This window comes from Elgaria multicarinata, chromosome 22, assembly GCF_023053635.1.
Source record: "Elgaria multicarinata webbii isolate HBS135686 ecotype San Diego chromosome 22, rElgMul1.1.pri, whole genome shotgun sequence".
In the NCBI taxonomy this organism is placed as follows: domain Eukaryota; kingdom Metazoa; phylum Chordata; class Lepidosauria; order Squamata; family Anguidae; genus Elgaria; species Elgaria multicarinata.
The window spans coordinates 4392911-4681268 of record NC_086192.1 but is presented as its reverse complement, the minus strand read 5'-3'; the positions used below and the strand labels follow the sequence as shown (position 1 = coordinate 4681268).

Sequence of the window (288358 nt, the reverse complement as noted above, 5' to 3'; positions counted from 1 at the left end):
CTTCATTAGAGTTTTTTAAGCAAGGGTCAGGTGATGCTACAGCCGGTTTTTCTCCTGCATTGGCAGGGTGTGCCTTGTGTGTGGACCAGATGTCCTTTGAGGTTCCTCCAAACTCTAATATTCTATGAGAATCTGAGTGGGAGACAAATACATCTTGGCTCTGGACTGGCGCCTATCCATGTAGAGGTGCACATGTTAATACTAAGACACCTCAGAATGCCCAACTTCAAGGTTGGAGGAGGGTGACCCTTGTTGTGTGAACCCTCTAATTCTCACAAATACCTCTTTTAGTATGAAGCCCTCGCCATGTGGAAGAGCTCATGCAGGTGGTCCCGGCTTCAAATCCCAGATGGGACTTTCAAGTGGAAAAAGGCAGGGAGGGCCCCCCTCACACTTCAGTGAGTGTGATGCCCAAGCCAGTTATGGGCTAGTGGCCTGGCTTTTGCATGGGCCACTAAGGCTACTTGGCCTTCCTTTCCCACTGGCAACCCATGTGAAAATTTCTTCTCTCTCCCCCACCCCAACCTGCTGTTTGGGGAGGGATCATGGCTCATTAGTTCAGCAACTGCTTTGCATGAAGAAAGTCGCAGGTTCAAGTCCTGGCATTTCCAGTTAGAAAAAGATCAGGTGGTAGAAATGAATCATAGAATCATAGAATAGTAGAGTTGGAAGGGGTCTAAAAGGCCATCGAGTCCAACCCCCTGCTCAATGCAGGAATCCACCCTACAGCATCCCTGACAGATGCTTGTCCAGCTGCCTCTTGAAGGCCTCTAGTGTGGGAGAGCCCACAACCTCCCTAGCTAACTGGTTCCATTGTTGTACTGCTCTAACAGTCAGGAAGACCATGGAGAACCATCCAAGGTCAGTGGAGACAGCATAGATGGACCAGTGTTTTGACTCTGTACAAGGGATCCTCATACAGTCAGGAAGACCACGGAGAACCATCCAAGGTCAGTGGAGACAGCATAGATGGACCAGTGTTTTGACTCTGTACAAGGGATCCTCATACAGTCAGGAAGACCACGGAGAACCATCCAAGGTCAGTGGAGACAGCATAGATGGACCAGTGTTTTGACTCTGTACAAGGGATCCTCATACAGTCAGGAAGACCACGGAGAACCATCCAAGGTCAGTGGAGACAGCATAGATGGACCCGTGTTTTGACTCTGTACAAGGGATCCTCATACAGTCAGGAAGACCACGGAGAACCATCCAAGGTCAGTGGAGACAGCATAGATGGACCCGTGTTTTGACTCTGTACAAGGGATCCTCATACAGTCAGGAAGACCACGGAGAACCATCCAAGGTCAGTGGAGACAGCATAGATGGACCCGTGTTTTGACTCTGTACAAGGGATCCTCATACAGTCAGGAAGACCACGGAGAACCATCCAAGGTCAGTGGAGACAGCATAGATGGACCAGTGTTTTGACTCTGTACAAGGGATCCTCATACAGTCAGGAAGACCACGGAGAACCATCCAAGGTCAGTGGAGACAGCATAGATGGACCCGTGTTTTGACTCTGTACAAGGGATCCTCATACAGTCAGGAAGACCACGGAGAACCATCCAAGGTCAGTGGAGACAGCATAGATGGACCCGTGTTTTGACTCTGTACAAGGGATCCTCATACAGTCAGGAAGACCACGGAGAACCATCCAAGGTCAGTGGAGACAGCATAGATGGACCAGTGTTTTGACTCTGTACAAGGGATCCTCATACGGTCATGTGGAGCAGTTCCCAGCTCCAATCCAGGGCATTTCAGGTCTCAGGGCTGGCAAAGACCCCGTGCGTGAGACCTTGGGAAACAACCACCTCTCAGATTAAGCAGAATGAGGCTAGATGGACCAATGGCTACAGCTCAGTGGCAGAGCCCAAGCCTCGCATGCAGGTTCAATCCCAGGCGCCCCCAGTGAGCAGAGTCAAGGAGCAGGCCCTGGAAAGATCTCTGTCTGCAAAGCCAATGCTAAATAGCCTGGATAGACAAAGTGCCGGACTTGGTGTAATGCGGTTTCCAACGCCCCCATTTTTATCTGTGAAACCTTGAGTGGGGATTTGAAACCAGGCTTCCCTGGTCCTTGTCAAGCAGCAGTGCTGCTCCACCGCTCCTGCAATGTAACCAAAGTCCAGAATTGCAGACGGGTTTCTGCAGGAGCCTCCCCCTGCCCGCCCCCCGCCGCCTGCTTCTTTGTCTCTCCTCCCCTGCCAGCGGCCAGAGTGCCATTGAGACAATTCTTTGTGTTCCTTGTGAGGAGTGCAGAAGGTTTGCTGAGACGCACAGCGGAGGATTCAAACCCTGAAAGCCCTCTTGTGGCCACGACCATCGCTGTTTTCTCGCCAAGGGACTGTGGAGCGTTAAAACAGCAGGTTAGCCAAAGCAGACGCATCATCTACTCAAAATCCGCGATGCAATAGCAGCCTCTCCTTTTGCGAGGGAGCACTGAGCGGCCGACTACGTGGTGTCATGCCTTTATTTCAGTAAAGAAACCGTGTCTCGATGTCGACTGCAAACATCAGTATTGCATAAAGTGAAGCAGGGAGCACGTTTGAAGGTAAGGAGCTGTTCTTGTTTCAGCTGCAGCATCCTCTGAATATTAAACAATGCTTTAATAACATGAAGCGGAGGAGAGAATTTGTGTCCTAGTTTTGGAATGGGAAAGATATTCTGATAGATCCTCTCTTTCTCTGTGGATGTGTGTGTCGCTGTTTCTGTGTATTTACTCCACACATACATCCGAGGGGGGTCTTTGAAGCTCTCCGCACAATAACCCTTTAAACATGTTCGATTTTTCTACTATTACTACCGTGGAATTGTAGAAGCATGTGTAGGAGAAAAGCTATGCGATCTGCAGACTCAACGGGGAGGCTGTGCAAAAATCTTCTTTTTTTTTTAAAAAAAAAAGGTTGAACATTCCTTGGGCTTCTGAGGGGGAAAAGCAACTTGGGAAAGGTGTTTGTTTTGATATGTCAAGATGAGGGGGGGGGGATGACAGCCCCCCCCGCGACTGTATCCATGTATGTGCAATTACTGCTCCTGAACTGCAATTTGCTAACTTGTCATTCCAAATTCTCACCTATTTGACAGAACAAGGAAATCCAGGATAAATATTACACTAACAAAGGTCTCTCCAAGAGAGGTTTAAAAAGAAGCCTGGCTGTTAAAATCATCATCATCATTATCATCGCGTGACTCTGGGTGTTTGATGGTTATAACAAGTGAATCTCTGTATAGGGCACTTCGTTTTGCCGGTGAGTAAAAGGCAAGCGAGGAGCCCAATGGGCAAACTAGACTGATGCAGCAGTAAGAGGCCAATTTGGAGACACGTTGAATTCCCGTGTCGGATGAACAAGGTGAGATGACCCCTCGCAAGGTGTCGTCTCTTTCTTAAGTGCATTGTGGAGGGTGCCATTGTTTATCCATGTAGCACAAAGGTTGATGCTTGGAAGAAATCGTGACTCAAGGGCTTAACAGGGCAGATGCTTGGCCCGGTTGGTGGCATGGTCTGAGCGCATGTGTAGGCTGAAAATGGTAAAATGCTACCGTGAGGACTAGGTGCTTGCGTGCTGCTGATGTGTGGACCTCCTGGCAGATGTATGTTTTAACATGGCTCTCCGTGGGAGCCTGCTGTGGATTTGGAAGGTTTATATTCACCTTGCCACTACAGAGCCGGTGTGGTGTAGTGGCTAAGGTGTTGGACTGGGAGTTGGGAGATCCGGGTTCTAGTCCCCACTTGGCCATGGAAACCCACAGGGTGACTTTGGGCCAGTCACAAACTCTCAGCCCAAGCTACCTCACAGGGTTGTTGTTGTGAGGATAACATGGAGAGGAGGAGGATTATGTACGCCGCCTTGGGTTCCTTGGAGGAAAAAAGGTGGGATATAAATGCAATAAATAAATAAATAAATAAAAGCACCATTTAGGTGGATTGTGGGATATATTTGCCTTATACCAGGACAAATTATTTGTCCAACCAGCCCAGTATCATCTACTGCTAGTGGTTCCCAACCTTTGGGTTCCCAGACGTTGGTCTACAACACCCATCATCCCTGACCATTGGCTACACTAGCCATGGGGTATGGGGCGCAATGGCTGTAGGCCCAAGGTGACCCCGATTTATACTCTCTAGGTGGACTGGTAAGATTTTTTCCTGGCGCCACCAGGAGATTCCGGGGATTGAAGCTGGGAACTTCTGCAGGCAAAGTGGAGGCTCTGTCACGGAACCACCCGCCTTCCCAACTTCCAAACTCCTACTTTTAAACTAGGGTTCCAGGGACAGAAATCCAGACCCCTCTGCCTGCACCTATATTCGGTGAAAGCTGTAAATAAAGCTATAAATGGCAAATAATTCAATTCTCTTAATATCCAGCCTTGGGAATCCTGGTAGTAACTGAAAAGGGACCCATCGCTCAGTGGTAGTTCGGGAAATCAGAGAAACCCGCAATGGAATCCAATGTGTTTGGATTTCTAAGAATCCAACCCATGGATTCTGCAGTGCATCCGCTTGCTATGAGTCACACAGATTCGGCAGTCCTGGGGGCCTCCCCCACCCCATTTTCTAGAAGTCTATGCAAATTTATTCATAGAAAAATACATATATATTTTTTTAAAAAAAACAACACTGGGTGAAAATGTGCATTGCCTCCATAGGCTAAAGCACGAAAATGTACACTTTGGGGGTGGGGTGGGGGATTTGCACATTTTGCAGGGGATTTGCGCATTTTGCAGGGGATTTGCACATTTTCGCAAGTGGATTTTCGCAAGCCCTATGAAGAGAGACTGAAACAAGTGGGCCTGTTTAGCCCGGAGAAGAGAAGATTGAGGGGAGACATGAGAGCACTCTTCAAATACTTAAAAGGTTGTCACACAGAGGAGGGCCAGGATCTCTTCTCAATCCTCCCAGAGTGCAGGACACAGAATACTGGGCTCAAGTGACAGGAAGCCAGATTCCGGCTGGACATCAGGAAAAACTTCCTGACTGTTAGAGCAGTACGACAATGGAATCAGTTACCTAGGGAGGTTGTGGGCTCTCCCACACTAGAGGCCTTCAAGAGGCAGCTGGACAACCATCTGTCAGGGATGCTTTAGGGTGGATTCCTGCATTGACCAGGGGGTTGGACTCAATGGCCTTGTAGGCCCCTCCCAACTCTGCTATTCTATGAGTCTATGAATGTGCACCTATTCAGGAAATTGGTAACAAACCGATTGCTTCCATGAGCGGACGATGGAATGAAAGGCCCCTGACAATCTGTGAAACGCAGATGGAATGGTATTTGCAAAATCCATACATCCCTAGTAGTAGAACGCATTGACCTAGTTCACATGTAATGACAATCCATGGTTTAAACAACCCATGGGCTGTTGTGCATGAGTAGGAGAGAGACAGCACTTGCCACTTCTGCTTTTACTCAGTGATTCATGATTGGCTCCTTCGCAGGTTGCTGAGCAGGACGTTTAAACCCAGACCAATGGGTTGTTTATATTTAAGTGCTAAATAGCCCAGCAATTAACCCATGGCTTGTCCATGACAGCCCATTTTTTTTGTATAATCCATGGGCCACTGTTACACACAAACAGCTCCATAATTGATATGCATCAGGCAAGCTCCAAATTCCATCCCCTGATGATGATATTATGATTATGATTATGATTATGATTATGATTATTATTGTCGTCCCGCCTTTTGCCCAATACTGAGCCTCAAGGCGGCACCCCCTTTTCATATGGTCACCCTAAAACTGGTGAGACTAAAAGAAAAGTAACCTCCCTGAGGCAGAAGTTGGGTCCAAGCTCCAAGAAAAAAGAAGAAGCTGTTTCAAACCTATCTAAAGATGGTGCTGGAGGGCACCAATTCAAAATAAAATAAAATTAAGACCTAAAATAAAAATCAGGACAGGCAAGAGAGGTGTCCGTAGGTATATTGGTGCTCCTGGGCACTGTGTAAGAGATCCCAGACTTACACTCTGGCAGACTTGAAAACAAAATAAAATGTTTTACCTTTGGGGTGGGAGGGGGGGAAGGAGAGCAATCAAAGCTGGTTATATTAGTCCACAAGAAAAAAAAATCTAAACCCGACAATTGGGTAGTATCTTTAGGACTAGGGTGACTCTATGGAAAGGAGGAGCGGGCTCCTGTAGCTTTAACAGTTGTAATAAAAATGGAATTTCAGCAGGTGCTGCACGCATAACAATGACACCTGCTGAATTTCCCTTTTTTATACAACTGTTAAAGATACAGGAGCCCGGTCCTCCTTTCCATAGGGTCACCCCATTTCAAATTAGGATGAACCAGAATTTCACCTGGTTGAGAACAAGCTCCTATATCCTCCAAAACTCTTCATCAAACTGGATGTTAAGCAAAGTCTGTGTGTGTGTGTATAAAAAACTATGATATTGTAGCCACAAGGTCTGTATCTAGACACAGTCTTAAGATGAAAGAGGCAGCAGACTTACACTGTTGTCCTATGCATATCAAATCCGAAGTAAATTCTTCTTAGTTCAATGGGATGTGCTCCCAGTTAGGTTGTTAATTCTATATCCACTTACTTGGGAGTGAGCCCCATTCAACGCAATGGGACTTACTTCTGAGTATACCTGTATAGGACTGCAGTGCTAATTAGATTGGGCTCAACCAGGTGTTATGCAGGATTCAGGTTGCCCCCAAGGGCCACCGGGACAAAGAAAGGCACAGCGCCTGATTTTGAAAATGCAGAATCATCGTCTTTTGGGCCTGTGTCTTTGTTCTCAATTTGGATACAACCCAGATGTATTTCCCAGGCAGAATAACTTATAAATATTCATCCCTGCCTTTCTCTTCCTGTACACCCACTGATGTGTCCCCTCCCATTCCCTGTTGCTGCATATGTCTGTTTATCCACCCATAGCTGCTCTGCGTTTTTTAGTTCCCTTGATTCTTTGGGTATCTCCAATTGAAAGGATCTCACAACTGCATGATCATAGAATCATCGAATCATAGAATAGCAGAGTTGGAAGGGGCCTACAAGGCCATCGAGTCCAACCCCCTGCTCAATGCAGGAATCCACCCTAAAGCATCCCTGACAGATGGTTGTCCAGCTGCCTCTTGCTGCCTTTCCCAGTTTAGTCCTTGCAGATGTTGAGATTACTACTCCTATCATCCCCAGCCAGCATGGGGATGAAAGGAGTTGTAGTCCAAAGCATCTACAGGGACCTGGGTTGGGGAAGGCTGCCCTAAAGACCCTTCTAGCTTTGGGATGGGGCTGAAGGACTGTGGATAGCTAAAAGAAGCCTGCAGGGAATGCATAGCTCTTGAAATGATGTTCATCCCTCACTATGGGCTATGCTGGCCAAGGATGATGGGAATTGCAGTCCAACATCCGGAGGACCACCCATGTTCCCTACCCTTTGCCTTAAAGTAGCAAACTGCACCAAGTAATTTTTAATCTAGCTACCGAGGTGATCAACTGAGTTCCCAAATGAAATCTCTATGATTCAAGAAGGGATGTAGAATACTCACAGAGTTGATGATCGGAAATCAATAAGAAAATACCTTATATAAATCATAAAAAGTACTATTAATAATAATAATAAAAAATGATGCTGATATGAATAGCCTCATTTACAGAATCAATAGGTTTTAAAAGACCACATCTATGTACCCCTCTTCCCAGAAGAGTGAGGAATCTGTTATTGAAAAGGGAGAATACTGTATCTATTTCAACTATTGTTAAAAAAGAGAGAGAGAGAGAGAGAGCTAATGGTTTTTGTGTGCCCAGGAGTCTTCACGAAGTGTGAAGTCAACAGCCATCATACTAAAACCTACTAACCACACCTATCGTTCTAGTTCCAACTGAAGATAAAATAAAAATAAACACTTCTTCCTTTTCTAACCCTCAGCCTATATTTAGTGGAACTCCGGAGGAGAAATTGCAAGGAAACATGATCAAAGTAAGCTTTCGTGTACAATCCAGGCCATTCAGCCAAAAGATGTATTTACTAGGGTGACCCTATGAAAAGGAGGACAGGGCTCCTGTACCTTTAACAGTTGCATAGAAAAAGGAACGTCAGCAGGGGTCAATGGAAAAAAATGGGGAACCTGCTGAAATTCCCTCTTCATCACCACAGTTAAAGGTGCAGGAGCTATACTAGAGTGACCAGATTTAAAAGAGGGCAGGGCTCCTGCAGCTTTAACTGTTGTGATGAAGAGGAAATTTCCCCAGGTTCCCCATATATACAAATGACACCTGCTGAAATTCCCTTTTCAATACAACTGTCAAAGATACAGGAGCCCTGTCCTCCTTTTCATAGGGCCACCCTATATTTACTCACAAGGGTTGAAACATATATATGTTTGGCCCATTCACAGATAGCTTCTCCATATGAGCGTTTTATCGCTCGCTCGTGATTGGTCACTCACGGATGTTTGTGGGTCCTTTTCATGATGTCGTCAACATCCAGTGCCCCTTCCTCTGTTTCCATGGGGAATCTGTCATTTTAGAAACCCCTGAAAATGCAGTAATAAATGGAAAACGCGCCATAAAACAGCACCATCTGCTGGATCTTCTGGTTCCCAGTCCAACACTCTAATCACTATACCGGCTCCACACTGATTGATGCTGATGGATAGCTCTAATCCTGGCTCTTTGTTATGATGTCTAATTGGAACCTCCATGCTCAGGAGCAGTGTACCTCTGAATACCAGGCTCCGGAAAACAGCAGCAGAAGCAGGTTATTGTTTTCAAGTCCAGCTTGTGGCCTTCCCAAAAAAACATCTGGCTGGTGTGAAGCAGAGCGTTAGACTAGATTTATTGATTTCATTAAGGTGTTTTTATACTACTCCCCAGACAAAAGTGATCCTGAAGTGGCTTACAAACTATCAGTGAAACAAGACTGCCCCTGTCTGCAGCCTTATGATATAATATGACACGACATGCAAGGAAAAAGGATTAGGAGGGTAGAGGAGAGAAATACTTTCCACAGCACTGGTTTAATAGGGTGACCATATGAAAAGGAGGACAGGGCTCCTGTATCCTTAACAGTTGCATAGAAAAGGGAATTTCAGCAGGTGTCAATTGTATATATGGGGAACCTGGTGATATTTCCTCTTCATCACAGCAGTTAAAGCTGCAGGTGCCCTGCCCTCTTTTAAATCTGGTCACTCTAGTATAGCTCCTGCAGCTTTTAACTGTTGTGATATAGAGGGAATTTCACCAGGTTCTCCATATATACAAATGACACCTGCTGAAATTCACTTTTCTATGCAACTGTTAAAGATACAGGAGCCCTGTCCTCCTTTCCATAGGGTCACCCTAGGTGAAACAGGCCTGCTTCCTCCTCCCATTTCTCTCAGCTCGGCCTGCGGGAATAAATCATTGGTCATGGGGTTCTTTTGTTACCCTTTTAGAGTAGGGTTGACCAATCCGCTGAGACCCAGGGATGAGATGCTGTGTGCTAAGGCAGCGGTCCCAACCTTTTTGGCACCAGGGACCGGTTTCGTGGAAGATAATTTTTCCACGGACCCGGTGTGTGTGTGTGTGTTGAGGGGATGGTTTTGGGAAGCCCCACCCACACACCCCACTCCGGTGTCCTGGCTTCGCTTCGGCTGGGCAGGTGAGATGGAGCCCTGCGCCCAGGTACGCAGGGGTGGGGGTGTGGGTGGGGGTGGGTGGGGGTGAAAGCAGCTCACCTGCGCAGCCCGGTTCCTAACAGGTCCGTGGCCCGGGGGTTGAGGACCCCTGTGCTAAGGGATGATACTTCATAGCCCAGGGGGTAAGGCAGCAGAGCCTGGCTACGTCTGGTGGTGCAGAGTGGTGTGTGATGAACTTGGGATGGAAGCTAATAGTAGAAGATCTAGGAAAAAAAGCCTAGGAAAACAACCCCCCCCCAAAAAAAAACCTCAAAACCTTCTCCCCTTGGGTCTAAACCAGAGATGGAACAACCTCTTCTGCTCTGAGGTCTGCATCAGGGGTCTGCTGGGGAAATGGCGGCCCCAGATTGGGGGGACGGGACCACACACATTCTTGTACACTTCCGTCACTTACACCAGGCCCTCGCTCCTTCCTCACACTGTCCTTGCCTTGTGTACATTCTAACCAGTGGAAGCTGGTCGTTCAGATGGCAACGGGGTGGTGAATCGGCTCCAGGTTTCAGTGCAAACCAGTGAGGACTCTAAAGACTCCACACCTTGGAGAGCGCCTTTATTTATTTATTTGTTATATTTATATACCGCCCCATAGCCGAAGCTCTCTGGGCGTTTTACAAAAGTTGAAAACAGTAAACATTAAAAGTATACAAAATTTAAAACATCAAAAACAACAGTATAAAAACAACGGTATCCATTTAAAAACAACAGTTCTGGGGGTCCGTTAAAAAACAAACTTAGCGTTGTTAAATGGTGTTAAATGCCTGGGAGAAGAGAAAAGGCTTGACCTGGCGCCTAAAAGATAACAATGTTGGCGCCAGGCGAGCCTCATTGGGGAGATCATTCCACAGTCGGGAGGCCACCACCGAAAAGGCCCTCTCCCTTGTTGAGGGCCTTTTGAACTCCCTTGTTGAACTCCCTTTAGAGTTCTGACTGAAACCCGGAGCCGATTCACTGCCCCATTTATTTATTTATTTAATTACATTTATATAACGCCCCATAGCCGAAGCTCTCTGGGCGGTTTACAAAAGATAAAAACAGTGAACATTAAAAGTATACAAAATTTAAAACATAAGAGCAACATTATAAAAACAACCGTATCCATTTAAAAACAACAGTTCTGGGGTCCGTTAAAAACAAACAAACTTACCGTTAAATGCTGTTAAAAGCCTGGGAGAAGACAAAAGTCTTCAGCTGGCACCGAAAAGATAACAATGTTGTCACCAAGCGAGCCTCATCGGGGAGATCATTCCATAACTGAGGGGCCACCACCAAAAAGGCCCTCTCCCTTGTTGACATCCTCTGAGCTTCCCTCGGAGTAGGCACTTGGAGGAGGACCTTAGATGCTGAGCCCAGTGACATCAGAACCACCAGCCTTCACTGATTCTAATATTAAACCGCCCCCCCTCCCCATTTAAGACAGAGGTAGGAAACTTGTGCTGCATTACTCCTCGTGGGCACCATCTGTCAAGGTCTGGCATTCCACGATGGCCCCTCTCACATCCACACCCACTCACTTCTCAACCTGCTCACACCTACCCACAGTTTTAACTCTTCCCTTCTCTCTGCCAAAAAAGAAAAAGACACACTCTAGGCTCAGGCTCTATGGTCCCTCCCATGGATGTCTCCTTCCTAGAATGTCCCCAGAGCATCCTAGGAAGCAAGCAAAAACCTTCATGGCTTCCTAGGATGCTCTAGGAATGAGGCTTCTCTGGCAGGAACCACAGAGCCTTTTTAGAATGTTTTTCCTCTTTTTTGGCAGAAGCACATGCAGGGAACTGGGGGGCTGGGTGTGTGTGTGACCTCCCTACAACCTACACACCTGGTCTAAATTTTGCTTCTGAAGATCCTGAGAAGGAGGCAATTGCAAGCATCATCATCATAATCATCACCCAGAAATTTCAAACTCTGGGCCTGACACCTTTCTCTACGTGCATTTCAGCCTACCAGCTGTTGTGTAACTAGGACTTGATACTGTTTTCGACCAGGGTATCCCCAAGGAAGCCAGAGGCTGTCCTTGCAACCTTTTAACTTTAGAAGACATCACTAATTTTATTTTAGTATGCGAAGTCTATTCAGACATTAGGAACATTTATATCCTTCCTTTGCTAGTTTGGATGAAGGGAAGACCATCCCTTGAAAAGGTGTGTTTTTTATTGAATGGTTTTAATGAATATGTAACTTTTAGAACTGCTAAATTTCTTGTGCTGGTTCTGTTCTTGCGCACAAAGGCCAAGGGAATGAATGAATGAATGAATGAATGTAACACATCTATGTGAAACTGCATAATGGCTGGTCGCTAAATGCAATAAACTTGACTTGGACTTGGTTTTAGACCTGCTTTTTCACCCAGGCCCCAATTTTGTAAAGATTCTGAAGTCAGTGCGCTTAATTCTACCCCCCAGCTGGGTTTATGAGTGCTTAGCTCGCATGGCAGTGTCCTCTGAGAAGACAATCTGATTTTGAAGGCAACTTTGAGGTGCTTGTGTAGTCTATAGGGGGACCCTATGAAAAGGAGGACAGGGCTCCTGTATCTTTAACAGTTGCATAGAAAAGGGAATTTTAACAGGTGTCATTTGTGTATATGGGGAACCTGGTGAAATTCCCCCTTCATCACAGCAGTTAAAGGTGCAGGTGCCCTGCCCTCTGTTAAATCTGGTCACTCTAGTATAGCTCCTGCAGCTTTAACTGTTGTGATGAAGAGGGAATTGCACCAGGTTCTCCATATATACAAAAGACACCTGCTGAAACTCCTTTTTCTATGCAACTGTTAAAGATACGGGAGCCCTGTCCTCCTTTTCATATGGTCACCCTAATGTAGTAGGCCAACAAAGTTCATAGCTTTCTTATGCATTACTTTTATTTATACAGCACAATTAATATGCATGAAGATGTATAAAGTGACAAAGTTCTCTGCCCCAATGAAGTTACAATCTAAAATTTGCTGGTTTGCATATCGGCTGGGAGGAAGGTGACCGTACTCATTTTTGCTGCTCCTGCTGCTTCTGTTGGTACTCCTCCTGGCCTCTTACATCTTGTACAACACCGACAAATCCCAATCCAAAGTTAACACTGCCCCAGGCAGCTGCCGCCGCCGAGGGACTGCTGCAAAGTACTCTAAGCTGCGTATCCATGGTGATAGAGTTGGAAAGAGTCATGTTTTGAACGTCCGTACCGTGATGTCTGTGGGAGCGGCAAAGATCTGCTTTGTGTATCTTTGAGCAAATGTTGAACGGTTCTCGATTCTCAGGAGAAAATGCTTTCATAATATATAATGATTTTGCCTTGTCCCGGATTTTCTCCAGTGCCACCCTTGTTACCTGATGTAAGGAAATCTCCAGGTGAGGACTGCATGCGTGGGTGTAACTCTTCCTTTCCAGTTCTATGAAAATGTTCGGGGCATCACACCCCCTTCACTTAATTAAATTGCTACTCTATCAACCTCCCTACACGTAAAAAATTAGCATGTCAGATTAAAAGAGTTGCCACCTAGCCTTTTCCATGAGCTGCTAGCTTTCTATGTTTAGGAATATAATTTTAGGGCTGTGCATGGACCCCCTGATCCGCTTTGCCAGTGGTCCGCTTTGCTTCGCTGCGGAGCTCCGGATCCAAATTGGAGATCCACAGCAGTGGCAGAGCCGCCGCCAGGTACAGCCCCCCTCCCTCCTCCCCCCTTACCTGCGTCCATCCGTGGTCCGGTGGCGTCTTCAACTGAGCCCGAGGACTCAAACCGGTCCGGTTTGAGTCCTCGGGCTCAGTTGAAGCTGCTACTGGACTGCGGACAGACGCAGGTAAGACAATTCCCCCCTGCCCCCTTATCTGGCTCTGCCGCCATTGCAGGGCCAGGTAAATCCCCCCTCGTGCACACAACTTATCTGGTCTGTCGTGGCCCATCGCCAGCTTCACTAGAGCCCACGGCTCAACCCGAAACTGTAGGCCCCGCTTGCGGCCTACACTTCCGGGTTGAGCTCTAGTGAAGCCGGCGAAGGGCACCGATGGACCAGGTAAGACCCCCCTCCCCCTGCCCCCTTACCCGGCTCTGCCACCATCCCCCTTCATCATAACAGTTAAAAGTGCAGGAGCTATATTAGAGTGACCAGATTCAAAAGAGGGCAGGGCACCTGCAGCTTTAATTGTTGTGATGAAGAGGGAATGTCACCAGGTGCTGCATGTATACAAATAACACCTGCTGAAATTTCCTTTTCAATACAACTGCTAAAGATACAGGAGCCCTGTCCTCCTTTCCATAGGGTTACCCTAGCAGAAGGCCCCTAGGGTGACCATATGAAAAGGAGGACAGGGCTCCTGTATCGTTAAAGATACAGGAGCCCTGCCCTCCTTTTCACAGGGTCACCCTATATTTACTCACAAGGGTTGAAACATATATATGTTTGGCCCATTCACAGATAGCTTCTCCACACAAGTGGCCAAAATGACCACATTTCGAAGTAACTAAGTGCAATAACACACATTATTATTATTATTTATTTATATAGCACCATCAATGTACATGGTGCACATCCCCTTCACCCCATTAAGCTATTACGTGTGGAGTCTAAAATAACCTACCTGCAACACCGGCCTTCAAGGCTCCTTTCCCTAAACATTTGATTCTCATGTATTGCCAGACATATTTCCATGGCTTCTGAAAATGTAACCATTTGTTTTCACTTACAATGCCGAAATTACATTTCTCGCTGCTGTTGGTGCTTTATTCCTCACTTGCCAGGCACAGACAGATGGATGAACATTTTTTTTTGGAGCTGTTTTCTTTCCTAACAGCGACCAATAGGATTTATATTGGCCCATTTTCATTGGGATTTTATCTGGAAAAAAACAGACATCTGTGTGTGTGTGTGTGTGTGTGTGTGTGTGTGCGCACACCCACACCCACACATAGAATCATAGAATCTTAGAATAGCAGAGTTGGAAGGGGCCTACAAGGCCATCGAGTTCAACCCCCTGCTCAAGGCAGGAATCCACCTTAAAGCATCCCTGACAGGTGGTTGTCCAGCTGCCTCTTGAATGCCTCTAGTGTGGGAGAGCCCACAACCTCCCTAGGTAACTGGTTCCATTGTCGTAGTCCTCTAACAGTCAGGAAGTTTTTCCTGATGTCCAGCTGGAATCTGGCTTCCTTTAACTTGAGCCCGTTATTCCGTGTCCTGCACTCTGGGAGGATTGAGAAGAGATCCTGGCCCTCTTCTGTGTGACAACCTTTTGTGACAACCTTTTAAGTTTGCACACAATATGCATGCAAGCTGATTTTTTCTGTTTCTTAAGCACTGTAACTGCCGGAGCTGGAAAGGGCAAACAGATCAAACTTTTAACGATTCTGGAATAAATCCAGGGTGACACTGGTCTTCGCTGCATACTGTTCAAAACTCTCCTATAGAGCAGCCACTGGAAATACGAGTGGCCGGATTCGATCTCAGGATCATATGGCTTCTAAAAGCAACTCCTTCCTTTGGTTCTCATTTGGACTCAAACCAAGTTTGCAGAACTGAAAGACACCATTGGGACCAAATTCTTTTGAACGTGCTCTCTGGTTGTTTAACATGGCCTTTTTTTCCTTTACTGGTTTGTGTGTCCGTGCATGTGTGTGTGTGTGTGTGTGTGTGTAGGCTAGGACTTTATGGCAGGCAACCGACTTTTGATTCATTTCCTTTGATTGACAGTGGTTCCTCCAAGCTAGGTCCAACACACCTACCAGACTGCGGGCGTTAATAGGGATCAGGGCCGGTGCCAGACTATTTTGCGCCCTAGGCAAGTGAGCTGTTTTCACCCCACCCCCACCCCAGCGTACCTGGGTGCGGGGCGCCATCTTGCCCGCCCAGCCGAAGCGAAGCCAGGACACTGGGGTGGGGCGTGGCGGGCGTGGCTTCACTTCGGCTGAGTGGGCGCCCAGCTGAACGAAGCCAGGACGTTGGGGTGGGGTGGGCGGCTTTGGAACGCCGTGCCCGGAAGCCGCCCTCTCAGAGCCGCTGTGGGAGAGCGGCTTCCTGGTGTGGCGTTTGGCGCCCCCCTTACCTTGGCACTCTAGGCGGCCACCTCTATGGTAGCACCGGCCCTTATAGAAATGGATGAGCTGGTTTCTGCTCACTTTGGATTGACTCAGAAATGTACTGAGTTCTCTGAAATCCCCCTAGAAATAACTTGGCTCATTCACCAAGCCTATTGGAAGCTCTTCTTCCAAGCCGTCTTCTGGCAGGACCCCCAAACACCCTCCTGTCTTAACGCCTTACCTGCCTGGGAAGCATCCACAAGGCAAGGAAAGGTGAGTTCCCTCCCGCCTGGGGTCTTGGCAAGCGGCCCTGGGCAGAACTTCATCTTGCACGGATCACTCGGTTTGGGCACGCTGACACCCGGGCTGGGTTCGCACGACGCACTAACCCATGGCGGGAAGCTTTTGGGAGCCACCCACGAGGGGTTAATGTGCCCGTGGGGTGGGTGTTCTCCCCACCCACGAGGGGTTAGTTCCCCCCCTTGGAACCCATGCTGTTTAGTAGGGGCAAGGGCCCTGCGGTGGCTTACCGGGACATGTGGGGGACTCCTGTGAGCAGCCAGAGACGGCTGCCAGGAGCAGGTGGCAACGCTGCCAATGCTCTGCCCTGTTCAGCAGATCCCGGTGGCTGAGATCTGCCATGCAGCAGTGGCCTGGCCGGCTTGGGTTCATTTCCACCGTGGTGGCTGCTGAGATGCTTGGCTTCTGTGGCAGAAGGACACTGGAGGGGGATAGATACCCAGGGTGTGCGTGTAAGTAAACCAGGTTCCTTGGTGTGGATTGGAAATGGTGTGTGTGTGGGGGAAGGATGGCCGGTAGTTCCCCTCCCTGCGGCGTGGTTCCACAGCTGCCACTACCCCCCTGTGTCATTCAAATGCCCCCACTATGTGTCACCATGCCAGGAAGGCGGAGATGGCATAAGGCAATTCTCCCTCTTCCCCTGGATTGGCGTGAATGACCACTGTGGCTCCGTCTCTCTTCACTGTCGCTTGGCCAGGAAAGGCCTTGAAGCAGGGATGGGGAACCTCCAGCCTGCGGCCCAGATATGGCCCACGGGGGTGCCCCGTCTGACCTGTTCCTTCCCCAGGACCCACCCTGCTCTTGCCAGACAAAAATTCCTATCCCTGATGGGCTGCTGATGAGAGCGAAGAGGTCTTCCTTGCAGGGGAGAGGGGCCAGGGCTGGGGGAAGAAGCTGCTGAGTGTATCCGAGAGCTCCAAAACCCAGGGGGGAATCTGGATGAGGATAATTTCCGTAGTGTGGAAAACAAGTGCTATGATGAAAGCTTGAAAGAACTGATGGGGTTATATTATAATGGTGGCTCCTGTTAGAAAGGCAATTAACGGAGCAAAACAAAAGGCAAAACAGCACTTATCGGTCCCACATGCATACAGAAACTATCTTAGATGAATAAAAGGAGACCGCACCCTTCTTCTGTGATGAAAAGAAAGCAGGTTTACTCACAAATCTTCTTGCATATTCAATGGAGGCACAGCGTAGAGTTTCAAAAGGGTTTGTTCAGTCCATTTTGTGTTCCGTTACACTGGCATGAGTGGGACAGCAAACGCGTGTGCTCCCAGCAATGGTGAAGGTCAGAGAGGGAATTTATTTATTTATTTATTTATTTATTTATTTATTTATCTATTCATTACATTTTTATACCGCCCAACAGCCGAAGCTCTCTGGGCGGTTCACAAAAATTAAAACCATGAGGAACATAATAAAACCACCAACAGTCTAAAAACACAACTACAAAATACAATATAAAAAGCACAACCCGGATAAAACCACACAGCAGAAGTTGATATAGGATTAAAATACAGAATATTTTAATAGGAAGGAGAAGAGCAAAACGAAGAAGTCAGAGGAAACCACATTGTAGGCTGTAGCGATTCTAAGGGTTTCTCTACACGAGGCTTTTATTGCGCCCTCATGATTGGTCACTCACAGACCTTTACATGATGTTATCAACCTCCAGGACCCCTCCTGTACTTTCTGGCCCTCATAGCGGCTTTATTCTCAACGGGGAAAATGCGCTAAGAATTTTTATTGCACTTTGAAGTGCTGCAGTGGCTGGGAGTCCTGCTATGGCCACTTAGCTAGACCTAAGCTTTATCCTGGGATCATCCCGGGTTCACCCCTGCCTGAGCACTGGATCCCCTGTGTGTCACCTAGGTGAACAGGTTTGACCCCTGGACGATCCAGGGATAAACTTTAGGTCTAGCTATGGCCTATGTTACAGCTATACCACCACACAATCCAATGGCTGTATAATGAACCCAATACAGCTGACCCAGAAAGACACCCCACCCCACCCCACCCCAGAAAAGACCACATGTAAAGGTGCTGATCTTAATCCTTCAAAGAATCTAGAAGCAGAAGCCCTGGCAAAACTGTGGGATTTTAGCCTCGCGTAGAGAAGCCCTATGGCTAGCTGTGGTTGAAGCACCCATGAACTAAATAATTGCAACACTGTCCCTCCTTTCCAGTAACTTGCAGATGAGGTTGGAATATTCCCAACAAGAACTGGGCACGTTTATCCTGGAAAAGGCCGAGGAGGGGCATGATAGCCCTCTCCAAATACCAGAAGAGCGGCCACACAGAGGAGAATAGATTTGTTCTCTGTTGCCCCAGAGGGTAGGACTAGAACTAATGGGCTTAAATTACAGGAGAGTAAATTTTGGCTGAACATTAGGAGAACCGTCTCGCGTGTCGGAGCAGCTTGACTTAGGGGTGGTGGCGTCCTCTCCTTTGCTGGAGTTCTTCAAACAGGGGTTGGACCAGCCATCGATTTGCTCCGGCTTTCCTCCATCAAGCAGGGGATTGGGTTAGATCGTCGTACAAGATCTCCAGCTCGATGATTTTATGATCATAGAATCATATCATAGAATCATAGAATAGCAGAATTGGAAGGGGCCTACAAGGCCATCGAGTCCAACCCCCTGCTCAATGCAGGAATCCACCCTAAAGCATCCCTCACAGATGGTTGTCCAGCTGCCTCTTGAAGGCCTCTAGTGTGGGAGAGCCCACAACCTCCCTAGGTAACTGATTCCACCGTCGCACTGCTCTAACAGTTAGGAAGTTTTTCCTGATGTCCAGCCGGAATCTGGCTTCCTTTAACTTGAGCCCGTTATTCCGTGTCCTGCACTCTGGGAGGATCGAGAAGAGATCCTGGCCCTCCTCTGTGTGACAACCTTTTAAGTATTTGAAGAGTGCTGAGCACGTAACAGTGATTTAACTAAAAGGGTGCACCAGCGGGGGCTGGGGGCTCCGATGCCAGTGGGGCGGTGAATCCGCTCCGGGTTTCAGTCAGAACCAGGTAGAACTCTAAAGGAGTTGGAGAGCGACTTCAGAGTTCTGACTGGTTCTGACTGAAACCAGGAGCGGATTCACCGCCCCACTGGCATCGGAGCCAACAGCCTCCCCTGGGTTGCACCCTTCCAAAGGCAAGAGGCGTTTTAAAACTTCAAATAGCACGTCTTTCTTTCTTCTCTTCCTCTCTTTCTTTCTTTTGCAAGTGGACATTTTTTGACGTTCAGAATAAGTATGTTGCTTGCTTTGTTCATTTGGCTGGCTGCCAAACCGACGCTGTCTAGAAGCAACGTATGAGCTGGCATCGGGGAGGGGGACGTGAGGCTGTCTGTTGTGGATGCTGCTGTGCTCCCTATGGAGAACAGTCAATAAGGCGGAGAGCGCGTGGACGGCATTTTATCTACTGCCGCTGCTTACGCTAGCCGCACATACGGAGATGTAAGCAACCTTTTTCATCTCTCTCTGTATCCCCGTCATAAGTAGATGAATTGGGTCGGTTGCCGCGTGAAGTATTAATGGCACAATCAATCTTTCATGGTGCGAGGTTGTGAAGGAGAGAATTATTCTGTCCTTCCTGGGCATAATTTCAATGCCAGCTGCACAGACCTCCTCCTCCTCCTCCTCCTCCTCCTCCTCGTATGAAGAATTTCCTAGGTAGACGACCATAACATTGCCAATTGAGGTCCTCTCATGCTTTTGCATTTTCTCTCCTGTTTGCATCCGACCTTTCCTCCAAGGATCTCGGAAGCAGCATTTTAAAAAATCCTTCTAACCAACCGTGAGCTAGGCTCATCCTATTGTATTTATTTATTACATTTACACCCTACCTTTCTGCCATTGCGAAGCTCAAGGTTTCTACATGCAGTTCCCAGGTGGTCTCCCCTCCAAGCACTGACCAGTCCCAGACCTTCTTAGCTTCAGCATGGTGGCTGCCTCCTGCGCCTTCAGACGACGTCTTGGGACCAGGGCCTAGAGAGGTGCCCTGTTCAAGGACACCTGGCATGAGTGAGAGGCTCTATGGAGCCATGCCGGTCAGGAATTGAATCCACACTCTTTTTCATGTGCACAGTGTGTGTGGTCTAGATTAGGGCTGTGCATGAACCTCCCGATCCACAACTTCCGGATTGGGTCCACTCCACGTCGATCCGCCTATGGTCTGCTCCGCTCCGCTGTGGAGCTCCAGATCTGAATTGGAGCTCCACACCGCTGCCGCCAGGTAAGGCCCCCCCTACCCCCTCAAAATTTACCTGCCTCTGTCGTGGTCCAGCGGCAGCTTCACCTGAGGCCGAGGCTCAAAGTGGAAGGGCAGGCCACAAATAAAAAGAAGTCCTTCTTCACACAGCGCATAGTTAAATTATGGAACTCACTACCACAAGATGTAGTGATGGCCACCAATCTGGATGGCTTCAAAAAGGGGTTGGATAAATTCCTGGAGGCGAAGGCTATCCATGGCTACTAGCCCTGATGGTTGTGTGCTATCTCCAGTATTCGAGGCAGTCAGCCTGTGTGCACCAGTTGCTGGGGAACATGGGCGGGAGGGTGCTGTTGCACCATGTCCTGCTTGCTCATCCTTGGCCGATGGTCTGATCCAGCAGGGCAATTCTTATGTTCTTATAGGAAGCTGCTTCATAGCAAGTCAGAATTTTGGTCCAGGGGTGCGCAACCTGTAGCCTGGTGGGTGCAAGCAGCCCTCCAAGACTTTTATAGTGGTCTTGGAGGGTGTCCTGACTGCCCCACCACCGTGTGCACTCTCTACTCCCTCCCTCAGTGAGCCTCATACAGATAGCTCTGTTCCTGCCTCTGCTACTGGTGCAGAAAGCGTCATCCGTATCAGTGCGTGCAATCTGTGTGTACATCTGTGCAGTGGAAGCACCATGGACAACTCCTTCAGATTTCCGACTGGTCCTGTCTGAAACCCCGAGCAGACACATTTGCTCCACCACGGATGGGACAAATCTTTGAGGAGCGCTAAAATACCACCTTTTCATCGTCTCTCTTTCTCTGTACCGTGCACAATTACCCAAACCTCTATCATACCTAGTTTTCAGGTTCTGCATGGCTGACCATGACAGATGGTCATTGGTCTGGGGTAAATGGGATTTAACCTGGATTTTTTTTAAAAAAAAAACACTAGAAAGAAGAGAGAGAGGCCACAGCTAGACCTAAGGTTTATCTTGGGATCATCCAGGGTTTACCCCTGCCTGAGCACTGGATCCCCTGTGTGTCACCTAAATGAACAGGTTTGACCCCTGGATGATCCAGGGATAAACCTTAGGTCTTGCTATGGCCAAAGAGAAAGAAAGAGAGCGTTTTTAAAACGAGGGAAAGCCAGGACAAACAGCTGCAATGAGATCAGCCAGCAGGGGGCGTATTTTTGACCGGCACATCTGCCAACCAGCGACACATTAATTAGCTGAACGCCGCTGCCATCTCCAGCGTGAGCCTTTGTTCTTTACGCACCAGCTGTGTTAAAATAACATCAAGAGATCCGACTTTGCCCGACGCAGAAATCCAGTTAATATTGGCCTGGCTCTCGGCGAATAATTTCATTTTACTTCAAGGTGGCAGCGGTGGAGACATGTGCGTGACGGCTTAGAAACGTCTGCTCTCCTGTCGCTGCCGCCTCTGTGTTTGACAGCCTAAAGCCTCTTTCATAGGTTAATTGGAACAGTTCCCTGTGGGCTTCCCGTTCTGGCTAATGCTGAAACCTTCGTAAAAGAGCCGTCCTTGAATTTGGCGAAATGCAGAAACGGACATTAAAACAAGCTTCAGAAAGGCTCAGAGGGAGACGGTGAATGTTTCAGAGGGCCTGTCAGGTGCTTTATCCTCTCCTAGGCCTCAGAGTTTTGCTGCATTCCTCGGATGAAGGGTAGGATGCAAATGGGATGCACCTCCCACACTAGAGGCCTTCAAGAGGCAGCAGGACAACCATCCGTCAGGGATGCTTTAGGGTGGATTCCTGCATTGAGCAGGGGGTTGGACTGGATGGCCTTGTGGGCCCCTTCCAACTCTGCTATTCTATGATTCTATGAATTTGAAGCACACTACAAAAAACAAATGTTTCACACAATCACATGTATGCATGGAAGGGAGCAATGCATTTATTTTTATTTACATATTCATTTATACTGACTTAAAAAAAATTAGGCTGCCTGAAGGGGTAGAAATATCTCAAAGCATGTTGTTGTTTTTTAAAACCGCACAGTATAAAACAATGCCAAACGAAATAATATTCAATGAATAAACATCAAATAAAAATTCTGTAAAATCAGATATTGCCAATAGATCCTCCAGTGCACACGCTACGGAAAAGGCAGAGAAAACAGACGTTCCTTCCTGAAGAACTGCAAAGACAAGGCCTCACGAACAGAGTGGAATCATAGAATCATAGAATAGCAGAGTTGGAAGGGGCCTACAAGGCCATCGAGTCCAACCCCCTGCTCAATGCAGGAATCCACCCTAAAGCATCCCTGACAGATGGTTGTCCAGCTGCCTCTTGAATGCCTCTAGTGTGGGAGAGCCCACAACCTCCCTAGGTAGCTGATTCCATTGTCGCACTGCTCTAACAGTCAGGAAGTTTTTCCTGATGTCCAGCCGGAATCTGGCTTCCTTTAACTTGAGCCCGTTATTCCGTGTCCTGCACTCTGGGAGGATCGAGAAGAGATTGCACACTGTGTTTGAAGTTAAAGCCATTTTGGGAGCCTGACTGACTAGTCTATCTCAGGTTGAACTCTGGCTAGTCTTTCTCCCCCAGTTTAAATCTTTCTGTCACTTGACTTCACTGCATTTGTAGCCTGTGTGGTGCAGAGTGTTGGACTGGGAGTCCTGCCCTCTGGGAGGATCGAGAAGAGATCATGGCCCTCCTCTGTGTGACAACCTTCTAAGTATTTGAAGAGTGCTATCATGTCTCCCCTCAATCTTCTCTTCTCCAGGCTCAACATGCCCAGTTCTTTCAGTCTCTTTTCATAGAGCTTTGTTTCCAGACCCCTGATCATCCTGGTTGCCCTCCTCTGAACACGCTCCAGCTTGTCTGCATCCTTCTTGAATTGTGGAGCCCAGAACTGGACGCAATACTCTAGATGAGGCCTAACCAGGGCCGAATAGAGAGGAACCAGTACCTCACGTGATTTGGAAGCTATACTTCTATTAATGCAGCCCAAAATAGCATTTGCCTTTCTTGCAGCCATATCGCACTGTTGGCTCATATTCAGCTTGCCATCTACAACAATTCCAAGATCTTTCTCATTTGTAGTATTGCTGAGCCAAGTGTCCCCCATCTTGTAACTGTGCTTTTGGTTTCTATTCCCTAAATGTAGAACTTGGCATTTATCCCTATTAAATTCCATTCTGTTGTTTTCAGCCCAGCACTCCAGCCTATCACGATCACTTTGAAGTTTGTTTCTGTCTTCCAGGGTATTAGCTATCCCACCCAATTTGGTGTCATCTGCAAATTTGATCAGCGTTCCCTGCACCTCCTCGTCCAAATCATTAATAAAAAATTACCCACAGAACTATGAGTAGATCTATGGAATTTGCTACCCCAAGATGTAGGGATGACCACCAATTTGGATGACTTTAAAAGAGGGTTAGACAAATTCCTGGAGGCGGCGGCTATGAAACCCTGCAGGTTCAGAGGCAGTAAACCTATATACACCAGCTTCTGGGGAACATGGGTGGGAGGGGTGCTGCTGCACCGTGACCTGCTTTGTTGGTTCCTGGTCGACAGTTGGTTGGCATCTGTGTGAACAGAATGCTGGAAGAGATGTACCCTTGGCCTGACCCAGCACGTCTCCTTATGTTCTTAGATCCAGATCGAGCTTCTACCATTGGACTAGAAGGGCTCTGCCAATTCTATACTTCTTTGAGGTACTGGTTCCCCTCTATTCAGCCCTGGTTAGGCCTCATCTTGAGTATTGGTACTGGTTAGGCCTCATCTTGAGTATTGCATCCAGTTCTTGGCTCCACAGTTCAAGAAGGACACAGACAAGCTGGAGCGTGTTCAGAGGAGGGCAGCCAGGATGATCAGGGGTCTGGAAACAAAGCCCTATGAAGAGAGACTGAAAGAACTGGGCATGTTGAGCCTGGAGAAGAGAAGATTGAGGGGAGACATGATAGCACTCTTCAAATACTTAAAAGGTTGTCACACAGAGGAGGGCCAGGATCTCTTCTCGATCCTCCCAGAGTGCAGGACACGGAATAACGGGCTCAAGTGATAGGAAGCCCGATTCCGGCTGGACATCAGGAAAAATGTCCTGACTGTTAGAGCAGTACGACAATGGAGCCAGTTACCTAGGGAGGTGGTGGCCTCTCCCACACTAGAGGCCTTCAAGAGGCAGCTGGACAAGCACCTGTCAGGGATGCTTTAGGGTGGATTCCTGCATTGAGCAGGGGGTTGGACTTGATGGCCTTGTAGGCCCCTTCCAACTCTGCTATTCTATGATTCTATGATTCACAGCCCCATCAAAATTGGAGCCACCAGCCTACACTGCTTCCGAGACTGGAGGTAGCACACAGCCATCTGGACTAGTAGCCATGGATTGCCTTCTCCTCAATGAATTTGTTTAACCCCCCTTTAAAGCTGTCCAAATTGGTGGCCACCACTATGCCTTGTGGTGGCGAATTCCATAGTTTAACTCCGCTTCATGTGAGGAAGTACTCTCTTTGACCTGTCTCGAATCTCCCACCATTCAGCTTCTTGGGATGGCCCCAGGTTCTAGCGTTGCGAGGGAGGGGTAAGATCAAAATCAACGGTTACAGCCAGATAACACCGTAGACAGTGCAGCTCCAGAAGAGTCCTTTGAGGTCCCTTCCGGTTCTGTGATTCTGTAATTCAAAGTAGGGTGAGTGCCACAGTATATTACTGCTTAGCACTGTTGTCTGCAATTACCCTCTAAAACAACGCTTCCAAGCCATAAAGGGCACCGCTGCCCGCGTGATGGAGGCTGCCTCAGCTGTGATCTTTTCAATATTGGCAGAAACTTTTCTGTAAATGTTATCCAGACAGCTTATACTGAGGTCGTTCTGCTCTTCGAGAGAATGAAAGTGTGCAGACAGAGACTCGGGCCTGCCTCCCGGGGCCTTGACTCAGGGTAGGAGTGCACGTATTCACATTTCCCCTTACAGAAAGGAGTGTTTATTCCCCCTCATTAAAGCTGCATCGCCATTGGGGCAGTTTGACACCCCCCCTTTCCGCTGTCATGATGCTTCAGGGCTGCTAACAGCCGGACAGGAAATTTCATTGAACATCTGCGGGGATTGATGCGTAGCTGTCAGTTTGTATTCATACTGGTGTAAGGTGGGATTTTACTACGGACGTTTTGTTGGAGGGCAAAGGCTCAGTTCTCACTGAGGTGGCAAACCTTTGTCTGTGCTGCACCACTTTGGACTGTAGACAAGGGCTCACTCAACAATAGGATACGTACCCACACCCCGCCCAAAGTCCCTACATCGTAGGGATGGGCAAACTCTCTGAGTCCTGTTCGCGTCTGCTCGCTGGACTCCCGCTGGTTCCTTGACCTTGGTGAGCGGCCAAATGATCCACACGTGCCCAGTGAGAATTCACTTCCTCTTCCTCTTCCTCTTCCTCTTCCTCTTCCTCTTCCTCCTCCTCCTCCTCTTCTTCTTCTTGTCCACGAGCTGTGATTTGCACAAATTGGTGGCTGGGAATATTTACAGAAATTTCCATTTGCGCAAAATCCCAGCCATAAATCGTGCAACTTGTGTAAAGATGCAAGCGGAGAGGACCATTTACGCCTGCAACTTTGCACACATTGTGCTATTTACGACCACATTTTTATGCACATCGCAATTTTATTTTTTTATGCAAATCGTATTCCCACCTGCGAATTTGAGCAAACCTGAATTTGCTCAAATCAGGGTTTGCACACATACACAAAAACTGTGAGCTTCTCTGACTCAGGTCATGCCGATTCAAGCCAGCTCAGGGATCCACAAGCGGGCATCTGGAAGCCTAGCTGGCAAAAACTTGCTGAGCACCACCCTGAAGCTCACTCCTCTGACATCGCTACCTACATATAGAAAACTAGCACATCAGGGAGAAAAATCTAGAGCTCATAGTAGTTCTCTGTGCAACTATTAATGAAGTTCCTATTTCCACAGGTGGAAGGTATTCACTAGATAGGAGTGACTACTGAAACAGGGTTTTTTTTTAAGGTTTTGCTATTTTATTTATTTATTACATTTTTATACCGCCCAATAGCCGAAGCTCTCTGGGCGGTTCACAAAAATTAAAACCATGAAGAGCATAAAAACAACCAACAATCTAAACACACAAATACAAAATATAATATAAAAAGCACAACCAGGATAAACCCACACAGCAAAAATTAATATAGGTTAAAAATATGAGATTAAAACAGCAAAGTTTAAATTTAAGTTAACAGGTGTTAAAATACTGAGAAAATAAAAAAGTCTTCAGCTGGCGATGGAAGGAATACAGTGTAGGTGCAAGCTGAACCTCTCTGGGGAGCTCGTTCCACAACCGGGGTGCCACAGCAGAGAAAGCCCTGCTCCTAGTGGCCACCTGCCTCACTTCCTTTGGCAGGGGCTCACGGAGAAGGGCCCCTGTAGATGATCTTAAGGTCCAGGCAGGTACATATGGAAGGAGGCATCCCTTCTAATAACCTGGCCCCAAACCATTTAGGGCTTTAAATGTCAATACCAGCACTTTGAATCGGGCCCGGACCTGGACTGGCAGCCAATGAACTTGTAGAAGGGCTGGCGTGATGTGGTCTCGGCGGCCAGTCCCTGTTAGTATTTATTTATTTATTACATTTCTATACCGCCCAATAGCCGGAGCTCTCTGGGCAGTTCACAAAAATTTAAAACATTCAAAGTATAAAACAATAGTATAAAACCATAATATAAAATACAATATAAAAGCTCAACCAGATGAAAACAGCAGCAATGCAAAATTACAAATTTAAAACACCAAGTTAAAATTTATTTATAGACTGTTAAAATGCTGGGAGAATAAAAAGGTCTTCACCTGGCGTCTAAAAGCATATAATGTAGGTGCCAAGCGAACCTCCTTAGGGAGCTCATTCCACAGCCGGGGTGCCACAGCAGAGAAGGCCCTCCTCCTGGTAGCCACCTGCCTCACCTCCTTTGGCAGGGGCTCGCGGAAAAGGACCCCTGAGGATGACCTTAGGGTCTGGGCAGGTACATATGGGCGGAGGCGTTCCTTCAGAGAACCTGGCCCCAAGCCGTTTAGGGCTTTAAATGTTAATACCAGCACTTGGCCTGGACCTGGACTGGCAGCCAGTGAAGCTGGAAAAGGACTGGCGTAATGTGATCTCGCCGGCCAGTCCCTGTTAGTAAACGGGCTGCCCTGTTTTGTACCAGCTGAAGTTTCCGGACCGTTTTCAAAGGCAGCCCCACGTATAACGCATTGCAGTAATCCAAACGAGAGGTTATCAGAGCATGGATCACTGCAGCTAGGCTTTCTCTGCCCAGATGAGGACGCAGTTGCTATATCAGCCTAAGCTGATAAAAGGTGCTCTTTGCCACTGAGTTCACCTGTGCCTCAAGTGACAGCTCTGGATCCAAGAGCACCCCCAAATTACGGACCCGATCCTTTAGGGGGAGTGCAACCCCCTCCAGGACAGGGCAAACATCGCCTCGCCAGACAGATGAACCACCCACTAACAGCACCTCCGTCTTGTCTGGATTGAGTCTCAGTTTGTTAGCCCTCATCCAGTCCATTACCCGTAGCCCAGGCACGGGTTCAGAACAGCCACTGCCTCACCTGGGTTTGATGAAAAGGAAAGGTAGAGCTGGGTATCATCCGCATATTTTTTAGCACTGGTAATTTAAAAAACATCCAAAATATATGAGATTCTCATATGTCCCAAGGTCTGCACAGGTCTGAGACATGGGCAGTGAGTGCTACTTCGTCAGATGAATACATTTTATTGCCAAGACTCCAGACGGTGGAAGAGGAAACTGGAGTGGAGAAGGGGGGGGGATTTAACTTATTATGGAGATTGGCTATGGAGGTGCCTTTATCTTATGAAACAGCCTGTTATTCCCAACACAGCGGATGCTTCAAGGCAGAGGCCAGAGTGCATATTGTTATATTCCACACAGTCGCAATGAATATGGGGGTCTTTGAAAGGAGGCTGTTTACTACTTGGGGCTGGGTTTTTTTTCCCTTGTTTGTACTGCAGCAGTTAATTTAAAGACTTTCATGAAAAGCTGAAGGTCAACATTTACATTTAAATGGAGTTTTGAAGTCAGGTCACCCTCTTTCCTTTTTTATAATAGAGGCTGTAAAAAGAGGTTGATTTTTCTTCTGCTAGGGACTGGTACTACAAACGGAGGAGAGGAGTTCTCAGAGGGCAAGTAGGACCTCCTGACACTTGAGAGCGGAAGCTCGTGAGGAGGGAACTGCCGCTGCTGGCACGGGAACATTTTGCATATTCATTAGGACTAGAATTCTTATTTTCTTGGTTTTAGTTCAGCCCTGGATTTACAACCATGAGGACTGCAGCCTCACTTTATCTTTAGGGGGAAGACAATGCTTAGGGGGTGGACTCGATGGCCTTGTACGCCCCTTCCAACTCTGCTATTCTACGATTCTAGGGTGACCCTATGAAAAGGAGGACAGGGCTCCTGTATCTTTAACAGTTGCATAAAAAAGGAAATTTCAGCAGGTGTCATTTGTATATATGGAGAACCTGGTGAAATTCCCTCTTCATCACCACAGTTAAAGCTGCAGGAGCCCTGCCCTCTTTTAAATCTGATCACTCTAATATAGCTCCTGCACTTTAACTGTGGTGATGAAGAGGGAATTTCACCAGGTTCTCCATATATACAAATGACACCTGGTGAAATTTCCATTTTTTATGCAACTGTTAAAGATACGAGAGCCCCGTCCTCCTTTTAATTTTTGAGGGATGTAGAATATTTTTTTTCCTGCAGGGAAAAACACACACCTGGCTTTAAGTCCGCAGAATCCATGAGACTTGGAAAAATCCACCCTGCTTTTGAACCTGCATGTCACAGAACTCCAAATTCATTTAAATCCTTTGACGATTTCCGCAGCAGCCTTATTTGCACTCAGACCAAAACAGGTTCAAGAACCAGTCCTTCAGTTCAAGGAATCCTGGGAACTGTAGTTTTGGGGAAAGGCAGTAAGGAAGTTTGAACTGAGAATACTTAGCACCTTCAGCCATGGTTTTCGGGGAGCAGCTGCAACATCTAACCTCTCATTGACCTTTGTAGCTTGGATATGCTCAAATTCCTGATCAGCTGGATTAAATGTTCATCACCAAATTGAACCTTTAAATATGTAGAGGAGTGAGCAACTGGAGGACCAAAACACACCCCCCCCAAAAGTTTTATAGCAACTTTAAAAAATGGGCAAGTTATTTCCCAGAGGGGAGACACCTGAGCAACTTAATTGATGATTGCACAGACTGTTTGGGGCAGGAAGTGGTCAGTGTGGTTTCCCTCCCGTGCCGAAGGGTGCAAACTAACTGCACTGCGTGAAAATACTCTCTGAATGTGCCAAGCGAAGACGGCCGCGTCTCCCCATCCTGGTGCCTGTTGTGCAGGAGCAGGCCGGTATTCCAAGGATTAAGAGGAGCTCACTGCCCCAGAGTGAGGGAGCAAGTGTGAGGGTTGTGAAGAAGCTGCCGTGATGTTTCAGAGGAAACGCAGCGTCTCCTTTGGAGGCTATGGATGGTAGGTCTCTCAGTGTTTACTTCTCGGAGTAATGGTTAAACAAGGAATTATCTCCAGGATTTGAGGCAGCAAGCCTGTGTGCACCAGTTGCTGGGGAACATGGGTGGGAGGGTGCTGTTGCACTATGTCCTGCTTGTTCATCCCTGGCCGATGGCTGGTTGGCCACTGTGTGAACAGAGTCCTGGACTAGATGGACCCTTGGTCTGATCCAGCATCAGGGCTCTTCTTATGTTCTTATCTATCAGGTGTCTCTTCTAATTTCAAAAGGGTCTACCGAAGTCTGTGTTGTGAAGTACGTCTTAATGATGTGTTCTGCTCGTATTGTCTCGATGGCGCATTAGGGGAGATTTGTCTGCCGTTCTGGACTTCAGTTCTTTCCCTGTTACTGAAAAAACTCCAGTCTGGCACAATGCAATTCCCTTTGGGACAACTGGGCATGTCTTCCCCGGCCTGATGTTGATGCTTCCTGTGTAATTGTGCGTGCGTGTGCGGTTTGCGTTGACACTGGAAGAGGGACTACAGGAGGTAGGTGGTTCCCTGCCTTTTGTGCACTGTGAGCTACTTCAGTACACTCAGTGGCTCAGAATCATTCAGTGGATCCTGCTGGTCCGTCTTCTTGGGTTGAGGAGCAAAGTCCCAGCCATTGCTTTAAATATTCGAGGATCCTTGGATTTGGCACAGGAGGCTTGGCCCATCTGAATTGCCTCAACTCCCTTGGCAAAATCTTTCCTTATACTGAATGGGATCATTGGTCCACCGAGCTTAGTATGATCAACACTGACCGGCAGAGGCTCTCCAGGGTTAAACACAGAGGAGATGCCGGGGATTGGAGCTCGGACTGTCGGCATGTAAAACAATTGCTCTCCCACCTAGCTACAGTCTTCCCTCTAAAGGTAAAGTAAGGCTCCAGTCTTCATGGTTCTAAATAAAGAGCTGATTTAAATAGGAACAAAGGAAGCCACCTTAAACTGAGTGAGTCTATTGGTCTGTCTAGCTCCTAAAAATAATAATAATAATATTTATTTATTTATTTATTATTTATGTATTACATTTTTATACCTCCCAATAGCCGAAGCTCTCTGGGTGGTTCACAAAAATTAAAACCGCAATAAAGCAACCAACAGGTTAAAAGCACAAATACAAAATACAGCATAAAAAACACAACCAGGATAAAACCACACAGCAAAATTGATATAAGATTAAAATACAGAGTTAGAACAGTAAAATTTAAATTTGAGTTAGAATTAAGTGTTAAAATACTGAGAGAATAAAAAGGGCTTCAGCTGGCGACGAAAGGAGTACAGTGTAGGTGCCAGGCGGACCTCTCTGGGGAGCTTGTTCCACAACCAGGGTGCCACAGCGGAGAAGGCCCTGCTCCTAGTAGCCACCTGCCTCACTTCCTTTGACAGGGGCTCACAGAGAAGGGTCCCTGTAGATGATGTTAAGGTCCAGGCAGGTACATATGAGAGGAGGCGTTCCTTCAAATAACCTGGCCCCAAACCGTTTAGGGCTTTAAATGTCAATACCAGCACTTTGAATCGGGCCTGGACCTGGACTGGCAGCCAATGAAGTTGTAAAAGGACTGGCGTAATGTGATCTCGCCGGCCAGTCCCTGTTAATAAACGGGCTGCCCTGTTTTGTACCAGCTGAAGCTTCCGGACCATTTTCAAAGGCAGCCCCACGTATAACGCATTGCAGTAATCCAGACGAGAGGTTATCAGAGCATGGAGAACTGTAGCTAGGCTATCTCTGTCCAGATAAGAGCACAGTTGGTATATCAACCTAAGCTGATAAAAGGTGCTCTTTTAATAAATATATTTATTTGCTACCCGCCTCTTCCTCTGGATTGAGGCGGGGTACAACACAAATGCAAACACCATAAAATACATATAACTAATTAAAACATTTAAAACTAATACGTTATTAAAAGCAGCACATTGTTAAAAGGCATCTTAACAGGCAGAGACTCTCCTCTAGGGTTTCCTGGCTACATGATCTATGGCTGAAATTCTCACCCCGGTTTCCTCAAAATTTTCTCCCCCTGTGAAAACGTAACTTTTTTTTTTAAAGCCACATTTTGGCTCATGGAGGCACAAGGCTCGTGCTGCAGCTTCCTGACAGATGGGTTTCCTGGCATGCCCTACGAGCGAAGTGGTGTGAAGCGAGGTGTCGTGACCGGCCATCGTTCCCCACACCACTTGGAGCAGTGCAGGCACCCCATGAAAGTTTGGAGAACTTTCTCTCCCCCCCACCCATGACCTTTCAGGATGAGGGTTTATTTTGGCCCCACAGAGCCAACTAATTGCTGATAAAGTCATTTTTGGCCCAGACCTATTTTAATTGGAGGTGGCAGGGATTGAACCTGGGGCCTTCTGCATGCAAAGCACATGCTTTGCCACTGAGCTACGGCCTTTCCTTGTCTGGGAAGGTAATACGATGGAGAGATAGTGAGCTTTATCACACCAGCGTTACACTGTGCAACAAGAACTCAGGAGTTTTCCACCTTATAATCTGCTTTGCTTGTGAAGTAGTCCCAGGCATCCTGCGCTAATTGTACTTCAAAGGCAAAAGATTCGCTGTGTTTAGCCCCTACTTTTTTAGCGTATCTTCCGAGCCGCCGCTGGGGCGCAGGAGCAGGATTTTAAACAAATGCTTACATCTGCGTAAGCTTTAAAGATAAAGACACCAAAATTGGCACAGTGATAGATATTAGGGAGAGCTTTAAGCATACCAAATTTGAATTGGATTGGGTCATCCATTGATTTTTTTAAATTATTTTTTACATTTCCCCCCTTAAACTCACTTCCTGGTATGCAAAGGAGTGCTCTCGCCCGGTAGCAAAAACAACTGCAAAAGCTTAGCGCTATGGGGATAATCCGAGGGAAGCAGGTATGTGGGATGAAGCGGAGTTACACCTGGGCCCCTAATTTCTTAAATGTGAACTTCCATGGACACAACCCCATGTCTTCATTTTCTGTATCTCTCTCTTGGTTCCTGGCCTGCCCAGTCCTCCATGTCCTCATGCCGTTGAACATCAATAGGTCACTGCGATACTTTTATAAATTGTCTGAGAGTTGCTTCATCTACTAAAGTGGTGGCATCATTTAAATTTGATCTAGAACTTATCGGGGCTCAGTCTCCAAACGTATGTTCATTGCTGGGGCAAAGGACCCAGTGAGAGAAAGAATAACAGTGCCTCTGACCATGTGTGGCGATTGTGACCTTGGACACCACGTAACTGTGGCGTGTCATACATGTTGGGGTTGTTTAGCTTGGGAAAACGAGGGTAAGGGGGGAGATGTACAAAATGATGCATGGCGTGGAGAATGTGGATACGGAGACATTTTTCTCCTAACCCTCACAATGCTAGAACCTGGGGTCATCCCATGAAACTGATGGGTAGGAGATCCAGGACAAATAAAACGAAGCATATCTACACACAGTGCATAGTCAAACTATGGAACTCACTACCACAAGATGTCGTGATGGCCACCCATTTGGATGGCTTGAAAAGAGGGTTGGCTAAATTCCTGGAGGAGAAGGCCATCAAGGGCTGCTGGCTCCATTCTCAGAGGTAGTAAGCCTATTTTACCGGTTTCTGGGGAAGGTGTTGCACCTGTGTCCTACTCATAGGTTCCTGGTTGACAGCTGGTTGGCCACTGTGCTAGGCGAGGTGGACCCTTGGTCTGATCCAGCAGGGCTCTTTTTATGTTCATGACTTCCAAGATCATGAAACCTCCTGCTGAAATCAGTTTGGTGGAAAATCCTGACGCCCTGCTTCTGTATATCTGACACCAGCTTGGAATACAGAAATGTAGCACATGGAGTTTCCCCTCCGCAGGGCCATTTCTAGGATTTGGGGCTTGGGCCAGCCCACCTCTTCCTGACTCCCACCACTGGCACTCCCTGGTCATTCATTCGCCATCCCCTCTGGGCTGATCCGAATGGCCTGGCAGAGGGAGAGGTTGACGCTTGCAGAGGCTGTTCCCATGTCATCTCCTTGCTCCTCTTACTGCTTGTTGATTCGAAGAGGGCAGGGAGTAGGCGATGAGAGCGAGGAAGAGGCGAAGGAGGGCCAGGACCATCCAGAAACTGGCAGTGGGCTCCATACTTGGGTGTGGGGCAGGAGTGGAGAACTACATTGGGGTGGGCAATGCATTCCCCCCACCAACCTCGTCTCTCCATGGGCCAGAGATGACACTGTGTGATCTATGCTGGACTAGATGGACCCTTGCTCTGATCCAGCAGGGCTCTTCTAATGTTCTTATGTTCTTAGCGTCTCTCAGCATGGAGGAAGGTCCCCGGCCAGGTAGAGTTGCTGACTCCCTTATTTTGCACAGTGCCCCTGTGAGATGTGGGCAACCAGGATGATCAGGGGTCTGGAAATAAAGCCCTATGAGGAGAGACTGAAAGAACTGGGCATGTTTAGCCTGGAGAATAGAAGATTGAGGGGAGACTTGAGAGCACTCTTCAAATACTTGAGAGGTTGTCACCCAGAGGAGGGCCAGGATCTCTTCTCGATCCTCCCAGAGTGCAGGACACGGAATAACGGGCTCAAGTTAAAGGAAGCCAGATTCCAGCTGGACATCAGGAAAAAGTTCCTGACTGTTAGAGCAGTACAACAATGGAATCAGTGACCTAGGGAGGTTGTGGGCTCTCCCACACTGGAGGCCTTCAAGAGGCAGCTGGACAACCATCTGTCAGGGATACTTTAGGGTGGATTCCTGCATTGAGCAGGGGTTTGGACTCGATGGCCTTGTAGGCCCCTTCCAACTCTACTATTCTATGATTCTATGAATAAATATGCATCTGTATGTGTTTAGTTAGCCTATGCACACTGTTTGCCCATTTGCGCCATCGTGGTGGTGGGGGGGAGCTGTCTGTGATGCATTTCCTCTTTTTGGGGTAATGTGCAAATGGCTACCCCAATTGCAACCTCAATACATTGAAGGAACAAGAGCCATATAGAAATAAACCAGCAAACCAAAGCCGTGGGAACCTCGCTTGCTCCAGCGGTGCTCAAACCTGTGAGTCAGCTGATTAGCTGTGATCACACTCCAGACCCGATTGCTGAGCTCACACGCGCGAGCAACCGGAAGCTCAATCGTTGGGTGTGTTTACTAGAAAGGAAGCGGCTGGTGGAACCTCACTTATCTTGGCTATCTTGCCTTGTGCACCTTTCTCTGGGTGGAGCCGCCCAGCCACATCACACGCGCACCCTTTCTGGGGTGGGGGTGGGGATTTGGCATACCGAGGGCCTTCGCCGTGGATCTCTTTGCAAGATCAAAACCTGCCTAGCCACGCATAGCCCAGGGGTGTTGGACCTCAGTCCCACGGGCCACAGTGTGCCTGCCATTCCATCTGCTGGCCAGGGACTCACTGTTGATAGGCAATTTCTGGGGTTATTATTATTATTATTTTTATTTATATAGCACCATCAATGTACATGGTGCTGGGTTCAGCAGATGGACACGTCTTCCGGCCCCCAGACTATTTTGTGCCCTGGGCAAGGTGAGCCACTTTCACCCCACCCCACCCCCCAAAAATGCCAACTTTGATTTTTAAGAACAGATGTTTCCTGGAAAAAAATAAGAAGCACAAAACTTGAAACTGCTAAATTTATTTTAAAGTGCAAGAAATACGTCATGCCAATTATAGCAAACAAATTGGAAAGGAGCGTCTATGGGTCTAAAATGCATTATTTAATAGGAATATTACCTCCAAATCATCCCCCCAACTCACAGGGGTGCGCACACACACACTCAGCATCACTCACTTCAAACAAACACACGCATGAACACATGCATTCACTCAAAAGACCCCATGCACCCCATTCACCCATACATTATCTCTCTCTCTCTCTCTTTTCCAAGCATGTTCCGGAAGTCCGAATGTGGAGCCGCCCACCCCCCACCCCAACATCCCTGGCTTTGCTTTGGCTGGGCAGGCGTGGGGTGCCATCTCGCCCGCCCAGGCCCAGCTGAATCCTCGGGCCGGGCCGGCTCACAGCCAACAGTGCGCGTGAGTGCTGCTCTGCGCCCGTCACCCCTCTTAGCTTGGCGCTCTAGGCGGCCACCTGAGTGGCCCCACACCTTTCCCCCTAACCACCCATGGTTTTCACGGCTTTTGTGCTGCTTTTTCCTTGTTCAGAAATGTTGGAATGCACCTCTTCAGCCTTAGCTACTGTCATGTTCTTGCCTGCTCCCTCTGGCGTTCACACGTGCTGGCAAGCTGACACGAGACACTCACATCAGTGAGACGTCTTTTATTGAGGAAATCACACGGTAGACGAGCTTAATGGTTACAGAGTCTCCAAAACACACTTAAAGCTGAATGATGGTTAGGAAGCTTTAGGCTCTTTTTTCTGAAACGATCCTGAAGGCAAACAGAGAGGGGCTGTGTGAATAGGGTATGCCAGTAACAGCTTTGAGCTTCTCCAGATGCCGCATATGCTTGCACCTCAAAGGGACACGGCCAATCTCCTAAAACAAAGTCCCAGGAAAGGTTGCTCTGAGCCACCAGAGCCGGGCAGAGAGATCCGTCACGCATTTGTCAGTCTCAGCCTACCACTACTGAGCTGACCCCGTTACCATGACTTCAGGAAAGGTTAAACCTCAGGCCCAGGCGTCCCATCCTTCTGCTAAGGACTGGGAACTCCTTGCCACTTGAGTCTGGGCACGAACACAGAATCCACAGCATATGCAAGTCCAAGTCTATGAAAAGCCTCACTGCTTTTCATGGCACAGTTCTTCGATATCCAAAGTCCAAATAGCAAAGCGTCCATGTGCAGAGTGCTTTCAAAGTCTCAAAGCAGGAGGGAGGTCAGGCGTTGCGTCAAGAGAGGAAACCTAGCAACGCTTTTTCAGCTTTGCACCAGCCTTTAAGGCCTATTCAAAGCCACTTGACAGACAGGTCCTCTGACCTGCAAACCAGGCCCACGTACCAAGAGGGCGGGATGTTACAACCCACTTCGAAGAGTGTCCCCCACCTTTCCCAAAACACTCTGAAGCTCCCAGAGAACCAGCCGCTTCAAGGCCGAAGCAAAGGAGCGAACCAGCTACTCCCATGGGAACGGCTTACAGAGAGAAGCTTGCAGGGAACATCTGACGTTCTCAAAGCATTTCCTAATAAATCTAACCACTAGGTACAAGGCCTATAACTGACAGCTACTGGCAGGAAGAAATTTAAGCTCAAACATGCGGGTATCGTTGCTCCTGCCGTTTTTGGTTTGAAATCAGCCTGCAGGCTGAAAGACGTGTATCTCCTCCTGACCTGCATGGTGCTGGCTTTCGTAGAGTCAGGGCTCTGGGACCATTCCGCTCCAGTACTGCCTACTTCTAATTCATTGTAGTTCTCCAGGTATTTGGTGGAGGTTTGTATTAGTACCCACTTAGGGATAGTTTACTCTCTCCAGCTTTATCTCATTGAGTCTAATGACACCCTGGATCTGACTTGGATCATTGGGCCCTAACCGCCCCCCCCCTCCAGAAATTACTACATATTTTTATGCAGATTTTTCAAAATAATAATAATAATAATAATAATAATAATAATAATAATAATTTATTTCTTACCCGCCTCTCCCTCTGGATCAAGGCAGGGAACAACATTAGATACAAATACCATGAAATGCATAAAACTGATTAAAACATATAAAACCAATACAATATTAAAAGTGATTTTAAATTTGGTGTGTGCATCGGGACATTTTTCTTAAATGTATATGTGTAACCCCTATGGAGCAGATGGTTTAGTCCCTTGGGTGGGGCTCTCACTCAGAGCGAGGGCTAGAGAAGAAACAGCCGAAAGAAAGAGAACCAGTTCTGCTGAAAGCGGAATGTTTGAGAATTCTGTTTAATTATAAGTAGGGCTGTGCACGGACCCTCCCCGATCCGCTCCTCACCCGCTCCGCAGATTGTGGATTGGGCCCTATCCGCCTCGCATTGATTCGCCTATGGTCCGCTCCGCTGCAGAGCTCCGGCTCCTAATTGAAGCTCCGCAGCAACAGGGGCAGCGTCAGGTAAGGCCCCCTCCCTCCTCCCCCACTTACCTGCATCCGTCGCGTTCTGGAGGCGGCTTCAACTGAGCCTGAGGACTCACACCGGAAGACCAGGCCGTGGCCTGGTCTTTCGGTTTGAATCCTCGGGCTCAGTTGAAGCCACTGCCGGAACGTGACAGACACAGGTAAGACCTTTCCCGTCTGCCCCCTTACCTGGCTCTGCCGCCGTCACTGCACAGACGGCACCGCCGCCAGGTAAGGCCCCCTCCCTCCTCTCCCCTTACCTGCGTCCGTTGTGGCCCGTCACCAGCTTCACTTCAGCCCGTGGCTCAACCCGGAACTGTAGGCCCCGCTTGGGGCCTACACTTCTGGGTTGAACCACGAGCTCAAGTGAAGCCAGCGACGGGCCACGACGGACCAGGTAAGACCCCCCTCCCCCCTGCCCCCTTACCTGGCTCTGCCGCCATTGCTGCACGGGCGGTGGCAGCACCAGGTAAGGCACCTTTACCTTTTTTTTCGGAGCTCCGGATCGAGGCGAAGGATCCGCCTTCATCTCGATTTGCTCCATGACGCTCTGCTACCCACCCGACCCTCTTCGCCTCTGCCTTAAGGGGAGGCGAAGCACCCCGATCTGCTTCGGCTTCTCCGACCCAAAGAGAAGCGGAGCACATCCCTAATTATAAGCCCTTATCACTTTGTATAAGGTAAATTGAAATATTAATTGTGTACAATAGCATTTCAACGGGGTTAGGGAATCATTTTTTTTGTATTGGTATTTGTACTTATTATATTATTGCAGGGCTAATACTCTGAACTGTTTTATTGCTCCTTGGAATTTTGCCCTGGGATGTAAAAGTTGAAAAAGTCTACAAAAAGGGACTCCCAGAGTACTCAGCGCACCATGCAGGATTGAGCTGCAAGCAAGAAATCCATGTTGTTGTTGTTGTTGTTGTTACTGCACAAAGGACAGATTGTGGCATATTTCTGTGTTTGAATATTTACTAAAGACATATATATATATATATATATATATATATATATATATATATATTCTTTGCAAGTTTGTTCTAATTAAGCCACATAGAACCCACACTAGGAGGTTATATATGCATTTCAACACACACTTTTCAATGGAGAAAAGTGGCCTTGTGAGCATTTTTCTTCACCAGATACAAAAGAGGGCAGGGCTCCTGCAGCTTGAACTGTTTGACGAAGAGGGAATTTCACCAGGTGATGCATGCATACAAACAACATTTGCTGAAATTCCCTTTTCTATACAACTGTTAAAGATACAGGAGCCCACTCCTCCTTTTCATATGGCCACCCTACCCGACACATTTATTTTAGCCACTTCTCCCTGCAATTGAAGGCCGCCTGCTACAGCTACAGATGTAACAGGCCCTGCACTTCCCATATGCTAAATCAAAGTGAAACTCTGGTTTCCTGTGGATGATCTGGGTTTCTTAGCTGGGGAAAAAAAATTAAACCCAGTGGCATTCTCTGCCCCCACCCTGCCCCCCGCCAAACTGACAGTTTCACTGTTATGAAAGCCAGCCAAGCTGTACCTCTGCTCTATAAATACTTCAGTGGGACTTTTGTAGGAGGGCAAGCCGTCTTGTTCCTCCCACAACCTGCTGAGCTCATTTGCATCTATAAAACAGGGGTGGGCAGAAGTTGGGCTTGCAGGAACTATTTAGGGTTTTAAAAAAACAAAAGACAAGAATCCTGAAACGCACCAACTGGAGTGTCGTGCAAAAGACACACACAGGGGCGGCGCTACCGTTAAGGCAAACTAGGCAGCCGCCTAGGGTGCAGACTGTCCCCTCTCCTGGGGTTGGAGGTTTTGGGGGGGGGGCGGGGTCTTGGCTTGTGAGCGCCCCCGCATGGCCAGCCTTTTCCTGCAGCTGCAATCAGAGGCCCCGGAGAGGAGCTGCTTGTTTCCGCTGTCCGTGGGGGTGGAGGGGATTGCTTGCTGCAAAAGCCTTGGAGACGATGTGGAGGCGACAGAAGAGGAATCATGGAATCATAGAATAGCAGAGTTTGAAGGGGCCTATAAGGCCATGGAGTCCAACCCCCTGCTCAATGCAGGAATCCACCCTAAAGCATCCCTGACAGATGGTTGTCCACCTTCCTCTTGCAGGCCGGGGGATGGCCAAAGGCTCTGTGGGCCAGGGAGGTGGGTGAGGAGGATGCAGAGACAGGCAGCCCCCGCAGAGCAGCAGCGTGCCACCTTTCCCTTTGGGGGCTGCTGGAGACCGAGTGGAGACTGTGCCCAGATCAAGCCTTGCCTAGGGCACAAAATAGTTTGGCACCAGCCCTGGACACACACGGTTAAAAGCAGTTGTTACAAACAGAACAGATCCAAAAACCAGCACAGAGTTAAAGAATTCATTCCCAAAAGATGTGTTGACGGCTGCCAACCTAGATGGCTTTAAAAGGAGATTGGACAAATTCACGTAGAGAGAAAAAAAAAGCTATCAATGGCTACTAGTCATGAAATAAAGGTGCAGAGGTGGGCTATCTTGTCCTTGTGGGCTCCCAGAGGTACCTGGCTGGCGACTGTGGTAAAAGGGTGTGCTCTATGAAGAGAGACTGAAAGAACTGGGCATGTTTAGCCTGGAGAAGAGAAGATTGAGGGGAGACATGAGAGCACTCTTCAAATACTTAAAAGGTTGTCACACAGAGGAGGGCCAGGATCTCTTCTCGATCCTCCCGGAGTGCAGGACACGGAATAACGAGCTCAAGTTAAAGGAAGCCAGATTCCGGCTGGACATCAGGAAAAACTTCCTAACTGTTAGAGCAGTGCGACGGTGGAACCAGTTACCTAGGGAGGTTGTGGGCTCTCCCACCCTAGAGGCCTTCAAGAGGCAGCTGGACAAGCATCTGTCAGGGCTGCTTTAGGGTGGATTCCTGCACTGAGCAGGGGGTTGGACTCGATGGCCTTGTAGGCCCCTTCCGACTCTGCTGTTCTATGATTCTAAGGGTGTTGGACTAAATCGGCCTCTCAGCAGGGCTTTTGCCGTGAATTATCCACACATTTTCAAGCCTGTCTGGCTTATGGCCTAGAAAACCTTAAGGACTAGAAAACCTTAAGGACTAGAAAACCTTAAGGACTAGAAAGTTGTTTTTTTAATGTTTAAAAGAAGGCTCAGCTGTTTAGGATGCTTAGTACCAAGTCCTATTTTCTGTCAATTTTCTGCAATTGCAGAATTGATAAACTCTGCCTGTCTTTAGGCCACAGTTTAGGAAGAAACAGGCACATGAAACATCTATGATAGTCGCAATAAGAATAATCTGCTTAACATTCTTTCCCCTCCTCTTTCTTTCCCAGGATTGACAAAACCATGCTCGCTGGTCTGAAGATCAAGTGAGTAATCTTTTCTTCCATCCATATTTGGTCAGGGTTCCTATCGGGGTGGGCAGGTGTTGCTGATATCAGATGTGCCTTTGCCTCCGCAGTCGTCTCGCGAGGGGCGTGTTGCGTAAATTATGCCAGTACTAGTGTAACTAAGTCCAATTTTGGGACACTTGAGAAAGATCACAGACGAAGCGTTGGGCTGAAAGATTTTATTCTCGAGAATAAGGTGACCTCCTGGTGCTATTGCTACTAAATCAGGGACACGTCGAGCCAGAGCGAAACAATGGCATATATACATCCAGGTGTTACACGTCATTAACCCACACGCTATTGGTCCGCATCACCTGTCACGTCACCCAGGCATGCGCTGTCACATACATACAGTGGTCAGAAGGAGAATTGCAACTGAAAAATACCTGGCCGCTGCCATTACCTGCGTTGTTTACCTGCTCCCAGGTATCCTTTGTGCTGCATACTCACATTCCCACACATAGCCTTTTCCTAATAAGGTGGTGTATCCAGGAAAACAGCTGTAGGGATACAGCTGGATTTAACTGGTCAGTGTTACCTGAAACTGACCTGAGCTGTCAACAAAGCTAACTGGGGTTGGGAATGTGCCAACCTGACCTTTACCTAAAGCTGAATGGAGTTGCAATGCCAGATCCTTATGGTCAATTTCTGCGTGTGTTTAAATCACATGGTTCACTGACATGAAATTGACAATATGCTGTTCATGATATAAACAATGGAACGGACATTTCCTGAGGCTCATATTAAAGGAAATGGACATATTTCGGGGCTTGAGGTCGATTGAGGCAAATTTATACAACAGGCGCAGTGGCCTTCTCCCCCGGAGTTGCCATTCAACAGTAAAAACCATGGTGAGGCACCTTCAAGGATAACACATTTATTATGGCATCAGCTTTTGCGGACAAAGCCCATTTCATCAGATACACGAAATGTTATTCTGAATTCTGTGTGTGTATGTGTGTGCAGGTACACACACACACGAACGAGGTGGGGAGAGGGGGAATTGTAAAAATAGTGTGGTCTGAGTGGGTTGAAATGCAAAAAGTACGGACAGTGATAATTTCCATATTGATAGAGGCCATTCACAAAACAGCTGAGGGATTTTATTATATTCAGTGGTACAAAAGTGTCACAAACTAACAGTTGTTGGGCGATTACACAATGTCGTTGCGCTGATGAGCTGATTTAACACATTTCACGTGGTAAAAAGCCTTTTGTCCCTATTAAAACCATGAGAGATAGAGTGAAATCTATGGGTCCATCCCATCCTTCTTCATTGCGATCCATAGATCCATGAAAAAACAAGAATCAAACATGAAACAAATCTATGGGTCTTCCCCAACAGGGTGCCTTTCAGATGTGTTGGATTGCAACACCCAGAATCCCTCAGCCAAGGGGCCTTGCCATTGGGTTCCTCCTGGGAGGCCCAAGGTGCAGCCTGCCGCTCGGGTTTCGGTCAGAACTAGCCAGAACTCCAACTGGAGTCCTTTGGAGTTCGGACGGGTTCTAACTGAAACCCAGAACGGATTCAATGCCCCACTGCCGCCATTCTCCACTGGGCCAGAGTGCGTTGCCCTTCAGGTGTGCCGTTGCAGGGTTCCTCGAAATCCCACAGCGTCCTGTTGCTATCTTTCGAATCTCTTGGATCGTATGGCTAAAAGGAAACATCAAGAAGGAAATCCTAGCATTGCTTTTCCTGGGGTCCCCGATGCTTTCCCCTCCCCCTATCCCTAAACCCTCTCATCTCCTCCCCAACCTGCCTCAAACTCTGCAAGGAGGAGGAAAAACTGGGCCGCTTCCTCCGTGCCGTATGTTTTGTTTTCATTTCTGCTGTTGCACTATTTTTGATCTCGGTAGGCCTGGTAATTATTTTTCCTCCTGCATCTGAAAGCTGAGGTGATTCATGTGCTAACCGATGATATTAAATGCAATTGCTTTGAAGCAGAGCTCCCACCATGGTGATGTAAATCATACACTGTTTGCTCTGCGGGAAGGAAAAAGATCCACCTTTCGGGATGGGGTGGGCCATGTCTGTCCCTCCAGATGTTGACAACTCCCATCATCCCTGAGTGTTGGCGATGCTAGCTGGGGATCATGGGAGTTGGACTCCAACAACGTCTGCTGGTCCGCTTGTTACCTTCTCTCACCTCTGTTCCAGGGGGACGGCTTAGCCCTCATTAGGGTGCTTTATCTGTGACTTGGCTGTTTCTCGTCAGATTGCAGGCTGGAGAACCTCCTCCGTTCAAAAATTCCCAGTACACCAAAGCTAATCAGTTACTTCATTTATGTATTTAATTTATATCCTACCTCCCCCTCCCACACAAATGGCTCTCAAGGTGGCCATAATAAAACGTTAATCAAAACGTCACAGGAAAACTGATCTATAAAGACACAATTGAAAATAAAAGGATAAAAGAAATAGACCCAACCAATTATAACCTGTCCCTTCAAAAACAGACCAGCTTACCTGCCAAAGACCTGCCTGAATAAAATACCTTTGCCTGCTGGTGGAAGTCAATACAGAGTTTGCCAACCTGACTTCCTCCTCTATGTTATTCTTCCACCAGTAGGCAAAGACATGGGAGTTTGCAAACTCTGTATCATTACGCAGAAAGGGGATAGGTGTCATAGGGCAGCAGCTGGCTGTGATAAGACCAATTGTGTCTTGTGACCAGTCCATATTGGGAATTGACAGGGAAGGGGATCATACAGTCGCAGGTGGAAATAGTCCTATGGACCGACAGCAACAAAGTATGAATTCCATCTGGGTCACCTTGCTGTGTTGTTGCAAGGCTTGTGGCATTGATATACCATATTTCTTCGATTCTAAGACACACTTCCCCCCCCCCCATATAACATCTCTAAAAACGGGGTGCGTCTTAGAATCGCGGGTGCGTTTATTATTTCTTAGAATCAAAGCTTTTTTTCTGATGGTGGTACTGAAATTAGTGTGCGTCTTACAATCGATGGCGTCTTAGAATCGAAGAAATACGGTATGCGAATGGCTTTTGACCTCAAACATGCCATATACATTCTAAGTATTGTCGGTGTTCCTAGCATCCTTTTCAGAATACATCGGATATTGATCAGGTATGGAAGGGATAAATGTCTCAAATCTCCCTTATACTGCTTCGATTTGTTCATTAGAGGCACTCAAGACGCTGTCTAGTAAGGAAACCAAAAGTTCACTGACCAGTTCTCGACTAACACCATCAATCGTAAACTTTGCTGGATCAGACCAAAGGCCTATCCAGTCTGCATTCTGTTCACCCTGATGCCCACGGGAAGCCCATGAGCAGGGTTTTTAATTGGCCAGTGCTGTTCATTTCTTTTATTGCTGTGTTTTTAATGCATTTTTTTAACGTTGTGTTTTAATTCAAACGTTTTAATTCAAACACATTTTGGCAGAAAGGTGGGACATAAATTAATTAAACAAATAGGTAGATAAAAGTACCTGAAAATCTCCCCTGCCTGTGGTTGCAGTGGGTGTGGGTATTGCTGATGCTTCGTAGACCATAATGTTTGCTTGGCTCTTCAGAAGATGGTGGCCATTCTCCTGTGACTCTGATTATACATCTAGTTACACTTCATGCGGTCCTCCAGATAGGGAAATCTGAAAATACCTCATTTAAACCCCCTGCCTGTTGTGGAAAAGTGCCCAAGCATCCAGAAATACTCTGATCTCTTTCCCCCCTCCCATCCTTGCTTTTGAATTTGGAGACACAGAAAGTCTCTTGGCCAGGTGTTCAAGGCTGTCCTGATCTCTTGGTTCCTTATCTGCCATGGTCCCATGTTGCTTTATCCTTAAACACGTCTGCTTTGTGTTTAGGAACCAGGACAGACATGAAGGCGCATCGCTTCATTGTTTGTCACCTAAGTCCCCTGACTGGGCATTTTGGAAGGGTCAGGGCATACTCGGGACTTTCCAATGGTCCTTGGGAGGGGGCTTATCAAAGAAGAGAATGCAACATTCTGTACCGGTCATAGGCTGCCAAAATATGGCATTGTTTATGTAAGAATGGTTTTCGTTTATGGAACATGTATGGGACTTTTGATCAGTCACGGGAGGGAGGAGGGGAAAGTATGATTTCATCAGAGCAACTTTGATGAGTATAAAAGTATGCTGGTGTGGATGATGGGGAGAGAGTTCAGCCTTCGGTTTGCTGGAGGTGGGCTTCTCTCCTACACGTGTAGTTCTAATAAAACCTCTGAATCTGGACCGAGTCTGGACTCGCTTCTTCCCTCCTGGATACAGGGAAATTTCTCTGACACTCCATCGCAGAAGATTCCCCGCTGCCGATGCCCAGACTGTAGAGTTGCCTCCGTTGACTGTTCTTTTAGCTCATCACGGCCAACGTTAAGGTAGCTGCTTCTTTTTTATCAGCTGGCTCCCCCACTCCAACCCCCCAATAGTGCTTCCTGCTTTTGGTTTCTCCAAGAACAATATTTGCCCTTGGTGTGACAGTTTGACAGCCTGTCAGCTTTCCCGCACGGGCTGGCAAGCTGTCCGTCGCCGCCTCTGATTCCTGCGCTGGCACTGCTGTCGTCACATCCTGCTTCTGAGTCGATGAGCACAAAGCAATAACATTCCTGGCTCGGGGCGATTGGTTCTTCGCTTCCCTCTCAAATGGAGTCCTTTGGGGGAAAAAAACAAATCTTGCTCTCTCAGTCAGTTTGAATGTGAAAACAAATCCCATCTGCCCCCCCCGCTAATTGCTTTGCCTTGGCTGGAGCAGTGATGAATGTGAATGACCGGGTCAAACTATTTGTCCATCTACCAGAGGTGCTATCAGCAGAGGGTCCTTGGAGAGTTCCTTCAGAGTTCTTTTTGTGTGTGTGTGTGGACTTTTTAATACTTTTATTATTTTTCTACAAAAGCAAAACGCATGGGGAAAGTGGAAACAGTACAAAATACATCACATCACATACATCTGATACAATACATCTCTGGTTGGTGGCCCAGCTACGCCCCTATCTGGACAGGGATAACCTGGCTTCAGCTGTCCATGCTCTGGTAACCTCCAAGTTAGATTACTGCAATGCACTCTACGTAGGGCTGCCTTTGAAGACAGTTCGGAAGCTGCAGCTTGTGCAAAATGCAGCAGCCAGATTGATTTTGGGAACCAGAAGGTTCGAACATTTAACACCGATGCATTGGCTGCCTATACGTTTCCGAGCCCAATTCAAGGTGCTGGTTTTAACCTATAAAGCCTTACACGGCTTGGGACCACAATACCTGATGGAAGGCCTCTCCCGACATGAACCTACCCGTACACTGCACTCAACATCTAAGATCCTCCTCCGAGTGCCTACTCCGAGGGAAGCTCAGAGGATGGCAACAAGGGAGAGGGCTTCTGAACCGTCTTCAACGGCTGCCAAGGAAAAACTTCCTGACTGTTAGAGCAGTGCGACAATGGAACCAGTTCCCTAGGGAGGTTGTGGCCTCTCCCACACTAGAAGCCTTCAAGAGGCAGCTGGACAACCACCTGTCAGGGATGCTTTAGGGTGGATTCCTGCACTGAGCGGGGGGTTGGACTCGATAGGCCCCTTCTAATTCTACTATTCTATGATTCTATGTTTCTGAAATTCTTCATGTTCAACCGGAAAACAGGCAGAGTCAAACATGGGGGCAGAAGCAACCTGTGGAATAGCGGCTTCATATTTTGCAGAAGTATCCTGCGGCTGTGTTTTTCTCCAAATAGTTAGATACTGTAACAACATGCACCCTGGATTTGCTTGATGTAGACATTGCAGATCCTTTGTTTATTTTTTCTCGTTTAACACCAAACCCCCCCCCCCCCACGGCTAACTCAATAACGGTTTATTTCTCTTTCTGGCAGTAGATGTTATGGGGGAGAAGTGAATATGTGCGTGGGTGTTTTATTCAATTTCAAGGCAAGCTGCTACAGGAAAACACCCCCACCCCACTCTGGTGTGCGCGCACAGACACACAAATGTCAACTAATCTAAAGAATTAACAAGTTCAGAGTCTGCTTTTGTCAGCAGGCCAATGCGTATTGAGCAATTCTGCAGCTGACCAATCCGGAAACTGGTTCTGGGCACAGAAAGAGAATGACACAAGGATGCTGGGTTTTTCAAAGTTTCTAGTCCCTATGGCTGTGAAAATAAACGTGACAACTGAAATAACTGCAAAATGCCCAGCGAAATAAAAGAGGTTGGGAGGTTAGGGTGGAGCTCAGCAGCCTTTCCTGTGGTCAGGGTGTGTGTTGAACCCTTGATGACTCATTCAGGTTTCACACAGGCGTTGATGACATAACAGGTTCAATAAACAGGGTGATAGTGAACTTACGGCACTGCTCTAAGCCACAGGCTGTGGAGCCCTTGCGTATTTTGCGTGCACACACACACACACACACACACACACACACACACACACACACTCTCATTCAATTTGACAATGAAGAAATGGCCAAAATCTGCTCCCTTGGGATTCCCACCCAGTGGGTTTAGTCCTGCAACACAGAAGAAGTCCGCTCGACTTTCTGCATGGCTGCCTTTCAGATATTTGAACGGCGGAGGAATTGAGTGTGTGATATCTCTTTCACAGGACGTTGCCCGAGGAAAGAGGCAGTCTTGTGACATCGGGCTCTTCAGAGTGGCACCACCAAACGATATGAGCAAGCTCATTTCAATATCTCCCTGGGTCAAGCCATACTGCGTTTCCCTTCTAGAATTAAGTGGGTTTGGGGTTGTTGGTTTTTTTTGCAACAGACAGCTGTTAGATGTAGATGCTTCACTGGCAGTTAATTTCCGAGTCCTGTGAAGTTCCTTGACTGTTCCTGTTGAAAGCTGTTCTTAAGTGTTTGGGTGTCTAGTGGGCTCAGGAGACTGTGTTCAGAGCCACTTGAAGTGTCTGGACAGTCTTCAAGGGCAGCTCTGCATAAAGAACACAATGCATTAATCCAACCCGTTGATTATCAATGCATCTTTAGCTGTGGCCAGGTCTGATTTCTTTAAGAAGTTGGTTAAAAGTCCTTGGTGCTATGGGCCATCTTGTACATCCATCTCCAGGACTAGATGTGATAACACTGAGAACTTCAGGGGTAGCCCTATGCCCCTCACAACAGACTGACACCCCATTTGCTTGTCAACTCTTCCACGAACCAACTGTCCCTTGATTTTATCTGCACTGAGCCTTCGTCCATTACTAGTGATGCTGCTAAAGTTCAAAAATAATAGTCTGGAAATACAAGGCTCCCCCCACCCACACACCGTCACACTGTTTTATTGTATTGTGAGCTGAGCTTTGTCCTGAAATTGTCACTGTGTTTATAATTAGATTTGAGATCTATGAGAAGGGGATGCGGTAATTTCCTGCCTGCATGGTCAGCATTCATCAGGCGAGGCTCTGCATCTTGGATCACTCCTTTAGAGTTCTGACCGGTTCTGACCGAAACCCAGGGCGGATTCACCGCCCCACTGTGATCAGAGCCATCAGCCCCCACTGTGGACCATGACATAGAATCATAGAATAGTAGTTGGAAGGGGCCTACAAGGCCATTGAGTCCAACCCCCTGCTCACTGCAGGAATCCACCCTAAAGCATCCCTGACAGATGGCTGTCCAGCTGCCTCTTGAAGGCCTCTAGCGTGGGAGAGCCCACAACCTCCTTAGGTCATGGGTTCTGTTGTCATACTGCTCTAACAGCCAGGAGGTTTTTCCTGATGTCCAGCCGGAATCTGGCTTCCTGTAACTTGAGCCCGTTATTCCGTGTCCTGCACTCTGGGAGGATCGAGAAGAGATCCTGGCCCTCCTCTGTGTGACAACCTTATAAGTATCTGCTCCTCCTCCTCATATCTTCCCCTCCTCCTCATATTCTCCGGTTCCCTCTGAGCTTAGCTGCAGTCCTCACAACATGGGGCGGGGGGGGGGGGGGAAAGAATTTTCCAAATAACAGTATTTTATTCCCTGTTCTAATGCAAAGTATTTTATGGTGACTTGGGCTTCAGCTAGACCTACTGGTTTAGCGTGATGGAGGGGTTGAGATCGTGCAATATTTTTATCTTGAGAGCTCCCCCTCTGTTTACACGTGGTGTGCGATGACCTCAGAGGGAGAGGTCTTCGCGCCCACCATTTTTTTTTAAAGAGGAAGGAGCGCACGAGCACTAGTGCGCAAAAGGGAAGTGCTTTTTTATTTTTAAAAGTCCCAGCTCCTCGCGAGTAACCGCAAGGAGCCGGGACAAATTGCGACGCCTGCCCACACGTTCTGCGATCTTGGGATCAGCCCGAGACTGCAGAAAAAGTGGGCCTAAGGTGTAGAGCCATATCCTGGGGCAAGGAAGGGATCATCCCTCCCTGATCCCGGGATCCCCTGTGCGTCATGTGAATGTACAGGGACGATCACAGGGATTGCCCCGGGATAAAGTCCCATCTGGCTTTGCATGGGCAATTCAGACCCATGAGCTTTGCAAAAGACCTGCTTCTGATGGAGGTGAAAACTCCTAGAACTATTTTGTTGACAGTGTGTGGGGGCGGCAGCTCTGATTTCGGTGGGGCTGTGAATCCATTGTGGGTCTCAGTCAGAACCATCCAGAACTCTAAAGGAGCTTTTCCAAGCTGCTGAACCAAGGCCTTGACTACTCCAGCTGTTTATTTCAGAATAATATCAAAGTCAGCCCTACTGGGCTACATGATACACAGCTGACCCCACTGTGATCTGGAGTCCACCACTCATTTATTCCAGGATATCCCTGACTGGATTTGTCATGGTTCCCCCCCACCACCTTTTGCAACAATCTGAGGTCCGCGATCAGTGTGCCCCCCCCCTCCGCACGAAGTTGTTGCTGTTCTCTGCAAGTTCCAGGCTCAGCAAACAGCAATCAGCTGTGAGGGGCGTGTGCCTGGGTGTCAGTTCGTCTTGGAATTTGTGCAGATGGAATTCCTTAAGCATGATTGGCCAGATCTACAACAAGCAGAATATAATGCTTTGGAATAAGGCTGTGCTCCGCTTCTCCTTGGACCAGAGAAGCAGAAGCGAATTGGGGTGCTTCGCCTCCCCTTAAGGCAGAGGCGAAGAGGATCGGGGGAGCAGCAGAGCATCGCGGAGCAGATCGAGGTGAAGGTAGATCCTTCACCTCGATCTGGAGCTTCGCAAAAAAGGTAAGGGGGGTTTACTTGGCCCTGCCGCTGCTGCCGCCCATGCAGCGACAGTGGCAGAGCCAGGTAAGGGGGCAAGGGGGAGGGGGCTCTTACCTGCGTCCGTCCGCGGCCCTGCGGCTGCTTCAACTGAGCCCGCGGCTCAACCCGGAAGTGTAGGCCGCAAGCGGGGCCCACAGTTCCTGGTTGAGCCGCGGGCTCTAGTGAAGCTGGTGGTGGGCCGGGCCCTGCGGCTGCTTCAACTGAGCCCGCGGCTCAACCCGGAAGTGTAGGCCGCAAGCGGGGCCCACAGTTCCTGGTTGAGCCGCGGGCTCTAGTGAAGCTGGTGGTGGGCCGGGACAGAAGCAGGTAAGGGGGAGGAGGGGGGGCTTACCTGGCACTGCCCCCGCTGTTGCGGAGCTCTGATTCTGAGCCAGAGCTTCGCAGCGGACCCTAGGCGGATCAAGGCAGGGCGGAGCGGGCCTGATCCGCAATTTGTGGATTGGGAGCATGGCATAGCGGGAGGTCCGTGCACAGCCCTGCTTTGGAAGCGGTTTGAAAACGGTATATTTATGTGGAATGTGTCCTGGGCCCCAACAGTTGTCAATACTGTTATAAAATGCTATAAAGCAGTGGTGTAGATCCTGCCCATGTGTGTGTGTGCACACGCACACATATGTGCATAGAGGGAGGTCATCCATGCTGCCTCTTTCCCACGTGAGCCCTATTACCAGGTGTTCTCGGCCTTCACCAGGAAGATGGTCAGGTGTTTCATGGCTCCTTGTGTTACTTGTAGGCACAAGGAAAGTCTCCCCGGCCATTTTTGCCTTGGAGTTTTGCTTTAAGGGAATGGAGTGACAATACCCCCTCTCAGGGGGCTAGAGGGGGATGTGCCAACAGGTGCCAGGGCGCATGATTTTACTCAGATAAGGTGGACACAGAGTGAATTTGCTTGAAGGCTTTGCTGTATCAAATGCAGGGCTCCTCCATAGGGCGACCATATTTAGCAAACCAAAAAAGAGGACACCCCATGGGGGGGGGGCAAGAAACTGGCTTTCTGGTGTCTCTAGAAAGTGCATAATTCCCCCGTCACCTTAAAGGCCCCGATTGGAGGGGAAAGCATGCCACCCCCACCCCCGCACTGCTCCATTTGGGGCTTTTTCCCTTTAAGGGCATGACGTGCCTCCAGAATGACACACCTCCAGGAAAGATGTCCCCCCCACAATGGTGGCCTCAAAGGGGAAAACATGTTATTCCAAGACATTATAGAAAAATACAGAAAATCCCCTCGACACCCAGGATAGAACAAAAACCAGGACAAATCCAGGGAAACCCTTACAGTTGGTCACCCAACCTTTCACTGGAAACTGTGATGGAACTGCTTGGCTTGACTCAGCAATTCCCCGGCCGGAGAAAGGGGGGGGGTCTGACTTGGCCAGCCCAGACGCATGCCCCTTCACTACCGCTTTTAACCCTTTGGGAGTCTAGGTTCTCAAGGAATGACACCACACAGGAGATAGGGAGCAAACACTTTTATTCTTTACACAAACACACTCCCGTAAGGGTCCACACATTAAGGTAACACATAAGAGGTTTTGGGGAAAAACATGGACAAAGGAATGACACACTCAGGACAGCAGGGACTAATACCTTCCCCTCCCCCTTTATACACTCAGACCAATTGGATTCACACTCACTCCCCGCTAACCACCCACCAGCCGTAACTCCGGCAAGGTCCCTTTCCCACTTGAACCCAAACTGAAATCTGAAACACAACAAACACTTAACATTGTGACTCAACCTCTGTTGCTCACTTCGACCCGGCTCCACGCCACTAGAACTGACTCTTTCCTTCAGCAGCCACGTGGGGCTTCTGCCATCCATCCAGCCTGGCCTGGATGCTCTTGGTCACCATGCACTCACCAAACTCCTAACACCCATAGGAAAGAGGCCGGACCCTTGGGTGCCCAAGTTTTTATCCCTTTTCTGGGACCCCCTTGTCACCAGACCCACCCTGACAATATAGAAACCCCATAGCAACCCACACCTCACCCGAAGGAAGGAGGATGCTCCCAGACATTGCACAGCTACAACTTGTTACTCTCCCCACCCCCCACCCCCGGTACCAGCCCGGGGAGGCGCTATCAGATGCCAGGCCCTTCTCGCATTTGGACACAAAGAAACCCCTCTCCCTGGGACGGAGCAAAAGATGTTCTCTTAAAGGGACCATGGGCCCAGCCCATGACAGAAACCAACAAAATCCTTGCTCTAACTTTCCCCTCCCTGCGTCCCAATGCTTTTGTTTTAAGTCAATTCACTCTGCACAGGTGGCACCAGGGGCTGTGAAGCGCTATTTTATGCCCCTCCTCCCCCCACCTCTCTTTTTACACTTTAATTTAGTTTTCATTAGTTCCTATGGTAACCACGAATGAATCTGTGGAGGGTTTTGAAATTAAGAGAACATGAGCGCATGTTGCAGAATAGGGGCACTGCAGAAGAAAGAAGCAGATTAGATCGTCCTGCCTGAATAGTTTGCAGTTTGGCTACCCGGATTGCTCTACATCTTCCCCATATATATATCATATATATATATATATATATATATATATATATATATATATATATATATGATTTGGGGTTATATCTGAAGTTGTAAATAGTGAAGGACCATTGTGTTGCAAGAGACGGGTCTCCTGGCTTCTGCTTCCTGTAACCCTTTGACACAGAGACAGCCCGTATTCTCCCATTCCAAGCTTCAAAAAATGCAGAAGAAGCTTTGGTAAGTTTTCGGTTTGTTCCCTATTTGTGTATTAAAGCATGCGGCATGTGTGGTGTGTGTGTGGGGGTTATCTCTGAAGCATTAAGCATTGCTAAGTGGTTATGTCCCATTCCCTGTTTGCTTTCTTGTGTTGACATAGGCTGGAGTTAAGCATGGTAAACCCTTAGAGGTTGTGCGGTCTAGTAGGTAGAGAGCTGAGCCTCTTTGTGTGCAGGGCATACCCTTGCAGCCATCCCCAGTGTGGCATCCTGCAGATATGTTGAACTGCAAATCCTATCAGTCCTAGCCAGCATGGCCAACGGTCAGGGACGTTTGGGCTTTAGGTCCAAAACAACAGCAAGGAACCACATTAATTTATTTGTTAGATAGATAGAATTATAGACTCATAGAATAGTAGAGTTGGAAGGGGCCTATAAGGCCATCAAGTCCAACCCCCCCGCTCAATCCCTCCTTCTCTCCATTTTCACATCACAATAGTTCAGTGAGGGAAGCTAGGCTGAAAGACAGTGACTGGACCAAAGTTACCCAGTGGCGACTCGCACCTGGGGCTCCTAAGTCCCAGTCCCACCCTCTAAGCACTACACGACACTGCCTAAATCACTTGCGCCTCCACAAACTTGGTCAGTTGTGGATCTTCTGTTTTGGAGGCTCTGGTTTGGTGCCCTTGTCTTCTGCGGTGAGGTGGGAGGCTCCCAGGGAGAGGATCTTCTCTGGCTTACACTTTACCTGTGGGACCTCTTCCCCGTATCCATCAATCTGAGGCTGCCTGTGAGTTTAGGTGAAGGATAAACAAACTTTGTTCTCCAGGGTTTTCAGTGCTATTTGATATGGCAAATAGTAGATTTTTGGGAAATGTCAGTTTGCTTTGTCTTAGACCACCTGCTTTGCATGCAGAAGGTCTCAGGTTCAATCCTCTGCATCTCTACGAAGGGCTGGGACAAGCCATGGAGGTTCGCAGATCCTTTTCACAATGTTGTCAACCTCTAATGCCCCTCCCATCATTCTCAAAGAATCATAGAATCATAGAATAGCAGAGTTGGAAGGGGCCTACAAGGCCATCGAGTCCAACCCCCTGCTCAATGCAGGAATCCACCCTAAAGTATCCCTGACAGATGGTTGTCCAGCTGCCTCTTGAAGGCCTCTAGTGTGGGAGAGCCCACAACCTCCCTAGGTAACTGATTCCATTGTCGTACTGCTCTAACAGTCAGGACGTTTTTCCTGATGTCCAGCCGGAATCTGGCTTCCTTTAACTTGAGCCCATTATTCCGTGTCCTGCACTCTGGGAGGATCGAGAAGAGATCCTGGCCCTCCTCTGGGTGACAACCTTTGAAGTATTTGAAGAGTGCTATCATGTCTCCCCTCAATCTCAAGCAGGAATCTGCCATTTTATAAGTTACCAAAAATGTGGTAATAAATCTAAACCATGCAATGTAACAGCGCCATTTTCTGGGGGTGTAAATGAAACATATGGGAATTAACCGGCAAAAACAAGGAGGGGGGAAGCATGTGTATTGTGTCAATCGTAAACCTGTGAAGACTCTGGAAGATAAAGCTTCGGTAAGGCTGTAGGATTTTCCCTTAATGTAGAGAAGCCCAGTTATTGATCTAAATGGACAAATAGTCTGACTCAATAAAAAGCAGCGTCTTCCTTCTCCGTGATGGTGGGTGTTTTTTTTTTTTAGCCCCCCCTTTGAAACATGACTGATTGCTTATTGTTTTTGTTTTTTTTAATGTTTTGTCAGCAAGCCTATGGTTGGAAGGCAGGGTATAAATATTTTAGATTAATGGTACAGGGTTTATTAGTGGATTTATAGCTCAACCCATCCCCAAGAGTTTGAGGTGGACAAAAGCAGGCCAACCAGAAATGCCATCGTAGGCTGCAGGAATTGATTTCTGGTGAAAATAATGGAGGTCTACGGGTGCAGTTCAGAATCTTGACCACCCTTATGTCTGATTGCATGTGATTTTTTTTTTAAATTGTTTGTTAAGTCAGCTGGATGTGCAAACTCTTAGGCATACTTCTCTGAGAAACAAATGTAACAGCGTTGGATGTCCTGTAGTTCAACACTTATTGCAGGGTCTACAATACAGGGTGCAGCTAGCTCAGCCTTCCTCAACCTGGGGCGCTCCAGATGTGTTGGACTGCATCGCCCAGAATGCCCCAGCCGGGGCATTCTGGGAGTTGCAGTCCAACACATCTGGAGCGCCCCAGGTTGAGGAAGGCTGAGCTAGAGCAATGGAGGCTGGTGGTTCCAACGTCAGTGGGATGATGAATCCACTCCGGGCTTCAGTCAGAACCAGCCAGAACTCTCAAGGAACTATCCAAACTGCTCTGCAACTTGGATAGACAGTTTCGGCTATGGGGCGGTATAAAAATGTAATAAATAATAAATAATAATAGAGTTCTGATAGAGCCTTCTATGTTCATTCACCCACCTCCCAGAAACTAATCTCTGGTCTGGCCTGATTCTTCTGAGGTGCAGTAACCAAGCAACAAGGGAAGGCCTAGGAGGCCCCGTGAGCTGGCTGTAACTCAGGCCTAATGGGGAAAAAAAGCTGCAATCTGGGCCTAGTAAATTTCAGAGGGCACCCAGAGGTTCTTCCCAGCTGTTGCACAGGGAAAAAGACTCTGTAGCTAAAGCAGGGATCCCCTTATAAGTGCTGGGGTGCTCCTCTTCCAGTTGGCCAGATGTACCCAGATGATGCCGGATGGACTTATGTGCTCTCCACCCTGGTCTTCAAAGGGGGAGGAAACAAACCCCCTTCAGCTCAGGAGTGTGGTTTGCACAAGTTCTGAGATTTGTATACAAAGGCTGAAAGGGCTGTGCTGAAATTGACAAGGGCTGTGATGCCATTTGGGCTTTAGTGGAGAAATTGACAAGGGGGTGAAAAAAGGCTGGTTGGTTTCACTTCTACAGCGAAGGGGCTTCTTGCTCATTGCTGCAGAAGCAGGTGGATGGGAAGGGATGTGTGTGTTGTTGATTTCACAGCTACTCCTTGCCGCCTTCACACGCTCTGAGCCAGACCTTTATACATTATGTAGCACCCTCCACAAAGGCTGCAAATTTTAGCCATATAAACACAAGAATTGAGCCAGGAGGACTCAACTTCATTCTGGAAGTGAAATTGACAGGGGTTTTCACAATCTCAGTGGAAGCCTTCCTGCTAATGTATTTGAAGGCTGGGCATATGTTTTTTTGTGGTTTTTTTTTAAAACACACACACACACAAATAAGTAATAGTAAATAACTCGCTACAGGGAAGGAGATTTTCCAGACTTAGCAGGCAATTAGTGCTGGAGTATCCAGGACTAGTGGCTTGATGCCCGCGTTATGTGAGCAAGCAGGGAGGGAGAAATAACAGCTTTGTGTGTGTGTGTGAGAGAGAGAGTGAGAGAGTGGGCGGTAATACATGCATGCAGAGACACTCATAAGGATTGTGGAAGACATTTCCTTTCATTCCATTATTCCATTTGTTTTCATGACCCATTCGTTGAATCACATCCGTGTCATTATTCATTTGCTCAGATGACACAAGTTATTGCTGCTTTCCTTATATTCATATTTCTTTGCTTTTATATTTTGTTTTCTGCTACTTCCAGGGGAGGCTGGTGGCTCCATGGCAGTGGGAGTGGTGAATGTGCTCTGGGTGTCAGTCACAACCAGCAGAACTCTAAAAGTGCTATCTAGGTGTTGAACCCCATCTCCAAAATGGGCTCATAGCATTAAATAGCGCTTTTAGAGTTCTTACTAGTTCTGACTGAAACTCGGAGCGGATTCACTGTGGCACTGACACTAGAGCCACCAGCCTCCGCTGGCTGCTTCATTTTTGCTGCTTCCTTATTTATTTATTTATTTATTTATTTATTACATTTCTATACCGCCCAATAGCCGGAGCTCCTTCTGCATTGATGGCAGCAAAACCGGTTTATTTTATTTTACCAGAGTGTCCCAGACAGTATATCATTCTTGGGCTCTCTGAGGGAAACAACCACAACATGGGTCATCATTTTTTGTGGTCTCTGTCATTCCTCCCTGGGCTCCCTGAATGCCCAGGAACGATGTCACCCAGATGAGTTAATTTGGAGCCATCCCTGAACTCTTTTGGCACAAATATTGTGTACAGATTAGTGATGCCTCTGAAACTTGTAATTAGTCAGCCTGTAAATTGAATACAGCATGCCTGTATCTTCCATATGTATAACACAAGCCCTGACTACAGTCCAATGAAATTTTAACATTTTTTTGTAATTAAAACTGAAACGAATTATGAGTTGATTTCTGTTTTGCTTGCCTGTGTAATTTGTGTGATTGGCAGACTCTAAGCAGCCAGACTCTGCCATCTTTCCGCGTGCTCAGATGTTACTTACAGGACGCCCTTAGTTATAGAAGGAAGGGAGAATGTCACCTGCGGTGCATATGCACCAAATGATTTTACTTCAGATTATCTGCCTTTAAAAGAATGTGTCGCAACACTTGATGTCGCGATACACGGAGTGGTAAAACAATGTCCTGCTATGCATGACATAATCCCAAGAAGCATTTGGGTGTTATGCATGTGGGGGGAAATTGGAGATGCTTTGAAAGGTCATGACACAGGATAGCGTTTGCACAAGTTACCACACTGGATTTATAACTTTGCTACCAGGTTGAGAACTATAAGCAGAGCCTGGTCACCCACCACTGGTACAGATAGTGTTGAAAGCTTGTTCAAGTTGTGGATCAGTAGAGACCTTGGGTGTTGAGTCTGTTTAGATAAGCCTTTTCCCATTTGTGATGAACTACAACTCCCATTATCTCCAGATAGCATGGCCAGTAGCAATCTAAAACAACTGGAGGGAACCAGTTCAGAAAGGCTGGTTTAGATGAGCAAGGCCAAAATGTATGTGATGTAAGAGTTCCATGATCAGTTCTAAGACTCTCTCTCTCTCTCTCTCTCTCTCTCTCTCTCTCTCTCTCTCTCTCTCTCTTAAAAGTAGCTCCAGATGATTCTCAGTGCAATTTTATGCATGTCTACTTAGATGTAAGTCCCATTGAGTTTAATGAGGCTCACTTTCAGATGCATGTGTCTAGGATTGTAGCCTCAGGCATGTAAGCCAAGTTACACGTTACTATCCTTCTTACTGAAATGGCTAATACCGATAGCTGCTGCCTCTTTGGAAGATTCATTCAATGTGTTTTGTTTATGCTCAGGGTTTAATTGATCGCCGTCTTTTGAGCTGGGAAGGACACCCCCTCCCCCGCCTCCCAGCTCAAATGGGTTTCAGACCTTGGATTTGATTGCTGTGCCCGGCATTTTGTTGCTTGGCTGACTTGCAAAAGTCATCTCGAGCTTCTTGTTCAATAGGCATTACTGGATTTTGCAGGCTGTAGAGTTGGGCCTATAAGGCCATCAAGTCCAACCCCCTGCTCAATGCAGGAATCCACCCTAAAGCATCCCTGACAGATGGTTGTCCAGCTGCCTCTTGAAGGCCTCTAGTGTGGGAGAGGCCACAACCTCCCTAGGTCACTGGTTCCATTGTCGTACTGCTCTAACAGTCAGGAAGTTTTTTCCTGATGTCCAGCTGGAATCTGGCTTCCTGTAACTTGAGCCCATTATTCCATGTCCTGCACTCTGGGAGGATCTAGAAGAGATCCTGGCCCTCCTCTGTGTGACAACCTTTCAAGTTCTTGAAGAGCGCTTGCCTCGAAGCAGAGTGTTGGATGAGATAGGCTGACCCTTCTCTTCTCTCTCATACCCTCCCTCTCTTTTTCTGACATCTCCTTCCCTCCCTTCTCCAACCAGCAGGCTGCCCTGTAGACTCTCCCACACTAGAGGCCTTCAAGAGGCAGCTGGACAACTACCTGTCAGGGATGCTTTAGGGTGGATTCCTGCATTGAGCAGGGGGTTGGACTCCATGGCCTTATAGGCCCCTTCCAACTCTACTATTCTATGATTCTATGATTGCAGAGCTCTGAACGGAGAGTTTGAAAAGGACTGATGAAATTAGGCTGAGGTCCACTTGAAATTAGGCCGAAGGCCCCATGGTTGCACAGCCGTGATTTACGGAACCCTCCATTTCACCGCTAGGAAGGGGTGTGGCTGAACTCTCCCTTTCGACAGGGATGCCTTGTCAGGGATTGCAAACAATCTGAGCTTGGAGAAAAACTATTAGAAGCTACTGACTTCTCTTCTCTGGCTCAACACAGCTCAGTTGGAAGCAAAGCCTGTAGATAGCAGAGTTTCAGCAGATGTTTCCAGGATACTGAGTTAGCTTTATAGCAGGAATAATATGAATGCTCCACAGGATTAGGAATAAAGCACTGCAGCAACTTCAGTAAACACGAATATAACATTTACTTTGAGGTAGATATTTGCAGGATCAAGACATACAATCAATACGAAACGTAACACGTTCAGAAATACATCCCACAGGAGAGAGTTTACACACTGTACAGACACTCTTTATATACAGATATAGCAGATCACATGATTCAGTCAATCAATGAACACCATATCCCAATTGTCAATTAACCCTTGACATTGGCTGATGCAATGACTTAGCCTGATGCAATCTTCCTCAAGACGTGCCTCAGCTCTGGTTGCCACAAAAATCTGGACAATAAAAATCCATACCCTGACATGCCTTTCAAAACTGTGTAATGGGCGCAATATCAGAGGCAGGGCCCATAAGGATGAAGCGAGAGCGCAGCTGGGAAAAGCGTAGTTGAAACCGTGAACGTGAAGAGAGGAGAGGGAAGCAGCTCGGCCGCCCTGAAAACACGCAGGAAGAGAAACTATCAAAAGGGAACAAGAAAACCACAGTTTCGCACGTTTGGCCTCAGTTAGAAGAACTACTCTTGACACAGGCTGGATCTCAGCCGCAGGGACCGCGAACCCCACCCAGCCGGTGTCAGAGGCAGTTCAGCACATGGGAGCCGTTTCACAGCTCGCTCCCTTCCTGCTCTTGCTTGCATGTGAGCAATTCAGAAAGTAGCTGAGCTCATTTTCCAGGCAAGCGGAAGAAAGAACAAGGACTCAGTCAGGGTGTTTGGCCCACATGGGGAGGGGTGTGTGCACGCCCTTTGGAGGGAAACCACCATGCCTTGATGTAAACGTCTCTCAGTCCTGGGACACCTTTAGCTGTCTTTCATCATCCACCTGAGGATACATTATCCCTTTTGAATCTGGGTTGTGAGATTCAAAGCCATCGTCTGGTCCTCCCTCCTGCTACTACTGTCTCTGCAGAGGCCACCAGTGAGGGAGGAAGCAGTAGCCAGACACCTCTCCACCGTGCCTGGGTCCAGCTCCAGCTGAGAGCCCCCTCCCTCCTGCTACCAACTGTCTCTGCAGAGGCCACCAGTGAGGGAGGAAGCAGCAGCCAGGCACCTCTCCATCGTGCCTGGGTCCAGCTCCAGCTGAGAGCCCCCTCCCTCCTGCTACTACTGTCTCTGCAGAGGCCACCAGTGAGGGAGGAAGCAGTAGCCAGACACCTCTCCACCGTGCCTGGGTCCAGCTCCAGCTGAGAGCCCCCTCCCTCCTGCTACCAACTGTCTCTGCAGAGGCCACCAGTGAGGGAGGAAGCAGCAGCCAGGCACCTCTCCATCGTGCCTGGGTCCAGCTCCAGCTGAAAGCCCCCTCCCTCCTGCTACCAACTGTCTCTGCAGAGGCCACCAGTGAGGGAGGAAGCAGCAGCCAGGCACCTCTCCATTGTGCCTGGGTCCAGCTCCAGCTGAAAGCCCCCTCCCTCCTGCTACCAACTGTCTCTGCAGAGGCCACCAGTGAGGGAGGAAGCAGCAGCCAGGCACCTCTCCATCGTGCCTGGGTCCAGCTCCAGCTGAAAGCCCCCTCCCTCCTGCTACCAACTGTCTCTGCAGAGGCCACCAGTGAGGGAGGAAGCAGCAGCCAGGCACCTCTCCACCGTGCCTGGGTCCAGCTCCAGCTGAGAGCCCTCTCCCTCCTGCTACCAACTGTCTCTGCAGAGGCCACCAGTGAGGGAGGAAGCAGCAGCCAGGCACCTCTCCACCGAGCCTGGGTCCAGCTCCAGCTGAGAGCCCCCTCCCTCCTGCTACCAACTGTCTCTGCAGAGGCCACCAGTGAGGGAGGAAGCAGCAGCCAGGCACCTCTCCATCGTGCCTGGGTCCAGCTCCAGCTGAGAGCCCCCTCCCTCCTGCTACCAACTGTCACTGCAGAGGCCACCAGTGAGGGAGGAAGCAGCAGCCAGGCACCTCTCCACCGTGCCTGGGTCCAGCTCCAGCTGAGAGCCCCCTCCCTCCTGCTGTCAACTGTAACTGCTGAACTTTCCAACTAAGATTGTAGTGCCTGAATTTGCTTTCCTTTTCCCCCTCCTCCTTCTCCTTCCCAATCCCCTTTCCTTTTGTGTCATGTCTTTTAGATTGTAAGCCTGTGGGCAGGGACTGTCAAGAAATACTTTTGTAAGCCGCTGTGAGAGCCTTTTTTGGCTGAATGGCGGCATAAAAATCCTTAAATAAATAAATAAATAAAATTGGGGGCCAAAGTCCAGATCCCATAGCAGATGGCACAGGGCCTCCAAATGACCACCTCAGAGTGGCAGGGACAAAGCAGGCCCAGTGTCAGGACCCTAGGGTCCACCTGGGGCCAATACTATGAGCTTCATCATACCAGGGTTATATTGTGCAATCACTGTGAATTGCGTGCAAAGGACTCCGAAGTTTTCCAGCTTATAATCTGCTTTGACTGTGAAACACTCCCAGGCATCCTGCTTTAATTGGGCTTCTTAGCCGAAAGAAGCGGCGTATTTAACTACCTCTTTAGGAGCGAATCTTTTGTTGTTCTCCGAGCGGCCACTGGGGGCGCAAGAGGAGGATTTGATATGTTTAAAGTACAAATTAAACAAATGCTTACATCTGCGTAAGTTTTAAAGATAAAGACATCAAAATTGGCACGGTAATAGATATTATGGAGGGCTTTAAGCATACCAAATTTGAATTGGATTGGGTTATCCGTTGATTTTTTAATATTTTTTTACATTTCTCCCCCTTAAACCATTTCTCCCCCTTAAACCATTTCCTGGTATGCAAAGGAACTTAGGAGCACTGCCGCCTGGGGTGTGATTTAGCTAACAACGACGACAGCTTTACGCTATGGGGATAATCAGAGGGAAACGGGTATGTGGGACGAAGCCCTACTTGTTACAGAACCCCTTCTCTTTCTCCTCCTTCTCCTTCTCCTCCTTCTTCTCCTTCCATAATCATGGGGTGGCCACCTGGCCTTCAGTTTTCCTGTGGCCATGATGGTGCTATGGTTTAAGTAAGTTTAAAATGTGGAACTGCACACACTTAACATATTGTTTTCTTAATCAAGGTGGGCAAACCTTTGCTTGTTTGTTGCTGTAACATCTCAGGAATGTAGAAGCAGTTGTAAAGCATGGGATGTTAGGATGGGGGAGAAATGTTATCTGTATGCTCCTCAACACATGGCCGTATAAAATGTGTGTGTGTTGGGGTGGGGTTGGGGGAAGACCAGGGTCTACAGCTGCCTAGCTGCACCACTGCACAGAATAATCATATATGTCTAAAACTCTCAATGATAGGTCAGCCACTCATGCCCACTTGAGGATTTCCCGTCAAGAGCTGGTTGGCTGCTGCGTGAACAGAATGTTGGAGTAGATGGACCCTTGGTCTGATCTATTAGGGCTCTTCTTATGATGTTGATTCATAGAATAGCAGAGTTGGAAGGGGCCTACAAGGCCATCTAGTCCAACCCCCTGCTCAATGCAGGAATCCACCCTAAAGCATCCCTGACAGTGGTTGTCCAGCTGCCTCTTGAAGGCCTCTAGTGCGGGAGAGCCCACAACCACCCTAGTCGGTGGACCTCTGGATTTTATTTTTATGTAAATTCATTTGCAAGAAAATATGCAAGTTTCTGCTGAGACATATGCCAGGCTGGAAAATATACACTGGGAAAAGTCTAATGGAATGGGGGACAATGGGAAACTGAAAGAACTGGGCATGTTTAGCCTGGAGAAGAGAAGATTGAGGGGAGACATGATAGCACTCTTCAAGGACTTGAAAGGTTGTCACTCAGAGGAGGGCCAGGATCTCTTCTCGATCCTCCCAGAGTGCAGGACACGGAATAACAGGCTCAAGTTACAGGAAGCCAGATTCCAACTGGACATCAGGAAAAACTTCCTGACTGTTAGAGCAGTCCGACAATGGAATCAGTTACCTAGGGAGGTTGTGGGCTCTCCCACACTGGAGGTATTCAAGAGGCAGCTGGACAACCATCTGTCAGGGATGCTTTAGGGTGGATTCCTGCATTGAGCAGGGGGTTGGACTCGATGCCTTGTAGGCCCCTTCCAACTCTACTATTCTATGATTCTTTGTATTGCTTATTGACTGTAGAACCAGCCAACCATCTCTGGCCCATTCTCCCACGGTCTGCAAGTGTGGGATAGGTCAGGATGAGAGGTGTTGATGCTGATCTTGGAATTTTATCACCCCAGGGGGTGGCTTGAGTTGCCTCTAAGGTTAGATCAGCCCTGATACCATCCAAGAAACCACCTGGTCAACTTTCTTGCTTACAGCTTGTTAGATGCTGTTGGAATCCACAAGAGGGCGCTTTTGCTACAGCAGTTTTGCAGAACTAGGAAAAAATCTGGAGCTGTGTATTGCAAGGAACCTCTATTGCTTCTGGGCTTAAATGCTATTTTTAAAAGGCCCAAAGTGCTGTTGACCTTTTGCTGAGATCTAAAAAGCCATTAAGCAAATTCCTGAGCAGATAGTGTATTGATGATGAAGGAAATATATATCTATATATATACACACACTAAAGCACTATATCAAAATATATTTTTTTGGTAGCAAGAACATGAAAAATGTATTAAGACAATCCTAATATAATCTCAGTATTGGTTTTAAGTTCAGTGAACAAATGTGTTACTGAACATATTGCATTCAACCAATATCCAGCTCCTGTGAAGGTTAAATTAATGCCTTTAGTATAAATGTATGGTATCTTTTCAGTACCAGCCAGGGTGGCAAATGGCTTCATGCCTGCTGGGAATTGTAGTCTTAAACATCTGATGGGCACCAAGCTGGGGAAGGCTGTGGCAGCGTGAATTAAAAGAGTTAGGTTTAGAGAGACAGCAGATAGTTTAAAGCAGGGGTGTGCACGGACCCCCCGCTCCGCCCCGCGGGCCGATCCCCTCCGCGCCACCCATACTCCGCTCCTCTTCGCTGTGGAGCTCTGGCTCCGAATCGGAGCTCCGCAGTGGAGGGGAGTGGTGCCAGGTAAGGCCGGGAGAGGAGGGCGGGGTGGTGGTTACCGGGCCCTGCCGCCGTCGCCGCCTGTGTGGCGACGGCGGCAGAGCCCGGTAAGGGACCAAGGGGGAGGGGGGCCTTACCTGCCTCCGTCCGCGGTCCGTCGGCTTCTTCAATTGAGCCCGCGGTTCAGCCAGGAAGTCTGGGCCGCAAGTGCGGACGGAGGCAGTTAAGGGAGAGGAGGGGGGGTTTACCAGGCCCTGCCGCTGTCGCTGCATGGGCAACAGCGGCAGGGCCCGGTAAACCCCACTTACTTTTCCAGCGGAGCTCCGGATCGAGGTGAAGGATCCGCCTTCACCTTGATCCTCTTCGTCACGCTCCGCCGTCCCCCCAATCCTCTTCGCCTCCACCTTAAGGGGAGGCGAAGCACCCCGCTCCGCTTCTAATTTGCCGGTCCGATTAGAAGCGGAGCACATCCCTAGTTTAAAGTCTGTGAGGGCTGAGGGTTCGTTGGAGTAGCCAGGAATGAATGATGAATGAGATGATGTCTGTTTAATTCGTTTCAATAATAGTTCACAACTTCTTTGATAACGACTGTCTCTTTTTCTTCTCTAACCCCCCACCCCCTCCTTCCTCTGCCTGTGCCAGAGTGTGGCACCAGTGGCTCATAGTATTTTCTGGAGCAAACCATCCCCTGCCTGATAAACATAGTCAAATAGCCGAAATGGATGTGTTCCCAAAACCAACATAGCAGGGTACACCATACACACTCTTGCCGACAGATGGTGCTGTGGAAACATAAAAAAGTGTGTATTTATTTATTTTATTTTATTTATTTATTTATTTATTTATTTATTACATTTCTATACTGCCCAATAGCCGAAGTTCTCTGGGCGGTTCACAAAAATTAAAACTATAAAGAACATAATAAACCAACCAACGATTTAAAAACACAAATACAAAATACAGTATAAAAAGCACAACCAGGATAAAACCACTCAGCAGAAGTTGATATAAGACTAGAATACAGAATCAAAACAGTAAAATTTAAGTGTGAGTTAAAATTAGTTGTTAAAATACTGAGAGAATTAAAAGGTCTTCAGCTGGCGACGAAAGGAGTATGGTGTAGGCGCCAGGCGGACCTCTCTGGGGTGCCGCAATGGAGAAAGCTACTGGGTGTAATGATTGGGAGATTGGGAAAGTGCGTGTGGGTGCTGTAACATGTATCACACACATACACATACAAACACATATGCAGTCAGTAAAACAATCTAAAAAGACATGACACTCAAGGAAAAAGGGATGGGAAGGGAAGAGGGCTAGGGGTTATAGGCAGAAGAGGGGTAGTATGTGTGTGTGTGTGTGTGTGTGTGTGTGTGTGTGTGTGTGTGTGTGTTCAGTTGCTTGGTATAGACCAGCCTTCCCCAACTAGCGCCCACTGTAAATTTGGTAGTACCAGATTAACACCCATCAGATGCTTTGGACCGAACCTTCCATAATCCCTGACTACAGCCGGCATGGTGGTCATGGGACTGCAACGGATGGGAGTTGGTGTCCAGGTTAGAGAAAGCTGGTCTCTAGACTATCATAGGAATCCTGACAATTGTGACTTCTGTTGACACCTTGGCATTGTGACCTGCTGGCCTTAAGGGTACAACAAGGACCCAAAAGCAATGGTGGGGTAGACCTGAATTTCGCAACGCCGATTTGAACTAGCCAGCTAGTTCAATGTGGCCACAGGTTTTCCTGAATTTCAATTAAGGGCCCAGGGCCAAATAACTTGGTTCCGTTGCCCTGCTTGGGCATTTATGGTTGCTGTATCCCACCACCACTGGGGTTTCTGTGTCTTTAGAAGTACCAAAGAGGTGGATAGATATTCACCGGGTGAAGTTCTCCCCTATTCATGCATCATCCTACCAATAACACCCTGTTGAGTTCCCACTTGTATGTCAGGTGGAGAGGCCGCAGGTGCTTTGATGGAGGAAGGTGACAACTTTGTGACCAACTCTCCTCACCTTTGTGGGTGGAGAAAGAAGAGTCAACGTTCAACCTGGGCTAATGTGAGTTATGTGGAGGAACCCATTTTCTTGCCGGGTTGCTCCTTTTCTGCCCTTCTCCTCCCTTACCCCTTCATCAGAACGTCTTCTCCTTCCTACAGTGATCCAAGCCATGATGCGATCACAACGTATAGCCAATTACATTTGATTATGTCCAACCTTCATCAAGCTCATTTAAAGCTAGGGCAAGTTCTCTGGACTGACCATATGGGTGATGCTAGCCAATCAGTGGAGTTGTAGGTGAATAAAGCCTTTCAAGTTAAATTATGGAACTCACTACCACAAGATGTAGTGATGGCCACCAATTTGGATGGCTTTAAAAGGGGGTTGGATTAATTCCTCGAAGCGAAGGCTATCAACACCTACTAGTCCTGATGGCTTTGTGCTACCTCCAGTATTTGAGGCAATAAGCCTGTGTGCACCAGTTGCTGGGGAACATGGGTGGGAGGGTGCTGTTGCACCATGTCCTGCCTTGTTGGTCCCTGGCCGACGGCTGGTTGGCCACTTTGTGAACAGAGTGCTGGACTAGATGGACCCTTGGTCTGATCCAGCATGGCACATCTTATGTTCTAAGGTAATGCTTTTTAAATAGGTAAATGCTTTTGTTTTGTTCTTTTCACAGTGGTTCATGATTTAGCATCGAAAAGGAGAGGTGTTAACAAAATTGTTCACAAAATTACACGCCCATCTCCCCTCCCTCTCTCTCACACACTTGACAAACTCAATTGTGCTCATCCTACCATTCAAGGTATGGTGAAACAGCTCATTGTCGGGATGCATGCAGAAGCTTGCAGGTTCATACCTGGGAATCCACGAATAATAGGATTAAGTAGTGGAGTGGGGGGACCCAGTGGAGGTTGGAGACTCCAATATCAGTGGGGCACTGAATCCGCTCCAGGTTTCAGTTGGAACCAGTCAGAACTCTGGTTCACAACATGGATAGCTCCTTTAGAGTCCTTTTAATGCTGGTAAACCTTGAATCCATGGACGGAAAGCCCCTAAATTGGCCTCTCCTACGCTTGCTGTTTTTAACAAAGTGATGAACTCAACTCTCCTGTCCCCAAAGGGGTCAAGCATCATTGCGCCTCCAGGCTTTCATCTTTTGCTAGAAAGGAGTCATGGAGAGTTCACAGGTGCGTTGGCACAGCAACGGCGATAACATTGCTTCCTCGTAGCAACTGGAGTGATTTGTACTGAGACGAAAGAATGCTTTTTATTTTATTGTATTGCATTCCCCCCTCTAAGATATCTATTTTGAAGTTAATAGGAAACCGATTTCAGATGGCTGGTCTTCAGTCAAACAGGAAATTTACCTAGGAAACAGATTAGAAAGTGAATCTTTCGAATTCACCTTTGTGTGTAAGAACGCGGATGATTCCTAGCGGTTCTCAGTGCAAGTGTTTTGAAGACTAGTTGGCAGCTAAGGAAGTTAGGTCCAGTGATGAGCATTCTATTCCTGGGGGCAGCACAAGGGGACCCAGGAGCTGTGGGGCAAAGCCATCCACCAGGACCTGAGAGTAAATCAGAAACAATGGACAACCCAGGAGGCAGGGGCGAGAGGCACCCAGGGACAGCCAAAGATGGAGGAATGTGCCAGAATGGGATGCCAAAAAGAGGAAACACGTTTATTTATTTATTAATTTATTTATTTAATTAATTTATTTATATACCGCTCCACAGCCGAAGCTCTCTGGGCGGTTTACAACAGTTAAAAAATAGTAAACATTAAAAAGTATACAAGATTTAAAAAACCATCAGAAACATAAAAACAGTATAAAAACAGTATCCATTTAAAACAACAACAATTCTGGGGCCCATTAAAAACAAACTTAATGTTGTTAAATGCTGTTAAAATGCCTGGGAGAAGAGAAAAGTCTTGACCTGGCGCCGAAAAGATCACAACGTTGGTGCCAGGCGAGCCTCATCGGGGAGATCATTCCACAGTCGGGGGACCACCACTGAAAAGGCCCTCTCCCTTGTTGCCATGCTCTGAGCTTCCCTCGGAGTAGGGACTCGGAGGAGGACCTTAGATGTTGAGCGCAGTGTACGGGTAGGTTCATGTTGGGAACGCATCCTGCCCCCCACCCACAAAGCTCAAGCTATTGGGCAGTACAGAATTTGTAATAAAATAAATAAATACAAACAATCAAAACAGAAATGAGGACATATTTGCATACAAATGGCATAAGTTTAGATGCACATTTTGAAATAATTACCATACCTACGCCTCTCCCGACATGAACCTACCCGTACACTGCGCTCAACATCTAAGGTCCTCCTCCGAGTGCCTCCTCTGAGGGAAGCTCGGAGGATGGCAACAAGGCAGAGGGCCTTTTCAGTGGTGGCCCCCCAATGTTGGAATGATTTCCCCGACAAGGCCTGCCTGGCGCCAACATTCTTAGCTTTTGGGCACCAGGTCAAGACTTTTCTCTTCTCCAAGGCATTAGCAGCATATGTTGAGTTTTTTAATTGACCACAAATTGATCTTTAGGCCTGGCTGAGAGTTCAATGTTGTCTGTTTTTATGCTTTTAATTTTTGTATATCAATGTTTAATGTTTTAATCTTTGTAAACAGAGAGTTTTTGGGCTATGGGATGGTAGAGGAATGTAAACAACAACGACAGCAAATGTTCGCTGAAAGCTCTTGCAGTCACAAACTAAAGCCTTCATGTCAGCTTGGCGTTATTTACCTGCCTCAGAGTTCTCAAACTCCCTCAGCAGAATATACCCACAGTACATTTAAAAACAGATCCTATATTTAACCTGTTTCCCTCATAGCGAGGGGAAAGGTTTTATTTAACCCGCCCTCAGGTTTTCCAGTGGCGATGCTTGGCCTGAGAAGGGTTTATGCGGTGGGACCTGGGGCGGATCTACACAGCGTACTGAAGGCGCTTGCGTGCGCCTGCAGTGCGCCTCGAAAGCGATTGTGTAGATCCTGCCCTGCGGCGGCTGGGGAATCCGGCTGCATCCTTGCCGCCGTCGCCGCCCATCTCCCTGCCGGCTTTGTGCTGCCGGCGAAAGAGTCACCCGGGTCGGAAAGCTTCTGCCGCTCTCCGCCCCGCCTTCTTCCGCCGAGCTCTCCGACCCGGGTGGCTCTTTCACCGGCAGCAGGAAGCCAGCGGGGAGATGGGTGGCGGCGGCGGCGGCAAAGACGCGGCCGGATTCCCCAGCCGCTGGGCAGGATCTACACAATCGCTTCCGGGGCACACTGCAGGCGCATGCAAGTGCCTTCAGTACTCTGTGTAGATCCGCCCCGGTATAGGTGTAACGTCGCAGGCTCCTTGGGAGTCCTGACTAAAACCCGAAGCGGATCCACTGCCCCACTGACATCGGAACCACCAGCCTACGCTGCACTGAAGAGCTTTGCAATTCTCCCAGGGGTCTTTGCAGCCCACGAGCCAACTTGCCTTCCACCTACATCTGCCCTTTCCTAATGACTTACTAGTTCTAAAGTCTTTTTCGAGGCAGCTCTCGGGTGACGTAGCCGCCTCGCTGCCCGACGCCTAACTGTGGCCGTGGAGAGGCTGCCACAGCCTTGCCGCATCTCCTGAAATGGAAAGGAAAATTAATAAACGAATGTCTGCTGTCTTTCAGTTCCCCGTCCGTGATTACCTCAAGGTGACAGACCTGCAGCGGTGAAGTAAATAAGATGAATAGGGAGGCCGGGCAGGAGAGAAATTCATCCGGAGAGGTTTATAGCTTCATCACACCAGGGCTATACTGTGCAGTCTCTGCAAATTGCGTGCAAAGGAGTCCGATGTTTTCCAGCTTACAATCTGCTTTGACTGTGAAGCACTCCCAGGCATCCTGCTTTAACTGGGCTTCATATATAAAAGAACCAACCTATTTCACTACCTATTTCTTCGATGGTAAGACGCCATCGATTGTAAGACGCACGCTAATTTCTGTACCACCAACAGAAAAAAACCCACCTAAGACACACCCACGATTCTAAGACGCACCCCATTTTTAGAGATGTTTATATGGGGAAAAAAGTGCATCTTAGAATCGAAGAAATAGGGTACCTCTTTAGGAGCAAATCTTTTGTTGTTCTCCGAGCGGCCACTGGGGGCGCAAGAGGAGGATTTTATATGTTTAAAGTACAAATTAAACAAATGCGTACATTTACATAAGTTTGAAAGATAAAGACATCAAAATTGGCAGAGTAATAGATATTAAGGAGGGCTTTAAGCATAACAAATTTGAATCGGATTGGGTCATCCATTGATTTTTTAATGATTTTTTAAAACATTTCTCCCCCTTAAACCCTTTCCTGGTATGCAAAGGAGCGCTGCCGTCCACGGTGTGATTTAGCTAATAACAACAACGACAGCTTTATGCTATGGGGATAATTCAAGGGAAACGGGTACGTGGGATGAAGCCCTTACACTCTCCGCACCCCACCCCCACCCCGGGCAGCGTCACAATGTTAGAAGAATATAAGAATCTCATCTCATCTCCGTGGCCCGTCCATCTATACCGGCATGTTCCTTGCAAAACTTCACAGTTTTAAAACACAGATGAGCTTTTACTAATGCAAGACGGAATACCCTTGCCATCAGCTGTACTTGAGGACTGATTGAAACAAACCCCGTTGCGAAACTCCGTGTGCCCATGTGGAGATGGCAGTATTGAAACAGTCGCTCACAAATTGTTGTTTGGCACTTTTGATATAGATTTGAGGGAATTGGGGATGACTCCACTGTTATCTCCTCCAGTTATTGCTTCTGTGTCTTTTCTTCCTAAAGAGCAAAATAAGCTGGTGACAGCAAAGACTGAGACATTTTTATCAGGTGCTATCAAAACAAGATCTATCATTTTATCCTGAGTCTTAATTTTATACAGTGCCTTTGTTTGACCAGTGTTTGTTTGATGTGAAAAGGATTGCGTTTATCCTTTGTTTCTTATGTTTTAAACGCAAAGGCCTGGGGCTGATGCAAGGAAAGGAATCGGAACCTGGCTCATCCATCTACAGTCAATACTGTTATCTCAGAATGATAAGAGAAGAGTGGGAAGAAGCCCAATCGATATTTTGCACAGAAAGCAGGGGGAAATCCAAGCGGCACCCAAAAAGGCATTTTGTGTATTTGGTTGAGGCTAGGGCTGTGCTCCGCTCTAATTCGGATCCCTGAATGGTGAGCAGAGCGATCCAATCCGGACCGGCTAAATTTGGACCTGGATCAGGTCTAGGGATCTTTGGATCGAAGCGAAGCCGTTCGCCTCATTTCAGATCGCTTCGCCTCGATCTGGAGGTACTGGTTCCTCTCTATTCGGCCCTGGTTAGGCCTCATCTAGAGTATTGCATCCAGTTCTGGGCTCCACAATTCAAGAAGGACGCAGACAAGCTGGAGCGTGTTCAGAGGAGGGCAACCAGGATGATCAGGAGTCTGGAAACAAAGCCCTATGAAGAGAGACTGAATGAACTGGGGATGTTTAGCCTGGAGAAGAGAAGACGGAGGGGAGACATGAGAGCACTTTTCAAACACTTAAAAGGTTGTCACACAGAGGAGGGCCAGGATCTCTTCTCGATCCTCCCAGAGTGCAGGACATGGAATAACAGGCTCAAGTTAAAGGAAGCCATATTCCAGCTAGACATCAGGAAAAACTTCCTGACTGTTAGAGCAGTACGACAATGGAACCAATGACCTAGGGATGTTGTGGGCTCTCCCACACTAGAGGCCTTCAAGAGGCAGCTGGACAACCATCTGTTGCATTTCCTGCATTGAGCAGGGGGTTGGACTCGATGGCCTTGTAGGCCCCTTCCAACTCTGCTATTCTATGATTCTATGATTCTATGAATGCTACATTCTGAGGCGGAGAGAAAATGGCCTCCAAAAATTTGGGAGAGGGTTGCAGGGTTTTGCCTAATGGTCTCCAGGAGGAAGTAGAATTCCCCCAAGAATTTTTTGTTGTGTGTGTGTATTGAAGGAGGGCATAGAAGAAAATTCATATTTGAAAAATTCCAGCTCAGTTTATTTATTTAATATATTTTTATCCTACCGTTTAGGGTATTTATCCCCCTCCCTGGTGGCTTACAAAGGAATCAGTAAAACAAGAATATAATAAGTCTATGAGCTATTAAAAGAAATAGGGAAAACAACAACATTAAGTAACATTGAAATAACAGCAGGAGGTAAAACCATTATTAAAACACAGTGCCATGTGGGTGTAGAAAAGCATCACATCTTGAGGCCCCTCATTGGCCAAAGCATGGAACAGAAAACCTTTTTATAGTTTTTAAAAAAATATTGTGAAATTTCAAGCAAAAAAAAAGAGGGAGAAGAGAAAAAGGGGGAAAGAAAATATTATATATATAGATTTGTACATATCCTTATTATTGAAAACATAGGAAATTCATATATATGAAGATACAACTTTCTAGTAATTATACATAAGGTTCCATGAAAGTGCATCAGATATCCAAATAAGTACCCATTTGAAGGTGGTACCAGGGAGAGGCCATAACTCCGTGGGACAGAGAATCATAGAATCATAGAATAGTAGAGTTGGAAGGGGCCTATAAGGCCATGGAGTCCAACCCCCTGCTCAATGCAGGAATCCACCCTCAAGCAGCCCTGACAGATGGTTGTCCAGTTGCCTCTTGAAGGCCTCTAGTGTGGGAGAGCCCACAACCTCCTTAGGTAACTGGTTCCATTGTTGTACTGCTCTAACAGTCAGGAGGTTTTTCCTGATGTCCAGCCGGAATCTGGCTTCCTTTAACTTGAGCCCGTTATTCCGTGTTCTGCACTCTGGGAGGATCGAGAACAGATCCTGGCCCTCCTCTGTGTGACAACCTTTTAAGTATTTGAAGAGTGCTATCATGTCTCCCCTCCATCTTCTCTTCTCCAGGCTAAACATGCCCAGTTCTTTCAGTCTCTCTTCATAGGGCTTTGTTTCCAGACCCCTGATCATCCTGGTTGCCCTCCTCTGAACATGCTCCAGCTAGTCTGCGTCCTTCTTGAATTGTGGAGCCCAGCCACCAAAAGTCCTGGAGAAATAATAGGTTCTCACTTCCCCTCATCCATTTCCTGGAGTAAGTCATCCACCAAGGAGACAAAGATGGTTTTTTCCCCAAAGCCAGGCCAGGAAGCAGATGTGGAATGGATCTAAAGAACCAGGTTCATCCAAAACTACCCAGAGCTGAATGAAACCATTTTGTTAATTCGTATTGGTGGAAGAAGAAAACAATGGTCTAAGAGGAGAGGCATGCAATGCAAAGCATTTTTTTCTTTAAAAAAGCGCTCTTTATGCCGTGCCATTTATCCAAAGGACTTTCAGAGCACCTCACAGCGATAAGGGGCCTCTGTTGTTTCTTCTAGCTCAGTTAGGTAATTTCTAATCACTGGTTCAAGGACTGCTCTTTGTGTATTTGCTGAATCCTTAAAAGAAGCTCTCTAGGTGTGAATAACGCAAGTAAAATAATTTATCATTTGGTCCACAGGGTCTCACAAAGAAAAGACCTCCCCACCTTTTCTCCTTCCCCGTGTCTTTCTCCTCCTCTTCAAAACAAGTCTAGGCAGACAAATTAAATATAATAGTCTATATTGCATCTATAAAAAGACACATTGGTAGAAAGAAACGACCATAAAAGAAAGACACACAACACCATTTTCAATTATCCTTATGTCAAGTGACTAAATGTCTTTGGGAAGAGAAGGCTGACCTAGTTTTACTGCTCCAAAAGCAAACAAAGGCATTTCAGTTATTATTCTACTGCTGTTGCAAGCAACAAAAAACAAACACAACTCACTGTTTTCGATGACTGGAACAGTGATGGAGTCCAACCAAACCGTGAACCAGTATTTGGATCACTGGTACAGCTTTCGCCCCACACATAGCATTTATGTAAGGCAACATACATGGTTCTCTGCCGTTTTATCTTCACAAGAACTGTCTGAGAAAGGTTGGATTAGCCTTCCCTGACCTGGTGCTCTGCAAATGGAGTTGGACTCCAATTCCCATCAGCCCCAGTCAACAGGACCAAAGGTCAGGAATGTTGGGAGTTGTAGTCCAAAATACCTAGAGGCCACTTTGTTGGGGAAAAGGTGGGTGAGACAGAGATAGAGTCTGGCACCAGGTCACTGGTGGAACTTAGTGTAGCAATAGCCCTGGTGGTAAACTGCCCTCTGAAACCAGCCTAAGTGAAATGAAGCCTAAACAGAACCTCTCTCTCCAGAGTTTCCATTCTGCCATTCTGGCTAATACCTGCTGCTAAAACATTTGCTAATCATAGAATAGCAGAGTTGGAAGGGGCCTACAAGGCCATCGAGTCCAACCCTCTGCTCAATGCAGGAATCCACCCTAAAGCATCCCTGACAGATGGTTGTCCAGCTGCCTCTTGAAGGCCTCTAGTGTGGGAGATCCCACAACCTCCCTAGGTAACTGGTTCCATTGTCGTACTGCTCTAACAGTCAGGAAGTTTTTCCTGATGTCCAGCTGTCCTGCCTTTTTCCTGATGTCTAATTCCCCTTTAAAGCCAACTAGACCAGTGGCCACCATCACAATATTGTGGGAATGAATGATGCATTTTGTGACCAATAGTGAGATAGGCTTAATTCTGACTGAAATGGTAAACCTGTAGGCTGTACAGACTGCAGTTGGGGACTTGCAAGATTGTAATGTTTCTCCATTAAAGCAAAGACAAAACCTCATACATAGAAATCTAGCATGTCAGGGTAGAGGCAAGGGGAGAATCCTTCTCTCTGACATGTTAGCTCTCTAAATGTGGGGCGGGAGCCCAGATGCAAGTCTGTTAATTCAGTCAGATCTAGGTTATTGAGTCCTGTTCAGTTCAGATAGCAACGCCCCACTGAAGAAGCTCCCAGTTCTAAATCCACCGTGCGCTACAATGACGTTTCGGAAAGCACGTCTCAGCCCCTTATCTCTAAACGCCATGCAGGGTACCAGGCCCCAACATCTCCATGCCTAACTTTGTCATCGCACTATTCCGAAAACCCAGCCCTCCTTATTTAGAAGCTGAATTGATAGATCCACCTTTATCAAGCCTAGCCATCCCAGCCGGCTGGCTTTATGCAGTCCGACCGCAGACTCTTCTTGCGGTAAGACTTGTGGGCACGAGTCTGGGTGGCCTGCTCAGTCTCCGTAGCAGTCTCAGGTCAGCGAAGGAAGCATTCTAGACCTACTATTTCCAGGCTACTGCAAGGACAGCCCTATACATGTTCCACCAATAGGACAGAGGATTTCTCCAGGTATGGCTTTTTCCATCATAGTGATGCATCAGATGAGATGCTTCACTGGGTGGATTTTCCTTTTAATGAATATTGAGTTGTTTTTCTAGGTCAATACGTCTTTTCAAATCCGTATTTTCATTCATTTCCATTGCTTTAGGCCCCGAGACAACCCTCAGTTGAAACAATCCAATTGATATCCAGAGATTGAAGAGTATGTTCCATTAGAGTCTTGGTGGGTGGGTGTGATTAACAGGGCTTTCTCTGTGGTGTCCTATGAGATGCCATCTTTGCTTGCCTTTCAGCAGGCTATAAAAACCTAAGAATCATAGAATAGAAGAGTTGGAAGGGGCCTACAAGGCCATCGAGTCCAACCCCCTGCTCAATGCAGGAATCCACCCTAAAGCATCCCTGACGGATGGCTGTCCAGCTGCCTCTTGAAGGCCTCTAGTGTGGGAGAGCCCACCACTTCCCTAGGTTAATCAATGGGCTTTCGGATCTTTCTAAAAGGATACACATTGTTTTTGATAATGACGTGCAGAGCTGGCTTTCCGTTTGTGTGTGTGTGTGTGTGTTTAAAACAGATTGATTGTAATACTGCTTTAAGTGGTTTTAATACAATTTTTAAAAAATGAAAGGGGTATTTCTTGTTAATTGCTTTGGGTGTCTTTTTGAAACAGAAACATGAATAAACAAATAAAGACAAGCTTCTAGTGAGTTGCAATCTTAGGCCCTTTCTACAGCTAAGGGTGTAGAGCAGCCTTCCTCAACCTGGGGTGCTCCAGATGTGTTGGACTACAACTCCCAGAATGCCCCAGCTGGGGCATTCTGGGAGATGCAGTCCAACACATCTGGAGCGCCCCAGGTTGAGGAAGGCTGGTGTAGAGGGAATGGGGCGATCCCGGACTTACCTGCTTCTGGGATCATCCCTGTGTGTCTAAACGGAAGCGCGGCATCCCAGATGGGAGAAGGGATGTCACGCCCATCACGCCAGCCTTTTTTTAAAAAAAGGAGCCGGAGCGCACTTGCTCTCCAGCGCACAAGTAAGTACAGAAAACAAAAACAAAAAAGCCCGAATCTTGCTCTCCACTTCACCCCCGATGGCCCTGGACTCCTCCCAACATCCTGGGACCTTGGGTATAACTGGGATAACTGAGGTCTCAGTTATCCCGGGGAAATGGAAGGATTGTCTCTCCCTGCTCCTGGGGTACCCTGTGCATCCAGGCATTTGGATGAACAGGGATGATCCAGGCATGATGCGGAGGGCGGGGGGAAGGCTGGTGTAAAAAGGGCCTTTGTAGATCACCCCCCCTCTCAGTTTATTACCCAACAACCCACCCACTCATATCTTTCCCTCAAGCCATCTATCCCAACAATTACATAAATCAAGTTATACAGATTTATGCAATATACAGTCATATGATATCAAAGGGAAATCCAGACTGAGATGCTGCTGGTGGGTGGTTCCTCTGATCGGATGGGGGGCGTTCAACCGGTTCTGGATGGGGTTGCTCTCCCCCTGAAGGAGCAGGTTTGTAGCTTGGGGGTTCTCCTAGAACCATCTTTGTCACGTGAGGCTCAGGTGGCCTCGGTGACATGGAGTGCTTTCTACCAACTCCGGTTGGTGGCCCAGCTACGCCCCTATCTGGACAGGGATAACCTAGCTTCAGTTGTCCACACTTTGGTAACTTCCAAATTAGATTACTGCAATGCCCTCTACGTGGGGCAGCCTTTGAAGACTGTCCGGAAGCTGCAGCTTGTGCAAAATGCGGCGGCCAGATTGATAGCTGGAACAGGGAGGTTTGAGCATATAACACCGATTCTGGTCCGCTTGCATTGGCTGCCTATATGTTTCCGAGCCCAATTCAAGGTGCTGTTCTTAACCTATAAAGCCCTACATGGCTTGGGACCGCAATACCTGATGGAACGCCTCTCCCGACATGAACCTACCCGTACACTGCGCTCAACATCTAAGGTCCTCCTCCGAGTGCCTACTCCAAGGGAAGCTCGGAGGATGGCAACAAGGGAGAGGGCCTTCTCAGTGGTTGCCCCCCGACTGTGGAATGATCTCCCCGATGCCAGGCGCCAACATTATCTTTTCGGCGCCAGGTCAAGACTTTTCTCTTCTCCCAGGCATTTTAAAAGCATTTAACAACATTAAGTTTGTTTTTAACGGACCCCAGAATTGTTGTTTTTAAATGGATACTGTTGTTTTTATACTTTTTTTTATGTTTTTGATGGTTTTTAAATTTTGTATACTTTTAATGTTTACCATTTTTAATTGTTGTAAACCGCCCAGAGAGCCAGAGCTTCATCCCACATACCTGTTTCCCTCGAATTATCCGCTACAGCGCTAAGCTGTCGGCATTGTTGTTGTTGTGTAATCACACCCCGGGCGGCAGTGCTCCTAAGATCCTTTGCAAAGGGTTTAAGGGGGGGGAGTAAAAAAATCATACAAAATCAACGGATGACCCAATCCAATTCAAATTTGGTATGCTTAAAGCTCTCCTTAATATCTATTGCTGTGCCAATTTTGAAGTCTTTATCTTTAAAGCTTATGCAGATGTAAGCATTTGTTTAATTCAGATCAAATCCTGCTCCTGCGCCCCAGTGGCCGCTCGGAAAACACGCTCGGAAACTAGTAGCAAAAGAGGGCGGGACTTTTCCCGTTATAGAACAGGATGCACAGGAGTACTTCAAAGTCAAAGCAGATTATAAACTGGAAAACTTCAGAGGACTTCACAATAAAAGCAGATTACAAGCTGGAAAACTTCAGAGTCCTTTGAATGCAATTCGCAGTGACTGCACAGTATAACGCTAGTGTGATAAAGCTCTAGAAATGAATGAACTAATAAAGAAATGTTCATTATTATTATTATTATTATTATTATTATTATTATTATTATTATTTATTTATTTATTTATATAGCACCATCAATGTACATGGTGCTGTACAGAGTAAAACAGTAAATAGCAAGGCCCTGCCGCATAGGCTTACAATCTAATAAAATCATAGTAGAATAATAAGGAGGGGAAGAGAATGCAAACAGGCACAGGGTAGGGTAAACAGGCACAGGGTAGGGTAAACAGGCACAGGGTGGGGTAAACAGGCACAGGGTAGGGTAAAACTAACAGTATAAAGTCCGAACAACATCAAGGCCATAGCTAGACCTAAGGTTTATCCCTGGATCGTCCAGGGGTCAAACCTGTTCACCTAGGTGACACACAGGGGATCCAGTGCTCAGGCAGGGGTGAACCCTGGATGATCCCAGGATAAACCTTAGGTCTAGCTGTGGCCCAAGTTTTAAAAGCTTTAGGAAAAAGAAAAGTTTTTAGCTGAGCTTTAAAAGCTGCGATTGAACTTGTAGTTCTCAAATGTTCTGGAAGAGCGTTCCAGGCGTAAGGGGCAGCAGAAGAAAATGGACGAAGCCGAGCAAGGGAGATAGCGTTCAGATAGCGTAGGAAGAAAACTAAACCAGTGCAATGCCTTAGGCAAGGCATGTATGGGGCGTCCTGGGCCGTGTCTTCACGGTGCTGCCTTGGCCTCGTCTTCCCCCATAACCACATGGCATCGCAGTTGCAGGGTGGGAACGTTAAAGCCCCATGGCCAGGGGGGAGCGGAGGCTTTTGTTGGGGGCTTATGGTAGAGAGGTGCAGGATCTACACTCCTGCTTTAAAACACTTTGTAAGAGTAGTGAGTGAGAACTGTCGGGGCCCCAAGACACACTCAATATACAGTTTTCAAAATGTTTTCGAAGTGTTATATCCTGCTTGGTGTAGATCTGCCTGTTCACAGGAGCTATAAAGAAGCCCTTTCAACCAGGGCTGATTGTTCGGAAGGAACAGGGAGAGAAATGGAGCAAAATAAAATTTAAATAACCCTAGAGGTGCTGCTATTTAGTGAAGTGTTTTTGAGCGACCCCTCCGCCTTCCCACACTTCCTGCGACCTATCTGTGGCCACGATCTGCCCCCAGAACACCCCTACCCTGAACCCAAAGAAGGTCACCACCGACAGATGGAGGAAAGATGGTGGCGACCTCTTAGGAAAGGAAAAAGTCCATGTCTTTTTAAAAGCGCAGTTTCGGGGGAAAGCCCCGTGGCGTCTGCAAGTTGGCGTCTGCGTCGTATAACCAACGCTGCGCCACTGCACAGCCCCCCACGGGGGATATCAAGCATATAGATATCCCCCTGGGCTACGATTCCTGGCAATGAGGTGGCTCTTTATTTGTGGAGCTCCCTTCCATTTGCCTGGTACCCTGCTTGACGGCTTTCAGGTGCTAGCCGAATTGCCTGCTCTTCGCACGAACTGTTAGTGGGATTTATTTTTGGTGTTATTTTGTTGCTGCTTTTAAAATTTCATTTAAAGCTGCTTAAAATGGTTTCTATTGCCCCGAGGCAAATGCCATGTCCTACCGCTTCGCCACCTTGTTCGTAGGATGCACAGCTGGGGAGGCGGCATTTGGGCAGTTCCAGAGAGTGCAAATGGGTTTGATCATAGAATCATAGAATCATAGAATCGCAGAGATGGAAGGGGCCTACAAGGCCATCGAGTCCAGCCTCCTGCTCAATGCAGGAATCCACCCTAAAGCAGCCCTGACAGATGCTTGTCCAGCTGCCTCTTGAAGGCCTCTAGGGTGAGAGAGCCCACAACCTCACCAGGCAACTGATTCCATTGTCGTACTGCTCTAACAATCAGGGAGTTTTTCCTGATGTCCAGCCAGAATCTGGCTTCCTGTAACTTGAGCCCGTTATTCCGTGTCCTGCAGTCTGGGAGGATCGAGAAGAGATCCTGGCCCTCCTCTGTGTGACAACCTTTTAAGTATTTGAAGAGTCCTGACCTGTCTCCCCTCAATCTTCTCTTCTCCAGGCTAAACAGGCCCAGTTCTTTCAGTCTCTCTTCATAGGGCTTGATGCGTGGGTCAAACATTTCAATAGTGGTGGTCTTGCTTCTGGTTGCTGGTGGGTGCCCCCTTTCTTTAACTGCGAGGCTACAGCCATTTTCGCTTGAAAGTGGAAGTGGATGATTGAGGAGAGAGTATTGAGGTTTCACAAAATGCCCTCTCGATGACACTCACACTGACTTGGGCCACCACCATCTGTCCAGGCAGTGGGGCAGTGGTCATGCTCTCCAGAGTCCCAGCTGCTGCCGGGCACTGTTGCTCTTTAACCACGTACATGGGGTTGGACTGGATGGCCTCATAAGCCCCTTCCAACTCTACTATTCTATGATTCTATGTCTTAGGCAGGGAGGAGTCTTTCCAGGGGGCCTTGTGGCTCCGATGCCAATGGGGCGGTGAATCCGCTCCGAGTTTCATTCAGAACCAGTCAGGACTCTAAAGGAGCTCTCCAAGGTGTGGAGTCCTGACTGGTTCTGAATAAAACCCGGAGTGGATTCACCACCCCACTGACGTCAGTCTTTCCCATTATCTTAAACCAGAGATACTAGGATAGAACATGGGACCTTCTGTACTCAAAGTCCATGCACTGCCGCTAAGCTACGGCCTGTCCTGTCAGCTACCGAGGAAATATTCTAGATTGCTCGTGATAAACTGGGGCTTCCGGGCAAACTTCAACCCCTAGCCCTTCTCTTCCAAAAGAAATTAAACCTCTTATCTTGATAATGCAAATGGCAGTTTCCAAAAAAGAGTGTCTCTCTGCCGGGAACACATGCTGCGAGCAAATTCCATACGCTGGAAATGCAGCATAATCATCAGGGCAGCTTGGACATATTTAACGATGGATTATCCCACAAATACATCTGCCCAGAAGGCCTAACATCACTGCGTGGATGTGTCTGTCTGTCTATCTATGTCAGGAGGCGTCTGCTCGCCTTCTTTAGATGCCCTTTATTCTCCGCTCTCCATGTAGCTCGCTAAAGAAAGAGCTATTTTGCAGGCAGCAGAAGGGACATGGCTTGAGGAAGAATGAACCTTTCAAAAGTAAACATTAGCTGCCTGCCATTTAATGACCTGTGAGATAAAGATACCATATGGGTTACGGATACACTCCCGGGTCTGTTGTTTTTGAGGAGAAGGAAATGGTTTTCAGTAAGCAGATTACTGATTTTAGCTGAGGCTTATAAAACAAACACCCCGAACGCAGCAATCTGGAATGCTTTCTTTGCAATTCGGGAATGAGAGATTATGATGAGGCCGGGACGGAGCCTCAGAACCCATTTTTAGCACCTGAGCTCAGTCCCAGAACAGTTCTCCTGGATCTTTTGTTCTTGTGCGAAACGCAAAGTGGCAGAAGCGTTATCGATCCATCTCATCAAGGACAAGTTCTCCCATTTGGTCTACAGCAATTAGGAATGAACAGAACCAAGTTTTGGGATTTGTGTGTGTGTGTGTGTGTGTGTGTGTGTGTGTGTGTATGGATGGATGTTCACAAACATCATCATCATCATCTTATTTCTTACCCACCTCTCCATTTTGATCAAGACAGGGAACAGCAGTAAATATAAAATACATAAAACTGAAACATCACCAGGTCAGAGACCAATTACAAACGGCACTGAACCTACCTCTGATGTTTCTCTCTCTCATAACTAGTTTGGCTTAGCACCAGTGTTCCCCCATCTTCCATGACTCTGGTTTCCCAACGCTCCCTTTCTGAAACATACCCTACTGTGGGCAGGGTGAGGAGGGTAACCAGTCACAGGGAATGTTGGGCCCCCCGGAAGACCCACCTGAGGGATCCTCATGTCCCCAGGAAAAAAATGGCTGCTGAGAAAATGTCGTGTTCATTTCACTCGACTAAATTAGGGTGGCCCTTTGAAAAGGAGGACAGGGCTATTGTATCTTTAACAGTTGTATTGAAAAGGGAATTTCAGCAGGAGTCATTTGTATATATGGAGAACCTGGTGAAATTCCCTCTTCATCACAACAGTTAAAGCTGCAGGTGCCCTGCCCTCTTTTAAATCTGGTCACTGTAGTTTAGCTCCTGCACCTTTAACTGTTGTGATGAAGAGGGAATTTCACCAGGTTCTGCATAGATACAAATGACACCTGCTGAAATTCCCTTTTCAATACAAGTGTTAAAGATACAGGAGCCCTGTCCTCCTTTCCATATGGTCACCCTAACTAAATGGGATTGAGATGGAAGGATTTTACCTCTCCCAAATGGTAATTTGCCAGTCTGCCTCATGTAGCAGCAGGAGAGAAGTTGCTTCATTCCATGCAGCTGTTGTGTGATCTATGGAAATTGGAGATCTTCGCATGCATAGGGATGCCAGAGAAATTTGAGACAGATTAAAATGAGTCCGGCTTTCTAAGAATCCAACCTGCGAAATCCACGGTGGACTGGCTTCCCCATGTCAGGTGGAGTCGGTGGACCTCTGGATTTTATTTTTATGTATTTCCCCCAAATTTACGCAAATTCATTCGCAAGAAAATATGCAAGTTTCTGCTGAGACATATGCCAGGCTGGAAAATATACACTGGGAAAAGTCTAATGGAATGGGGGACAACGGGAGACTGAAAGAACTGGGCATGTTTAGCCTGGAGAAGAGAAGATTGAGGGGAGACCTGATAGCACTCTTCAAGGACTTGAAAGGTTGTCACTCAGAGGAGGGCCAGGATCTCTTCTTCATCCTCCCAGAGTGCAGGACATGGAATAATGGGCTCAAGTTAAAGGAAGCCAGATTCCAGCTGGACATCAGGAAAAACTTCCTGACTGTTAGAGCAGTGCGACGGTGGAATCAGTTCCCTAGGGAGGTTGTGGGCTCTCCCACACTGGAGGCATTCAAGAGGCAGCTGGGCAACCATCTGTCAGGCATGCTTTAAGATGGATTCCTGCACTGAGCAGGGGGTTGGACTCGATGGCCTTGCAGGCCCCTTCCAACTCTGCTATGCTATGATTCTATGATTCTATAAGCCATGAGAATTAGGGATAGAGCAGGATGGTGAACATGCAGCCCTCCAGATGCTGTTGGACTGCAACTCCCATCATTCTTGACCATTGGCCATGCTGGATGGGGCTGTTCGGAGTTGACACCCCAAACATCTGAATGGCACTAGGTTGGACAAGGCTACTATAACGCCGTGTGAACCTGTTTCACAGGCGGCTGTCAAAAGGTATTTAGGGTGCATGTCTAGACAGAAAAAAGTCCAGGCTGGGGGATGCTGGGAGTTGTAGGACCTTCCCCCGTCTAAACAAATTTATGATTGCACCCTGAGTTGCAGTTTGGAATTTTAAAATGATTGTTTTGCAACTTTTGAATACCCTAGGGAGGTCATGGCCTCTCCTACCCTAGAGGCCTTCAAGAGGCAGCTGGGCAGCCATCTGCCAGGGATGTTTTACGGTGGCTTCCTGCACTGAGCAGGGGGTTGGACTTGATGACCTTATAGGCCCCTTCCAACGCTACTATTCTATGATTCTATGATCTGTTTTTTTTTTTAATCCATATATTCTGGTGTACCAAAAAAGGAACAAAACCAAGGAAAAGCTTGGGTTTAACATCACAGCCAAAGAGCATATGATTTCCAGTCCAGATCTCCTAGCCTGATCATGAATAACTGAGATGCAAATCCGTCAGATTTTGCTCAGCGTTTATTTTTTTCCTTTTAAGTCCCTGCCATCAAAACAAGGTATTTAAGTGAGACAAGCCGTCCCGCCACTTCAGATCAAGGGAAGTGGTGCACATTGTTTAAGACGCGGCGGCGGTGTCTGGAGCAGCGTGGAATCTTCTAATTGCCTTTTTACTCTGTAGCAGCTTGACATCTTGTTACATAAACAGATTACAAGATTCTTTTGAAGGCTGCTTATCAGGCGCTGCTCAAGAGTTCCTTGATTTTAGTTATAAATACATAAAACCAGGTGTGTGTGTGGGGAAATCACATTCACATCTACAATTGAGAAGAAGCCTTGTGTTCTGCCTTCTGTACATCTCTCTTTCCTAGGGCTGTGCTCTGCTTTGCTTCGGTTCTTAGAACCGATAGTGGAGCAGCCTGATTCACCTCTGACAAAGGCAGAGATGGATCGGGCCAGGGGAGCTGCGGATTGAGATGAAGTGGTTCGAGATGAAGCGGATCCTTCGCCTCGATCCGGAGCTCCAAAAAAAAAAAAAAAAAAAAAAGGTAAGTGTGGTGGCAGGGGGGGCTTACCTGGCGCCGCCGTGGTCCATGTGGTGACGGTGGCAGAGCCAGGTAAGGGGGTAGGAGAGGAGGGGGGCTTACTTTCCTCCATTGCAGCCCAGTGGCAGCTTCAACTGAGGCCCAGGTCTCAAACCAGAAGACCAGGCCTCCTGTTTGAGGCCTGGGCCTCAGTTGAAGCCGCAGCCAGACCGCGACGGAGGCAGGTAAGTGCTGAGAGGGTGGGTGGGGGGCCTTTGATTTTCAATGCAAGTCTATGGGGGGGGGGGAGACGGAGCTCCGAACTGGATCCGGATCCCCGCAGTGGAGCGGAGCGGAGCATAGGCGGATCAACACGGGGCGGAGTGGACCTGATCCAGAAGTTGCAGGTCAGGATCCAGAGTGGATTGGGGGTTCCGTGCACAGCCCTACTCTTTTCAAAAGATGTTGAGACTGCAATCCTGTATGCTTACTTGGGAGCAAGTCTCAGTGAACGTAACTGGACTTAATTCTCAGTAAAGCTGGCATATAGGATTGCATTGCAAAGCCAGGCATGGGTATTGTGCTTGACAAGTGCATGACAATGAGCCTTTCTACACAAGGCTTTTATTGTGCGCTTGTGATTGCTCACTCATGGTAGTTTGTGGAGCCTTTACACAACATCGTCATCCTCCAGAGCCTCTTTGCAACCATTTTCCCAGCCTTTTTTTTTCTCTTTAGATTAAGAAGAGTGGTATTATTTAAAAACATCTGAATGAGATTCTTCATGTAATTAGGCAATTCTACAGTACTATACTACAGCACCACCTAGTGGTTGTGCAATAAAATATAGAAAGGCAGAGAAATAAAACTTCCATGGTGGACCATGTAAAGGGGCCCATCTTAATCCTGCAAAGAATCCGGAAGGAGGAGCCTCGTTAAAGGTGTAGGTTAAAATCCTTAGGAGGGGGGAGTTTAAAGAATGTGCTGCTGCCCCAAGTGTATTGGTAATCCCCTGAATGTAATGTAGACACTTGTGAATTGCTAACCAAGAGGAAATGCTTCACCAAAAAATAGGACAAAAGTGGACAGTGATTTGCATTGGGAGGGAAATGGCATACACTGATTTTTATGTATAGATGCAAATTTGGAAAGAATTACATTTTAAAATAGTGTTTCACTATAGTGCAGAAGACGGTGTCCAGGTGAGCTGTGTGCCTGCCGGTTGAGTCTGCTATCCAGGTACTCACGGTGGATGGACAACAATTCTTATGGCTCTTTAGCCAGGGCCAGTGCCAGACTATTTTGTGCCCTAGGCAGGTGAGATGCTTTCACCTCCCCCAACCCAGCGTACCTGGGTGTGGGGTGCCATCTCGCCCGCCCAGCCGAAGTGAAGCCAGGATGCTGGGGTGGGGGGGCTGGGGGGCGGGCGGCTTCGGAACGGTGCGCCCGGCCGGAAGCCGCTCTGGGAGAGCAGCTTCCGAGCGTGCGGTTTCGAAGCCGCCCCCCTCCCAGCATTCTGGCTTCGCTTCGGCACCCACCCAGCTGAAGCGAAGCCAGGACACTGGAGTGGGGGGCGGGTGGGCATGGCTTCGCTTCAGCTGGGTGGGCACCCAGCCGAAGCGAAGCCAGGATGCTGGGGTGGGCGGGCAGCTTTGGAACGGCACGCCCGGAAGCTGCCCTCTCAGAGCTGCTGTGGGGGAGCGGCTTCTGGGTGCGGCGTTTGGCGCCCCCCTTACCTTGTGGCGCTCTAGGCGGCCACTTGAGTGGCCTCTATGGAAGCTCCGGCCCTGTCTTTAGCTTCAACAGAGACAGCAGTCCTCTGGCAGCAGTCCTCTGTGAAAGGGGATACCTGGCCACTCTATTTGGATGCCGCCAAAGAATGTCCTTCAACTGTCATGGATGGGTCTGTGAAAGTGTGTGTGTGTGTGTGTGTGTCTTTGGCCAGCTTTAGGCAGCATCAGTGAAGAAGTCATATATTTCTGGGCGAAAGGTCTATCATTGGCCTGGTGGCTTTGCAGTTAGAATGGAAAATAAAGTCCCAGGCCCTGAATGGGTGAAAGGTTAAGAGCCGCAGCAAATGCCGTATGATCGTCACAAGGGGGTTCTATCTAGCCATGTGACAAGCAGGAGACGGAGGTCCCTTCAGCTAAAGGTTAAATCATAGGTTGAAAGTGCAGCTTGAAGGAGACCCCATTCCTCTATCCAAGCAAGTAGGCGTTCTTTTATGAACTGCCCAGAGAGCTTCGGCTACGGGGCGGTATATAAATGCAATAAATAAAGAAATGTGTTGCCATTTTATGAGTGGGGGAAGACCAAAATATAGGCAGGGTACAGGCTAGCATTAGTTAAACAACAGTGGTTTTTTTTGGTTTTTGGTTTTGTTTAGAGCAGCCTTCCTCAACCTGGGGCGCTCCAGATATGTTGGACTGCATCTCCCAGAATGCCCCAGCCTGCTGGGGCATTCTGGGAGTTGTAGTCCAACACATCTGGAGTGCCCTAGGTTGAGGAAGGCTGGTTTAGAGGGAAACAGCTTCGCAACAGCTCTCCCTTCTCACCTTTCTCACCGTCTGTTTATGGTCCCAGCAGCTATGACAATTCCACTCCCTGTAGGATGCCAGAAGTAAGGCAGGAAGCCTTACCATCACTCCGATTTGGAGGTTCTCTACATTAGGCAAAAATTCTACAACCTTAGCAGGGTTTCTTCTTTTAGAGTCTTTCCAGGTTTATCATGGGCTTCTTTAGATGGCAGACACGTGATTTGGAATTGAGAACTTCCTTTCTCGGGAATGCTCTATACGTTCAATGAAACAGCATCATCTAGTGGCAGAATGATAGCACTACGCCGGAATTACACACTGCTGTTATGCTGTGTTTTATTTCAGTTTATCTCCAATCTTTTTGAAAGAGGGATAAAGGGGGGGGAAGTGTGGGAAGTGTCCTGGAGATTGCTGACGTTGTGTAAAGGACCCACAAACCTCCATGAGTAGCCAATTGTGAGCATTCAATAAATTGCTCTTGGTGATGCTGGCCTTTTGTGGAGGGGGGCAACCACTGTCTCTCTAAGTGGGGCAACCACTTTGTCCCTTGGTTACTGGGGGAGGGGGACACACACTGAATAGTGGCCCGTCTCTGCAACCTGTGAATATAAGGGCAGGCTTTTTGTCTCAGCTTAATTGAATTTCTGCAGGAAGCTTTGAGCAATCATTCATTTTAGCCTGTATTACTTCTGTGCAAAGTGAATCCACATGAGAACAGAGGCTAAATAGGTTATTGGACATAATAGTTCCATTGCATAGAAATTTCCCTCTGTCAGCCTTCCCCATTGACGTTAATGGCAAAACGAACGTATTTAGCCACCGAACACTAGCAAAGCGGAGCGGAACTTCTCGGCCATAAAGTCTTATTTCTTCTACTCATTAAATTTCTTTCCATTTAATGCCGAGCTGCTGGAATATGCATCATCTGCAAATGTGCTCTGGAGGGAAGGGGTCAGGATGCCAGGAGATGGTCTGGTCAACATGTCAGGACTGAGCTGAAATGTTGGTAAATCACCCCACCCCTGCTTTGGTGATAATCTGGAGGGTGGGTGTGTAAAATGGGGCAAACATGCTATCTTAGTCCGAGTGAGAGAAGCACTCACTCTAATTCAGCTTTGCGATATCATAGAATCATAGAATAGCAGAGTTGGAAGGGGCCTACAAGGCCATCGAGTCCAACCCCCTGCTCAATGCAAGAATCCACCCTAAAGCATCCCTGACAGATGGTTGCCCAGCTGCCTCTTGAAGGCCTCTAGTGTGGGAGAACCCACAACCTCCCTAGTTAACTGATTCCATTGTCGTACTGCAAATCATGTAGCCAAAACTGATTGCGCAAATTGCTTTAGGGCTATCATGCTGGGTACATGATCCCTGATTGGTTGGATTGTATAGGTAGTAAGAAGTGCCTCTGTATAATAATAATAATAATAATAATAATAATAATAATAATAATAATAATAATATAATTGCAAGGCAGGTTTTTTGGGGATGTGTGTTTTCTGGAGAGATTTTGAACCTGCCAACACACTTTTTCTTTTCTTTTTTCTTTTGCACTCAAAATACCCACCAAAATTCAAGGGCAGCTGTTGTGCCTTGAAGTCAGGCTCCAAGAGGCCGTCTCCAGGAGAGGGACACATCATACTTGCCAGATGCCTTAACTAATCATTGCAGAGGGCATTTGAAATTAGGAAGAGGGGTGCAGACTTTCACCCCGACTTTAGCCTAAACCTTCTATCAGTGGGGCACTCAGAGCAGGACTTTGCCCTGCCCACTGCTTAACAGGATGAGCAGGAAGGCCCCAAAATGCAACAGGGCTGGTTTACCACCTGTTGACGTTAGCGAAGCCATACCCGCTGCCATCTAAAGAAAGGGTGCGTGAAGCCATGGCGTCCAGAATCTAAAGTTAGCTGAGTGCACCACTGCCTTTGACACATCATTTCTGGCAAAGATGGGCTGACTTCAGTTTGCACGGTCTGCTTCTTCATTATTACAATCCCCAAGGTCCAGCGATCCGTCGTAAGTGTATGTTCAGCAAGAGTGCACCCTCAGGGTCATAACAGAGCCTTCGGGCATGAACCGAAGACACTTCATGCAGCAACTGTGTGCTGCAGCTAGGCAGAACTGGATCTGTTCAGTGCCTGGATGAGAGCAGACCGTGTGGAAGGAAAGCCAAGATATACATAGAATCATAGAATAGTAGAGTTGGAAGGGGCCTATAAGGCCATCAAGACCAACCCCCTGCTCAATGCAGGAATCATAGGTAGGGTGACCCTATGAAAAGGAGGACCGGGCTCCTGTATCTTTAAGAGTTGCATAAAAAAGGGAATTTCAGCAGGTGTCATTTGTATATTATTATTATTATTATTATTATTATTATTATTATTATTTATTTATTTATATAGCACCATCAATGTACATGGTGCTGTATATATGCAGAACCTGGTGAAACTCCCTCTTCATCACAACAGTTAAAGGTGCAGGAGCTATACTAGAGTGACCAGATTTAAAAGAGGGCAGCTTTAACTGTTGTGATGAAGAGGAAATTTCACCAGGTTCCCCATATATACAAATGACACCTGCTGAAATTCCCTTTTCAGCTCCCACTGGATATGCATGTAATAAAGCAAACGGATCCCTGTGAAATGATTCTAAACACGTGCTCTTGCTCAAGATTGGATCATGGCCCAGCCCTCGTCCAAACATTTCATCCTTTGCGATTTATTTAGCAGGACTCTGGTCTCCTTTGTAAAGTGTGTTTTCCTTCCTCAGAGCATTGTACGAACACAAATTATTTAGTTAATCGTTGAAACGCAAGAATGGATTGACACATGGCATTGTTAATGATTAGCTAGCCAAAGGGAAAACGCAGAGTTGATTGACCCTGCCTTCTGCGCCCGGGTTTCACCTGAAAAAAGAAGAGTTTGGAAAACAACCCTTTAAAAAAGAAATCCCTTCTCCCTTCTCCAGTTTATTTACCGATTGGCTGAGTTGTTTATGACAGTGATTTTATTCCACTCTTCAATCCCATTTCGAGGGAGGTTTACCAAGTTAGAGAATACAAGAAGGATTAGAGGCCATTGTGAATATGTCGTTCTGATGCTTCACCTCTAGCACATTCTTCAAGGTCCCCCAGTCGCCCCTGTTCTGAGCAAATGAAATATCTGGAAATGCCAAGACGTAGCAAGAGAATAACCAACTTTGGGCTTAGATAATAAACTTGAGCTATCAAGAACCAGATATTAGAGTTAGCAGAAATGGCAAAATTGACAGCGAGAGTGAGAGATAAATCAACAGTCTCATTTATATCTGAATGGAAACCTCTGATAGAATTTTTGCAAGAAACAGAGAAAAATGATGTATTTGTCTGTGGATTCAATGTATGATATATATATATATATATATATATATATATATATTACTTTTATTATTTTCTACAAAAGCAAAACACATGGGGAAAGGGGAAACAGTACAAAATACATCACATGCCCCATGACATTCTGATTAACAAACTAGCTAAAAGTGGGCTAGATGGAACAACTATTAGGTGGATCCACAGTTGGCTACAGAATCGGACTCAAAGAGTACTTATCAATGGAACCTTCTCAAACTGGGGAGAGGCAATGAGTGGGGTGCCGCAAGGCTCAGTCCTGGGCCCAGTGCTCTTCAACAGTTTTATTAATGATTTGGACGAGGAGGTGCAGGGAACGCTGATCCAATTTGCAGATGACACCAAATTGGGTGGGATAGCTAATACCCTGGAAGACAGAAACAAACTTCAAAGTGATCTTGATAGGCTGGAGTGCTGGGCTGAAAACAACACAATGAAATTTAATAGGGATAAATGCCAAGTTCTACATTTAGGGAATAGAAACCAAAGGCACAGTTACAAGATGGGGGATACTTGGCTCAGCAATACTACAAACGAGAAGGATCTTGGAGTTGTTGTAGATCACAAGCTGAATAGGAGCCAACAGTGCGATATGGCTGCAAGAAAGGCAAATGCTATTTTGGGCTGCATTAATCGAAGTATAGCTCCCAAATCACGTGAGGTACTGGTTCCTCTCTATTAGGTCCTGGTTAGGCCTCATCTAGAGTATTGCGTCCAGTTCTGGGCTCCACAATTCAAGAAGGACGCAGACAAGCTGGAGCGTGTTCAGAGGAGGGCAACCAGGATGATCAGGGGTCTGTAAACAACGCCCTATGAAGAGAGACTGAGAGAATTGGGCATGTTTAGCCTGGAGAAGAGAAGATTGAGGGGAGACATGATAGCACTCTTCAAATACTTAAAAGGTTGTCACACAGAGGAGGGCCAGGATCTTTTCTCGATCCTCCCAGAGTGCAGGACACGGAATAACGGGCTCAAGTTAAAGGAAGCCAGATTCCAGCTGAACATCAGGAAAAACTTCCTTACTGTTAGAGCAGTACGACAATGGAATCAGTTACCTACGGAGGTTGTGGGCTCTCCCACCCTAGAGGCCTTCAAGAGGCAGCTGGACAACCGTCTGTCAGGGATGCTTTAGGGTGGATTCCTGCGTTGAGTAGGGGGTTGGACTCAATGACCTTGTAGGCCCCTTCCAACTCTGCTATTCTATGATTCTATGGTTCTACATCACATACAATACATCTGATACAATACAATACTTCTAATAAAGTATTCAATACTTTCTCCGCTGTGGCACCCCGGTTGTGGAACGAGCTCCCCAGAGAGGTCCGCCTGGCGCCTACACTGTACTGCTTTCGTCGCCAGCTGAAGACCTTTTTATTCACTCAGTATTTTAACACTTAATTTTAACTTAAATTTAAATTTTACTGTTTTAACTCTGTATTTTAATCTTATATCAACTTTGCTGTGTGGTTTTATCCTGGTTGCGCTTTTTATATTGTATTTCGTAGTTGTGTTTTAACCTGTTGGGTGTTTTACTGTGGTTTTAATTTTTGTGAACCGCCCAGAGAGCTTCGGCTATTGGGCGGTATAAAAATGTAATAAATAAATAAATAAATAAATAAATAAAAGGCATATATACATAAGGCTATACTCCATTTGAAGCGATCTTTATGTCAGACGATGACCATCCATTGTTACTATTTAGCCAGCCCAGAATTGCATAAAAATGAAAAAGACACACAAAAAAGAAAACCAGGGGGAAAAACCCAGAAAAGAAACCACAAATTATATATAGAATCCACATACAAACAGATTATTCTTTTGCAGTTCTTGTATATAGTCTATCCAAAGTTTCCAGCCCATTGCAAATGAAGTTATTGATTTTTCTCTGACTAGCGCCGTTTATGAGAACTAGTTAACTTGGAAGAAAGAAATGAATTTGATTATTGTGTGAAATGTATTAACAAAGAGAGAATATAATTTACGTCTCCGATGTGTCGAGAGCCGAAACCATACCTTAACCTTGGTTTATGTATTTCCCTTTTGCTTTGATTTTCTTTCTTCTTATTATTTTTATTGCCTTTTTTCTGTTTTCATTGTGTGTTCATTTCTCTTAGATGTAATATCTTTATGCAATGCTTTTATGTTATATATGGTTATGAAACTATAAAAAACAACACGTTTAATAAAAAAAAAAAACCAGATTCAAAGGAAATTCACATTATTAGGATGAGCTGCTGACCAAAAAAAAGAGAAGAAAGACGAAGAAACACTGATGTCCTCTTCCAACTCTGAGGCTAATGAAAATACAAATAAGAGCATCAAGGCTCTGAGGTATAGTCAGACCAAAGGCTTCCTATTCATGCAGTGAATAGGATGCCCACCAGTACGACTGGAATGCAATAGCACCCTCCCATTCATATTTCCTATCATACTGCCTCCGATACCAGAGGCAATATAGAGAGCTTCTCTACATTTTAACAAAATGCCTTACCAGGGCTTTCTCCTTCCGTTTTCTTTCTGGGATTATGACCCTGGGCCAGGTGGTTTGAAATTGAATATTTCCTTTCTCTGTAGGCTCCGTTCATTTTAATGAGACAGCGCCATCCAGTGGTGTTTTTACAGCACAACAGTGAGTTTATACCCTGGCAGATGCCGCTATTTCCCAGATATTTCCGTATTACTCCCATTTTTTTAAAAAAACCGAGATTTCCAGGGGACAGCGTGGGAGATGTCCTGGACTTTGATGACATCGTGTAATGGACCCACAATCTTCTGTGAGTGGCCAATCATGAGCGTGCAATAAATTGCCCATTTAGAGAAGCTCATAGCCATCAGGACTAGTAGCCTTCTCCTCTGTGAAATGCTGCTCCAAAGAATGCGCTTTGTAGGGCTGTGCTCCGCTTTGGTTCTTAGAAGCGATAGCGAAGAGGCCTGATTCGCCTCCAAAAAAGGCGGAGACAAATCGGGTCGGGGGGCTGCGGATCGAGGCGAAGAAGATTGAGACCAAGCGGATCCCTGTTTGAGTCCTCAGCCTCAGTAAGGGGGCAGGGGGCAGGGGGAGGGCTGCTTACCTGGCTTCGTCGCGGTCTGGTGGCGGCTTCAACTGATGCCGAGGATTCAAACTGGAAGACCAGGCTGCGATTGCGGCGTGGTCTTCTGGTTTGAGTCCTTGGCCTCAGTTGAAGCCACTGCTGGACCACAACGGAGCCAGGTAAGTTGTGAGGGGGGGAGGGGGCCTTACCTGGATCCGGAGCTCCGCAGCAGAGCGGACCATGGGCGGAGCAATGCAGGGCGGAGCGGACCCGATCCGAAAGTTGCGGATCGGGATCTGGAGCAGATCCGTGTGTGTGTGTGTCTGTGTACAGCCCTATTGCTTTGTGCTTTGTGGTTCTACTGATGCCTGACTGTTACTGTTTTTGTAAGCTACTTTGAGAGGTTATATTCGCCGAACGGTGGGGTAAAAATCTATTAATATTGTCATCACCCCACAATGATTATTTTGCAAGCAACTTGAGCATACACATGGTGCCATCAGTGCTGAAAGAGTATCCATCTATACTTACAGAGGTCTTGGGAACTGGTTCTGTATAAAGTGGATTATAATTCAGCCCACATCGTACATGATACGGGCAGGATGGACAGCAGGGATTGTCGCCGTCGGATGTCCGCTCCCGCAATGTTGGATTCAGCCCATTCTGAAGAAGTAAAGATGGAGGGCATCTGGAAGCTGGCACTTGGCATTGAAGTGCTCCCCCAACTTCCCAAGGGGGGTTATGGAAAGGAAGGAAGGACAGATCTCATTGCCTGGTAAAAGGAGAGGCTTGAGGCAGTGGCGGGGCCATTGGGTGTGGGCTGCAAGAGTGAAGCAGGGAGTGATGTGGGGGAAGCAGGGAGTGATGTGGGGGAAGCAGGGAGTGATGTGGGGGAAGCAGGGAGTGATGTGGGGGAAGCAGGGAGTGATGTGGGGGAAGCAGGGAGTGATGTGGGGGAAGCAGGGAGTGATGTGGGGGAAGCAGGGAGTGATGTGGGGGAAGCAGGGAGTGATGTGGGGGAAGCAGGGAGTGATGTGGGGGAAGCAGGGAGGCTTTGGCTAGGATGGGAGGAATATAGAGAGCAGTGGTAGTGGTGGTGATTAGGAAAACCTGTATTGGGTGGGGGGCTTTGGGCGTGTGTGTGTTTGGGTGGGTGTGTAAGAGAGTCTTGGGGAAAAGAACTAGGAAGAGAGAGGAATGAGGTGACTGGGGCCCTTGCTAGATGAAGGTTTAGCCTGGGTTGACACCCGGGCTCACCTCTGTGCGTGCAGATGACGCACAGGGGATCCCGGGGTCAGCCCGGGCTAAACCCTCCCTTGACCTGGGATAACTGGATCCACTTGTGGCCCAGTTTTTCCGCTGTGCCCATCGGGCCGGGGGGGAATCGTGGGGGGGGGGGAGAGATGGGGGCCAGGGGGGAAGAGTGGACCCGGCAGGAGAGATGGTGTGGAAGAGCGGAGCCAGGGTGTGGAGATCGCGGCCGGGGGGGCGGAGGGGGCATCGGACATGGTGAGCGGGGGGACGAGTGGGTGAGCAAGCAGGTGAGCGAACATGGTGAGCGGGGCATGGGCATGCGAGCGAGCAGGGGGCAGACGGGCGAGCGGGGGGCAGATGGACGAGCGAGCGGGCGGGGGGCATCAGACATTGGGGGGGAAATCGGGGGCAGGGGGAGCGGGGAACCCTTAATTTTTTTAAAAAAAGACTTACCTTTTCGTTGGTGCGCTCCTGCGAACATGGCCCCTTTAAGCTGGGGAAAAAATGGCCGACATGACGGAGCTTTCCCTTACCCCGTTGTGTGTTACGTCTAGCTGCAGCGCAGCCTTGCCCCTAATCCCCACTGGATTATGAGGTAGGTCTAGCAAGGCACTGAGTTGAGTAGATGTTACGTGCTTAGAGTGGGTGGGTGGGAGGTGTTCCGACATCAGAGCCACCAGCCTCCACTGGAAGAAGCTCATTGGGTGATTTGGGTCCAGTCACAGACTCTCAGCCCAGCCTACCTCACAGGGTTGTTGCTGTTGTGAGGATAACATGGAGAGGAGGAGGATTATGTACACTGCCTTGAGTTCCTTGGAGGAAAAAAAGGCGGGATATAAATGAAATGAAATAAATAAATAAATATCTGGTTGCAGTTTCCTGCATTTGGGCTCTTTTGGAAATTTGGTTGTGTTTGCTAATGCTGCAGTGCACTGGAAAGGTTTGCTGTATTTGGCTCTGTCTTATGCATTACTGATACTTAACATCTTATTGATATTGTAGTTTAATGATTGACATGATCTATTTTTAATGAATTTAAAAGTCTGTAATGATAGCATTAGTGAAAAGAATTTGCTGGGTTATTATTGTAGTGATGCATGATTGCAATTGATGTATCAGTGCACATGCTTGGTTTTTTTTTATCGCTGTCTTGTGGGTATATTGTGTGGAACTGTGGCATCGAAATTAACGTGGTGCTGATGGTCGGCTAAGTGCCACTAGAAAAAAGCTTGTCCTGTTTCACCTTCATGGATGGTCTTAACAGGTGGGCAGGTTTATGCAGCAAAGGCAGTTGGTTAGCTACTCTGATCCCGGACCATGTAGGGGTTACATAACCAGCGCATACGAATAATTAGAAACTGTGGTCTTATCAGATCTCTTTGCTCTGGAGTTCAGGTCAGGTCAGGTTGTGGATTGGATTGCAGCTCAGATCGGAGAAGGGGCAATTTGTTTCCACCCAGTGATTGTGATGCTGCTTCCGTCCAATGTGGCATTAATCTATCATCACAACCAGCCCTTATGGTCATAGAATCATAGAATAGCAGAGTTGGAAGGGGCCTACAAGGCCATCGAGTCCAACCCCTGCTCAATGCAGGAATCCACCCTAAAGCATCCCTGACAGAGGGTTGTCCAACTGCCTCTTGAATGCCTCTAGTTTGGGAGAGGCCACAACCTCCTTAGGTAACTGTCGTACTGCTCTAACAGTCAGGAAGTTTTTTCCTGATGTCCAGCTGGAATCTGGCTTCCTGTAACTTGAGCCCGTTATTCCGTGTCCTGCACTCTGGGAAGATCGAGAAGAGATCCTGGTCCTCCTCTGTGTGGCAACCTTTTAAGTATTTGAAGAGTGCTCTCAGGTCTCCCCTCAATCTTCTCTTCTCCAGGCTAAACATGCCCAGTTCTTTCAGTCTCCCTTCATAGGGCTTTGTTTCCAGACCCCTGATCATCCTGGTTGCCCTCCTCTGAACACGCTCCAGCTTGTCTGCGTCCTTCTGGAATTGTGGAGCCCAGAACTGGACGCAATACTCTAGATGAGGCCTAACCAGGGCCGAATAGAGAGGAACCAGTACCTCACATGATTTGGGAGCTATACTTCGATTAATGCAGCCCAAAATAGCATTGGCCTTTCTTGCAGCCATATCGCATTGTTGGCTCCTATTCAGCTTGTGATCTACAACAACTCCAAGATCCTTCTCGTTTGTAGTATTGCTGAGCCAAGTATCCCTCATCTTGTAACTGTGCATTTGGTTTCTATTTCCTAAATGTAGAACTTGGCATTTATCCCTATTAAATTTCATTCTGTTGTTTTCAGCCCAGCACTCCAACCTATCAAGATCACTTTGAAGTTTGTCAAAATAAGGGAGCCTAGAGGACTCCCTAGATGAACCGGCCCAAACCTTTTGGTCCATCCACTTTCAGAAATTTGGGGAGGGTGAAAAGGAAATGGGCTCTGCTCTGCCCAATGCCGCTGGCTCTTGCTGACAAAGTGGGACTGTGGTGGGAGGGGGGCGGCTTCTCATACTGTTTTTCTCCATCCACAGATTGACCGGGGGGGGGGGGAATCAGTCACTGAGAGGGAAACATTTACATGAGCTCTGGGGGCATGGTTGGGGGACCATGTCCTCTTCCTCACCACATGTCCCCGACACCCCTCTACAAGGTTGGCGTTCTGACCATGTGGAGGGAGCCACTGCGAAAACGTCTGTGGTGTCTGGGTGGAGCTTGGAGGGGGTCTCTGGAAAAACCCTCCAAGAATGGAGCTATGGGCTTCACGACACGAGGCTAAAATCCTGCATCCTTACTGGGGCTTCTGATTCCAGGTTCTTTGCGGGAATAAGATTAGCAACTTTACATGGGTGGGCATACCTTTCCATATGTTGCATTTTGCAGCCACTAGATGGCGATGTGGTTATAGCACAACTCTTGAATTGCACAGGAAAGAATCGCGCTTTGAAGTCTAGCGTAATTAAGCTCTATGTCTAAGCTACCTTAATTACTGATGTTTTAGCTGTTTTATGGGATGGTTGCATTTTAATTAGGGCTGTGCATGGTTTTGCTTCCAGATCTGAACCCTGAACCAAAGTGGGACGATGCGGTCTGGAGAACCTTGGCTCAGTCCAAAGCACTCCATCACCTGCCCAGCTGTGCGAGTGACCAGTACTTACCGGATACATTCGGTCGTGCCCGGCAGTCGCCCGTCCTGCATGCCAGCCAACATTTTTACAGAAGACAGGGAGCTCTGTAGTTTTGTAGATCTAATGTTGCACTCATTGGCACTGCTTGGCAGGTGCCCAGGAAATCACAACAGCTGACCTGCTTCAGATGTCTGAAAATTGCTTCACATCTGGATGCAAAGCGGGTCACAGGGTCCAAAGCGGTGCCAATTCAGACGCTCTGAATCACCCTCTGAAGCGGGTGGGTGTGTCTGTCCACAGCCCTGTAATATCTGTTTAAAATTTTGTGTCTTTTAATAGCATTAAGTCGCCTTGAGTCTTTTTTTTTTTTAGAAAGATGTCTAAGAAATAACTACAACGATAGGATTTTAGTCTTCATGTCGTGCTTGTAGCCTTCCCAGAGACGCCTGGTTGTCCACTGTGTGAACCCGGACACTGGACTTGATTTGGCTTGACCCAGCACGGCTCTTCTTTTGTGATCATCTGCCTAACCAAACATCATTCTAGCCCTGGCTCTGCTTCCTCTCCCTCTGCGAGAACAGGGCAACGTCCAAAGTGTGTTGGGTACCAATGGAGAGCGGGGATGCCATTTTAAGGGGCAGGAGAGAGGAGCCATTTCAGTCCCTCTCCCTCTCCTGCACCGTCTCTCGGAGCGTCTCTGAAAAATGGGGCCCGTAAACTACAGCTGCCCGGAGGCATCCAGGTGCATCAGTTTGGGCTTTGGTTTCGAGGGTCACATTTTCACACAGACAAATTGTCCTTGAGCAGTTTGGACGGATCTAACACAAGCCGTTGGGAAAAGAGGATGAAGCTAATCTTTTTGCCCATCAGGCCTTATCTTGTGTGTGTGTGTGTGTGTGTGTGTGTGTGTGTGTGTGTAGTTCCTTTAAAACGAAAAAGCGCCTGTCGACTTTAGCAAACACACTTACTGTGGACTCTAGTCTTTGTTAATGATTGACACCAGGTAGCCCGAGATGCAATTGCCAGGAATGAAGGAGGAGGCCCGGGTGAACGAGAGGTTCTGGTGTGCAACCTTCTCTGGAGCCAGTCTCCTGGGATCTTGAAAGCTCACCTCAGACTTCCAGGTCTGCGAGGACAGATGAGGGAAAGGCTTACGGAGATGAATCACCCCTGAAGAAGAGGACAAAAGTAGATGCAGATCTGCTGGCAATTTGCATACGTGAATCTCCATGCATAGAGGGAGATTTAGAAATAGGTATTAGAATTTAAATAGAAATATGCTGCATCTCACCAGAGTGGGGAAAGCGGTCACCAGGCGCCCTGTTCCTGCTCAGTCACTCTGTGGTCCAGGTGCTGCTGGATCGCCAATAATCCAGGCCTTGATCGTCAGTTTAAATAGAGGACTGTCCTCTGAAAAGAAGGACAATGGCCACCCTACAAAACTCTTTACATGGTCAAAGCCAAGCCTGGTGTCACCAACAGTAGGCCTGGGGCAGTTGCATACTGACAGGGCCCACCTGTCTCATGGCCTGCCCAGGGCTTCCCATGCCAGGTAGAAAGTGGCTACGAGCTGCCATTTAACATTTCCCAGGATGCCTTTGCCAGTGAAAGGCTCCCGTTTACATTTCCCATAGTGCCTTGGAGGCGATCTCCTGGGGAGTGTCAGAAATTTAGAATGGGGCCTTGTAGTCACTACATCCAGGCGGGGAGGCGTGGGAACCATTACTGCATCAGGGTGCCCATGAATCGAGGGTACCTTCAAACCTCATGAGAACCCTGGTCAAAGTTGTAGCAATAGAACTCAGGTTCACTGATGGACAGGCCCAGCTACAGCTTTGGAATGGGCCAATTGAGTTTTCTAGGTCCCCCCCTGCCATAGGAGTTGATGGAGTGGGATCCTGGCCAGCGCCACCCTGTTAATAATGCTGCCCCTGATGTGCATACATTAGGGGAATGGCCGGCACCCTTAACACAGTGGTGCTGGTCATAGAATCATAGAATCATAGAATAGCAGAGTTGGAAGGGGCCTACAAGGCCATCTAGTCCAACCCCCTTCTCAATGCAGGAATCCACCCTAAAGCAGCCCTGACAGATGGTTGTCCAGCTGCCTCTTGAAGGCCTCTAGTGTGGGAGAGCCCACCACCTTCCTAGGTAACTGATTCCACCGTCACACTGCTCTAACAGTCAGGAAGTTTTTCCTGATGTCCAGCCGGAATCTGGCTTCCTGTAACTTGAGCCCGTTATTCCGTCTCCTGCACTCTGGGAGGATCGAGAAGAGATCCTGGCCCTCCTCTGTGTGACAACCTTTTAAGTATTTGAAGAGTGCTATCATGTCTCCCCTCTATCTTCTCTTCTCCAGGCTAAACATGCCCAGTTCTTTCAGTCTCTCTTCATAGGGCTTTGTTTCCAGACCCCTGATCATCCTGGTTGCCCTCCTCTGAACACGCTCCAGCTTGTCTGCGTCCTTCTTGAATTGTGCAGCCCAGAACCAGACACAATACTCTAGATGAGGCCTAACCAGGGCCGAATAGAGAGGAACCAGTACCTCACGCGATTTGGAAGCTATACTTCTATTAATGCAGCCCAAAATAGCATTTGCCTTTCTTGCAGCCATATCGCACTGTTGGCTCATATTCAGCTTGTGATCTACAACAATTCCAAGATCCTTCTCGTTGGTAGTATTGCTGAGCCAAGTGTCCCCCATCTTGTAACTGTTCCTTTGGTTTCTATTCCCTAAATGTAGAACTTGGCATTTATTCAGGTCAGGTCAAGAGCTGCTCAGCGAAGCATCCACACAACCACACGGCCTCTTTTGCAGTGATGGCTCTGGCAGCCTGGCAGAGGCAGCAATAAGCCCTCCTAGGACCCCGGTATTTGCCCCACCGTGCCAGATGCTGGCACCAATCCTACCCAGGGTGCTTTAGTGTTCATGTGTGTGCACCTTACACTGCCATAGGTCGTCTCTACATTAAGGAACAAACCCTGCAGCCTTACAGGGGTTCCTTCTTCTGGAGTCTTTCCGCATTTACTGGCTTCTTTAGATGGCGACCGCGTGATTTTGAATTGAAAACTCCCCTTCTCGGCAATGCTATTCTGTTAAATAAAACTTCGCCATCTGGTGATGAAATTATAGTGCTACACCAGCTTAGTTTACACACATCCCGTGATAATTGTAAATTTGGCATTATCTCTGATTTTTTTAAAAAGCGAGACCAGAGAAAATCGCGGGAGACGTCCTGGTGGTTCACAATGTTGTGTAAAGGACCCATAAACTTCTGTGAGTGGTCAATCACGAAAGCGTGCAATCAATTGCTTATGTAGAGAAATTCACAGTCTTCATGTGCCTGCAACATGTAACACTTTTGTATTCAAGTACTGTAAGGTGCCACATGGTGTAGGGACATGAATACACTAGTGTACACTCTAACATCAGCACAGAATTGGTCCTTGTTGTGAGAAGAAGGATATTAGAAAAATACACAAGTGTTCCTAGTTCCATACATTGGGATGAATGCTAAGGTACTACATGAAGACAAAGTCCCTGTAGGGTGCTTCTCTATCCAGAATTTTTTTTTACACACAACTCTGTGGAGATGAATGTGTTTTGTTTTGCTTTAAACTCTGCTGTTTTAACTTAAACTTTAATCTTGCATACTGAATGCATTAAATCAGGACAAGAAAAAGACAAAGGAAGTGAACTTGATTTTGTTCTGACTTGATACTGTTAGTTTTACCCTACCCTGTGCCTGTTTGCATTCTCTTCCCCTCCTTATAGTTTTATTATGATTTTATTAGAATGTAAGCCTATGCGGCAGTGTCTTGCTATTTACTGTTTTACTCTGTACAGCACCATGTACATTGATGGTACTATATAAATAATAATAATAATAATAATAATAATAATAATAATAATAATAATAATACTCTAGGAAGCAATCCTGCACTGTCAACAAAACCAACACAAGACTGGAAGATCAGATGGGTTTTTAAATAAATAAATAAATCTGTAATTCTGTCTTTAAAGTATAAAGTGTTGGTTATCACCTTTAAAGCCCTACCTGGTTTGGGTCCAGGCTACCTGCGGGATCGCCATCTCCCGTACAGTCTGCCCTACACACTCCGGTCCTCTGGGAAGAATTTCCTTCAGCCAGCCAAAACTAGGCTGACAGGTTTTACCCAGAGGACCTTCTCTTCTGCTGCTCCCAGGCTGTGGAATGGCCTGCCGGAGGAGATTCGTCAGTTTGACAGTCTTTTAGCATTTAAGAAAGCTATCAAGACTGATCTCTTCCGGCAGGCCTATCCAGTAGAATTTTAGGATGCTTTTAGTATTACTTTTAAGATGTTTTAGGATGTTTTTTTAACAGTGTATACTATGTTTTTAATCAGTATTTTATATATTTTATGCTTGCTGTTGCTCCCCGCCTTGATCCAATCGGAGAGGCGGGTAAGAAATATATTATTATTATTATTATTATTATTATTATTATTATTATTATTATTAAAATGACTCAGCAATTGGAGCCTCCTTCGGTCAGTGGCTGTACACTTTTAAATTATGGAGATATGTTAAAGCAGCCGTTTCTGCAGCTGAAACTCTCCCCACGGCCTGAGTTCGATCCCAGCGGAAGCTGGTTTCAGGCAGCCGGCTCGGGTCGACTCAGCCTTCCATCCTCCCGAGGTCAGTAAAATGAGTACCCGGTTAGCTGGGGGAAAGGTAATAACAGCCGGGGAAGGCAACGGCAAACCACCCCGCTATAAGGCCTGCCGAGAAAACATCAGCGAAAGCTGGCGTCCCTCCAAGAGTCAGTAATGACTCAGTGCTTGCACGAGAGGTTCCTTTCCTTCCTTACCTTGTTTTCACACATTCACACACTGAGCCACGGTTAGGCCACTAACCCTTTTGCAGCAAATGGTTAGTCAGCGTGTTTAAACCGTGGTTATGTAGCCCCCATGGTTAGGAATGGTTCACATGACACGCTAAGCCATAATGTTTAGCTCAAAGTGCTTCATCGCCATGACTTAGCATGTTGTCTGAACAGGGTCGTTGCTTGTTTCTCAGGCCTGCCTTTCAAACCGCAGTGATCATGTGTGGTTCATCTTTGCTTTTCTGAGAACGTATTTGAATCCCTTGAGGAGATCCAGTCTTTATATCTCCCCAGTGTGAACCGATAAGTGGATGGAGGAGAGTGGGAGGGGAGAGAGGGAGGGGCTGGCGGAGAAACTGTCGTGTTTGATCTCTATAGCAACTAAAACTTGGAAGTAGAAATGTGTCTGAGCCTGAGGTTTTCAAGGAGTCCTTTCCAACGGGAAATGAGGCTGGTTGCAATTGGTGACAAGAAGGATTGCAATGTCTGTGTGCAAAAAAAGTTGGTTATGACCTGTCAGCTAGGGTGACCATATGGAAAGGAGGACAGGGCTCCTATATCTTTTAGAGTTGCATAGAGAAGGCAATTTCAGCAGGTGACATTTGTATGCATGCAGCACCTGGTGAAATTCCCTCTTCATCACAACAGTTAAAGCTGCAGGAACCCTGTCCTCTATTGTATCTGGTCACAGGGGCAGGGCTCCTGCAGCTTTAACTCTTGTGATGAAGAGGGAATTTCCCCAGGTGCTGCATGCATACAAATGACACCTGCTGAAATTGCCTTTTCTGCACAACTGTTAAAGATACAGGAGCCCAGTCCTCCTTTCCATAGGGTCACCCGACTTCCATCCACTATGTGTCAGTTGTATATTCATTTACTTGGCACTATGTCCCATTGGATATGGTGGGACTTGGAATAGCCATGTATAAGATTGTGCTATTAACCACTGAACTGTGCAGTACCGTTAAACTTGCCTGCATTCAGAAGTATTCATAATTGGGAATGTTGGGGGTGGGGTGGGGGAAATATGAATCAGGGAATGTAATTCAAAATTTGCAAGCAAACTCATGCTCGAGAAATTTCCCTCCAAATTCAGATTAACACACACACACACACGAGATTTATGATTCTTATTTTTTTTATTTCATCATCTAACATGTACACAACGCCAAGCAAAAATTCAGGTTAACAGTCATGCGCACGCATATGGTTTCCAATGTTTTGTTTCAATATCCGATATGCACGCCACGCCAGGCAAATTTATTTGATTATATTTCATCCCTCCCTCCCCAATTCAGACTAATATACATCCATACACACACAATTGCCTTCATGGTTCTGATATACCGTATTACTTCGATTCTAAGACGCACTTTCCCCCCCAAATAAACATCTCTAAAAACGGGGTGCGTCTTAGGATCGCAGGTGCATTTATTATTTCTTAGAACCAAAGCTTTTTTTTTCCCCTGTTGGTGGTACTGAAATTAGTGTGCGTCTTACAATCGATGGCATCTTAGAATCGAAGAAATACGGCATTTATTCCTTTCAATATCTGACATGTACATAATCCAACGATAAAATATCCAGTGATCGCTAAGAATAACTGCACCAATATTAATAATTCAGATTCAATTATTGTAATATGCCCAATAGTAGGACACTGCAGCACTTGACAGTTCCATTAAAAGATACAAAATACAATAGATAAAACCCGTGTTTTATAAAAATGGACTTCGCCTAATCCGAATTGCTCAATAAATCACCCTCTCAAACCAGCAATGTGACCTATATCTGTGATTATTTCACCACTCGCTGGGGGTGGGTGCGTGGGGAATGTTCTGTACTTTTACTTTGATTCTGCAGAAGCAACTTTGGCCAGAAGGTTGCATCCTACACTGACAATTCAGTGTTTTAGCACCAAACGGGAAGTGTGGGGAACGTTTTTTTTAATGTGCTACAGAGTTTCTCCCCCTGACGGTACTCCTTCCTTCCTGCGTGTCGCCTGCAACTCCCAGGAACAGCTCAGAATTCCCTGCAACCGCAGAACGGATTGTGTGCAGGGTGGTTGTGTATCATAGAATCATAGAATCATAGAATCATAGAATCATAGAATAGCAGAGTTGGAAGGGGCCCACAAGGCCATCGAGTCCAACCCCCTGCTCAATGCAGGAATCCACCCTAAAGCATCCCTGACAGATGGTTGTCCAACTGCCTCTTGAAGGCCTCTAGTGTGGGAGAGCCCACAACCCCCCTAGGTAACTGATTCCATTGTCGCAGTGCTCTAACAGTCAGGAAGTTTTTCCTGATGTCCAGCTGGAATCTGGCTTCCTTTAACTTGAGCCCGTTATTCCGTGTCCTGCACTCTGGGAGGATCGAGAAGAGATCCTGGCCCTCCTCTGTGTGACAACCTTTTAAGTATTTGAAGAGTGCTATCATGTCTCCCCTCAATCTTCTCTTCTCCAGGCTAAACATGCCTGGAGATTGCAGGAGTTACTCTGCAGGCACCCATGGGAAGCTGCCTTATACTGAATCAAACCCTTGTACTGCCTACTCTGGCTGGCAGAAGTTCCCTTTCCTATCCTGATCTGGAGATACACGAGGTTGGAACTGAGGCCTTCTGCATGCAAGACATGGCCTCTACAACTGAGGTTCAGCACTTGGCATGAGAATCTGTTACAGGTAGAGATGTGACAAATATTTCTCCCTGAAAGTAGTAATTTCTGGAGAGGGGGGGGGGAATATTTCCCACCTCCCCAATTAACTTGTTCACAGCCTTTCTGAAGGCATTTGCACCATCGCTTCTGACTGGTGTGTCTTTTTTTATATATATATATATTTTTAAGGTCAACACCTTTCTCTTCTCCCAGGCATTTAACAGCATTTAACAACATATGCTAAGTTTGTTTGTTTTTGAATGGGCCCCAGAACTGTTGTTTTTTAAAAATGGATCCTGTTTTATACTGTTGTTTTTTTATATTTTTGATGGTTTTACATTTTGTATACTTCTTAACGTTCACTGTTTTTAACCTTCGTAAACCATCCACAGAGCTTCGGCTGTGGGGCAGTATATCAATTTAATAAATAGATAAATAAATAAATTTTCTTCCTGGAAATTATTTATTTATTTATTTATTTATTACATTTGTATACCACCCCATAGCCGAGGCTCTCTGGGTGATTTACATAGGATAAAAACACTGAAAAACATATACAAAATTTTAAAATCACAAAAACATACAATTTAAAACCACAAAAACATACAAAAATATAAATAAATAAATAAAAACAAACCCAGGCTAATTACATATTACTAAATGCCTGGGAGAAGGGAAAAGTCTTGACCTGGCGCTGAAAAGACAACAATTTTGGCATCAGGCGAGCCTCGTCAAGGAGATTGTTCCACAATTGGGGGGCCACCACTGAAAAGGCCCTCTCCCTTGTTGCCATCCTTCGAGCTTCCCTCGGAGTAGGCACTTGGAGGAAGACCTTAGATGTTGAGCATAGTGTACGGGTAGGTTCATGTTGGGAAAGGCGTTCCATCAGGTATTCTGTAAGGCTTTATAGATTAAAACCAGCACCTTGAATTGGGCTCGGAAACTTATAGGCAGCCAATGCAAGTTGGCCAGAATCGGTGTTATATGTTCGAACCTTCTGGTTCCAGTTATCAACACATGGGTGATCCCAGCCAACTGGGGATTACGTAACGAATGTGATCACGTCACTATACTATGAGACCATGTAACTGATTGGATTTATTTACAGTATGATGCCACAAAGCCAAATGAGAGTGAGGGCAGTGCCCTCACTCTGAATAGGTGGGGACTTTGGGTCAGTTTTGCAGCAACTCCTGCAAGAGGGCACACTAATGAGTGAGGGGAGGGCTGCTTTTCAGCACTGCAGAAAGATTTTGTGAAAACCTTCCCCCTTTCAACTTCAGCCTTCCAGGACCATCCCAAGTCATTTTGCTGCCTGAGGCAAATCAGCGAATGCCACCCCCCCTCTAGTAAAAGTGCATAGTACCCAAAGCCAGACAAGTTGGCACGGGAGGCAGAACAACTCACAAATAACTCTCCCCATCCCTGGCACCATGCAAATAGAACAATAACATTTACTGCCCTTTCATGACATGCAGAATCTGCTGCCTGGGGTGGCTGCTTCATTCTGCCTCATGGTAGGGCCGGTCCTGCAGCCTCCACTGTGTCTGATCCCAGCCTACCCAGGCTATTTCCATCCAACTCCCAGCACGCACAGATGAACTGATCACATTTCCATGCAATACAGGAGCCAGACAGTTGCAAATCAAGCCCCTTTCATTTTAATACTCTTAAAATGTTTCTAATCCCCAACAGCAATCAGTAAATGACATCCCCCAAGGGCTGAGGGGGAGACTTATTCCGTAAAACCATTTGTTGCAGTATCACACTGACAATTGCAACGCTGAGAATGAACCTCCGGATAACCTAATTCCCTGGCTGAAACCAGGCGAAAAGATGAATTGTAGAGAAAAATGCTTTTTTTTTTTTAAAAAAAAAAATACACCTTGCAATTAATCACACGTACCTTACAGAAAGCTTCGGATTTCCTCAGCATGTCAAATCATAGACGCGTACAGATGTCGCCCACCAACAATTTCTACATAAAAATAGGCATGTATTTTTTTGGGGGGGGGGAATCTTCCCCCGAGCAATTTGAAAGCAAGCCACATCCTACGGGCAGAGCCAAGTGACACAGTCATTTCGGCCAGCCGGTATTCATCCAGGATCACACGACGAGAGAGAACTCAATCCGCCTTAACTTCTGTGTCCGTCTTGATGGAGTTTTAAATCCATAAACAATGCAAGGCAGCGCAGGGGAGCTTTGAAGCCTGTCCTTCAACTTCTGCTCTTCTTTTGTGGGGAAGGCAGATGGACGGTGGCGACGCAGGCGTGCGCGATTGGCAGAAGCCCGTGACCACATGTGCGGCTGCTGGTAGGGCTGAGAATGATTTAATTGACTCGGGAATGCCACCCCTACTCCGTGCTGGCAGTTCAGCAGGCCCCTGTGCAAGGGAGCTCAGAATAGTAGCTGGCTGGGAAAAGGGCAGGCGAGTAGGCTCCAGGTGATCTCAAGGTTGCCAGAGAAGACCCGGTCACCTGATTCAGGGACAGGCTTACCTATCACACCGGAGTAACAAGGCGGCAGACAAGGAGCGGAAGAATGGGAGTGTGCATGTAAGGGAGGGGTGGGGAGGCAAGGGGAGGTCTGTCCTTTTTAAAACCAGGTCTCTTGCCAAGGCTGCCGCGACTCTGGCTGCACAATCTGTAGAAGTGTCACCTTAGCTATGTCACAACCTCCCGGTAGGATGCATTCGAAAAGAGCAGGAATACGAGCAGCTGTTGTACTCATAGGTTTGTTACACAAGTCCCGAAAGCAAAATAAAGAAAAAAGGTAATGCACACGCTTTAATATCATATCATATCATATCATATCATATTAGATACCTTCTTTGATTGTTGTCTCTTTAACGCAGGAGGGGGTGTGGGGGGGTGTGGGGGGGTGTGGGGGACCAAAGAGGTAACTGCCTGGCACTCCTGCTGCAGTTTTAAAAGCGAGGCTCCAAGAAGCCCAGAAGCCAGGCTTGTGGTGCTCGCTGTAATGGGGCTGTCTGTTTCGGGTTGTCCGCCTTTGTTGTTGCTGTGCTTGTCAGAAGTGCCACTCTCAGCGGGAGCAGCAGACTGGGTGGGGGTGACATAAGATGTAACGGGAGAGCAGTCAAGGACTGCGGAGGGTGCCGGAGCTGGATTTCACCGAGTTCTGCCAACGTCTTTGGGGCATCTTTGTAAGGAGGGGGGTACCTTAAGTCTCGCCTTGCCTGTGCATCTGAAAGCTAGGAGTGGAGTTGGTTTAGGAGTGGGAAACTTGCATAATATGGTAGCATTGTCCGCTAAGCCAGGGCTTTTAATTCCAAAGTGCCGGACATGGTCAGTCGGCATTGTTGAGTTTCCCCTCTTAGAGATCGGCAAACGTGCGGCGGTGACTTGGGATGGAGAGAAACTGCTTTTCTCTCTCCACATGGTGACAGGTGTTTTTCGGGACTTGTTCAGCTGGATTTAAGACGGATTTCTTTTTAAGCTTCCGTTCCCGCTAACAGACAAACACCCGGTCGGGACAAGGGATCCAACTCTGGCATCGTGGTGTCAGCCAGAATGCTGTTGTTGCTGTTGTTGGGGCCATTTCTAATCGGAAAAAGGCTCGCAGACTGAGCCGAACCAGTATAAAATGCATTAAAGCGATGACCATTTGGCGAGTGTCCAAGCGAAGCAAAAGCGAGCCATTGACTACAAAAGTGCTGTGTGTGTTTCACTTTAACCAAGCAGGGTAGAAACTCATTGGTTTGCCGTTTGTCGTTTCTGCAGTGGCTTTACGAACTTCAAGAGGACTGTGCTCTGCCCCGGGGAGCTTACAGTCGAGCAATTCTACACTGGGGAGACAAGACAACCGAGGAAAGGGGGAGGAGGCAGTTGGGTGTTTAGGCTGGGTTACAGGAGGGGGTGGGAACTCAGGTGCTGTGTACCGAATCTTCACGGGGTGTGGGGAATTGGCATTGATGTTTTTTTTCAATCTGGTGGCTCGACAAAGCCAACAGATTGCCTTAAGAAACAACCCAGTGCCACCATATGGACTAGCACCCTTATATCAGCGTGATATCAGCTGAAGTCAAATCTTCTCTACAAAAGCACTTGCCACAAATACATTTCTTCCATGCAGCCCTCTTCCGCCTTCACTCGAAAGGAAGTCCTTCTAATTCTAACGGGGCTGCCAAATATGTCTGTGCGGGACTGCATCGTCAGCCTTTAAGGACCACAGGGCTCCTTGACGCTTTTCGCTACCGCTGGTTCCGGAGGCTTACTTTTTATTCTCCTGAGGATACGGTTTAAAATGGGTTTGATTACTTTGGTTTATGAATTCTCACCAAAACATGTTCTGCCTGCCCTGCATCCCCGTTGCCTCTAAGATGTTAAAGGGATCAGATTGGGAGGCGAAAATAACCGCTCATGCCTTGGTCTTTAATCTTGTTAGACTATTTGCAGTTCATTATTGGATGTTACTCCTTTGCTTCTGCGATGTTGGAAAATACCTGGGTAGTTACCACAGTGTTTCTTGTTCCCACGAGAGAGCCAGGGTGGTGTAGCGGTTATAGCATTCGGATGGAGAGACCCAGGTTCAAATCCCCGCTCCTTAGCCCCTCCTTAGCCATGAAACATGGTAGGTGACCTTGGGCTGGTCACTTTCTCTCTCAGCCTAACCTACCTCACAGGGGTGTTGTGAGGATAAAAGAGTTCCTTGGAGAATATATATAAAAAAGTAATGAATAAGTAATACCCCAAGTGTAGGAAATTTTAGAGGCTGCCTTGTCAGTGGAGGCCGGTGGCTCTGATGTCCGTGGGGCAGTGAATCATAGAATCATAGAATCATAGAATAGCAGAGTTGGAAGGTGCCTATAAGGCCATCTAGTCCAACCCCCTGCTCAATGCAGGAATCCACCCTAAAGCATCCCTGACAGATGGTTGTCCAGCTGCCTCTTGAAGGCCTCTAGTGTGGGAGAGCCCACAACCTCCCTAGGTAACTGATTCCACTGTCGCACTGCTCTAACAGTCAGGAAGTTTTTCCTGATGTCCAGCTGGAATCTGGCTTCCTTTAACTTGAGCCCGTTATTCCGTGTCCTGCACTCTGGGATGATCGAGAAGAGATCCTGGCCCTCCTCTGTGTGACAACCTTTTAAGTATTTGAAGAGTGCTCTCATGTCTCCCCTCAATCTTCTCTTCTCCAGGCTAAACCTGCCCAGTTCTTTCAGTCTCTCTTCATAGGGCTTTGTTTCCAGACCCCTGATCATCCTGGTTGAATCCGCTCCGGGTTTCAGTCAGAACTCTAAAGGAGCTGTCCAAGGTAGACTGAAACTCCACTTCACTGACATCAGAGCCCTGCTGCCTTAAGATGGCTTGGTGTCGGTATAGAGTACTGGGTTTGGTTGTGTAGTACTGGGTTTGGTAGCATTTATTTAGTTACAACGATACACACTGAGCATGGCGAAAGCAGGCAGGCCCTCAGGTGGTCAGCCCTGGACTCCAAAGTCACAATCAGTTCCCCTGTGGGGATCCCGCAAAAAAACAACGGCATACCAATCCCAATTGTGATGTTTTCGTAACAGAGTTCCTGAAACTTTGATTTAAGGCTGTTTGATTGATTGACCAACAGAACATTGGCTTGATCTAAGACTTCCTGTTAGAGCAGTACGACAATGGAACCAGTGACCTAGGGAGGTGGTGGGCTCTCGCACACTAGAGGCCTTCAAGAGGCAGCTGGACAAGCATCTGTCAGGGATGCTTTAGGGTGGATTCCTGCATTGGGCAGGGGGTTGGACTCGATGGCCTTAGAGGCCTCTTCCAAGTCTACTATTCTATGATTCTGTGATTCTATGAATTTCTGACTCCCAACAAACATTCTATGATTGCCTTCCCAATCTGGTTCCCTCCAGGTGTGTTAAGCTATGAGACATTCTCCATAAGTTACCTCGCGTGGAGAGTTCTCTCTTGCACTCTATCTCTCTTGCTGTTTTTTGTCCAGGCACAGCCCTCCTATGGCAACCTCCAAAAGTGCATCCCTCCATGATGTAGCAATCCTCTTAAAGGGCTACACCATATAGAATCATAGAGTTGGCCTATAAGGCCATCAAGTCCAACCCCCTGCTCAATGCAGGAATCCACCTTAAAGCATCCAGCTTTTTAAAAATAATAACAAAGATAATAATAACAACGATAACAACAATGGCTGATAATATAAACGCTACTGGGTTTATATTATCAACAAGTTCTTATCTGCAATCCACTTCTTTCTTTGCTTTGTCTTCTTTCACTGTGGAATGGTTCTATTGTTTTTGTCCTCCTTTGCGGATTGAAGTTCCCCATGGGGTGCTGATTGGTGTGGGTCACCAGTGGTTGTTTTTTGAGTGGAATAGGTTGTAGATCTCTTCTGTTCTGGCTAAGGGTACATCATGTGGCGTCATCCCTTAATATGGTCTGGGAGCTACGTGGTGGGGCGCTGTGGCTTCCTGCATCTATGTTGTTCCATGTGAGATCAGCACATCATCATTTTCTTGAATTGGTGGCAATTCTTTAGCGCCATTTTTTTTTAGCCTTGTTTAGACTTTTGCATCTGTGGTTGTGCTATTAGTTGTTGCCATCTCTGTGTAGTAGTTGCAGGGGTGTACAAATCAGCAAACACAAGCTCATTGAGATTCTCCGAATTCCATCTCGAAGTTTGTTCTGACCAATATCTATATCAAACTGAGAGCTTTGTGTTTGCTCTTTTTGCATTATTTTCTTTCCAAATGCCTCAACTGTGTGCATGTTCAAAAAGTACACATTTTTCATCTGCACTTTTTTCAAATATACACATTTTTGAGTGCATTTCTTTGGTTCTGTGAATTGCACCGCAAACCTGGAAATCTATGGACTGCAGATTGCACTCAGGTCCATATTAGGTTCTGGGAGTTGTGAATTAGTGGTCCACAGCACTAATGGACCACTAATTCACAACTTTAAATTACAGCAAAAAAAATGAACTTTCTCATCCATCCCTAAGTAGTTGTGGCATTCTTGTTTTGGGGTCCCATAACTGAGAAGTGCTGTGGACCACTGGGGTCCATAGCTTTCTTTAATAGCCTCTTAATGATGTGTACGCCATTCTCAACAAGAGCATTGGACTAGGGATCCTGTGGACTGGATGCTTTCATAGAATCATAGAATAGTAGAGTTGGAAGGGGCCTATAAGGCCATCGAGTCCAACCCCCTGCTCAATGCAGGAATCCACCCTAAAGCATCCCTGACAGATGGTTGTCCAGCTGCCTCTTGAAAGCCTCTAGTGTGGGAGAGACCCCAACCTCCCTAGGTAACTGGTTCCATTGTCGTACTGCTCTAACCGTCAGGAAGTTTTTCCTGATGTCCAGCCGGAATCTGGCTTCTTTTAACTTGAGCCCGTTATTCCGTGTCCTGCACTCTGGGAGAATCGAGAAGAGATCCTGTCCCTCCTCTGTGTGACAACCTTTTAAGTATTTGAAGAGTGCTATCATGTCTCCCCTCCATCGTCTCTTCTCCAGGCTAAACATGCCCAGTTCTTTCAGTCTCTCTTCATAGGGCTTTGTTTCCAGACCCCTGATCATCCCACTAATATCATCATATTAGTATTCAGTTTTGATTTCCACACTTCCCCGTGTTGGTACAGCCAAACAGCTCCTCCTCCATCCTTGGAGGCACCTGTGGATCGTTTCCTTACTCTTGTGTTGTCATAGTTGGAAAACTGCTTTCAAAAATGTGTATATTGGGCAAAATTTCATAGAAAAACTGCATGCGTTATGAAAATTACACTCAAGAAATCATGCAAAGTTTTTTTATATATATATATAATCTCAAAGTTTAAGGTGAACTGAATTTAAGACTGGGAAAACAAGAAACTGAAAACAAAAAATGAAATCGACAGATGTATCCATTCCTGGTAAACGTAAGAGTTGTCGTGCTGGAACAGATGAATCCATCTTCCTGTTTCTCACAGTGCTGCTTCCTGGAAGCTCACAAGAGTGGCATCAAGGCCCTCTCCTGATGTCCCCCCTGGGCATATTCATCAGCACACTGCTATAAACAGGGAAGTTCCATTTATCTGCCATGGCTAATAGAATCATAGAACAGTAGAGTTGGAAGGGGCCTACAAGGCCGTCGTGTCCAACCCCTTGCTCAATGCAGGAATTCACCTTAAAGCATCCCTGACAGATGGTTGTCCAGCTGCCTCTTGAAGGCCTTTAGTATGGGAGAGCCCACCACCTCCCTAGGTAACTGATTTCATTGTCGTACTGCTCTAACAGTCAGGAAGTTTTTCCTGATATTCAGCTGGAATCTGGCTTCCTGTAACTTGAGCCCGTTTTTCCATGTCCTGCACTCTGGGAGGATCGAGAAGAGATCCTGGCCCTCCTCTGTGTGGCAACCTTTCAAGGATTTGAAGAGTGCTATCCTGTCTCCCCTCAATCTTCTCTTCTCCAGGCTCAACATGCCCAGTTCTTTCAGTCTCTCCTCAAAGGGCTTTGTTTCCAGACCCCTGATCATCCTCGTTGCCCCCTCCGAACACCCATTAGCAAATTCCTAGAAAATCGCTCTCCGCCTAAAAGTGGCCGAATGTCCCCTCAATTTTGTGGCATATTAATGGTCCTGCAAAAGGGTGTGCGTGAGGGGTGAGGTGTTCAGCCCAGAATTACCCTGCATATGTAAGCTGCATTGTTTTAAACCGCTATCCTAACTAATAAGCATCTGTCGTCTTATCCTCTATGCCTCTGTCTAACCCTTTTCAAAAGTCACGCAAGCTAATAAATAGCAGCAGATCTTGGGACAATGAACGACGCCATCGGTTAATTATGAGGGCTTCCTCATAGTAAGCCTGGAATCTCCTGGGTTCATTCGTTGTGGTGCAATTATTTATTGACGTCGGACGCAACCCTATAAAGTGCAGGGCTCCAGGTTTCGAAGGGCCCTCAGACGAGACACCCTCCACGCGGGTCCCTCGGTGTGCCCTACCTTCTCACCACCCTTGCCCCCTTTCTCACTCTCTTCCTCATCATGGCCATGACTTGCTTCTGCTGCTTCTCCTCCTCATCACCATTCACTGGGCCAGAGCAAGAGGCAGGGGAACAAGCAGGTTGAAGAGGAGAGGCAAGTCCAGGAGGGCTCTGGTCAGGGGGCCCCTGCGGGGTGTGGGCCCTCAGCAGCTGCCCAACCATGCAACCCTTGACACCAGGCCTGTCCTCTACCCTCCCGAATGTATCTCTATATCTCTATCATCTATCTACATCTGACAGTTGCCCTTTTAGACTCTACTTCCTGTCATCTAGAGTGGGTTCTCTGTGATGTACCCTGGGGACTAGAGGCTTAGCCCATTTTCTCCCAAATGTTCTGGAGCCTGGAAATCATATCAACAGCCTTGACTCCCCGGGTCCTCAGTGTCCCTGATTATTATAGTGCTAATCCCTGCCTGCACATCGGAAATGCCAGTAGGAATAAAGGATTTCTGGGACTTGTAGTTCTTGGGAGAGCATGTCTCAAAGGGGTGCCTCGTGTCTCTCTGTCTCTCAAAGTAGAGATCCTAGAATCCCCCCCCTTCTCTCTCTCTCTCTCTCTCTCTCTCTCTCTCTCTCTCTCTCTCTCTCATTGGCCTGGTTCAGACAACACGCTAAACCATGCTGCTTAACCACAAAATGGTTAAGGAATGCATTAAGGTCAATGCATTCTGTTAACTATCTGTGGTTAAGCAGCATGGTTTAGCACATGAGTTCTCAACAAGGGGTGAATTCTCCCCCCGGGGGGAATTTTTAGGGTTCCGGGGGTGGTGGTGGAATTGGGACCACTATTCAGCAAAGTATGATGTCCTGTAGATTATGTCTTCCTGCACATGTTATTAAAAACGTCCCAGAAAAGTGTCATGTTGTCTGCAAAAGCCAGGCATTTGCTCTCTTTTCCCTCCCTCCCTCGCAATCCTAGAAGTTTCAAGCTTCCCATTTAAAGGGGCAACGCAAAGCATGGGAGCGAAATAGTAAATTTATTTACTATAAGTAGTTTTATAGTAAAACTCTACTATAAAAATAATCCAAATAAATGTATATGTACTAATATAGAAAAAAAAAAAGCTTTTCAATATTATACGCATATTATTTGGAATGCACCTTTTGAGTTAGACTATCTTGGGAAGGGGGGACTTATATTCTGAACAATGGTGAAAGGGGGGAATGGAGCAAAAAGGGTTGAGAACCACTGGTTTAGCGTGTTGTCTGAACCAGGCCCCTCCCTCCCTCCCTCCCTCTCTGTCTCTCTCTCTCTCTCCTTTGCCCTCTCCTGGAGGGCCATCAGCTGCTAAGACTATTGCTCGTTCTATGCTAACAGCACTTTTGATGGGCCAGGATCTCTTCTCGATCCTCCCAGAGTGCAGGACACGGAATAACGGGCTCAAGTTAAAGGAAGCCAGATTCCGGCTGGACATCAGGAAAAACTTCCTGACTGTTAGAGCAGTACGACAATGAAATCAGTTACCCCATACTAAAGCTCTCCCATACTAAAGGCCTTTAAGAGGCAGCTGGACAACCATCTGTCAGGGATGCTTTAGGGTGGATTCCTGCATTGAGCAGGGGGTTGGACTCCATGGCCTTGTAGGCCCCTTCCAACTCTGCTATTCTATGATTCTATGATTCTATCAGCTCCAGCATGCATTGCAAGATCTGGGTCTCTCCTACGGCTACAAGGCTTTTGGCTACAGCGTCCCCTTCCTCTTCCTCTCCTTCTGTCCCTCCTTCTCCCCACTCCTGCTTGGCCCTTGAGGAAGAGATTCAGCCCACTACAAGGGTACGAACCAGTGGTGGCCCTCAAAATATTGAGGGCCTCTGTCCCATCATTCCTAGCCAGACTGGCCAATCATCAGGGATTATGGGAATGGTAGTCCAGCGTCTGGAGGGCCCCAGGCTCCACACCTCTGTCTTACAACGCCTGTGCCACTGGCCTCCTCTTTGGCAAGGACTGGGCCCGGGACGTTCCAGGCTCTGTTCTCCACCTGCCATCAAATATCACCCTGTACGGCACAGAGGGGTGGCAGCAGATGCCGGCTACCGGGAGGCTGGGATCTTCACTGCCTTGTTAGCAACCGCCGGGGAAAATCTAATGCTGCAAATTGATTGCGGCAAGCTTCCTTTTCCTCCCAAGCCTGGACAAATCCCCTGCAGAGCTCCTTCCTGGAACAATCAATCACATCAAGGCTTGTTAATTTGAATAATAACCCGGGATGTCACTGTTGATCCTGAGCGAATAGCCAGTGACACTCTGCAGGAAAACTGTCTAGAAAAAGGAGAGCGAGAGAGAGAGAGACAGAGAGACGTTTGACTGTTGTGCTAAATGTGCAGTTCTCAACTGTTTTCTAAATGGAGAGTCGTTGAGGCTCAGGTCTGCGGGAAATGGCACACCTAGGAGCTCTAACTGTGCAAAAAGGACTGCGATTACTCAGCGATAAGATGGTGTAGAAGTCAGTTGCTTTGAGTTCAGTGGGGTTTACTAGGGTGACCATATTTTGGAAACCAAAAAGGAGGACAACATGGTCGCCCCCAAGGGGGCGTGTCCAGTACCAAGGGGGCGTGCCCACCCGAATATAGCCTTGGTCACATGTCTGATTTTACAGCACACATTTACGACAAATCTGTTCTACATAACATCTTAATGTTAAAATCACTGAAATAAAGAACAAGTGAGAGATTCAATGTATCTGAAATTAACTTCAATCACTCCTACTTTTGTAGGTTTCGCTGTACTTCGAAGCTTTTGCTATACTCTGTGTGTTACATTCTCCCCTTCCGTCAAATATCTTTTCTGACTGTATCTTCACTCATTGCAAGCTGCTGTTGTTGTTAACAGGGTTTGGCCCAAGATCTGTTTCAAATTTGGTATGGCTAAAGCTCTACCTAAAAGCTATCATGGTGCCAACTTTCAGCTCTTTAACTTTAAAAATGACAGTTTAAAAAATAATTTTAAAACCTCATTTTTAAAAAAATGCCTAAAAAATCAATGGATGAACGGATCTGTTTCAAATTTGGTGTGGCTAAAGCCCTTCCTAAGAGCTACCATTGTGCCAAGTTTCATGTCTTTATCTTAAAAAATGACGGAGTTATAAGCATTTTTGTTAATTCCCATTAGAGCTGTTCTTTGAAAAAAAAATCCGGTTTTCCCCTCCCCCTCCCGGATTGCCATCAAAAACCCGGACAAATCCGGTCATATGGTCACCCTAGGTTTACTCCCAGGTAAAGTGGTGTAGTTATCGTCACGCACCTGATACATTGTGCAGTGGCAGAAGTTTCATACAGACTGGCCGGCATCCTGTCACTCGCTAATGGCCGCAATCCAGAAGGAGCGCAACTTGATGGAGGGTGAGTGCGTGGGGGAAATCAAGGACTCTTCTGGAGTCCAAAAACAACAAGGATTCTGCGGCGCTTTGAGGACTAACAGACATATTGTGGCAAAAGCTTTCGTCGGCCAGATGCATCGGAGAAAGCGCTCTCCATCCCCAGTGCTGGCTTCCGGATTTGGGACGAGCCCTCTGTGTCCCTGCGACCTGGAGGATGCAGGGGTGGGTGGGTGGGGAGAGATGCAAAGTGAGACTCTCTCACACTGCACCTGATCTGCCTGGATACTTTTTGCAAAGTGGAAATAGGGTCACTGCTAGGGTGGGGGACCCTCTGGTAGTTTTGGGGCCCTGGCAATAGCCCACAACATCTTGTGCCACAATAGATTTGGTAAGGCTCAAGGAGATGCATTATGGGAGATCCACATTTGATTTGATTTTTTTTTAACAAACTTATATGCATCTGGGGTGGATTTAGATATTGATTGAAGCAGTGGCATAGGGCAGGGGTGGGAGAACAAATATTTAAAAGGTTGTCACACAGAGGAGGGCCAGGATCTCCTCTCGATCCTCCCATGGAGTTGGGGAGCCTCCTTGTCCCTCCTGGAGTTTACCCCACCCCCGCTGCAATGGCTACTACTGGATTTTTCTTTCTTTCTTTCTTTCTTTCTTTCTTTCTTTCTTTCTTTCTTACTTACTTATTTATTTATTATTGCAGTACTGCCTTTTTTCCTTCAAGGAACCCAAGGCGGCGTACATAATCCTCCTCCTCTCCATTTTATCCTCCCAACAACAACCCTGTGAGGTAGGTTGGGCTGAGAGTCTGTAATTGGCCCAAAGCCACCCAGTGAGCTTTCATGCCCAAGCGGGGACTAGAACCCGGATCTCCCGACTCCCAGTCCAACACTTTAGCCGCTACACCACACTGGCGGCAGCAAGCCCACCCCCAACCCCCAGCAATTTTACAAAGTACACCATATACAAAATACACCATTTTCCAACTTACTATACCAGGGAAAATTGAAGGGAAAAGATCAGTGAGAAGAAGATGAACATCTTGGCTTAAGGACTTGAGGGAATAGTATAGCTGTACCTCTATCCAATTATTTAGAGCAGCGGCATCAAAAACAAAAATAGCTATAATGATAGCTAACCTCCGATAGGAGAAGGCGCCCTAAGAAGAAGAGGCATAGAAGAGGTGCATGGGAGGTGCATGCGCATGGTTTACAAGCAGCTTTGCACTCCGGGGTGGGGCTGGTCATAGAATCATAGAATAGCAGAGTTGGAAGGGGCCTACAAGGTCATCAAGCCCAACCCCCTGCTCAATGCAGGAATCCACCCTAAAGCATCCCTGACAGATGGTTGTCCAGCTGCCTCTTGAAGGCCTCTAGTTTTGGAAAGCCCACAACCCCCCTAGGTTCCATTGTCATACTGCTCTAACGGTCAGGAAGTTTTTCCTGATGTCCAGCCAGAATCTGGCTTCCTGTAACTTGAGCCCGTTATTCCGTGTCCTGCACTCTGGGAGGATCGAGAAGAGATCCTGGCCCTCCTCTGTGTGGCAACCTTTTAAGTATTTGAAGAGTGCTATCATGTCTCCCCTCAATCTTCTCTTCTCCAGGCTCAACATGGTCCCAGTAGTATGCGCCTCATGCACCTTGTTTTCTCGCAAAATCACCGGCTGCTACCACAGCAAATCCCGTGGGGGTGGGGCAAAATCAGCCATGGAGGTTGGGGTGGACATATGGGCTGAGGGCTGCATGTTGCCCACCTCTTAATATAGAGGATGAGGGTGGTGTTCAGCCTGTTTCCTCCAAGCTAGCTTCTCTGTCTAAAATCCCCTCCCCAAGGGCGGGGGGGGGGGGGGGAGTCCAGGCATAATGCAAGGTGCCTACAGCTTTCTACTGCGATGCTAACAGCCACTTTTGTGGTGGTGGGGAATTTTGATTGGAATAATGACTTAGGGGCAGTTAAAAAAAAGCCCTACAAATTTGAGCGCCCCCGCCCCCGCCCCCGCCCCCGCCCCATGACTGTGTTTAAGGTTTGTTTGTTTTTAAATGACAAGACATCTGGTCGGTCATGGATTGTTGTCATATCTACTTTGGCTCTTAGTTTGTAAGGTGCCATACATATCGAATTGTTGGTTGTATTTACTGTGAGAAGAGGTGACAAGCTGTCATGTCTGCACCTCCACCCTGCGAGGTAGGACAAACAGGAAAGCACCCTTTTGCCTGTATTCCTCAGAAGTAGTGCGATCACCACTCCTGAGTCTTTTTAATGTCACCCTTCCTGCCGTGGGAGATGACACGCCCATGGCTTTGATATATGACTTTGCAGAAAAGGGCAACTCAAATGATGCAGGGGCCGGAACATCTCCCCCTTGATGGCAGGTGACAACAGCTGGGATTGTTTAGCTTGGAAAAAAGGAGGCTGAGGGGAGAAGAATGTGGATAGGGAGACATTTTATTTTATTTTAATTTATTTTATTTATTACATATTGTATTTTAATCTAACTCTAGATTAAAATACAGAGTTGGAACAGTAAAATTTAAATTTAAGTTAAACTTAAGTGTTCAAATACTGAGAGAATAAAAAGGTCTTCAGCTGGCGACGGAAAGAGTACAGTGTAGGCGCCAGGCGGACCTCTCTGGGGAGCTCATTCCACAACCGGGGTGCCACAGCGGAGAAAGCCCTGCTCCTAGTAGCCACCTGCCTCACTTCCTTTGGCCAGGGGCTCATGGAGAAGGTCCCTGTAGATGATCTTAAGGTCCGGGTAGGTACATATGGGAGGAGGCGTTCCTTCAAATAACCTGTCCCCAAACCGTTTAGGGCTTTAAATGTCAATACCAGCACTTTGAATCGGGCCCGGACCTGGACTGGCAGCCAATGAAGTTGTAAAAGGACTGGCGTGATGCGATCTCACCGGCCAGTCCCTGTTAGTAAACGGGCTGCCCTGTTTTGTACCAGCTGAAGCTTCTGGACCGTTTTCATAGGCAGCCCCACGTGCAGTAATCCAAACGAGAGGTTATCAGAGCATATTCTTCATTCAAAAGTATTTCTATAAAGATACAGGTCACACAAGACCTACACGGCTCTCTCTCCAAGCTTCTTGACGCCAGTGAGCCATGAACTGAACCCCCCAAATCAAGACTCCTCACTGGGTGCCAAGCCCACAGGCCCTGCATGTTTACAGAGTACCCAGCGCCGCGTGGCTCTTGATGGCGCTCGCCAGGAGACGTCTGGTGTCCCATACGGCACATTAAGTGTGCATTGACCGCAGCAGTCAGTGAACGTTCATCTCATTTCCAACCTGAAATGATGGTTGTCAATGGACTGAGCGCAAGGATGGGTGAGTTCCCATGGCTGGACTCAGAATCCGTTTCGGTCCCCCGCCTTGCTTCAGTCCTTGTGTCCGACTTGTGAGGTGAGGCTTTCTGAACTGGGGAATTCAAAATTCTGAGCTCCCCAAACTGTGAATTCACCTCCATCTGCAGCGGGCGCCAGCACAAAATGCACATCTGTGACACCCACAACAATGTTCCCCTGCCAAATTCTCGGGGCTGCATTGAGCAATATTATTTATCCTTGGTTGGGAAGAAAGTAATTAAAGCTTCACCTGTTTGCTGTGAAATGTCACCTCGGTTCTTGCAGGAGTTTAGCTCCTATTTTCTGAACTTGTGAAGTTCGCCTTAGAGGGAAGGCTGTGTGCAGATGAAGGTGTAGCTGTAAATTTGAAAATGCATAATTTATTTGGAGAAAACGTAGAGCCTTACCACAGTTTTCTGGGCCTTAACTGAATCTAATCTCTCATTCCCACAAGGCAGGAAGAAAAAATGCTTAGCAAGAGAATTGAATATTTTTAGAAATGTGTCTGAATCAAATGTGGCTAAAACAGGGTTCTCATTGTACAAGCTGAAATTACGGAGACATCCATTTTTCTTTCCACTGTCATGCAAAACCGACACGTGGAATTTTACCCGTGACCTGCCTAAAAATCACCTTTGCCCCGTAGTGGCTCTGAATTGTTGCTGTGTCAGTTATGCTGTTCTCAGTCCCACCATCCCAGGCAAGCCTGATGGGTAACGCAGGACTGGGCCTTCTCGGTGGCTGCTCCAAGGCTCTGGAACTCCCTTCCCAGGGAGGCTCCCTCTGTGCTACACCGGCAAAAAACTTTTTTTGTTCCAGCAGGCTTTTGGAGCTACTCTGGACCTGTGTTAATGTATTGTATTCCCTCCCCTCTTTTGAGCTGTTACTGTTTTTAATTTTTTTTAACATGTTTTTAATTTTATTGTAGGTTTAATTCTATTTTAACTTTTGTAAATTTATATTTATATGTTTTAATTGTACATGTTTTAATATTGCAAACCACCTTGAGTCCCAGTACTGGGGAAAAGGCGGGATATAAATAATAATAATAATAATAATAATAATAATAATAATAATAATAATAAATGATGCAGAGGAGTGGAGCCAACTTGGCCCCGGTGTAGAAGTCAGAATCACCATTTAAAAAATAAAAATAAAAAATGCACCCAGGCAGCTGGACAACCATCTGTCATGGATGCTTTAGGGTGGATTCCTGCATTGAGCAGGGGGTTGGACTAGATGGCCTTATAAGCCCTTCCAACTCTGCTATGCTGTGATTCTATGATTCTATGACAATAGGGCTTGAAATAGTTTTGGAACCAAAAGTTTCCCTTCCATTCCCCACCCCCCACAGTCTGCAGGAACTTTGAACTTTTCATCTAGTCCTACTTGGTTCCATCCTTGACATGACCAGATTCTACTAGCCCTGTTTATGAGTTAAATGCATGTTGATTGTGTGTGGTAATCATTCCTTATAATAGCTAATTCGGGCTGGGTGTGTGCCGATCACAATGGATGGCAAATGGGCTCACTTGCAACCCAACCCAACCACAGACTGATGGGAACCACAATGTATACAAACGTGCATGAGATTTCAACCCCAGTTGGTCTCCTCCAGGCGGGATCCGCGACAACTCGCCTGATATGCAGTAAAACACATCTGGAGGGCATCAGGTTGGAAAATGCTAGAATAGGCAGTGGTGACAGTAATAAGGAGGTGAGTTCACTTATAGCCCCCATCCTTCCCCCCCAAAAAAACTAGGGCTGTGCACGGACCCCCCAATCTGCTTCGGATCCTGATCTGCAACTTCCGGATCGGGTCCGCTCCACGCCGATTTGCCAGTGGTCCGCTTCTTTTCGCTGCGGAGCTCTGGATCGGCGCCAGGTAAGGCCCCCTCCCTCCTCCCCCCTTACCTGCGTCCGTCCGCGGTCTGGTGGCTGCTTCAACTGAGCCTGAGGACTCAAACAGGAGCAGGCCTCAGTGGCTTGGTCTTCTGGTTTGAGTCCTCGGGCTCAGTTGAAGCTGCTGCCAGACTGTGGACGGACACAGGTAAGACCCTTCCCCCCTGCCCCCTTACCTGGCTCCACCGCTGTCACTGCACAGGTGGCAGCAGCAGCAGGAGCAGGTAACCCCCCCTCGCACACACCACTTACCTGGTCCATCGCGGCCCGTCGCCAGCTTCACTAGAGCTCAACCCAGAACTGTAGGCCCCGCTTGGGGCGTACACTTCCAGGTTGAGCCGCGGGCTCTAGTGAATCATAGAATCATAGAATAGCAGAGTTGGAAGGGGCCTACAAGGCCATCGAGTCCAACCCCCTGCTCAAGGCAGAAATCCACCCTAAAGCATCCCCGACAGATGCTTGTCCAGCTGCCTCTTGAATGCCTCTAGTGTGGGAGAGCCCACAACCTCCCTAGGTAACTGATTCCATTGTCGCACTGCTCTAACAGTCAGGAAGTTTTTCCTGATGTCCAGCTGGAATCTGGCTTCCTTTAACTTGAGCCCGTTATTCCGTGTCCTGCACTCTGGGAGGATCGAGAAGAGATCCTGGCCCTCCTCTGTGTGACAACCTTTTAAGTATTTGAAGAGTGCTATCATGTCTCCCCTCAGTCTTCTCTTCTCCAGGTTAAACATGCCCAGTTCTTTCAGTCTCTCTTCATAGGGCTTTGTTTCCAGACCGCTGATCATCCTGGTTGCCCTCCTCTGAACATGCTCCACCTTGTCTGCATCCTTCTTGAATTGTGGAGCCCAGAACTGGACACAATACTCTAGATGAGGCCTAACCAGGGCCGAATAGAAAGGAACCAGTACCTCACATGATTTGGAAGCTATACTTCTATTAATGCAGCCCAAAATAGCATTGGCCTTTCTTGCAGCCATATCGCACTGTTGGCTCATATTCAGCTTGCGATCTACAACAATTCCCAGATCCTTCTCATTTGTAGTATTGCTGAGCCAAGTATCCCCCATCTTGTAACTGTGCCTTTGGTTTCTATTTCCTAAATGTAGAACTTGGCATTTATCCCTATTAAATTTCATCCTGTTGTTTTCAACCCAGCACTCCAGCCTATCAAGATCACTTTGAAGTTTGTTTCTGTCTTCCAGGGTATTAGCTATCCCACCCAATTTTGTGTCATCTGCAAATCTGATAAGCGTTCCCTGCACCTCCTTGTCCAAATCATTAATATAAATGTTGAAGAGCACTGGGCCCAGGACTGAGCCCTGCGGCACCCCACTCGTTGCCTCTCCCCAGTTTGAGAAGGTCCCATTGATAAGTACTCTTTGAGTCCGATTCTGTAGCCAACTGTGGATCCACCTAATAGTTGTTCCATCTAGCCCACTTTTAGCTAGTTTGTTAATCAGAATGTCATGTGGTACTTTGTCAAAAGCTTTGCTGAAGTCAAGATATATGATGTCCACAGCATTCCCACAGTCCACAAGGGAGGTTACCTGATCAAAAAATGAGATCAGATTAGTGTGACAGGATTTGTTCTTGACAAATCCATGCTGGCTTCTAGTAATCACTGCATTGATTTCAAGGTGTTTACAGAATCAACTTCTTTATAATCTGCTCTAAAAATTTCCCAGGGATAGATGTCAGACTGACTGGTCTGTAGTTCCCAGGTTCCTCCTTTTTGCCCTTTTTGAAGTTAGGAATAACGTTAGCCCTCTTCCAGTCATCCGGCACCTCACCCGTCTTCCATGATTTAGCAAAGATAATGGTTCTGAGAGTTCTTCCGCTAGCTCCTTCATTACTCTCGGATGCAGCTCATCGGGCCCTGGAGATTTTAACTCATTCAAAGAAATTAGATGTTCCTTGACCTTTCTTCTTCTGGCTTACGGTAAAGGATAGAGGGTGCCCTCTTCACCTCTGCAGTTCCCCGGCCACTAGACGTTGGAGCTGAATGTCCTTTCTGGTAGGGAGGGGGGGGAGCAAGCTTCCTGCAGTTGCTCCTTTGGCCAGCAGATGGGGCCAGCCTGATCCCCCCCCCACCTGTTGTAATGTTCTTGGAAAGCTGGTGTGTGTGTGTGAGTGTGTGCTTGCAATCCCATAGTAGTCCTCCTTGGTCCTCTGGCTGATGGATGGGGCCGGAGCGTGCTTCCCCTCCATTTTGCAGTCTCAGGGCAGTCACTTGTCTCTCCCTCTTCTTTGAAGAATGGGATCGGCACCATACCGATTTTAGGATTTTACCCCGCAACAAAAGTTTGCAACGTAACTTGATCGCCCAGCAAGCGAATTCTGTGCAGGATTCGGGCCAGCCTGCTATGCCCTATTGCAAGCTGGGAGGTGCTCAAGCAGGTCACTCCTTTCCCCTTCCCAATTTTCAGTTTTGCTTTCCCACATGACACTGAACATTTGAGCATGCTCAATCGTCATTGGGCTATTGTGGTGGCGGTGGTGGTGGTGGTGAATTGCCCCCTTATCCCCCTCCCCAAATGTTTTGTCGTTGTAGTTGTCGTTCTGCTTTTGTAAACCTCCCTCTTGTCTCTCGGGGTTCTGTTTTGGTTCCAGTCCTGCCGGCATGCATCGCTTCCACTCCCCATTAGCAGGAGAGGTTGGTTTTAGGGCTGTGCACCAGCCCCCCCGAACCGCTTCGTGGCCCGATCCGGAACTTTCCGATCAGGCCTGAACTGGTTCGGGTTGATCCGACCCTCTCCCGACCCACCCTGGATCGGATCCCGGAGCGAGATCCAAAGGGTCGGATCGAGATTCGCCCACCATTTTGCCCCCCCTTCCCCACTTACTTGCCTCAGCAGACGCAGGTAAGTGGGGAAGGGGGGACAAAATGGAGGGTGAATAAGTCCCCCTCCCCCTTACCTGGCTCCACCATCCACCACCACATGGACTGAGGCAGTGGTGGGTGGCAGAGCCAGGTAAGGCCCCCCCTCCCCCCCACTGACCTGCCTCCGTTGTGGTCCGGCTCTGGCTTCAACTGAGAGCCAGGCCTCAAACCGGAAGAGCAGGTCTCAGCCTGCTCTTCCGGTTTGAAGCCTGGGCCTCAGTTGAAGCCACCGCCAGACCGCGACAGAGGTAGGTAAGCCCCCCTCCCCCTGTCACCTTACCTGGCTCTGCCACCGTCGCTGTCGCCACATGGACTGCGGTGGCGGTGGAACCAGGTAAGGCCCCCCTCCCCCACCACTTACCTGCTTCCGTTGCAGTCTTGCGGCGGCTTCAACTGAGTTGAAGCTGCCGCTGGACCACGACAGAGGCAGGTAAGCCTTCCTCCCCCTCTGCCCCCTTACCTGGCTCCATTGCCGTTGCCGCACGGATTGCGGTGCTGCCGCCAGGTAAGCCCCTCCCCCCCCACTTACCTGTGTTCCGTGCTCCGGATCGAGGCAAAGCAATCCACTTTGCCTCGATCCACTTCATCTCGCTCCACAGCTCCCTCGACCCGATTCAGCTCCGCCTTTGGCAGAGGCGAATCGGGCCGCTTCTGCGAACCAAAACAGAGCGGAGCACAGCCCTAGTTGGTTTACATATGAAATAGATGAAAATGTCACACTACGAGTCCATCTAGGCCCGCATGATCTCACGTTTGCATATCCTCCAGATGGGAACTGGCTGATCTTCTTCCCGCTTTGCCCTCCACTCTGTCAACATCCTGCTTCTCTGGCAAAGAGCATGACAGCCAAAACTGTTTTGCACCCTCGCGTTAGAACCTCGGCCAAGGGACACGTTTCTTCCAAAGGTGCGGAAGATGAGATTCCAGCGTGCTGGAGGCCCTGAGGGGACAATGGGTCTTTGGGATCCTGAGTGGGCAAAGACAACTGAGTGACAGATGGGGATGCTATGACTTACGAAGGGCTCTGCTGATAACAAACAGTGCTCCCTGCATTTCGCAGGGCCAAGTCTTTCACAGAGGCGTGCCTGAGACGTTCAAGAAAGGCTGGATTGTGTGCCAAGGAACCTCGGGTCCTAGCCAGAAATGAACTTATGCAAACAACACATGCTCCAGCATTCCTGTTTGCCAGGGATACTCACTATTTACTAGCTATTGCCCTGGCTGAATCACACTAAGGGATAGTGTATTTTATACTCAGCTTGGCTTCTGGCCACAATATATATTTTTTATAACTGTCCACAATTTAAGACCAAAGGCAAATCTAGTTCAACATCTTGTTTCCCACGGTGGCCAACTTGATGCCCCTTTGGAAGCTCACATGCAGGAAAGAAAGGCGACAGCGCCCTCTGTCCCAAGTTCCCAGCAACTGGCCCTGAGAGGCACCCTGCCTCTGATACTAAGAACATCAGAAGAGCCCTGCTGGATCACAGCAAGGGTCCATCTCGTCCAGCACTTTGTTTACTCATTGGCTGTTGACCAGGAACCCACAGACAGGACAGGAGTTCAACAGCACCACCCTGCCCATGTTCCCCAGCAACAGGTGCATACAGGCTTACTGCCACCGAAACTGGTGGTAGCACAAAGCCGTTGGGACTAGTAGCCATTGATTGTCTTCTCCGCCAGGAATTTGTCTAACCTTCTTTTAAAGCCATCCAAATTAGTAGCCGTCACCACATCTTGTGGTAATGAATTCCATAGTTTAACTATGCTGAAGGTAAGCTATAACCATCACGGCCAATAGCCATTGATAGCTGTAGGAAAGGAAGGAAAGGAACCTCTCGTGCAAGCACGGAGTCATTACTGACTCTTGGAGGGACGCCAGCTTTCGCTGACGTTTTCTTGGCAGGCCTTATAGCGGGGTGGTTTGCTGTTGCCTTCCCCGGCTGTTATTACCTTTCCCCCAGCTAACTGGGTACTCATTTTACCGACCTCGGGAGGATGGAAGCCTGAGTCGACCCGAGCCGGCTGCCTGAAACCAGCTTCCGCTGGGATCGAACTCAGGCCGTGCGGAGAGTTTCAACTGCAGAAACTGCTGCTTTACCGCTCTGCGCCACACGAGGCTTTCCATTGATAGCTGTATCTTCCATGAATTTGCCTAATCTCCTTTTAAAGGGGGTTAGTGATGACCATCAACTATTCAAACTGGTGGCCATTGCTACACCATCAGGGTGTCTGGTTAGGCTCCACAAACTAAAATATGCATTCTGGAAGGCCAAACTTTTCCAAAGTTCTCTTTTGAGATCCACTTTTGAGGGATTCTTTCAGAGAACTCACATCTTAACTCTTGTCACTGAATTTTAGGGCAATTTACTTATTATTTTATTTATTTATTTATTTATTTATTTTATTACATTTATATACCGCCCCACAGCCGAAGCTCTCTGAGCGGTTTACAACAATTAAAAATAGTAAACATTAAAAGTATACAAAAATTTAAAAACATCAAAAACAGTATAAAAACAACTGTTATAAAAACAGTATAAAATAAATAAACAAATAAACAAATTGAAGCAGGTTCCAAAAATAGATATAAGCACTAGTCACAATGATAAAACAGTAAAGTTGCAAACAAAACCGAACATTAAAAAAAAAAACTGCAGAAACTAAAATATTTAAGTAAAATGCAAAACATCAAAAGATATTTAAAAAACAGTAGTTAAAACTATCCTAGTTTAGTGCTGGGAAGTTAGAGAGATAGATTCAGGGCGAAAGCAAACAGTGTTTAGATCAAGGGTGAGTCACAGGGTGAGATTCTAGATAGATCTGTGGTCTTTAATTTTTTTTTTAAAAAAAATCAAAGCAGTCACACAGCATCTCTACATTAAGGGGGGGGAAATCTGCCCCCTTACCAGGCTTTCCCCCCCTCTCTGGTCCTTCCATGTTCACTACTGGCTCCTTTAGACAGTGACCAACGACGACCACATGATTTGTAATTGAAAACTTCCCTCTGGGCAATGCTCTATAAAGTTAAATAAAACAGCTCCATCTTATGGCAGAATTAATCCCATGATTATTTTAAATACTGCACTATCTCCAGTTTTTTTCCAAAGCAAGATTACCAGACGTCCTGGAGGTTAACTATGTTATATAAAGGACCCATAACTTCCATGAGTGGCAATCTTGAGTGTGCAATAAATCACTCGTGTAAAGAAGCTCACAGTGTGTGTGTGTGTGTGTGATTTTTATTGGAGCAGCAGCACTGTCAGTGGGGATGATTAAATATCTGCCCCTCCCTGAGCTCAGTGTGACTTACTCCCAGGTACAATCAATACAACTTACTTTAGGGCAAGTCTCTCTGAAATCAATTGCATTTACTTCCAAGAAAACTGTATAATATAGGGCTATAAAAATAGTAAGAACAGTAATTGCACCTGCTGCAAAATCTTGGGCTGGCTGTTTCAAATCAATGCATGAACTTCCTTCAGCACTTTTGCATCTATCAAGAAATGCTGGCTCTGATATTGAATATTATGGGGTTTCCAGACGAACTGTGGCAAGGCGTTCCAAATGGGGAAAGGTCGGAGGGTGACTCTGCAAACACACACCCACACACACCAACAACCCTTGAAATAGAAAGTCAGAACTGCCTCTATTGATTCTTGTCTTCTGTGCTTAATTCCAAGGCAGTGAACAAAGATTTACGGCATGCTAGTCTATAACGGAGTCAGTGTCTCTGGAAATATAGAAAACACAGAAGTTGTGACTGCATTGCTTGTTGAAATCTCCCTGTTTGTTAATGTACAGCTGTGTCAGAGCTGGGTTCAGGATCGCGGAGACCAATGGCACAGTGCTATCTGTGGTCCACCTCCCGTCAGTGGGCCCTCTTTCCACCCCAAAGTCTGCCCCCTAGGCCCCCTTCAAATAGATAATAATAATAATAATAATAATAATAATAATAATAATAATAATAATAATTTTATTTCTTACCTGCCTCCCCATTTTGATCGAGGGAGGGAATAATAGTAAGAATAAAATACTGATTAAAAACATAGTATACACTGTTAAAACATCCTAAAAAACACCCTAAAAGCATCCTAAAATTCCACTGGATAGGCCTGCTGGAAGAGTGTAAAGTGTTAAAAAAACACTTTACAAAAAATGCTCTTCCCCAGTACCTAGATCAGTGGTTCTCAACCTTCCTAATGCCGCAACCCTTTAATACAGTTCCTCATGTTGTGGTGACCCCCAACCATAAAATTATTTTCGTCCTTCTCTACACGATCCATTGTCATGGGATGGTTTGCTAATGAAAATAATACATAACAATAGCTTTAATAATACAAAAGATGATACATGACATAGTTCAGTCAACACAGTTTCCTAAGACCATCGGAAATATGTGTTTTCCGATGGTCTTAGGCGACCCCTGTGAAAGAGTCGTTCGACCCCCAAAGGGGTCCCGACCCACAGGTTGAGAACCGCTGTTCTAGGCTCTGACCTAAACTGAGGTCAGCTCCTGAAAACCCCCAAAGGGGTCCCGACCCACAGGTTGAGAACCGCTGACCTAGTAGTTTCCAGCTGCCATCTTGAATTTCCAGCGCCCCAGAAGTTATGTCATTCCAGAGCATTGTGGGTAGAAAATACTCAGCGCAACTGACTTAGATTGCAGCCCTACGCACACTTACCTGGGAATAAATACCATTGAAATCGATGGGACATACTTCAGGGTAGACACAAAGAGGGTTTCTCTGCTAACGTGGATCTGGCCACCCCGCCCTATAATTACACAAAGGAAAAACGTCAACCACTGGAGGCTGACTGGTATGTAGGGTCGCAGAAAAGGAAATAAGTGATGGTGGCTTATTTCCTCTGCCTCACACACCAGTTGGACTTCCTGAATGGCCCTCGCTGGCACGTGGCCCATGTGAGGGCTGCTCCCCCCTCAAACAAGCCATGCCGCCCAGGTTCAGACATCACGGCGAGCTGTGCCAGCAAGGATAATTAGGCAAATTCCACCGGCACGTGACCGCTGCAGCAAGACGCCGTGGCTTGTTAACCGCACTGTGATTGTGTTAGGGTGAGCATATGAAAAGGAGGACAGGGCTCTTGTATCTTTAACAGTTGTATTCCAAAGGGAATTTCAGCAGGGGTCCTTTGTATGCCTGCAGCACCTAGTGAAATTCCCTCTTTATCACAACAGTTAAAGTTGCAGGAGCATAGCTAGAGTGACCAAATACAAAATAGAGCAGGGCTCCTGCAGCTTTAACTGTTGTGATGAAAAAGGTATTTCACCAGGTCCTGCATGCATACAAATGACACCTGCTGATAATTCCCTTTTCAATACAACTGTTAAAGATTCAGGAGCCCTGTCCTCCTTTTCCAAAGATTGTGTGAACCAGATCGCAAGGTGTCATGGAACAGGCTATCGAACTGTGGATGGCAAAGCGCTTTTTATACTGTATTTCGTAATTGTGTTTTTAACCTGTTGGATGTTTTTTGTGGTTTTAATTTTTGTGAACCGCCCAGAGAGCTTCAGCTATTGGGCGGTATAAAAATGTAATAAATAAATAAATAAATAAGCCTGAGAAAGCCTTGTGTTGAGCAGACAAAGGGCAGGAAGTGAAAGTGTTAGGAAGGCCCTCTTTCCTTCCCCATTACTGGTGCATTAATTTTAGCCGGCATTTTATGTACAACAACAACAGTGATAACGTCATGCATGGCCTCTTCTTCGCTACTGTTTGTCAGATTTAACAGGTAGCTTTCAAAGCGGCAGAATTAGGAAAAATGTTCCTGGGAAGAAAGGGAGCCGCCATGCTGAATGTGATTAATGCACCCTTAGCCTCACCACTTGGCCAAAGTAAGACTTTAAAGCTCCAATCCTATGCTCGCTTATCTGGGAGTGAGCCCCACTGAACTCAGCAGGACTTACTTCTGAGTAGACATATGTAAGATTGCTCTGTAATGAAGATTCATGGGGTTGCACCTAGGGCTTCCAAATTAGTGCAATGAATAAATTAAAAACCTTGGACTAAAACAAGGCACACGCCCATGTCCTTTGGAAACACTAGAGACAGCTACCTTGCTGGAGCTAAGCAGGTCTGGGGCTGGTCAAAGCCTGAGATCCTGAAACCTCCATGTATATAATCTTGAGTTTTGTCATGGAAGGAAGATGCAGGCCCGGCCTCCCACATGGCATTTCAGGGACTTGCTTTGGGTTCTCTGGACAGCTGCCACTTTCATTTCCCACCATGCTCTGGAGCAACACTATGGCCACAGCTAGACCTAAGGTTTATCCTGGGATCATCCTGGGTTCGCCCCTGCCTGAGCACTGGATCCCCTGTGTGTCACCTAGGTGAACAGGTTTGACCCTTGGACAATCCAGGGATAAACCTTAGGTCTAGCTATGGCCTATGATGACATTGTAAGAGAACTGAAATGCCAGCTACCCAGTGCGGATGTGAGAGAACCACCTGGGGGCAGGAAAATGCTGTTGCTGCAGGAAGCAAGAAGCCCAGGGTGGTGATGGGGGCGGAGATGGGGGTGTTGGGGATGTGATGGGGATGATGGTGATTCTCCACGCCACTTGCAAATGGCAGGATTAGGGTTTGGGATTTTGCCTTTGGAGGGCAGGAAGTGAATTTCTCCCAGCTGTTTGGGTGAATGGACCCCAACAAATACTAGATCAACAGCCGTGCCCAAATTCTCCGCCCTGTCCAAGTATAGCGAAATGGAAGAGGGGGTTGGACTCGATGGCCTTGTAGGCCCCTTCCAACTCTGCTGTTCTACGGTTCTATGATTTTGCAGAATATTTCCAGGCGATGAATGGAATTCTCCAACCTTTGAGGATGGGCTTTGAAATTTATTAGAAAATCCTCTTTTGAGAAAGTTCAGCCCAGCCTTATGCTGCAGGGCTGAATTCAGATCTTTGGATGAGTTCACGGATGTTGGGGCAACAGGAGGTGCGATTCTGTTCTCCCACCTCCTCCCTGTGTTCACTGAAAACGGTTTGTGGGATTATTTTTAAAATATTGTTTTACTTGCAGCAGTGTTTCAGTGCAGTAAGGTACGTGCCTGCTCAAAAATCCCATTGAATTCAGTGGTTCTTACTCCCAGGGAACTAGACTTCAGAGGCAGTAAGCCTATATACACCAGCTGTTGGGGAACATGGTTGGGAGGGTGCTGTTGCATCGTGTTCTGCTTGTGGCTTCCTGGTCAGCAGCTGGTTGGCCACGGTGGGAACAGAGTGCTGGACGAGACGGACCCTTGGCCTGATCCAGCAGGGCTCTTCTAATGTTCTTATGACATAGGATTGCAGCCATAAGCTATTCATTGCTAGAATAGAAGTCGTCTCAGTTAATTGCCTAATTGACATACACATTCTTTAAAAATATTGCTTTATTCATCTGCAGCTGTATGCAGATTTAACTGCTAAATTACTAGATAAGTAGATGGCAAGCCAATTTGTTAAATGATTAATATTTCTATGGCCAGGCAACGGCCCTAGATACAAGTGCTTTCACGCCATGTTTGAAGTCAGACCTGTTCCTCTCTGCTCAGGTTTTTGTCCTTGACTAAAGGGTATAGCGGTCCTGTACATTAATCAGCTTCAAGCCACTGTCCTTGATGGACTTCCGCCCCCACCCTTGTGGCTGGCTGCTGTACTTCAATGAATTCAATATTTAATCTCCAGCACTTTACGTTCTCTCGGCAGGCTGCTCTGTTCAATTAGCTTTCCTCAACACGTGGGGGCACTCATGGTGAGAGACCTGAGGGGCGAACTAGATGCGGCCAGAGCCATAATTCACGCCTCCAACGACATTACATATAAGACAGGGGGTGAGGACTTACTTTTGCAGTCAGAAGAGCTTGTGAAAGGGGAAGGGGTACTGAATCCTTTCCCCTCGCATGGTTTACCTCCTTGTAGCTTAGCTCCAGCCACCCAATGGGGCTCCAATAAGTGAACCAGGGGAGGTAGGTTGCAAGATCATTGAATCACAGAATAGTAGTGTTGGAAGGGGGCTATAAGGCCATTCCTCAATGCAGGAATCCACAGGTGCAGGGCTGGCACTGCCATTAACTAGAATAATAGAATACCTAGGGAGGTTGTGGGCTCTCCCACACTAGAGGCATTCAAGAGGCAGCTGGACAACCATCTGTCGGGGATGCTTTAAGGTGGATACCTGCATTGAGCAGAGGGTTGGACTTGATGGCCTTATAGGCCCTTTCCAACTCTACTATTCTATGATTCTATGATAGACGTTTATCAAATTCTGCATAACGTGGAGAAAGTGGATAGAGAGAAGTGTTCTCTCTGTCCACCCCACCCCACCCACTCACAATATTCGAACCAGGGATCATCCAGTGAAGCGGAAATCAAGGGTAAAGAAAAGGAAGTCCACAATTAAACTATGGAATTTGCTACCACAAGATCTAGTAACGGGCAGCAACCTGAATAGGTTTTAAAGGGGATTGAACAAACCCATGGAAGACAGTGTCTGCTAGTCCTAATAGTAATATAGGAAGCCCAGGACTTGTAAAAACACCCTGAGCTTTAACAAAAGGTCTTCAGCTAGTTGTTGAATTGGGGGGTGTTACGGTTCAGGGTTCTGGCTATGCCCTTTTCCAGGAGACAGCATGCCATGGCCACATCCTATGCGTTCCCCATTGCTGGAAGACCCAGCTGGTCTTCTCCTGCTTATAACTTCCATGTTTTCCACCCTGTTGCCACAGAATGTTGTTATCCAAGGGATAAGACCTGCCAGGTTTCAGACTGATCGGAGAAAGAGATAGAAAGATCTCCATTTTCAAGGATTTTTAAAAAGATAATAGAAATATGAATAGATACAACCTAAATATAGCCCCACGGGCAAGATGGAGGGATGATATTCTGGAGTTGACAGACTTGAGCTAGGGGTGGCGACAGCCGACAGAAAGCTCTGGCGTGGGCTGGTCCATGAAGTCACGAAGAGTCGGAAGCGACTGAACGAATAAGCAACAACAAACTGCTGGATGGCAACTTCCGTGAGCCCCAGCTGACATGGCCAATTGTCAGGGATGATGGGAGTTCTAGTATTTCAACAGCACCTGAAGGACTACAGGTTCCCACTCCTGACTTAACTTACCTGTTCTCCTTCTCACCCACTCGTATAACCTTTCTGTGCCTTGTCTGGCGTGTCCAAGCAGGGCTCTCCATTGAAACAAATGAGAAGCAAATGGCTTTTCACTCAGAACTCATTCTTTTGCATTCCCATTTATTTCTCTAATTAAAACAAGTTGTTCCTTTCCCTTTAAAACATAAAATAAAATTGAAAGCACACCTGAGCATGCATTAAACCGGCTGGGTTGAATCTCTTTCAGCTCAAGGTCCAAACTCAGTTCTGGAGAGGCTCCCAAGGGTTGCATTTTCATGATGGGCGGGGCCAAAGACAGTTGGGGCGGGGTCAAAACATTAAAAACGTCACCTGTCTTCGTTTGAAGCTCATGGCCAGCAGCTAAGCCGTTAGGAGAGTCATTTCAGCCTTCTGAAATTGGCACGGTGTGTGTGTGTGTACGCATGCAAACGCTGGGAAAACACCAGATGATTGGTGGTTGGAGAAGAGGTTGGGGGCGGGGCCATCGGGGGAATCCTGGGCCGGATCTACACTACTGCTTTAAAGCACTTTATAACAGTTTTATAGTGCTTTAAAGTGCTTTAAAGCAGTAGTGTAGATCCGGCCCAGGAGGGCAAGACTGGAATCCCAGCTGGGCCAGAGGTTCAACACCCCTGCATTAATCCCAGAGTAATTTTCCGAATACACAAGAGTATTCAGCATATAACTCCTTTGCTGAGGAAACTGTGCTGGCTGCCTATTGGCTACTGGGCCAGGTTTAAGGTTCTTCTACATGTGTACAAAGCCTTAAACAACTTTGGACTGGGATACCTGAGAGAGCGCCTTCTCCCTCACCAACCTGCCCGGGCACTGAGGTCGTCAGAGGGCCTGCTCCTGGTGGTTCCACATGGACTCCTGGCCTTATTGGAGTCCACTTGGAGAAGAGTCTTCAGCGTGGTGGCCCCCTTTCTGTGGCATTCCCTGCATTTGGATGTCAGGCAGGCGACGATGTTGTATTGCTTCCAGCACGTCCTGAAAACGTTGTTTCAGGAAGCTTTCTGTGAATGACAGGCCACAGTTTTACCAGTACTGGGGTTTTATCAGACCTTTGTTCTTTTTAAAATAGTATTTTTTAATATGTATCATAGAATAGTAGAGTTGGAAGGGGCCTACGAGGCCATCGAGTCCAACCCCCTGCTCAATGCAGGAATCCCCCCTAAAGCATCCCTGACAGAGGGTTGTCCAGCTGCCTCTTGAAGGCCTCTCGTGTGGGAGAGCCCACAAACTCCCTAGGTCATTGGTTCCATTGTCGTACTGCTCCAACAATACAACAATGGTGTTTATTATTCTTTTATTCTATTTATGGTGTTCACGACTCCCAAATCTTTGGGATAGGGAGCGGTATATAAATATTGTAAATATATAAATAGTACATAGGTTCGAGAATTGCTGAAATAAACCGAAATTGTTCAAACTGACCGTGCAGTCTATTGAGGGAATACAGTTACCCCTGTCTGGTACATGCTCATCTCTTTCAGTAGACCTTCTTGCTGTCCGAGATGGTCCCCACCACCACCACACACACTCAAAGCACTAATAAAATCTCACAATAAAACCCCTATTCTAAGAAAGTTCAATTAATTACCTCAAATAAACGTCTGTGTCCCTAGAGTACCCGTTACCCAGAACCCTCCTCTCCCCCCCCAATCCCTCATTAGAGTCATCTGTGACTGTGCGTCAAGCCAGTGACACATTCCCGGGCTTTGGCAACATCCTAAAGGTTGCCATAGAAATACGCGGCTGGTTCTTTCAAGTTGGACATTTGGGCCTTGTTGCCCTGGGACTACCGTAGCAGGGGGAAGAGGAAATGGATCAAAACCACTGTTCTCCTTTTCCTCAAAAACTGATGCTAATGCTGTACATTAGTAAATAAATAAATGCATGTCTAGATGATTTTAAAAATAATTGCAGGGCTGCAGGAGGCTTGGTGTACTGAGAAACCCGGTTTTAGCAACAGCAGGAAGCTGACTTGCATTGAGTCAGAGGAACATGAGTACGCTGCCCTAGACGGAGTCAGACCCCCGGTCCATCGAGCCTGGTATTGTTGACATTGGACTGGCATCGGGGGATGCGCAGGGCTTCAGGCAGGAGTTTGTCTCCTGGAGACACTGGAGATTGAGCCTGGGGCCTTCTGAATGCAGAGCAGGAGCTCTGCCACTGAGCCACTGGTACATTTAGCTCAGTATTGACAACCGCAACAGACAGTCAACCTCCGGGGTTTCAGGCAGGGCTTTCTCCCCTAAAGATAAAAGAAAATCCCGGTCCTCCTGGTCCTAAATAAAGGGCCGAGTTTAAGTAGGAACATAGAAATCTGTTGTTGAAAACTAGGGCTGTGCACTGGAGTGGCATGGGGTCAGTCTGACGTGCCCTGAGGCCGAAGCAGATTGGCACTGAAGCCTCAGGGCCCCTCGGGTCGATTCGGGGTGGTGCAAGGCCACTCCCCCATACCCGCCCAACTGCCTGGAAAAGCCAACGCAGCGCCGGCTGTGAGTCCAGGTGAGTCCGTTGGATTCACTGGAATCACTTCTCCTTCCTCACCCTCCCGGCCTTCTGCCACCGCTGCCGGGACTTACCTGCAAATGTGTCGTCTTAGTGAGAGCCGGGCCGTGATTTAAAGTTATCGCCGGGGTGGGTGGGGAGCTCTTTACTTTTACTATATCTATGGCTACAAAGTAGATTGACCGTAAAGGGGAAATGGCCATAGTTTTTGGTAGCTCCCACGATCACTTTAAATCACATCCTGGCTCTCAGGAGGAGGATGCGTTTGCAGGTAAATTTGTGCTGGCTCTGGGTTTGGAGGGCGTGGGAGCACTGAGAGGGAGTGGGGAGTCCAATGGACTCTTGATCGGCCTTGCTCCCTGCTTTGTTGGGGGGAATCTTGTCTCGGCTTAGGTGCCGAGGCGGGGTGGTCACCCCACAAAGCACCCCAAGTTGAATCAGGTCTAGAGGCCTTCAAGAGGCAGCTGGACAACCATCTGTCAGGGATGCTTTAGGGTGGATTCCTGCATTGAGCAGGGGGTTGGACTTGATGGCCTTAGAGGCCCCTTCCAACTCTGCTATTCTATGATTCTATGTTTTGGAGTCTGCAAAGTGGCCTCTGAGGCATGTTCAGAGAGCTGTGCACAGCCCTATTGAAGAGTTGTTTCCAGTTGGCTTTCTCTCTGCATGACAGAATACAATAACATTGACCCTATGCGGACGACACTCGAAGCCACGATGGTTCAGCATTTTGAGCTAAGCATTGTGGCTTTGTGTGTCATGTGAACCGTAACTTAGCATGTGAACCATTCCTAACCACGTTTATCACCACGTTTTAAACATGCTCACTACTAACTCATTTGCTGCAAAAGGGTTAATTGCCTAACGATGGCTTTAGCGTGTCATCTGAACAGGCCTTTCATTTGCTAATTGCTGCTTGCCCCACCACCCGAAATGCAACATTTATTTATTTCATTTCATTTCATATACTGCCCATTAGCTGAAGCTGGCACAATTGACCAAAATGCATTCCAAGGGGATTTCAACCAGGGCCCTAAGGAAAAAAAGAAGAAAAAAAACCCTGAACAAACCCTTAGTTATAGTTAGCTCCCCAGACGAGACTATTTCTTTCATTTCAGAGGCTCCTTGGGAGAGAATTTTACAGCCCACCCCCCTTTTTAAGGCAGAGGGAAAACAAGATATTGAACCGATTGGTTAAAATATTCAAGATTCTGAACTGCTCCATTGTGGAACGACCTAATCTTCATTCTGATCACAGATACATTAGCTGGCACAATTATTCTGGCCTCGGAAAGTGGTGGGTAGTAATTTTGCCCATGTCGTCCGCCAATTATTCCTCCTATCACTGCTCCCAAGGTTAATTTATTTGGCAATTTTAGTCACCAATGTCTCATTAGCTGTTCATTCACTAAGGGGCCAATTGTATGAATTTATGCAGGATGTGAAGAAAGGAGGATCCGGCGGGGGGCGGGGGAGACATTGTGTGATGTTTTGCCAATGTGATAATCACAGGTGATGACTAGTGTTGAGCAGTGTGTTGATGGGAGGTCTTACCAGACACTTGCAGGCACGACACAACTAGTTTGAGACGGCAAGTTTGACTTGTCTCAAGGCTCCATCTTTTAAAAGAAATGCTAAAAGGAACGGCTTGGAAAAATCTAGCCTTGTATTTCCTTAAAAAGAAAGCTAAACGGTTAGAACATAGAATCATATAATCATAGAATAGTCGAGTTGGAAGGGGCCTATAAGGCCATCAAGTCCAACCCCGGCTGAACGCAGGAATCCACCCTAAAGCATCCCTGACAGGTGGTTGTCCAGCTGCCTCTTGAAGGCCTCTAGTGTGGGAGAGCCCACCACCCTAGAACTGGTTCCATTGTTGGACCACTCTAACAGTCAGGAAGTTTTTCCTGATGTCCAGCCGGAATCTGGCTTCCTGTAACTTGAGCCCGTTATTCCATGTACTGCACTCTGAGAGGATCGAGAAGAGATCCTGGCCCTCCCCTGTGGGACAACCTTTTAAGTATTTGAAGAGTGCTCTCATGTCTCCCCTCAATCTTCTCTTCTCCAGGCTAAACATGCCCAGTTCTTTCAGTCTCTCTTCATAGGGCTTTGTTTCCAGACCCCCCTGATCATCCTGGTTGCAGAACAGACTTGCATCAACGTAATGATTTGCACAAGGGATGTGACATAATATTATCTGGTACTTTCACTGTTCTAGAACATTGCAACCCACTTCCTCCTAACTGGATTCTCTTGTTCTTGCCCTCTGAAACATATACAGAGGGCCTTCTCTGTGGTGGCACCCTGGTTGTGGAACGCCCTCCCCTTGGAGGCCCAACTGGCACAGATGCTGCTTTCGTTTCAGCACCAAGTTAAAATGTGGCTTTTATCCAAACCTTTGAGGGCTAAATTTGTCTAAAGCTGCACAGAGTTCTATTTATTTTTATTACTTTTGTTATTATTACTTTTACTAGTATTAGTTTGTTGATGGTTTAATCCATTTTTAGCTGTGTAAATTATTTATTGTTTTATACTGTTTGAATTGATTTTAACTGTAGGCCGCCTGAGATCTCAGTGATCTCAGGATACAAATGTTTTAATTAATATATAAAATAAATAGAAATGTATTAATGAATAAATAAAATAAACAAATATACAGATGTGCTAGTTTAATAATATAAACAATGTCTCATACCCAAATTGATTAGTCCAGATGCAGGGAATTTGTGGCCATCTAGAGGCAGCTGAACTACAATGCCCAGAACCCCTGATAATTGGCCAGGCTGGCAGGAGATGATGGGAATTGAAGCCCAACAAGATCCAGAGGTTCACAGGTTCCCCAAACCCAGACCAATTCATTTGTACGTAGTGGACCCAATTTTTGCGTACCTGTGTGCAATTGTCATTCCTTCCACTACTAAAGGATAATCTTATGATTCAACTAAGGATACAGTCCTATACACATTGTCACAGAAGGAACCTCTGCTGAATTCATGGGGAGTTATTTCTAAGTAAATGTACAAAGAGTGTTTCTACACGAGGCATTTGTTGTGCACTTGTCATTCCCTGCTCATGGTTGTTTATGTGTTCTTTAGATTTATTTATTTATTTATTTATTTATTACATTTCTATACCACCCAATAGCCAGAGCTCTCTGGGCGGTTCACAAAACTTTGACATCATGGCCCTGCAGTCTTTTTTAAATGACATCATGGCCCTGCAGTTTGACTTCTGTTTGTAACAGCACTTCCTGCGAGTTTGTTTAGAGCAGGGAAAATAGGGTATTATTTGTGTTGGCAAAATAAAGTGTGATTTCCTCTTGTGTATTTGCACTATTCCGCTATACCGTAGTGCCACTAGAGATTATGTAGCAGGAAAACAGGAAACACTCCTTGTGTAGTGCTTGGATCTCAGTTCTGGAATGGAACTGAAAGTAGACGCAATAGATTAACAGCCTTGTATAAAAGCCCATAAGATTGGGCTATGAGTCCTTCAAGTGCAATCCTATCTGTCCAGTTAGATGAGCTGTGAAGGCTTTTCTGTGCATGTGGGTGGGAACGTGTGAAATAGGGTGACCCTATGAAAAGGAGGACAGGGCTCCTGTATCTTTAACTGTTGTATTGAAAAGGGAATTTAAGCAGGAGTCATTTGTATATATGGAGAACCTGGTGAAATTCCCTCTTCATCACCACAGTTAAAGCTGCAGGAGCCCTGCCCTCTTTTAAATCTGATCACTCTAGTTTAGCTCCTGCACCTTTAACTGTTGTGATGAAGAGGGGATTTCACCACGTTCTCCATATATACAAATGACACCTGCTGAAATTCCCTTTTCAATACAACTGTTAAAGATCAGGAGCCCGGTCCTCCTTTTCATATGGTCACCCTAGTTAATAACCCAGCAGTCAGGACCATCAAGTGGGTATTCCGGAGCTAGCCTTTAGGTGACACTTCCCTGATTGTTTGGACCCTCTCTGTTTATGAATGAAATACCCATGATGGGGAGAAGGTGATCTCTGATGAATCAGTTACCTAGGGAGGTTGTGGGCTCTCCCACACTAGAGGCCTTCAAGAGGCAGCTGGACAACCATCTGTCAGGGATGCTTTAGGGTGGATTCTTGCATTGAGCAGGGGGTTGGACTCAATGGCCTAATGGGCCTCTTCCAACTCTACTATTCTATGATTCTATGATGAGCTGAGGGAAGAGGGCAGGTGTGGGTGGGTGCGCGCGCATACGCACATGTATGGAACAGGTCAATGAAACCGGCAGAGCAGCTTTGCAAGGGCTGCCCGGTTGCAGCCTGGGGGATTTTTTGCCTTGAGGGAGCCCCTCATTGCCTCCACTAGTATATTCCTAACAGTGTCATCCTATACACGTCTACTCAGAAGCAAGTCCCATTGAGTTCAATGGAGCTTGCTCCCAGATAAGTGGGTATAGAATTGCAAGCTCAATAATGCCATCACAAGTACCACTTGCCACGAAAGGACGCAGGCAGTGACACCCTCACCTCCTCGTGGGAGGGCTCCAGATCTTCGTTTCTGCTAGCCAGCCAGACCCTCTTTCAGGATCCCATAAGCTATGAACACAACCTTGCTATAAGGCATTGTCCGGGTTCCTTCTGTGTCCTGGACCCCCTGAGCAACTCCTTAAGGCTCTCTGCCTCCTTAAAGAGTCTAACCTTCCTTCTTTTCACCTTCCCTTTCCCAGTACTGTGAAGTTTAGGCTGTAGACGTGGGGTGAGTGGCACACCAGACAGTTGAGTGTGCCAATCACCCCAATCACAGTAGTTTACTAAGAAATTTCCACAGGGTCACCCTAGGCATTGTATCCCCCCTCCCAACAGAAGGAAAGGAAGGAAAGGAACCTCTCGTGCAAGCACTGAGTCATGACTGACTCTTGGAGGGACGCCAGCTTTCGCTGACATTTTCTTGGCAGGACTTATAGCGGGGTGGTTTGCCGTTGCCTTCCCCGGCCCTTATTACCTTTCCCCCAGCTAGCTGGGTACTCATTTTACCGACCTCGGGAGGATGGAAGGCTGAGTCGACTCGAGCCGGCTGCCTGAAACCAGCTTCCGCTGGGATCGAACTCAGGCCGTGCGGAGAGTTTCAACTGCAGAAACTGATGCTTTACCGCTCTGCGCCACACGAGGCTTTCCATTGATAGCTGTATCTTCCATGAATTTGCCTAATCTCTTTTTAAAGGGGGTTAGTGATGACCATCAACTATTCAAACTGGTGGCCATTGCTACACCATCAGGGTGTCTGGTTAGGCTCCACAAACTAAAATATGCATTCTGGAAGGCCAAACTTTTCCAAAGTTTTCTTTTGAGATCTGCGTCACAAGAGGCTCAATCAGATTATTTATTTATTTATTTATTTATTTATTTATTTATTTATTTATATAGCACCATCCATGTACATGGTGCTGTACAGAGTAAAACAGTAAATAGCGAGACCCTGCTGCATAGGCTTACCTTCTAATAAAACCATAATAAAACAATAAGGAGGGGAAGAGAATGCAAACAGGCACAGGGTAGGGTAAACAGGCAGTGGGTAGGGTAAAACTAACAGTATAAAGTCAGAACAAAATCAAGTTTTAAAAGCGTTAGGAAAAAGAAAAGTTTTTAGCTGAGCTTTAAAAGCTGCGGTTGAACTTGTAGTTCTCAAATGTTCTGGAAGAGCATTCCAGGCATAAGGGGCAGCAGAAGAAAATGGACGGAGCCGAACAAGGGAAGTAGAGGCCCTTGGGCAGGCGAGAAACATGGCATCAGAGGAGCGAAGAGCATGAGCGGGGCAATAGTGTGAGATGAGAGAGGAAAGATAGGAAGGAGCTAGACAGTGAAAAGCTTTGTAGGTCAATAGGAGAAGTTTATATTGGATTCTGAAGTGAATTGGAAGCCAATGAAGAGATTTATTTTCCTTTCCTTTTCCAACTGGCACTCAGCATTCTGTGGCAAGTGAGTGTGCTGCATCCAGATCCGTGTTGGCTTGTTCTAGTTTTTGTTGTCCTCTTTATTTATTTATTTTTTAAAAAAGACTTTTCTTTTACTTTCAGGGTTTCCCAAAGCCTGCTTATTCCTCCTCCCTCTTGTTTCTCAGTGACCCCGTTTTGCCATTGTTTCTCTTGGCACTCAACACCTGAGCTCACTATTAGAGGGAGCGACTACTTGGCTCAGCAATACTACAAACGAGAAAGATCTTGGAATTGTTGCAGATCACAAGCTGAATATGAGCCAACAGTGTGATATGGCTGCAAGAAAGGCCAATGCTATTTTGGGCTGCATTAATAGAAGTATAGCTTCCAAATCACATGTGGTACTGGTTCCTCTCTATTCGGCCCTGGTTAGGCCTCATCTAGAGTATTGTGTCCAGTTCTGGGCTCCACAATTCAAGAAGGACGCAGACAAGCTGGAGCGTGTTCAGAGGAGGGCAACCAGGATGATCAGGGGTCTGGAAACAAAGCCCTATGAAGAGAGACTGAAAGAACTGGGCATGTTTAGCCTGGAGAAGAGAAGATAGAGGGGAGACATGATAGCACTCTTCAAATACTTGAAAGGTTGTCACCCAGAGGAGGGCCAGGATCTCTTCTCGATCCTCCCAGAGTGCAGGGCCCGGAATAACGGGCTCAAGTTAAAGGAAGCCAGATTCCAGCTGGACAGCAGGAAAAACTTCCTGACTGTTAGAGCAGTACGACAATGGAACCAATTACCTAGGGAGGTTGTGGGCTCTCCCACACTAGAGGCATTCAAGAGGCAGCTGGACAGCCATCAGTCAGGGATGCTTTAGGGTGGATTCCTACATTGAGCAGGGGGTTGGACTCGATGGCCTTATAGGCCCCTTCCAAATCTACTGTTCTATGATTCTATGACTAAAAAGACACCTTGAGTCTTCAGTGTTCCCTCCTGCAGAGGAAACGTAACAGAGCTGCCTTTGCAGCTTAACACCATCTGGGCAAGCAGGGAGTTTGCGACAATAAAGTAGGCATTCCAATTTTGGAAAAAATAAAATAAAATAAAGGCGGGGGAATACATGTCTTTCATAATGTCCTGCTTTTCCACTTTGGACTTTTCAGTGGGGCATGAAACAGCCCCATTGAAGAACATGCTTTGTAGATTCCCCCTGCGTGTGGCTTTTTTTGATGTCCAACCTGTCAGGCCGTGATAAACCGCGAGCAACTCCTTTACAATTCCCTGGCGGTGATCTGGTGCAACCGTGGCTCAGCATCTGTTCTTCTGTGCATCATGTCCTTTCTGTCGAGAGAGAAAGATATGAGCAAACATTGCCGAGTCAATAGATAAGACCAGATGGAGAAACTGGGCAGAAGGAAGAGGGGGGAGGGGGGAGGGGGGAGGAGGAAAATCTTTTTTGCAATCGTGTTGCTATAGAAACCCAGCCCTATAAAGCTAACTCTCAGCTACCCCAGTGGTCAAAATTACCTGAAATGGATTTTACCTGCAACTTACATGGCAGGTATGGGCTTTATTGAGGCTCGCTTGTTCAGATGCCACAATGGAAGACCTTCTCCACGTTGATGGGTTATAATAATCGGATATAGCAAAGAATCAATACGAGGTCTCAAGAATTAGAGTCCTTTTCTCTCTCTCTTTTTCTCCCCCCCCCCCCCACACCTTTATTGGAAAAGTTTCCTGGCTCAAATTTCTCAAAGTTTTCTGCTTCTTTGGAGTCTTTGGTGTCCTTTGAAAGATCATAAGGAGAATTTTTCTTTTTAAGACAAATCCCTTTGTCTTGCAGGAAACAGGAGGTGCTGAGCAACACGGATGTGGCAGCCCCAGAGAGACCTTTATCTCCACCTTTCACTGCTCCACCAAGCATGAAGGTAAGCTGCTTACAGGATACGTTATGGACAGTGCATGGCATGTGTTCTTTGTGGTGCTCAAAACGCGGGACGTTGCAGCCATTTGCAACCGAACGGTAAACGAGTCCTCCTTATCTGTCGCAACCACACCCAGACGAGTATTAATGTATTTATATAACTGTTTACAACCCACTCGTTGAATGCGGATGGATCTGGGCGAATTGCAAGAGTTGAATTCGCAATAGTAAAGGGGAAACAACAATATGAATAAAACACAACAGGGTTAAGTATAGCAGGGGAAAACACAACCTTCAGATAAAAGTCATCAAATCTTCATTAGCCAGTGAAAGACAAGTAGAGTCTTTCAGCCAAACTTAATGGGGGCAAGTTCTTCCACAATATTGGTGCAGCCACTGAGAAGGCCCTGCTTCTTGTCCCAATCAGCTGTGCCTTCATTTTTGGTGGGACACAGAAAAGGGCCTCTCCATTTGTTCTTCATGAATAGGCAGGCTGATGCGGGAGGAGGTGATCCCTCCAGTATCCTGGACCCAAGCCATTCTGAGCTTTAAAGATAATAATTATTTGTGCCTGGAAATGAATTAGCAACCAGTGCACGTGATGAAGGATGTAACTCGGTTCCACGGGCAAATGGCAACCCACATCCTTGGTGACACATTTTGGACCAGCTGCAGTTTCTAAGGATTCTTCCAAGTCGTTACATTTCGGCAATCCAATCTAAGTGGAAGTATGACATGCGTTTCTGTAGTCAGGTCTGACCTCTTTAAGAGGTGGCTTCCTTTTTCCAGGACTAACCTCAAAAGTCTACACCAGGGTTGAGGAACCTGACACCCTCCAGATATTGCTGGGCTCTAATTCTCATCATCCCTTAACAACCATGATCAATTGTTGGGGATGATGGGAGTTGTATTCTCACAACCTCAGGAGGGCCATTGATTCTGCACCTCTCGCCTACACTGTTGCATTCTGAAAAGCTCAGGGAGGGTAACATTAAACTATATGCTCTCTAGAGCAGTGGAGGCTGGTGGCTCTGAAGTGAGTGGGGTGGTGAATCTGCTCTGGGTTTCAAGTCAGAACTCTAAAGGAGTTATCCAAAGTGCGAAGCAAATGACTCTTTCACTCTGGATTGAGTTTTGGTCCATCCCACTGAAAATGAATGCGGCACAGAAGAACGTATCACGCAGAGTGTTGCACTAAGGACTTACCCTATTTACCCTATTTATTAGATTCTAAGATGCTCTCCCCCACACCCCATATAAACATCTCTAAAAATGGGGTGCGTCTTAGAATCGCGGGTGTGTCTTAGTTTTTTTCCCCCTGTTGGTGGTATTGAAATTAGTGTGCGTCTTACAATCGATGGCATCTTACAATCAAAGAAATATGGATGGAGGTGGTGGGGTGGACTCTTTAAATGATATTGTGCATTATTTCACTTACTTCAAATCCAGTGGAAGTTACAAAGGACCTTGGAGAGCACCTTTAGAGTTCTGGCTGAAACCCAGAGCGGATTAGCTGCCCCACTGACGTCGGAGCTACCAGCCTCTACTGCAACCTTCGCTAACCTGGTGCCCTCCAGATGTTAGGGGCTACCACTCCCAGATGTACTGGTAGAGCTCATGATTTGCATGCAGAAAGTCCTCCATCCCTTCCCTGGTATATCCAGGTAGGGCTAGGAGTTTCCCATAGGAGTGGAAGTCTAGAACATCTGGAGTGTGCTAGTGTGGCAAAGGGTGGTCCCCAAAGAAGGCACACCGTGCAGAAACTGCGGTCATTGCAAAGTTGGAGCCCCCCTGATGTCAGATTTTTCCTAACTCTTTACCCAAATAAAACCATAAGAACAGTTGTGCTGAATCTAACCAAACACCTATCAAACCCAGTCTCCTGTCCTCAGTAGGAGTCAACCAGATGCTCTGGGCAAACTCCCAAGTAGGGCATAATGACCACAGCGAGGCCCTGCTGGGTAATTGGAAGTATGTTGTCTCTAGACACGGAAGTTGCATCCTTTGCTTTCACAATATCAACAGGCCCAGTTCCCACAAAATCATCTCATTCTCTCTTAAAGCCATCTGTCCTGGAAAACATCACATCAAGAGACTCAGGCCTCATCTACACCAAGCAGGATATTCCACTATGAAAGTGGTATATAAAAGGCAGGAGCCACACGACTGCTTTATAGCGGTAGAGGCCTTCAAGAGGCAGCTGGACAACCCTCTGTCAGGGATGCTTTAGGGTGGATTCCTGCATTGGGCAGGGGGTTGGACTCGATGGCCTTGTAGGCCCCTTCCAACTCTGCTATTCTATGATTCTACGATTCTACGGCCTTATAGTGGTACTGAAGTGCACTAACAACTGTTGGGGCCCAGGTCACATCAACACCAAGCAGGATATAACACTATGAAAGTGGTATGAAAGCAGTATATGGTATGTGTCATGGGCCCCAACAGTTGTCAGTGCACTTCAATACCGCTCTAAAGCAGTGGTGTGGCTCCTGCCTTTCTTACCACTTTCATAGTGGAATATCTGCTTGGTGTAGAGGAGCCCACCGAGATCCATAAACTGATTTTTCCTAAAGCTGGATCTTGAGAACAGAATCACTAATATGAACTGAACAAACTGATGCCATTTTTGTGTCCTTCGCATACAGAACACTGGAGGTAGAGTTCGTTGTCTTTCTCCTTACAAATGGCAGGTGGCATCAAGGTAGTTGGATGAATTTTCTGCTGATTCCCCCCGACCCTTCCAAAAAGTTTAGATTCTACAGTGACTTGAACCTAAAAGAGAGAGAGAGAGAGAGAGAGAGAGAGAGAGGAGTTAATATTCATATGAAGTTGAAATCCTGTTTCTTCCATTAGAGGCAAACCTGTAGCCTGATCTATAAATTCAGCAGAAGGAGGTGGGAATAGAGTGATAAATGTCAATGAGATGGTAGAAGGGATTGAACCACTACAGGTTGTGGGTAGGGGAACAGAGTTGTGATTGCTCTGTTACATTTAAAAAATAGCCAACAGGTAGAAAATTATGGAACCAGAACCATACTGGGCTAGAACCTAGATCTCTGATGTGTTTCTTGTTGTTGATGATTTAACTTTCAGGGCAGTTGTTGCTTTAATATGCTTTAATATGTCACAAAATGGCATCCTTCCCCCCCCCCCCCCCGCTAAAGTCTGAAATCCACCATCTCAGAATTGTATCACCTCCTTCTCTCGCACGTGCAGAACTGGCCCATAGTGGATTTAGTGAGCTGACGTGTATCAACAAATATGGTTCACTGGGAGGGGGCTCCCGTCAAGAAACGCCATTTAGTTGGATACTGTTTGCCTCCGTGCTCCGGGTGCTTTGGATATTCCGTTTGTGGTGCCACCTCTGCAGGATACAAGAGGTTAGAAGCATGGCAGAATTTTCTTGGCAGCTGCAAGAGGTGGTAGCCACATTATGTCCAGGCTGCACACATGGAAAGCCTTGGGCAGTATCCAATACCGCCACTGCACCTCTGCTCGTTCTGCTGCGCAAGCCCGTGAAACCAACTGCTAGGCCAATAGCAACTCGTTCCCTTTGGTGAGCTCTGCTTACTGGCGCCATTGCTGAAATGAGTGTTTCCACTCATTTCCAATCACTTCAGGAACCACTGGCTTCCTGTCGAGCTATGGAACGGCCCCACTAGCATGCGGGCGTGTTGGAGACTGTCCGTTGTCGGAGTTTGCTAAGCAACAAGATTCTTCCGTCCTTCCAAAAAGGCACAAAGCAGCCCCCTATTTTCAGTTCTAGGGGAAGAAAGGATGTTGGTGTTACCTAGCAACTGGAAGTATCACTGGTCGCCACCCAGAAGTGCTTCTTACCGCTACGTATGGTGTCTGGTTCAAGATGTTCAGAATCCTGAAATGGCTTGTGACTGGGTTGAATGTGAGCAGATTGCTTAGGGCAATGTTTTTTTTCTCACCTTTCCTCTCGATTCCGACTTACTCGTTTCTTTGAGAAATTTATATCCTCCTTTCTGCATATGGCCTGCCAAAGCAGTTTCCAAACCGAAAATAATAATGAAAAACGACGACCCTATCCCAGCAGCAGCAACAATAACAAATGACAATCAAAATAATTTTATGAGTTAAAATCAGCAGTGTCGACAATAGAAAACCCTAGTGATCAAAGTTGTTTATTTGAAGAATTCGACCCCGCTTTTCAATCCAGCAATTCTCAAGGCAGCTTACAAGCAACAGGCTGTAATAATATAATCCCCCCAACACCCAGTTTACATACACACACCACTCAGCAGCCCTTAGTCCCTAGGCTGGTGGCAGAGGACAGAGTAATGTGTCCCTTTCAACTCTGCAATCCCAGCTTTTTCTCTTGGTGATGGATGAGGCTAGGCTGGTCTTTTCCTTTGAGCTTAGGAGGAGAGAGCGGTGGTCATCAAAATATCACACAATACGCACATTATGGATCTCATATCTTGCAGGATGTTTTCATGTATACTAACATCAATTGCTTTGAAGGAATGGCGCTCTGGGAGAGGGTATTTAATGCCTTCATCAGTTTAAATCGGTCCTCCTCTGAAGCTGGTTTTAATACTGTGGGGGACAGGGGTGGGGAGACAGACAGTTAGAGAGGTATGGCAATTATGTAAAGTAGGGTGACCATATTTGGGAAACCAAAAAAGAGGACACCTAGTGTGTGTGTGGGGAAGCAGCTTTCTGAGTCCTGCAGAAAGTACGTTATTCCCCCGCCACCTTAAAGAACCCGATTGGAGTGGAGGAGGGGAAAGGATTTCATTCTGCACCACCACCATCCACTCCAATTGGGGCCTTTTCTATAATGTCCACGAATGACCCACTTTCCCCTTTAAGACCTCAATTGGAGCTCGGGGTGGGGGAATGATGTGCCTCAAGAAAGCATGTCACTCCCTCCTGCCATGCTAATGGCAGCCTTAAAGAGGAAGGTGTGTCATTCCAGGACATTATTGAAAATTATAGAAAATCCCCCCTGACACCATGGAAAGAACAAAAACCAGGACAAATCCGGGGAAATCCTGACAGTTGGTCACCCTATGTAAAGATCACTGTAGGAAGTGTCTGCTTGAAAAAATGTATAGCTGAGGACATGTCTGCACCAGGCCACTATCCCAGGATCGTCCCAGGATCATCCCTGTTCATCCAAATGACACACAGGGGCAGGGCCGGTGCCAGACTATTTTGCGCCCTAGGCGAGGTGAGCTACTTTCAACCCCCACCAAAAAAATGCCAACATTGATTTTTAAGAACATATGTTTCCTGGAAAAAATAAGAAGCACAAAACTTGAAACTGCTAAATTTATTTTAAAGTGCAAGAAATACATCATGCCAATTATAGCAAACAAATTGGAAAGGGTCTAAAATGCATTATTTAATAGGAATATCACCTCCAAATCATCCCCCCCAACTCACACACACGCGTGCACACACACACTCAGCATCACTCACTCCAAACAAACACACGCATGAACACATGCATTCACTCAAAGACCCCGTGCACCCCATTCACCCATACATTCTCTCTCTCTCTCTCTCTCTCTCTCTCTCACACACACACACACACACACACACACACACACACACACACCTCAGTCTTACCTTACTCGCTTCTTCTCCTTTTTCTTCTCCACCGCCTGCTGCTTGCTGCTTGCTTCTTCTTGCTTCTTCTTCTTCCCTCTCTTCTTCAGCACTGGGCGGGGTGTGCGTCCTGGAGGCCCAGCCACTTGCGACAGCGAGCAAACTGAGCCCCATCCCTTGCCTCACATTGCCCTCATGCTGACGAGATGGCGCCCCGCGCCCGCCCAGCCGAAGCGAAGCCAGGGACACTCGCTTGGGGGTGGCGCAGCTCCACATTCAGACTCCCGGAACGCGCCCGGAAGCCCGAACGTGGAGCTGCCTTACCCCCACCCGAGTGTCCCTGGCTTTGCTTCGGCTGGGCGGGCGCGGGGCGCCATGTTGTCAGGATGAGGGCAACGCGAGGCAGGCCCAGCTGAATCTCGCCCACCCAGGCCCAGCTGAATCCTCGGGCCGGCCCAGCTCACAGCCAACATGCGTGAGTGTTGCACTGTGCCCGGCGCCCCTCTTAGCTTGGCGCTCTAGGCGGCCGCCTGAGTGGCCTCTATGGTAACACCAGCCCTGCACAGGGGATCCCAGGAGCAGGCAGGGACGACCCCTCCATTTGCCTGGGATAATCCTTAGGTGTAGAAAGGGCCTGACCCTGCACTGAACCTTTGCAAGATGGTGCAATCACTAGAATCAATTTGTGGTAGATATATTTGTAAGGCCGCCTTGAGGCCCAGCATTGGGCAAAAGGCGGGATACAAATTAATAATAATAATAATAATAATAATAATAATAATAATAATAATAGAAGAAGAACAGGTTTTTCATCATGAGAAATGTTTGGACAAATGAATGAAATGTTCTTCATGTTGATATACTAAAGAACATCAATATAATTTAAATTTGGACAAGCCGCGTGGGTGACTTTCATGTAGGGTGTCCTCAAGGATTTAGTTCAGTCTGCATATTGAAGAGAACCAACTGGTTCTGCACTTCCTGGATTAATGTGCGGATTGGAACAAAGGAACACCCTTGGATTTCTGAATTTTGCAATCCAGTTTCAGCTTTAAAATTATTTATTTATTATTATTTATTTGGAATATTTATATACCGCTCCCCATTGAAAAATTTCAGAGCAGTGTACAAGATAAAATGAAAATAAAAACAGAATAAAACAGTTAAAACAAAATTTAAAAGAAGCAAAAACAGAGATCCAAGGCAGCATATTAAGGAAAGGCTTCTTGGAATAAAGATGTTTTCAGGAGGCGCCGAAAGGGGTACAAGGTTGGCGCCTGCCTGACCTCCAGAGGCAGAGAGTTCCACAGGAGGGGGGCCACCACGCTGAAGGCTCTTCTCCTGGTGGACTCCAATCGGAGGATGGATCTATGTGGAACCACCAGGAGCAAGCCCCCGGATGACCTCAGTGACTGGGCAGGTTATATATAAAATGCATATTTTAGGATAGAATGCATGTTTTGTGAGAAAATGCAGGTTTAATATGGAAACAGGATAAGACAGGTTCAGGAGTGTGAAACTGACACAGACTGGAAATAGACTGATCTATCTATGTCTGATTTATTTATTTATTTATTTATTTATTTATTTATTACATTTATATTACCGCCCCATAGCCGAAGCTCTCTGGGCGGTTCACAAAAGGTTAAAACAGTTACCATTAAAAACAAATATACAAAAATTTAAACCCATCAAAAACATAAAAACAACGATACCCATTTAAAACAACTAGTCTGGGGTCAACATTATATGAAAAAGCCCCAGATATCTAGGGTCATTCGTGGTTAGAAAACCCTTCTCCCCTACCCCACTTCATTTTCATGTGTTTTATACCAAGGAAACAACTCCGACATATAAATAAATACAGAGAAGGCTGAACCTCCCTGGGCAGTTCTTACTTATCCCACAAGGATATTACCGAAGCCTTGTAAATTAATCCGCACAAGGAGAGATTAATGTGATTTTTCAGTGAAGTCTCCAGACAACAAAGCTTCTCTGGGAGGGGATGTACACGTTGTACTGAAGGCGCTTGCGTGCGCCTCCAGTCCGCCCCCAAAACGATTGTGTAGATCCCCACCCAGAAGAGATGGAGGAAGAGGCGGAGGAGGAGGAGGCTGGGGAATCCGGCCGCGTCCTTGCCACTGCCGCTTCCCACCTCCCCGCTGGCCTCCTGCTGCCGGCGAAAGAGCCACCCGGGTCTCTCACACACACACCCGCGCGCACACACACGGATTTTTGGTTCCCGCGTGTTTGTTCCTGCGCTCTTTCGCCGGCAGCAGGAGGCCGGTGGGGAGGTGGGCGGCGGCAAGGACGCGGCCGGATTCCCCAGCCGCCTCCTCCTCCGCCTCTTTCTCCGTCTCTTCTGGGCAGGGATCTACACAATCGTTTTGGGGGCGGACTGGAGGCGCACACAAGCGCCTTCAGTTCGACGTGTAGATCCCCCTCTGGGTCTCTTCCCCCCCTCCCTCCCGGTCACAATGATCAGGTAAGTGATGCATCACACTTTAGGCAGCAGAAGTGATGCACAGATGATCTCCTGACTAAACAGAAAGCAGCCGCCTGAAAATCACCCTCGGAGGCTGCAGTTGGGAATGGGGGTATAGCAGAGCAAAGTCGGGCTGGGCGTTTTCCTTGCCTGCCGTGCTGTCCTTGAATTTATTGTTTTGCTCAATATTGCAATGCTGCCTGCATATAGCTCCTGCACCCTCCTGATTGAGTGAGTGCATGTACAGGGCCGGTGCCAGACTATTTTGCGCCCTAGGCAAGGTGAGCTACTTTCACACACACACACACACACATGCCAACTTTGATTTTTAAGAACATATGTTTCCTGGAAAAAATAAGACGCACAAAACTTGAAACGGCTAAAATTATTTTCAAGTGCAAGAAATACGTCATGCCAATTATAGCAAACAAATTGGAAAGGAATGTCTATGGGTTTAAAATGTCCTGAAATGCGAATACGCGCATTTAGGTCGGGGTAAACAAACCGTTTAGACAAGCCCTTTGACTGCTAGTCTGTAATGAAAAGTGGTCCGTAACAGGCAGGGATGATTTTCAGAGAAAACGGCCGGTCCCTTTCATTGCAAAGAAAGCAAACCTACAAAATTTCAATGCAGCCCTGATTCGTACCTCTCCTGCAATTCGTCTGCAAACAAAGGCCATAGCTAGACCTAAGGTTTATCCCAGGGTTGTCCTGGGGTCAAACCTGTTCATCTAAGTGCCACACAGGGCATCCAGCGCTCAGGCAGGGACGAACCCGGGATGATACTGGGATAAACCGTAGGTCTAGCTACGGCCAAAGTCCGCCTATAATTGGCTGTACTGAAATTTGGAGGGGAACTTTGCCATCTCCTGCACCCTGCAAATGCCCCCCTTTGCTGTGACAAAGGGAACTCAGAAAGTTCAACGCAGCCCGAAATTTGCATCTCTTCTCCTGTTAGTCTGCAAGCAATCATGGCCATTGATGAATTCCCAGTGTGATGTACCTTGCACCTTTGGGGTTTGCTGCAGAATAAATAATTGGCCATAATAATGAGCTGTATTGTCAGTCTACTAAAGGGTAAATTAATCCCAGCAGGGTGTTGCTTGTCACCTTTTGCCAACCGCTTCTTTCAGAGTTCTTTGGACTTCTTATCACATTAAGCTTGCCTGCCTTTAAGGTTTATTTTAAGGCAGAGAGGCTGGCTCCCTTTCTCGGAGCAGAGAGGTGATAACTAGGTAACCATCAGGGGCGAAGGCACAGCACGAGAGAGGGCTTCCTCTCCACCAAGGACTGCTTGTCTTGCGAGCTTGGGTGCAGGCGTCCTATGTGCCTGGCAGCAATTCAAAGAACCCTCCCAGGAAATTCAACCGAGGTCCCTGGCACTTTTGAAGAGGGTTTTTTCTAGCCACCTCCAGGGCCGACCCCCCCCATCCCACCAGACATCCACTGGGGACATTGACCCAGGTTGTAACAGGTAAGCCTTGATGTGGTGATAGGTTTGATGGCCACCCAATGTTTTTGCAGGGTGCTTTGGTCTTTCCTTGTCACTTTCATCCGATGAAACAGGACGCGATGAGGCCGGGAGAAGCAGACTTCTGTAGGGAGCCCATTGCGAGGTTGGGTGTCACGGAGCGCGTGCTGGAGTCAGAATCAAAAAGTTCAGTTCAAATCCCTGCTCAGCCACGGGGGTGAGGGGCACTGGGCACTGTTTGTCAGCCTAACCTACCTCGCTGGGTTGTTGTGAGGATAGACATGGGCGGGGTGCCTGAGAGGAGAAAGGAGGGAAATCAGGGTTGTTGCTAAACCGCCGCCATTATTACCCCAGTACCGTTAATGCTGCAGACAAGCTGGAGCGTGTTCAGACGAGGGCAACCAGGATGATCAGGGGTCTGGGAACAAAGCCCTGTGAGGAGAGACTGAAAGAACTGGGCATGTTTAGCCTGGAGAAGAGAAGATAGAGGGGAGACATGATAGCACTCTTCAAATACTTAAAAGGTTGTCCCACAGAGGAGGACCAGGATCTCTTCTCGATCCTCCCAGAGTGCAGGACACGGAATAACGGGCTCAAGTTAAAGGAAGCCAGATCCCGGCTGGATGTCAGGAAAAACCTCCTGACTGTTAGAGCAGTACAACAATGGAACCAGTTACCTAAGGAGGTTGTGGGCTCTCCCACACGAGAGGCCTTCAAGAGGCAGCTGGACAACCATCTGTCAGGGATGGATTCCTGCATTGAGCAGGGGGTTGGACTCGATGGCCTTGTAGGCTCCTTCTAACTCTGCTATTCTATGATTCTAGGACTCTGAAATTTTCCATCTTATAATCTGCTTTGACTGTGAAGCACTCCTATGCATCCTGCTTTAATTGGGCTTCTTAGCCAAAAGAAGCGGCGTATTTTACTACCTCTTTAGGAGCGAATCTTTTGTTGTTCTCCGAGCGGCCACTGGGGACACAGGAGGATGATTTGATATGTTTAAAGTACAAATTAAACAAATGCTTACATCTGCATAAGTTTTAAAGATAAAGTCATCAAAATTGGCACAGTAATAGATATTAAGGAGAGCTTTAGGCATACCAAATTTGAATCGGATTGGGTCATCCGTTGATTTTTTAAATAATTTTTTACATTTCTCCCCCTTAAAACCTTTTCCTGGTATGCAAAGGATCTTAGGAGCGCTGCCACCTGGGGTGTGATTTAGCTAACAACAACAATGACAGCTTTACGGTAGGGGAAAAATTCGAGGGAAACAGGTACGGGAATGAAGCCTTGAGTCAGGTTCAGTTTTCCTGCATTCCAAAGTGGCGCACAGAGAGGCTGGAGTGGGATTCCTGTTCAGGCCATTTGGGGTCGGGTTAGGGTTTGGGCAAAATGAAAGCTAAAGGAGGGAACACATTTATTTAGCTTGAAGTGGTGTATCCCGCCTTTCAGATGAATGATCTGCAAAATGTCTTCCAACCATCTGTCAGAGATGCTTTAGAGTGGATTCCTGCATTGAGCAGGGGGTTGGACTCGATGGCCATGTAGGCACCTTCCAACTCTGCTATTCTATGATTCTATGATTCTATGAGGCAGCTGGACAACCATCTGTCAGGGATGCTTTAGGGTGGATTCCTGCCTTGAGCAGGGGGTTGGACTCGATGGCCTTGTAGGCCCCTTCCAACTCTGCTATTCTATGATTCTATGAATTTGCAACACAGCAAAAACTCTTCCCTGCCCTTCTGCCCCCTAGATACACACTCACAACTAGAGATGGCAGAGAAATCCACAATGGAATCAAACTAGCAGATTTCTATGAATGCAGCCTGGAGATGCCGCAGCGGACCGGCATTTTCTGAGTCACACAGATTCCACAGACTTGCAGAACCAGTTTTTGTTTTTAAAAAAACTTTCTAGGGTTGAGGTCAGAAAGCGGGGCACCTGGGCAACTCCGACCAGTCCTTCCGCATTAGGGTCATAGCCATGGAAATGGTCTCCCCCTCCCTCTCCAGGGCCCTGCCAGAATTTCAGTTAAAAAAAATTTCATTAAAAAAACAAACACCCAACACCAATATTTCTAGTGCTTTTGATTCTAGTCTTTTGCAGATATAAAGAATCATAGAATAGTAGAGTTGGAAGGGGCCTACAAGGCCATCGAGTCCAACCCCCTGCTCGATGCAGGAATCCACCCTAAAGCATCCCTGACAGATGGTTGTCCAGCTGCCTCATAGAATCATAGAATAGCAGAGTTGGAAGGGGCCTACATGGCCATCGAGTCCAACCCCCTGCTCAATGCAGGAATCCACCCTAAAGCACACCTGACAGATGGTTGTCCAGCTGCCTCATAGAATCATAGAATCATAGAATAGTAGAGTTGGAAGGGGCCTACAAGGCCATCGAGTCCAACCCCCTGCTCGATGCAGGAATCCACCCTAAAGCACACCTGACAGATGGTTGTCCAGCTGCCTCTTGAAGGCCTCTAGTGTGGGAGAGCCCACCACCTCCCTAGGTAACTGATTCCATTGTCGTACTGCTCTAATGCATGCACACAAAGAAGTAACAAGTGTACATGCATTTAAGCATATTAGACTACCAAGATTTATGTCCTGGTTGTTCTACAATTATTTCCTGCCCTCTAAACTCCCGTCGCTGCAAAATATCTGTCTAAACGTTCTACGCTTTTATTTGTACTCGAACAAATCCCTGAATTGTACTAGAGAATTTGGCCGCAGCTGCTTCCATCAGTCTTCTTTTGGGGGCTCATTATTGTTCCTATAACTTATTTTGGGAGACACAAAAGCATGAAACCGGACGATAACATTTGGTCTCCATTCAAATCACGCCGCGTCTCTGTACGTGTGTGAGACTGCCACAATCCCCTTGGTCTCCTAAGAGTTTTTCCTTCTTCCTTTCTGCAATCTAATTACATATTTTTCGAGAATCTCCCTGTTGGCTTCTTAATTTTATGAGTTGACAGTGGATGAATTGTGAGTGCCTGTGCATATTATTATATGATCTCTTTAAAAGCAGAAAACAAACAAAAAAATTAATCCCAGTGTACCACTGCTGAGTTTATTTGGCTTTTTTGGCACTAGACTTTAATGATGTTTTTGACAGAAAGTGGAAACTTTCATGATCTACCATAGAGGTTGCTGAGTAGTCTCAATGCATCGGAGAGGCTTGTTGGCTCGTTCTTATTCCCTGTAAATTTCAAGAACTTGTCATGCCTGGTGGGGGAACATTACCCTAAGAGCACAGTTTCTATAAATATCGACTTATTTAAATTTGCACTCTGTCCCATTTTGAGGGCCTTCCTTCCTTCCTTCCTTCCTTCCTTCCTTCCTTCCTTCCTTCCTTCCTTCCTTCCTTCCTTCCTGTGTCTGTCTTAAGAAACAGAAACATACCAATGCAGTAATGGTGTTCCATCACCATGATTCTTATTTGTATGCCACTTTTCCATGGCCCTGATGGTTGTGTGCTATCTCCAGTATTCGAGGCAATAAGCCTGGGTGCGCCAGTTGCTGGGGAACATGGGCGGTGCGGTGCTGTTGCACCATGTCCTGCTTGTTCATCCCTGGCCGATGGCTGGTTGGCCACTGTGAGAACAGAGTGCTGGACTAGATGGACCCTTGGTCTGATCCAGCATCAGGGCACTTCTGATGTTCTTATGTTGGAGGGACTGTAGGACTGCACGCAGGGTCATCTCAAGATGTCAAGCTGTCCAAGGGAAAAGGCAAAATGCCACCCCATCTTTATTCTGAAACCACGTGGACTGGGAGCTGAGCTGAGAAGAACAGTGTCTTGCACTGCAGTTGAGGGCAGCAGGCTAGCTTAAGGGGTCCAGCATGGCACTCGCAGCCTGGAGAAGAGAAGATTGAGGGGAGACATGATAGCACTCTTCAAATACTTAAAAGGTTGTCACCCAGAGGAGGGCCAGGATCTCTTCTCAGTCCTCCCAGAGTGCAGGACACAGAATAACGGGCTCAAGTTAAAGGAAACCAGATTCTGGCTGGACATCAGGAAAAACCTCCTGACTGTTAGAGCAGTACGACAATGGAACCAGTGACCTAGGGAGGTTGTGGGCTCTCCCACACTAGAGGCCTTCAAGAGGCAGCTGGACAACCATCTGTCAGGGATGCTTTAGGGGGGATTCCTGCATTGAGCAGGGGGTTGGGCTCGATGGCCTTGTAGGCCCCTTCCAACTCTACTATTCTATGATTCTGCCTTCCAGCCCCTTGCTGGTGCTTGCTGGGCAGGCAGCAGTCTGAGGTGAGCCAGAAGTCAGGACTGAGGAGCAAGTCAGGCCCAAAGGGCAAATCACAACCTGGGTGGCCATATACACATAGCCCCAAAAGAGGGAATGTGAAAAATCTGCACCACCGCCCCAGTGAGGACTCCTGTGTTTATTTAACACTGCCTCCACTCACTGGGTTCACCTTAAATGTGGGGTGAGCAGGAACCGCAAGACCTGTGACCACATTAACCGGGAAAGAGGATGGCACTCTTAGCAAACTCTTGCAGTCACTGTTGTGCAGAATCCAGCCTGTTGTTCCTTTAACTCTCCTTTAACCAGGAGAGCCAGTGTGGTGTAGTGGCTAAAATGTTGGACTGGGAGTCGGGAGGTCTGGGTTCCAGTCCCCACTCAGCCATGGAAACCCAGGCCTCATCTACACCAAGCAGAATATAGCGGTTCACACAATGAATATCTGTGAACACAATGGCCAACCAGCCATCGGCCAGGGATGAATAAGCAGGACATGGTGCAACAGCACCCTCCTACCCATGTTCCCCAGCAACTGGTGCACACAGGCTTACTGCCTCAAATACTGGCGATAGCACACAACCCTCAGGGCTAGTAGCCATTGATAGCCTTCGCCTCCAGGAATTTATCCAACCCTCTTTTAAAGCCATCCAAATGGGCGGCCATCACTACATCTTGTGGTAGAGAGTTCCATAATTTAACTATGCACTGTGTGAAGAAGGACTTCCTTTTATTTGTCCTGAATCTCCCACCAGTCTGTTTCATGGGATGACCTCGGGTTCTAGTATTTTGAGAGAGGGAGAAAAATGTCTCCCTGTTCACATTCTCCATACCAGGCATAATTTTGTACACCTCTATCATGTCTCCCCTTAGGCTCCTTTTTCCCAGGCTAAACAATCCCAGTTGATGTAACCTTCCCTCCCATTTTGATCTACTAGTAGATCAGCAAGGATTTATGACTCTGAGTTATGTACCGATAGCAGCAACTAAATGACTGTCCCCATGCCTCACCCTGCTACAATTCTTCTTCTGGAATTAAGAGAGCTTGGGGTAACCAGGAACAAATTTGTGTGTCCAAGGACTGCAGGCTCCATTCAGTTACGAGAATCAGAACCAATTCCTGAATTTGGAATCCTATAATTCTAAGTGCGTGACTTTTGAACCAGGTTTCAGTTGGTGGATTTCAGGGCCATAGTAAATTACGAAATAGATTCCCCAAGTCTGAAGTCTGAAGCCTTTTTTTTCCAAATTTGCAAAGGGGGCAATTTATCTTTCAAGACCAAAGCAGATTCAGCAAGCCTGAAATCCACCCACCGCTGTGATAGATAAAGACGTCCATTTCTTTAGTTACAATTTATTTATTTATTTATTTACAATAGTTATATACTGCTCCCCATCTGAAGTTTTCAGAGTGGTGAACAAGAAGTAGAATAAAAATGGAAGAAAAACACCATATTAAACATTACATTTTTAAAAGAACAAAGTTTGGATCAAACCGCAGCCGGTCATTTAGGGAAAGCTTCCTGAAACAACAAAGTTTTCAGGAGGCGCCGGAAACATCACAACATTGGCACCTGACTGACCTCCAAAGGCAGGGATTTCCTTTGCCGCGAAGGACAGAGGCGACTAAATCTGAGCTTCTAGGGTGGCTCAGATCTTAACCCTTGCAAACCAACCTTGCAAGCCCTTTCTCTGAGTACCAAGAAAGGAGGAGCCATTGTAACTCAGTGGTGGAATGCCTGGTTTGCATACAGAACGCCCCCGGTTCATTCCTTGGCATCCTCAGTTAAAAGGACCAGGGATAGAAGCTGAGGTGGTTCTCCTCTTCTGCAGAACCACAGCCAGGGTAGTACACAACACTGGGCTAGGTGTAAAAATAATCCAACCTGGTAGAAAGCAGCTTCTTAGTTTCCTAAGTTGGTCTCAAAAGAGTGGCTTGATGCCAAAGGAGAAGCGGTGAGGTGGAAGCCAGGTTGCCTTTTCATCTCGAAATGTCACCACTGACTAGCGGTGGTGGGAGTTGAGGGCTCCTTCCAGGCAGGAGAGCAGCAGACCTTCTCCAGAGTCCTGCAGTCTGCAGCAACTGCCGTTTTGAATTTACCAACCTGTCTCTGTGCAGCTGCCCACCGTATTTCTCTGCATCACCAGAGCATTCAGAACGGAAGGCAGGGAAGGCACAACGCCACCTGCGTTTTGTCGGGGCAATGGCGTTATTTCTTATATGAAACATGTCTAGGAGTGAGCAATTTCTTAATAGGAGTGACCAAGAAATTCAGATTTGTTGTATCTGTTTAAGCAAGCCATTTTGATGGGGTGGGGGCATTGCTTAGGTTATCTCCCCCCCTTTTCTGAACAGGAGGGGTTTGACGGCAGTCTTAATAGTAAGGATACAGGCCAAGTTCTCGCAAACATTGGAGCAAGAGTGTCGGAACTTAGGAGAACTTTGGGGTCTTGTGAAAGCTCACCTCAAATGAGAGGTGGATTTTTAAGACACCTGAACGTTTAGAACAAAATCTGAGCCAGAGAGGATGCCTGTTCCTGAGCCAGGATAAACCTAAACCATGGTAATTTAAATCCATTTACACCAGGGCCTCATCTACACCAAGCAGGATACTGCACTATGAAAGTGGTATGAAAGTGGTATATAAAAGGCAGGAGCCACATCAAGCAGGATATAGCGGTATGGAAGCGGTATATGGTCTGTGTCAATGGGCCCCAACGGTTGTCAGTGCACTTTCCATTCTGCTATAAAGCAGTAGTGTGGCTCCTGCCTCTTATATAGTGCTTTCATACTACTTTCATAGTGGAATATCCTGCTTGGTGTATATGAGGCCCATGTTTCCAAGCTCTAATTCAAGCAGCGTATGGAGATGCATGCAACTTAATTGGTTGCTATAATCATTAAAAACATGTCAGTTTGCAGTGGACTAGTGCCTTCGTATTACCTAGAAACATCTCCAAAAGCCACTTGCCAGTCTACCCACATGCCTTTCAGACTGTAGAATGCCAATCTGCTTAAGGGAGCAATTATAGAATCATAGATACATAGAATAGCAGAGTTGGAAGGGGCCTACAAGGCCATCGAGTCCAACCCCCTGCTCAATGCAGGAATCCACCCTAAAGCATCCCCGACAGATGGTTGTCCAGCTGCCTCTTGAAGGCCTCTAGTGTGGGAGAGCCCACAACCTCCCTAGGTAACTGGTTCCATTGGGAAATCAAAGATTTCTGTTTGATTTTCTCCTGCACATGGAAGGACATTGCAGGACAAATGTATTTATATTTATTTATTTATTTATTTATTACATTTAGAAATTAGAAACCAAATGCACAGTTACAAGATGGGGGATACTTGGCTCAGCAATACTACAAACGAGAAGGATCTTGGAATTGTTGTAGATCGCAAGCTGAATATGAGCCAACAGTGCGATATGGCTGCAAGAAAGGCCAATGCTATTTTGGGCTGCATTCATAGAAGTATAGCTTCCAAATCGCGTGAGGTACTGGTTCCTCTCTATTTGGCCCTGGTTAGGTATCATCTAGAGTATTGCATCCAGTTCTGGGCTCCACAATTCAAGAAGGACGCAGACAAGTTGGAGCGTGTTCAGAGGCGGGCAACCAGGATGATCAGAGGTCTGGAAACAAAGCCCTATGAGGAGAGACTGAAAGAACTGGGCATGTTTAGGCTGGAGAAGAGAAGATTGAGGGGAGACATGATAGCACTCTTCAAATACTTAAAAGGGAGGGCCAGGATCTCTTCTCGAGTGCAGGACATGGAATAATGGGCTCAAGTTACAGGAAGCCAGATTCCGGCTGGACATCAGGAAAAACTTCCTGACTCTTAGAGCAGTACGACAATGGAACCAGTGACATAGGGAGGTTGTGAGCTCTCCCACACTAGAGGCATTCAAGAGGCAGCTGGACAACCATCTGTCAGGGATGCTTTAGGGTGGATTCCTGCATTGAGCAGGGGGTTGGACTCGATGGCCTTATAGGCCCCTTCCAACTCTGCTATTCTATAATTCAATGATTTATATACCGCCCCATAACTGAAGCTCTCTGGGCAGTTTACAAAAATGAGATGAGATGGAAAGAGAGGTGTGACTGGGTCTCCCGCGTGTTTTTTTAAAGCAGTCACAAGATGGGTATAAATTGGTACCGTTATACATGTATAAAAGCTGAACGTTTAGGGAAGAGCCTGGCATATCCTGGGGGCACCACATCCCCTAAGTCCCCCCCCCTGAAGCTATGCCCCCATCCTGCTGCAATATGGACCTGGACATCTGAAAGCAGAATTAGGAACAGACGAATCTGTCAATTTCACATTTTTCCTTCATTTGAATTTTTTAAAATCTTCACTTCATCTCGAAGATGAGGAAATTTGCAGGTTTGGGTAAATCCTCTGTTCCGTGTTGTGGAACGCCCTCCCTTTGGAGGCCCGACTGGCACAAACTCTGGCTTTGCTTCGGTGCCAATTTGAAACATGGTTTTTTAAACAAAGCCTTTGGGGGCTCAATTTGCCTAAAGTTGCACATAGTTTTAACTGTTTTTACTGTTTTAATTTTTTTTACTGTCAACAGCTTCTTAATGGTTTAATACTTTTTTAGCTGTGCAAATTATTTATTGTTTTAGAGTGCTTGAATTGATTTTATTTCTGTGCCGCCCTGAGATCGAATGATATAAGGCAGGAGTGAAATTCCCACCCAACTGCACCAGCCAGATTCAATAGGTACAGGAAGAGAACCACGTTGTACCTGCCTACCATATAGCCATTAAAGCTGAGAACCCTTTCAGAAAAGAATCAGGTGGCAACCCTAAATCCTGAATCAGAACCACAGACGTGGCTGAATACACGGGGAGTCATCCAGCCCTCATTTAACACACATTTCACTATAGCTGGCTTTTTAAAAATTGGTTGTAAGTGGTAATTTGTAGTGTGTGTGTGTGTGTGTGTAAAAAGAAAAGAAAAAAGATACTGCATAGGTACAGTTATGCATAGGTACAGTATGCTGACGACACGCAGCTCTATATCTCCTTTTCATCTTCAGCAGGAGAGGCTGTGGATGTGTTGAACCGGTGCCTGGCTGCGACAATGGACTGGATGAGGGCTAATAAACTGAGACTCAATCCAGACAAGACTGAGATGCTGTTAGTAGGTGATTCCACTGATAGGATGGGTGTGTGTGTTCTACCGGTTCTGGATGGGATTGCGCTCACTCTGAAGGAACAGGTTCATAGCTTGGGGGTTCTTTTAGATCCATCATTGTCACTTGAGGGTCAGGCGACCTCAGTGGTATGGAGTGCCTTCTACAAACTCCAGTTGGTGGCCCAGCTATGCCCCTATCTGGACAGAGATAACCTGGCTTCAGTTGTCCATGCTCTGGTAACCTCCAAGTTAGATTACTGCAATGCGCTCTACGTGGGGCTGCCTTTGAAGATGGTTCGGAAGCTGCAGCTCGTGCAAAATGCAGCGGCCAGATTGATTTCGGGAACCAGAAGGTTCGACCATATAACACCTGCTCTGGTCCGCTTGCACTGGCTGCCTGTATGTTTCCGAGCCCAATTCAAGGTGCTGGTTTTGACCTATAAAGCCTCACATGGCTTGGGACCACAATACCTGACGGAACGCCTCCCCCGACATGAACCTACCCGATCACTACGTTCAACATCTAAGGTCCTCCTCCGGGTGCCTACTCCGAGAGAGGCTCAGAGTGTGGCAACGAGGGACAGGGCCTTTTCGGTGGTGGCCCCCAGACTATGGAATGATCTCCCTGACGAGGCTCGCCTGGCACCAACGCTGCTATCTTTCCGGCGCCAGGTTAAGAGTTTCCTCTTTGCCCAGGCATATGGCGGCACATCTTAATCACCCACATGTTTCGTTTTTTAACGGTTTTTAATGCTTTATGTGTATATGTTCTGTGTTTTAGAGTTTTAAATTTTGTATACTTGTTTTTATCTTAATTTTAGAATTTCTGTAAACCGCCCAGAGAGCCCTGGCTGTGGGAGCGGTATATAAGTGTAATAAATAAATAAATAAATAAATAAATAAATAAATATTCCCTGCATGGAGAGGACCGTACTGTGGCTACCTGCCATATTGCTGTTAAAGGAGCCTGTCAGAAATTCACTAATTCAGTGCCACAAACTTGATTGAATACACAGGGCTTCAAATCTAGTCGTTTAAGACAAATCACTCCAACCCCTGGGCCTGGTTGGACAAAATCTGTCCAGTTTTGGTTTCTCCCACATTCGTTCATCTCCAGTTCTTTTCATCTTGAATATGAAGCAATTTGCAAATTGGGAGAAATTCTTATCCAAAACGAACTGAAACGAAATCCCCAGCCGTTCCTAAACAGAATTTTGCTTGAGGTCCTTGAATTCTTTAGCTTTGCTGTAATTCTGCAACCTTTTGCCTCCTCTGCCTCGTTTATGAAATTGCAACTCTCTCTCTCTCTCTCTCTCACACACACACACACACACACACACACACTGTCCTCCCTGCCAGCAAATATACTAGTATGTTTGCCTTCCACCTTTGCATGAATGTTACATCATGAGACAGCTTTGATCCCCTTCCAAGTTGCAAGATGGAGGGAGCCAAAAAAGAAAAAAGAAATCAAGAAAAAGCAACACACGCATATATTACCCCCCCCCAAAAAAATTCCCTCTCTTTGCTTTGCTTTGAAATACTGAAGTGTGTTTCCTGCACAACCTGTTTTGGGCGCCCTTGCCTGGTGATCCGGCACGCCCATTTAACCTATAAAACAGCCAGCCTGTGATGTCTCTCTTAGAGAAACATTAACAAAAGGAGGTTGGTGGGAAAAGAAAGGTACAGGCTGTATGGATGATCCGGCTGGCGTCTGGCTACGGGAGAGCTGCCCCGAAAGACAGTTGGCGGTTTTGGACCCGTGTCACGCTGGCTGGGGTTGGCGGACGGTGTGGGGCATTGGGAAAATGATGGACCTTTTAAGCAGCCTTCTGGTGAGTGATGGTGGTCAAGGGAGGCGGATTCAGGAAACATATCATCCGTGTGCACCGTTGATTCGTTTGACCTTCTGCTAAATAACTAACATCTTGGCTAGATTCAATATGTCAGCTTTCCCCCAACTGGGGGCCCCTCCGGCTGGGTTGGACTGCAACTCCCATAATGCTGTAGTCCAACACAGCAGAGGGCCCCCCAGTTGGGGGAAGGCTGCATTATTTATTTATTTATTTATTCCATTTTTATACTGCACATCAACCGAAGCTCTCTGGGCAGTGCACAATTAAAAACCATAAAACGCAACAAGAATAGATCAGTTAAAAACATTACAAGTTAAAAAGGCAACATAAAAACCAGCTAAGCTAAAAAACAGGGAAAGCCTGGGTGGAAAAGGTATGTTTTCAGGAGCCGTTTAAGAGCTGTTACATTTTCTGCCTCCCGAACCTCACGTTTTCCAGAGGGTGGCAGCTGCTACAGAGAACACGCCATCTGCCTTTGTTGCCATATATAAGGGAAGGTGGACTGATAGGTCCCCTGGTCCCCAGTTATTTAGGGCTTTGTAGGGTAACAGCATAACCTTGTATGTGAACGTTATGTGAAAATTAGCTACATATACCGTATTTCTTCAATTCTAAGACACACTTTTTTCCCCGTATAAACATCTCTAAAAACGGGGTGCATCGTAGAATCACGGGTGTGTCTTAGGTTTTTTTTTCTGTTGGTGGTACTGAAATTAGTGTACGTCTTACAATCGATGGCGTCTTACAATTGAAGAAATACGGTAATCCAGTTTCTGGCTCTTGATAATCCTGAATTATAATCCTGATAATTCTGACTCTTGTTGATCCAGAAACAGGCAGAGGAAGCTGCAAGGACTTATAGACCCCCTCAGTGCCTCCTGTTTGTCCCTCCATCACCATCTTCTTTTCCCCAAGTGGCGAATTGGCCCTGCCCTTCTGCCCTAATACTTTATAGCCAGGGGTGGGGAACTGAGGGCCTTCCAGATGTTGTTGCTCCAAACCCCCAGCAGTCATAGAATCATAGAATCATAGAATAGCAGAGTTGGAAGGGGCCTAAAAGACCATCGAGTCCAACCCCATGCTCAATGCAGGAATCCACCCTAAAGCATCCCCGACAGATGCTTGTCCAGCTGCCTCTTGAAGGCTTCTCATGTGGGAGAGCCCACAACCTCCCTAGGTAACTGATTCCATTGTCACACTGCTCTAACAGTCAGGAAGTTTTTCCTGATGTCCAGCTGGAATCTGGCTTCCTTTAACTTGAGCCCGTTATTCCGTGTCCTGCACTCTGGGAGGATCGAGAAGAGATCCTGGCCCTCCTCTGTGTGACAACCTTTTAAGTATTTGAAGAGTGCTCTCATGTCTCCCCTCAATCTTCTCTTCTCCAGGCTAAACATGCCCAGTTCTTTCAGTCTCTTGTTTTGCCTAGGGAGAAGTTTTGTTTCCAGACCCCTGATCATCCTGGTTGCCCTCCTCTGAACACGCTCCAGTCCTATCCAGCATGGGCAATGCTCAGGGATGATGGAGGTTGGAGTTCAACAACATTTGGAGAGTCACCATGTCTGTCCTGGAGTGCACCAAGTTCAAATCTCCAGGGCCCGATGAATTGCCTCCTAGAGTAATAAAGGAGCTGGCAGAAGAACTCTCAGAACCACTGTCCATTATCTTTGCAAAATCATGGAAGGCAGGTGAAGTGCCAGATGACTGGAAGAGGGCTAATGTTGTCCCAATCTTCAAAAGGTGCGAAAAGGAGGAACCTGAGAACTATAGATCAGTTAGTCTGACATCCATCCCTGGGAAGATTCTGGAGCAGATTTTAAGGAAGTCAGTATATAAGCATCTTGAAAACAATGCTGTGATTACTAGAAGCCAACATGGATTTGTCAAGAACAAATCCTGCCAGACTAATCTGATCTCATTCTTTGATCGGGTAACCTCCCTTGTGGACTGTGGGAATGCTGTGGATGTAATATATCTTCAGCAAAGCTTTTGACCAAGTGCCCCGTGACATTCTGATTAACAAACTAGCTAAAAGTGGGCTAGATGGAACAACTATTAGGTGGATTCACAGTTGACTACAGAATCGGACTCAAAGAGTGCTTATCAGTGGAACCTTCTCAAACTGGGGAGAGGCAACGAGTGGGGTACTGCAGGGCTCAGTCCTGGGCCCAGTGCTCTTCAACATTTTTATTAATGATTTGGACGAGGAGGTGCAGGGAACGCTTATCAAATTTGCAGATGACACAAAATTGAGTGGGATAGCTAATACCCTGGAAGACAGAAACAAACTCCAAAGTGATCTTGATAGGCTGGAGTGCTGGGCTGAAAACAACAGAATGAAATTTAATAGGGATAAATGCCAAGTTCTACATTTAGGAAATAGAAACCAAAGGCACAGTTACAAGATGGGGGATACTTGGCTCAGCAATACTACAAACGAGAAGGATCTTGGAATTGTTGTAGATCACAAGCTGAATATGAGCCAACAATGTGATATGGCTGCAAGAAAGGCAAATGCTATTTTGGGCTGCATTAATAGAAGTATAGCTTCCAAAGCACATGAGGTATTGGTTCCTCTCTATTCGGCCCTGGTTAGGCCTCATCTAGAGTATTGTGTCCAGTTCTGGGCTCCACAATTCAAGAAGGACGCAAACAAGCTGGAGCGTGTTCAGAGGAGGGCAACGAGGATGATCAGGGGTCTGGAAACAAAGCCCTATGAAGAGAGACTGAAAGAACTGGGCATGTTTAGCCTGGAGAAGAGAAGACTGAGGGGAGACATGATAGCACTCTTCAAATACTTGAAAGGTTGTCACACAGAGGAGGGCCAGGATCTCTTCTCAATCATCCCAGCGGGCATGACACGGAGAAATGGGCTCAAGTTACAGGAAGCCAGATTCCAGCTGGACATCAGGAAAAACTTCCTGAGTGTCAGAGCAGTAAGACAATGGAACCTAGGGAGGTCATGAGCTCTCCCACACGAGAGGCCTTCAAGAGGAAGGTGGACAACCATCTGTCAGGGATGCTTTAGGGTGGATTCCTGCATTGAGCAGGGGGTTGGAACCGATGGTCTCAGAGGCCTCTTCCAACTCTACTATTCTATGATTCTATGGATCACCCTTGTGCAGACACGACATGTGTGAAAGCAAGCCGAATGATTGGAAGTCAGGGAAAAGTGGGTGGGACTAGGGAAGGGGGCGTGACCATCTGGAGAACTTTGGAGGGCTGTATTGGAACGCAAGGAAGGCTGGATTTTGCTCCTGAGCCCAAGGTTCATAGAATCATAGAATCATGGAACAGTAGAGTTGGAAGGTTCTGGGTCCCCGTTTTAAAGCATGGCCATCTGGAACATTTGGATGTCTTTCTTAGGGTTGGCATTGCTGGGTGGATGTCAAGGCACCCAGCCCTGCAGGGGGTCCACGGCCAACCCCTGATCCTCCTTGCATCCGCTGCCTACTTTCCAGTGCTCTCGGGGTATGCAAGCAGGGACACAAGTGGGGACATGGGCAATCACTGTCCATCTGTTTTGTGTTCTCCTTCTGGACACGTCTGTGGATTGGGTTGAGTCTGGGGAGGGGAAGCAAATGGGCAGCAGTGACAATCCAACAAACCTGGACGCAGCACCATTCTTGGTGTACATTTAGGAGTACCATCTGAACCGGTGAGGAAAATATTCATCCACGGAGACCCTCTCATTACAGCCATCATTGGACGAGCAATGCAGACCTCAAGGGTCACCCGTCTTGGGGAAGGATCATAGCCCAGTGGTTGAGCACATGATTTGTATGTAGAAGGTCCCAGGTTCAATTCCTGGCCAGGGCCGGTGCTACCATAGAGGCCACTCAGGCGGATGCCTAGAGCGCCAAGGTAAGGGGGGCGCCGAACGCCACACCCGGAAGCCGTTCTCCTACAGCGGCTCTGAGAGGGTGGCTTCTAGGCACGCCGTTCCGAAGCCACCTGCCCGCCCCAGCGTCCTGGCTTCGCTTCGGCTGGGTGCCCACCCAGCTGAAGTGAAGCCATGCCCGCCCGCCCCCCAGCATCCTGGCTTCGCTTCGGCCCACCCAGCCGAAGCGAAGCCAGGACTCTGGGGTGGGGGTACGGGCAGGCGGCTTTGGAACTGCGCGCCCGGAAGTCACTCTCCCAGAGCGGCTTCTGGCCGGGCGCGCCATTCCAAAGCCCACCCCACCCCTTCCCAGCGTCCTGGCTTTGCTTCGGCTGGGCAGATCAGATGGTACCCCGCGCCCAGGTACGCTGGGGTGGGGGTGGGTGAGTGAAAGCAGCTCACCTGCCTAGGGTGCAAAATAGTCCGGCACTGGCCCTGTTCCTGGCAACTTCAGCTAGGGCTTGGAGAGTAAATAAATAAATAAATAAATAAAGAATCCTGTCTCAGACCCTGGATAGGACTGAGCTACCTGGACCAATGGCCTCACTCAGGATGAGACCGCTTCCTATGTCTTACAGAAGCAAGGATGGCAGCGGGGAACAGTTCTTTGCAACTTGGGTGAAACATGCAGTTGAACAGCTTTGCAGGGACATATGGGAAGAACTTGGCTTTCCAATGAAACCGGAAGCTGGGGGCGGTAGGGAGAACCGGTTGCCAGCAAAGTGTTGATCTGATATATGCTGTATTTATATGAAGGGCTGTATTGACAGAATCTTGTTGGCGTTGATGGGCCTGGCCTGTCGGGCCTGCCTTAAGCTAGGAACAGAGGCTGGTGGTTGGCAGGGCTGCCTTTTCGCTGTAAGCAGGGCTCCGGGGGATGCACAGTAACGTTTGGAACACGTCGCTGGTGGCGCACGCGCTTTGGCGGCCGATCAAATCCCTCTTGCTGTGAAATGTGGAAAACGTTGCCAGCTGCTGCCTGCTCAGCAGTGTTACAGGCGGACCTTTGTCTCAGTCCAAACCTAGGAAGTAGGATCCCGAAATGGTCACGTTTCAGAGGCCTAGCGAAGCCTGTTGTTCGGCGATGTGGGCGGCGGGTTTGCGAGACTCGGAGATGTAAATGCACCTGGGACGATACGTCCATTCCAGGTTCTCTCTCTTTCTCATTTCAACCACCTTAAATGCCGTTCATCCCAAACGTTGAGGGGAAAAAGTTTGTGTGGAAATTTGTACCCATTTTTGTGCATATGTCTCCTTATATTTGTACGTTTCTGCACAACGTTGACTAACGTACAGTATTTTGCAAGCAGTTTTCCTACTGTAACGCAGGGCAGAACATTATTTTTGCTAATACAGGCATTTTTATGTTCATGTTCCTCAAATATACAATATTTTATACACATTTTTTGATTGCAAAATCCAGAGAAGTGCTGGGGAACATGGGTGTGAGGTTGCTGTTGCATGCTTCTCGGCTACTGTGGGAACAGAAAGCTGAACTAATTAGAAGTGGGGAAAGACATCACACATTGCAATGGTACTAATTCCAAAATGTACATCAGGAGTCCTCAGGGTGTGGAACAAGAATCATAGAATCATAGAATAGTAGAGTTGGAAGGGGTCTATAAGGCCATCGAGTCCAGCCCCCCACTCAATGCAGGAATCCACCCTACAGCATACTTGAAAGATGGTTGTTCAGCTGCCTCTTGAAGGCCTCTAGTGTGGGAGAGCCCACAACCTCCCTAGGTAACTGGTTCCATTGTCGTATTGCTCTAAAAGTCAGGAAGTTTTTCCTGATGTCCATCCATCCAGAGATGCTGGACTGCAAATGCTGCATTGAGCAAGGAGTTGGACTTACTGACCTTCAAAGCCCCTTCCAGCTCTATGAACACTGCACCTAATTATCCATTGTTATAATTATCCATTTTTATAGTTAAATTGGAATGTAGAAATAGCTCAGCTTGGGCAAATGGGAGATGTGTGGATTTTGTAAAATCCATTCCATCTGCATTTCATGGATTGTCAGATGCCTTTTGCTGCTTCATCTGTTTATTGGTAGAATTGATTCCCCCCCCTCATTCCCCAAACTTGCATTTGCACTTGCAAAAATGCACAAATCCCCCCCCCATGCATGTTTTCATGCTTTTGCCTATGGGGAAATATGCATTTTCAGCCATTTGTGTGGTTTTTATATATATATTAATTTTACATATTTTTCTATGAGTAAATTTGCGTAAAATGCTAGAAAGTGAAAAAAACCAACTGGTCCTCAAGTCTGTGGAATCCGTGTGATTCAGGAAAAGCCAGTTTGCTATAGAATCCAGATTCATAGAAAACTGAACTAATTTGAGTCCTTTATCTGACATCCTTTGTGCTTGCTGTTGGGGTGGGGGTAATAAAGCAATTGAATGGGGGCAATTTCTCTCCTTCCTAACCCTGCGTGTAAATAAAGAGACTTCGATCTACCCTGTGAGCAAACAGAGGCTTGATCAAAAGCTGTCAGAAAGGTTGGATAAGAGGACTAAAATACTTACCTCTCACCTGGGCTTCCCCCACCAACTTTCCTTTCCTTAGGAAGATAGCCGTGTTTGTTTCTTAGGAGTGTCCCCATATTTGACAAGAACTCTCAGCGCAGCTGGCTAGCTCTTCTTTTTCTTTTGCAAGGAGGGCAGCCTCGCTTCCTGAGAAAATAAACCTGCAATCGAATTACCCTGCTGTTACTAGACGGAGGCGATGACTTTGCAAATGACTGGAAAAAGGAAGACGTGAGGCTACCATAATCTAGTTTGGTTGGGCTGGCTCGCTGGAACCGTGCCATTAATTTGCCTAATGGTCTGCATCTGCCTTTTCTCTGGCTTCTGTTCTGAAACAGGATCGTTGTACCACGTTACGTTATTGGGGTTGGGTTTAGGGACCGCCACCAGCTCCTCCTGGCTTTCTGGCCTTACTTCGCCTTGGTTCTTGCAGGCACTCTCAGAGCTAAGAATAGCTTTCTTTCTCCTCGCTGTGACCAGAGTTTTCAAACCCACAACCCCTGCTGATGTCAGGAGGGAAGATAGGAAGCTGACGTACACCAGGTCAGGCTATTTCTACATCTAGCCTAGTCTTCTTCTATCAAGTCAGACCCTTCCAACTGCAGTGGTTCAAGTGGGCAGTTCGATTCTTCTCTGCTCATGTCAAACGTACACATGAATTCCATCCCAGCAGCTTCAGTCTGGAGTCTTTTTTGCTGAGGAGTGGCCGTGTTTGGGAGATGGAAAGACCATGGTTGAACAACTGATTGGTATCCATTTATCTTTTGCATAGAGGGCTTTGGCCTAGGTATGGGACAGAAGGCCTTTAAACTGGCACATGGCATATTAGAAGTTGGGCAGGTGGCCTGGCTTTTGTTGTCAGGTCTTGCTGAAAGCAAGACCAGGCCTACAACCTGCGTCATAGATCCTTGCTGATGTGCTGCAGATGTTTCAGCTGTGAAGTGTTCAGGTGTGGTGGAAAGCTGCCAGGAGCCCATGGATCCATATGCTACCTCCAATGGGGCGAGCCATTGGGGCTATGGATTGGAATGTCCTCTCTGCAGCAGAAGCAAAGCTATTCTTGGTCAGCAAAGTTGCTGTATTCACCACCACCCTTCTAATTCTGAAGCATGGGGTCCCGGACCTTTGTCCCAACGTCCTTCCTTGAGGGCACCACTACTTTGCGGTAAAGGGTTCACTGCTCCAGAATCTGTTTTAGATATGGCGTGCTATATACATTTTGTAAATAACTAAAGGGTTCCTAAAGGGTTCTCGAGGGCTCTCCCACACTAGAGGCCTTCAAGAGGCAGCTGGACAACCATCTGTCAGGGATGCTTTAGGGTGGGTTCCTGCACTGAGCAGGGGGTTGAACTCAGTGGCCTTATAGGCCCCTTCCAACTCTGCTATTCTATGATTCTATGACTCTACCTACCCATGCTGAGCATTGGCTCCATCTGATCTTCTGGGTCTGATAGCCACTTATACTGTCATGTTTCTCAGAAAATTCCTGCTTTTGATGGGGGGCAAATGATGAGGCTTGCTAAGTAATCTACAAAGCTTTTATTACGCAACAAACATCTTTTCTACCTGAAGAGAGTCTAATCTCTTGGGAAACTTCGCCCTAGGCAAAACTATGCAAACTAAGAGAGACAATTGTCCAAGAAGAATAGGGAGGCTCTTCCCAAACACCCATAACTTCAGAGAGCCTGGTGTGGAGGCAGGTTCTGGTGCAATCCCAGTCGGACTGACTTTCTCACACCTTCCTTCCACTCTGTGCGTTTTCGCTTCCGGCGGATCCTAGCATCAGCTAGCTTGTCGGGTGCTCTTCTCCGGAAGAAAGCTCACTTCCCACTGAGTGTGTAGGATTTGGCCTTGAGAAGATAAACTCTGGAGAGGGCTGACTCCCAGCTGGGGAATTGCTGGTACAGGCTGGCTGGTGTCTGGCGCTGCGTCTTCTAGTTCTGAATCTGATTCTGATTGATTACCTGAAACACCTTCTCCCAAAACAGGGGCAGTAGGGTTAGACATGACATATATATTGCCAACAAATTAGCAAAAAAGAGGACAAAAGAGGACACTGAATTTCATGCAATGTGTACATGCTAATTTATATGTACAGATGCAAATTTAGAATTATAATTGAAATAGAAGTGCAGTCCATCTCACCGTCGTGTGGAAGACTGTGACCAGGTGAGCTGAGTGTCTGCTCTGTCTACTGTCCAGGTGCACTAGATGGCCAACTTCAAGGCCCGGGTTCTTTATCTTTTCACGAGACTTGGACTGGACAGCCCTTTAAATAGAAGGACTGTAAAAGAGGGCCACCCTGCATCAGGATGGGACTTTGTGCAACAACAGCATCTTCTGTGCCTCCTGTCTTGGATCACAGCTCACAGCTCTTTCTCGTCAGCTGAAAACAGCTCAGAACTGATAGGTGGAAATAAGCCTATAGGTCATCCCAGGATTGCATCATGTGCGCAAATGCAGTTCACTGTTTACAATAATGACTTACAATCTAATAAACCCTGTACAGAAGAAAGGAAGGAAGGAAGGAAGGAAGGAAGGAAGGAAGGAGGGAAGGGGGGTTGAATGGGAAAAGAAGCACAATCGGGCATCATGGGGGAAATTCTGGGAGGAGAGAGCTGATGACCATTGGCTGTAGGGAGACCAATGAAAGGGCTTCACTGTCTCATGTCTCCTCTGGTGCAGGCTGGGGAAGGGAGAAGTCAAATGGCAGTTGGTCCCAACTGAGCCCATGGAAGTTCTGAGAGCTCATTCTTAATTCTATCCTGTTGGCTGTACATAGCCCCACAGTTCCTTCAAGAGTGTGTTGCACAGTCTCTCACCATTCTCTCGGTGGTATGAAGATTGCAAAGGGTTTTGCATCTTTGGAGGGCTGGCCCTACCATGAGGCACAGTGAGACAGCTGCCTCAGGCAGCAAATGCCGGAAGGCGTGTGTGTGTGTAGGTAGGAAGCAATGGCCGTTCCCTGGCTACTCCTCTTGAGTTACTGTAGTAAGGAAGGCAGTGGTGGTGAAAATTTAAACAGAAGGAACCTAAAAGGCGACCACCGTAGAAACAAGATAAACCCAATGAAATAAATCATCATTCAAAGATTATACACGCTTATTTATACTAGGATAGCTGTTTTCAATACAATACTAATACAAGTCTACAACAATCGACTATCACATCAGTGTAACATTTCATTACATATCAGTATAGCATTCAATTGTAATGAACAATCAGTTATCCTAGTATAAATAAGTAAATATATTTCATTGGGTTTATCTTGTTTCTATGGTGGTCGCCTTTTGGGTTCCTTCTGTTTGGAAGGAAAGGAACCACTCGTGCAAGCACTGAGTCATGACTGACTCTGGGAGGGACGCCAGCTTTCGCTGACGTTTTCTTGGCAGGCCTTATAGCGGGGTGGTTTGCTGTTGCCTTCCCCGGCTGTTATTACCTTTCCCCCAGCTAACTGGGTACTCATTTTACCGACCTCGGGAGGATGGAAGGCTGAGTCGACCTGAGCCGGCTGCCTGAAACCAGCTTCCGCTGGGATCGAACTCAGGCCATGGGGAGAGTTTTGGCTGCAGAAACTGCTGCTTTACCGCTCTACGCCACACGAGGCTTCTGTTTACTCCTCTTGAATTGCCAGGGCCATTCCTCTTGGAGGACAGAGATGGACGTGTGCTACACAGCCTGCACTTTCTAGGCTAGGTTGGTGCCCTCAGGTGCAGTGGAAGATGTTCCCCATCACTAAGGGTTTCTTGGCCAAGCTGCCACCCCCCAGGAAAACCCTGGACCCAGCCCTCCCCCATTCCAAGGTCAATGTGGTGCATCCTGGAGCACCGTTTGGGTTCTGTGGAGCTGGCCAAACTCATCTTGCAGGCTGTCCCAGTTAGCCATCCCTGCTTTGAATAACTAGAACTTCATTTGGTGGCGATAAAACTGGCAAACTATAGCAGGATGCATTCACCCGCAAGCCAGTGAAATCGGAAATGCTCAGGGTCAAACTAGACGGCCAGATTTCATGTCAGCCCACTTGGTAGGAGCTCCAGTTGTTTGTACTTCAACTATCAATGGAACCTTCTCAAACTGGGGAGAGGCAACGAGTGGGGTGCCGCAGGGCTCAGTCCTGGGCCCAGTGCTCTTCAACATTTTTATTAATGAGTTGGACGAGGAGGTGCAGGGAACACTTACCAAATTTGCAGATGACACAAAATTGGGTGGGATAGCTAATACTCTGGAAGACAGAAACAAACGTCAAAGGGATCTTGATAGGCTGGAGTGCTGGGCTGAAAACAACAGAATGAAATTTAATAGGGATCAATGCCAAGTTCTATATCTAGGAAGTAGAAACCAAATGCACAGTTACAAGATGGGGGACACTTGGCTCAGGAATACTACAAACGAGAAGGATCTTGGAATTGTTGTAGATCACAAGCTGAATATGAGCCAACAGTGCAATACGGCTGCAAGAAAGGCAACTGCTATTTTGGGCTGCATTAATAGAAGTATAGCTTCCAAATCACGTGAGGTACTGGTTCCTCTCTATTCGGCCCTGGTTAGGCCTCATCTAGAGTATTGCGTCCAGTTCTGGGCTCCACAATTCAAGAAGGACGCAGACAAGCTGGAGCGTGTTCAGAGGAGGGCAACCAGGGTGATCAGGGGTCTGGAAGCAAAGCCCTATGAAGAGAGACTGAAGGAACTGGGCCTGTTTAGCCTGGAGAAGAGAAGATTGAGGGGAGACATGATAGCACTCTTCAAATACTTGAAAGGTTGACACACAGAGGAGGGCCAGGATCTCTTCTCGATCCTCCCAGAGTGCAGGACACGGAATAACGGGCTCAAGTTAAAGGAAGCCAGATTCCAGCTGGACATCAGGAAAAACTTCCTGACTGTTAGAGCAGTACGACAATGGAATCAGTTCCCTAGGGAGGTTGTGGGCTCTCCCACACTAGAGGCCTTCAAGAGGCAGCTGGACAAGCATCTGTCAGGGATGCTTTAGGGTGGATTCCTGCATTGAGCAGGGGGTTGGACTCGATGGCCTTGTAGGCCCCTTCCAACTCTGCTATTCTATGATTGTATGATAGGTGATGTTTACATCTGGGTGGATTTTCTGTCAGCTACTGATGGATTTCCACTTCGTGGGAAAAGGCTTCACTGAGTGCAGGGAGCACCAAATCTTTGACTGACCCAGTGAAATGGATTGGTCTTGGATTCAGGAGAGATTTTTTTAAAAAAACACTACACATGGTGATGGGATTCAGTGTCGCAAGATAGGTGTACATGGCTTTAAGAGGAGTTAGACAAACTTCTGGAGGAGAGATCTATCAATGGAACGGCTTGGGACCTCGATATTTGAGGGAGCGCCTCTCCTTGTATATGCCTGCCTGAGACTTGCGATCTATTGGAGGAGCCCTTCTCCGCATCCCACCAGCACAACCCATACGCTATGATGGGACAAGGGAGAGGGCTTTCTCTGTGGTGGCCCCCCGACTGTGGAATGCCCCCCCCTTGGAGGCCCGACTGGCGCCAACGCTGATTTTGTTCCGGTGCCAAGTAAAAACATGGCTTTTAAACAAAGCCTTTAATGGTTAAATTCACTAAGATGGCACATTGTTTTTACTGCTTTTAAATGTTATATTGTTTTAATTTGGCTTGTGGTTTAATTGGTTTTTAGCTGTGTATATTTATTGTTTTGTACTGTATGCTTTTATCTGTACGCCGCCCTGAGATCTTAATGATATAGGGTGGGATACAAATGTTTTAAATGAATGAATGTATAAATAAATAATTTCACTATTATTATTATTATTATTATTATTATTATTATTTATTTATATAGCTTAGGAAAAAGAAAAGTTTTTAGTTGAGCTTTAAAAGCTGCGGTTGATCTTGTAGTTCTCAAATGTTCTGGAAGAGCGTTCCAGGCGTAAGGGGCAGCAGACGAAAATGGACGAAGCTGAGCAAGGGAAGTAGAGGCTCTTGGGCAGGCGAGAAACATGGCATCAGAGGAGCGAAGAGCATGAGCGGGGCAATAGTGTGAGATGAGAGAGGAGAGATAGGAAGGAGCTAGACCGTGAAAAGCAGTGTACCTCTGGATACCAATGGCTGGATGGAGGCAAGAGCCCGTGCGGTCTGTTGCCTTCGTTCTCCTAGAGGCACCTGACAGACAAGTGTTGAACATAGAAAGCTGGCTCCTTGGTCTTATTCAATAGGGCCTCCTCTTACTTTTTGTGTCCTTACAATAACATTTTTGTTTCCAAGTGCGGCTCCCCCAATTGACCCTAGGGAGACCTTCATGCATGGTACGTCTTGTACTAACGCAGGTCTTCATGGTTTCAGCCCTTGTGGCCACAGTAATTGCTCCCGAGAAGCATTGGATGTATCCATGCGGAAACCATGTTTCTGCAAGCCGTTCTATGTATCGACATGCGCTCAGGGAGTATTGGGTGCAAGTCAAAGTGTGAACTGGAACACTATGCACTGGTTTCCAAAGTACGCCTAAGACTGGAAGAAGAAAGCGAATCTCAGAATTTTATCCTACTGGACTACATTGAGACAAAATGTTTAAAAATGGGTGTTAATGCAAATTTCTGATGTGTGAACCCTGCCAATGTCTCCTAGGGAATTTCACAGTCAAGTCAGGATTGGAGTCAGGATTGGAGTCAACCATTACACCACACTGGCTCTCTAATGGTTCTTTATCTTGTGTGTGTGTGTGTGTGTGTGTGTGTGTGTGTGTGTGTGTGAAACCTCCCAGACTCCAACTGGACAGCTCTTCAAATAGAGGGCTATCCTCTGTTAGGAAGCATATATAACCACCCACAATATGAAATTGATATTTCTGGGCTCATATAAATGGTTGCTTCACTTTTTGCTTATATTTTCTATGGAACTCTTATTCACAATTGAAATATAATAATAATAATAATAATAATAATAATAATAATAATAATAATAATAATAATAATTTTATATCAGATGTCTTAGTAGTTGACATAGCTTTGACTTTAATTTCCTTTTTTCCCCCCCATTTCATCCCACAGTCTGCAGAGTTCTTTGAAATGTTAGAAAAAATGCAGGTAAGTGTCATGCTACCAGGTGTAGCAATTCCCTCTAGTGCAGATGTTCTATAGGATTTGGGGGAGGGGAAACAAAAGCAATTCCCAAAGGTGTTTTTGAACTTCAGGTTGGTAAACATTAATATACCTGAAATTAGGATACCTGAGAGAGCGCCTTCTCCCTTACCTACCTGCCCAGTCACTGAGGTCATCCGAGGGTCTGCTCCTGGTGGTTCCACATAGATCCATCCTCCGATTGGAGTCCACCAGGGGAAGAGCCTTCAGCGTGGTGGCCCCCCTCCTGTGGAACTCCCTGCCTTTGGAGGTCAGGCAGGTGCCAACCTTGTACTCCTTTCGGCGCCTCCTGAAAACATCTTTATCCCAAGAAGCCTTTCTTTAACATGCAGCTTTGGATTACTGTTATTGCTTCTTTTAAATTTAGTTTTAACTGTTTTTATTCTGTTTTTATTTTCATTTTACCTTGTACACCACTCCGAAATTTTTCAATGGGGAGCGGTATATAAATATTCTAAATAAATAAATAAATAATATGGGGTGGGGGGGACTTACCTGGTAGGAACGAGATGACACAGGGCTGTAATGAGTCCTTTTGTTGTTATTAACAGATTATTAGATGTTTTCCATCAATTAATACATGAACCGTAAACTACCTCCTGCATTCATTTCCTCCTCTTGAAGTTCCCCCCTTGATTCTTTGCATCATATTCAAAGAGCAAAGCTTTCATGCTTGTAAAAGTGCAGGCGTTGCAGTGAGACCCAGCAGCCCTGGTAGCACTCCTCATTGTGAATGGGCCAACAGGAATGACAGAGCACCGTTCCCAGGGGGCATTCTTGGCTAAAAACAGAAAGAGGAAAAATTGAGGCAGACCTCTTTTGCCGTTATTGATTTTACCAAGGACCTATACCCAGCAAAGCTGGTAATAGGCCCGGGCCAGACGGGAAATGTCGGCCCCATTTCAAAGTGCTCATTAAGTATTTTTTTTAATCAGTTCTAACTCCTTTAGAGTTTTGGCTGGTTCTGATTGAAACCCAGAGTGGATTCACCGCCCCGCTGACATCGGAGCCACCAGCCTACACTGAGCACAATGCTGTATTTGTAGGGTGACCCTATGAAAAGGAGGACAGGTCTCTTGTATCTTTAACAGTTGTACTGAAAAGGAAATTTCAGCAGGTGCCATTTGTATATATGGAGAACCTGGTGAAATTCCCTCTTCATCACACCAGTTAAAGCTGCCCTCTTTTAAATATGGTCACTCTAGTATAGCTCCTGCACCTTTGACAGTTGTGAGGAAGAGGGAATTTCACCAGGTTCTGCATATATACAAATGAAACCTGCTGAAATTCCCTTTTCTATGCAACTGTTAAAGATACAAGAGACCTGTCCTCCTTTTCATATGGTCAACCTAGTATTTGTAATTGTAACTAGGAATATACACTCAGGTCCTCTGAGATGTATTATTTATTGAATTAAATGCAGAGGTCCTCCTCTGCATTTTACCCTAAAATAATGTATCTAATCACTTTTTCATCCCAAACAGGCGCCTAAATCAGAGGAACAAAGAAGCGGAAACCAGAAAAATAAGGTTAGTTTCAGTACAAAATGCTTCGCTGGCCCAACATGGGACCTGCAACAAATTGTTACAGCATGGAGTGCTTTTGTTCAGGATTCAAGCCTCTCCATTCCATTTCTCCCCACTCCCCATTTTGGCTATGTATGGGACAGCACTCACATCCTGCCCAGCGGAACCAGAAGGAATGATTTTCTACATCTGGGAATGTGGCACATGGTCTTACACACAACACAATTCCCCGAGTAGTGAAAATCCCAGGAGTAGTGCTGTCGGGTTTTGTGTCCTTTGGAGGAGAGAACCCTGGAAGCACGATGCATTTTCATAATGTCTGTTGATTTACAAATATACAAAGAGAAAAATAGGTGAGAACAAATAGGGTTCCTGCATTTGCTTCCCCGAAGCAAAAGCTTGGACTTCCCATGAAGCTCAGCAAACTATGACCTGGCCAGTGAACTCTGCCTAGAAACTCTCGGCTCTATAAGAACAGAAGAGGCCTTCTGAGTCAAGCCAAGAGTCCCCCTGTAAGGCACCAGGGGACTCAAACCACGATAGGCCACATTTTGTATTTTGGGAGAGTGCTGTGGGTACTCTCACAAAATGGCTGCCCTAGGAGTGGGCCTTGCCCATTCATAAAATGGTGGGCATGGCTGTCACAAAACACTCATTTCCCAAAAGGCAAACTGGTGAGATTAAAAGAAAAGTAACGTACGCAAGTACAAGGCCGAGGTGGGGTCTGATCGTCAAAACACGTGGTCACTGCTGTGAACCCAAATAAAGACGCCCTTGGGGGGGACAGACAACACTTCACTTGGCAACCAGCCAGCCAGCCTCCCTGTTGGAAAAAAATAGTGTTTTTTTTTTTTTTTTTTAAAAAAATAAGAAATAAAAATCAGGCAGGAAGTCTTGCCAGATCTACACCTCAAGTCAAATCATTACAAATGTGGAAGAAAAAACAGGAAAACGTCACTATATGGAAGGTGGATTTTGCCACAACAGTTATCAGTGCACGTCAATACTGCTATAATAATGTAGATCTAGCCTCTGTCAGATGCCAAGAACTACCGACGGTGTGAAGCTTGTGCGCATTGAGGCTCACAGGGACCATATTGGATGGTCCATCAGCTCCGTCATGACCAAGGGTGTGTTGGAGGCGGGAACACAAGGGAATTCAGCTCCGTGACCCTTTTTCCCGATCAGGGCCATGATGTCCTCTGCCAAAGCAATAATAAGTATAATTAAAATTTCACTGGGTGATCCACTGTACTATACAGACCACTAAACGTGAACAAAAGGTCTTCAGCCAGATGAGATGCAACCTTTCACTTTTAATTAGGTGTGCAAAGAAGTGTTACAATTGCAGTGACTAGAGCAGGGGTTCTGGCATGTACTTTTATACTGTTCTTTTTATCGGGATCTTAGGAATGATCTTATTCTACCTATTTTATATAAATACCCGGGTAGAACTGCAAAATTTTATATTTCCTTATTACTCTCTGATAAGATTCCCTATATTACCAATAAAGTAGCTAAATTTTGTGCAATTGCAATAACATGCCGTACCTTTTTAGCCCCTGAGTGTAGTCTGTGATTTTAGATGGATTTGTTGATATAATTGTTTTGAACTCTGACTCTCTAGAAGTTGGTAGTTTTAATGTGTTAACATATTTTGTATAGATGTTTGTTAAATGTACTGTTGGTATTGGTCAATGACTGTAATAAAATATATTCATTCAATGTGAGCAGGGGTTCTTAACCTGGGGTCCATGGACACCCCAAGGGGTCCATGGATGGGCTTCAGGGGGTCCGTGAAAGTCAAATAAAAATTTATATTCACTATATTAAGGGAATCACTGGAGTTGATTTTTTAAATTTAGAACGCTGTATCTTTAAATACAGTTCCAGGAAGGGGCAATGACCGGACATGAGCTGAAATGGGAACAGTGTTGGGAGTTTTATATGATAGAATCCATCATATAAAACTCCCAGCACTGTTCCCATTCCAGCACTTGTTTCTGTCAAAACGAAAAGTCAAAATTGATTGGATGTCAAAGATGACGTGCATGTTACCTTGTCAAAGACCACTCCATAGTTTCATCTTCTTATTCGAGCCAAACAACAACACCTTCTCATTGAAATGAACTTTTGAGCAGAATTAAAGTTTTGTTTTGTTTAATTTGCACATGATGATTATATTTCATTTTTGTATGGAGTGGCCGTTAATTTTTGCATGAAAAAGAGTGAGAAACATTTTTTTTTTGTTAAGCTTGTTCACTTTATTCATACTTTGTGTATGTCATACACTGTATGAGGCAATCAATTTTCAATAAAATATAGTATACTCATTGCATGCAAAGTTGTGTTTATGTGCTTATGTGCATTTTTCTAGGGAGGGGGTCTGTAGCTTTCCCCAGATTTTCAAAGGGGTCCGTGACTCAAAAAAGGTTAAGAACCACTGAGCTAGAGTAAAGTACTTTACTTAAAGAAAAGGGGCAGAAGTTTCCAGCTGCTTTGTTTTCCTCCCCCTCTGGCTTCCTCTGTGCTAATTTCTCACAAACTATAATAAAACTGGAAAGCCACATTATTGCATTCTGTTGCCAGACCAAGGAGGCTCCATCATGTTTATTTGTAGGTGCGCTTTCCCAAATTAAAGAGCCTCGTGTGGCGCAGAGTGGTAAAGCAGCAGTTCCTGCAGCCGAAACTCTCCCCATGGCCTGAGTTCGATCCCAGCGGAAGCTGGTTTCAGGCAGCTGGCTCGGGTCGACTCAGCCTTCCATCCTCCCGAGGTCGGTAAAATGAGTACCCGGTTAGCTGGGGGAAAGGTAATCACGGCTGGGGAAGGCAACGGCAAACCACCCCGCTATAAGGCCTGCCAAGAAAACGTCAGCGAAAGCTGGCGTCCCTCCAAGAGTCAGTAATGACTCAGTGCTTGCACGAGAGGTTCCTTTCCTTTTTCTTTCCTTTCCCAAATTATGCTCAAAGTCACACTACAATTAACACAGCAGTGGTGTATATTAAAACTAAAACTTCCTAGCTATACGGATTCCGCCCCCCCCCCCATAAATAACAATTATCGCAGAAATACCCCATTTAGCTAACAAACCCTTCACCGACCAAACGAAATCCCTAGGATATCAATGACAGATACATCAATATCAAAATGTTACAATTTAAATCAATGAGATTCAACGTCCATCAAAACAGCAGTATTGCAATAGGTGTATTACCCAGCTGCCTCTACAGAAGAAAGGTCCCAGAGCTGTCTGGGCTTTGTGGACCGTAAACTTGACCTATGCAACGTTTGGTGTTTATGTCAATGGTTTATTAATATCGGTGTTATATGGGGTGTCCATACGGAAAGGAATCATAGAATAGTAGAGTTGGAAGGAGCCTGTAAGGCCATCGAGTCCAACTCCCTGCTCAATGCAGGAATCCACCCTAAAGCATCCCTGGCAGATGGTTGTCCAGCTGCTTCTTGAAGGCCTCTAGGGTGGGAGAGCCCACAACCTCCCTAGGTAACTAGTTCCATTGTTGTACTGCTCTAACAGTCAGGAAGTTTTTCCTGATGTCCAGCCGGAATCTGGCTTCCTGTCACTTGAGCCCATTATTCCGTGTCCTGCACTCTGGGAGGATCGAGAAGAGATCCTGGCCCTGCTCTGTGTGACACCTTTCAAGTATTTGAAGAGTAACCTATGGCTGCGAGAGCTGGACCATAAGGAAGGCTGAGTGAAGGAAGATAGATGCTTTTGAACTGTGGTGTTGGAGGAAAATTCTGAGAGTGCCTTGGACTGCCAGAAGATCAAACCAGTCCATACTCCAGGAAATAAAGCCAGACCGTCCCTTGAGGAAATGGTATTAAAGGCAAAACTGAAGTACTTTGGCCACATAAGGAGAAGACAGGATACCCTGGAGAAGATGCTGATGCTAGGGAAAGTGGAAGGCAAAAGGAAGAGGGGCCGACCAAGGGCAAGATGGAGGGATGAAATTCTGGAGGTGACAGACTTGACCTTGGGGGAGCTAGGGGTGGCAACGGCTGACAGAAAGCTCTGGCGTGGGCTGGTCCATGAAGTCACGAAGAGTCGGGAGCGACTGAACGAACAAACAACAACAAATCATGGAAAAGAGGACTGGGCTTCTGTATCTTTAAAAGGGAATTTCAGCAGGGGTCATTTGTATGCATGTTAAAGATTCAGGTGCCCTGTCCAACTTTCCATATGGTCACCTTATGTTATGGGAGGGGAAAAAAATCTGTCCTCTTTCTCCAGCCCCCCCCCCAAAAAAGTGATATAACACAATAATCCTCTGTTATGTCGTTCTGTAATGTACCTTTGCCTTTTCCAGTGTCCAGCTAAAGAGTGTTTCTCTCCCTTCGCCCTCCATTGGTGGAAGAGTGTTACCTTCCAAAAACGGCACGGTGGGGGAGATTTCCCATCATCAAGGAACAGCAGTGTTCTTTTGTAACTCCTTTCACCATCCATTCATTGCCTATTCACAGTAGTGCAGACAGCCAAACTCAGAACAATATTGAGATGGTGCAGGCAGAAGGATTAGCGCATTACCGAAAAATCAAGGCTCTGATTAAAAATGCAGGAATCAATGCGATATGGAGGGAGAAGCCCTAATCCAGCTTTGTGTCAGGAGACGGACCCCCGCCCTGCTCTTTCTTTATTCCCTGAACGTCTGCTTTAAAAAGAAAAAAGAAGGCTTGGTTCTTCAGATGTGATGCTGCAGAGCTCATGCTGATAAAAAACATGAGCTCAAGGAGGACGCAGACAAGCTGGAGCGGGTTCAGAGGAGGGCAACCAGGATGATCAGGGGTCTGGAAACAAAGCCCTATGAAGAGAGACTGAAAGAACTGGGCATGTTGAGCCTGGAGAAGAGAAGATTGAGGGGAGACATGAGAGCACTCTTCAAATACTTAAAAGGTTGTCACACAGAGGAGGGCCAGGATCTCTTCTCCATCCTCCCAGAGTGCAGGACACGGAATAACGGGCTCAAGTTAAAGGAAGCCAGATTCCAACTGGACATCAGGAAAAACTTCCTGACTGTTAGAGCAGCACGACAATGGAACCAGTGACCTAGGGAGGTTATGGACTCTCCCACACTAGAGGCATTCAAGAGGCAGCTGGACAGCCATCTGTCAGGGATGCTTTAGGGTGGATTCCTGCACTGAGCAGGGGGTTGGACTCGATGGCCTTGTAGGCCCCTTCCAACTCTGCTATTCTATGATTCTATGAATAATACCGATTCAACACTTCTCTCTTGCACTAAGCTACTAGAAAGAAGGGAGGGAGGGGAAAGGAAGGAGGGAAGGAAGGAAGGAAGGAAGGAAGGAAGGAAGGAAGAAAGAAAGAAAGAAAGAAAGAAAGAAAGAAAGAAAGAAAGAAAGAAAATGTATTAATTTGTGGTCGGTCCTTCCCCCCACCCTCTATTTATTTATTTATTTATTTATTTATTTATTTATTTCACTTATATACCGCCCCCATAGCCAGAGCTCTCTGGGCAGTTTACAGAAATTCTAAAATGAGATAAAAACAAGTATACAAAATTTAAAATTTTAAAACACAGAACATACATACATGAAGCATTAAAAACCATTGAAATAAACATGTGGGTGATTAAGATGTGCCGCCATATGCCTGGGAAAAGAGGAGAGTCTTAAACTGGTGCCGGAAAGATAGCAGCGTTGGCGCCAGGCGAGCCTCCTCAGGGAGATCGTTCCATAGTCTGGGGGCCACCACCGAAAAGGCCCTGTCCCTCATTGCCACGCTCTGAGCCTCTCTCGGAGTAGGCACCCGGAGGAGGACCTTAGATGTTGAACGTAGTGACCGGGTAGATTCACGTTGGGAGAGGCGTTCCGTCAGGTATTGTGGTCCCAAGCCGTGTAAGGCTTTATAGGTCAAAACCAGCACCTTGAATTGGGCTCGGAAACATACAGGCAGCCAGTGCAAGTGGACCAGAGCAGGTGTTATATGGTCGAACCTTCTGGTTTCCGAAATCAATCTGGCCGCCACGTTTTGCACGAGCTGCAGCTTCCGAACTGTCTGCAAAGCTCCTTGAAAACAACTAGGCAGCTTTTCATTCCCTAAATGGTATTTGTGGTAGAATTAATGGTACCTAGTGCAGTGCCAAAGATTTCTCCTGCATTTTTATTTTCAACCTTTCTCCTGCAATTTGACTGAAAAGAAACTGGCATTCTTGTGCCGACCTTGGCCGAGGGGTGCGTATGAGTCTCCTGTCTTTCATTGTACAATCATCTCTCTAGTTTGTCTGCAGCCTCTCTGGCTTCCCACACTTCACTGATAGCCCAGGGGAAGATGTGATAAGGTCTCTCGTCCCATTGGGTTTTTTCAGACCATGCAGTGTGGGCAGTCGGGGAGGCTTCACAACGGTGGAAGGTTGTGTGATGGAGAGAAGAAAAAGCACATAGCACCCTCAGCCACCTCACAACGATAAGGTGAGCTCAAATACACTGCTGGAAGAAATATTGAAGCACCCTGAGAAGGAGGAAGGAAAATGGGAGCCACTTTCTTGGGTGAAGAACAGTTTCAGGAAGTTGGAGGACAGATTTCAGCCCAGTTCTGATGTTTACTTTGTTTTGGATGTCTTTCAGGAGGACTATATTCCTTATCCCAGCATCGATGAGGTAGGTGCTTAAGAAAATAAGATGTGTGAATAACTGGAAATGAAGGCCACTAAGGCAAGCTTCGGCTGTGGGGCGGTATAGAAATGTAATAATAAATAAAGTATGAGTGTGTGTGTGTGTGAAAGAGAGAGAGAGAGAACAAGAGAGAGAGATAATGAGAGAGAGAATGAATGAGAGAGAATGAATGAGAGAGAGAGAGAGAGAGAATGAATGAGAGAGAGAGAGAATGAATGAATGAATGAAAGAGAGAGAGAATGTATGAATGAGAGAGAATGAGAGAGAATGAGAGAGAATGAGAGAGAATGAGAGAATGAGAGAGAGAGAGAGACGAGAGAGAGACTAAATGAGAGAGAGACTAAATGAGAGAGAGAATGAGAGAGAATGAATGAGGAGAGAATGAATGAGAGAGAGAGAGAGAGAGAATGAATGAATGAGAGAGAGAATGAATGAATGAGAGAGAGAATGAGAGAGAGAGAGAATGAATGAGAGAGAGAGAGAATGAATGAGAGAGAGAGAGAGAATGAATGAGAGAGAGAATGAATGAATGAATGAGAGAGAGAATGAATGAATGAATGAGAGAGAGAGAGAGAGAGAGAGAGAGAGAGAGAGAGAGAGAGAGAGAGAGAGAGAGAGAGAGAATGCCCTGAAGATGCGCCCAGTAAACCTTTGGATCTACAGTTTCCTCCTTTCATCTCTCCAGATAGTGGAGAAAGGCAGCCCCTATTCCTTAATCATCTTACCCCAGTTTGGGGGCTACTGGATTGAAGACCCTGAGAACCTCAGCACACCCACCTCATCGGATAGTAGCATCTGCGAAGAAGACGAGGAGCAGCTGAGCCCCAGTACTTACAGCTACAAGCTAGAGTGCAAAGGTGAAGCCAGGGCATACCGGAAGCACTTCTTGGCAAAGGTCAGTGGGAAACAAGGCCCATGCTCACGTGTGCACGTGCTCTCACATTCCTTTGGCCAATAGGATTTTAAAGCAAAAAACAAAGAGACCAAAGTAGCACATCCTTCCTACTTCCTCAGTTCCTCCAGCCTAGGAACGCTGTTGCGTCAGCAGAGGCACGGCTCACCTTAGATAGGAGCTGAAGGCTCCAGTGCTTTCCTGGCTCCGTCAGGCCTTGACCCAGGCAGGGGTTTGCATGCATTTCCCGCCTCCTGATGTGTGGCTAGTCAGGCACTTTGCCACCAGCCCTGAATCCCCTGCCTGGCAAGCCGTCTTTAGGGATGTCAGAGGAAAACGTTGCGGGGTGGAATTCGATGGGCTTTCATTGCCTCGGCTCCCTGGGCTCCGTTTCATCTTCTGCTAGCTGGCCTGAATCAGCTTGCAGTGAGTCGGCCAACTAGCAGATCATAGATGGAAGGGGCCTTTGAGGCCATCGAGTCCAACCCCCTGCTCAATGCAGGAATCCACCCTAAAGCATCCCTGACAGATGGTTGTCCAGCTGCCTCTTGAAGGCCTCTAGTGTGGGAGAGCCCACCACCTCCCTAGGTAACTGGTTCCATTGTCATACTGCTCTAACAGTCAGGAAGTTTTTCCTGATGTCCAGCTGGAATCTGGCTTCATTTAACTTGAGCCCATTATTCCGTGTCCTGCACTTTGGGACGATCGAGAAGAGATCCTGGCCCTCTGTGTGACAACTTTTCAAGTATTTGAAGAGTGCTATCATGTCTCCCCTCAATCTTCTCTTCTCCAGGCTAAACATGCCCAGTTCCTTCAGTCTCTCCTCATAGGACTTTGTTTCCAGACCCCTCATCATCCTCATTGCCCTCCTCTGAACATGCTCCAGCTTGTCTGCATCCTTCTTGAAGTGTGGTGCCCAGTGTTTTTAAATTTACAAAAAGTATGGCCACAAATTGTGGCCGTAATTGGTGCAAATTATACAATTTATTTATTTATTTATTTATTTATTTATTTATTTATTACATTTTTATACCGCCTGATAGCCGAAGCTCTCTGGGCGGTTCACAAAAATTAGTGCAATACGCAGAGCCGTATTTCATACAAAAACCTGATAACGGCGTGATTTTCCGAGTTTGCCCTGTCGCAATGATTTTAGTGCTGGGCACCTGGTGCTCCATGCCCCAAGCTGCTCTTGTGGCCTTTGTGGCTTGTAGCATCGTATGGGCTGGATCAAAGAGTCAACTTTCCAAGTGGAATGTAAACAAGTGCTTTGAGTTTCCCAAAGGATGGAGCATTTGCGAGGCGTTCTTAATATAGAAATGAGTCATCCGTGGTTCCTCCTGGGTGTCGAGACCCAGCGCTGACGCAGCAGTCTGGAGAGCAGGGAGGGATCAGAGTTCTCTTTCCTCATGCCGTTAACACCTCCTGTCTATTTTTAGGATCATTTAAATTTTTACTGCACAGCCAGCAGCCTGGGAAATTTGATCCTTTCCATTAAATGCGAAGAGGCAGATGGGATCGAATACCTACGGATTATACTCAGGTACAGTATGTAAAAGGGTAGGCTGTGCCCAAAGAAAACAAATTGTGAAAACGAGCACACCTTTCGTGAACCTTTTGAGAGTTATTTTCGCTACTTCCTAGATGCGAAATCATAGAGATGGAGGGGGCCATGAAGGACATCTAGTCCATGGAGGCTGGTGGCTCCGAGGTCAGTGGGGCGATGAATCCTCTCTAGGTTTCAGTCAGAACTGTAAAGAAGCTCTCCAAACACCTTGGGCAGCTTCCTATGTGAGCAGAGATTTCTAGGTCTTGGCTGTCTCCCAAGGGTGTCAGCCCCTGATGCCAGTGCCTGTATCTTGTCCGAAAGCCAAGTGCTGAGGGACAGCGAAACGGTGTTGTCCAAAGATTTTGGAGGCGCTTGTTCAGTGGTGTGGCTGTGCAGCCAGGATAGCCAATCCTTGAGCACTCTTTGCAAGGGGGTGATGCAGCAAAGCTCCTGTTGAGCCTGGCCACACAAGAGGGAGGAAGTGGTGATAATGGATAAAGCTGGCTTAAGAAACCATTTCATGATAGATCGACGGGTTTTTTAAATTTTTGTTTTCTTGGATTTCAAATCTGGTCTTTCAAGATTACCATGGAAATGAACATTACTTTTTTGATCTAAAGCCAAGTCTAAGAAAACCAGACATTTAACAAACAAAAAAGCACTGCTGCAGAGCGATTAGAAAGTATCAATCATATTTAGCATTACACCAGTGAAAATAGCAGCAGCAATTGGGGTTTGTCTATACGGCTTGTTTACCCAAACCTAAATGCGCACATTTGCATTTTAGGTTACATGATGCAGCCGTCCATTCGCTGTTTTTAACCCGATAAGGCGCACCTTCGCATTCGTGATTTGCCGTGACTTTTAGCTCATATCTGAGTTTGCACAGCGTTATGGCTGTATGTCTTCGGGGGAGTTAAATCAGTTTTTGACATGTGGGCAGAGGTGTGAGGGTAGGACAATGTGATTGGCTGATTTCCTGATTTCCCACCAATTGGCTGCCTCGTTCGTTCGCGCCAATTTTAGTTTGCGCTCTGCGGAGCTCCGGAGAGAAAGCTTCTTAAAACAAATTTCTTTATGTATTTATATATTTATTGCATTTTTGTACCGCCCCATATGCGAAGCTGTCTGGGCGGTTCACAAAAACGAAGAGGGGGAAACGGGCAGCCAGACGAAGCAGACATGTTCTGCTGCCTCGTTCCTTTCCCTCTGCTGCCTCATTCCTTTCCCTCTGCTGCCTCGTTCCTTTCCCTCTGCTGCCTCATTCCTTTCCCTCTGCTGTCTCGTTCCTACCCCCCTGCTCCCGATTTGTCTGCCCCCATCTATATATGAATCTGTGGAGCGCCACATATAGAATTTATAGCTTCGCTCCTCTCTCCTCCATAGCTTCATATGTGCGCATGTGCGCATGTGCACATTTATAAGTACAGTACAAAAAAAATTGAGACATAAATCGCTGTTGCTGCTGCAGGGTGACGCTCTTTACCTACCTTCGAATCAACGAAAAATCGGGTTTATATTTAATGAGGAGCAATCCTGTTATCGTATAGACGGGGCCAAGAAAATAGCGCTTGACCTATCCTCTCATTCTCCTAGCAAACCGTGCATTTTTTAAAAAAGCAGGCAAGATTGGAAGATGGGCCACAAGGATGAATGCTACCAAACCCACCCACCCCAACATGTTTAGTGAAGTATCTTTTCCAAACATACAATAGCAGAATTGGAAGGGGCCTATAAGGCCATCGAGTCCAACCCCCCGCTCAATGCAGGAATCCACCCTAAAGCATCCCTTACAAATGGTTGTCCAGCTGCCTCTTGAAGGCCTCTAGTGTGGGAGAGCCCACAACCTCCCTAGGGAACTGATTCCATTGTCATACTGCTCTAACAGTCAGGAAGTTTTTCCTGATGTCCAGTTGGAATCTGGCTTCCTTTAACTTGAGCCCGTTATTCCGTGTCCTGCACTCTGGGAGGATCGAGAAGAGATCCTGGCCCTCCTCTGTGTGACAACCTTTTAAGTATTTGAAGAGTGCTCTCATGTCTCCCCTCAATCTTCTCTTCCCCAGGCTAAACAGGCCCAGTTCTTTCAGTCTCTCTTCATAGGGCTTTGTTTCCAGACCCCTGATCATCCTGGTTGCCCTCCTCTGAACACGCTCCAGCTTGTCTGCGTCCTTCTTGAATTGTGGAGCCCAGAACTGGACACAATACTCTAGTTGAGGCCTAACCAGGGCCGAATAGAGAGGAACCAGTACCTCACATGATTTGGAAGCTATACTTCTATTAATGCAGTCCAAAATAGCATTGGCCTTTCTTGCAGCCATATCGCACTGTTGGCTCATATTCAGCTTGCGATCTACAACAATTCCAAGATCCTTCTCATTTGTAGTATCTAGCCAAGCTTCCAGTTCTGGATGCTACAGAAACAATTCTCAATTTTCTGAGTGTTATCACAAGAGTCCAGAGACAGTGGTACCTTAATTCATATCTTCATACCTTTTTCCTCTCTCTGTCTGTCCCTCTTTTTGCCTTCTGCAGGTCGAAAGCAAAAACGTTGCATGAAAGAATCCCTTTGGCTGGACTTAGCAAGCTACCGAGTATCCCACAGATTGCAAAGGTAGGTTGCATCATCATCATCATCATCATCATCATCTGATGATGATGATGATGATAATGATGATACCATTGCGAGATTGGAATTCCTCCCCTCAAGAGTTTGGCCTGCCTCAGAGGAAGCGAAAACAAATTAAAATTCTGGCCTTTTCCCTCCTAAGGAAAGGAAAGGAACCTCTCGTGCATGCACTGAGTCATTACTGACTCTTGGAGGGACGCCAGCTTTCGCTGACATTTTCTTGGCAGGCCTTATAGCAGGGTGGTTTGCCGTTGCCTTCCCTGGCTGTTATTACCTTTCCCCCAGCTAGCTGGGTACTCATTTTACTGACCTCGGGAGGATGGAAGGCTGAGTCGACCCGAGCCGGCTGCCTGAAACCAGCTTCTGCTGGGATCGAACTCTCACCCGCAATTCTCTTCTGTCTCTGGACAGGCTTTCTGCGATGATGCGACCGGACTGAAGTTTAACCCTGTTCTCTACCCCAAGGTGAGCGAAAGAATGTGCCAAGTGAAAATGCCCAGGGTCCGTTTTGAAACCGAACTGAATCAAACCTATGTGCAGAATGAGATCCTTGCTGTATCTCTCCATGTTTGCCCCTGTAAAACAGGAGTAAACTGATGTCGAGTATTCGTGATAATATCCTTCCACAGTGTGGAAGAGTGTGAAAGAGACACCTATTTATTTATTTAATTTATTTATTTAAAATATTTATATCCTGCCCTATATCACTAAGCTCTCAGGGCGGCGTACAGATAAAAACATACAGTATAAAACAATGAATATACACAGTTAAAAACAAATTAAACCATAATCCAAGTTAAAACAATATATAATTTAAAAGCAATAGATGCAGTTAAAACAGTTAAAACAATGTACCAGTGATTAAGCTTACCTAGAGTAAGCTGAGACGCTTGTCTACCTTTGCACCTTGAGGGCAAGAAGTGTAAGGAAAAGCCAAAAGTATTCAGCCCGAAAGCTCAGTAAAAAACAAACAAATACCTAAATTGCTCAGTAAATAAAACCTGTTCCTGCCTTCCAGTGTGCTCCTCCAACAGACAGTATTTTTTAAGTGTTATACAATTATTTAATTGTGTTCATACTAATTTAAGTATCTTCAATGTTATTTGATTTCATAGCCCCCTTTAAATCTATTGGGATGCCTGTATTTAAATTCTGGGTGTTTGTTCTGCATGGATACCGAACCTCTCACCATAACCCCGACCCCTTCCTCACAAGAGGGCTGGTTATGATCCTTAGGTGGCAATCCTAAGCCTACAACTCTCTCTGCCTACACCTTGCTGCCGCTTCCCAGCAACTGCTGCCTGAAGTAGTCACCTCACTCTGCCTCATGGTAGGGCCAGCCCTGAGGGGTTTTGGTCTAATCCAGCCAGAGTCTTCTGATGTTCTTCTGGATCCCAAGACACTTCCCACCCCCACCCCACAGGAAAGAGCAAGTGCACAAATTTGATTTTAGCAACAGGGTTATTAGTAGGGCTGTCAAAACAGCAGGCGAGAGAAAATAATTTCCTTAATTCCAAATTCAGCTTGCAATGTACGCCTTAGAATTTACCATGGGGGACTGAGGTTGTTCCACTGGGCACCTGAATGAGCCATGCAATTATACATGAGCACGGTTGTTTTTTGTGTTCTAACTAGCCCATTCTTGACCCCAATTTAAAAAGGAGAGAGAGAGAGAGACAGAGAGAATGAAAATCGGTACCACGTACGCTCTCTGCAGGTAGGGAATGGTTTGCAGAAAAGGCAGCCCTGGGATTCCTTGGCGAGGGAACAAAATTGAAATGCCAGCGCTTGCACTTGCACACTCTTTGCGGGCGTGTGAGGAAGGATGTGTTCATGAGGATAAGAGACTCAGAGCAAACTTTTGCCATGGGGCAGGCAGAAATGGCTTCTTTGGACCAATCCGCCGTTCCCCTCCCATGGCAGACGAGCAGGGAGCATTGAGCACATCAGCCGTCCAGCGCTGCTGCTGATCTCTATGTTCAGCCCATCAGATAGCCGTTGATTTCCCAGGGGAAGGTGGGGGTCTGGATTGCAGACAAAAATGGCTAGAGGGGTCTAGTGGGGGGAAGGATAGAGGGAGACCCTTGTGGGGAAAGTGGCAGCTCAGGCAAGGAGAGTTGTGAGGGGCCATGAGCTTTGAACGCTGCCTTTTGAAAAGCCCGGCTTTTCAAATCAAAACGAGACTAGATGCTTCAAGATTCCTGGCTAGGCTCCGTGGGTCTGCTTGCCCTCTCTCCATTTCCTGGGACAGCTCTACACTAGGCAGGATAGAACACCTTGAAAAGCGGTATGAAAACTGTCTATGAGGTGTGTCCTGAGCCCCAACAGTTCTTCCTACTGTTATAAATATGAATATGAGCCAACAGTGCGATATGGCTGCAAGAAAGGCCAATGCTATTTTGGGCTGCATTAATATTTTATTTATTTATTTTATTTATTTAGAGTATTTTTATCCCGCACCTCATCCAAAAGGCTCTCGGAGCGGCTTACAATGTATCAATAAAGAAGACAGTCCCTACCCTCAGGCTTACATTCTAAAAAAAGACATGACACACAAGGAAAAGTGTATGGAGGGAAGAGGGAGAAAATACAAAGAAATTATAGCTTCCAAATCACGTGAGGTACTGGTTCCTCTCTATTCGGCCCTGGTTAGGCCTCAACTAGAGTATTGCGTCCAGTTCTGGGCTCCACAATTCAAGAAGGACGCAGACAAGCTGGAGCGTGCTCAGAGGAGGGCAACCAGGATGATCAGGGGTCTGGAAACAAAGCCCTATGAAGAGAAACGGAAAGAACTGGGCATGTTTAGCCTGGAGAAGAGAAGATTGAGGGGAGACATGATAGCACTCTTCAAATACTTGAAAGGTTGTCACACAGAGGAGGGCCAGGATCTCTTCTCGATCATCCCAGAGTGCAGGACATGGAATAATGGGCTCAAGTGACAGGAAGCCAGATTCCGGCTAGACATCAGGAAAAACGTCCTGACTGTTAGAACAGTACGACAATGGAACCAGTTATTTAGGGAGGTTGTGGGCTCTTCCACACTAGAGGCATCCAAGAGGCAGCTGGACAACCCTCTGTCAGGGATGCTTTAGGGTGGATTCCTGCATTGAGCAGGGGGTTGGACTTGATGGCCTTGTAGGCCCCTTCCAACTCTGCTATTCTATGATAAACCATTTTAAAGCAGTCATGTAGATTCCCTCTTCTTCCTCCCGCTCTCTAATGGGTATTATATTTATTTATTTATTTATTTATTTATTTATTTATTTATTTTTATAGCACCATCCATTTTCATGGTGCTGTATGGAACAAAATAAAACAAAATACAAAACACCCTGCCATATGGCTTACGTTCTAAAATCACAGTAACAAACAAACAGGGACGGTTTCTTATAATAGTCCCCTATAACTCATGAAATCCATATTTCATAGTAAGCATAGGGTACAAGACACAGAAATGTCATGGATGGCACGGGCGCAAATTAGCTTGGGGAAAGATAGTAAGACAAAGCACAAGGGGCTTAACAGAATGGGAAGAATTTTTAGAGAACCATAAGGCAGGGGATAAAGGAATGATAACTCAAATATACAAAATATTAATAAAGCAGGAGATCAGGGGAAGTAAGACAATAAAACAGGTATGGGAAGGGGATATAGAAGAAGAGATCGAGGAAGACGAATGGGAGAAAAACTTTGAAAGATTCCCTTTCAAAAGAACATCCACAAGAATAAAAGAGGGTGCCCTAAAATTAATGAAAACATGGTACTGGACCATTTTGGCCCAAATTAGCAAGACTTTGACACCCTCATGCTGGAGAGAGTGTAAGGAAAATGGAACTCAAGTACATACGTGGTGTGAATGTGGGAAAGTAAAGAAATTTTGGGATAGGGTCTTCAGCGAAATGGGGAAAATTTCAGATCAAAAAATATATAAAAAGCCAGAATTGGCATTATTGAATATTTCTGCCAAAGAAAATAAAGAGGTAAAAGAAAAACCTCTAATAGGTTACATGCTGACAGCTGCAAGACAATTAACAGCAAGCAATTGGAAAACTGACAGTAGCTATTTGGAAAAGGAAAATTTGGGAAATAGCAATTAGTGAAAAATTGACACAGAAATTACAAGTACGAGGAGGAATAAAACAAAAAAAGGTAACTTGAAGAGAGATTGGCAAAAATATATAGAATATATGAAGACAGAAACAAATAGAACAACTCTGGCAGAGGCTTATAGGATGCTCTGGGACTCATAAAAAACAAGCAGAGTTTAGAAAAATAACAAAGGAAGAGACAAATAGAAGTGATATAACATGCCAGAAGAAGAGATGGAAAAATCCATGAGAAAGTTTTCCAGGCAAAGGGGGCAGGGGAGGGAAAAAAGGGAAGGAAGGGGGGAAAGGGTTAAAAGTTAAAACTCGAAATGAAAAGTAATTATGTTTATAAATCTAGTTGGAGAAAAGGGTTACTGTATAATGAACATGCACAGCTGGAGAAGCATCTGTCAGGGATGCTTTAGGGTGGATTCCTGCATTGAGCAGGGGGTTGGACTCGATGGCCTTGTAGGCCCCTTCCAACTCTGCTATTCTATGATTCTATGAATATTTGTTTAAATGTATATATTGGAAGAATAAATAAAGCAATTTAACCCACCCACCCCCAAAAAGGAGGGGAAAGGGTACTTAAAGGAAGCATCCCACGAGAAGCCTTGGGAAATGTAGTTCTCCGAGGCTCCCGAGACCCTGCTATAGGCTCAGGAGCCCTGGGTTGGGGGTGGGGGCTGCATTTACCAGGGCTCCTAATTTCTGGGATGCCACCTGTGCAGCGTTCTAGGCAGTTCCTCCAAGCCCTTCATCCATCCCGCCTCCCATCCCGCATTCAGAAATGATGCACACCTTGTCTCAGTCCGTCCTTGATTGTGTGAAACTTCAAAGTCATAGTCCTGCAAAGCCAAGCTCCCGCGCAACAATTTGCCATTAGGGCCTTTCATCCGGGACAACCAACACAAGCCTGGAGAGAGATGGCTTGATTCGGAATGCCGGGAGAGGGATTCAGGCCAAGGAATGATTATGACATGGGCCTGGGATTCACAGAGGTATTACATTTTTTTAAAGGAAAAAAAAAATAGCTGATCGCCTAGTCTATACATTGAACAGCAAAGGCTCCTAGCGCAACTCTCTGAGGTCTTCTAAAGAGGAGACACCAGGGACTGTCCACATGCAAAACACGTGCGCTCCCATGAAGCGACGCCATGTTTTTTAGCAGCCTGCTATGAAACTGGCCCTCCTCGAATTAACTGGAAAACTAGAGGTGGAAAAAGTGCAGAAAAGAGCGACTAAAATGATTAAGGGGCTGGAGTATCTCCCCTATGGGGGAAGGTTACATCAACTGGGATTGTTTGGCTTGGAAAAAAGGAGACTAAGGGGAGACATGACAGAGGTGGATGAAATTATGCATGGTGTGGAGAATGTGGACAGAGATACATTTTTTTCCCTCTCTCAAAATACTAGAACCTGGGGTCATCCCATGAAACAGATTGGTGGGAGATCCAGGACAAATAAAAGGAAGTCCTTCTTCACACAGCGCATAGTTAAATTATGGAACTCACTACCACAAGATATAGTGATGGCCACCAATCTGGATGGGTTTAAAAGGGGTTGGATAAATTCCTGGAGGAGAAGGCTATCCACGGCTACTAGCCCTGATGGTTGCGTGCTACCTCCAGTATTCGAGGCAGTAAACCTGGGTGCAGCAGTTGCTGGGGAACATGGGTGGGAGGGTGCTGTCGCACCATGTCCTGCTTGTCCATCCCTGGCCGATGGCTGGTTGGCCCCTGTGTGAACAGAGTGCTGGATTAGATGGACCCTTGGTCTGATCCAGCATCAGGGCACTTCTGATGTTCTTATTTTCTTAACTCAAACGGTTCAATTTTGGGACAAAATGTTCTCTGAATCAAATAACATAATTTGTGTCCTCATGTTGCAGGCATCACAGATGATAGTATCCTATGATGAGCATGAGGTCAATAACACATTCAAGTTTGGTGTGATTTACCAGAAATTTAAGCAGGTGAGGAACAATGTTATTATATCCATGGCTATTTTATAATGATACTTGCATTTGAATAGTGGTGGGGTTTTTTTACTGTTTAACCCAGCCTTCTCCAACTTGGGGCCCTCCGGCTGTGTTGGACTACAGCTCCCAGCATCCCCAGCCAGATGGCTGGGGATGCTGGGAGCTGTAGTCCAACACAGCCGGAGGGCCCCAAGTTGGAGAAGGCTGGTTTAAAGTACGTGTAAACAAAAAGTACTCCGTTGAAATATTTCTGCTTGAAACTATTTATAAGTGTAGGCTGGTCTTAGTGGAAGGGGTAACTTCATAATGATTGCAATTGGGGGGGGGTGTTAAAAGAGGAAAAACCTGTCACAGCTGCATAGTACCCCAAACTTTCAAATAAGCCCCCCCCCCCCAATTCACTGAATTTTCTCTCCTAAATTTGCCACCTGGGAACGGAGTGGTGAATTTGGTGAGAGGGGTTCTCAACAGCCCTAGAACATCAAAGTGCTTCACATACATTAGGGTGACCCTATGGAAAGGAGGACAGGGCTCCTGTATCTTTAACAGTTGCATAGAAAAGGGAATTTCAGCAGGTGTCATTTTTATACATGCAGCACCTGGTGAAATTCCCTCTTCATCACACCAGCTAAAGCTGCAGGAGCCCTGCCCTCTTTTGTATCTGGTCACTCTTGTTTAGCTCCTGCAGCTTTAACTGTTGTGATGAAGGGGGCATTTCACCAGGTGCTGCACGCATACAAATGACACCTGCTGAAATTCCCTTTTCTATGCAACTGTTAAAGATACAAGAGCCCTGTTCTCCTTTCCATAGGATCACCCTAACATATAAGACCCCATTGTTATCCCTGTGTGAGAAATCGGGGTGGGGCTGAAGTAATGAGAGTCCTCACCTGAGGACACCTAGTACGTTCACGGCAGAGGTGAGATTAGAACCAGCAATTTATTTATTTATTCATTTATTGCGTTTTTATACCGCCCAATAGCTGAAGCTCTCTGGGCGGTTCACAAACTCCTTAATTCATACTCCAGTCTCTTAAAAGGTTGGGCCAAGACGCCTCCCCACCAGGGCTGGGTCAAAGGTAGCCACGGCTGGGCACGTGCCAGGAGCCCACACCCCAGCAGTGGCCTACGGACAAGACCGCTCTGACGTTGTTCCTCTTCTTCACTGCTTCAACCTGCTTGTTCACCTGCCTCTTGTTCTGACCCCGACAATGGAGGTGGGGAGAAGCAGATGCCACTACTCCCTGCATTTTCTGGTCCCATTCATGGGCTGAAAACGGGAGGGAGACATTCTGGCAATTTTCAGAGTTGGAGGCATGCAATTTTCAAGGTAGGGGAACTCACTGGAGCACCTGTAGCTCCAATCAGCCGGTGCCTGCCATTTTGATTTTCTCAGAGTGCCCTGTTCTAAGTGGCATTGAGTGGGGCAATGACAGCTCATTTATTTATTTATTTATTTATTTATTTATTTATTACACTTTTACACCACCCAATAATAAGCTGCCCCCACTGGAGTGATGTTGCTTTTAGAGGAAAATCTTTATCTTGGCCTTCAGTATTGGCTCCCCTCTATTTGCCCCTGGTTAGGCCTCATCTTGATTATTGCATCCAGTTCTGGGCACCACACTTCAAGAAGGATGCAGACAAGCTGGAGCGTGTTCAGAGGAGGGCAACCAGGATGATCAGGGGTCTGGAAACAAAGCCCTATGAAGAGAGACTGAAAGAACTGGGCCTGTTTAGCCTGGAGAAGAGAAGATTGAGGGGAGTCATGAGAGCACTCTTCAAATACTTAAAAGGTTGTCACACAGAGGAGGGCCAGGATCTCTTCTCGATCCTCCCAGAGTGCAGGACATGGAATCACAGGCTCAAGTGACAGGAAGCCAGATTCTGGCTGGACATCAGGAAAAACTTCCTGACTGTTAGAGCGGTACGACAATGGGACCAATTCCCTAGGGAGGTGGTGGGCTCTCCCACACTAGAGGCCTTCAAGAGGCAGCTGGACAACCACCTGTCTTGGATGCTTTAGGGTGGATTCCTGCATTGAGCAGGGGGTTGGACTAGATGGCCTTAGAGGCCCCTTCCAACTCTGATTCTATGATACTCCAAAAACAGACAACCACAAGTAGCTCATCCAGTTTATAATTTTTTATAGATTTTATTTTGAAAAAACCCTAAAATTTGATATATAAACAGATTTTAAAATGTAAAATATTTCGGTATAAAACTCCAGCTTTATTCACAAATAAAAGTATGCTACAATACCACGTATAAGGTGGGCCAGAACCAATCAGGCCAAACTTCAATGAGGGGACAGGGATTATCAATCAACACTTGTATTCAACAGTCAATCAAGCTGCATTAATAAACGTCACAACTTGTTTCATCTCATCCTTTACATTGATGTTAACTTTTCACTTCTCAATAAACATTGCCTCTTTCATCTTTCTCCTTTAATGACGTTGTGATCAGTCGAAATGCATTGTTTATTTTATCATTTCTTTATCATTTCTTGAATGTTGATATTCATTTTCCAGTACCATTTTGAGATTTTGCCTCTCTTTTGCTCCCACTGGGGCCACCATTTTTGGGGTGGGGGTGGGTGGAGGCTGCCAATTATTTACCCCAAATGCTTCACAGAACAGAGCATTGCGAGGAAAATCAAAATGCCAGCTGCCAGCCCACTGGAGCTGTAAAGAACTCCGGGTGAGTTTCATCCCTCTGCACGCAAATTCTACATACCTCCACCGCCGAAATGCAGAAATGGGGAGGTAATTTCTAGGGCTGTGCACGGACCCCCTGAACCGCTCCAGATCCCGATCCACAACTTCCGGATCTGGTCCGCTCTGCCCCACGTTGATCTGCTTATGGTCCGTTCCACTGCAGAGCTCCGGATCCGAAACGGAGCGCAGCGGCGGTGCCAGGTAAGGCCCCCTCCCTCCTCCCCCCTTACCTGGCTCCGTCGCGGTCCGTCGGTGGCTTCAACTGAGGCCGAGGACTCAAACAGGAAGACCAGGCCGCAACGTGGCCTGGTCTTTTAGTTTGAATCCTCGGCCTCAGTTGAAGCCACCTCCGGGCCACGACGGAACCAGGTAAGCCACCCTCCCCCCTGCCCCTTACCTGGCTCTGCCGCTGTCGCCAGGTGAGCCCCCACTTACCTTTTTTTCAGAGCTCCGGATCAAGGCGAAGGATCCGCTTGGTCTCAATCCGCTTCGTCTCAATCCGCAGCTCCCCTGACCCGATCCATCTGTTCTTTGTCAGAGGCGAATCAGGCCGCCTCGCTATTGCTTCTCGATCCGAAGCGAAGCGGATCACAGCCCTAGTAATTTCATCCCTTACCTACCCAAACGTGGCAGAATTTCCAACAGCTTGAAAGCTTGGTTCAGCCATGGTCTCTTAGCTGATATCGCACCAGCTCCTCTGTTTGCTCTTAGCAATCTTTTTGGAGCAAACTACCCCACTCTGTGCCAGGAAATCATATCAGCCGTATCCGGTTGAACTGAAGCCGCTGAACTCATGCCAAAGCGCACGACTGTGTTCCCCCCACCCCCTTTCCTTGGCACACGGGAGGCTCATCACCTCCACGTTGTTCTGTTACATAACAAAGAGGCCTTAATGATGGCCTCTGCATTTGGTTATTCGGTAAAGACTCGACACAGAATGTGTCAATACAGTTAGAAGGGCTGTCAAAATTGCTGCTGCCAAATGACGAGGTTTGCCTCTATCTGCTTTGAGTGGGTTGTGCTGCTCTCCTGACGAAAGCTACTTCTGGAAACAATCAAATGCGTTGCAACACACCCTCCCGAGGCGTTTTCGTGTGCTTGTTTGTACAAATTGGCCAAGGTCAGCTTTGTCTCTTCTTACTGGTGGCAGATACTCTCCAGGTCTTTCCCAAGCCTGCAAATGGAGACCTTTGAGTGGAGTTGCCTGGGATGGAACCAGAGGCCTTCTGCATATGAGGCCTGGAAAAATCCATCAATTCTGGTCCAGAGAGCTTCAGCTACTGGGCGGTATAAAAACGTAATAAATAAATCAATAAAAATAAATAGATCTACACTGAGCAGGCTATAACACTTTGAAAGTGGTTTGAAAATGGTATATGGAATGTGTCCTGGGCCCCAACAGTTTTCAGTACCGTGATAAACCATTATAAAGCAGTCATGTAGATCCTGCCCTGGTTTCTCATTTTTCCAGTCTTAATTTTGGTTCATTTCAGAACTTTGAGAATCATAGAATAGCAGAGTTGGAAGGGGCCTCTAAGGCCATCGAGTCCAACCCCCTGCTCAATGCAGGAATCCACCCTAAAGCATCCCCGACAGATGGTTGTCCAGCTGCCTCTTGAAGGCCTCTAGTATTGGGAGAGCCCACAACCTCCCTAGGGAACTGGTTCCATTGCCGTACTGCTCTAGCAGTCAGGAAGTTTTTCCTGGTGTCTAGCTGGAATCTGGCTTCCCGTAACTTGAGCCCGTTATTCCGAGAATTACTCGAGTCTTAAGTTTGGTTCATTTTTTAAAGAAATGTTCATGCGAAAACTCATAAGCAATTTTGTGCACATTCTTTTTAAAAAGTGGTACTGGTTCTTCTCCATTCAGCCCTGGTTAGGCCTCATCTAGAGTATTGCATCCAGTTCTGGGCACCACAATTCAAGAAGGATGCAGACAAGCTGGAGCGTGTTCAGAGGAGGGCAACCAGGATGATCAGGGGTCTGGAAACAAAGCCCTATGAAGAGAGACTGAAGGAACTGGGCATGTTTACCCTGGAGAAGAGAAGATTGAGGGGAGACATGATAGCGTTCTTCAAATACTTAAAGGGTTGTCCCACAGAGGAGGTCCAGGATCTCTTCTCGATCCTCCCAGAGTGCAGGACACGGAATAACGGGCTCAAGTTAAAGGAAGCCAGATTCCAGCTGGACATCAGGAAAAACTTCCTGACTGTTGGAGCATTACAACAATGGAACCAGTTCCCTAGGGAGGTGGTGGGCTCTCCCACACTAGAGGCCTTCAAGAGGCAGCTGGACAACCATCTGTCAGGGCTGCTTTAAGGTGGATTCCTGCATTGAGCAGGGGGTTGGAGTCTGTGGCCTTAGAGGCCCCTTCCATCTCCACTATTCTATGATTCTATGAAAAGTGTATTTCTGCCTCACATGCATATTTTTTGCAAATGATTTTCCAAATACAATGCATTGTTGAATCTTATTTTGTATATGCATTTTTGTATATCTTTTCTTTTAATAATTGAAGTGCTCCATTGCAAAATTTGAAGAAGTGCAAGTTCAGAAGTGAAAGATTAGGCAAGTTTGTGATAAAATGCCCCTAAGCCAACAGCTCCCTTTTTCATACACAGCCTGGCCTCCTGCCTGCAGTTGGTGGAGTGAACAGAATAAGAGCAGGGTTGTAGCCAGACATTCTTGGGCATCCGAGAGCAATGTAATTTTATTTATTACATTTATATGCCAACCCATAGCTGAAGCTCTCTGGGCGGTTTACAAAGGTTAAAAACAGTTAGCATTAAAAACAAATATACAAAAATTTAAAATCCATAACTTAAATGCAACTGCTCCAAGGCATCAGATTTTAGACAGGAATCTCAGATCCTGTCTGTGCAGCTAAGAGAATGCAATAATCACACAAGGCTTCAAAAAGGCGGGGGGGGGGGGGGAAGCCACGGGCAGAGCTTTTAACAAAAAACATGACACCTTCAGACCAAATCAGCCGCAGTTTAATATGATTATGTAACAAACCATCTGCAAGGAAGTGTAAGCAGACACTGGCACATTGTCCGGCACGTCCCTGGGTGTCAGGAGAAACGAATGGTCTCCTTTAAAAGAAGCAGGAACATAAGAAATCTCCTGATCAGAAGTGAATACAAAGAATATAACAAAGGTTCATCCACATTTTACCTGGGGCCACCATGCCTAAGGGTCACCATCCACGTAGGCATTGCTGCCATTGTAAATACACCTCCAAGGTCACAGAATTAAAAAAAAAAATCCTTCCAACCAGCAGAGATATTTTCTGAGACATTTTACCACCTGTAGCCGTACTGTTGTCCTTTATGCCATCCAGTGGGAATGCCCTAAGATTTATGTAGGTAAAACTATCATACCTCTAAAAGGATGCACAGGAGAGCACCTGAGCAACATTAAAAAACAACAGGCCAGGTGCTCCACTAATAAACCAAAGGTGCCACCCTGTGCATGTCTAGACATAACGTCCTGCAATTCCCAGCCTGTGAACCGGCCAGGGAGCTTCGGCTATTGGGCGGTATAAAATGCAATAAATAAATACATAGCCATTCCCATCCAGCACTGCTGACTGGGGAATGATGGGATTTTTCGGTGGCTAAGAGTGGTTAGCAGCAGTTACTGCAGCCGAAAGTCTCCCCACGGCCTGAGTTCGATCCCAGGGGAAGCTGGTTCTCAGGCAGCCGGCTCAGGTCGTCTCAGCCTTCCATTCTCCCTAGGGTGACCATATTTGGGAAACCAAAAAAGAGGACACCTAGTGTGTGTGGGGGGAAGCAGTTTTCTGAGTCCTGCAGAAAGTACGTTATTCCCCCAACACCTTAAAGAACCCGATTGGAGCGGAGGAGGGGAAAGGATTTCATTCTGCACCACCACCATCCACTCCAATTGGGGCCTTTTCTATAATGTCCACGAATGACCCACTTTCCCCTTTAAGACCTCAATTGGAGCTCGGGGTGGGGGAATGATGTGCCTCAAGAAAGCATGTCACTCCCTCCTGCCATGCTAGTGGCAGCCTTAAAGAGGAAGGTGCGTCATTCCAGGACATTATTGAAAATTATAGAAAATCCCCCCTGACACCATGGGAAGAACAAAAACTAGGACAAATCCGGGGAAATCCTGACAGTTGGTCACCCTAATCCTCCCGAGGTCGGCAAAATGAGCGCCCAGCTAGCTGGGGGAAAGGTAGCCGCGACTGGGGAAGGCCATGGCAAACCACCCCGCTACAAAGTCGGCCAAGGAAATGTCAGCGAAAGCAGGCGTCCCTCTAGGAGTCAGCAATGACTCAAGTGCTTGCACGAGAGGTTCCTTTCCTTTCCTTTCCTTCGGTCTAAAAGATTGCATCCCAAGCTCTGCACTGAACAAGAGGAATAACTACCAAATCTATTCCTCCACTGTAGAGTTTAAAAGCAAAGGAGCTCTTTGCCATGTTAATTTTGGATTTGTTTGACTTTACAGACCCAAGAAGAAGAGTTGTTTGGGAACAATGAAGAGAGTCCCGCATTCAAGAATTTCTTGAGTTTGTTGGGAGATACCATCACACTTCAGGATTTCAAGGGGTACATCAAAGAAATCATTGGTTGCATGCGTTTTCTTCACCGGTCCATGTGACAGAGCAGAGATATGAAATATGTCTGCATTTATTTGTTTGGTTTTGTGTTTAAAGCATTTATGCTAGCGCTGTGCACGGACGCACATCCCGATCCACCTCGGAAACCGATCTGGAGCCCTCGAAGCAGCTCCAATCTGCCTCAGGGTTGCTTCGGGGGTTCCTGACCCGCCTCAGCACCGAAGCCGAGGCAAAATTCGGACCCTCTGAGGTGACTCGGGAGTTTTCTGGGTGCCAGCTGTGCAGCTGGCACCCAAAAAACTGTCCCCACTTATCTGGTGCCTCTGCCGTCCGCTGCTGCGGATGGCAGAGACACCGGGTAAGCCCCCTTCCCCCCTTCCCTGTTGCACTGTCCGCCACCGCTGCCATCTTTGCGTCCGGTGGCTTCCACTGCCGCCGACGCATAAGACAGGAAGTAGGCTGCCACCTACTTCCTGTTTTATGCATTGGTGGCAGTAGAAGCTGCCAGATGCAAAGTCGTCAGCGGCGGCGATGGAGGTAAGCCCCCTCCCCCTTCCCCCTTACCTGCTCCGCCGTCTGCCGCCGTCTTTGCATCTGGCAGCTTCCACTGCCGCCGACGCATAAGACAGGAAGGAGACAACACCAAAGGAAAAAGGTAAAGGGAGGGGAAAGGAAAATGAGAAAACTCAGTCAATTCTGAATGTTATACAGATCTCATAATGAAAAGCTGCCAAGCTGTAATGGCTGTAATGCACTCAGAGGATGTTGTGTTTCTTATCGCAGCCACCTGGAATGGAAACAGTTCAAAATGCCAAGCATTTCTGGTCTCCCAGCTGAGCTGATGGAGTGGCTCTGCTTTCTTTCTCTTTCCCTCTTTTTGGAAGCATTCAGATTAATTCAAAACACAGGCGTTACTATAACTGTCTTTAAGTTCCCAATATTCTATATGAAGATAAACACGATACCCAAATTTTGTATGCAACTTACCCTAATATACACATTTTTGGACAGCATTTGTGTGCTGACAACTGCATGGCGTGACTCATGAACTCTGAATGTGTTCTGATCTGCAAATTGCAAGTGGGGAATTGCAAATTAGGTTGCTTTGCTTAAAAATGTCCCCCAAACCAGTCCAGTGTGAGAGCCAAAACAGATGAGAAACAAGAGGAATCTGTGACTGGATCTCCTAACATTTTCATGTTTAACTGCATCTTTTCCACTGTGGGGCTTAGATTGGGGAAACTGCATGAACAGGGGCAGCTCCAGGTTTTGGAAGGCCCTTCCATGGGGCCCCTCCCTCATCTACACCAAGCAGGATATTCCACAATGGAAGCAGTATATAAAATGCAGGAGCCACACCGCTGCTTTATCGTGGTACTGAAGTGCACTGCAGGGTCTACACTACTGCCTTATCGCGGTACTGAAGAGCACTGCAGGGTCTACACTACTGCTTTATAGTGCACTGACAGCTGTTGGGGCCCATGACACATCTACACCAAGCTGGATATAACGCTACGAAAGTGCTATGAAAGCGGTATATGGTATGTTTTCAATGGGCCCCAACAGTAGTCAGTGCACTTCAATGCCACTCTAAAGCAGTCGTGTGGCTCCTGCCTTTTATATACCGCTTTCATTGTGGAATCTCCTGCTTGGTGTAGATGAGCCCTGAGTCTACCACCCCACGGCCATCGTCCCCAGCTGTTCTTCCTCATCATAGCTGCCACTTCCTTGCTTGCGAGAGGCAGGTGAACGAGCGGGTTGCAACGGTAAATTGGAGGAGCAAGTCCGAGGAGCGCTTGCCGGTTGGCTCCTACTGGTGGGTGGGCTCTCAGCAGTTGCGCAACCATGCCTAACCTTGACGCCAGCCCTGGGCATGAGAAGGGAGAGGTTTATCAGCCCTTTCCCAGCGCCATTGCTCTGATCCAATCCAGACCCTCCCAGGGCTTCTCTTAGGTAAAAATGAAAACACCGGGCAATCTGATTACAGATCTCCAGCGTCTCCTCTGCTTTGGCCCTAAATAGCTTGGACGGAATTGTGCTAACGTTTAATTTTATGTTATTTTGCCTTTGGTGAAAACGCCATGAGTGTACCAGGCGTCACGGGTCCACTTTGTTCTGATTTTGTTCTAGCTTTCGAGGCGGTCTGGATGTCACTCATGGCCAGACAGGCACAGAGTCTGTGTACACGGTGTTCAGGGACAGAGAGATTATGTTTCATGTCTCCACCAAACTTCCCTTCACCGAGGGGGATGCACAGCAGGTAACCTCGAGCTGACCTTGTTTTCTGGCTAGAATGTCAAGCAGGGGAGAGCAGAAATGGCAGGACCCGGGATGGAAGTGGCCATGGTACAGGGCCGGGAGAAGAAGAGGTGTGAATTGCTTTCTGGCAGGGGCTCCACGTCCTGTGATTGAATGACCTCCATGGGGTGTTCGTACATTGAACCGCCAAAGCCCATGTCTCACACTGTGCTCAAAGGGACTTATAGGAGGGGAATGACTCTGGCCTCAGCACGGGTGATGATTCCACAACTCTCCCTATCTGCAGACCTCCCCACCCACCCACCCCACACCCACCCCAGTGTGCCTGGGCGCGGGGCGCCATCTCGCCTGCCCAGCCGAAGCAAAGCCAGGACGCTGGGGTGGGGGAGTGGCTTCGTAACGGCGCGCCTGGTCAGAAGCCACTCTGGGAGAGTGACTTCTGGGTGCGCCGTTCTGAAGCCGCCCGCCTGCCCGCCCCCCACCACAGCATTCTGGCTTCGCTTCGGCTTCCCAGCCGAAGCGAAGCCAGAACACTTGGGGGGGGCGGACAGGGGGCTTCAGAACGGCACGCCCGGAAGCCGCCCTCTCAGAGCTGCTGTGGGACAGCGGCTACTGGGTGCAGCATTCGGTGTCCCCCTTACCGCAGCACTCTAGGCGGCCGCCTGAGTGGCCTCTATAGTAGTACCGGCCCTGTGGACCAAGTTAGGGAGACAGGACTATTGACTTCAACTGCAAAGCCAGCATCGCTAGCCAGCTAATAGGAAGGATGCTACATTATGATATAGTGTTTTTGTGTTTCGGGTGCTTGGGCAAGTTACTTTTCTTTTAGTCTGGCCAGTTTGCCTTTTGGGAAATGAGTGTCAAACTACTGGCCATGTCCACCATGGAAGACATTTTGGGAAGGGCAAGTCCCACCCCATGGCAGACATTTTGTGAGAGTGCCCACGACACTTCCTCAAAATGCCAAATATGCCCACTGGCTCAAAACGCGTGGCAACTGCTACGACATTCTACTGGCCCGTGGAGGCAGCCATCTCTCCCACTTGCAAAAAAAAGTAAAACCTTCACTTAGAGGGAAAAAAAAAACCTGTAGGGAATTTCTCCCAACCTTACTAGGTTATGGTTGCCGCTTTCAAGAGACGTAGACAGTTGGTGGGAGATTGTGGGAGACAACCGAGAAAGGAAGACAAATATTCCATGGAACTCTGAAGGGGTTTTAGACATATAGATTTTTAAAGTTTTAAGATTTAATCTGGATTGTTATATTGTGGTTTTAATTGTAAACTGCCCAGAGAGCCTAGGCTGTTGGGCAGTATAAATATGTAATAAATAAATAAATATACACAAGTCGGAACCATCTGCATCCATTCCTGGGGTCTCTTACAGCACCTCCTTTTTACTTTCAGCTTCAGAGGAAGAGACATATCGGCAACGACATTGTGGCAATTATATTTCAAGAAGAAAACACTCCCTTTGTCCCGGACATGATTGCCTCGAATTTTCTACATGCCTACATTGTTGTCCAGGCCGAAAACCCTGAAATGGACAATACATCCTACAAAGTAAGAGGAGTGTGCGGCAATGTGTGAGTTTGTTTGAGCATCCTTTTTAGAGCGAGCGAACGACTGCTTTGGGAACTGTGAAAAATGTCCCACTTTGGCCAGAGGGAAAGAGTTCCCGCTAAGCCTTTCGAAAACGGTTATTTATTCTCTGAGAGGCAGCTGGTGCTCTCGCTGCTCCTGACGCTGCAAAGGGAGACTCCGACAGCCTATCTGCGAGTCTGCAGCAAAAATCCATTAAGCGCTGAAGCGGGTGTCTCTTATATCTGTCCTTGAAGCCTAAGCCGAGTCGGTTGCAAAGCAGATGGCCAACAGGACTTTCACACCTGGGCAATAGTGCAGCTTCACCCAGGGCTGGTGCCAGACTATTTTGCGCCCTAGGCAAGGCGAGCTACTTGCACACACACACAGAAGTCTGAACGTGTGCGCCGAGTGAAGAGCTGGGACTGGTTCACTTCGATTTGGGACCGAGCCGTCTGGAATTCACCGGGACTTACTTCCGTGCGAACACAATCCGCTATGCAGCCTGGCGTCCCGATCCCCTCCGCACGTTTACTTGGGGGAATAAGGCTTCCGAGTAAGGAGGCATAGGCGGATTGGGCCGCACTGGTGCCTCCCGGTGCAACGCTTTCTCGGATGCAAGTCCCGTTGATCCACGCGCACAGGATCGGGAAGCAGGAGAGTTTGCCTTGCGAGGAGTCCACAAGTCCCTAGCTGTCCTGAGGGAAGGGAGAGGGAGTCCCGCTTGCCCGCCTGCCTGGACATCGCAGCCTGTTTGAGGAGAGAGGCGAGGCGACCCGGTGCCCTTTCCTCGGGAGTAAGGCAGAGGCCGGCTTGAGCCAGGGTCGAGCTCGCTACGTGCTTTTTCTTCTTCTGGCGGCGGCCTCCCAGCTCTGGGAGGGCGGCTTCTGGGTGGCTAGAGTGGCTCTGGGAGGGCGGCTTCCGGGCGGAAGTCTGAACATGGAGCTGCCCCCCCCACCCAGCGTCCCTGGCTTCGCTTTGGCTGGGTGGGCGCGGGGCGCCATCTCGCCCGCTCATGCCCAGCTGAATCCTCGGGCCGGGCCGGCTCACAGCCAACAACGCGCGTGAGTGCTGCGCTGCACGACGCCCCTCTTAGCTTGGCGCTCTAGGCGGCCGCCCGAGTGGCCTCTATGGTAGCATCAGCCCTGGCTTCATCCATCTTAATAATTGCAGTCCATAGCAACTGCCTTTGACTGTTGTGCACTACCTCTTGTGGGTGCGTTCACCCTGCGGCTTGGGAGGGCTTCTGTGTGGCGCCTGGCGCGGCGTGTTGTGCATGCCATGGCCTTCGTTTCTTAAAAGAGCGGTGTCGAAGACATGCCTGCCTGGAGGTCCAGGCCTCCCCGCCTGCCACAGAGGCCTCGCCCTGCAAACTGAGGATACGTTTGAGCGCAATGGAATGGTTGTGATGGATGCCTTCGCCCACTGCCGGCTCCTTGCGAGGATCCTGGGCCTGTCCCTCCCTTGGCGAGTCTCCCTCCTCACCACCGTTGTCCTTGCTCCTTGCTCCTCCTCTTCTTCCTCATCATGGCTCCTGTCTGCTTGGTTGACAGTCAGGGAGCCAGGGAGCAAGTGGGCCATGGCATCAGCTGCTGCTCCTTCTCACCAGCACCGCGGCCTGGGTCAGAATGAGAGGCAGGGGAACAAGCAGGTTGCAAGGGAGGGGAGCAGCAGCCCCAGGGTCGTGGGGGTCCTGCTGGATTGGCGCCCTTGACAGATGCCCAACCATGCCGACACTTCATTAGGGACGTCGCGGGAGCCTGAGAGGCAAGGGGTGCCAGGGGAATTGGGCATTTCTAGAGGCCCTGGAAAGTGCACATCGCCGACCTGGCGCCCAGAGCAGCGCTCAGTGAACACACCCTGCGAGTTCTCCATCCTTTAGCCTCTACATCCCACCAGCTGGCTATATGCCCGCTGGGAGACTGAGGGCTTCATCCCACGTACCTGTTTCCCTTGAATGATCCCCTACAGCGCTAAGCTATCACCGTTGTTGTTGCTACCGGGCAGCAAGATCCTTTGCATACCAGGAAATGGGTTTAAGGGGGGAAATGTAAAAAAAATCATTAAAAAATCAATGGATGACCCAATCCGATTCAAATTTGGTATGCTTAAAGCCCTCCTTAATATTTATTTGTTGTTGTTTATTCGTTCATTCGCTTTCGACTCTTCGTGACTTCATGGACCAGCCCACGCCAGAGCTTTCTGTCGGCCGTCGCCACCCTAGCTCCCCCAAGGTCAAGTCTGTCACCTCCAGAATATCATCCATCCATCTTGCCCTTGGTCGGCCCCTCTTCCTTTTGCCTTCCACTTTCCCTAGCATCAGCCTCTTCTCCAGGGTGTCCTGTCTTCTCATTATGTGGCCAAAGTACTTCAGTTTTGCCTTTAATACCATTCGCTCAAGTGAGCAGTCTGGCTTTATTTCCTGGAGTACGGACTGGTTTGATCTTCTTGCAGTCCAAGGCACTCTCAGAATTGTCCTCCAACACCACAGTTCAAAAGCATCTATCTTCCTTCGCTCAGCTTTCCTTATGGTCCAGCTCTCGCAGCCATAGGTTACTACGGGGAATACCATTGCTTTGACAGGAGCTGTTGTCATGTACAAAAACAGCGTCCCTCCTTTTTCTTCAAGTGGATCGTCCATAAGTCCCAAACAGAATGATTCTGGTTTCATTTGTAGATTGGTCTTTAATATTTTTTGCATTAACAAATGAATCTGGGTCCAAAAGGATTTTGCTTTTTCACAGGACCACCACAAATGGTAAAAAGGTTCCCTCTTGTTCTTCACATTTCCAACAGTCCCCCAAGGCACCCTTATACATTTTGGGTAATTTTGAGAGAGACATATATTTCCACCAAATATTCTCCATCAGCCTTTTTTCACCTTCTTCCTCTAGGCAGCCCCCATTTTCTCCCACAATGCCCTGGAATGGCCCAAGGTCTGGGGCACGAAGGATGCAAAATGGCTGCCAACAAAGGCCAGACCTACACCAAGCAAGATAAAACACTTTGAAAACATTTTTGGAAACTGTATATGTTGCGTGTCCTGGGCCCCAACAGTTGTCAAAACTGTAATAAACCATTTTAAAGCAGTAGTGTAGATCCTGCCAAAGTTGCTGCTACCCTCTGCTGCTGCTGCTGTAGCAGCCCACTCCCAGAAGCCTCTTAGGAAAAAGAAAGAAGCTATGCCCTACCTTTGGGGAATTGTTCCGGAATTTCTTCTCCCCTGGACAAATTTGGGGAAATGCTTCCCCTCCTCCCTCCTGTTTCTCTTCTCACAAAGAGGGTAGGGCATTTTGAGAGGGCTTTTGTTATAGCAGTAATATTCTGCTGCTTTTACTTGGTTGCGTTTAGGGTTGAATGCTACAGTTTCGTTGTGAACGGCGCTGTTGAGTATTCTTTGGTGTAAGGAGGCAAATATTTGTGAAATTAATTAGAGAACAATCCTAGGGACATTTGGCTGGCAGGGCAAGCGGAGCAACACGGCGTCTCCCCCACCCACCCTCCAACCACCAAATGAGAATTTTTAGTTAGCAGGTCTCAGAGCCCATCTATCATCCTGTCTCAGCATGGGGCAGGGATGGGGGCTAAGGGGCCAGTGGACCCAACAGATCTAGGGCCTCTCCCCTCCCCTCCTAGTGGCTCGTAGTGGGGAAGGTTGATCCACAGATATGGACGTGCAAATCTGCAAAACTCCAGCTTGCAAAAGTTCTATGAATTCCTTCTTGAAACTTGCACTGACTCAAGTCAATATCAGCCCTCCTTGTGGGCTTCCAAGGATCATCTGGCTGACCGTGGTGGGAAAGTGGATGCGTGGCTAGGTGGACCCTTTGTGAGATCTGCAAAGGCAGTGCTCATGTTCTGACGTTCTAGGTGCTCCGTCTGTATCAGGCTTTGCACATTTCTTCTTCTTCTTCTTCTTCTTCTTCTTCTTCTTCTTCTTCTTCTTCTTCTTCTTCTTCTTCTTCTTCTTCTTCTTCTTCTTCTTCTTCTTCTTCGCCACCTCCGCTGCTGCTGCTGCTGCTTCTTCTGCTTCTGCTTCTGCTTCTGCTTCTGCTTCTGCTTCTGCTTCTTCTTCTTCTTCTTCTTCTTCTTCTTCCTCTTCTTCTTCTTCTTCTTCTTCTTCTTCCTCTTCTTCTTCTTCTCCTCCTCCTCCTCCTCCTCCTCCTCCTCCACCGCCTCAGCTGCAGCTGCTGCTGCTGCTGCTGCTTCTTCTTCTTCTTCTTCTTCTTCTTCTTCTTCTTCTTCTTCTTCTTCTTCTTCTTCTTCTTCTTCTTCTTCCTCTTCTTCTTCTTCATCGCTGCCTCCACCTCTGCTTCTTCTTTTTCTTCTTCTTCTTCTTCTTCTTCTTCTGCTTCTGCTTCTGCTTCTGCTTCTTCTTCTGCTGCTGCTGCTGCTGCTGTTGCTTCTTCTTCTTCTTCTTCTTCTTCTTCTTCTTCTTCTTCTTCTTCTTCTTCTTCTTCTTCTTCTTCTTCTTCTGTTTAATTTGTTTTCCTTATTCCTGATAGGTAGCGGTCACTGCGCGAGAAGACGTCCCTTCGTTTGGGCCTTCGTTGCCAAGCCCCCCTGTATTTCAGAAAGTAAGAAATGTAACCAGTGATGGGCTGAATATTTGTCCCCCATGAAATTTCTGTAGGGGGGGGCGAGGGAGGGATTTCATTACTTTCAAGGGGGTCAGCAAAACTGATTGATTTTCAGTTTGTGTTGGGCTTACGATATAAGATGGCTGAGAGTTTCCAATTCTCTCTCTCTTTCTCTCTTTGGGTGTGTTTCTTTCCTTTTTTCTTTGTTACATGTGTATCCTGCCTTTTCCTGCAAGGAGGCCGTGTATTTGATCCTCCTTTTCTCCATTTTAGGTCAGGTTGAGAGTCAGTGACTGGCTCAAAGTCACCCAATAAGCTTCATGGGTGAGTGGGACTAGAACCCGGGGACCCCCAGTAGGAGCCAGTGTGCTGTAGTGGCTAAGGTGTTGGACTGGGAGTCAGGAGATCTGGGTTCTAGTCCCCACTCGGCCATGGAAACCCACTGGGTGACTTTGGGCCAGTCACATACACTCAGCCTAACCTACCTTACAGGGTTGTTGTTGTGAGGATAACATGGAGAGGAGGAGGATTATGTATGCCGCCTTGGGTTCCTTGGAGGGAAAAAGGCGGTCTAGAAATGTAATAAATATATAAATGTAATAATAAGTAAATAATAGTCCAAGTAGTCTAACCACAACACTGGCTCTCACCTCAAAGGTTTGCCACTGCTTTGGCAAGTAAGGGCAGCCATCTTTTTTTTCACAGTCATACCTCTGGGAAGGAAGGTGTTGTGTTGTTCCCCTTGGGAACACCTGGAAAATATGGAAGGAATACAGTCAGGCTGTTGATTGCAGTTCTGTTGTGGCTACAGCAAAGATTTGGTTATTAAAGTAAAAAATGGAAACGTTCTGCCCCCTTGTCTTTAATGGTAGCCCCCCCCCTCCCAATTTCCTGAAAATTAATAGATTTCACTCACTCACACACCCCAGATTGAATCTGTCTGTTTAGGTTCAGCTAATAACAGATTTGGTCAACAGCCATCCAGGATATTTGGAAACTGTTTTGATGATCACTGAAGTTCATACCCAAAGAATGTTACATGGCAACAAGGGAAGAGAAAGATCATGACTTGGCGCCGAAAAGATAACAATGTTGGTGCCAGGCGAGCCTTGTCGGGGAGATCATTCATTCTATCATTGGGGGGCCACCACTGAAAAGGCCCTCGCTTTTTCAGTGGTGGCCCCCCAATGATGGAATGATCTCCCCGACGAGGTTCGCCTGGCGCCAACATTGTTATCTTTTCGGCGCCAAGTCAAGATCTTTCTCTTCTCCCAGGCATTTAACAGCATTTAACAACATGAGCTTCATTTGTTTGTTTTTTAATGGATCCCAGAACTGCTGTTGTTTAAAATGGATACTGTTTTATACTGTTGTTTTTATATATATTTTGATGGTTTAAAATTTTGTATACTTTTTTTTTTTAATGTCCACTGTTTTTAACTTTTGTAAACTGCCCAGAGAGCTTCGGCTATGGGGCAGAATATAAATGAAATAAATAAATAAATACAGGCATTGGGTTGGCCCAACTTCACTCCTGACCTGTCCCTTTTCCCCCCCTCCCCACACAGAACTCAGAATTCCGGGAGTTTCTTCTCACCAAACTGATCAATGCCGAAAATGCCTGCTGCAAGTCAGACAAATTTGCAAAGCTTGAGGTAAGATGGGTTGACCTGGAACAGGTTAGAAGGGCAACAGCCTCGCTGGAGATACTTCTCACTTTGGGATAGCCACTGAATAGCATCCGTCAGTCTGCAGTTCCAGGGCAAAAAATCACGGTTTATCAAACCATTAATATATTTCCCATGCAATCTATGATTCTAGGGGCTGTTACTGGATCAAAGCCCCCCCCCCGCCCACTCACTCACTCGCCCGCCCGCAGCACTTACCTGAGGCTTCCACACACAACAGTGACCTGTCTGGCCTCCTCTCTGGACTGCTGTAGATTTAGCGTTGTAAACTACGGCAGCCAAAAACAACCATTTCTGTCTGTCGTAGCTTACCTCAGTAAATCTACAGCTGTCCAAAGAGGAGGCTGGGTGACGTCAGCATGCACAGAAGCCTCACATAAGTCCCACTCACCCCCCCCCCCCCCGCTGCTGCCTGCCCGCCCACGGGACGTACCGGAGGCCTCCACATGCGCTGGCAAACTGCCCAGCGTCCTCTCTGGCCTGCCATAGTTTGCAACACTTAATCGATGGCAGTCCAGAGAGGAGTCCAGGTTGCTCGCTAGCTGTAGGCTTCAAGTCCTTCCTGTGGGTTGGCAGGCAGGTGAGCAGGGGTGGGGGTGGGGTTAGCAGGTTAGAATATTTATTTCATTTAATTAAAAAAATTCTTGGCTGGATTTCAGGGCAGAAGCCCTCACAACATGGTTTACAGCAATAAATGCATAAACATATGTATCCTTCTATACTTTCCCAGATTTTCCAGTGCAGTGCTTGGCTCGAAAGACGTATATTATAAAAATGTGTATTTTAGGGGGAAATGTGTCCAAAAATCTGCATTTCAGGGGAAGACATACCCCAAAATGTGTATTTTAGGGGGAAATGCATACAATTTAGGAACCTAGGAAGCTGGTTTATACTGAGTTGGACTGTTGGTCCACCAAGCCCAGTTTTGTCTATGCTGACTGCCAGCAGCTGCCCAGGGTTTCAGGCAGGAGTTTTCTGAGGCCCACCTGGAGATGCTGAGAATCAAACCTGGGACCTTCTTTCTGCAAAGCATGTCCTCAACGACTGAGCTACAACCCTTCCCTAAATACACAATTTAAATGCACATTTGTGTGCAGTTTTAAAAACACACAGGCCTTTGCTAGACCTACCTGAAAGTCCGGTCGGGAGGAGGGGCGAGCCCGCGCTGCAGCTAGTGCGGGCTGTCGCCCCAGTCTATACGTCAGACGCGACCGGCTAAAGGAAAGCCCCGTTGCGTCCACCATTTTTTTTTTCATTTTTAAAGGGCCGGGTGCGCAGGAGCGCACGATCAACAAAGGTAAGTTTTTAAAAAAAAGGTTTCCCCGCTCCTCCTTGGCCCCGATCTCCCCCCGCCCCGATCTCCCCCCTGCCCACGATCTCTCCCCCTGCCCCATGCGCGGCTTCTCCCGGCTACGTGCGAGTAAGCCGCGTAGCCAAGAAAAGCTGAGGAACGGGCTAGACCTTCTGCGGTCCCAGGCTCAGCCCGGGACTGCGGAAATACCGGGCTACAAGTGGAGCCCATTACTCCGGGGCAAGGGAGGGTTGACCCCTGCCTACACCCGGGATCCCCTGCACGTCACCTGGATGCACAGGGGCGATCCCGGGTATCAGCCCAGGCTAACCCCTCGTCTAGCAAAGCCCACAGAGAAAATGGGACGGAACAGGCTTCCGATGGAACACATGTGAAACTGACCTGGGCTAGAACTGAACAGAATCCATCCATCCTTACTTCTGAGCCCATCAGGAGTGCAGCAGGGGCTGTTCCCTCTCTCAGTTAGCCTCCAAGCCCTTGCCTCCCCCGAAACCCCCTTTCCCCACACCTACCTCTTTGCCTGGCGCAGTGGCGCACCGTTTTGGCTGTGGCGATGAGAGGGAGTCTCTCTCTTACAAGGAAGTACACATCGTGTAAGATCCATTCTATCTGTGTTTCGTGGGTTGTCCAGTGCCTTTCATTTCACTGTCTGCCCATCGACGGAATCAGATTTCTCCCCAGTTTTCAAATATGCATGAATGTGAAGCCGCACAAATTTGCACGTACGCAAGTGCGCAAATTCCCCCCAAATGCATATTTTCACATGGGGGGGATGCGCAGTTTTGGCCAGGATTTGTGTGTGTGTGTGTGTGTGTGTGTTTCAAATTCCCAAAGGCTAGGAAAATGGTCGGTAAATCTATAGACTCCACCCAAAAGGGAGAAAGCCAGTTTGTAGCAGAATCTGTGCTTCAGATTCATAAAAATCCAAACTCATTTGTTCCATTGCAGATGTGTCCTAGAACCCTACTCTTTTCCCCTCCTCACCATACTCCTGATTTGCAACTGGGGTGACCTGTTAAGTGCCCGGGGTGGCCTGGGAGAAGAGACACTTCCTTCCCAGGCCCCGCAACTGCCTCCAAAGCAGCAGGTAAGGCAAGGTGGTGTTGCTGACCTCCTTTTGGATGCACCATTCTTGCCTTGCATCTGAGTTGCCATTCAGAGACCCCCACTACTTCCAAACGAACACAGCACATCAGAAACCACACTTTATGCCCCACCAATTCAACTTTGTCCTCCCTGCTTAAAATGATCTCTCGCGGATTAATCCACAAAAGCTTTAGTTGATTCATCTTGTTTAATCAGTAGATTAAAGCTTGCAGCTCTATTAATTACATGCGTATGCCAATTAAGGTCGGACTGCCTTCGCGAACATTCAGTTTCCTGAAACGTAGCGTATAGTTTCTATTCGTCCTGAACCCCACTGAGTCCTACTTTATTACCAAGCCCTCAAATCTCCCACATGAAATTACGGCCACGCAGGAGCCCTGTCTGTACCAAAGCGTAACGGTGGCTCAAAGAATACTATGGGTCGGGCTGCAATAGATTACTGCGCCTACGTAAAGGCTGGCTCAAGGATTATACCCTTCTGACTGGAGGCCAGGCGTTTGCTCTACATGCTGCCAGGGTGGTTCCTGCGCTTTAAAGAGCACAAATTCGCTTTCAGGGTGTGCCTAAGACTGCTCCAGCCCTGATTGACCGATGCAAAATTGGAGGGACTATTTCACCCGATTTCTCTAGGGGGAGGATAAATTCCCCATCAATTTGCAATGATGCTCACCGTGGCTGTAGCAAAGTGTCTTTCGTGTTGTGCCAATTGTGTTGGCAGCCTGGCTACGATTTGGCATCCTCCACAATGCCCGGGACTGAGTGTCATTCAGGGCAGGGGGAATAGTAGCCAACACAACAGTAATGGTGAAGAATACTTGAAGGTAATCCTGCAAAATGACCTTTATGTAGTGGGATGGGGGTGGGGAGGAAGGAGGAAAATCCCAGAAGATCTGAGCAGTTTTGGCTCAGCTCTCTCCGGAACTGCAGTTGGGAGGGGGCAGGGTGAAGAGAGGGCATAGCTCCGTGGTAGAGTAAATGCTTTGCATTCAGGAAGTCCCAAGTTTGATCTCCGGCATGTCCAAGTAGGACTTGGAAAAGGTGCCTGCTGAAACCCTGGAAAACCATTGCTGCTAGTCCAGTGTCGGCCATACTGGGCAGGATAAGGCAGCTTCCTAAGATCCTACCATCAACAGGAAGCATGATGGCTCCTTGACATTAGAGCAGCCATATTTTGATCAATCTAATCAATAGAAAAGTCAGACATTGGACACCGAGAAAAGTCGGAACAACAGTTTAAACGGTCTGTGTGCCACCCACACATACAGAAACTGGTTGCTCGCTTCTGTGAAAAGAGTTTGTGATGAGGCAGAATTTCCTCTTTCACCCAGTTGCTTTTGGTAACAAGTCAATGGCAGGACAGTTGCGGTTAGCTAGAGATTTCCGCGGTTGCAAACAGCTTTCTGCGCATGCTCTATTTTCTTGTCGAATTGACTAATAAAAAGCGGACACACCCAGAAATCCTCAGAGAAGAATTTCCTTGGCAAAGGTAACGCCTTCTCCCATTGCAATGTAAATGCCGCCCTTACTGTCAATAAACGTGTGTTACACCGTAAGAAGCGTCTTGGTAATGTTTGGGCCGCAACAGAAGCAAAATGAACTCATTAGAAGCAATCACGTTGCCTCAACTCGTCGTTTTAGGACCGGACGCGAGCTGCCCTGTTGGATAACCTCCATGACGAACTCCACGTCCACACACAGCTGATGCTTGGCCTGGGATCTGAGGAAGACAAGTTGGAGAATGGAGGCCATGGAGGATTCTTGGAATCATTTAAGGTAAAGGAGATGTGCCCAACGTCTGGCAGGTCTGAGGCCTAGTCTGGTCTCAGAGAGCCAAAGGTGAGGGATCGAAACATAACCCCAATTGGTGCAGGCCCCTTGATGGAAACGTCATGGCAATATTTGATTCCATACCTCGCCCTTTTGGACAGGACCAGCCCCAGGCTGGAGGAGGCCTCGGGCAAAATGGCCTCAGGGGCGGTATGTGTGTGTGTGTGTGTGTCCTGTCAGTGGGCCATGGTGGGCCTACCAGATGCCAGTGGCGGTGCTCCAAGCAGTACCATGTTTTTGATCTCCCGTAATGCCCAAATTATATGGTTGAAAAGTTGTACGTTTGAAGTGCCAGGCTGGGGAAATAATAATCGAGGGGGAAAGGCTGGGAAGGCAATCTCAGTGGGTGCTGCCCAGCGATGCCAGGTGAGGACATTGGCCCTGTTTAGGGCTAATTAACGACGTCATGTAGGGGATCCGTGATTTATTTTTACTTAAAAGGAGGAGTGTGGGCCCTGAGCTGGACTGGAGCACTAATACAGGGAGAGGGTTGTGTAGCCTTTCTCCCATGACATTTTCCTTCCTTAAGTTACCCCGAAGCTGTTGTTTGACCCCTTTGGGGGAGAAAATATCATGCTGGGATTCCCCCCTCCCCACCGTGGCATAAATGGCAGCTTGACATCTGTATCTTGATGTGTGCAATTGAGGTCAGGAAAATAGCGACTGCCTATTTTATTCCCCCAGTTAGCTGGGGGAAAGGTAATAAAGGCCAGGGAAGGCAACGGAAAACCACCCCGCTATAAGGCCTGCCAAGAAAACGTCAGCGAAAGCTGGCGTCCCTCCAAGAGTCAGTAATGACTCAGTGCTTGCACGAGAGGTTCCTTTCCTTTCCTCAAGTAAATCACACTGCAATGCTATACGTGTCTTTCCAGACGTGTGTTCCACGGAGTACAAACAGGCCTGAATCCTAGCTTAGTGTATGTAACAGGACATGTTTAGTGAATGTAAACTGGGCATGTTTAGCCTGGAGAAGAGAAGATTTAGGGGAGACAAAGGGCTTTGCTAGATGAGGGGTTAGCTTGGGCTGATACCCGGGATCGCCCTGTGCATCCAGATGGGATCCCAGGGGATCCCGGGTTTAGGTAGGGGTCAACCCTCCCTTGCCCTGGGGTAATGGGCTCCACTTGTAGCCCGGTATTTCCACAGTCCCAGGCTGAGCCTGGGGCCGCGGAAGGTCTAGCCCGTTCCGCGGCTTTTCCCGGCTACGCAGCTTACTCGTGCATATCCGGGAGAAGCCGCGTACAGGGCAGAGAGAGAGATCATGACCGGGGGGGGGGGAGATAGCGGCCAGGGGGGGAGATCAGGGCCAGTGGGGAGATCAGGGCCAGGTGGGGAGATCAGGGAAACCTTTTTTAAAAAACAAACAAACTTACCTTTTGGCGCTTTTGCGCTCCTCGCACCCGGCCCTTTAAAAATTAAAAAATGACGGACGGGGCTTTCCTTTAGCCCGTCGCGTCTGACATATAGACCGGGGCGACAGCCTGCGCTAGCTGTAGCGCGGGCTCGCCCCTCCTCCCGACCGGACTTTCAGGTAGGTCTAGCAAAGGCCAAAACAGCACTCTTCAAATACTTAAAAGACTGTCCCTCAGAGAAGGCCAGGATCTCTTCTCAATCCTCCAAGGGTGCAGGACATGGAATAACGGGCTCAAGTTACAGGAAGCCAGACTCCGGCTGGACATCAGGAAGAACTTCCTGACTGTTAGAGCAGTATGATGATGGAACCAATTACCTAGGGAGCTTGTGGGCTCTCCCACACTAGAGGCCTTCAAGAGGCAGCTGGACAACCACCTGTCAGGAATGCTTTAAGGTGGATTCCTGCATGGAGCAGGGACTCAATGGCCTTGTAGGCCCCTTCCAACTCTGCTATTCTATTATTCTTCCTGCGTACCAAACTACTGCAGCAGCCACCTCTGCCTGGAATGTCACTGAAATGCTTGTCAGAAACACCAATTCCTTACGATCCCCTGACATGTCAGCGTTAATGTCTTCCCTTGCCTTTCGCCTGGTATGAAATTGGACTTTCTTGCTTTTTTGGCATTGCAGGGTATCCCAGGGCTTGCGAGGAAGACAACTGTCAGAATAATTGGGCAGCTGCCATTTTACCTTTGGACAGCCCTGCTGGTCTGCTTGATAGCTTATTTGCTTCTCAGCGTGTTTCCCGCGTAAATACATACAGGGTCAAGAAATGAGAAGCAGAGGTGTTCCACCCACCCCAGGATGTGGCAGGAAATCGCAGGGGTTCATTCTCACTTTGTTACCACTTTTCACAGACTGCCGGGGTGGGTGGGTGGGAACTGGTTTCTCTTCCATTATATCTAAAGTCAGATGTAAGCGACTTGACGAAGGCTGATACGTTGAGTTCAGTCACTCTCATTCTTTGAATGACACTCAACACTGGTTTACTTTTGTTCTCCCTCCTCCTGCTTTTCCACCTTCCAGATATTCCCAACCTTCTCCTCATCTGAATTTCTCTTTCCATTTTTGAGTTCCAAATTATTGATTTTCTGAAGAAGAATCAATGCATTGAGAATCATCCTGTCAGGGTCCGGGGTGTGGGGCGGCAAGGCCTCAGCGCAGGAACGCCAGGGCTGGGATGGACGGCGGTGGAACCAGCAAACAGAGTCCAGGGAGGGCGGGAGGCAAAGGGCCTGGTCAGGAGAAACAGAAGGTCAGGCAAGGTCCGGGATTGCAGGCTGCAGCAGGCACAGGACACCCTGCTGCTGTGGCAAAACTAGAGTGGAAATGCAGTTCTTATATAGCCCTTTCCTGGCTGCTCCCAGCTGGTCTGCATCAGTCCACCTGTGAGTGCTTGATGATATGAGCCTGGATCCTCAACTACTCTGCGGCCGGCAAGGGGCACTGCAGCCACCAGGTGGTGCTGCAGGACAGAACCTGACACATCCGTTCCTTCACGTTTTATGTTTTATTTTTACGTTTTGCAAAAAAATTAAAAAAAATAAAAAGCAGTCTTGCTGAGATCCTGGGGTGACGGCTCAGGGTGAGCGCAGAAAAATCAACCACATTGGAACCTCCTTCGGTGTTTCATGTAGAGGTCGCTTCACTTTGGTCTGCTTTGATGATGACCTGCTTCACTTTGGAGCCAGAGTAGAGCCCGAGTTTAGTTTCCCAAACTTTAGTTATCTTCCCATGGAGCTGACTTGGTGGGGGGTTGCCCCCCTCCAGCCACTGACTTACATAGGGGGGAAATGAAATTGCCCCCTCCCTGCAATGGTTGATGTATGGTGGGGAAATCCACCTTGAATCCAGGACCCTTGAAGTATCAGGGTCCATCCTTGGGGGTTGACCGCCCCCCACTAGCTATTTTTAGGGTGCAAACTATATTCCTCTGCCTTGACAGCAGTCCCAGAGCAAGTGGAGTCTGCTCTGAAAGCATGCATTGGAGCTCTGACAGCTGCCCTAATGCCCCACGAAGCCTGTTGCAAGTCTGAAGCATCGGGAGAGCCCACTTGCCTCTGGACTGCTTTGGGGAAGGACCACTTTGCCATTTGTTCATTAATAGCCTGGGACCAGGATACCTAAAGAAATGTATCATATGTATTAGGGCTGTGCACAGACCCCCCAATCCGCTTCGTGGCCCGATCCGGATCGGGCCTGATCCTCTTCACGCCGCTCCGCCCGTCTCCCGCTCTGCTCTGCTCTGCGGAGCGAGATCCAGCTTCGCCGCCATCGCCAAATGGACAGTGGCAGCGGTGCAAGATAATCCACCCCCACCCCCTTACCTGTGTCTGTCATTGCGGGCTTCGATTGAGGCCCCAGATTGAAGCCGGAAGAAGCCTCAGCCTTCACTTCCGGCTTCAACCGGGGCCTCAATTGAAGCCCGCGACGGACGCAGGTAAGCGTCCCTCCTCCCTGCTCCCTTACCTGGGTCCGCCACTGCCACCACCACATGGATGGCGGCACCAGCAGCGCCAAGTAGGCCAGCCCCCCGCCCCTTACCTGCGTCCGTCGCGGGCTTCAATTGAGGCCCCGGTTGAAGCTGGAAGAGGCCTCGGCCTTCACTTCCGGCTTCAACCGGGGCCTCAATTGAAGCCCACGACAGACGCAGGTAAGCGTCCCTCCTCCCTGCTCCCTTACCTGGCGCCGCCGCCGCATGGATGGATGGCGGCGCCAGTGGTGCCAGATGAGTCCCCCCCCACCTACATGCAGGTGGAGCTCCAGATTGAGGCGATCCTCTTCGCCTCGATCCACAGCCCCCCCGCCTCTCTTCGCCTCTGCCTTTTCCGGAGGCGAATCAGGCCGCCTCGCTCCTGCTTCTCTGAACTGAAGAGAAGCAGAGCACAGCCCTAATATGTATCAACTCAGACCCTTCGGTCATCTTTAGAGGCCCTTCTCTGGATCCCTCCACAGATGGTTTTCTACAAGAGACAGGACCTTCTGAGCTGTGGCCCCTATTTATGGAATGCGCTCCCTAAAGAGGTTCACCTGGTGCATACATTGATATCTTTTTGGTGCCAGGCAAAGACCTTTTTTTTCCAGGCATTCTAGAGAGCAGTTTTTAGATTGTTATAACTGTTCTTTATATCGTTATATTTATCAATTCCTGTGTTGTTTGTCATTTTGTATTGTATCTTACCCTTTTAAATGTTTGCATTGTGTTTTATCCTTTTAACTATTTGTACTGTAATTTATTCTTTTAACAGATTGCAGTCTGCCTAGAGAATGGACAGTCTTTATTGGGCAGACTAAAATATGTTTACTAAACAAACAAACAAATAGGAGGTCAAACTATCTCCCAAGCAGCCCCCTTTTAAAAGATCTGGTATTCAGGCAGTATCTGAAGCACAAGATTCTTTTTTGGGCAGCATTTTACTAATTTTATGTGTACTTGGGATGATATCCAGGTGGGACTTTAGGGCAGACTTCAGAATGAACGGGAGTGCCTGCAAATGCTGCAGAACATTTTGAAGTGAATGGAGTAATACTTATTATCTTTTAAAGATCTCTGCCCCTCTCTAAGGTCTACAATTCTAAGAACTAAAAAGTCTAGACTCTAAAGTTACCTAATTACACCCCTGGTGCAATTATCTCCAGTTCTTAAACATCCCAGACATAATCTTACCTGTAATTCACAGACATGCCTGGTTTTCACCAGGTCATGCCCTAAAACAGAATATAAATGCAGAGAATCCAAACACACAGGTAGATAAGCATGCTGGCGTTTGCATTCAAGCATTGGTTCAGCCAGAGCCTGCCTTGAGCAGAGGGCTGGACTAAATGATCTCTAAGTCCCCTTTGAATTCTACGATTCCATGATTTTTCTCTCTGTAATGATGTATATGAGATTAATAAACCACAAACTGTGGATTTTTGTTTTGTTTTGTCTTGATTTATTTTGAAGATAGTACATGTGTGTGCATATGTTATAACGTGTAATGTTTGTGTGACCCTCTCTAGCTGCTACATCAATCATTTTGGAAATGATTGTGTCCATCATCCATTGCCCTTTCACAGGGCTTAGAAGTTCCATGAGATTTTGCGGGAGGCCGTGGAGCATGTGCGAGACAAGCGACTATTTATTTATTTATATATTCGAATCTTTCTAGGCTGCCTGTTTGGGCAAAGCCCTGAGACAGCAGCTTATATGAAACAACCACACAGTGGTTCAAGGATACAGTGATTGAAAACAGCAGTCTAAAGTAGGGCTGTGCACGGACAACCCATTTCGTTTTGGAGCCCATTTCGGACCTTCCGAAACAGGCCCATTTCATTTCGGGTCGTTTCGGGACCACCACCACCCCGTTTCGTTTCGGATCCGAATCCGAAGAAAAATTCGGACCTCCGAAATGCTATTCGGACGCCATTTTTTTCCATTGAAAAGAAACGCCTGTAGCTACTTCATTTTTCATGATAGAACAATGACATTTGGTGAGCTTACAGATACCTTGGAGATGCTTATGTGTGTCCAATTTTAGACAGCTCTTTCCATCGGTTTTCTTGCAATGATTTTTTTTAAAAATGTGAGTTCCAGTCATTTCAAAGTGCTATAACTTCCTCATTTTTCCAGAAACACACATGTAACTTTGCCTCGTTGTAGAACATAAGCAGGGTTCCAGCTTGTCTGCATCCTTCTTGAATTGTGGAGCATCTCTCTTAGGGTCAAAGCCACTTCTGGCCACCGAAAACATCTGCACCTCCATTCACAGCATGAGAACAATTAATTATATCACATTTGTAGATGTCTGGACACGGCTTTAGCATCAAGCAACCCCAGGGAAACTGCTGGAAAAAGTGCAGAAAAGGGCAACTAAAATGATCAGGGGGCTGGAGTATCTCCCCTAGGAGGGAAGGTGACAACAGCTGGGATTGTTTAGCTTGGGAAAAAGGAGGCTGCTACGATAGAGGGATACAAAATGATGCAGGGTGTGGCGAATGAGGACAGGGAGACATTTGTCTCCCTCTCTCAAAATACGAGAACCCAAATGGGTCACATCCCATGAAGCTGATGGGTGGGAGAGTTAGGACAGAGGAAAGGAAGGACTTCTTCACACAGCACAGAGTTAAATTATGGAACTCACTACCAGAAGATGTAGTGCTGGCCACCAATTCGGATGGCTTTAAAAGGGGGTTAGATAAATTCCTGGAGGAGAGGGCTGTCCATGGCTACTAGCCCTGATGGCTATGGGCTACCTCCAGTATCCAAGGCAGTAAGTCTGTGTACAGCAGTTGCTGGGGAATATGGGTGGGAGGGTGTCATGCTTTGTTGGTCCCTGGTCGACAGCTGGTTGGCCCCTGTGTGAACAGAGTGCTGGGCTAGATGGACCCTTGGTCTGATCCAGCAGGGCACGTCTTATGCTCTTGTTTATTTATTTATTTATTTATTTCATTTATATACCGCCCCATAGCCGAAGCTCTCTGGGTGGTTTACAAAGGTTCTTATGACCAGTTCCAGTGGGTAAGACAGCTGCAGCCATTCCTGCACAGGGACAGCCTGGTTGCTTTGAGTCTGTGAGCCAAGCTGCAAACCGTTCCCCAAACTCCAGTATATATATATTGTGCACATTTAGTATGAGAGGGGGAGGTTCTACAATTTGTGCAAATTATGGCCAAATTTACACAAATTTGGCCATAATTTGTGCAAATTTAGCCGTAACTTGTGCAAATTGCTCAGGAATTTATGCAATTTGCAGAACTTTCGAAAAAGAAAAGGAGCAAAATTCCCAGAAAGTCCATGAAGGAAATCCATGAACTTGCTGCAGATTGAGTGGAGTGCCACAGTGAGAACCAGAACAAATCCCAAGGGGATGAGCCGAAGCAAACCCATTGAACACCACTCCCCAAATGGATTTCTCAAACATCCCAAGGTAACGTTGAAGGCTGAATGCACCCTTGGTGGTCTTCCTGGATCCTTTTTGGATTTGCAAGAGACACCAGCATGGGTTCATTTTAGGGCTGTGCTCCGCTTCTCCTCAGACAGGAGAAGCAGAAGCAGATTGGGGTGCTTCGCCTCCCCTTAAGGCAGAGGCGAAGAGGATCGGGGGAGCAGCGGAGCGTCGCGGAGCGGATCGAGGTAAAGGCGGATCCTTCGCCTTGATCCGGAGCTCCGCAAAAAAGGTAAGGGGGGGTTACTTGCCCTGCCACTGCTGCTGCTGCCCGTGTGGTGACAGTGGCAGAGCCAGGTAAGGGGGCAAGGGGGAGGGTGGTCTTACCTGCATCCGTCCGCGGCCCCGTGGCTGCTTCAACTGAGCCCCTCCTCGGGCTCAGTTGAAGCAGCCGCGGGGCCGCGGACAGATGCAGGTAAGGGGGAGGAAGGAGGGGGTGGTTACCTGGCCCTGCCGCCGCTGCCTGTGTGTTGACAACGGCAGAGCCAAGTAAGGGGGCAAGGGGGAGGAAGCTCTTACCTGCATCCGTTGTGGCCCGTCACCAGCTTCACTAGTCCCGCGGCTCAACCAGGAAGTGTAGGCCGCAAGCATGGCCTACAGTTCCTGGTTGAGCCGCAGACTCTAGTGAAGCTGGCGGCGGGCCGGGATGGAAACAGGTAAGAGGGAGGAGGGAGGGGGGCCTTACCTGGCGCCGCCCCCCACCGCTGCGGAGCTCTGATTCGGAGCCGGAGCTCCGCAGCGGACCCTAGGAGAATCAAGGCGGGGTGGAGGGGTGCACAGCCCTAGTTCATTCACTCCCAGGCATCAATATATCAAGCGCTATGTTGAATATTTCTTTTATTACCACTTGCATTCAATGGATTGTAACCACACATCCACACGCAAATACCCCTCACATCCACCCAACCCCCCTGCCCTTAGTCTCCTGACCAATGGATGGGGGCAGACGGTGTTCCTGTCCTTCATCTCTACCATCCCAGGCCTGGAGATGATGCCAGCTGATGAGCTGTCCAAATCTGAAGCAGGTGAATGATATACCCAGCAGAACTGACACACACCCAGCTTCATGAACCTTGTGACACACCAATAACGGTAGCAAGTCAGAGAAAGTGGATCTGTCTGCTGCAGATGCAGTCTCTGCCCAAGCAGAAAATTGCACTGCTGAGCCATTTTACAAGGGCAATCACCACAAAACCGGGGGCAGAGGGCCCAAGAGCCAGAGAAAGTGGCTTCAGTTGGAGGGCTGTCCAGTGCTGCAGTTAGCTAATGAGGCCCCATTTGTCAGGATAAAAATAGCGATGTGGGGCATTTCCTTTTGCAAGTACTTAAGGATGGAAATTTCCATTTTCATTCAATTTGATGCAAAAGACATTGCATCAGATTGCAATGAAAATGGCAATCAAATGTCTGTTGCATCAAATGTCTGTTGCATCAAATCAAATTGCATCAAATGTCTGTGAAATTCTTGTGAGTTTGCTGTTTATTCGTTCAGTCGCTTCCGACTCTTCGTGACTTCATGGACCAGCCCACGCCAGAGCTTTCTGTCGGCCGTCGCCACCCCTAGCTCCCCCAAGGTCAAGTCTGTCACCTCCAGAATATCATCCCTCCATCTTGCCCTTGGTCAGCCCCTCTTCCTTTTGCCTTCCGCTTTCCCTAGCATCAGCCTCTTCTCCAGGGTCTCCTGTCTTCTCATTATGTGGCCAAAGTACTTCAGTTTTGCCTTTAATACCATTCCCTGAAGTGAGCAGTCTGGCTTTATTTCCTGGAGTATGGACTGGTTTGATCTTCTTGCAGTCCAAGACACTCTTATTTATGAGGTGGCTGCACAGTACATTTAGGAGAGTTGATCTGTCTTCTCTTGTGCAATCATCTCCCTGGTGGTCTGCGGCCTCCCTGACTTCCCACACTTCAGTTAAAGCCCGAAGGAAGATGTCATGTGGTAGCTCCTCCCCAGGCAACAAGGAAGGAAGCCCAGGCAGCCAGGGAGGTTGCAAAGTGAAGGAGACATGTGAAAGAAAGAAAGAAAGAAAGAAAGAAAAAAAGAAAGAAAGGAAAGGAAGAAAGGAAGAAAGGAAGAAAGAAAGAAAGAAAGAAAGAAAGAAAGAAAGAAAGAAAGGAAAGGAAGAAAGAAAGGAAGAAAGGAAAGGAAGAAAGAAAGGAAGAAAGAAAAAGGAAGGAAGGAAGGAAGGAAGGAAGAACAGACAGACAGACAGACAGACAGACTGACTGACTGAATGAATGAATGAATGAATGAATGACACTTGGCCACCTCACTATGATGAGGTAAAACATTTAGAGGGTCCTGAGAACGAGGCAGAAAACCAGAAGCCCTTTTCGTGAGGGAAGAAAACATTCAGTAAACTGGAGACTGATTTTGGCACGGCACTAAATTTAGCACGTCATGTCTTGAAATTGCAATCAAGCATATTTATCCCTCAAGTAATTTGGGAAATTATATAATTTGAGTGTGTGTGTGGTCAGGAAGAGGAAGTGACTAGTACTTCCTGTACTTCTTTTCTCTCTGTAACGTTCTTCACGCTTTTTCGCGTATTGCACATTGACCATAGAACCCGTTGCCAGTTGGTATTTATTTCAATTGATTCTCTGCTCCTTTTTAATCAACAACATTAGACTCATTTGTTTCCATTAGCCTGTGACTAATTGTTTTTGGCCTTCTCGTCCTATGATTTCTCTTCTTCTTATAATGTTGAACACCGCCATTTTATTTCTGTCTATGTAAACATGCGAGCCTATACAGTGGCTACATTGTATTTTTACGCACAGCTTTGTTTTATGAGCGCTTCACATCAGCACCATTATGGCAGTCAAAGAAAGCTTACAGACGTGTACTGTAATGCTGTCAGGTTAGCTATAAATGGTTAGAAATGTTGTGGGCACCTGACTGAGTCCGGGAGGGTGTTGGACTCCCCCCCAACCCACGGCTCAGCGAGCCCCCCGCCTGCAGAGCTGCGTGAGCAGCCGGGACTTACCAGACCTATCCTCCATGGAAGTCACGGTTTTAACACAAGATGTGGGCTCTAGACAAAGGTGGGTGTAAAGGGCAATTTCCGCAACGTTAGAGGCCTCTAATTTGCAGAAATCACCCTTTATGGTCGCCCTTGTACACAACGAGCCTCGTGTGGCGCAGAGCGGTAAAGCAGCAGTTTCTGCAGCTGAAACTCTCCCCACGGCCTGAGTTCGATCCCAGCGGAAGCTGGTTTCAGGCAGCCGGCTCGGGTCGACTCAGCCTTCCATCCTCCTGAGGTCGGTAAAATGAGGACCCAGTTAGCTGGGGGAAAGGTAATAACGGCCAGGGAAGGCAACGGCAAACCACCCCGCTATAAGGCCTGCCAAGAAAACGTCAGCGAAAGCTGGCGTCCCTCCAAGAGTCAGTAATGACTCAGTGCTTGCACGAGAGGTTCCTTTCCTTTTCCTTGTACACAACATTAGATATATCGAAATTGAGATCCCCCATCTTGCATTAAAATGGCGGCAATCCCAGACCACTTCTTGAGCCCTCCAGGGGTTCATGCAACCTGGCTCGTGTAGGCAGGCTGTAGCAGCAGCTCCTTGAGTGCCCATCAAGCACGGTTTCAGGTGAGTCCGTCCATCCCTGTAAATAGAACAAGTGGGATCCCATAAGAAAACATGGCAGTGTATTTGTCAGGTATAGGTTTCAGCAAGTTGTAGTTAGATTTATTAGAACTAGTTAGGAATGTCTGTGCAAGTTTATCTCTGTCAGGATTCTCAGGGAAAGGGTTCACACACTCCTCCGCTCTCTGACCTTGACCCATTTCGAGTTCCTTGGGGAAGTGATGGAGTGTTTAGAAAGGTGGGGAGGGCTTGTTGAAGGAGTCACTCAGATTGTAGTGTCGTCTTGATGGGCTGAGCAGTGTTGCCCCTGTCTGTCAGGTGGTTTGGAACAGGCCCACGCCTCCCTTTACGAGCTGGAGCAAAGGCAAGGAGCCTTTGCTAGGATCATCTTTTGACTCATGGCTCAAAAAGCCTCCCTGTTTGGATCCATCACCGTTTGGGAATTTGAAAGCACTCTGCACATGCATTGGATTTCTAAGGACTGTGCCATGAAAGTACTGTGAGGCTTTTCATAGACTTGAACTCTCATTTGTTGTGGATTGTGTGTTTGTTCATCAACCGCTCAGTGTAAGGGTAGACAGTATTTTTTCTTCCAAACTGGTTGGCATGGGTGCATCCCCAGTTTGGTATTAGAGAATTTCTGTTGTTGTTGTTGTTCTTCCCTGTGAGATAGGTTAGTCTGAAAGACTGGTTGAAGGTCACCTTATAAGCATAGTAGGAGCTTGAATCTGGGTCAGCCAGATCCTAACACTCTAACCACTACTCCACACTGGCCATCTGGTTATGACAATCTGCTGCAAAATGTTGCAGAGTGGAAAGCTCCTTTTCAGGTTTCCAGCCAGCCAGACATCCCCACTTCCAGGATAATCCATTCTAGCCATTTTCCAGTCGTCGTCCCCCAACAGTCAGTCAGCATTCTGCGTCCACTGAGCATGCTCAGTCTTCATGGGGCTGTTTAATCTCAATCTGCCACTTCCTCTTGTTCCACCCGGCAGAGAGCCATCCGAGTCCGTAGTCATTCCATGGAAACCATGGTTGGAAGCCAGAAGAAACACCAGAGTGGAGGAATCCCTGGAAGCCTGAGTGGGGGGATTGCACACAACAGTGTCGAAATAACCAAGACCACCTTCTCTGTAAGTATAGCACAGAAGGGGGTGTCTTCAGAAAAAGACATGGCCCCCTGGAAGCATGTCCATCCTGTAATCTACGCTTGTTGGGATCAAACTTTTTTGTTTGTATTTTGGCATGAGGGCAATGGTAGGGTGACCAACTGTCAGGATTTCCCCGGATTTGTCCTGGTTTTTGTTCTTTCCATGGTGTCAGGGGGGATTTTCTATCATTTTCAATAATGTCCTGGAATGACACACCTTCCCCTTTAAGGCTGCCATTAGCATGGCAGGAGGGAGTGACATGCTTTCTTGAGGCACATCATTCCCCCACCCCGAGCTCCAATTGAGGTCTGAAAGGGGAAAGTGGGTCATTCGTGGACATTATAGAAAAGGCCCCAATTGGAGTGGATGGTGGTGGTGCAGAATGAAATCCTTTCCCCTCCTCCACTCCAATCGGGTTCTTTAAGGTGGCGGGGGAATAACGTATTTTCTGCAGGACTCAGAAAGCTGCTTCCCCCCACACACACTAGGTGTCCTCTTTTTTGGTTTCCCAAATATGGTCACCCTATGCAATGGAGATTCACAGATTAGCAAAGGTAGGGAAACGACAGATCCCTGCCCCAAGGCGATTCCAATTTAAATTGCAGTGGAGGTATAGAATTATTATTATTATTATTAATATTATTTCATTCATTCATTCATTCATTCATTGTTATTTATTACGGTCACAGACCAGCAAAATCAACACCAAAACATACGAAGGATAGATAAAAAGTGACATAAAAACAAAATACAACTTGGTGAGTTGCTTCTCTCAGAAGGATTGCAGTGTTATTTTTCTAATTTGCATTGAGGTCATGAGAAACTTAGAGACCCTTTCACATCCCTTAAACAGATTAACACCAACGTTGTGGGGTTACATCCAGAAAAGGCTGTTCATAAAGGAAAGAGTAACTTGTTTTTCTGCATTCCTCATACATGTTACAATGCAAAACGACATGTTCAACGGATTCTATTGCTCCAGAACCACAGGGACAGATCCGTTCATTAACCGGGACCTTACTAAATCGTCCTGCTAGTAATGCTGATGGCAGCACATTAAAGCGAGCGAGGGTAAATGCTTTCCTATACTTGGGAGTGGTTAAAGCATGCAGATATGAAGCTGCAGTGAGCCCATAGTTATTAAAATTATTGTAGAGCAGTGAGAGCAAGATTTGTCAGCAGCAGTTCTTAAATGCTGTCGATCTAGGTCAATTAATCTTTGAACGACGAGAGATTGGGCCTTCTGGAGCCCATAGCTGCCCACAACTTCCACAGAGAAGCCCAGCCTAAGTAGCTTCTTCTCCATCTCTCTCCTCCAACGAGTGATCTGAGAGCAGTAAAAAGAGAGAGCTACCAGGAGCTGCAAGGAAGTGTAGCCATAACCATACTATGGCCATACTACCCTGAACACGCCCGATCTCGTCTGATCTCGGAAGCTAAGCAGGGTCAGGCCTGGTTAGTACTTGGATGGGAGACCGCCTGGGAATACCGAGTGCTGCATTATTATTATTGTTTATTACATTTATATACCGCCCCATAGCCGAAGCTCTCTGGGCGGTTTACAGAAGCAGAGGGAAACTGAGGCAGAGATAAAAGTGAAGGAACGTGTGCAAATGGAGCCATACACAGCACACAGCACACTCCTAAACGTGTTTACTCCGAAATGCATTCTGCTGAGGTTAACGGGACTTACTCCCTAGCAAATAAATGCGTTTAGGATTGCAGTCTTTGGCTGAGTGGCCATCTGGAATGTTTTCCCAGCGTGTTGGAGATTCTAACGCAATTCACAAGCGCGAGCACTGGCCGTCTCCACTTTATCCTGTTTAGTAAAACTTTGCCTGGGGAAACAGAAAGCGAGTTCTAGAGAGAGAGTTCTGAGGTTGTGACTTGTTTGTCTCTTCAGCCTCCAATCGCAGCAGCAACAGCCAAGAATCAATCCAGGAGTCCCATCAAGAGGCGGTCAGGGTTGTTCCCCCGTTTGCACACTGGATCAGAAAGCCAGGCAGAACCCCGGACTCGATGGTAATCGAATAAAGAAATACGGTTGTGGTGTGGTGTGTACTTTCCCAAGGGACTTTGATGGAGAGGGCAGCTACTACTTCTAATTTAGCTTCTCCGTGTAGCATTAGCCATGCCTGTTGTATTTCAAAACTGGTTGAGGACAGATAAGAGAAATCTGTGGAACTCACTGCCTCATGATGTGTGTACTGCCTTAGGTGGCTTCGAAGGGCAGCTAGAGAAATTTATGGAGGAGGAGGAGGAGGAGGAGGAGAAGACTAACAACGGCAATTAGCCTTGATGCCTATATAGAACCTCCATGTTCATGGGAAGTGTATCTCGGAAAACCAGTCGCTGGTGAGCAAGAGCTGAAAGGACTCTTGGGCTCATAGCTGGCTTGTAGGCTTCCCAGAAGGACGTGACTGGCCATGGTAGGAAGCTGGATGCGAGATGAGATATTTTGGTCTCATCCAGCAGAGCTCTTCTGATGTTGTTAATGCACAAAGCTTAGCTTTGGTGTACAGTATTGGCCGAGCCTCTTCCTCAAATAGTTGCATTAAACTTTGGATTACAGCCCTCCTCCATGGCTCAATATGACTTCCTGGGATGTGGGAAGGGCTGCTGCTGCTGCTGTGTTGTCTCTCACTAGGGCTGTGCACCTCCTCCCCGAACCGCTTCGGGTCCTGATCCGGACCTTCTGGATTGGGCCCGAATCGGTTTGGGTTGATCCGGACCTCCCCCGATCTGCTCCGGATCCGGAGCGAGATCCGGAAGTCAGAATCGATATTCAGCCCCCGTTTTGCCCCCCTTCCCCATTTACTTGCCTCCGCGGCGGGTGGCGGAGGCAGGTAAGTGGGGAAGGGGGACAAAATGGGGGCCAAATAAGCCCTCCTCCCCCTTACCTGGCTCCGCCGTCCACCGCTGCACGGACCGCAGTGGCAGCGGGCAGCGGAGCCAAGTAAGCCCCCTTCTCCACTTACCAGGCTATGCCACCGTCGCTGCATGGACCATGGCAGCAGCGGACAGGGGAGCCAGGTAAGCTCCCCTCCCCACTTACCTGGCTCCGAAGCGTCAGATTGGTCCAAATCGCTCCGGATCTGGGGTTCGGAAGTCCAGATTGGCCCGCTCCGTTTCGGATCTGGGGATCCGTAATGGAGCGGAGCACACCCCTATCTCTCAGGCACCTGAGCAATATATGAAGTCCAGTCCCAGCCTTATATTAAAGTCTGAAAACTGCGAGAACAGAATATTGACTAGGGCTGTGCATGGACCCCCCCCCCCCCAATCCTCTTCGCTCCTGATCCGCAAATTGCGGATCAGGCCCACTCCGCCCCACCTTGATCCCCCTAGGGTCCGCTCCGCTGTGGAGCTCCAGCTCCGAATCGGAGCTCCGCAGCGGCAGGGAGTGGCGCCAGGTAAGGCCCCCCTCCCTCCTCCCCCTTACCTGTGTCTGTCCCATCCTGTCCCAGCTTCACTAGAGCCCGCGGCTCAACCAGGAACTGTAGGCCCCGCTTGTGGCCTACACTTCCTGGTTGAGCCACGGACTCTAGTGAAGCTGGCGACAGGCCGCGATGGACGCAGGTAAGACTCCCCTCCCCCTTACCTGGCTCTGCCACCATCGCTGCATGGGCAGCGGCAGGGCCAGGTAAACCCCCCTCCCTCCTCCCCCTTACCTGCGTCCATCCGTGGACCCGCAGCTGCTTCAACTGAGCCTGAGGACTCAAACAGGAAGACCAGGCTGCAGTTGAGGCCTAGTCTTCCTGTTTGAGTCCTCGGGCTCAGTTGAAGCAGCCGCGGGACTGCGGACAGATGTAGGTAAGACCCCCCTCCCCCTTGGCCCCTTACTTGGCTCTGCCGCCGTCGCTGCACGGGCGGCAGCGGCAGGGCCAGGTAACCCCCCTCCCTCCTCTCCCTTACCTGCGTCCGTCCGCGGACCCGTAGCTACTTCAACTGAGTCCTTACCTGGCTCTGCCGCCGTCGCCGCATGGGCGGTAGCGACAGCGGCAGGGCCAAGTAACCCCCCCTTACCTTTTTTGCGGAGCTCCGGATTGAGGCGAAGGATCCGCCTTCACCTCGATCCGCTCCACAACGCTCCTCTGTTCCCCCAATCCTCTTCGCCTCCGCCTTAAGGGGAGGCGAAGGGCCCCCCCAATCCGCTTCTGCTTCTCCGGTCCGAGGAGAAGCGGAGCACACCCCTAATATTGACTGAGTCAGAGGCAAGAAGTGTATGTGCAAAACTGGCTTGTTTATTTATTAACTAAAGGTATGCTCCATTTAGTCCAGTGCTCCCAATCATCTCAAGTGTAGCTCTCTGCCTCTCTCTCTCTCTCTGTCTCTCTCTGTCTCTCTGTCTCTCTCTCTCTCTCGTAGCTGCTTTCTCTCAGTAGGGGCTTTCTACCTTTGCCTTATTCTTTGCTTTAGCAGTGTGCCAGCTGCTGTGATTTGGGCTACTTGCAGAGGCTTCAGGGGTGAGGAGCTGAAAGGTGGCTGTCAGGTGGGAGGGGGAGAAGAGGAGAATGCAGGAACAATCATCCAATTAGCTGTGGGGGGGAGGGGTCCAAGAAGAAAAGAGCAACATGATTGGCTAGTTGCAGTGGTGTACTGCACAGGTGCTGGAGATGGAGGGGAAATTGAATGTGTATACGCGTGTGAGAGGGTGTTGTGGACCTGCGCTGGGAGATTTTGCAGCACTGAGTAGAGCAGGGCACTCAAGAGCTTCATCCCACATACCCGTTTCCCTTGAATTATCCCCATAGCGTAAAGCTGTTGTTGTCATTGTTGTTGTTAGCTAAATCACACCCCTGGCGGCAGCGCTCCTAAGATCCTTTGCATACCAGGAAAGGGGTATAAAGGGGGGGGATGTAAAAAATCATTAAAAAATCAACGGATGACCCAATCCGATTCAAATTTGGTGTGCTTAAAGCCCTCCTTAATATCTATTACTGTGCCAATTTTGATGTCTTTATCTTTCAAACTTACGCAGATGTAAGCATTTGTTTAATTTGTACTTTAAACATATCAAATCCTCCTCTTGCGCCCCCAGTGGCCGCTCGGAGAACAACAAAAGATTTGCTCCTAAAGAGGTAGTAAAATACGCCGCTTCTTTTGGCTAAGAAGCCCAATTAAAGCAGGAGGCCTGGGAGTGCTTCACAGTCAAAGCAGATTATAAGCTGGAAAACTTCGGAGTCCTTTGCACGCAATTTGCAGTGATGGCACAGTATAACGCTGGTGTGATGAAGCTCTTAGTGATGAGAAAAGATTCATCCCAAGCCAAGGACCTCGTGACCCTGTCGAAATTTGCCTGCCTGGTGACTGGCTGATGATGGCATGGGGGAAGATGGGGAGGAGAGGCCCCCAAAGGCCTTCTGCCGAGTCTGGTGCATTGCTCTGTCACCTGGTGGGGGCAGGAGGACAGACCCACCGTGGCCCAGGAAGCCCCCCCAAGTGGCTCCGGTGGATGTGCCTGGAGCCAAACTGGCTCCCGCTTTTAAAAAAACAGGCAGGATCTTTGATCTTTTCTCCTCTCTTCCTAGTGACAGTGCCTCGGGAACACCAAAGACTCCCGAAGGAGGCCATCCTTCCCAAGAAGTGAAGTCGGAAGCCTCTTCGAACCCAAGCTCTCCAGAGATCTGCCCCAACAAAGAGAGGTACCTGGGGCTTGCCAGAGGCCACTGTTTGGCCAATGTGGGAGCAGAATGCTAAACAAGGTGGGCCTTGGGTTCCTCCAGCTGGGCTTTCCTTAGGCTCTTCAATGATTCCCCTCCCATTCACTTCAATGGAGCAGGGGGGACAAGAGAGACGTTTTCTGCACTTTCTCTGCCCTCTCCTCCCTTCTCCTGAACTGGGGAGGGTTTGGAGCTACCGGGGGTGGACCTTGGAGCTGTGCAGCATTGCTCACCCCAGGTGTTACGACCCTCCTCTTAGCCCACCTGCAGTCTAAGTACTCGTGTATGTGTCACCTGGTAGATAGCACCAGGGGCGGATCTACACAGAGTTGTGAAGGTGTCCTGAAGGCGCTTGCGTGCGCCTGCAGGGCGCCCCGAAACTTCTTGTGAAGATCCTGCCCAGATCTCTGGAGATTGGGGCGCACAAGAGCTCAAAGCGGAGAAGCTGCACGGCATGACAGAAAGGGAAAGGAGCGATGGAACGTTGACCCGGGAATGGAACGTTGACCCGGGAATGGAACGTTGACCCGGCAATCTCGAGTGGCCGACTCGCACCCCCTGCAAGCGAGCAAGAGTCGGCGTGACGCGCGCGGCCGGTGATGATTTCTCGGAAAAGAACGCACTGAGAAGAAGGCGACCGGCACTGCCCCCTCCGCATTGGCTAGCTCGCCTCCTTCTCTTGACTTGTCATTGGCTGGGAGTCCCCCGCGGGGTGGCGACCGCACATCCTCCCGGGCGCTTATAGATACAGATATTCAGAGTATATATTGGGCGAGCGAGCGAGCGACTCTGGCAGGATCTACACAAGGAGTTTCGGGGCGCCCTGCAGGCGCACGCAAGCGCCTTCAGGACGCCTTCATGACTTTGTGTCGATCTGCTCCTGGAATCACTCTTAGTTTTCCAAAATGAAGGTGCAGGGGAGAGGCCCCGTGCTTCCTAGCTGCCCCTGTGAAAGAAAGTAGGAAGAGGTATCCCCGTCAGGTGGGTCAATGAGAGCTCCTGTTGGGAGTTTCTTGGAAGGGTCTACGCTCTCTCAACCACGTTTCCTTGCGTTGTTGCGGCTTGCTAAGCCGGCACATATCCCACATTTCACTGATCAAAAGAGGCACAGTTCCATGTACTTGTAGACCCCCTCCCTCTCCATTCTCACATGAGGAATCATTGCCTGAGCCCACGCTGCCTCCCTCCTGCACTGGGGAAGGCTCTACTCCACTTCTTGTGGTGCTCTATTCTGCTATAAGACACCTTCTGTTTCTGATGTTCAGGTTGTGAGTGTTGTTGCTCAGGTAGCCAAAATAAATATTGTGCCCTTTAAATTGAAAAAAGGGGGGGACATCCCCGTTCTTTTCCTCCTTCCCCCCAGGGATGAACGGCCCCATTCCTTTCTTCCCCCCCCCTCCCCACCATTTTTAAAAAACTTTTCAGAGGCGCCAAGAAGGAAAATTTGCACTTGCCTTCCCTTCCGTGTGGGTGCAAGACACCTCCCATTGCCAAAGCGCCTCCATATAGCTGGGGGCCTGGACAGTAGGAACTGTCGGGGCGTACGTACACAGCTAGCATGCCCCTCTTGACGTGACATCAGCACCCATATATTCAGAGGTGTGCATACCACTGTAAGCACATAGGGGCTTCCATGCAACCAGGAACCTGCACAATCGGTGTTCCCAATCATCTATGGCAGATAGGGACTCCAGCGTCATCCCCCTCCCTACCTGTCCAGGGAACACGTGGAGCCTAATGTGCGAAAGAGACTCAGATTTTGGCAGAATTTCAAGTTTGATTTCTAAAAATAATTTCAGAATTATTTTATTTATTTATTTATTTATTTATTTCACTCATATACCACCCCCATAGCCAGAGCTCTCTGGGCGGTTTACAGAAATTCTAAAATTGAGATAAAAACAAGTATACAAAATTTAAAATTCTAAAACACAGAACATACATACCGTTAAAAAACTAAACATGTGGGTGATTAAGATGTGCCGCCATATGCCTGGGCAAAGAGGAAAGTCTTAACCTGGCGCTGGAAAGATAGCAGCGTTGGCGCCAGGCGAGCCTCGTCAGGGAGATCGTTCCACAGTCTGGGGGCCACCACATGAAAAGGCCCTGTCCCTCGTTGCCACACTCCGAGCCTCTCTCGGAGGAGGCACCCGGAGGAGGACCTTAGAGGTTGAACGTAGTGACCGGGTATATTCACGTCGGGAGAAGCGTTCCGTCAGGTATTGTGGTCCCAAGCCATATGAGGCTTTATAGGTCAAAACCAGCACCTTGAATTGGGCTCGGAAACATACAGGCAGCCAGTGCAAGCGGACCAGAGCAGGTGTTATACGGTCGAACCTTCTGGTTCCCCAAATCAATCTGGCCGCTGCATTTTGCACGAGCTGCAGCTTCCGAACCGTCTTCAAAGGCAGCCCTACGTAGAGCGCATTGCAGTAATCTAACCTGGAGGTTACCAGAGCATGGACAACTGAAGCCAGGTTATCCCTGTCCAGATAGGGGCATAGCTGGGCCACCAAGTGGAGTTTGTAGAAGGCACTCCGTGCCACTGAGGTCGCCTGAGCCTCAAGTGACAATGATGGATCTAAAAGAACCCCCAAGCTATGAACCTGTTCCTTCAGGGTGAGTGCAATCCCATCCAGAACCGGTAGAACACACACACCCATCCTATCAGTGGAATCACCTACTAACAGCATCTCAGTCTTGTCTGGATTGAGTCTCAGTTTATTAGCCCTCATCCAGTCCATTGTCGCAGCCAGGCACCGGTTCAACACATCCACAGCCTCTCCTGGGGGGGAACTACACTATTGCTTTTAAAGCGCTTTAAAGCACTTTGAAAACGTTTTGAAAACTGTATATGCAATGTGTCCTGGGCAGGATCTACACTATTCATTACACCGTTGTTTAAGTGCATTGTTGCGTCCTCCCTTGCTACGTTACAAAATGCAACTTGAGCCCAGTCAATCAAAATACCTTTTCTTCTATCATTTTACCCCGGCACACTCTTCTTCAAAACGTTCTTCATTATGCTCATACCAGCTCTGAAGTAAACCTCCTTCTTCCGGTGACTCTGAGCTAGACCTGCCGGGATAAGCCGGCAGGGAGGCAGGGCAACGCGTAGGGACGAGGGAAGCCCTGCAGCGTCTTAAAGGGGCCACGTGCACCCCGAAAGATAAGCGGTTTTTTTTAAAAATTAAGCCTCTGTCCCCTCTTTCACCGCCCTCCCTCCCCCTCCTCCTCATCGCGTTGTGCCAGCTCTCCCTCCCCTAGAAAAGCCCTCACTTGTCCTAATCAGGAAGCAAAGACCATGGTCACGAGACATGACTTTGAAAGACGGCATTGAAAGCAACGAAAGGTTGGGGCACATTGTTAGTTTTAAAACGATTTTAACAGAAAGTGGAACGGTTTTAAAAGTCAGAAGAAACGTAACAACAACAGCATCACGTGACTGCTGACGTCATCTCTGCCAACTTGTTACGTTTCATCTAGACAAATGTAGACGGGCCCCTGGGCTCCAACAGTTGTCAAAACTGTTATAAAGCGCTTTAAAGCGCTTTAAAGCTGTCGTGTAGATCCCCCCCTGCTGAAGATGAAAAGGAGAAATAGAGCTGCATGTCGTCAGCATACTGATGACAGCGCACTCCAAAGCTCCGATGACGGCACCCAGCGGCTTCATGTACATGTTAAACAACACCTGCCCCTTGGCTGCCAATTTCGGTTTGGGTGTTTTGTTCTTCTTTTCCTTCTTACAAGTTACCAGTGATTAAAACACAGAGCCAAACAAGCAAAGGAATTCTGATGTGTTCCTATGATTATGCTGGGGTTCCTTTGGCATTATGATTTAATTGATGCCCATGTGGGGCATATTATGGACAGCAATCTGAACCAAGGCAGGGAATTTTTTAAAAAGAATGGAATAATGGCGAATCGCTGCTGGAGAGATGCTGGTTTGGGAACTAAATTGGGTGTTTCAGAACTCCCAGATCTGGGGAGAAATTCGGAGAGGAAGAATTTGCTCAACGCCCCAGTTTTTAATCTTCTCCTTTCTTCTCGTTTGCTGCCAGGCCGTTTATCAAACTCAAAGAGAATGGAAGGTCAAATATCTCCCGTTCGTCCTCCAGTACCAGCAGCTTCAGCAGCACAGCAGGGGAGAATGAAAATATGGAAGAATACGAAAGCCTGGTATTGCGGTTTTCTCTTTCTGATATTGATTGGTCTTGGGGGGCGGCCGGGCGGCCATGTTTCCTGAGCCTAAGAGAAGTGTGTGACATTTTGGAATAAATGCCTCCTTTGCTTCTCCAGCTTCACCAGCATGCTGTCATTTTAGTTTTCCTAACAACCTCTCCATCCTCTCTTGCTGACACCCAATCAACTCCCTTCAGGGCCAGAGGTAGACCTAAGGTTTATCCTGGGATCATCCCGGGTTCGCCCCTGCCTGAGCCCTGGATCCCCTGTGTGTCACCTAGATGAACAGGTTTGACCCCTGGACGATCCAGAGATAAACCTTAGGTCTAGCTATGGCCCAAGTTGTTCCCCACCCCACACCCCACCCTCGAAGAAAGTTGAACGTTTAAACTCGTTTGGAACCTGGTTTGCATTCATCCAAAGAATTGACTGGTTGGTGCTTGTTACAATTCCATCTCCAATAGGGTTATGCATTCATTGTGGAGCAAATTAAGAATATCGACCAACTGAAATGGGGTCGGAGAAGGGCAAGGAAGATAGTTGGGGGTAAGAACATAAGAACATCAGAAGTGCCCTGATGCTGGATCAGACCAAGGGTCCATCTAGTCCAGCACTCTGTTCGCACAGTGGCCAACCAGCCATCGGCCAGGGATGAACAAGCAGGGCATGGTGCAACAGCACCCTCCCACCCATGTTCCCCTGGCCCATGTTCCCCAGTAGGCCCTATAGGCCCTACTTACCCTGTGGTGGCTGCACAGCGGTGCTACGTTGCTTATATGACGCAGCTGGCAACTCACAACCACATAGGCCTTTTACACCCCCCCCCCTGCGCTTTTTTGGCGGTGTGGCTTTACCATGGTATTTTTAGTTGCTCCAAGGTCTCCACGTTGTTTCGCCATCTGTCAGTGGTGGCCTCGGTTCGGGTTAAGCCAGCGGGCGTTGCTGGGGGCAGATGCAAATCCACAGGAACTCCAGGGGAAGCATGCTGCTGTTTAAATTTATTGTCCCTACCCCTCAGCAGCAGTGACGCCCCCTATCATAGAATCATAGAATAGTAGAGTTGGAAGGGGCCTACAAGGCCATCGAGTCCAACCCCCTGCTCAGTGTAGGAATCCACTCTAAAGCATCCCTGACAGATGGTTGTCCAGCTGCCTCTTGAATGCCTCTAGTGTGGGAGAGCCCACAAACTCCCTATGTTCCATTGTCATACTGCTCTAACGGTCAGGAAGTTTTTCCTGATGTCCAGCTGGAATCTGGCTTCCTTTAACTTGAGCCCGTTATTCCGTGTCCTGCACTCTGGGAGGATCGAGAACCCTCTGCTCATTGCAGGAATCCACCCTAAAGCATCCCTGACAGATGGTTGTCCAGCTGCCTCTTGAAGGCCTCTAGTGTGGGAGAGCCCACCACCTCCCTAGGTAACTGATTCCATTGTCATACTGCTCTAACAGTCAGGAAGTTTTTCCTGATGTCCAGCCGGAAACTGGCTTCCTTTAACTTGAGCCTGTTATTCCGTGTCCTGGCCCTCCTCTGTGTGAGAACCTTTTAAGTATTTGAAGAGTGCTATCCTGTCTCCCCTCAATCTTTCCTTCTTCACCCCTATCCCTAGTTGTAGACCAAAATTGCTAGGAGGACTCAGGTAGGGGGAAGGCTGCTTCAGCCTCCGACTGATCTCAGGAGCTTCCTGACATGTTTTCACCGACCTCCTCTATTTCCCACTGTGGCTCTTGGATGGACGTCCTCTGCGTAGCTACCTCCGCAGCATGCCAAGACTCAACTGACTCTCTCTTCCCTCCCACAGGGCAGCCTGCCCTCCACGGCATCACCTTTCAAGCAAGACGTCTTCATCTACAGCCCTTCCCAAAGCAGCGAGAGCCCAGTGTTAGCATCGGCTTCAACCCCAGTGATCATGAGTAGGAGCCCTACAGGTGAGCTGGTCCAAAGCCACTGAGGTGGAGCCCTTTATGTACAGGTGCTTTGAAGCAAGAGGTGGGCAGTGTTCTCATAGTGTTATAGCCTCTCCTGCATGGGGACAGCTTGGCCACGGTGGTACAGGCACCTCAAGACTAGATTACTGCAATGTGCTCTGCGTGGGGCTGCCCTCAAGAAGCTGGAGCTAGTGCAGAACGCAGCAGATCAGCTGTTGCCGGGAGCTACACCTTTTCCAGCATGCAACCCTTTTGCTGAGGGAATTCCACTGGCTGCCTATTCGCTACTGGGCCAGGTTCACAATTTTGGTACTAGTGTACAAAGCCTTCAACAACTTGGGACCAAGATACCGGAGAGCACGCCTTCTCCTTCACCAACCTGCCCAGCCACTGAGGTTACCTGAGGGCATTCTTCTACTGGTTCCACATGGACCTATGGTCCGATTGGAGTCCACCAGGAGAAGAGCCTTCGGTGTGGTGGCTCCCCTCCTATGGAACTCCCTCTGCCTCTGAAGGTTAGTCAGGCACCAACACTGTGTTGTTTTCGGCACTCCACAAGTTCTCCGCCTAGAAATAGGGTGGTGGAGAATTTTGAGAGGCCGTTTGCACACAGCTCTGCTCCCTATATAATGCTTTTATTTCATGGGGGCTACATGTTCAAGCCAGTGTCATGATGGCAAACAGCAATTTGAAAAGAATTTGGGAGATGTTGCAGTTTTATTCTTTTACTATGCTCAGCGCCATGTACATTGATGGTGCTAAATAAATAAATAAATAATAATAATAATAATAATAATAATAATAATAATAATAATAATGTCATCTGTTGCTTTTCCTGGACTGGCTGAGATCCATTCATTGATTTAATAATCTGGAACAAATATTGCTTTATTGAATTGTTCCAACAGATATCAAGAGCAGGAATTCTCCGAGGTCAAATCTAAAATTTCGCTTTGATAAACTTAGCCATTCAAGTTCCGGTCCAGTAAGTATAAACATATGAAGCGTTGCTTATATGGAATTAGGCTAGTGAGCCATCCAGCCCAGAATGGTCTATTGCAGCCTGCATTAGAGACACCTTCCAACTCTACTATTCTATGATCCTAACCCTAATCCGAATGTGTTGGATTGCAACTCCCATAATCCCCATGGGCATGCTGGCTGGGAATTATGGGAGTTGCAGTCCAGCATGTCGGGGAGTCACCAGGTTAGGAGAGGCTGGCTTTTATACCTGCAGGTGGGTCTCCAATGACCTCGGCCAACTTTGGCCTGGGCTCCTTCCACAGAAGGATGGGATGTAAATATTCATTAATGTTATCATGATCCTGATAGCTGGAGATGCCAGGTATTAAATCTGGGACCTTCTACCTGGAAGCCATGTCTTCTGCCGCAAAACTAGAACCTCTCTGTCATATTGGCATGGATATATCACTTCTTTGTGCAAAGCTGGAAGTTGACTTCATCTAGACCACCTCTGGCTACTTTCACTGGCTGTCTCTCTCTAGGCCCACTTGCGTCCTACTGCAGTGGCTGTCCTGTTGAGGTTGCCCCCACCATATTTATTTCTGGAGAGGGCATGCTGCCAGGCTGGCTGGAGCATGATTGTACATGGGGAGAGTCATTCCCACATGCTCTCCTTACTTAAATTGTGTGCCTCCCCGCTGCCATGCTGATCGTGCTGTGGAGGAGGGCATGCACCGATCAGCCGGGCAGCGGGGAGGCTTACAGACACAGGGACGTGGATGTAGGTGTGTGCATGAGAAAGCTGGAGAGGGGTGGGAGAAAGGACTATGTTTGGATGTGTCTGTGATTGACAGTGGTGGCTCACACTTGCATCCCTGACCCCACTGCCCCCACCTGCTGCGTGCTGCTCGTGGGAGCAAAACGTTTTTCCATCCCTGCTCTGAGGTCCTCCATAGAGTGAATAAGGCATGCCTGAACCCAGTTGAAGCAAACAAATCTGTTTTCTTTCCATGTAGACACACTAGCTGAAGGGCAAGTCTATGGGCCTGGAAAAAGGTAAGCATCTATTGCACTGATGTGGTCAATCTGGAATGCTTCTTTAGCCATAAAAATATTTTAAAAAAACAAAAAAACCATACGTATACAAAGCAAGATGGCAGGGAGAAGGCTGGCCAAATTCTGTTCTCCCTGACATACTAACTTTCTACGCACAAGGATTCAATCATAGGAGTCCCAACCAGCAATCTTTAGTAGGGCTGTGCTCCGCTTCTCCTTGGGTCGGAGAAGCAGAAGCGGATCGGGGTGCTTCGCCTCCCCTTAAGGCGGAGGCGAAGAGGATCGGGGGGCATCGGAGCGTCACGGAGCGGATCGAGATGAAGGTGGATCCTTCACCTCGATCTGGAGCTCCAGAAAAAAGGTAAGGGGGCTTTACCTGGCGCTGCCGCCGCCTGTGCGACGACGGCGGCAGAGCCAGGTAAGGGGGGAGGGGGGTCTTACCTGGTCCATCGTGGCCCATCGCTGGCTTCACGTGAGGTCGCGGTTCAACCCAGAAGAACAGCCTACACTTTCGGGTTGAGCAGCGGGCTGAAGTGAAGCTGGCGACGGGCCGCGACGGACCAGGTAAGTGGTGTGCGCGAGGGGGGGGGCTTACCTGACCCCGCCGCAACCACAGTTTGTGTGGTGACGGTGGCGCAGCCAGGTAAGTCTACGGCAGCCAGGTAATTCAATTCGGATCTGGAACTCCGTAACGAAGCAGACTGGGCCACAGGCGGATCGTGGCGGGGCGGATCGGCCTGATCCGGAAATTGCGCAAAGAGGATTGGGGTGTCCGTGCACAGCCCTAATCTTTAGTAAGGATGAAGTCTGGATTTATCTGTTGCTGTTCTGTGCCACGTTGGGATTGCCTTTAATCATTCCACTCCACTTCCTGTGCATTATCTCTGTGTTGTTGTTGTTGTTGTTGTTGTCATAATTGCTAACTATTTAGATGCATATTTTAAACCATGTTGAAATGTGTATTTGCTCTCGAATTAGTATTTAAAACACAGACGTTGCTATGTCTAAATTGCTGAGAAAATCCAGGGGCTAGCCACGTTCTGGTCTGCAAACTCTTTGGCCTAAGATGGGTTGCTGAACGCATCAGTCAAATGGTTTATTGTTGTCACTGATGGAGAGTCGGTTATTTTCGTAGATAACTGTTTTTAGCTATTTTACAGTTGTATGTTTTAATTTTGTTGTGAGATGCCTTGAGTCTTTTTAAATGAAAATCTTCATGATGATGATGATGATGGATATGATAACAACAACAGACGGATGGTACAATCTTAAACTGGTGCACGACCATTTTGTATGTGATCCCAGTAAATCTATTCCAGTCTATTTGCTGTGGCCAAAAATCCCCCAAAATCCACACAACTTTAGTATTCTTTCAATGTGTGGGTCATAAAAATGCTTAAGAAATGTTGCCAAGGCAGATTCATCATAGAATTTGTTAGGAGTGTGGATCCTAAAGTGGGCCCAGACGCATTCCACACATTAGTCCTGGAGGTCCAGATCAGGTGAGTCTGCTTTGGAAATTGAACTGACCAAATTCCTCCTTCCCCTTTCCCAGTCACTTTTAAAGAGGTGAATCACAGTGCAACCTACCAAAAAAACTACAACCCACTCCCACTATAGGAACTCTGCATTTTCAGAGAAAACTGTGTGGATCCCAAAGCGGCCCCTTTTGCTGCCAAAATCAAATGTGATGAAAATTTAGTACAGTCCTATGTAGGCAATCATGAACCTCGTGTGGCACAGAGTGGTAAGCGGCAGTTACTGCAGCCGAAACTCTCCCCACGGCCTGAGTTCGATCCCAGCGGAAGCTGGTTCTCAGGCAGCCGGCTCAGGTCCGACTCAGCCTTCCATCCTCCCGAGGTCGGTAAAATGAGTACCCAGCTAGCTGGGGGAAAGGTAGCCACGACTGGGGAAGGCCATGGCAAACCACCCCGCTACAAAGTCTGCCAAGAAAACATCAGCGAAAGCAGGCGTCCCTCAGCAATGACTCAAGTGCTTGCACGAGAGGTTCCTTTCCTTTCCTTCCTATGTAGGCAAGGGTTACATCCCAGCCTAATTTTTTATTCATTTTATTGTCTTTTGCAGGGCATTTCTGTTCCGTTTTTTCCTTTCTTTTCTTTTCTTTTGTAAGGGGGAAAAATGCTCTGTGCGAATGACAGCATCTATCTACGGCACAAAGCCCCACGGCCACGTATGAATTGAAGCAGATGTTCACTGAAGCAGATGTTTCCATGAGACCGCAAAGAAACTGTTATCTTCTCCTCAAAGAGAGAAGAGGCCTCTGGTGAGGAGTCAAACAGGTTGTGGGGCTCTCATACTCCTGCCCCATCTCTGTGGATTCAAAGGACGTTGCGTGGAGGAGATGAGTTTTCCACCACATATACTTGAATCAGCTTCTCTCCTCTTTCATTTGGTATTTCAACACTTGCTAAACTTCTGTGCTCTGTGTACTTAATTGTCGCTGTTTGACTTAAACTCACGAGCTGCTCTTTTTGTCTACTTTTTGAGAAAGTCGTTTTGGTAAATAATAATTATAATATTAATAATAATCCTTAGTTGTATTGTGGGCTAGTTTCTTACCTATCTGGGTCTTGATAGCCTAGTTTCAAGTGCCCTTTCCCCCTTTATGCTAACGTAACCTTCAGTCAGACTTGACTATTGCAATGTTCTTGCTGTGGATTTTTTTTTCACTTGAAGACAACTTCAGCTAGTGCAGAATGTGACATCCTACCTAAAGTCATAACGTAAGCCCTGCTGGATCAGACCAAAGGTCTACCTTGGCAGAATCCTGTTCCTCATCATGGGCATCTAGATACCTCTAGGAGAGAGGTGTTCAACTAGGTTGACCTAGGGTGACCATATGAAAAGGAGGACAGGGCTCCTGTATCTTTAACAGTTGTATTGAAAAGGGAATTTCAGCAGGTGTCATTTGTATATATGGGGAACCTGGTGAAACTCCCTCTTCATCACAACAGTTAAAGCTGCAGGAGCTATACTAGAGGGACCAGATTTAAAAGAGGGCAGGGCTCCTGCACCTTTAACTATTGTGATGAAGAGGAAATTTCACCAGGTTCCCCATATATACAAATGACACCTGCTGAAATTTCCTTTTCAATGCAACTGTTAAAGATACAAGAGCCCTGTCCTCATTTTCATAGGGTCACCCTAGTTGACCGTATTTGGGAAACCCAAAAAAGAGGACACCTAGTGGGGGTTTGGGAAAACACACTTTCTGGGGCCTCTGGAAAACATGTCATTCCCCACGCTGTCTTAATGCCGCCTGCCATTAGTGTGGTGGGGGAGAATGACACGCTTTCTGGAGGCCCCAGAAAGTGCACTTCCCTTTCCTCTGCTCCAATCGGCTCTTTTAAGGCCCCATTTGGGACGGAGGAGGAGAAAACATGTCACCCACCCGCCCACCCACCCACACTGCTCCAATTGCGGCCTTTGCTGTAATGTCCGGGAATGACATGCTTTCCCCTTTAAGGCCCCGGTTGGAGCCGTGGTGGTGGAGAATGACGTGCCTCCAGAAAGGCCCTCATTCCCCCACCATGCGTTATAGGAAATTATATATTTCCCCCCTGACACCCAAGACAGAACAGAAACCCAGACAAATCCAGGGGAAACCGGACAGTTGGTCACCATCAACGGCAATCTAAAAAGTTGAAATTCTCCTAAGGCGAAGCTACTCGGTGAAAGCTTTTAGCTGAACGAGGCTGGAATTTTTTGGCTTTGCTGTTTTTGCTTTTGGCCTGGCCACAACAAGAATGTGGCTCCCAGAGCTTCTTTAAAATGGAATTAGGCCCTCAGATGGAAAGAGGTTCAGCACCCCTGATCTAGGACAGGTGAACAGTCACTGCCTCTGGGGCACACTGCCTTTGAAGATGGAGGTTCCATTTGGCTCTCAAAGTCTACAAGCCAGTGTTAGACCTCTCCTTTTCCTCCTCCTCTTCTTCTTCCTCTTCCTCCATGGATTTGCGTAATGCCCAATTAAATCAACCCAACTGAATGGCTCTCAGAACATCTTGTGGTAGTGAACTCCATATATTAGTGGTGTGATGCATGAAGAAGACTCCCTTTAGTCTACTCCTAGCCTACACTTCATCAGTTTCATTGGGCAACACTGAGTTAGAGTATTATGGGAAATGGGAATGGGGGGAAAGACCCTGTATCCACTTAAACTATTCATTCAGTCATAGTCACAAACCCGAGGAAATTCCCCTGTATGTTTTTTAAGGTAAAAAGACCCATATGTTGCAGCCCTAGAGGAGGGGTGGGCAGCCAGTAGCCCTCCAGGTGTTGTTAGACTGTAGCTGCCATCAGTCCTACCCAGGATAATGGGACTTGCAATCCTTCATCATCTGGAGAGCCACAAGTTGCTTTTAGGGCTCAACCTACATCCTTTAAATTTGATTGTCAAAGGAGGGGTGTGTGTTCCTGGGCCCTCAGCAGTCTCATACTCAGCTGTCCATCTGTCAAATGTAAATAGCAGAGATGTGCCAGCTAACAAAAAAAGTGCAGTGGTTCAGGTGTAAGGCATGAGTGGTAGGATCCCATCATTGCAAATGGGCCAAGCAGGTACCCTCGTCAGGGGGCAGGAGGCCAGCGCTCTGCCGTCTGCTACCGGCTTCTTATCATTTTCTGGGCTTCTCTTGGTTTGGGAAGCGGTTGGATTTATTTTCTGCTGGGTAACCAGCATTTTCCCTCACACCTTTCTATGCTGTGCATCTTTCTGGCTGGGCCCTCCCCAGTGGAAGGTGGCTGAGCCATCTTTGGCTGCTTCCCGGCTGACACGGCACGTGGGCGTGCAGAGCCGAGAACAGAGCCAGCGATGAACAGCCTGTACAGATGAGTCATTAGCTGTGTCCTTTCGCACGCGCGCACCAAGTGCACGTGCTCCAGAAAACATCCTCCCCGGTGAAAATGTTCCTGTGTTTTTGGGTGAGGGTTCCTCTTGCAGATGAGCTGGACAACCATCTGTCAGGGCTGCTTTAGGGTGGATTCCTGCACTGAGCAGGGGGTTGGACTGGATGGCCTTGTAGGCCCCTTCCAACTCTGCTATTCTATGATTCTATGATTCTGTGAGGCAGCTGGGCAACCCTGTCAGGGATGCTTTAGGGTGGATTCCTGCATTGAGCAGGGGGTTGGACTCAATGGCCTTATAGGCCCCTTCCAACTCTGCTATTCTATGATTTTATGATTCTATGAGGCAGCTGGGCAACCCTGTCAGGGATGCTTTAGGGTGGATTCCTGCATTGAGCAGGGGGTTGGACTCGATGGCCTTGTAGGTCCCTTCCAACTCTGCTATTCTATGATTCTATGACTTACCCAGCTCAGGAGTGGCAAACATTTGATCTGTAATTCCAAAAGCCCTTTGCAAGTTGAGACCTCAGGCAAGGGTGAACTGTAGCTTCTCCAGTAGTCTGGTGTGGCACAAGTTGGAGAGAGAGGGTGGCATAAAGAGAGAGAGAGGGAGAGAGAGCGAGAGAGGGGGGGTGAGGTGGCCCACATTTATTTGCCTCTAGCCCTGCCTACTGCTGCTTTTGGCCCCGCCCACTGCTGGAATCAGGCCCTTCACAGACTATCCCTGAGCAAATGTGGCCCTTGACAGAAAAAGGGTTCCCCATGCCTGATATAGATGGTGAGATGTGAGTTTTCCAGAAGGGAGTCCCAAAATGGGGCGTGGGGAGGGACAGAAGGAATAACCCCAGTTGTCCTCCTCATTACAGTTCAGACTTCTCAGCTAGATGGAACATGGAGCGCTTTCTCAGTGCTAGAGCACGTGCTTTGTATGCAGAAGGCCCCAGGTTCTATCCCTAGCATCTCCAGGTAGGGCAAGGAAAGAATGGCTGGATGGACCAGTCATTAAGCAGTCAAGCTCAGCTTCCAATATGTTGCCATCCATTCCTTTTCTGCAACATGCCGTTGCAATTGTAAAGGGATATTGAGCTCTAAGGGTGTCTCGGGACGTATGTTTTCCGGACTTCCCTTAGAGGGGTTCAGATGAATGTGGGAGGTGGTCATGGAGCCCCACAGCTCACGCCATGCCCTGCAGTGCTCCCCACATCTGCACATGTGAGAAGGGTCTCAAAGCACCAATCCTGCCTGGACCAGTCGGGATTGAAAAGCCCCTTTTAAGTGAAGAGAAAGTGGGCTTTAGTTGTGATATTTTGTATTTTATCATGCCTGAAGACAGCACTCTCCTTTGGGCCACAAAGCCAGCCTGAAGAAGAGCTTCCAACCCAGCCCCCAACCCCGGCCCTTCGATACGTCTGCAACAGAAAGATGTTCTACCGTGGTTCTTCCCCCATCAAGATATGCGTCTGGTCTCCAGACCCTGGCCATAAAACGGGGCATGAAAGTCACATCATTTGAAGCACATTGGTCAAAACACTCTGATTTTTCCATTAGCACCCTGCACCCTGGGTCCAAATTCCGTTTCTTCTGAACTTAGCAGCAATTTTCACAGCAGCTGCAGGGAGGCAGTTGATTCTCCTAGCAACGATATAGTGTTGTGAGAGCTCTCTGTCATAACGCGAAGTATTTTGGCCCGGCGTGGTTCTGAACGGGCACTTAAGACCCAGTCGCTGTACAAAAGACCTGTTCCTGGTAGAGATGAAAAGGGCTGGAACGGATTTGTTGATTTGGCTCAACACCACTGCCTGCATTTTTTTGGACCCTCCTTGCAGGTGTGGCTGTGGAGATGGTCATTTGCCACTACACCACTGGAAGCTTGCATTGAACTTCTGATGTCCCAAAGTCAGGGCCAAATGAAGCAGGATTGCTTAAATCACATCTGCCTCATACAATCTCAGAATCAGAATTGAAGAGTTGGAGTGGTCCAGTGGAGGCTGGTGGCTCCAATGTCAGTGAATCCGCTCTGGGCTTCAGTCAGGACTCTAACAGAGCTATCCAAGATGTGAAGCCACCGGCCTCCACTGAAGTGGCCTAATTTTAATACCAGTAAGTGAGGAGAGCTGTCCTCTCCCCTCCAGCGCTCCCTACAGTCCATCAGCCCAGGCGTTTCACAGAATCTCAGAATCAGAATTGTGGAGTTGGAAGGGACCACAAAGATCACCTAGTCCAACCCTCTGCAAGATGCAGGAAAACCAGTTAACCATGAGAGGTGGGCTGTCCAGCCTCTTCCTAAAAACCTTCAGGGATGGAGAACCCACAACCTCCATAGGTAGACTGTTCCACTGTTGCACAGTTCTTGTCATCAGGAAATTCCCCCTTAAATTTCATTGAAATCTAGGTAGCTGTAACTTAGACCCACTATTTCGGGTCCTGATTTCTGTGGCCATGGAAAATAGTTCTCGGCCATCCTCCCTGTGGCCCCCTTTGATGTACCTGAACACTGCTACCCTGTCTCCCCTCGGTCTTCTTTTCTCCAGACTGAACACCCCAAGTTTATTTATTTATTTATTACATTTTTATACCGCCCAATAGCCGAAGCTCTCTGGGCGGTTCACAAAAATTAAAACCATAATAAAACAACCAACAGGTTAAAAATCAAAGTTTAAGCAAAAAGGAACCCTAGACTTAAGTGTTCGCAATGTTATAAACGAATGCAGCCTAATCGTAACACAATATTTCAGGGCGTTATAATACAACAGTTGATGTGTCAGCCTTCCAAGAACTTTTTTTTTTGGTAGCACCAGCTTTCGGGTGACCTGTTTTTCCTGTTTGCATCAATGGGAGTGACTTCCTCTACCTGCAGCTGCTGTAGAGTTTGCTGGTATTATCGGCACGGCATCGAAAATGGATTAAATCTAAGAAGTTCCTTCAGCCTGTCCTTATTTGACTCCTCGCTGGCTCACATCCAGTTGGGGAGATCTTTGGGTGACTGACTGTGGGAAATGAAGGTGGAGGAGCCAGGATGGCTCAGCAACTGTTGCCCACAAGCGGAGCATGAAGGCAATAGCCTTCCCTCCACCTTGGCCACCAGCAACCATGATTCAGAGATAGATTACTTTTAAACATGGTGGTTCCAATTATGAGCCATTGTGGTGGATAGTTGCTGACAGGCGTGTGTGCTAAGAATTGATCTAATCCTTTCTAAGTCACTATTTTGCTGGAGCAGCTAAAGTTCATCCAACCCAACGTCTTGTTTTCCGTGGTGGGCAGTCACATACCACCAGGAAAATTTCAACCCAAGGTCTTGTTTTCCATGGTGGGCAGTCACATACCACCAGGAAAATTTCAACCCAAGGTCTTGTTTTCCATGGTGGGCAGTTACTTACCACCAGGAAAATTTCAACCCAAGGTCTTGTTTTCAACCCAACATCTTGTTTTCCATGGTGGGCAGTCACTTACCACCAGGAAAATTTCAAGTTGGGCCAGAAACCAGCAGCTTTCAACATTTCCTGTTTGTTGTGGTATTCAAGGTACACTACTTCTGAACTTGGAGGTTCCATTGGCTTGTCAGAACGAAGAAGCGATTTATAGTAGAGATGGGTGAGAAATTCATTTGGTTCATGATTTTGGTAAACATTTTTCCATATCAGGACAAAAAGAACTTGAGGGTTTTTTAAAAAAATGAATGTGGGAGAAATTAAACTGAGAAATTTATCCATCCAGGCCCAGGGTCTTAAGCGCTCAGCTCCCCCCAAAAAAACACTAATCTGGATTTGCATCCCTGAATATTCAGCCATGCATTTATGTGTTGAATTAGGGTTGCTACCTGTCTTTTCGGACAGGCTCTCCATTGCCAACAGTGCGATATGGCTGCAAGAAAGGCAAATGCTATTTTGGGCTGCGTTAATAGAAGTATAGCTTCCAAAGCATGTGAGATACTGGTTCCTCTCTATTCAGCCCTGGTTAGGCGTCATCTAGAGTATTGCGTCCAGTTTTGGGCTCCGCAATTCCAGAAGGACGCAGACAAGCTGGAGTGTGTTCAGAGGAGGGCAACCAGGATGATCAGGGGTCTGGAAACAAAGCCCTATGAAGAGAGACTGAAAGAACTGGGCAGGTTTAGCCTGGCGAAGAGAAGATGGAGGGGAGACATGATAGCACTCTTCAAATACGTAAAAGGTTGTCACGCAGAGGAGGGTCAGGATCTCTTCTCAATCCTCCCAGAGTGCAGGACACGGAATTACGGGCTCAAGTGACAGGAAGCCAGATTCCTGCTGGACATCAGGAAAAACTTCCTGACTGTTAGAGCAGTACGACAATGGAATCAGTTACCTAGGGAGGTGGTGGGCTCTCCCACACTAGAGGCCTTCAAGAGGCAGCTGGACAACCATCTGTCAGGGATGCTTTAGGGTGGATTCCTGCCTTGAGCAGGGGGTTGGACTCGATGGCCTTGTAGGCCCCTTCCAACTCTGCTATTCTATGATTCTATGGCAGGGTCATCATTGCCCTCTCTGTGCTGGGAATAGCTGGACCTGTTGTATTTGACCAATGCTGATGGGTGGAAATTTTGTTTCAGTTCATTTGGGGGAAGGATTTACCAAAACCCCCACAGTTCTTCACATTCAAAAGAAAAAGAACTTGAGATATTTTTTTAATAAAGGAATTGATTGTGGGAGAATGCAAAACTGTGTGATTCGACCATCCCTAATCTTTAGCCTCAGTATGTTCCGTCTCCTTTGAGAGCCAAGCAAGATGGCGCTGCCCACCTCTGCATCTCCTGGCAGTGAAGACCACCGGTAAATGATGCATGAAGAAATCCATGTTTATGTCAGTTCAGAACTGACTGTCAATCCATTTCATTGGCTAATTCTGCATTCTAGCCTTTTGAGTAAGGGACAAAAGAAAGAAAGAAAGAAAGAAAGATGGAAAGAAACCTTCAAACTCAGCTATTTGCACCTCTTCATATCAGACTCCCCAATGTACACGTTAAATTTCATTCATTCTTAAATTACCATTTGTTTTGCTTTTCGAACGGAAAGAAAATCATAAAGCATGTACTTCTGTCTCTTTTTTAAGGTTTTTTATTCTCCCTCCCCCCCGCCACAAGTGTAGCATGATAACAAAAGATATCTGTTTAATGAAAATGCTGAATTTTGAGGGGATCAAAAGGTCTCCTGCCCAAGGCCTCATTTATTTCAATACAGCAGGACAACGTCCCCCTCACTCATTCTCATGACGTAAATAAGGGTTGGGGGAAGGGAACTTTGCGTGCAAGGTGTGGGGGGGATTCTTTAAAAGTCTCTGACAAAATGAAATATTTTTCTTTTTTGTGTCAAGAGGCAATGCTTTGTAGCTGGTTGCTGATGTATGTTGTAAATAATGTATATTTAATTTATTGCTACAGTAGCATCTTGTATTTGTTATTGTATAAAATAAATTCTAAAGAAAGGTCAGAAATGTATATTTTGTTGCTTAAATGTGTCTTTGCAAAATTCACAATTAAAAAAAGATATTTTGTGTCCATCTGTCTCTCAAGACTTTGTGTTCACACAGACGTCACAGAATCAGGGCCAAGGAGGTGGCAAGGCTTTGGGTAGGACCCACCACCTCCACCACTTTCCCATGGAAGGGACATTCCGTAAGCCACTAAGCCAAATTTTCATGAGCAAATGTTTTTGGCATGAAAAAGAGAGTCTGGAGTATCCCAAAATATTGTCTGTAAGACAAGATCCAGAAAAAGAAAGGTCTCTGCAAACCAGACATTAGGATCCATGCATTCATTTTGGGAGAAATGGAAAACTGAACTTAATTTGGCCTATTCAATTCCATTTTTCTTCTTTCCAAAACAAATACTGCTATCTTATACCTGTCTGTTCAGAAGTACATTCCATTACGTCCAATGGAGTTCACTCCCAGGTAAGTGGGTATAAGATTGCAGCCTCAGTAATAAAACAATATGGTTTTCATTACTCAAATTTCTACCCATTCATACCATTCGGGGGCAGAATGGTATTCTGGTGACTCTGGAAACTCTCACAGTGGCTGACTCCTGGTGGTCAACATTTTATTTCCACAGCATGCCCAAGACGTGGTATCATTCCAGGGCATTGTGGACAGCTGCTTCCACAAGCATATGTGTATGGTGTGTGGCATTTCTTGCTTTCCCACAGTGCCCGGAACGATACAACCCCAGGGGCATTGTGGGAAAATAAAACCGTACCTGAAGGGAGACTGCTACAGAGACCCTGTGGTGTCTTCACTGCCATAGGTACTGGCAGAAAAGAATAACAGGATAAAATAAAATGAATGAAAAAGGAGTGTGCTTTCAAATGAATGAGTAATGAACTAAACATGCTCTTCTGGAATCTCTACCTACAAAGCGGAAAGTATGCGTGTGTCACGTATGTCCGGAAATGTTCACCCACTTCCACATATGGTACTGTAGCCTTAATGCTGTTCACCCAGACAGGACTTCATGTACACACGGACCAGAAAGAAAGATCTAAAAACATGAATTTGGGGGTTTTAAGTATTTTTTAAAGAATTTAATAATAATAATAATAAAACTAGGTTTACACCTACAATTCCCAGCATGCCTTGGGCAGAACTCCCAGCATGCCTTGGGTGGGAGACCAGACTTACGGTAACTGTTATCATGGGTGAGGGACATAACAACACTTCTGAGTGTCGTATGGTTGTTTATTTATTTATTTATTTATTTATTTATTTATTTATTTATTAATCCTATTGATATACCACTTCATATTAAATTCTCCAAGTGGTTTAGCACCCTCTTTCCTGGAGTGGTTAAGCAGATGTCTCTGGCAAGCTCACAAGCAGGGCATGTGGGCCCCGATCCCTTCTCTCATTTCCCTCCAGTATCTGATACTCAAGGTGTTTACTTCTGCTCCTGTTCAGGGAGGTTCTATTCCTATCTTTTCTATCCTGGCTAATAAGAACAGAAGAACCATTCTAGGTCAGAGCAACGATTCCTTTAATCTAGGTTGCTGCTTCCCATAGTGCCCAACCAGCTATTTAACAAGTTTATATACTACTTAACATATTCTATCTATCTATCTATCTATCTATCTATCTATCTATCTAGATCTAATATCTATCTATCTATCTAATATCTGTCTGTCCATCCGTCCATGTGGTTTACAAAGAAAAAATGCATTAAAACGAAACAGTTATAAAGACATTAAAACCAAGTACTCAAATCACCAAACTGGGCATCATAATCAATCAGGGAAGGTCTGGGTGAAAAGACGGGTCTTCAATGGGTGCCACTGCGCTCCCTGGATGCTGGCAGGAGAGCATCCCATAGGAGTATACCATAAGGTGGGGGACACCTCAGAAAAGGCCTGCTTCTGGGTTGTTGTCCGAGGGCAATTAGTTTGAGGATCTGGCACAGATTTACATCAGGGAAGGCGATCCAGGGCAGCCCTGGGAAGCCCACAAGGTAATAACTTGCTCCTGTTGTTTGTCCCCCATCATGAATTGGGCAGTAGCCACTGGGACCACCACATCTTGTGGCAGTGAGCTCCATAACTTAGTCATTATGTAAAGAAGTCCTTTCTTTGGCCTATCGCCCATCAACTTCAGTGGGTAATAGCAACCACCCACACCCATTCCACCCCACAGCAACTGGTTTTCAGAGATAAAACTGTGGTACAGGAGTCAGCCCTCAAGGTTATATTAAGATGGTATATAACTCCAATTCAACTCTCGCATGCAATGACTTCAATCTCCCCGTTGTGTTGGAGAGGATGCGATGAAAAGGGCTTTTACTTACATGTGTGGTGGGAGTGTAAGGCCCTGAAGCAGTTCTGGGAAACTATCTTCAATATAATTTCTAAGGCCACTGATCAGATAATCTTCCCAGAACCAAGCCTGGCCCTGCTGTCCCTGCCCAATGCTCTAAACCCCTCCCTTACCCATAAAGAATTGGTATTTATCCTCCTTACGGCAGCTCGTTTAGAAATCGCCGAACACTGGAAGGATCCGAAGGGCCCTGCACTCACTGGATGGAAAGGGAAAGTGTGGGATATAGCCTGCTCTGAAAAATTAACCTACCACCGCAGAGTCTCGTCGGGCCAACTTAGCTATGACCCATTCAACGAAATATGGTCTCCTTTTCTCGACTACATCAATGGTACAGATGTGGCATCCAACTCTGGTTTAACAAATCTTCCTCTGACCACAGTAAATTGAAGGAAACAAGCTCGGTTCGGCATCTACAGAAATCGTGTTTATGTATTTATTAGAAACGCTGTCTGACTTGTATGTTTTTATATATATTTTAAACTTTTTAAAAACTGCTTTGTTAAATAGAGTTTAATAAATATTAAAAAAAATAAAAATAAAAAAATAAAAATAAAACTGTGGCCGCATCTACACCAAGCAGGATATTGCACTATGAAAGCGCGATATGGTACGTGTCAATGGGCCCCAACAGTTGTCAGTGCACTTCAATACCGCTATAAAGCAGTCGTGTGGCTCCTGCCTTTTATATATCGCTTTCATAGTGCAGTATCCTGCTTGGTGTAGATGAGGCCTGTGTCTGAATAGAGAGGGATCAGTTTGAGACCAGGGCTGTAGGGTGTTGGTGAGACCCACTGTCCTCCACGATAAAATCGACCTAAGCTAGCGCGCTTGCCACTCCAGTGGGAGTGAAGCCCATAAACAAATTCTGCCTTCTGTGGACAAGTCCTTTCTTTAGTCTGGGCTAAATCTGCTGCCCCTACATTTCAGTTTAAGTGGTTACAGGCAGTGAAACGGCTGAAGAGCTATTTGGTCGAAACCTTTCTCCGCACAGCACAATCCAGCAAGAGAGGTCACCTCGGCCCCATGGATGCTTGCACGTGGGGCTTATTTGGGGAGAGGGACATGGGCGCACAGGTGCGCCCCTCTCCCTGCATGCCCTGTAGACCTTTGCATGCTGACTGCAAAGGGTTCTGTAAGCAGTTCAGCTGCCCCCTTTATTTACTGTGCAACTGGATCGGCTGGAGAATCTGAATTAGATTTCCCGCTCTTGGTCTCTTCTCCAAGTTTCATTTTAACAAAGCTCCCAGTAAGATGTAAATTATATGGGGTAGGGGGGAGACACACAACTGAAATGATGCTGTAAACGGACAACAGGAGTATGATTGTCAACCCAAGCTTGTTTTATTAGCTCCATATCCAGTACAGCGGCTTATGCTGTCACCTAGTGGCTAATAGAAGCCTATAGTTCTCACAAACAGTAGATGCGGCGCTAAAGGTATTTTTCGACGGTCCCATGACAGACTGCAAGCGAGGGCTCACATGCCAAAAACAGTCACTCCACAAAAGGAATCCCTACCACTTCAACAGAGGTGGCTTTCTCCATCAATAGAACTCACCCCAAAACAACCTTTCGGGGTAAAATCAAAGAGCCATCAACTTCAGAATCTCATTTCTATACAAGGGCTTACCAGACGTTTTTGAAAAGCCCTTGAGGATGGCTTGAAGGCCATATTCCTTCTCTTGTGGCAAGCTTTCAGCATCTTATATTCAGATAGCCTGTTCCTGTACACAGAGGTTCCATTTCGAACTATCATGGCTAATGAACACATAAGAATCCTGCTGGCTTATACCAAAGGTTGGTCACTCCAGCATTTCATTTCCAAAATGCCCACAGATGCACGTGGAAAACTCACAAGCACCTGGCATTTAGAGGTACACTGCTTCTGAACAAGGAGGTTCTAGGAGCAACGAATTATTATTATTATTATTATTATTATTATTATTATTATTATTATCATCATCATTTATATACTGCCCTACAGCCGAAGCTCTCTGGGCGGTTTACAAAAGTTAAAAACAGTGAACGTTAAAAAGGAATATACAAAATTCAAAACCATAAAAAGCACAAAATACAAACAGAAACAGACAATATCCATTTAAAACAACTATTCTGGAGTCAGTTAAGAAACTCAGCATATGCTGTTAAATGCCTAAGAGAAAAGTCTTGACCTGGCGCCAAAAAGATAACAACGTTGGCACCGGGCAAGCCTCGTCGGGGAGATAATTCCATAATGTATACCAGCTTTCGTAAACATGGTGACCTCCATATCATAGAATAGTAGAGTTGGAAGGGGCCTATAAGGCCATCCAGTCCAACCCCCTGCTCAATGCAGGGATCCACTTTAAAGCATCCCTGACAGATGGTTTTCCAGCTGTCTCTTGAAGGCCTCTAGTTTGGGAGAGCCCACAACCACCCTAGGTCACTGGTTCCATTGCTGTACTGCTCTAACAATCAGGAAGTTTTTCCTGATGTCCAGCTGGAATCTGGCTTCCTGTAACTTGAGCCTGTTATTCCATGTCCTGCACTCTGGGAGAATCGAGAAGAGATCCTGGCCCTCCTCTGTGTGACCTTCTGTTGTTGTTTATTCGTTCAGTCGCTTCCGACTCTTCGTGACTTCATGGACCAGCCCACGCCAGAGCTTTCTGTCGGCCGTCCCCACCCCTAGCTCCCGCAAGGTCGAGTCCGTCACCTCCAGAATATCATCCCTCCATCTTGCCCTTGGTCGGCCCCTCTTCCTTTTGCCTTCCACTTCCCCTAGCATCAGCCTCTTCTCCAGGGTATCCTGTCTTCTCATTATGTGGCCAAAGTACTTCAGTTTTGCCTTTAATACCATTCCCTCAAGTGAGCAGTAAAAGTGACCTTTTAGTACTCTTCAAATACCTTTTAAGTATTTGAAGAGTACTCCTGTGTGACCTTTAGTACTCTTCAAATACCTTTTAAGTATTTGAAGAGTGCTATCCTGTCTCCCCTCAATCTTCTCTTCTCCAGGCTAAACAGGCCCAGTTGTTTCAGTCTCTCTTCATATTTTTTTTATTTTATTTATTACATTTATATACCGCCCCGCAGCCGAAGCTCTCTGGGCGGTTTACAACAGTTAAAAATGGTAAACATTAAAAAGTATTAAAAAATTTAAAACCATCAAAAACATAAAAACAACAGTATAAAAACAACAGTATCCATTTAAAACAACAATTCTGGGGTCCATTAAAAACAAACTTAACGTTGTTAAATGCTGTTAAAATGCCTGGGAGAAGAGAAAAGATAAGAGTGTTGGTGCCAGGCGAGCCTCATCGGGGAGATCATTCCACAGTCGGGGGGCCACCACTGAGAAGGCCCTCTCCCTTGTTGCCATCCTCTGAGCTTCCCTCGGAGTAGGAACTCGGAGGACCTTAGATGTTTCCAGACCCCTGATCATCCTGGCATCAGGAACGTGCTCCAGCTTGTCTGCGTCCTTCTTGAAGTGTGCTGCCCAGAACCATCAGCCCCGTCTACTAAGAGTGGATTGATTTTATGAGTGCCCATCTTTATTAGCTGAAACTGCACCATTAATGCATAAGAGGGAGATCTTAGCAGGCTCAGGGGAAGCCCAAAGTTTACAGAAGTACAAAAGAATCTTTGGAGGTGGGGAATCCAAAGCGGGGAATCTCTCCAAAACAACCCAATGAGGACTGAGCATGCTCAGTGGGAACACAGAATGCTGACTGGTGGTTGGTGGGGGGGACAGGGGGGGAGAAGGAATACAATGGAATAGCCTGGAAAAGGGCAGCTGTGGCTGACTGGCAATGTGAAGAAGAGCCCTCTACGCAAAACGTTATTTATTTATTTATTGCATTTTTATACCGCCCAATAGCTGAAGCTCCCTGGGCGGTTCACAAAAATTAAAACCATTCAAAGTATAAAACAAACAGTATTAAAAAAAACATGATATAAAATACAATGTTAAAGCACAACCAGGACAAATTTATTTATTTATTACACTTATATACCACTCCCACAGCCAGAGCTCTCTGGGCGGTTTACAGAAATTCTAAAATTGAGGTAAAAACAAGTATACAAAATTTAAAACTCTAAAACACAGAACATACACACATAAAGCATTAGAAACCGTTAAAAAACTAAACATGTGGGTGATTAAGATGTGCCGCCATATGCCTGGGCAAAGAGGAAAGTCTTAACCTGGCGCCGGAAAGATAGCAGCGTTGGTGCCAGGTGAGCCTCGTCAGGGAGATCATTCCACAGTCTGGGGGCCACCACTGAAAAGGCCCTATCCCTCGTTACCACACTCTGAGCCTCTCTCGGAGTAGGCACCCGGAGGAGGACCTTAGATGTTGAATGTAGTGACCGGGTATATTCACGTCGGGAGAGGCGTTCCGTCAGGTATTGTTGTCCCAAGCCGTGTAAGGCTTTATAGGTCAAAACCAGCACCTTGAATTGGGCTCAGAAACATGCAGGCAGCCAGAGCAAGCAGACCAGAGCAGGTGTTATACGGTCGAACCTTCTGGTTCCCGAAATCAATCTGGACGCTGCATTTTGCACGAGCTGCAGCTTCCGAACCATCTTCAAAGGCAGCCCTACGTAGAGCGCATTGCAGTAGTCTAACTTGGAGGTTACCAGAGCATGGACAACTGAAGCCAGGTTATCCCTGTCTAGATAGGGGCATAGCTATCAGCAACAAGAGCACTCTGTGCTGCAACTCCTCATGGTTAAATGCTACTAACGGACACACGTATCCCACCCACCTCATTTTCTCAAATTCCTACTGAAAGCCCATTAGTAGCAGCAGGAACAGAAAAGAGAAATGGATTTGATGCCATGGATAAAAAATAAAATTTAAAATATTACATTTAATTCCCATAACAGCATTTGAAAAGTTACAAAAGTTATTATTGGTAGTACAAAAAAACCCCTTCTTTGTTCCTCTTTAACACACACGCGCGACATATCAGCTATACAAATGGTAGAACAGTTTATCCAATAGCGCAGCGGTTAAATGTGAGAAAGATTATATAGGTTCAGTTCCCAGGAAATGGGAGGAAATGAGGTTCCGGTTGCACTATTGGTCATCAAATGTCATTTTGGCTTTTTAGGCACTGACCTTTAGAAGATTGTCCAATGCCATTCTGTGCCCTTCAATGCAAATATGGAAAACTAAGCAAAATTTTGGCCCTGCCCAAAGTTATGTAGCAGCTCTGTGTTCCTATGAGGAACCGAGCAAAATGTTTAGGCTCCTGCAGAAACGTGGCCATCACTGAAACGATATGAACAGAGTATTGACTCTAGCCTGTGTTCCAGGTCCTCATGCAGAGAAATTAAGGCAGCAATATAATAGGAGGCAGTGGCTGAACTAACGCAAAACCATAAAGTTACTAAGGCACTCAGCAATTGTCGAAACGGGATTTTTTCAATGTAACCGGTCACCTGCCAAAAGTTTACGATTTAGACTCTGAAGAATGTTCATGCAGCTTTCAAACACCACGCTGAAGAGTTTGCGTACACCTTCAGGTTCTCAAATATGTTCATGATGGATATTTAAACTGTTTGGGGGCTTCAATCTTGTTAGCCTCTAGTCTGCATTGTAAATTACATTGCTGTCTTCATTATTTTGAAAAACCTATGTGGTTATATATTCCCAGTTTTTTGGTTAAACGAATTATGTAATTAGACTTTGTGCTTTTGTTCATTTCGTGTTATATATTGTAATTTACTTCGTTGTACAAAATAAGGAATGTTACGTAAGGCGTGTGCGTTCATGATAATATAGAAAAATATTTTATAGTCTTAGAAACTAACTGTTTACGCATCATACCTTCCGCGTTGTTTTCGTGGTTGAGTGCCTTAGCACCCTTATTGTTTTGAGTCATTAAGGCAGACATTTGAGACAGCTAGTAAGAAAAAGACAGACCCTAGAAGGCAGGAATGGTGCAGCATTTCAGCCCAAGCATTCCTGCTTGGCAGAGGAGAATGTTGCCCAACCAGATCTAGGATCAGCTGCTTTGTGGCAAGTTCTGGGCCTGCCTTGGAAATAAATGGGTACAGTGCAACCCAGGGCTGCATTGTATTGCAGAACGGAGAATGTCAGGATTATTTTAAGTGGATTCAAGTACAGCATCAAGTAGTGATACCCCTTGCAGGCTCAGCTTGTGAAGGCACCGGCATCCGATCACCAGAGTGGGCGGGGGGACAGAGAGTATCCAAAAATACACAGGAATTTAATGGCCCAATACATTTCAAAGATTTCTTCTTGAGGGGTACTTCGATGCACAACGCTACAACCTTAACAGGACTCTGTGACCTCCCTGAGGACTTCAGAACTATGCATCCAAGTCAACTATGCATCCAGGAAGATATTTCCAAAATGTCTCGGGCCATTAAATCTTTATTCCCCCTCGCCCCTGATGCTCCCCTTTCTTTCAACAGCACAGCTTACGGCTCCCAAATAAAAGTGAGAGCCCCTGGAAGTTGGTGCCGCCTGTTTCGCTCACGTGACGCATACGAAGTATTTCCTGACCTGCAAAACAGAATCCTGTGCAAAGCTTAGGATCGGGCCTTCAGTTTGCGCTCAGGGTATTAACGCTTCGGATTTGGGGAGGAGAAGAGAGGCCCCCTCCCTTCAAAACCAAGGATGTGAAGGGTTGAAATCTTTCTGCCGTCATGGCAAAAGGATGGCGAGGTCCTACAGGTGTTTGGAGATTATGGTAAGTCGCTGCAAAGTACTCCAATGGCTTGGTCGGGCCCAATTTCATCTGGACTTCTTCGGCCTACTTTTTACTGTTGGGCTGCCCGCCCTGCCCAACCGCCAGTCACAGACGCTGGCGTAGGCACAATAGCGGCACTTCCAAGCGTCCTCAACATCCACCCCTTTGGGGTCCCTCTGCCCTTTCCAATAAGCTAAGAAATCCCGCACCGTGGCTCTCACGGCATCGTCGTCATAGGCCAAAACTTCCGTGCCGAGTGGCGCATTGGTCCCCTGGTGAATGTACTCAATTTGCAGCCGGTCGATGACAGGAATGTCCAAGAGCGTCAAGTTGAGAAACGCCAACTCAAGGAGGTCCTGGAAGCAGCTCGCTGTGAAACCTGCATTTCGGGCCTGCTCTTGAACTTGGGGGCCAAGAACCTGCTCGGGCCTCAGGTGGAGGTGCTGGATGAAAATGTCCCAAGTCAGATGTCCTTGCACCATAGCATCAAATATACACTTATACAAAAAGACCTGGAAATAAGGAAACGACACTTTGATGAAGCAAGGTTATTAACCTCTGTGACTAGAAGCACTTTTTATCAGCTTTTGTGGGTACACCAGGTGCGACCTTACCTGGATGGAGATACCTAGGATGCAATTACCCATGCTCAGTTAACCTCCCATTTGGACTATTGCAACCAGTGGTGTGTGAGAGCCAACCCAAGGCAGTAACAGCACCTGTCTCCCCTGCCCCCAATTCTTTGCTAAGGGCCTGCTGTTTAGAGCTGCCCCCACTGAGCTATAAACCTGCCCACTTAAGAGGACATCCTGCGATGCCAATGCAGGGGCTGGGTTCACACGCAACACTAAGCCATGATGGGTTACTAACCACTACTCATCACAGACTATGCAAACAGCCCACTATGCCTATTCTGCAGAACATGGAATCTTGGAGTGGGTTGCTTGGGCGGATTAACGGGCTCAAGTGACAGGAAGCCCGATTCCGGATGGACAGCAGGAAAAACTTCCTGACTGTTAGAGCAGTACGACAATGGAACCAGCTACCTGGGGACGTTGTGGGTTCTCCCACATTAGAGGCAGCTGGACAACCATCTGTCAGGGATGCTTTAGGGTGGATTCCTGCATTGAGCAGGGGGTTGGACTCGATGGCCTTGTAGGCCCCTTCCAACTCTACTATTCTATGATATGATTCACCCATAGATGACACACAGATGGCTGTCATGGCTTCTGCCAGAAAATAAACTATCACAGCTTAGCGTGCTTTGTGAACTCAGCCAGGGTGGATGCAAAGCACCTACGACAGGTAAGAACAGAAGCGTCCTTAGACAATCAGGTCATCGGTCTGTAGTGCTCCATGTTACCTACCTACACTAGAAGTAGAGAGCTCCGGCTATTGGCCGGTATAGAAATATAATAAATAAATAAATAAATAAATCTCATGCTCTTTAGATGTTTTGGACTACAACTCCCATCAGCACCAGCCAGCATGGCCAGTGATAAGGGATTGTGAGAGCTGTGGGCCAAAACATCTGGAAGGCACCAGGGTACCTACTCCTGCCAGCCATGGCTCTCCAGGGTTGTCAGGCAGGATTCCTCCCTCGCCCTACCTGGAGATGCCTAGGATTAAACCTGGGACCTTCCGCATGCAAAGCACGGGCCCTAAGCACTGAGCTACCTCCCCGTCCCTAACCGGAGAGGCCGCATTTGATCCATGCCGTGGCATTTTACTTCAGCACGTGTTTCACTGTGCGGTGTGTTGCCTGGATCAACGTCCTGAATGACGGACCGGCTGCCTTTGGCTTGGCAAGCCGTAGACTCCGCTGGCCTGCTGAATCCGACCGCTTCTTGGCCCACCTGGAAGCGATCCCGTTTCTTCTGAGCAGCCGAAGGCAGGAAGGCCTCATGCCGGGTCTTGAGTTCACTCAGCTCCAGTTCTCCTTTCGCCGTATAACCCAGCTGGTCAATGACCCCCACCACAAACACGCCCTCTAACACCCCAAACACTGGAAACTCCCTTACACGCCGACCTGCCACGAAAAAAAGAAAGAAGATGGTTTTTAAAAAATTAAAAAATGATAGGCAAGAACCCGGGCGTCGGCCTCTTTCAGTCCGAGAGCCAAATACAATTGTGGAGAAGTTTAAGAGATTATTTCAGCATTTTAGGATGGGGAATCACCACCCATGGATTGGTGTTCAGGGGAGGAGGGAGCGTTGCCATCCAGCGAACCCAGGTGAGCTCGATTGGGGCCCCAGGTGGGCTGAATTTGAGCTGCAGGCCAGAGGCTCAACATCCCTGGCCCAGGATCAGTGCCTTGAAGGTAGCTTACCTGCTTGTAGGACAGGGATCATAGCCAGAAGATTAAGCAGTTTTATCGCCCAGGAATCTTCTCGGCTGGTGGTACAGACTGACACCAGGTCATGGTATTCCAGCTCTGCATGAGAGAGAGAGAGAGGAAGAAGAGAAGCAAAGTTACTTCCTGCTCTTATGACTAGCTGATGGCCAACGCAAGGACTTTTAGATCAGGTAACTGCTGTGAAAATATACAGTGAAAACACCGGCCATGCCTAATCTTGGCCATGACGATTTGTCACATCGGTTTCAAAGGTTTTCCTTTTTAAGGCCAGGGTGGGCAGCTTGTGGGCCACCAGATGCAGATGGACTACAACACCCATCAGCCATGCCCAGCGTTTTATTTATTTATTTATTGCATTTTTATACCGCCCAATAGCTGAAGCTCTCTGGGCGGTTCACAATAATTAAAAACCATTGAAAGTATAAAACAAACAGTATGAAAGCATGATATAAAATACAATATAAAAGCACAACCAGGATAAAAACAGCAGCAGTGCAGAACAACAAATTAAAAAAATTTTTGTGAACCGCCCAGAGAGCTCCGGCTATTGGGCGGTATAGAAATGTAATAAATAAATAAATAAATAAAATACAAATTTAAAAGAGCAAAGTTAAATTAATTTATAGACTGTTAAAATATTGGGAGAATAAAAAGGTCATCACCTGGCGTCTAAAAGCATATAATGTAGGTGCGAAGCGAACCTCCTTAGGGAGGTCATTCCACAGCCGGGGTGCCACAGCAGAGAAGGCCCTGCTCCTGGTAGCCACCTGCCTCGCTTCCTTTGGCAGGGGCTTGCGGAGAAGGACCCCTGAGGATGACCTTAGGGTCCGGGCAGGTATATACAGGAGGAGGCGTTCCTTCAGATTGACATAGCCAATATGATACAAGTTGTGGTCCAATAGCATCTGGAGGGCCCCAAGTTGCCCACCCCAGTTGAAAGGGATCACCTTCTCAGTGAAGGCTGGTGGCTCTGATGTCAGTGGGGCTGTGAATCCACCCTGGATAGTGCCATTAGCATTCTGACTGATTACCAGAGCAGATTCACTGCCCCAATGACATTACAGCCACCAGCTTCCACTGCCCCTTTAAAAACTTGGTGGTACCAGTGGGGACTGCAACTGGGGAGTGTTCAGAGGAGGGCAACCAGGATGATCAGGGGTCTGGAAACAAAGCCCTATGAAGAGAGACTGAAAGAACTGGGCATGTTGAGCCTGGAGAAGAGAAGATTGAGGGGAGACATGAGAGCACTCTTCAAATACTTAAAAGGTTGTCACACAGAGGAGGGCCAGGATCTCTTCTCGATCCTCCCGGAGTGCAGGACACGGAATAACGGGGTCAAGTTACAGGAAGCCAGATTCCAGCTGGACATCAGGAAAAACGTCCTGACAGTTAGAGCAGTACGACAATGGAACCAGTTCCCTAGGGAGGTTGTGGGCTCTCCCACCCTAGAGGCCTTCAAGAGGCAGCTGGACAAGCATCTGTGAGGGATGCTTTAGGGTGGATTCCTGCATTGAGCAGGGGGTTGGACTCGATGGCCTTAGAGGCCCCTGCCAACTCTAATATTCTATGATTAATTTTGATGCATGCCTTCTTCAGAAGACTCTGTTGCATAGTTCTAGATCTCGTGATTCAAACAAAAAACAAAAATAGATCCAACAGGCCTGTCCACACCTAAAGTAAGAGGCCTTCAGGCAAGCATACTTCGGGAATTAAATCCAAGTAACATTACCTCTGGCAAGGTGAATGCTCTTCCCGGTGTTCAGTTGCACAGTGTTCTCCAGCGGCAGTAGATCCGGACGCTCCCTCTTATAAACCATTTGTTGCTCACACCAAACTTGAGCAGAGACATCCGTGATGCAGAGGTAGAGCAGGCGGAACGTTTCGAGCGGCGTCTGAGCTCTCTTTCTTTTGGCTGTCTCCAGAGCTTTCTCTACAGGTTCCAGATGCCGATTGTGGGAACAGCTGGGCTTTTCGGAATCTCTGAAATGAATGACAGCCAAGACAAGATAAAAACAAGTGGAGTGAATAATCTTTCCTAGGTAGGGCACAATGAAATGGCCCTCCCTTCCCGTTGCTTCGTAGCTGGTAGTAAAAGCCACACTGCCTTGGGATGTGGAAGTTCTACTTAACTCTCAGGGCTAACAAGTGGGACCTGCAACCAAATAGTACACTCGGTCTTGCTACACACTCAGCTTTTGGTGGGTGCCTCATTGGGTCATTACTTTTTTGCCTCCTTAGGTGCTTTTACCTCCTCTAAATATTTCTCCCCTCTTCACCACTCCCCTGCTCCAAGTATGATTTTTTTTTAATTATTTACTTCTTTTCTTGAATACTTAAAAGGTTGTCAGACAGAGGAGGGCCAGGATCTCTTCTCGATCCTCCCAGAGTGCAGGACACGGAATAACGGGCTCAAGTTACAGGAAGCCAGATTACAGCTGGACATCAGGAAAAACTTCCTGACTGTTAGAGCAGTACGACAATGGAATCAATTACCCAGGGAGGTTGTGGGCTCTCCCACACTAGAGGCCTTCAAGAGGCAGCTGGACAACCATCTGTCAGGGATGCTTTAGGGTGGATTCCTGCATTGAGCAGGGGGTTGGACTCAATGGCCTTGTAGGCCCCTTCCAACTCTGCTATTATATGATTATATGAGAAGAGATCCTGGCCCTCCTCTGTGTGACAAACTTTTAAGTATTTGAAGAGTGCTATCATGTCTCCCCTCGATCTGCTCCAGGCTAAACATGCCCAGTTGTTTCAGTCTCTCTTCATAGGGCTTTGTTTCCAGACCCCTGATCATCCGGGTTGTTTCCATTCATCCCCACATGAATAGAATCAAATGGAATCAAATGGAATCATCTAGAGTATTGCGTCCAGTTCTGGGCTCCACAATTCAAGAAGGACACAGACAAGCTGGAGCGTGTTCAGAGGAGGGCAACCAGGATGATCAGGGGTCTGGAAACAAAGCCCTATGAAGAGAGACTGAAAGAACTGGGCATGTTGAGCCTGGAGAAGAGAAGATTGAGGGGAGACATGAGAGCACTCTTCAAATACTGAAAAAGTTGTCACACAGAGGAGGGCCAGGATCTCTTCTCGATCCTCCCAGAGTGCAGGACACGGAATAACAGGCTCAAGTTACAGGAAGCCAGATTCCAGCTGGACATCAGGAAAAACTTCCTGACTGTTAGAGCAGTACAACAATGGGACCCATGACCTAGGGAGGTTGTGGACTCTCCCACACTAGAGGCCTTCAAGAGGCAGCTGGACAAGCATCTGTCGGGGATGCTTTAGGGTGGATTCCTGCATTGAGCAGGGGGTTGGACTCGATGGCCTTAGTGGCCCCTTCCAACTCTGCCATTCTATGATTCTATGCTGTTTGTTTTATACTTTGAATGGTTTTAGTTTTTGGGAACCACCCAGGCAGCTTCGGCTATTGGGCAGTATAGAAATGCAATTATTATTATTATTATTATTAATAATAATAATAATAATAATAATGCAGTGGTGTAGATCCTCTTTGGAGGAAATGTAAGCTAGAACCGCATGCATGCACAGCGGTTTCCTGGGAGGCTTAAAGAGCTCCTGAGCAAACCGGTGCGGGAGCAGGGAATCCGAGCGCGTTAGGGCACATTCCTAGGCATTTTTAAACAAACAAAAAAAGTCCTACAATTCCCAGCAATCCCATGCCAGGCTGGCTGGGGAATGCTGAGAGTTGCATAACTCCCCCCCCCCCTTCCTGTCTAACCATGCCTAGGGGTTTACACGGCTGGCCGGGGGATCGCAGGGCTGACTCCGGTCTAAGCATGCCCGGGGTTGCGCCCTCCGGGACGAATCCTAACCCCAAAGGCGAACACGCAGCGCGATCCCTGCTTACCCGTCCTCGGGCTCCTCGATTTGCAAGAATTCAGAGTCGCTCAGATCAGAGAAGCCGGACGCGGGTTCAGCTTCTTCCAATTCGGAATCACGCCCGGACATGTTCGGGTCCCAATTGCAGCTGGCTGCAAGCGCGCTTTCTTGCTCTGCATCGGCTCAGTGGGGGCGGAGCCACGCCACGCCACGCCCCCTCCCGCGTTCATTCCACCATCAGCCTCTTTCTCTCCATTCAGAAACAGCTGCTCGTTCTAAGCCATAGACTTCGAAAAAGGTAGAGGACCACTCCCTCCCTCACTCTGGGGTGTAGTCAGGGACAGTCGCTGCTAACTCTCAGCAGGCGGGGCGCGCTACGTTATGGCGGGATCTACTTTTCAAACTTATTTATTTATTTTATTCTATTTATTTATTTATTACATTTTTATACCGCCCAATAGCCGAAGCTCTCAGGGCAGTTCACAAAAATTAAAATACCATGAAGAGCCTAAAAACATGTACCATGTACATTGATGGTGCTATATAAATAAATAATAATAATAATAACCAACAAAATTTAAAACACACATACGAAATACAATATAAAAAGCACAACCAGAATAAAACCACACAGCAGAAATTAATCTATGTTAAAATATGGAATTAAAACAGCAAAGTTTAAATTTAAGTTAAATTAGGTGTTAAAATACTGAGAAAATAAAAAGGTCTTCAGCTGGTGACGGAAGGCATACAGTGTAGACGCCAGGCGGACCTCTCTGGGGAATTTTTGACAGGCTGATGGCCTAGTAATAAGAAAAAGCTTGAACCTGTTTTGTTGCCTTCTTTTAGAATATGTGATGAACTCACTTTCCACGATGGGCATGTGTTACGGCAGCCTTCCTCAACCTGGGGCGCTCCAGATGTGTTGGACTACAACTCCCAGAATGCCCCAGCCGGCTGGCTGGGGCATTCTGGGAGATGCAGTCCAACACATCTGGAGCGCCCCAGGTTGAGGAAGGCTGTGTTACAGGAAGCACATCATTTACTTGTGCGAGAGGGATTGCAGTCTACATTTATACGTTTGGTATATGATACCCATCAAGGGATTGTTAGAACTAAACAGAGATTGAGAGATCTGTATTGGTGGCCAGGGATGGACTCTCAAGCGGAAGCAGCTATAAAAATCACGTGTTACTTGCCAATGATATGATGAGATAGGAGTAACAGGTGCATCACCATTACAGCCAGTCCCTCTTCCAGATGCTGCATGGGAAAAGGTTGCAGTTGATATCGTAACACCTTTCGATGCTGCACCAATTGATTGTCATTTTGTTGTTTATTCGTTCAGTCGCTTCCGACTCTTCGTGACTTCATGGACCAGCCCACGCCAAAGTTTTCTGTCGGCCGTTGCCACCCCTAGCTCCCCCAAGGTCGAGTCCGTCACCTCCAGAATATCCTCCCTCCATCTTGCCCTTGGTCGGCCCCTCTTCCTTTTGCCTTCCACTTTCCCCAGCATCAGCCTCTTCTCCAGGGTAGGGTGACCATATGAAAAGGAGGACAGGGCTCCTGTATCTTTAACAGTTGTATAGAAAAGGGAATTTCAGCAAGTGTCATTTGAATGCATGTAACACCTGGTGAAATTTTGTCTTCCTCATAACAGTTAAAGCTGCAGGAGTCCTGCCCTCTTGACCAGATACAAAAGAGAGGAGGGCACCTGCAGCTTTAACTATTGTGATGAAGAGGGAATTTCACCAGATACTGTATGCATACAAATGACACCTGCTGAAAATCCCATTTCTCTACAACTGTTAAAGATACAGGAGCCCTGTCCTCCTTTTCATATGGTCACCTTACTCCAGGGTATCCTGTCTTCTCATTATGTGGCCAAAGTACTTCAGTTTTGCCTTTAATACCATTCCCTCAAGTGAGCAGTCTGGCTTTATTTCCTGGAGTATGGGCTGGTTTGATCTTCTTGCAGTCCAAGGCACTCTCAGAAGTTTCCTCCAACACCACAGTTCAAAAGCATCTATCTTCCTTCGCTCAGCTTTCCTTATGGTCCAGCTCTCGCAGCCATATTCATGGATTATTATAACAAATGGTTGAAAGTAGCATTTACATCTCAAGTTACCTCAGCTACAGTTATTAGCTTCCTCTCCATTGTTTTTAGTAGAGAAGGAAATCCAAAAGAACTGATTTCAGATAATGGAGCTCAGTTCACCTCAATGGAATTTGAAACCTTCTTAGAGGAGTGTAATGTTACCCATTGGAGAGGAGCGTAGTATTACCCTCAAGTTAATGGGGAGATTGAAAGGTTTAACAGATGTCTGAAAGAGGGTTTACATTACAAATTCCATTACAGTTAAGCTAGAAAGGAAAGCATGGGAAACTTTCACTACTGAGTTTTTGCAAGTATATAGAGCTACATTGCATGTGACAATTCAGAGATCACCTGCAGAGTTATTGCATGGGAGAGAGATGCATACTAAATTGAAAGTGGCTGGAGTGTTAAAACCTAGACCAGATATTCTTCTTCTTCTTATTATTATTATTATTTATTTATATAGCACCATCAATGTACATGGTGCTGTACAGATTACACAGCAAATAGCAAGACCCTGCCGCATAGGCTTACAATCTAATAAAGTTGTAGTAAACAATAAGGAGGGAAAGAGAATGCAAACAGGCACAGGGAAGTGTAAACAGGCACCGGGTAGGGTGAAGCTGACAGTATAGGGTCAGAACAAACTCAATATTTAAAAGCTATAGGGAACAGAAAAGTTTTTAGCTGAGTTTTAAAAGCTGTAATTGAGTTTGTTGTTCTCAAGTGTTCTGGAAGAGCGTTCCAGGCGTATGGGGGAGCAGAAGAAGAAGGACGAAGCCGAGTAAGGGAAGTGGAGGTCCTAGGGCAGGCGAGAAGCATGGCATCAGAGGAGCGGAGAGCATGAGCGGGGCAATAGTGTGAGATGAGAGAGGAGAGATAGGCAGGAGCTAGGCCGTGAAAAGCTTTGAAGGTCAACAGGAGAAGTTTATATTGGATTCTGGAGTGAATTGGAAGCCAATGAAGAGATTTCAAAAGTGGAGTGACATGGTCAGAGCAGCGGGACCTGAGATGAGAGAAAGGGTTAAAGAGAAACAAAGGAAATCTAAACGGTACTAAGGAACAAACATTCCAATGCAACTCTTTTGTTCAAGTTAGGAAACTTGGGGTCTTATGAAAGGGAGAACAGAGATTCACATCTCCTTGTAAAATTATTGAAAGAAGAGGACCTTTCTGGTGGACTTTCTGATGGACGTGTGTGGAATGCTTATCTTGCTCCAATAGACTGCAAAGATGAAGATACCCATTTTGTGTTGGGAACATTATCCTTTCTCACCCACACTAGAGATTATGCCTGACCAACCGGGAAGTGAACCAGAAAGATGGCAAGTCCATGTCAGACAACCACTTGCTTGGATAAGGATTATGTTATGCAGCGTTGAGTTGTGGGACTATGGAGGTTTCTTAAGAGGGGACGCCCTGGGATTTCACCCCATCTAGCTATGGCTTCTGTTTCACTCCCATCCACCCTTGGCCTGTGATTCTTGGCACATCACCCCTGAGGGAATACGACCCCAGGCAGGAACAAATATCCCCCTCCAAGATCAGGGCAGGGCACTTGGACATTTGACAAGGTGACAAATTTTAACTGAACTAGGCATAGAATCATAGAATCATAGAATAGCAGAGTTGGAAGGGGCCTACAAGGCCATCGAGTCCAGCCCCCTGCTCAATGCAGGAATCCACCCTACAGCATCCCTGACAGATGGTTGTCCAGCTGCCTCTTGAAGGCCTCTAGTGTGGGAGAGCCCACAACCTCCCTAGGTACTGCTCTAACAGTCAGGAAGTTTTTCCTGATGTCCAGCCAGAATCTGACTTCCTGTCACTTGAGCCCGTTATTCCGTGTCCTGCACTCTGGGATGATCAAGAAGAGATGCTGGCCCTCCTCTGTGGGACAACCTTTTAAGAATAACAGAAGATGTAGAATAACAGAAGATGTAGCATGTGAGGGCTGTGTTCTTCCGGAAACCTTGCTGTGCAACGTGTGTCAGGGAAAACACAGGAACAAAGAATGTCAATTATGAACAGAGCCTTTGTACCAAAAGAACTCAAAGTGAAAACAAATCTTTCCACAGATGTCACGGTACCCCCCCCCCCCCTCGCTCCCCGAGGTATTAATCTTCCCAGCGGGAAACAAAGATGTGAAGTGTAATCGTCCCCATAATAGAAATTATTAGCTATTTATCTCTATAGAAGCCCGCCAAGTAGTATAAATGGGTTTCCTGTCGCCATGGTTATTTATGAAACCTCTACACAAGGAGGAACTGCAGAGACAAATTAGAGCTGTCATATTCGGGAACTTCTCTCTCTCTTACATCCGCACTCCATGAAGGTTGATTAAGTACCAAAGAATTGGGGATTGTCAAGTGAACAGATGTCAAACCTGTTTTAGGTATGCAAGTGCACCAGATTAGGGTGCTAGAAGATAAATGCTTGTCTTTTTTATTCCCTCCACCCACCACAAGGATTTGCATGTTTTGCTTTGACTTGAACCTTTTTGAAATTCAACAGACTCCAGCATGAAATAGGGAAATTAGAACTAATACCAAAGTTTGATTCTATTCATGTGGGGATGAATGGAAACAATAGTTTATTCAGCCATGCTAGGGTGAGTGGGTTATCTCCAGTTACTGCTGATGCAAATGACATTTATTTATTTATTTTTAACATTTATGTATCACCTTCTCTGCTAAAAAGCCAGCAAGGTGGTGTACACACGATTGAACATTATGCTTCTTTTGCTTAAGTTTAAACTGTCATTGAATTTTTTGGACTGCATGTTCTGCATTTCATTGCCATCTCACCCAACTTTTCCAAATTTTCTCACCTGTACACAAACTGATGATAACACTTCGTGCATCTGAATGAAGTTTATAGATTTTTTTTTTTGCCACGAACAGTTTGTGAAATGCTTTGTTGTTTTTACTGTAAATTCATGTATACTTTGGTTCTATCTTTATTTATTTTATTTATTTATTTTATTACATTTATATACCGCCCCACAGCCGAAGCTCTCTGGGTGGTTCACAAAAGCTAAAAACAGTAAACATTAAAAAAAATACAAAATTAAAAAACCATCAGAGACATGAAAACAGTATAAAAACAGCAGCAGCCATTTAAAAGAACAATCCTGGGGTCCATTAAAAAACAAACTTAGCGTTCAATGCCTTTAAATGCCTGGGAGAAGAGGAAAGTCTTGACCTGGCGCCTGAAAGATAACAATGTTGGCGCCAGGCGAGCCTCATCGGGGAGATCATTCCACAGTCGGGGGGCCACCACCGAAAAGGCCCTCTCCCTTGTTGCCATCCTCCGAGCTTCCCTCGGAGTAGGCACTCGGAGGAGGACCTTAGATGTTGAGCGCAGTGTAGAGGTAGGTTCATGTCGGGAGAGGCGTTCCATCAGGTATTGCAACCCCAAGCCATTGAATTCTCTCCAAATTTTGGAGTTCTGAATTACCTAGTCTTGTTTTGGAAGTGGAAAGAATACATTAGTCTGTCTCCAATACACTAGAAACCCACATTTTGATCAGCACATTGTGCATACATGCTCGGCCACAATGTTCAGTTCCTTTGTTGGTGACAGCTCCTGCCCGAACCCTGCCCCCAACTCTGTATTACCAGTGCACCTGTGGACATTGATCAAATACTGCAATAAAACCATCTTGATGTGGCCATACATTTGAGCACACTAATATTATGCACTTTGTGCTAGGGATGTGCACGGACCCGATCCTCTTCACACCCGATACACAAATTGTGGATCGGGCCCACTCCGCCCCGCCTCAATCCGCCTAGGGTTCGCTGCGGAGCTCTGGCTCCAAATTGGAGCTCCGCAGCGGAGGGGAGTGGCGCTAGGTAAGGCCCCCCTCCTTCCTCCCCCTTACCTGTGTCCGTCTCGGCCCATCCCAGCTTCACTAGAGCCCGCGGCTCAACCAGGAACTGTAGGCCCCGATTGCGGCCTACAGTTCCTGGTTGAGCCGCGGGCTCTAGTGAAGGTGGCGACAGGCTGCGACGGACGCAGGTAAGACCCCCCTCCCCCTTACCTGGCTCTGCCACCGTCACCGCACGGGCGACGGCGGCAGGGCCAGGTACCCCCCCTCCCTCCTCTCCCTTACCTGCGTCTGTCTGCGGACCCGCGGCTGCTTCAACTGAGCCCAAGAACTCAAACAGGAAGACCAGCTGTTCTACACCAGCTGTTGCTAGAATCCAGTCTCAAGGTTACCGATGCCTGCACTGCTGTGGCTAAGCAATCACGGTCCAGGAATGACCACAGGTGGTGTCCCCCCCCATCTGTACAGAAGGTGGAGAGGAATGTGGCCCTCTCCCTCCCTTGGAAGCTCTGATTGTGCACAGACACAAGCACCCCTCTGCCCTTGAACCCATCTCTGTTTGGGACTATTGGGGGAGGGGTTTGAAGCTAGAGATGGACCGCGATGGACCCTACTTACTTGTCTCCGCGGCAGATGGCAGAGGCAGGTAAGTGGGGAAAGGGGGCAAAATGGGGGCTGAATAAGCCCCCCTCCCCCCTTACCTGGCTCCGCCACCGTTGCCGCACGGAGCGGAGCGGGGGAGGGTCGGCTCGACCTGATCCAAAAGTTGTGGATTGGGCCACGAAGCGATTCAGGGGGTCCGTGCACAGCCCTGTTTTATACACTGCAGTCTGTGCAGTGTCGGCGGTGGAGCCAGGTAAGGGGGCAAGGGGGAGGCGGGCTTACCTGCCTCCATCACTGTCTGTCGCCGGCTTCAAGCTGGAAGAGGCTGCGGCCTCTTCTTCTGGCTTGAAGTCGGGCCTCAGTTGAAGCCGGCAACGGATGCAGGTAAGTGGGGGGGGGAAGGGGGTTTACCTGGATCCACCGTCCGCCATGGAGGCAAGTAAGTGGGGAAGGGTGGGCAAAATCTCGATCCGCCCCTCCAGATCTTGCTCCATGGAGTGGTTCAGGAGAGGGGTGGATCGACCCGAAGCAGTTTGGGCCTGGTCCGGAAGCGGTTCCAGCGTGTGTGTGTGGTGGTGGCCCGTGCACAGCCCTAGTTGCGTGCTATCTCCCGTATTTGAGGCAGCAAGCCTGTGTGTTCCAGTTGCTGGGGAACATGGGTGGGAGGGTGCTGTTGCACCATGTCCTGCTTGTTCATCCCTGGCCGATGGCTGGTTGGCCACTGTGTGAACAGAGTGCTGGACTAGATGGACCCTTGGTCTGATCCAAAGGGCTCTTCTTAGGTTCTTATCTACATCAAGCAAGATATAGCACTATGAAAGCAGTATATAAGCTGCAGGAGCCACACCAAGCAGGATATAGCGTTATGAAAGGGGTAGATGGTCTGTGTCAATGGGCCCCAACAGTTGTCAGTGCACTTCCGTACCGCTATAAAGCAGTAGTGTGGCTCCTGCCTTTTTTATACCGCTTTCATAGTGCAATATCTTGCTTGGTGTAGATCTAGCTAAAACCAAGAAAGAAAGAAGTTAAAAGAGAAACCAGCAACCTCTGACTCCCACTTTCTGCTCAAAATGTAAGTTTCCCATACTTAAAGGATTTTCTTTAAAAATTTCTCCAGATGACCCAAGAATGTGAAGGATGTGGTCCCCCCCGCCCTGCTTTTGTAGCCTGGAAATGAGGCTGCGAAAGTGGAGAAGGCGCATTCTCATTTACCCTTAGATAAGGTCTCAGATCTTGAGACTGGGAAACTTTAATCTCTAAAGTTTGATGCAAGCTGCACCTTGTTAATCCTTGATTCCACCATTGAAATCCTTGATCCTTGATTCCGCCCTCGTCAGTGTGCAGATCAGAACCCAGCTAATTATGTAATTAATGAGAAGAGGGTTTTTTTGTACACATTGCTTTTTAAAATAATAATAATAAGTTTTTGTATGTGTAGCTTATCAACGTTTGCAGAACAACCATGCACAACTATCAGAGCTGCTGATAAGGTCCTTTGTGTTTTAATGAGGCGTTATGCATACAGGCAAACTAGCTAATCAGGCGAATTTCAAAGTCTCCAGTGAAGAAAACCTGGGTGGGAGGTATGCCAGTTTGCACAACAGGACTGGCTTATTGAGGTTTATGTGAGCTTTGTTTAACCCTCAAATAACCCACGATGGCTGAGTTTGCACACCACCACACTTAGGGTGACCATATGGAAAGGAGGACAGGGCGCCTGTATCTTTGTTGCATTGAAAAGGGAATTTCAGCAGGTGTCATTTGTATATATGGGGAACCTGGTGAAATTTCCTCTTCATCACAACAGTTAAAGTTGCAGGTGCCCTGCCCTCTTTTAAATCTGGTCACTCTAGCATAGCTCCTGCACCTTTAATTGCTGTGATAAAAAGGAAATTTCACCAGGTTCTCCATATACACAAATGACACCTGCTGAAATTCCCTTTTCTATGCAACTGTTAAAGATACAGGAGCCCGGTCCTCCTTTTCATATGGTCACCCTAACCACACTGAAATAGGTCTCCATATGTTTTCTGTGTGTGTGTGTGTGTGTGTGTGTCTTTGGCCCTAGCTAGACCTAAGGTTTATCCCGGGATTGTCCTGGGGTCATCCCTGTTCATGTAAATGACACACAGGATATCCTGGGAGCAGGCAGGGACAACCCCGGGACAATCATATAAATGTAATAAATAAATAAATAAACCTTAGGTCTAGCTAAGGCCTTTGTGTGTATTCTATGAAGCTTGCAGTAAAATCTTGTAGGGTCGAGTTCTGCTGTTTGGGGTTCCAGTCAACCAGCCACAACCCTTTATTTATTTATTTACAATATTTATATACTGCTCCCCATTGAAAATTTTGGAGCGGTGTACAAGATAAAATGGAAATAAAACCAGAATAAAACACTTAAAACAGATTTTAAAAGAAGCTAATACAGTGACTCCTGGCTGGACATTAAGGAAAGGCTTCCTGGGATAATGATGTTTTCAGGAGGCGCTGAAAGGAGTACGAAGTTGGCGCCTGCCTGACCTCCAGAGGCAGGGAGTTCCACAGGAGGGGGGCCACCACTAGGGTGACCATATGAAAAGGAGGATAGGGCTCCTGTATCTTTAACAGTTGTATTGAAAAGGGGATTTCAGCAGGTGCCATTTGTATATATGGAGAACCTGGAGAAATTCCCTCTTCATCGCAACAGTTAAAGCTGCAGGTGCCCTGCCCTCTTTTAAATCTGGTCACTCTAGTATAGCTCCTGCAGCTTTAACTGTTGTGATGAAGAGGGAATTTCACCAGGTTCTCCATATATACAAATATTTCAGCACCTGCTGAAATTCCATTTTCTGTGCAATTGATAAAGATACAGGAGCCCTGTCCTCCTTTTCATATGGTCACCCTAGCCACCACGTAGAAGGCTCTTCCCCTGGTGTACTCCAATCGGAGGATGGATCTATGTGGGACCACCAGAAGCAGACCCTCAGTTGACCTCTGTGACCGGGCAAGTTGGTAGGGGAGAAGGCGCTCTCTCAGGTATCCTGGTCCCAAGTTGTTTAGGGCTTTGTATACAAGTACAAAAAGAGAAGACCCATTTATCCTCATAGTTTTCCATCCCCCCTCTCACAAGAGAAACATTGCATACTGTGGCCACTGAGCTTGGTCAGGGCTTTTTAGGCTAGTTTAGATTACCCCACCTCCCCCATATTAGGCTGACCATGGCCATAGCTAAACCTAAGGTTTATCCCAGGATCATCCCGGGTTCGTCCCTGCCTGAACACTGGATGCCCCGTGTGGCACTTAGATGAACAGGTTTGACCCCAGGACAATCCTGAGATAAACTTTAGGTCTAGCTACGGCCCATATTGTTGTTTTTATGTTCTTGATGGTTTCAAATTCTATTTGTTTTTAATGTTCACTGTTTTTTAACTTCTGCAACCCGCCCAGAGAGCTTCGGCGATGGGGCGGTATATAAATGTAATAAAATAAAATAAATAATAAATAAAAGGAGGACAGGGTTCCCGTATTTTTAACAATTGTATTGAAAAGGGGATTTCCGCAGGTGTCATTCGAAGGCATGCAGCAGCTGGTGGCATTCCCTCTTCATCACAACAGCTAAAGCTGCAGGAGCCCTGCCTAGAGTGACCAGATACAAAAGGGCAGGGCTCCTGCAGCTTTCACTGTGGTGATGAAGAGGGAATTTCACCAGGTGCTGCATGCCTACAAATGACACCTGCTGAAATCCCCTTCTCTATACAACTGTCAACGATACAGGAGCCCTGTCCTCATAGAATCATAGAATAGCAGAGTTGGAAATGGCCTACAAGGCCATTGAGTCCAACCTCCTTTCCATATGGTCACCCTACCCCATATGTTCCTCCCTGGTATATTGGGGCTCCCTTGAGCCTGCTGATGCCTCCCTCCCCTGCTTGTGTGTGGATGGTGCCATTTTCTCTACATTTATTTATTCCATTTATTTACCAAATTTCTCTGGGCGGTTCAGAAACCTCAAGGCTCAGTACATGGAGAATGAGTTCACTCCTAGTAGATAGGGTGGTTTGGGCATCACAGTGGAAAATAATCTCTGATGGCTTCTCTTGTCAATCAGTATCTTCTGTGGGTAGTTTCGTTTTGTGATTGATTGCCCTTTCTCCACTGGTCGTTCCAGTATCTCCAGACTGTGCATACTCCTATTCTGGTATTCTTTCTAGAAACTCTCCCTGTATAACCTGAAATCATGGAGCTGAACAAACAAGAGGAGCAATAGAGACATACTACCCTATTTTTTCAATTCTAAGACACACTTTTCCCCCATATAAACATCTCTAAAAATGGGGTGCGTCTTAGAATCACGGGTGTGTCTTAGGTTTTTTTTCTTCTGTTAGTAGTACTGAAATTAGTGTGCATCTTACAATCGATGGCATCTTACAATCGAAGAAATACGGTGTTGATGGGATGAAGAACCCCGTTGAATCTACTTTTCCATGGGCAACATTCTTGGTGTGACATAGGAAAGAAACGAAGCATCCCTTTTCAGATTATTTTAATTATGCCTTGTGATTTTCATTGAACAGGCTGTTGTGAAATTTATGGAAAGATTTATGCTTCCGTTGCTTTTCTTTTTCATAATAATATGTTTACAATTCTCGTTCATTAAACGTCAGCCTGGGAGCTGTATAAATTTATTGCTCCCTAAACAAATGTGATGAGTGTTCTCTGTAAAATTAGAATTTTTGATAGACCAAGGGTGATTTAAACACACCACTTTCCAGGCCAAAGATCAATGAAGAGCAATCAAATCTTTTGACGCTGACATTTCGGCAGAGGTGTGGACCGATGATGCCAATGTCAGAGAGCCAAAGGCTTTGCAAGTTAGCCGATAAATGGCTTGGACACCAGATGGCACCGGTAAACTAGAAATGGAATCATAGCATCGTCTCATTGAGATGCTCAAAGATTTAATTTACTCTGTACTTTTCACTGAACCAACCTGATCCACATTTCCTGGACTAATACAGGGATTGTAATATAGAATCATAGAATAATAGAATAGCAGAGTTGGAAGGGGCCTCTAAGGCCATCGAGTCCAACCCCCTGCTCAATGCAGGAATCCACCCTAAAGCATCCCTGACAGATGGTTGTCCAGCTGCCTCTTGAAGGCCTCTAGGTAACTGATTCCATTGTCGTACTGCTCTAACAGTCAGGAAGTTTTTCCTGATGTCCAGCTGGAATCTGGCTTCCTTTATCTTGAGCCCTTTATTCCGTGTCCTGCACTCTGGGAGGATCGAGAAGAGATCCTGGCCCTCCTCTGTGTGACAACCTTTTAAGTATTTGAAGAGTGCTATCATGTCTCCCTTCAATCTTCTCTTCTCCAGGCTAAACAGGCCCAGTTCTTTCGTTTCTTTGTTTCCAGACCGCTGATCATCCTGGTTGCCCTCCTCTGAACACGCTCCACCTTGTCTGCGTCCTTCTTGAATTGTGGAGCCCAGAACTGGACGCAATACTCTAGATGAGGCCTAACCAGGGCCGAATAGAGAGGAACCAGTACCTCACGTGATTTGGAAGCTATACTTCTATTAATGCAGCCCAAAATAGCATTGGCCTTTCTTGCAGCCATATCGCACTGTTGGCTCATATTCAGCTTGCAATCTACAACAATTCCAAGATCCTTCTCGTTTGTAGCATTGCTGAGCCAAGTATCCCCCATCTTGTAACTGTGCCTTTGGTTTCTATTTCCTAAATGTAGAACTTGGCATTTATCCCTATTAAATTTCATTCCGTTGTTTTCAGCCCAGCACTCCAGCCCATCAAGATCACTCTGAAGTTTGTTTCTGTCTTCCATATCAATAGACTTTTGCTCTTCTCCGAATTTGGCGATACAATTCTCAGTTCCAAAAATGTACCTAAAGGTGTATAAAAATGTGTACTTTGTTGAAATGCATACAAACATGTGCATTGTGAGGAAAAATACATTAAGGAAGAATAATAATTTCTCTCTCTGTGTGTGTGTGTGTGTGTGTAATGCAGATTGATGCAAAACAGGACAGAACACAATTGAACACAAGTGAAACTGAGAGCTCCATCACACCAACATTATAGCCCGTTCTCGCCGTGTGTTGCTTCCTGAGGGCTCAGATGACGTTGTCTATGTCCTGCCCTGACCTCCCTTCCGACCCTCTCTTAGCGCTGTTTTCTGGTGCAGGGAAATTCCGGTTCTTCCTGTAACTCGAAAGGACACCATGCTACCGAGTATTTTTTAAGGTTTTTTATTATTATTATTAATTTTAATATACACATTTTAGCATTCATAAAGTATACATCAGAAGTTTCATATATGAACTGGAATTTGAAGACGCATGGTGTGCTGGACAAAATTTGTATCTCTCTCTCTCTCTCTTTCTCAATGGAGGTTTCCAAATACATAGGTTCGCATATTTGAAGCAAGACCAAGCGTAATCCTATTGAATCACTGGGACTTCAATAACTCATATCTAACTTTTCACATTGCTTGCATTGAAATAAGTATAATTAACTATTTCTGGATCCAACTCCTGATCATTTCAAACTTCAGAAACCAGGGGAAAACTCAGAGGAGGAGAATTTTGAAAGTGCCCTTAAATTGCCCAGGGTATCTGCTAAAATCGTAACACTGCCAAGGTTATCTGTTAATAGGAAAAAAATAAAAGAGCCACTAACAGCTCAATCCAATGCAAGTCTATTCAGGAGTAAGATAGTCCTATTGAGTTCAGTGGGGCTCTCTTTCAGTGGGGCTCTGTTTCATAACCTTGGTTGAATTTAACCACACAGTGTCAAGGAGCTGCCTCAAGCTCAGAAAAGCTCAGAAATCAGAGCAAACCGGACTGCACCAAAACATCTCTGACTATCTTCAATGACCACTTTAGCTGCTGTGCAGATTGCAGATTAGAAAAAAAATATCAGTTTGAGAGAAGCCATGAGATTGAATCAGCCATTCAGTCTCTTGAAGTCACACTGTCCCTGTGAAAGAGCCAATGGGATTCATCTTCTGGAGGCAAAATTTGGGCAATTTCCTCACTTCCTTTGATCTGATTTTAATCCAGTAATTGAAAATATGGTGTGTGGGTGCGTGGGTGGGAGCATTCACATCACCTTGAGTAACGTTCAGTTTTTCCATTGAGTAATCAAACAATGCTTTCTGTCTTTGTTCGAAATTCCTGTTTTCTACGAGTATTAAGTAGCTCTTGTACAATATGGTTGTGAATCATCATCATCATCTAAAGCACTTAAAATGTACTAAGTGCTGATCTCAGAATAAAAACAGGGCAGTCCCTGAACGGAGGCTTGCAATATAAAGGACTCAGCACAAAAGGAAACAGAAGAATGCACAGGCAGGCACCGGTTCTTACAGTTATAAAGTTCTTATAATGCCCAGCTGGAATGGAAACCGTTCATGGAGAGGAGAGAAGCCAAAGCCAGCTCTTCTCTCAGCAAGCCCATCTTCCCCTCTCCCTCTGTGGCAGCCAAGCAGAATCCAGCCAGCATGAGGCAGAGGATGAAATCAATGGGAGCGGTCTCTCAGCCAAGCTGGTGGAGTAAGTTCTACTGCCCCATCTCCCCCTCTTCCTCATTCCGGCTGCATTCCTCTTGGCTGCCGCAGAGGGAGAGGTGAAGATGGGCTTGCTGGGAGAAGAGTTGATTTTGGCTCCTCCTCTCCATGGATGATTTGGTTTTTATAAAGGTGCTATTATTTTCTCCTTTAAAAAAAAAATCTCTTGGGGGGCTAATTATTTTATTTTGCCCTTCCTTTGGGCACCACTTTGTCAAACAATCAGAAACAATCAAATAAACAAACAAACAAATAAAATTCCCCACCCACCTTGAAATTAATATGTTCTTTCCCTTCCTTTTCTACGTCTTGTATACATCATCTACGTCATCTCATCAGAGTTTTTTATAAGCCAATGTTGTTAGTTTTCCAGAAGCGTGCGTGCACACAAGACGCTTGTTCATGCACTGGTTATTTCACGGTTGGACTACTGCAACCTTCTTCTCTCTGGCCTTCCTTCTTCTCACATCAGTCCGTTGGTTTCTGTCCACCACTCTGCTGCTAAGATCATCTTCTTGGCTCGCCGCTCTGACCATGTAACTCCACTTCTGAAATCTCTTCATTGGCTTCCAATTCACTTCAGAATCCAATATAAACTTCTCCTGTTGACCTTCAAACGGTCTAGCTCCTTCCTATCTCTCCTCTCTCATCTCACACTATTGCCCCGCTCATGCTCTTCGCTCCTCTGATGCCATGTTTCTCGCCTGCCCAAGGGCCTCTACTTCCCTTGCTCGGCTTCGTCCATTTTCTTCTGCTGCCCCTTACGCCTGGAACGCTCTTCCAGAACATTTGAGAACTACAAGTTCAACCGCAGCTTTTAAAGCTCAACTAAAAACTTTTCTTTTTCCTAAAGCTTTTAAAACTTGATGTTGTGCAGACTTCTACTGTTACTTTCTACTGTTAGTTTTACCCTACCCTGTGCCTGCTTACCCTACCCTGTGCCTGTTGGCATTCTCTTCCCCTCCTTATTGTTTTACTATGATTTTATTAGATTGTAAGCCTATGCGGCAGGGTCTTGCTGTTTACTGTTTTACTCTGTACAGCACCATGTACATTGATGGTGCTATATAAATAAATAATAATAATAATAATAATAATAATAATAATAATAATAATAATAATAATAATAATATATACACAGGATGAGCAGGGGTCTGGAAACAAAGCCCTATGAAGAGAGACTGAAAGAACTGGGCAGGTTTAGCCTGGAGAAGAGAAGATTGAGGGGAGACATGATAGCACTCTCCAAATACTTGAAAGGTTGTCAAACAGAGGAGCAGGGCCGGTACCAGACTATTTTGCGCCCTAGGCAAGGTGAGCTATTTGCAACCCCCCCCCAAAAAAAAAATTGTGTGGAAGTCCGAACGTGCGTGCCGAGTGGAGAGCTGGGACTGGCTCACTTCGATTTGGGACTGAGCCGTCTGGAATTCATCGAGACTTACTTCCATGCGGACGCAACCCACTATGCATCCTGGCGTCCCGATCCCCTCCGCACGTTTCCTCGGGGGGAATAAGGCTTCCGAGTAAGGAGGCATAGGCAGATTGGGCCGCATTGGTGCCTCCCGGTGCAATGCTTTCTCGGATGCAAGTCCCGTTGATCCATGCGCGCAGGATCGGGAAGCAGGAGAGTTTGCCTTGCGAGGAGTCCACAAGTCCCTAGCTGTCCTGGGGGAAGTCCCGCTTGCCCGCCTGCCTGGACATCGCGGCCTGTTTGAGGAGAGAGGCGAGGCGACCCGGTGCCCTTTCCTCAGGAGTAATGCAGAGGCTGGCTTCGGCCAGGGTCGAGCTTGCCACATGCTTTTTCTTCTTCTGGCGGCAGCCTCCCGGCTCTGAGAGGGCAGCTTCCAGGTGGCTAGAGCGACTCTGGGAGGGTGGCTTCCAGGCAGAAGTCCGAACTAGGAGCCACCCCCACCCCACCCCAGCGTCCCTGGCTTCGCTTCGGCTGGACAGGCATGGGGCGCCATCTTGCCCGCCCCGGCCCAGCTGAATCCTTGGGCCTGGCCAGCCCGGCTCACAGCCAACAATGTGTGTGAGTGCTGCGGGGGCGCCATCTTGCCCGCCCCGGCCCAGCTGAATCCTTGGGCCTGGCCAGCCCGGCTCACAGCCAACAATGTGTGTGAGTGCTGCGCGGCGCCCCTCTTAGCTTGGTGCTCTAGGCGGCTGTCTGAGTGGCCTCTATGGTAGCACCGGCCCTGCAGAGGAGGGCCAGGATCTCTTCTCGATCATCCCAGAGTACAGGACAGGGAATAATGGGCTCAAATGACAGGAAGCCAGATTCTGGCTGGACATCAGGAAAAACGTCCTGACTG

At 47.2% G+C, this 288358-nt stretch overlaps 2 protein-coding genes and 1 non-coding gene across 5 annotated transcripts; 2 read left to right on the top strand and 1 right to left on the bottom strand.

The window, feature by feature from the left end:
• Window positions 1-107859: 107859 nt before the first annotated feature.
• On the top strand, window positions 107860-249208 carry RAP1GAP2 (RAP1 GTPase activating protein 2). Of its 3 annotated transcripts, none has more exons than XM_063146835.1 (24): window positions 107860-108051; window positions 145120-145204; window positions 179442-179477; window positions 181016-181060; window positions 187659-187691; window positions 188392-188601; window positions 190038-190141; window positions 192680-192758; window positions 193185-193238; window positions 198753-198836; window positions 206038-206138; window positions 208280-208409; window positions 209815-209970; window positions 214494-214565; window positions 216137-216223; window positions 220314-220448; window positions 232432-232569; window positions 234491-234609; window positions 238119-238232; window positions 242312-242429; window positions 244231-244357; window positions 245266-245342; window positions 246337-246376; window positions 248508-249208. In XM_063146835.1, exons 1-23 carry the CDS (start codon window positions 107945-107947, stop codon window positions 246343-246345), a joined length of 2220 nt encoding a protein of 739 aa, XP_063002905.1. In that variant the 5' UTR covers window positions 107860-107944; the 3' UTR covers window positions 246346-246376; window positions 248508-249208. The 3 variants fall into 3 exon arrangements, with proteins under 3 accessions (XP_063002905.1, XP_063002904.1, XP_063002906.1); XM_063146834.1 differs by having other exon boundaries at window positions 248462-249208; XM_063146836.1 differs by lacking the exons at window positions 107860-108051; window positions 145120-145204 and adding an exon at window positions 165856-165981 and having other exon boundaries at window positions 248462-249208.
• On the top strand, window positions 233973-234091 carry LOC134412827 (5S ribosomal RNA). The gene has a single exon (XR_010026434.1). It is a non-coding gene; the product is annotated as a 5S ribosomal RNA (ribosomal RNA).
• A 15970-nt stretch (window positions 249209-265178) lies between the features above and the next one.
• On the bottom strand, window positions 265179-272117 carry EXO5 (exonuclease 5). Its single transcript, XM_063146525.1, has 5 exons — window positions 271981-272117; window positions 269839-270089; window positions 268083-268187; window positions 267610-267782; window positions 265179-266265 (listed from the first exon to the last, which is right to left on the bottom strand). The coding sequence occupies exons 1-5, from the start codon at window positions 272079-272081 to the stop codon at window positions 265798-265800; spliced, it is 1098 nt and encodes a 365-aa protein (XP_063002595.1). The 5' UTR covers window positions 272082-272117; the 3' UTR covers window positions 265179-265797.
• Window positions 272118-288358: the final 16241 nt, after the last annotated feature.

Bases quoted from the DNA above. Each gene is read 5' to 3' on its own strand.
- RAP1GAP2 (XM_063146835.1), top strand. From the start codon at position 107,945: ATGTCACAACCTCCCGGTAGGATGCATTCGAAAAGAGCAGGAATACGA. The intron at 238,233-242,311 runs GTACCTGGGGCT...GTTTGCTGCCAG, and splicing joins ATCTGCCCCAACAAAGAGAG to GCCGTTTATCAAACTCAAAG. The intron at 244,358-245,265 runs GTGAGCTGGTCC...TTGTTCCAACAG, and splicing joins CATGAGTAGGAGCCCTACAG to ATATCAAGAGCAGGAATTCT.
- EXO5 (XM_063146525.1), bottom strand. From the start codon at position 272,081: ATGTCCGGGCGTGATTCCGAATTGGAAGAAGCTGAACCCGCGTCCGGC. The intron at 270,090-271,980 runs GTAAGCAGGGAT...CATTCATTTCAG, and splicing joins ATCGAGGAGCCCGAGGACGG to AGATTCCGAAAAGCCCAGCT. The intron at 266,266-267,609 runs GTGGGCCAAGAA...CCTTATTTCCAG, and splicing joins AGAAACGGGATCGCTTCCAG to GTCTTTTTGTATAAGTGTAT.